This window comes from Cryptomeria japonica, chromosome 9 (assembly GCF_030272615.1).
Source record: "Cryptomeria japonica chromosome 9, Sugi_1.0, whole genome shotgun sequence".
Classification (NCBI taxonomy): Eukaryota; Viridiplantae; Streptophyta; class Pinopsida; order Cupressales; family Cupressaceae; genus Cryptomeria; species Cryptomeria japonica.
This window is the reverse complement of record NC_081413.1, coordinates 537,087,810-537,376,167: the sequence shown is the minus strand read 5'-3', so window position 1 is coordinate 537,376,167 and position 288,358 is coordinate 537,087,810. Positions and strand designations below refer to the sequence as shown.

Below are 288,358 nucleotides of genomic sequence, written 5' to 3'. Positions count from 1 at the left end.
TTGCTTTGAAATAGTTTAATTTGACTTATATAATGATTTAAAACACTTCTTTAGTTGAAACAAATGTTTTCATTGATTAAACAATTATATTTGAACAAAATTTGAAAACCTTGTTGCAAGAAATGTTATGTTGCCCAATTTTTGAATGAATGGCTTAAATGAGAAATTGATTGTGGAAATTTGTTGTTGGTTGCATGGGATCCAAAAGGGTACTCTTGGATTTCTTTTTCACTTGCATTTTTGGGTGTTCTTGAAGGTCCATTCATGGTGGAATGCCTTTATCCCTGATTTTTGGATTTTTTTATGATATGATTCAAAAGTGAAATTTTATGTGTTTGATGTGATATTATGATAAGGAATAATGGAAAATATGTATGATATTTCATTCTTGGATTGAATTGGATCCGTCTTCATATGGATATGGTTAATTGAGCATTTATTCATAAAATATGAAAAGTAGCATTATGTGGTATTGCATTGAGTTTCAATTTGATTCCCTGTTTGTGTAGAATGAGATGAGTCATAGGATTATGTACTAGAATGGGTCTAGGGAGTGGATCCCAATCATGTGCCTGGGATATAAGTGGCATGCTAGCAATTGTGATTTGGGGAGTCTCATAATCAAGTGATAGCTTAATAAAATTTGGGGCAAAACATTAATAAGATAATTGGTGTCTCAAGCATGCCTTGAGCGCTCGTATAGGCCAAGGATGTCGTCGGAAGGAATTACTACTCATGGAGTATTGGGAACTGCATAACCATACATTCTCGTCCATATGAGAGGATGCCCAATTCTGTGTGATATCATCCCTTCGAGCACACATGATGACACTCCCTTTAATTTGCACTCTAGAATCTAAGTCTTACTATAGACATGATTAGATCCCCGATATGGATGTATGGAAATTACACTCTCTCTATTGTTGGTGTTACTTGTATGATATTGTATGTCATGTATGCTTAGTGTATAGAGTTTGTGTGTAACCCTACCTATTCCCATGTGTATTCGTGTATGAGTATTTGGACCTTGTGACTATTTCCATGAGTATAGTGGGCTACAACTAAGGGTTCCACATGGTTGAGTTGCGTTGCAAACCCTATTGGGTATTAGTGGATTTGGCTTCAAGGATCAACATCAAAGGTGCACTATTTCTCTCTCTCATGCTTTCATATTCTTCAAATCAAGCAAATGTAAAGTATGCATATTGATTCAAGTTGATGCAATAATGGTGTAATCTTATATTGGACACTCCTTATGGATATTGATGTAATAGAATAATATTGGAAATAAGATATATTACATTTGCATGTGTTGATGTTGGTATCAGACATGATTCGATATGCTTTCCTTCTCTTTGTCTAATATTATAATGTGGCAATATGTTAGGAATACTTCACTTGGCGCTTAAAATGAACTTAGATGTGTCTTGTGGACTCTTGGAGGGTGTTTATCCCCATCTCATTGTTTTCATATGATCTCGTAAGAATCCAAGTAGTTTTGAGTGGAATTGAGTTGACCTAGGTCTGTTGGGGTACTTCAAAAGCATCTAGTAAGGTGTTGTTAAGTGTCTAAGTGTTATTATTCACATCCTTTATTGTTGTTTTTACTTGAGTTAGGGTTTAAGGGTGTTTTAGAGTTGACTGTCTCCCTTCCCATCCTCTCCTTACGCGCATCCTAAGTGCCTAGTTTCCAAGGGACTAATTTTTTTACTGTCCCTAAATATTTCTTGGTGTTTTTTTACATTCCTTGGGTTTCATAGAGATGTTTAATAATATCTAACATGTTTGTGATGTCCAAGTCATCATACCCTACCTGGGGTTTTCTCACTAGTCAGGACATATGCACGTTCAGAGGACAATAGCATAACAGACTGGCAAATAGGGACACTAGCGCCCAGAATGGACACTAGCATTCCCAAAGGACACTAGCATTCCCAAAGGACACTAGCATGACCATGGGACTAAGGTTTAGCATGCTAGTTTCCTTCTATCATGAGATTGTATTTACATGATATTGTAGTCCCTTGTGGGTGCCCCTATCTAGTGAAGTTGTCTAGAAGGGTTTTTGGGGTCCCAGAGGGTTAGTTTGACCTCACCAAAGATGCATATTAGGGCTTGGATTGTATAGGGAGCCTTTTAGGTGTTCTATTTGTGTTTCAAGTGAGTTTTATTATTTTTCAATGACATTGTTTTGCGAGTCGATAATTGTTGGAGGCCATCTGTGACACCTAGGGCCTAGGAGAAGGCCTAGTTTACTAAGCAGAATCTTGTAAACTCTTGGAGGATCTTGTATGTGTCAAATAAATTTGTACACCTTGAATTGTGTGGAATATTACCTTTCCCTATGATAATTAGACGTTTCATGGTTTAAGTATTCTACTTGTGTGTAGTTGCATATCAACAAGTTTTCATAAGTTTGATGTTTGGGCTATTGTTCTTCTATTTGTTTCATATGTTAAACTTAAATGTTTCAAAAAATATATTCCTATTATTCTTATGTATTTTAGCCCATATCCTCATGGGTTCCTTAGCAGGGCATTACAAGGACAGAGTTAGTCTTAATTTCATGTGTTAGTAGCCAAAGTGGTATAGAAAGATATTATTTCAAATGTTGGTGTAGATAGAAAAATGTGATTTTCAATATCTTGTATCATATGAAGAAAAAAAATGCATCATTAAAAAAAATAGTGATGACACTTGTACCAATTAGGTTTTGTATAGTATCTTTCAATGCTTGACATTGATTGGTGGAATGTTCTAACATTCTATGCTATGCAAAAGAAATAAGTGTTTATTTATTTTGTTTAGGACATTTATTGTGCATAGGAAAAGGAAGAGTAAACAATTGAGATTATAGGAGCAAGAGTAGAATATGTTTATGATCTATCTTTTTGTTCTGATATGATGAAAGCTAATTAAATATTTTAAAATGGTTTGAAACAAATAGATATATTAGGAAGTAGCTCATTTTGTTAAGGATGAAGAGCTAATTCATGAAAAGAACTCATGGAGACATCATACAATGAAGAATGAGAAAATTTATGAAGGTGAGGAGGTTGGTAACCTAAACTTGATTTAGAAAGGCATGGTGTAGGTTCTACATAGATCTTAACTCCTTATCTCACAAGCCCAAGACTATTTCCATTGTATCCATGTCTTCTAAAGTATTTTGAACATTGACCTATATGATTCTCCAATTTAGAAAATGACAACCCACATCACTAGCCTTGTCACAATGAGTCATATATTCACATATGTGAGAAGTGGAATAATTGAGAAAAGATGGTGGAATATTTCTACCATAAGAATGCAGGTCCATAAACTATTTAGGGATGTCAAAATCAGTGAGGTCAACATTATATTTACTAATGTAAGGTGTGAAACCTCAAGATTCCCTATCATCATGAGAAATCAATTAAAATAATGATGATCATGTCAATAGATACAAATTTGGTAGTAAGAGGTATAGACTATATCATGTTGTAGTGAAGATGCCATTGTACAAGGGATGAAATAAATTTTGGGCGGTAACAATTTAATCGTAGTGAATGGGATCACTATCTATTTTAATCATGAAAGCCTTTCCTTCACAAAGGAATTTTATAGATTGATGTAGTGTAGGTGGAACAACCCTCATCACATGAATTCTTTATCTACCAAGTATAATATTATAAAATAGGTGTCTTGGCATGATGTGAACTATGATGGCTAGAATGATTGGGCCTAATGAAATAGATAATGTAATAGTACCTAGAGGTTCTTGATTGATGTTATTAAATGCTTTGATGGATACTTCAAAAAGAGTTAAAAGCACTAACACAAATGTGCTTGAAAAATTCAATGCTACAAATTTTAAAGTTAAAAAATATTATTGATAAATATTCAAAATGCACATATAGTTAATACCAACCATAATGAATAGAGGGAGATTTTAATATTGAATCTCCTAAAAAGGGATCCCATAAGGGGGAAAGTGATGTATATAGTATCAATGTAGACGCATTCAACTAAAGAGGCTATTTTAAAAGTGTTTGTAGAAGGAACAAGGATCTTCTAGTAAGCTTTACGAAACAACTCACAATAAGAAAACAAATTTTGAATAATACTGCAAACAGAAACTTTAGCTTGTGCAGCCTAAATTTGTTCAATAAAATCACATTCATTAGTATTTTTAAGGGGGATATAAGGAGTTGACAAAAGATCAATATTAGGAGAAATAGAAACAAGAATGGAATTAGTTTGCTTGCTTCACTAAGTATTATATGTATGAACTACTACATGAAAGTCAATTAGATAAGGATCCTTAGGTATAGACTATGAGTGAAAGAATTGATGAAGAAAGGCAAGTTAAGGCAAGAGATTTCCTAGGCACATTAAGCAAACCCCAAACAATGATAACTGGGTGAATAGATAGGAATAGATCCCAACCCTACATATAATTTTTTTAGGAATGACAAGAGAAGCTACATCTTGGTGATTACTATTGATGGATTTATGATTAGATTTAACCACAATGGATGCAATAAATCTACTCATCCAAGAGAATTTCTAAATTAGGAACAAAAAGTATATAAGGAGCTAAAAGAGTATGTTCTAAATTTCTTAACACATATTTTGATGTGGAACTGTAGTCAATATCTATCAATACATCCTCGAATAAAGGGTTCAAAAAATTTTAAAAATGATTAATTATGAAAATGTCGTTTAATCATTCCTCAGAAAGGAAAAAATCCTCTTATGAATAGACTGGACAAATATAACAAGGAAACATCACGAGATGAGGAAGAAAAGAGATGGGGATCATAATCAATAAAAGTTGATTCAAAAGAAAAGTTTTTAATGGAAACAATAGAGGTATAAAGAAAATTTGGATGGAAAGAAGCAATAGGGGTTACCATAGAGAGACCAAAATAATAGAGGAACATAGGAAGATCTCAAGTATTATCACATACCTAGAAGAAATTATCATTGAGGAAAGCTAGAAAGTGATGTAAGAAAGGAAGAAAACATGTCCATAGTGAAAGATAAAAGGAGAATACAAATAAATAAAGGTGTAGACAAGCCAATAGAAGGGCAATATTTTTCTACCTTATTGATTATGTTTAGGGAAACACCTCTCAAAAATATTTTTTTATATTTTATTTTAAGAAGAAAATGGAACACAAAAGAAAAGGTTTTTGTGTTGAAGTGAGATGTTCACCTAAATGTAATACGTAATTAAACTTCTTGAATTGTGATTGCAACTAAATATACACTATCTTAATTTTCTAATTAGACTAACAATTTGGTGTAATTAAAACAAATTGAGTTGAGAACGTTGTTTTTTTAAGAAAAAATATGTTAACTAAGGAAAATAGGAACTATTAAGATGTAAAAAATAAATCTAAAAAATAATCACAAAAATAAAAATCTAGAGTAAGATAGAATTTGGGAAGCAGTTGTAACATAGACACCAATACAACTCACAAATAATAATGCAATTATGCTAGCATCCAAATACATTGTCATCCTTCATTCATACAGACATATTCTTTATAGTAGAGGAAGACCTTACAAAATAAAATTAAAATACACAAATATTTATAAAGGATAGTAAAAAAAAAATTAAAAATACCTTAAGACAACTGAGTTATATAAAATTTAGATTAATCTAAAATAGATAACAAAAATGTAACAAAGGATGAATTCTCAAGTAATATTAAGTGCATCTAGAATTATGAATAGTAAACTAAATGATAAGGAACAATAATAACATTATCTACTATTATCCCCATGCGTCCTAGATAGAGTACACAATATTAAAGAAAAGGAGAAAGCATAGAAAACCATCCAAGAGGAGTGGAGTATAAGGGCATGTAAATAGTGTCATCATAATAATACAAATTATCCAAAAAAATTAAAGAGTTGTGGTAGAGCATTGGAATATTGTTGGTATTTTTAAGAAAAGATTTGAGTTTATAGGATTTAACTAGCTAAAAAATCATTACCCAAAGTATGGGAGTGAAGAAGGAATTCAAATTTAAAATATCCAAGAGGTATTTTTTAGCATAGAAGTTAGGGAAAAGATAATTAAAAAGTCAATATGTTATGCAAATGATAAAAAAAAAAAAAAAAAAATTGAAAGATTTTTTTGCTAGGATCAAATCCCATACTATCTTAGAAATTTAGTTTATTAGTGTTCTTGAATATACATCTACATGCTTGCACTAACATCTACGAAAAAAAGAATGGAAACATATTACAAAATTGATATATTAGACGTTAAAACATTATATATACACTACAAAAAGCATGTGCACAAAAATTTACAAAAACATGTATTGGGGAAGAAGTTAGTAAAGAGAGATAAATTGGTCCCTAAAATATAATAAAATTATAAATGCTAAAATGAGGATAATTTGTAATGTCAAAATTGTAGGGTATACAATTCTTGACCTCACAACTTACCAAAACTCATCATGACTATTTGTATTATTATTCACTTTTATTTTTAGTTAAGAAGCCTCAACTTATCTATCCATGATAATTCTCTATTTCTAGAGTTAATCTTTAGGAAACATTATCTCACTAGCTATTAAACATAAAATTTGATTTCTCCCTATACATGAAGTCCTTTAAATATAAATTTATTTGCTAAGATTACTCTCTAATGGTCACAAAACACTCATTACAAGAGAAGGAGAATTTTCTTGTGCTTGGATACCACATCTAATATTAGAGCCGAGGAGTTGGAGTAAGTTCAATCACACTTTTGATAGTGTCATTAGAACGCAACTCAATTACAAAATCAAAATCTAGATATTCCTATATAATGTTTCACCTTTCAATCTATTGACATAAAAATACATAATTTCTAACTAGTAGCCCTTCAAGATGCTAGTTATTTTTAGGAAATTAATTTATTCTCAATTTTTTATTTTTTAGTTATAATAATTTCATACACAAAAATAGTCATGAAATTTTAGCTCGAGAATACTAAAATTCTCTCTATATGAGTTGCTAAAACCATCAAAATTGAATCCCTCAATTTTCACACTAATAAAATTCATCTTCACAAGAAATTAAATTAGGGGCTCTCCTATCGTAGTCACAAAGATAATATGAGAAGACTTGTTGAAGTGCACACTACTATAATAAACCTTAATTAAGTTATATAATCAGATATATGGTCTTAAATATGTATTTAAGTCTATATGGGTGGCATATAAGACATAAATATGATATGCATAGGAGCTAGTGGTTAGTTCATGATCATCATATTATGAATTATGTTGTTATTGAAGACTTTTGGAAGCTTTCCCACTCGAAGTAGCTTATTTTTTCTCAAGTATCATCAATTAAATTTGCAACATGTTTCCTATTATATCTTCTCTTGTTCAAGTTATTTCATAACAAGTAGCATCAAAGCATGAACTTGGCATTCAAAAGGTAAGAAATAAGGAAAATTTTTAATTCAAGAGGCTAAGTTGTAAAGAACATTCCTCTTAATTTGAATTTTTGTAGATAAATGATTGATCAAGAACATATTGAAATTATACAATCTATATTTGAGGTTATTCATAGTATATTTGAAGGAGTTATGGTGAAATTAGGTTTTCACCAAATTTATTTCCAACAGTGTAGAAAAATAATGAAATGAGTTCTAGAGGGTTCAGCAAGAAAATATTGAAGATGATGTAGGCTAAATTTGAGGTCATTTTGAATAGAATTGGAGTTATTGTGAAATTAGGTTTTTCACTCAAATCACTACCAAGATTGCAAATCGATGAATTATTGGAAAATTTTATGCAGAAGAGAGGAATTAATGATTTCTTAGATATTTTTATATTACATCTCACTTAGAAACATCTAATGCATTATCATTAATTGGAGAAATTTGAAAGGGTCTACTACCCAAGAGAGACCAAGATCAAACGATTATATAATGGAAATAATATAATGTGACAGATTTGTAGACACCTAAAATTAATTAAATTGACATTTAATTAATTTAAGCCTTTCTACATAATTAATTTATGTAATTATGTTTATCCTTATTCTTCTTAAAATTAATTAAATCAAATTTAATTAATTTTATCACTATAGTCCAATAGTTAATTTACCCATTCTAGCTAAAGTCATCTCGATCATTATTTCTTCTAAATCACCTCTTAGTTAATTAATGATAATTAATTAACCTAGTCATGTGATTCCTACAAATCACTCTCTCATGTTCATTAATTCTTCCTTAATCATACTTATCATTATTCTCTAATTTTATGTTCCTCCACTCATTATCTCTCCTCATACCACATCCTCCCAACTTTCCCACTTGCACTCTAATCCCTCATTAAGCCACCTAATCAATCTCCTTAATCATTTGCACATCCCTAATCACCTTGATCATTTCAAAGAAATTCAAATTCTTTGAATCTCCCCATGCATCCTCTTCCCAAGGAATTTTTAATTCCTTTTCTCATTTAGTCTTCCCACGCATCCTATTATTTGGGAATTTTTAATTCCTTATCCCTTCCCCCAAGGAATTTTATATTCTTTTTCTCTTCCCAATGTACTTGGGAGCTCTTCCCCATGTACCTTGAGAGGTGTGGAGACAATAAATGCCTTTATGGCATATCTCTTGAATCGCATTTTGGCATCCTCCAATCTATAAATTGGAGTCTCGTCCCCTTCATTTTCATCCACTTTTCATCCAATCTTATGTTGTCCATTTGAGATCCAAAATCATCCATCATTTTATCATAATGCCAAAATCTTGCCTCATAATCCAATCCATCACACCCATGCTCATCATTTGAATCCAATCTCACCTTCTTGTGTAGTAGAGATAAATCCACAATCCACTATCAAAGGAGCAAATAAAGTAGAGCAACAAGGGCGCCTCTACTTCATCAAGCTCAATCGGAGGACAAGAGAGCTTCACATGAAGGTATAATGGTTTCTATTGCATTTGATTATATGTTTTATGCTTATTTTGATTGAATATAACCATTGGCATGCCCGGTGGATTTTCCCTTGGTTCATTTTGGCACGCCCAGTGGATTTTCCCTTGGTTCATATTGGGAATAAGGCTAATTTTCCCTTGGTTCATATTGGATCACCTTATCTACCATGCCCATCAAGTCTCCCACACCAACCCACTCATCAAGTCAGTCCCAATTCATCTCACATCTCTTATTCTTCCCCTACCTTTGACAAGGGAAATCCATCTTATTCCCCATCCATGTCTTTATATTATCTCTCATCCACATACCCCTCTGATCCAATATGTATACCTCCATATCCCTCCCCATCCACATCCCAATCCTCATCTTTTTACAACACCTCCACTCCCCATCCAAGTCACTTACACCATTATCATCTAAGCCTTAATCCCAATCCACCAATCCATAATCCCAATCCTTGATCTAATACCAAACCTCCACATAATCCTCATCCTCCAAAATCCACATCATCCCCATCCTCCTAGTCCTTTCTCCATAATTTTATCCAAGAAATACTAGCAAAGGAGACAAAATCCCCACCTCAAAACAAAGTTTCCCAATCTCCCCAAGTCCTCCATCCACCTCTATCCTCTCCAAATCAAGATACTCTCATCCTCCCATCTATCCAAGTCAAATAATCCACCTCCTCCTCCATCACAACATCCCCCCAACCCCCAACATGTCATGAGCTTGTTCCAAAGCATGCTAGCATAGATTCCTCTCCAATTCAAGATAAAAGAAACCCTTCATCTCATGATATCTCTCCATCTCAAAATTTAATCACTCCATCTCATAATCTCATTACATTTCAAGAGGAAACTACCCCCTCCACCCTATTGCATGATACCCTTCCATATCAAGATCCAATCATACCTTCCACTCCACCACATGATCCCATCCCAAGTCAAGATAAAAGTATTCCTTCCTCTCCATATCATGATCCCAATCTATCTCAAGATCCAAATATTCCTCCTAATCCCCCACATGATCCCAATCCTACACAAGCTACCATCATCCCTATCCAAGATACCCATGAATCCCATACCTATCAACTTGGCTCTTCCACCTTCATCTACTACGGTTTCCTCCAAGAGCTTACAATCCATTCCACATCCCATCCCCCTCAAAATGGGCTCACATCTTGTTTCTAAAATAATAAGTATCCTATTGGAAAAAGAATTTGTGAAAAAATGAATTATCAAGGCAAAGGGTTAGGCCTCCATGAACAAGGCATATCGGAACCTCTTCAAGTCAAAGAAAATACAAGTTCATATGGCCTTGGATACAAAGATCATGCTCAAGATGTTGATTTATCTTCCATCCCTTCCAAATCCAAAATCCCTTCATATAAATTAAAATGACACCATCCCCCATCTTCCACACCTATTTTGGATCCTTATGTTCCAAAATCATATCCTTCATCCCTTCCATCCATATTGGGTCCTTACTGTTACTACTTATCAAATTGCCATTAGTTTTATATACAAAGTCATTCTATATTCTAGTCGGTTAGTATTACAGAATCATGTAGTCGATACACACAGAGAAGTCGGTATGAACAGTCTAGTTGGTTACAGAAAGAAAACAGTCACAAAGCCCAGTATACATCGAGCTGTCTACCGAGTGTTATTTCATGTCTACCGAGCAGTAAAGATAATACACCGAGTTGATATACACTGAGTGAAACGTGTTACCAGATTCATTGAACCTGGACACACATATGAAAATGTGTTACAAGATAGAGGCACACAGAACTGTTATCACATTGGAAATTGCACATACAAATTTTGTATAATTTTGAGGTCATCTAACCAATGAAATATTTTGGATGGTTATTTATTCGAGAAATCATGTTTGTAAGATCGAAGCAATGAATCGGATCACCGACATAAGAAGTCTATTTATACAACATGAATTTAGGGTTAAAAAAAAGATGTGAATGTGAGAAATGTGTGTACATGTGTGTATGAAGCAAGACTTATGTGATACATGAGAAATCACAGAGTATTATGACTATTACAGAGACACAGAGGTCACCGAGAAGGTTATCAGAGAACAGTCGAGGAACAGAGTAAACAGAAGGGTTTACCGAGTTACTTTATGAGTTACCAAGGTATGCTATAGGCAAGGTAATCTTATTTTGAGCACATAGAATCTGCTATAGCATTTCAGATGTAAAGTTGCAGATATTTGTAATGATTCTATTATAATATTTTGAAGTTGTAAGAGAAACCTTTAACAAGGTAAAAGACTCTAACCAAGTCTATAAATTGTAAATCCATTAACCAAGTGCTACACTTATATAGTGTTGTAAAATCCTTTAGCAAGGTAGATCTAACTGATCTTAATACTCCTAATAGTGTAAGCTATCAGAAGTAGCTAAATGTAGCTCTAACCGAGCATTCTTTATTATTGTAGTGGTGAAGTTGTGGGTGCCATCCCCACCGCAGTTTTTCTCTCTAACCAAGAGTTTTTGCGTGACCAAAATATATGTGTTATGGAGTGAATCATGTATGAATGTTATCTGTTGATTATAGTTTTGTTATATGTTACTGCACTATCCTGTTTATGTATAACAGTAAGGTTATTACAAAAGAAATGTTTTGGAGTACTGTTTCACCCCTCCCCTCTCAGTACATTAGCTTTCCATATTGGGCCTAACACTTACATCCCTCCATCCACCACTCCATCACTTCAAATGATCCCTAAGAAAGATCAACAAAGTGACACATCCTTGAAATCCTTCCAACAATCTCCCTCCATCCTCCCATCCATAAAACCTCCAAGTCATCCATCCTCATGCACCTGTACTATTTCTATTAGAAGCAATTTGGATGCCAAATCTAAAAAGCATAAAGCCAGAAATCCACAAAAATCCAAGGATCAACATGTCCCCTCAAAAAGACAAGCTCAAGAAAAGGAAAATGTGATGGACAAAAGAAAGAAAAATCTAAAAGGCCACAAAGGCCCAAAAATTAAAAATAAAAAACTATGTGGATTCCCAAGCAACTCATAGAAGAAATGCATCTCAAAGTAAAATCCAAATTGGCATCCAAACTTGTTAATACAAAATATCCCTCCACTCATAAGTACTCCAATCCTCCATCTAACAATCCTCCATCTTCAAAATCCATTTTAGACCCTTACGTCTCAAAATCTACTATCTTAAGTCCATCAACCCATTCATCTATTTTGGGTCCTCATGTCCCAAAGTCAACATTTATTCATCCATCTCATTCAAAATCCCCTCCCCCACCACTCCACCACCCTTCAAGGTGTGTGCCAATGTTGATTTTTTCAACATCCCCATCTATTTATCCACAAGTCTTCCAACACTCCATCCATTATCCACCATTCCTTTTCCATAGCCCCCTTCCTTTAGTCCAAAATTTTGCATAAATAATTATCCACTTCATCTTCCATCCATTCCATCTCCTCATCTATTCTTACCAACATCTATGAGCATACCTCTAGTTATCTTGGCTCAATGAGGCACATTTTTGAGGAATAATATCCATGGAACTAGATGCTTGAGTCCTCCCTCCATCTCCTTTTCATGCATGTACTTATATGCATCCACTTACTTCCATCCATATCCATCCAAAACTATTCCAAAATTATTATGTTTAAAAGTAAAGAGAAAAAAATCCATCCAATAATGAAAACCACATCTTGTGGCGCCTTGGGTAAGTACCATGATGAAACCTTGGAAAACAAGTGTCATGTGTAATCCCATCATCCTCTTTGTTAATGTAATAGCTACAGTTAGATCCTTCAGGCCGACGTAGCACATGAAAATGTGTGAATGGCCTATCAGCCTTACACATTTTATATGGTCAATATAATAACCATTAAGCAATTAATTTAGGATGTGCAATATAATGATTGTTATGAACCAAACCGATTAGTGTCTTACCCATCACCCTTGAAGAAAGTCATACCGGTTGATGTAGATTCGACTCTTGACAAGGAGACATGTTGTTTGGTGTGGACATGTTGTTTGAAGACACCCGCGCATGGGTATATATGGATTGGTTATCCCTTTCCTCCATGCATTGATTAATATACAACAGATCGTGCTCTCCCCATAAATATTTTGCATTGTTATCATATGCAGATCAAACTATCAACATATAGGATTATCATCTAACCAATTCATGAATAATTTTGTGCAAATAAATTGATCTCATCTTCAAGCACACATTCTCATTCTGTGATCGGTATCTTCAGTCAGGCACATACAAATAGAAGATCAACCTTCATATATATTGCAGATCAAATTTAATCATCTTCAGTGAAATCATTACTTTGGAGAGTGAATACACTACTTGGCTGATCAAACACATTCTTCATAGGTTGAAGACATTAATGTCGTACGGATTGCATATGCAATTGTACATTGTAAATTGATCTGAGCATATAACTTCAAGGAGTGAAGCGATTCACATTGGCCTTTGTACTTGATCATTGTAAAAGCATCTTGTTGTTTGTATTTAAAATATATATATTAGAAACATAATTTCGTGCTTGGGGGAGACGATAGCAGTATATCATCTATGGTAGGGAGGGCAATAATGATATGAATCATTGTCAATGGTTAAATAAGCACACCCTATGATTACTATGCATGGTCATCTTCTTGTGATCCTAGTATTTTAAGAAAATCAACATGGTATCAGAGCAGATTCTTGAAGAGCCATTGCTATAAATAGCGCGTACACGCTAAGTTTGTTTAAGTTTGTTTAAATTATGTTTATCTTGTATGCTCTCCTAAGAAAATTGACTGATGGATTTGTGTGTATTGAATAGGAGGAAGAAGGGTCTAAAATTGAACCACAGGTGGATTACCGTGACAAAAAAGGAAACCTGCAGCAATATTCTTCTCGAATGTGTTTTTAATGAGCAAAGCAGATGTGGAAAATAGTGTCAACAAAGAAAAATGATGAGTCAAAGTACCTACAATATGTTTTTCAGAAGGAAATAGCCGGTAGGAAGAGAAAGAGGGAGAGTAACACAGATGATGTCCTGGAGAATGATAGTGGTGGGTATGCGAGAGTTCCCATGTTGTTACACAATGTCTGTCACCTAAAGAAATTAAAGTTTGTTGTAAGCATGGTAGTGGTAGTATATGATGATCATCACTTGTCAAAAGGCTTGGAAGGGTACATACCCATGAAATAAATCAAGTGTGTAATTCCTATAGTCACAATCAAGATCAGTCCTATTACCTTGCAAATTTAATAGCACCATATGTTTTAGAACTTAGGCAGTACTCTTAGGGTTAGGTCAAGCTCTTACACTTAATTTTTAGAGAAGCCTTGTTGTTTGTTCGCTCGGAGTCTCTCTTATGCTAGCAATGGTCTAACTTAGCTATATAAAAACTAAACTATTGATGTTCTATTGTATGATGTTATATTCATAACTTTAAATAATATATCATTTTATTAGCCCACCATATGACTCATTAGGTGTCATTAGAGATCATATTGTTTTCTAAGAGGTCATATGGTGTCATGTGACCCCTTAGGACACCAGAGGACCCCATAAGACACCAAATGACACCGTATGGTGTCGTTATGTGTCTTATGGTGTTTTATGACCCTTAGGACACCTTATGACCCCTTAGGACACCATATGGTATTGTTAGGGGTCATATGGTCTCCAACAACCCCTTAGAACTTCATATGGTGTCGTTATGGTCTCTCTCTCTTCCTCTCCATCCCCCCCCCTCTCTCTCTCTCTCTCTCTCTCTCTCTCTCAATTTTCATTCACTTTTTTTTACTACAAATAGCGCGTACAGGGTACTGAACCTATTACTTCACTGCCCTGCCATAACTTTTTTAAGGCATAGGAGCGCGTACGCGGTACTTATTACTTGTAAGCGTGTACGGGGTACTGAGCCCATTGTTCGCTACCCTGCCATAACATTTTTTAGGCTTAGGAGTGCGTACACGCTACTTATTAGTACAGAATGGGAAAAAAAATCATCGTTGGGCTTGCCAACATTTTATGGACTAACAACACGCACACGGTTATTAATGTAGTGCGTACGCAATACGTAGACATAGTTTTAGTTGCCCAAGAACCTCAACGGCCTCAAAAGAAGTTTTTGAGGTCGTTGAAGGCCCCACTGGAACTGTGTCTGCACTTCTATCACTGTTTTATACATAGAAGTAAGTGATTTTTTTGTTTTTGCATGATTTCAAATGATTGAATTGTTGATCTTATTAGTTTTGTTAATACTATTGTGATTGTTTAATAGTTTGATTCCAAAAAATAGTGATAAGATTTATATTTAAGGTTATTTGTTTGTTTATGAACTTTAGTTTACATATATATGTAATATGATTCTATTTAGGACAATCGATATCAACCATGGGAAAGAACGAGAGGCTGGAAAGGAAAGACAAAGGTAGCGTATGAAGAAATTACGTGACATAAGAACAATGGGAGAAGAAGGTATGTCATCCTCATCACCTCAATTCGATTTACCAAACGAAAATAATGCACCTAATGCAATTGAAGAAGAGACATTTGATTTACCGTATGAACCTAATGCAATTGAAGAAGATACCACATTGAATAATCAATTAAATGATGAACATACACCTTCTCTATTTGATGAATTGAATGTACATAATGCACCGATGTTAACACCTCCTAGAATCATTCATAGGAAACCAAAGTATCTAATTGACATTGATGAGAATATATTGAAGTCAATGCCTAATAAAATGAATGAATGAACTTGTAGGATAATGGTTAAAAGAATATGGCAAAATTATTTTGAAAACTTAAATCAAACCGCAAGATGTCAATTAATTATTCAAATGATTAAAAATTTGAATTTTAGAGAGAATGAAAATTCTAGGCCTAAGATCATCTGAAAGTAACAGTGAAAGAAATATTGTGAGAAATCTATTTGATGCATATCAAGCTATTAGTTCAAAATCCGGTACTAAATATTCTAATGCTACTCGACGTGTCATTACATCAACCATAATGAGCAAGAAAATAAAAAAAGATCGTTTGATAAGCAAAACAAGTAAGTCATTAAACGTTAGTAGAACAACATTAAGTAAAGCATTAAAGAGGCGGGAAAAAATAGAGGAACCTAATAATAATTCTCTTTGGGCATTCTCGAGTAGACTAGCACGCAAAGACAAGGTTGTTGTTGATGCACTAAGAACATTAATTGGAAAATTTTGGCATGACAACACAAGAGTTTCGCCCAACCAAAGAGATGTTGTTAGAAGGCAAATTGGGTCTACAAATCGTGAGCCACATGAAAAACACTATTTGGATATGACTCAAACTAAATTTTATGAAAGATTCCTTCAAAAGTTTCCTCAAATAAAAATTTCTCAAAGATTTTTTGAAATGGCAAAACCTTTTTATATTAAGATTAATCATGTATGCACCACGTGTTGTTGTAGGATGCATATTGAATTTTCCATGCACTATGATATTTTTCATCATATTTGTTCTACTTTGCACACTAATGATGTTTTGCATGAATGCAATATACAAGCACCTCCTAAGTCAGTAAGAGAATTTATTTCAACTGTGCTATGTAATAGACATGATGGTTGCATTTATTATAAGATGCCTTGTTTGGAAGGTTCTTGTGCTATATGTGGTGGTTTGCAACGTTTGCCAAGATGCGTACATTTGGAGAGCACACATGAAATTGGTACTAAACTAGTTTCTTTCAGAAAATACAAGACAGTCACATATGGAGTTAAAGATGGAAAAGATTTGAAGAGATGTGAGCTAGTGAAAAATGATATATGTGTAGCTGAATTTATGAAAATGTTTCAAGAGAAACTAGTTTATGAGTACATAATGCATACACATAGAGCTTGATGGTTAGATGAGAAATTCAAGTTATGTAAGGACACATTTACTCTTGGCACCATTGTCTCTATCATTGATTTCGCTGAAAATTATACACTACAACCTCAAAATGAAGTGCAATCTATGTATTTTCACTCTACACAAGTTTCTATTTTTGTACACATAGCATTCATGCATGCAGATGATAGTACAAAGGAGGATAGAAAGGTTGTAAGAGAGTATCACTTATACATAAGTGATGATTGTACTCATTCATCGGAGTTTGTACAAGGATTCTTTAAAGTTTTCTATGATAGTTTAAAGGAAAGGAACTTACGATACAACCGACACTTAATATGGTCGGATAATTGCACCTCACAATTCAAGAATGCAAGGATGTTTTATTGGTTGACAAGGATGCATATGACAAGCGGTGTACAACATTTTTGGAATTTCACTAAGGCTGGACATGGTAAGGGAGAGCACGATGGTGCAGAAGCATGTGTAAAAAGAGCCCTAGCTAGAGAAGAATTGAAGTACAAAGGTGGTGCTGAGTTGATAGATGCAGAAACAATTGTGCAATGGTGTAAGTCTACGATGGGTCTAGGTAATCTAGGTACGTCAATGGTTCGTAGATATTTTTGGTTGATCACTGAATTTAACATTGAAATTTTTCTAGATTGTTGTACAGTTGCAGGATCGAGTGACATGCACTCATTTATGAGTTCAAATTCAAGTTCATTGGTAATTTATACGAGACGGATGGTATGTTTTTTCTCTTCATGCATGTATTGTTTGTGGGAAGAATGTGAATCACAAGACTGGGTTGACAAACGGTCTTGTAGACCGTTGGTTCCCATTGATACATATCAAATTCATAGAGAACTACAATTGAGCCAGATGGAGACATCAATGGATTTTGACCATGTATCCGACCTAGTGGATTCAAGTGACTTTTTGAGTTAATTTTTTTGCAAGTATTATTTTTGGTTCATTTTGTTGTACATCATACTTTATTTTTGGTATTAATTAACACTTTATAAAATGCAGGCCATGTGTATGCAGTTGTTGCAGAAGAGAACAATGAAGAAGGAACGGGTTACTATTTGTGTCATTTTGTTGAGCCAAAAAGAAAATTGACAACCACAATCATTGATGGAAAGGGTATTGAGTACCCAATAGGGTCTGTTGTCGTGATAGGAACATGGCTTCAGAGATACCCTATCAAGAATTCTGATGTTTGGTTGTTTGAGGACTTTGAAACACACAAACATATTCTTCATTTCTTTAACCTTGTTGTTGCAACAAATATTCATTTGATGAAGTATCATGGTAGACCTCATAACAAGATTTTATGGAAAGTTCGTGAATCTCACCACGAGGCACTACTTGACACAATACGAGTTAGAGCCGATCCTAAAGGCTCACTTGATTGATTCTACGGATCAGAGTAGAATGATTTTGAGAATTTTATATATATCATTGACGAATTGTTCTATATTCATTTTTTGTATATATAAATGCCCATGAGCTGATTTTTACATGTTTAGAGGCATAATTTTGTATATTTAAATGGCAATGAGCTGATTTGTACATATGTACATGCCAAATTTTGTATATTAAAATGGCGATGAGCTGAATCGCACATATTGTAATACAAAATTTTATATAAAATCCCATGAGATGATTTGTAAGACATTTTTTTGTATAATCAAATAGCCAAGAGCTGATTTGACCATATTTAGAGGCAAATTTTTGAATAATATGTGACAATGTTTTGTGACTATTTTTTGTGTCAATGTTTTGTGACTATGTTTTGAGTATATGTGATGTGATAAGGTCAATCATGAGCATTCTTGATTCTTGTATAATCATGGAGAATTATTTGAGTCATTATCGGGTCATAGGGGTCATAGATTGAGACTAGATACAATTTGAGCAAAAATTGTCATTATTGTCAAAAAAATTGTCAAAAACGTTGTCAAGCAGCTTGTACATTGCGTCGGTAGGGTATGACTCTCAACGTTCCAGCACTTTGGGATGCATGATAGGGGCATGCCTAGCATAAACCTGCCCACCCGAATGTGCTCGTGGCATCGATTTATGCACACGACGAACCGAATCAATTCTAGCCAATCCTACAACTTTGCATTGCATGCAACTAACAGTTTTTGCAGCACGCAAAAAAATTCTACCAATTGAAAATGGCTCTGAGACATCAAAAAATGAGATAGGCCATTGTAGAGGAGCCTCATGCGACCCTACAAGTTCAAACAGATCGATCATATGTGTCACGGATTGGAAGAAACAGTCTGTCAAATTTTGACAATTTTTTGGACTCAGGGCACTTGTGAGATTGCCCCGGTAGGGTATGACTCTCGATGTTCTGACACTTTGGGATGCATGATAGGGGAATGCCTACCGTAAACCTGTTCACTCAGACACACTCGTGACGTCAGTTTGTGCACACGGCGAACCGAATCAATTCTAGCCAATCCTACAACTTTGCATTGCATGCAACTAACGGTTTTTGTAGCAGGCAAAAAAATGTTACTAATTGAAAATAGTTCTGAGTCGTCAAAAACCGAGATAGGCCATTATAGAGAAGCCTCACATGACCCCACAAGTTTAAACAAATTGATCATATGTGTCCTGGATTGGAAGAAATAGTCTGTCAAATTTTGTCAATTTTTTGGACTCGGGGCACTTGAGAGATCGTGTCGGTAGGGTATGACTCTCGACGTTCAGACGCTTTGGGATGCACGACAAGGGCATACCTAGCGTAAACGTGCCCACCCGGATGCGCTTGTGATGTCATTTTTTGCACACGACAACCAAAATTTGACCATTGCGAGCATGAGGGTGCTCTCGCACCAAACACATATTGTTGTTTTTATTCATATTGTCGATTTTTGTTGTTTATATTAATATTGTTGATTACATATGCAAATATTCATTTAAATTTATAAAAGGGAAGCCACCAAATACAGCGAATACACAATAATGAACTGAATACAATGAGTTTTGTAGGGTTAATTCAATATTTTAGAAATTTTATCAAATCATATTCCACGATTGCAATGTTTTATATCATATATTTTTGTTGTTTATATTCATATTGTTGATTACATAGGCAATTGATAAATTAAATTTATAATAGGACAACCACAAAATACAACGAATACAAAATAATGAACTTAGTACACATTTATTGGATCGAATATCAATATTTATATATATATCAAAAAAAGGCATGTCTACCAAGTCAATACAAGTATTACAAAATTGTGGCATATGCCATGTCCAAATCGATATACAATAAAAATGTAGAATATATCTATATGTATTGGCCATTGTATGACCAAAAATAACACTATATGATCCTAAACTTGTGGTGGATCATCAAAATCAAGCCTCTTCGATGCAGTACGCAGCTCTATAGATGGCTACAAAACCACCATTCAAAAGCCAAGATAGAATTCTTTTGTAGAAAATAGTTCGCAATTAACAACATAACTATGCATTTAACTATAATTCCTTTGCAATTGAAATGTAGATTACCTCATCGGCTGATCTAGGAGCTAATGTCTTTGCTCTCCTCTCCTTGTCACTCTTAGGAGTTTTCTTGAAGACACACTGACAAGGATCCATGTTATAGCCATACCGCGAAGGGGTCTATTGTAGATTAAATGTACAATTAATACAATGTACTAACATAAATATATCAAAAGCACTTTAAAACTATAATATAGAGAACAATGACGTACCCGTGCTTGAGATGCTTCTCCAATGGACTGAGGATGGCTCACCATCGATAGAGAAACTGTCGCTATTACCTATACAAAAAATGATCAAAAATTAAATACAATTAATATAATGATAAGTATTGTAAATTAAAAACAATTAATGTAATATATCAAACAAAAGTGTACCAGATCCTGAGATGCTTCTCTAGTGCACGGAGGAGGGTTCGCCATTGATGAAACAGCTATCGATATTTCCTATATGAAAAAATTATAAGATTATAATATATTACAAGTTCACATGTATGTGTGCATATAATCTTGAAATCAAGAAAATAAAGTAGAGATACATACCTCCGCCCTCTCTTGATCCACGAGCGAATCAGGTGCATTCAACAAATCCACATAGCTCAATGGTCGTTGTACATGTAAAATAGACAAAAAAACACTAATCAATCTACAAACCCCAACTAATACTTGATTTCAACATTTTCAAACAATTGTACAACTAAAAATGTGTTCAATTACCTTCTTCCCACGTTTTGGAGTCTTCGAGGAATTCTTTTTCTTAGGACGAGCCCTAGACGCGGAGGGGGTACCCTAAAAAAATAAAATTAACATGAGATATTAGTATAGATAATATATTAAACATAATTTTAAAAATATAAAATGAAATAACTTTCATATTCCATCAAAACAATACATAAAAAGGGTTGTACAAAATGTTATACTGTATAGCCTTGTAGGCCAAAATCGGTCGTTGAGAGCGTGATGTCATCAATCTGGGACATTTGGTCCCCTGTCAACACCTACAAACCAAAAAATTGGACCAAGCATTAAAGATAGTTAGTATATCTTGTGTATTTTTTGAATTCAAAGTGTACTATTCTATTTTAACATGTTACAAAATTTATACCTCAGGCATCGAAGTTGCAGTTGTAGTAACAGAGTATGGGATACCGCTGCTGCATCCTGAAATGCATATTATTTGTCTCAATTTAAATCAATGTATAAATGAAAATTTATTTATGTAATTACAAATTTAAAATGGCTGATAAATAAAATTTTATGAATTCAAATCAACACACCTGTGTCTGTTGTTGATGGGCAAACACCATGTCCATCAACTCATCTGTTAGCGTGAAATCCTCAGTTGTGCGGGCCTAACCTCTACTCCCACAAATTGTGCACGGATGAGATGTGGATCCATCTGCACCAGTCATATCATCTATCCCCGAGCAACTAACACACATATGCTGGATGGGCTCTTTGTCGCCACCTGTCGCAACTAATGGCTCATCATCCAGTACAATAGGGTGTGCTAACGACATCCCATGCTGGATGATGGCACCAGTCAATGTTGTGGTCACCTGAATAGTCTGTAGCTCCATCAACTCTTTCAGCTCTACTAGGACAATCTGATGCACCTTGGGTTTGGGTGCTAGGGGGTGGCGAATCTCCATGGGTAATCGCCTACAGGCTCCAGGTCTATCTTGGGCAGAGCCGCCACCTCTACCATGGAACTCTCTCATGTCAATATAGTTTGGCTGCACATTGAGCACAAATTCACAATATACTTTTCTCAAAAAATACAATGGCGCCTCATAATTATTACAAGGTGGATCATCAAAGACTATCCACCACCTCTGCCAAAAAAGATTCTTCATCTGCACATTGGTACACCAATGTATGCGAGACCTCTTTGCATTAAGAGGTAATGACTGACCAGTTTTGGGATCAATGAAAAGGGCACATATTTCTTGTTTACTAATATTTTTGTTTTTGACTCCCTCGTATGATAGCCCATCGGCATAGAATTGACGACACCTATCCCTAAAGTTTCCCCATTTGGTAATTTGTGTGGAAACAGCTATGACACAACTAGTTAATGTTTCTAGGCTAGTGGCGAGGGATTGATGATGCTCAAGTTCGGATGTTTTCAATTTATCAATCAGTCTATTGATTTTAGATGTATTTTGTCATAACTGATTAATTAATTGCTCCTATGTTTCAGGTGTGCGATCAAAAGGAGGAATTGGGGGTGTATCTTGTGGGTTTTCAGGAGGTACATTTGGTTGTTCTTGTTGTGGATTAGAAGAATCTGGTTTTTGAAACAAAAAATGAAAAAACCTAATCAAAATTAATAAAATTAAATTCAAAATATAAAACAAATTGAACAAACGGGAAAGAAAGACAAAAATTAACAAAAACTAACCTTGATCCATAGTGTCTAGAGGAGAAATCTAGCACCCCGTTCGCGGTTTAGGAAAGAAAATGAAGAAAAAATAAAATAAAAACGTGCCTTTCACGGGAAAATAAGACCCAGTTTTTTTTAAAAAAACTTTTTTTGACAGGTACTGCGCACGCAGTTCTTTAGGGATTATTAGCGCGTACGTGCTCATTTTCCTATAAGTAGTGTGTATATGCTCATTTTCCTAGAGGTAGTGCATACGCGCTACTTTTCCTAAAAGCAGTGCATACGCGCTACCTTCTCTAGACTCGGGAACAACAAACCTAAGCGCGTACCCAGTCATTTCAAATTTTACAACCGCGTACGCGCTGCTTGTTTTTCCCTGTTTTTTTTGGGTGGTGTCCACTTTTCTTACCACCATCTTTGTGCACATACCCGGGTATGCTTCTGTGACAAAGGGAGCAGCTAGAGGATCTACTTCAATTGACTTCTAAGGATCTTGGTCATATTTGTTCAAAGGGAGTGGACCATGTCGAGATGGTTTCTCTAGCAGTCAGCAGTCAGAGGATTCTATGATTCATGGATGGAGTCCCATGTGTGTAGGCTGGAACATTTTATGTTGTCACCTAGGACGTGATATTCCTAGATAGATGAATGCTTGGTGATTTTGGGATTCACCAAGAGTGATGTAGACTCCAACCTTTACACAAAGGTTGTTGATAGTGAGGCATTGATTTTGGTCCTTTATGTTGATGACTTATTTCTCACTGGGGCAAAGAAGCTCATCATTCATTGTCAGAGGGAGTTATGCACTACTTCCTGAGATTGGAAGTTTGGCAAAGACCGCATGAGATATTCTTGAGTCAGGGGTGGTACACTATAGACATCCTGAAGAGATTTGGCATGATGGACTATAAGTCCATGTCTACAATGTTGGATATAATTCTGGAGAAGTTGAGTGAGTCAGCTTCCAATTTAGATTTGGTAGATCCCTCTATGTATTATCACTTGATTAGATCATTGATGTATTTAGTCAACACTAGACCACATATCTACTTTATAGTGAGTACTCTCATTCAGTTCATGTGTGAACCAAGATAGATTCATTGGGTTACAACATGTGCAGCAGCTCATCAAGCAATGTGGCTTCAGAAGCTCCTTGCAAGATTGTTTGTAAAATCATTTGGGCCTGCAGTTATTCATTGTGATAACCAAAGTTGTGTGAAGATTTATGTCAATCTTGTATTTCATGAAAAAAAGAAGCATGTGGAAATCAAGTATCACTATTTTTAGAGACATGGTGGAGAGGAATGATATTCAGTTAAGATACATTAGTATTGATGAGCAAATGGCAAACATTCTCTCCAAACCTCTCTCCAAAATAAAGTTTGTGTACTTTCGAGGTAAGCTTGGTATGGTGGAGAATGAAGCCCTAGATGAGATTGAGTCTTTGCTTCATTTATTTGTTTATATATATACTAATGTATTCTTATTTTCAAAAGATGTTTAAAGTGTAAACTCTTGATTAATGCATTTATCTTTGAGAGAGACTTTAGGTGTAAGCCCTTTTCTCCACCCTCTGATATGGTTCGTGGTAGATGTCATGTGTTTTACTCCATGACAACATCATGTGAGAGAGTCTGTGATGATTTTATTGTACTTGTGTGTTCACCCTTTGGATGAGCCATAGTGAATACCATTATGAGGTGATGATCTCATAATGATGAACACTTGTACATCTCACCAGTATTGTAAGGTGATGATCTCACAATAATGGTTGCATATATCATTATGGCAGATACCATGTGACGTGATATCTATGGATATACCATAATGATTGATATCTCTTGAGGTGATGTCTATGGATATGCCACAATGGTGGATATCATGTGAAGTGATATCTATGGATAAGCCATAATGGTGGATATTACTTGAGGAGATCTCTATGGTAGATATCATATGAGGTGATATCTATGGATAAGCCATAATGGTGGATAGCACATGAGGTGATATCCATGGATAAGCCATGATGGTTGATATCATGGTGAGGTGATATCTATTCTTTCTTCATCCATGGTTGTAGACATGATGGATCCACCCTCTAGAAGTAGCCATAGTGGATGTCACTTTGTGACTTAGATATCAAGAAGGATTCCTCCCTAGCTAAGAGGGAGTGTTAATGTAATAGCTACGGTCGGATCCTTCAAGCTAACGTAGCACATGAAAATGTGTGAATGGCCTATCGACCTTACACATTTTATAAGGTCAATATAATAACCACTAAGATATTAATTAGGATGTGCAATATAATGATTGTTATGAACCAAACCGATTAGTGTCTTACCCGTCACCCTTGAAGAAAGTCATATCGGTTGATGTAGAACCAACTCTTGACAAGGAGACATGTTGTTTAGTGTGGACATTTTGTTTGAAGATGCCCACACATGGGTATATATGGATTGGTTATCCCTTTCCTCCATGCATCGATTAATATACAACAGATTGTTCTCTCCCCATAAAGATCAGACATTGTTATCATATGCAGATCAAACTATCAACTAATAGGATTATCATCTAATTGGTTCATGAAAAATTCTGTGCAAATAAATTGATCTCATCTTCAGGCACACATTCTCATTCTATGATCGGTATCTTCAGTCAAGCACATACAGATAGAAGATCAACCTTCATATATATTGCAGATCAAATTCAATCATCTTCAACGAAATCATTCCTTTGGAGAGCGAATACACTACTTAGCTAATCAAACACATTCTTCATAGGTAGAAGATATTAATGCAGTACAGATTGCATATACAGTTGTACATTATAAATTGATATGAGCATATAACTTCAAGGAGTGAAGCGATTCACATTGGCCTTTGTACTTTATCATTGTAAAAGCATCTTGTTGTTCGTATTTGAAATATATATATTAGAGACATAATTTTGTGCTTGGGGGAGACGATAGCAGTATATCGTCTATGTTAGGGAGGGAAACAATGATCAGAATCATTGTTCATGGTTAAACGAGCACACCCTATGATTATTGTGCATGGTCATCTTCTTGTGATCCTAGTATTGTAAGAAAATCAACACTCTTGTGCTCTACACTTGGGGGCAAGCTTCATCTAGGCCATCCTACTATTCACATCATCTGTATCCCTTACCCTCTATCCACATCCTATCTAAGTCCATCCTCCATCCTCCTTCCCTATCCTTGATCTTGAATATCCTATCCATATCCTCCATCTCGTCCTATCCAAATCCATCCTGCAATTCATACCTTTGATCTTGATAAAGATAGAGGCAAAATAATATCCATGCATGCTTTAGAAAATGCAACCGTTAATTCCTCCTCCATCCATATCCCTTGCACAATATCCTTCCATCTCATACATCTTTATCCACCATCCTTCCATTCTTAATTGCACTACCTTTAGTGGGGCATTTTCCTTCTTTGCAACATAGTTCTTTGATCCCCATTCCACCTATCTTTCATCCTTTGCTCCTCGATATTCTATCACCATCCATCTACTTAATCCATCCATCCCTTATTCGATCAATCTATTCCTCCATTCCATCCTTTTACCAAGCCTTGGTTCTCCCTTATCATTGGCTCCAGTCCATTTATCCTATATCCACAATCCAATCCTATTGTATCCAATCATATCCCTCATGTCATCCAATCCTATTCAATCATTAATCTCCCTCCCATATTATCCAATTAATTTATGATCCCCATCACACTAAGCTTTATCCAATCAAACTGAGCTTTTCCCATCTATCTGAGCTTATATTGACTGCGTAATCCAAACACCCATACATACTATGCTAACCAAATCCAAGTTGCAATCCTCTCATCTGCAGACCCTGCACAACCAGCTTATTTGTTGCCTCCCATCAATCTATCCACACCCTTCCCATCAGAATGCATCCTTCACATGTCTGGCAGTTTATCCAAATCCATCACATGCCCATCAGGATGTATCCTTCCCATGTCCAACAGTCTATGCAAATGCATGTCCTACTCTTGGAAAGAGATATCAGTTGACCATGTGCATTTTGTTTGCATGATTCAACTTTTCGCTTTGATTTTTATCTTGTGTCCTAGGACTATACCTGTTCAAGACTGGCTTGATCATTCTATATCTTGGTATGTCTTAGGTTGGTGTATACTGGGACATTTTTTTGTTGGTATGGCGTGTTTGAGGGTGTCCCTTACATATTCTGACAGTCCTGTATTTACATCATTATGATGTTTGCAAGGCTATGTGCAGGAGATACCTATTGTCTGAGAGTCTAGTCCACGCATCAGATATTCACAACATCCTGAATTATATAGTTAGTGGTGTAGATAGTCCGTTGCAAAATCAAAACTAGGTTTGCTCTCCACATCTACACAACAAGAAATCCCACCCACTTACTTCATTTCATTCATTCATCTCATTTCATCCATTTATCTTGGAGACTCCAATTCAATCATTCCCCCTTCAACATCCTTATCCTTTTTACATGCTTTCATCCTCAATCCTCTAGTCCTCTAATCCATTTCAAGAGCTCACCCATGTTCTTAGAACTCGCATGTCCTCTTGAGGGGGCATACCATTACCTCCTCGACATCCTTCCTCATTTCACCTATGACTGGGGCATCATCCTACCAGTCCTTATCCTTTCTATCCAATATGTTTTATTCCTCGTTGATATAACATCACTTCATGACGCTATATCAAATAGGGACAAAATGTAGACACCTAAAATTATTTAAATTGATATTTAATTATTTTAAGCCTTTCTACATAATTAATTTATGTAATTATGTTTATCCATATTCCTCTTAAAATTAATTAAATCAAATTTAATTAATTTTATCACTATAGTCCAATAGTTAATTTACCCATTCTGCTAAAGTCATCTCAATCATTATTTCTTCTAAATCCCCTCTTAGTTAATTAATGGCAATTAATTAACCTAGTCATGTGATTTCTACAAATCACTTTCTCTAATTTTCTTTAATTCTTCCTTAGTCATACTTATCATTATTATCTAATTTTATATTCCTCCACTAATTATCTCTCCTCATTTCACATCCTCCTAACTTTCCCACTTGCACTATAATCCCTCATTAAGCCACCTAATCAATCTCCTTAATCATTTTCACATCCCTAATCACCTTGATCCTTTCAAATAAATTCAAATTCTTTGAATCTCCCCATGCATCCTCTTCCCAAGGAATTTTTAATTCCTTTTCTCATTTAGTCTTCCCACACATCCTATTATTTTGGAATTTTTAATTCCCTCTCCCTTCCCCCAAGGAATTTTATTTTATTTTTCTCTTCCCAATGTACTTGGGAGCTCTTCCCCATGTACCTTGAGAGGTGTAGAGACAAGAAATGTCTTTATGGCATATCTCTTGAATCCCACACCTTGTCCTCTCAATCCATGTGCTCCCTCTCCTTCAATCTCAACCTATCATTTTGAAATCAATCTTGGCCCTCCATTTTGGCCTTCTCCAATCTATAAATTGGAGTCTCCTCCCCTTTAGTTTCATCCACTTTTCATCCAATCTTATGTTGTCCATTTGAGATCCAAAATCATCCATCATGTCATCATAGTGCCAAAATATTGCCTCGTAATCCAATCCATTACACCCATGCTCATCATTTGAATCCGCTCCCACCTTGTTGTGTAGTGGAGAGAAATCCACAATCCACCATCAAAGGAAAAAATCAAGTAGAGCAACAAGGGCGCCTCTACTTCATCAAGCTCAATCAGAGAACAAGAGAGCTTTGCATGAAGGTATAATGGTTTCTATTGTATTTGATTATATGCTTTATGCTTATTTTGATTTAATATAACCATTAACCCTCTTGTGGATTTTCCCTTGGTTCAAGATTATCATTAATTGGACAAATTCGAAAGAGTATACTACCCAAGAGAAACCAAGACCAAACCATTTAACTAGTATTCAAAAACCATCCACTGCCTATTTTTTGAAAGTAAACCAAAAGGTTAGAGTAATGTAAGAGCACATAAAACACTAGAATGGAGTACTCTCTAATATAAAGGATAAAAGGGTAAAGACAAAGAATAGAAGGATTCAACATGCTAATCAACATAAAAATTTGTTAGAAAATTTTGGACATAGAATTGTGGCCTAAACTAAGTTTTCAAATCTTGATGAGAAGAGATAAATTGTTGGAAGTATGTGTTTATGTGGTTGTCATTGATATGAAACTTGTTGTTCCAGATAGTTGTTGATATGGAATGCAGTGGAGATGTAGATGGAGCTGAAGAAAACTTTGTGAGAAGATTGCAGTGAGGTACTGGAAAGCACAAAGGTAAGTTACCTCTGAAATATTTTTCTTGTGGTAGAATTGGACATTATGCTTCTAATTGCACTTACAGAAAAATACTATAAGAGACCGGATGATGAAGAGATAAAAATAAATTTAGAAGATGCAACTTTAATAGAAGAGAGAAGAATGGCTTATGTTCTATTGAGGAACATACATCTGAAGATAAAGTTGATGATTACTCAAATGAAGAATCCTTGTTTCTGGAAATTGAAGAAAAGGAGAATGTCTTGGAGAAATCAGAACCAGAGAGAACAGCTAAGAATCCATTACATGCTAAAATAGAACCGAGTACATGGATTATAGACTCTGGATGTTCAAACTATATGATTGGTGATAAAAACAGGTTTATTAATCTCAAGAAATATGATGAAGGTTAAGTGAAATTTGTCAGAGAAGATGGAGCAACTATTAGAGGTATTGGTTGTGTTTCTATTGATGGTAAGCATAAAACTAATCATGTTTATTATGTTGAAGGATTGAGACATAGTTTGTTAAGAGTTAGTTAGATGTATAGAAAAGGTTATAATGTTTGTTCAATAGCACTAGATGTGTGACCAGAAAAGAAAAGACCGGTAAAAGGGTTGTTGAAGGAGTTAAAATAGGTGGAAATATGTATTACATCTGGGATAAAAAGGAGAGTAAATGTTTGCTAGCACTTGAGACTGTTCTAGCAATTACAAAGAAGACAAGTGATCTGGAAGAAAACAAAGAGAAGGAAAAAAATGATGATGATGATGATGATGATGATGATGACTCAACAAAAGTTCCTACTAAGTATGTTTAGAAGCATCATTCAGAAAATCGGATAATTGGAGACAAGATAAAAGGTGTTCAAACATGAAGGAAGGTTGTAGAAGCTCAAGAACAAGCCAATTATTATTTTCTATCAATGACTAAAATGAAGAGTTATGAGGAAGAAAGTAAAAATGAACGTTGGGTAAAAGCAATGAAAGAAGAACTAAATCAAATCTAGAAGAACAAGACATCAGATCTAGTACCCAGATCGGTGGACAAAAGTGTGATAGGAACTAAATGGGTATTCGGGAATAAGTTGAATGAGCAAGGAAAAGTTACAGGTTGCAGGTTGAATTTAGTGTTATCAAGTGTTGTCATCAATGACAAAGGGGGAGATTATTCGAATTATGTGTTGTGTCATTGATGCCAAACTTGTTGTTTCAGATAGTTGTTGGTATAAAAAGTTTGTGGTGCAAAGATATATAGTTGTGATGATGTTGTAGTTGTTCTGTTGGTTGTTTCAGAAGTTTTTGGGTCTAGAAAATGTTGTTGATGTTATTTATTATTGTTATCTTATTTGGATATAGTTTTGGTATCACAGTTATGATAGTTTTGTGGTCCAAAAATCTTGTTGTGTTCTCCAGATGTTGTGGTATTGTTCATAGTTGGTTGTGAAACTCTATGCTAGACCTATCTTTGGGTCTAGATATGATTTGTGAAAATTAATTTGATGTGTTATTGGTCTCATCGTAACGTGTGGAGATCCAAATTTGAGTTATTTGCATTGGAGGATATGTTTTGATCACTAATTGTTTATATGGATGTGTAGCATGTTGGTGTGTTGTTAGTTATGTTTCGATGATTTCAGATCGATGATTTGATCTTTGGAAGATGTATTTTGGTCCCCTCTTTCTCCTTGAGTGGATCGACGTGTGTGTTTTTGGTCCAAAAGGTATATTTTGTTTTAGGTTGATTTGATTCAAGCTTTGATGGTCTATCTTGTATATAAGGAATATGTGCATGATTGAGTTGTGTGGAAAGTGAGTAGAACCATGAGAGTGGGAAGAGCAGTGTAGAGAATGTGAAAGGAAGTGTGTGAAATTCAATAAAGATCAAGGAAGAAGAGTTATGTTCGAATGATATGTAAGTTGTGTCGATACTGTGACAGAGATATGAGACAGAGTGTTGACAGTTGAGGTCTGAGTTGTATGTGTTGATGTTGGTCGCTTGATGCATAGTTCAAAGACAACTTCATGATCAGAAGATCCTTCTTTTTAGATCATTTTTGTATCTTGCCCTATTGAAGTTAGCTTAAGGTTTTGCAATTCTATTTTTATATCTTGCCCCAAGAGTAGTTAGCCTTGGTTTGCAAGTCCGAAGCAGTGAGCTCTTTTTATTGTAATCTGATATACATAGTGGATATATTTTTGTGGGCAAGTGCTCACCATGGTTTTTCCCTGTTTGGGTTTTCCACGTAGAAAATTTTGGCGTTCATTTGTTAGATTTGTTGTTAATTACTTGTTTATGTGATACATTAAATCCTATTTGAATTAATTCATCCCCCCTATGAGTCCTTCTTGGGTTCAACACAAATAATTTAATAATTGGAGGGAATACTCAAAACTCTCATTAAGAGCTTGTGGAGAAGGATAATCACAAAATATTTGATTAAAGGAAATAATTTTCAAATTACGAATTCTACATCGTAAAATGAAGATTTTGTAGAAAATCATCAATAATTGACCATTGTTGAGGATAATGCTTCTCTAAAGAGGAGGGGATGCTACACCCTTAACCTATTGATTATGTTGAGATATGTGTAGGTAAATTGTAATGAACCACTTAACCCAAAAAAATCCATTAATTTTTTATTTTATTTTTTATTTTCTATTTTTTTACTTATCTTTGGTTCAATCACATACGCAGGTACTTCTATCCAAATGAGGTAGGCATCCATCCATCTGGTATAGGCATCTAACCATACAGGTTAGGTATCTATCCATATGAGAGAAGAGTATCATCTATCCAATTCGAGATAGGCATCTACCCAAATGGGGTAGGCATTTGTTCCTAAAGAATAGAAATGCTTTGGCCAAAGACTTAGACTCATTGGGACCATCTGGGTCCTAAGTCACTCGCTAAAGACTACAGTCCCTTCACTGAGGTCATCATCCTTAGGATTATATGAAAATTATTATATAAATAAGCTTGAGTTCCACCTCAGAATTCGGCCTAAAGCCTTAGGAAGTCAAGAAAATCCATATGAGATTCCTTGCAAGTATACATTGAATTCATTTAATCTTTCAATTGATATTATCTAGACCTTTTTGTCAAAGGGATATGGAGCTTCAAAATCTAATAACTCATCCTTAACCAAATCCTAATTCCCATCCCTGATCACCTGAGTACTAGGGACAACTCCATCCCTAGACTACCTACATACCCGTTTCGGCATGGGATCAAGGTGTAAAATATCTATTTATGGTTTCTATCTATGTTTAATTTAAACTATTTGGTGGTTACACAATCCTTTCTAGGGTCAATTTCTCAAACAATCTCTGTGGTTGCTACCCACGATGGTAATTCTTATAGAAAAAAAGGCTCAAGGTGACCTTCTCCTTATGGCCTGAAACAACTAAGTCCTATTTCCTACGATTTACGTCACCTTTGACCCATTATCATCTATGGAATTTTTATCAAAATAAATAATTTCCAAATTCATCACACACAACCAAACCCTAATGGAGTTTCCTAAAATTTATTTGTTCATTATGAATTTATCTTTTTAGGCTATCAATCCAAGGGGGATTACTCACCCCTTGGGTTTTAACTTCCATACGACCCTTATTTCTCCCTGATGATTTATGGTGACAATGCCACAAATATCGTTGTTATAAATATTTTGGGCGTTAAGTGTAGTGGTTCAACACAATGGTTTTACCCACAAGTGTGACACAGAGGCACTATAGATACCGAACACTTGCTAAGTTTTTTTTATTTCATCTCCTCTTATTTATTTATCTAACTAATAATTCAACTATAAATTCATGAAAGCTTAAGCAAATAGTTATACTAAAACAACTACTCAAAGATAATAATATAATTTTCTTAAGAAGTGAAACTATCATAATAAATCAAATTACTTGAAACATAATATTTGTTTGAAAGAAAATCAATTTAATACTTGTAAACTTAAAGATTTAAATTAAATAAAAGGTTACTAATTTATTTGAGGACAAGAATTATGAAACTTTAGAAATGAATCTTATAAAAATGATTCTAATTGCTCGTAGAGTACTTCTTAGAAGAAAAATAATGTAATAATGAAACTAATTACTATCAAAATCCTAATTGCTTGCTACAAATCCAATGAAATTATGGTATTAATTGCTTTAAAATGAATTATCTACTTATAAGATTTATTTTTATTTTTTTAAAAGGTGGCGGTGCCACTTAATGTATTTTATTTATATATTTCTTTACAAAAGTTGATTCAAAGAGCTCCCAGAGAAAAGAACCAGTAAGAAAAACTCAGATCCTTGCTCAATAATACATAGAAAGGTTGTGAAACTTAAATCCCTAGTATGCCAAAAAGTACAATATATCTTATAATGTCCAAAATACCGAGTGCCACAAATCATCCCAAAGTATCGAATGCTTTCTAGAATATGTTGAACAAGTTGAAGTCTGAACCAAAACATCATGAGAGTTGTACACATTTACATAGCAGTCCACATTCTGCCTCACTTATGCATTTATTCAACTTGAAATCCAACACACTTCATAGATGCTCAAATTGACACACATTCACATCATTCAACTACAACAGAACCATAGAACCCTATAATTATAATACCTCACATACCAATTTTTATCATTATGAAAAAGACCACTTCATAGCCATGTGTAGTATTATCCTGTACCCATGTCCTCCAAAAAAATTTCCTTAAGAATTGGAAAAGAATTGAGATCACAATTTGGACCCATCATATTAAGTTCCACCTTGGAACTTCCCATATTTGCCAAATGATCTGCAACTCGATTCCCTTCTCTATACACATGTGAAATAGTAAAGTTTACAAATGTATCAATAAGTGTCCATGCTTGTTCAAGTAAATATCTTATCTACCAATTGTCAATATTCCTCTTTATGCAAGCATTGATAATAATAGTTGAATCGCCTTCGATGTGAATATAAGAAATGTTCAATGTTTTTACTAGTAGAATGCCTTCAAGCAAAGCATATGCCTCTACAAAGTTGTTAGTACCCGGTGGAATAGAAGCAGATTTCAAAGCAAAAACACACCCTGTGTGGTCCCTTATGCATACTCCTATTTCTACATCACTCGGGTTCCCTTTAGAGGAGCCATCAAAATTCAATTTCAAATGCGTTGAATCCGGAGGACACCATTTCACTTTATTTCTATCAATTTTACTAGTTCTCACTCTCGGAAAGCAAGGTGATACAGGAATAGAAATGCCTTTCCAACAATTAATAACTTGACCATCCCAAGAAGTAAATTCCCTATTTGGATTGAACTAATTTGAAACATGAGCATTAACCAATTCTGATACTGATTTTTCAATATAATTGAAAACATCAGAAAGATGAGATGTTTGCTTTCTAAAAATGCGCTTATTTCTTTCCCACCAAAGTGACCATACTACTATGGATGGGATCAATTTCCAAATGCATGCAAAAAGAGAGGATGAGTATAAGACTGGCCATGACTGGAACAAATCTCATACATTATTTGGAAGAGGGGTGCTAAAGGAAAGCTTATCAAGCACAAACATCCAACAATAATGAGCAAAATCACATTGGAGGAGGAGATGATCTAATGTTTCACTATGCTCACCACAAAGTACACAAGCAAATGGATGTGGAATAGTCAATTTATCAAGTCTCTCACTGGTATAATAAAGTTTGAAAATGAAACTAATTACTTATAGAGTACTATTTCTTGAATAGGAAACTCTTAAATGATAAGCTAAATACTTGAAAGGTACATTTTTTGAGAAGAAATCTATTGCATGGAAAAAAATCTAATCACTTTTGTATCTAAACTAATATTAAGAACCTTATCTTTTGAAAGACAAACTTTATAAATTATATTTCTTCAAATACATCTAATTACTTTAGAAATAAAAATTGTTTATATATGTACACACTAAACATTTGTAAATAGTAAGGGCTAATGACTGGCAAATAAAATTCATCTAGATTTCTTTCCTTAAAATTAATTTCTAATTATGTTTATCCTTGAAACTAATTACTAGATATTTTTATAAAACCAAGTAATCTAACTTTATAGCCCATAAAAGATAGGAAATGAATTAATGATTTGCTCCTAAAATTTAGAAAGAGATTTGAATAAAACTTCTTCATGGAAATTATTTATTTTCCTAATTAAGGAATAATGGATAGGTTTCGTGTAAGGCTATTTTTGATTGATAATCTCTTACAATAAAGAAGGCTAGGAAAATTCTTTAAGTTTACTCATCTATTACTAATAGACTTTATTGTCTATCTCTTTTGTTTTGAGTTTTCTTATATTGTCAATTTAGTTAATATCATTAAATTATCAAAATAATCATCTAAACTTGGAGTACTCATTAAGAGAATGAATAACTCCATTAAGGATCAAATTACTTATTGTAATTTCCAAAACATTAATCAAATAAATTATTTTATACAAGGTTTCAAACCATTATTTGGATATTTTATTATTTAACACTACACCATAGGAAGCTTATATTTTCTTTGATTATCTAATTTTATTTTAGTTATATTAAATATAGAGTAAACTTACAAAAAGTATTTTTTCGGCAGTAACGTGAGGTCATGCCTCAAAACCAACAATCCTGGCCAAAATAGATCCGATCAACGACTACTAACAATTATGCATGCACATTATAAACAACATAATCATAGCCTACTCTATGATGTGTCCAAGAAAAAAGAGTACACATAGATAATGTTCATGTTCGAACAAAAAGAACTAAACAACATCTCAACACTCATGAAGATGATCCTAACAGGGCTCCATCCAAGATGTCCACCCCAAATGGCCTTCCTTCCCTCCTATAGTCGAGTCAACATCTGGATCTGTTCCATTGGTGGGTTTCTCTCTTTCTTATTCTCAGCACCAAGATTCTCCATTGCAGTGGCAAAAGAGGTGTGGTCTCCTGCAACCCGCTTCCATTCTAATCCATTCTCCATCTCATATATGAACATAGTAGCAAAAAATTATTCTTATCTATCCTCATAGTTATAGAGACCTACAAAATAATGTAATGAAGAGTGAGTCCACAAAATGACTTTGTAAAGGCCCTAGTTTTACATTAGAATTTATCTTCATTTCTAATTTTCCAAATGTACCATAAGATATTAGTAGAAAGAATATGCCAAAATAGATTAGTATCTTTTTTCAAACCATGGATGCGGCCAGTAAGAACTTCCATGATATTAACCTGGTTAGGAATATAAATACCAAACATCAACCATATTTCTTTAGCAATAATGCACTCAAAGAAGATGTGTCTAACAGATTCAGGCACTCTACATATATTGCACATATCAATATTGGATTGATCTTTCCTAAAAGGAAGCTTGTTAATTAACATCAACCATTTAAAACATTTTTTCTTAGGAACAATAGGACTGTTCCATAATCCTGTGAATACTTTATGCCACTGCTTTAAAGATAAATCTGCATACCACAAAGTATTAGCATGATTGATAATAGACTCATCATAAGAGAGAGTATTATAAACAATGATAGACTTAACATTAGAAATAAGGATATAATTATTCCATTTATAAGCAATAAATCTGTTATTATCCACATTACAATTTTTAGGCAACTGAAGAACAACACAAGCATTTTTAACCATATTGTAAGTTCTTTTTTGGGAAGCCTGAAGATCATACTTAGCACTAAGTGCTTCCCAACTCATAAGCATATCACTATCAATAATGTCTTTAAAGCAACAAATACCTTTGTTAGCCCATGCTCTGGCAGAAGAACCTTGTGTAAGCGCAAGAGGTCTGGAGGAGTGGAAAAGGTTCCACTAGATAGATCTATCTCCATGAATGTGATCATTGTTGTTGGCCCTACTATTGGTGATGAATGGTCTAACTATTTCCCAAGCCCTCCAGATAGATATAAAGACACACGAAACATGTATTGAGACTGGGAAATCTCCAGCCACCAAGTCACAAAAGGGTAAAGACTTACAAGATTTAGCCCCCTTGGGTACAACCCTCATAATGTTGCTTCTGACCAAGACTTTCCATGGTTCACTGCCTTCAAACACCTGAAATATCCATTTTGCAGCAAGTGCAATCCCTTGGAGTCTTAGATCCTTTAGTCCGAGCCCTCCCAATCTCTTCTCAATATGACACCAACCCCATTTAACTGAATGTATCTTATTGTTTCCTTTCTCATCAAACCATAAGAACTTCCTTATAACTTTTTGGATTTCAAGGATCTGATAGGTACAAACATCCAAACAGATGAATAATAAATATTGTCTGAAGATAGAATCTTTTGACAAACTTGCACTCTTCCACCAAGCGATAGATATCTATTATTCCACTTATTTAATTTATTTTCTATTTTACCTCTAACCCATATCCATATTTCCTTTAGAGAAGGGGAGATACAGAAGGGTATCCCCAGGTAACTGACAATCTTGTTGGGACCCCCTCACTGAAACCCCAATTGTTGTAACCAATATGGAGGGTCCTCTCTCCACCCAAGCAAGGTGGATTTAGTTTGAGAGATTTTGGCCCCTGAGATCTCACCAAGGAAATTGATTTTGCTTTCAAGGGCTTCCATGTTCTACTTGGTGAGTTCTAAAAATAATGCAATATCATCAACAAAGTAGATATTAACCAAATCTGACCCATCAGGAAGCACACCTCTGATTTTAGGGGAAATGGTGTAGTCTCTCAATATGTAGTACAATGCATCAAAGGCAATGACAAACAGGGTCGGGGCAAGGGGGCATCCCTGCCTAATGGACCTTCTAATTTTAATGACCTGAGTGAGTGATCCATTAACCTCAACCTATGTGGAAGCATCTTTGAGAAGAACCTTCACAAATTGACAGAATTCTATAGGGAATCTGAAGGCTTCTAACATCATCAATATAAAATCCCATTCAACCCTATCATAAGCTTTCTCGAAATCTAAGAGGAACATGGAAACATTTTGCCTAGAAGTATTAGCCTAGTACATCACTTCCCAACTGGTTATTAGGTTTTCCAGAATTAATCTTCCTTAATGAAACCTATTTGAGTAGGACAAATAAACTTGGACAACACATTTTCTTGTCTGAGAGCAAGAACTTTGGCCAAGATCTTATATGACACATTGAGAAACGTAATAGGTCTCCATTTTTTTATAAGTGTCTTATCCCCCTCTTTGGGTAACAACTTGATAATCCCTTTGTTGATGATGTCTCCTAGGGATCATTTCTCAAGAGCCTCAACATACAGCTCATGGAGATCTTGGCTAATCCATTCCTCACTAGCTTTATAAAACTCATTAGGCAATCCATCTGGGCCCGATGCTTTGTCATTATTAAGGGCTCTAATGGCATTTTCACTTCCTCCACAAATATAGCTTGTTTCAAGTCCATCAATTGGTATCAGAGCCAAACTTCTTTGAAGCCTAACCGCTTAGAAGGGAGCCTTGAAACCACCATGGGGGATAGGAGCTACTTTGAGATGGCTAGAGAGCTAGAAGTTAGCAGAAATGAGCTTGAAAACCTAAGGGTCAAACTGAAAGCTTCTCAAGTCAAAAGGAGAGAGATAACTGAACAACTATTAGAGATATCTGATAATAGTTCTTCAGATGAAGCCAATATTGATGCTTTAGTAGAGGAAGTTGAAATGTTAAATGGTGAGAAACTGAATTTGAGGAGAGAGCTAGAAGGTCTCACTATCTGCATGAGTCAGGAACTGGAAGCCAGAAGAGCTGTTGAAGATCTTATCAGGGAAAAAGATCAAACGGGAAAAAGCAAATATGCATGAGAATTTGATTGTTGAAAGAGAAGAAAAGGAGAACCTACAGCTGGATCTTGAGCTTGCATCATCTCTAAAAGAGAACCTGTCTAAACATAATGAAGATCTCATCAAATAGCTTACTGAAGCCAATGAGAAGTTGGAGAAGTTTGTCAAAAGTTCTACCATGCTGGAAGAACAAATTCAATCACAAAGAATGAAGGGTGATATCTCTAGACTTGGTTTTCACACAACTAAAAAAGGTGAATCCTCTAGTACAAAGAGCAACAATCCTAAGAACAAATCTGCTCCTAAGATCAATAAGCCTACCGGTAAGAAGGTCTTTAAACCTATCTACTTCATTTTCCATAAACCAACTCACACTGCAAATGTTTGTAGGGACAAACCTAACAGAAATGCAAACTATAATACTAGGTATGTGTTCAATAAATTTGAAGGTCATTGCTTCACATGTGGAATTTATGGACATAGATCTGTTGAGTGCAGATATGGAGCAAACAATCCCATGCCACACATGCATACAAGACCAAATGGTAACCGGATAAGGAACTTTGATAACCGGGTAAACTTGAACTGACAAAGATCCTACGACAATCGGTTTAGTCCATTCGAGATAGAAAAGGTAACAAATATTATTTGCACCTTCTGTAATAACTTTGGTCATGTGGCGATGAACTGTAGAAGAAGAATAGGAAGAGGAAATGCAGGACCTTGGAGATCATCTGATATGGCCTGTTATCACTGTAATAAACCGGGGCACTTAGCAAAATTTTGTAAATCCAGAAACAACAAACTAGTCAACAATTCTAAGGATTAGAAAGGAAAGCATAAAATTAATATTGAAGAAACCAGAGAGGAAATGAATCAAACTTGGAAGAAGAAAAATAATGATTCACCTGAAGAAGAAATTGTTCCTTCACCTAGTGAAGAGAACCCTGCACCGGTAACTTAAGCCTTTTTAATATGGCTAAGGGGAGCTTAACGGTAAAACATCTCTAAACCCCTTGTGAAAAATGAGCGGGAAAAAATTTTGAATCATGAAATTTCGGTAACTTTTTGTCAGATTGTTATCAACCGGTTTTCCACTTGAGTGGTGAAATTAGGGTTTGTAACCCTAATAGGTGAGCATTTATTGCAATAGGTAAAAAGGATAAAAGCGAGTTTTACTTTTTTTTACCCTAACTCATTTGAGAAAGAAATTAAAAGCGATTACAGAGCTAAGTAAGATTGTCTTGTTGTTAATTGTCGAATTGTTTCATGATTTGAGAAATTGAGTTGAATTGAAGGTTACAGAAAGTTGAACTAGTGTGCACTTGGGTGTTTCAATCGGTAAACAGGGCAACATGCGCGAAACAAGGTATTTATTTGAACATACTACCTTGAATCTTGTTTATCTAGAATGGCATCTACTTCAAAGTCTTTAGAGAGGTTGATGATCACTTCTGAGCCTATGGAAGATGCAAAGGCAAAACAAATTATGTCATATAATGCATTGTCGCAAGTTCCAAGCAGAGTTTCGGTCAAAGGTGATTTGTTTGGTTATATAGACTGCAAGTTAGAAGACTTAGGGTCTCTATACATCTACACACAATTGAAATCACTTTGAGATGAGGACGGTAAAATTAAGACACAATATGCTAGGGTTTTTGAAAAGGGTTCTCATAATGCCTCTTATTTTCTTGAAGATTTCGAAGAAGCACATATCAGAATAATTTTGAGTAGAGTTCATGGAGAAAACATGTACTTATAAAGGACTCATACAATTATAAAGGAAGTGATTCAGGTTGTGACTGGCTATTTCTCAACTGGTGAAGTACCTGAGCTAAGGAAAAATTTAAAGGATACTGTCTTCAAATTAACCAGTTTTACATCTGATGGGCGTGATTTTTCCATCAATAATATTAAGGAACCTGCAGTTAAACTAGCAGCAATGGTGATAGGCTACCAATTATTTTACTCCAGTAGACTTAACAGTATTCCATCTGCAGCAGTTCACACAGCTCACAGAATGATTGTTGATAATGTAGACTATGATCTCTGTGAAGCTATCAGAAGACAACTATTTTTGAATTTGATAGTAGTCTAAAATTCAAGTATGGTCAACTATTAGTCGGTCTATTCTTTTACTTTCAGAACTTTCTACCAGGAATTGGAGACATTGAGTGGTCAAACGACTCACCGATCTCTGCACAAATTAAGAACAACATCAAGGCTGTAAAGAATACTTTCCATGCTGCCCTAAATAGGTATTTCAATGAGTTCCAAAAGAAGATGAGTATGAGAATGAGGCTACCAGAAGATGTGGTAAAACACTTTAAGAAGGACATAATCTTCACCGTTACCACTAACTTTTGCTTAGTGCAAGCAATTGAGCCAAGAGAAGAAGAAATGGAAGACATGAGTTATGAAGTCAACCATGACTTACTTGTTGGTTATGCTAATACCCTATTAGCATCACCTATAGACAAGAAGTAGGCAAAATTGGACATTATGATAGTCCAACAGGCACCTGAACAAACCAGAACTGCACCTGCTAAAAGTACAAAAGGAAAGAATAAAAAGTTTGATGAAGCACCTCTAGCAAAAAAGAGTACTAGGGTTACCAGGAGTGTCCTAACCAAAAAGGAACCGAAACCCAAAGTATCTTAAGAAAGAGACAAAGAAGAGAGGCAGGAAATTGATTTTGCAACCAGAGTCTGAGGGATCAGATTCTGATGAAGAACCAAAGAAGGAAAAAGCAACCGACAAAACATCCAAGAAGGTAAAGGTAGTGCTAAAGGAAACTACACCTATTGATATAGCATCCTTCAAACCTGAAACCCATTTTGAAAGGACAATGAAGACACTAAGGAGGAATAGGTTTGACAATGTAAAGGAGCATTTTGATTCATTCATTGAAGATGAGAAAGAGCAAGTGATTCAATAGGTAATCACTCATCTGTGTCATTACAGTAGATATCCACAAGAATTAGAAAAGGATATCTCAGATTCTTTGAATACTATTCTTTTGAATAAATGGGAGGAAGATATTAAATTAAAATAAAAAAAGAAATCATTGATAAGGTGTTTGAACAATATTTTCCTGAGGATGATATTAGTGCTTTAGTTGCTCGATAGAAATCTCAGTTTACATTTAAATCAAACAGACTGAATTTACTCAGTGGAAAGAGAACAATCATTGAGACTGAGACTCATCATATAGCCTGTGATATCAAACGGATGGAAGAGCTCATCCAATCCTCTATGAATGAGGATAATGCTACTAATAATGCTACTCTACCGAAAATAGATGAAGAGGAAATTATTCAACTTGATGAGGTCTATCCACTCAAGAAGAAGGATCATTCCATTATTCTTGTTGATGATGATGTTTGAAACATAGTGGACTTATCTGGAGACAACACTGCACCAGATATGGAGCCCCCAGCTATCACAAATGTACAGGTTACACTAGTTGAGAAACCGGCTACTCAACTAAAAGTGGTCAATCCACCGGCAACAGAACAACTAGAGAAACCCCAATCTCCACCTATCATTCAAGAAATTCAGAAGGAGACTACTGAAAGTGCTGCCACACAGTCACTTGAAACAACAACAGAGCAGAATACAGAGAAAGATATCATTAAGGTTGTATCCCCTGAACTGGCAAAAAAGAAACAACTTGAAGATGATGATGATGATTCTTTAAGTATTTCAAGACCTATTGATATGAACACTTTGAGCGCGTCAGAAATGATGAAGATTGCTAATGTTATGAAATCTAGAGCGCATAAGAAGAGGCTAAAAGAGAAAAAGGTTGAGGTAGAAACAATTAAGACTGCAGTAGAAATTTTGTCTGGTTTACTATCAGAAACAACTATAGCACATCTTTCTACACCCATTAGCAAACTTTGTCAGTTAGTTGTAGATGCATCTAATCACATCAAGTCACTAGAAGATGCTGCTCAACTGTATGTTGAAAAGAATCACAAGAAGAAGTATGGAGACAAACTAGCAAACGATATTGATAGTGGGAAAATGGCTCTGTCGCACAATAAGGATCTGTTGAGAAATGCTATTGAAATAGGAGGAAAGTATCTTGATTCCACCTCTAATGTTTCTTTCTTTTATTCTAACATTTTGAAAAGATAAACAGAAACAGAGCAAGAGCTAGAAAGGATATGCAAGGCATATGTCCCACTCAAGGACTGTATACTTACATTTAACAAATTTGTAGATGATTTGCATCACAAACTGCATATATATGATAATGAGAAAGCTAAGAGACTCTGGTCTCTAAAGGAACTCAAGAGTCTTCTCACATCATAAGTAGACATATTACAAAGAGCCTACTCCTATGCAGAAGCTATTTTAGCAACCCCTGAAACCTACACCCTAGACTCAATGGAAGAATTCCATTCACAGCTGTTGTCAACATTCGAGTATACTGAGAATGTGTTGGAGTTGTGGACAAATACTTTGTCACAATTGAAGACAAGCTACAATATTATTTTCATGAGAATTTCTTATGCTTGAACTTTGATACAGTTTTTTTTTGTTACTGCTATATATGCTAAACACCGTGTTACAAAATTTTCTATATATATATATATATTTTTCTTTTTCAATTTGGCATTGTTGTCAAAGGGGGAAATTGTTGGCTTGATGATGATTGTTATGTATTCATCACTTGTTGTCATTGATGAAATACTCTCTCACACACACACACATATTATTATATTGACTACCGGTGTAACTTCAATTGTTTACACTGTTAACCGGTATGTTAGAAGTTTATCTCTAACTAGTACTTTGTGTCAACCGGTATGTGCATAAGAGATAACCTATGATTTTACTAAGTCGACATCAAAATGAAGATCAAGATGGAGATCAAGTAGAGACTCAAGGACAATGGTTTATATGTTTTATTCAAACCGGTATCGATTATTCCAACTGGTATTCGGTGATTTTTGTGATGAGTTACCTGCACCAACTACTTGGCGGTGATTTTTGTGATGAGTTGCCAGCACCAACTATTTGGCAGTAATTTTTGTGATGAGTTATGGTCACTTGTCCAGATACATTGCACCTAGGAAATTGTGTTATGATTTCCTAAGCCGACATGAAATCTGAATGTCTATATATATCAACATCTCTGTAAAACTTCAACGACTGATGGTATACGTGAAGAGTGAAATATTTTTTAAGAGATATAGGTGTTAAGATAAAGAGTATTTTGAAGAGCAATATTGAATGTACTTAGAAGGATCTGACCAAGCAAGTATTGTGATACTCAGAACAGATCAAATCATTCTTATTGTTTTCTAACCATTACATTAGATTCAAATCCCCTAATTGGGTAAGCTCTAACAAGCTGCAATGTATAAATCCTCTAACAGGGTGATCCATTAGTTTGGATTCTTAAATCCTTCAACAAGGTTACTCCCAACAAGGCACTACTCTTAACAGGGTATAAGCTTCTAATCAAGCTTTGGGATCTCTAACAAGATTTTCTCCTAGCAGAGCACTTTGTAGACCTTAACCGGTCAGTTATCTATTACTACAGATAGTTAACTTGTGAGTATCATCTCACCGTGGTTTTTACCTATTTGGGTTTTCCACGTATAAACACTTGTGTTATGGTGGATGCTTTACTTTTTATGGATGATGTTATATCTTTATGAATTGCATGCATTGTGTTTAAAAGATTTGTTAAGTTCATCTACTGGTTAGTGTTTGAAGTAGTATTTTATTGGGTGTCAATGATTCACCCCCCCCCCCCCCCGCTCTCAGTGTTTTTCAAGTCCATCACATCTGGTATAAAGGATAAATGATCTCTATCTACATAAAATATATCCAACCTACAATATATTCTATGTTTTACTTTCAGTTAATTGCACCAAGTGTACTATATCCCTCTCGTAGATTGCTTATTACCAAGTAAAGGGTCAAAGAGCTTCTTACAATTCTTCATTCTTCATCCAATGCAGTTTCTCAACCCCTTTCCACTCCATAAAAACACCTTCGAACTTATCCTCATGGTTTTCAATCATGTTGAAGTCTCCCCCAATAATCCAAGGAATGTCAGGAAGAGAGGCAATCCAGTCCCATAGTTAAGTCCTCTCCCTATAATCATTGGCTGCATAAATTGAGCAAACACCTATGATAGAGTTATTCAAGCTGAATGAAGCCCAAACTGCTCTATTACATGGAGAATGTCCCTGACTAATATTGTGATCTTTCCACTTAGGGTTGATGAGTAGCCCAACTCCCCCTCTCCATTTATCATGATCCAAGCCGATCTTAATAGAGTCTCAAATCAAGATTGACCTCCAAAGTAAATTTAGTTGCCTTAAATTCTTGTAGCATCACAAAATCTGAATCTTTATGTTGGTTAAGAAACCTTCTAACAATCTGCTTCCTATCTGGCGACTCCAGACCTCTAATGTTCCATGAAATGCACTTCATCATATCTAGGAGATTTGTTGTAACTCTTTGGCAGTCTTAAAATTGCTAAAGCATTTGGGGAGATCTCTTTTCTCTTCTGCCTTCCTTCTATTGAAGGATCCTTTAGTTTTGGACCCTAATGGTCTACCCCTCCTTCTTCTGGGTTAATGATTAGTGTTCTCACTATCAACCATCTCATCACCTTCTTCGACAGAGTCTTCATCGTATTGGGAGTCATCCCCACAGTCTGAATCCTTGTTGGGATCAGGTTGACTAGGGGCCACCTCATCTCTAGTACAAGGTTCGTATGTGTTTAAACTATCACTATTGCCTATGGAATCAAAACCATTTGTTGATGGTTCACTAGGGTTGGGTTCACCTCTATTAGGGTCAGCAACAATGACCTCTATAATGCAGTTATCTGCAATCTCAACAAATTTCTTAGGGGGAACGTCTATAGACGACTCAGTATTGAATTTTGTAAGAGGGGGGGCTCCCTCAACCAATCTAGGGTCACTAGATGGAGAGATCTCATAGGATACATCCATATCTACAGAGTCCTTATGAGCAGCAGGCTTGATGAGCACCCCACTAGAGCTCCCTCCCTTACCTGGTTCACTATTGTTTCTGTCTCTCCCTTCAAAATTCTTAACCAAATATTTTGCATTCATACTTGAGAATCTCCTCTCAGGGGACATCTCCTTCACATCATCTTCCATAGGAGAAGCATAATTGTTTGCCCCAACATTTTTATCTTTATTATGCTCACTGCTATTGGGGTTTGCCACTCTAATTTCTTTGAGCGCCAACTGCTGGGCATTTTTCCTCCTCCTCTTTCTAGGGTTTTTGCCAACCATTTGAAAACCCTCTTGTTGATCTTTATCCATCTGTTCTAGGGCTTCTACAATTACAGAGTGGGGCAAGGGAGCTTCATTGAATTTCCCAAACTCTACATTTTTTATCAAACTTGGGAAGTGTTTTATTAGCTCCACTCATAGCATTTTTAATATTTTTACTTAAGGAGTCAAGTTTATCCATGACAGGCACAGAGGCCGATAAGGGCAAATGATTCTTGGAGGCAGATAAGGAGTCATAAGCATCCTTTTGAGGTTTCTCCGCACCTATTTTTTGATTGATAATGGGACAATTCTTCTGAATGTGCCCCTCTTTTCTATAGAGGAAGCAAGCATTGACTCCTAGAATTTTGATAGGGCAAGATACAATATCATCCCCTAATTTGACATTGAGAAATTTAGGAACATCTAAACCAAGGTTAATCGAAACAAGAACCCTAGCATCCAAATGTGGTATAAGGGAGGTCGAATTATCCATATGAATGGTTTTGCCAATTGGCTCAATCAGTTGGGGTATGAATCTCCACAACAGCGGAGGGACATTTTTAACCAGAAGCCACCTAGGGCATGACAGTGCCAAGATTTCTTCATTAATGGCTTCAAGAGACCATCCTAGGGCACGAAATGTGCATCTACCAACAATCCAATATTGCCTATTAATAACTTCAGATTGGGCCTTATGATCTTTGAAAAAAATAACAAATAATCCTTTTTGAATTAATCTATAGAAGGAAACATGAAAACCCTAGTTTAATATTCCACACATTTCTAAACAATTCATCAAGGAATTTTCGGACTGGACATTTATCAACATCAACAGCAGCGAAAAAAATAGCAACATCTTTTAATCTACTCTTTTCAAGAGCAATCTCATTACACATTGAGTCATTAGGAATGACAGAAAGGGAGCCCAAGGAAAAGCTAGGGTCCTTACCTTTCCCACTGGGGTTGCCATTTCACCTATTGCCAAGGGTTCAACAGAGACAAACCTAGCACCTTCTGCAATAGTGGAAAGTGGTTGAGCAATGACCTCCTTGAAGGATTTCTTCATGCCTTTGGTTTTCACATTATCCACCGCCTCCGTTTTGTCAAGAGATGATGGTTCTCTTCCAGAATTGTTCTCCATGAAATCGCATTAATCTTCGCACACGCCCCTCGGTCGATTCTTCAACCCAACAGACACATAGGGCATTGAGTGTGTGTGGAGACGCACATAGAAGAATGATGTGGTTGTGAACCCAAATGAAGGTTCGCGGGCCTTCAAGCTTTTTTCCTTCCAATCAAAAATAGTCAACCTTGAAGGAAAGAAGACGATCGAGTGCAGGTTGCAGAACTGTGTCTGCTTTTCCTTCGTATAATCAATCCAAAACCCTCGGACCACCCAATAAGAAAAATTATCAAACCTATGCGCACACACAATCAAAACAGAGCTTATGTTTTTATTTAAACATCATCCTCTATTCTCTTAAACCCTCAAACTACTGTGCATTCTCTGAGAAACCCTAATTCGAGGATTCTGTTTACAATCTACCATTCGCTACTATTTCAGACGGATTAAAAAAACCCACATAAACTGAATTCCCAACATACAATGTTGAAAGATCGCCTCAGACGCACAAATCCAGTCAAACACCAGACTTCTTGAGTGTCAAAGTTGATCCATTATCTAATTTCTTCAATAAAAGTTTGTCATTTATTTCAGGATTGGAAAGAGTTCATTAAATTCTTTAAAGAACAATACTTAATCCAAATAACAATATTTAATTATTAACTACTCATTTAATTGATCAATTTTTATCAAGATGAATGAATAAGGACATAATAGATACTCCTTAAATTAAAACATATGACTAGATTAGTCATCTAGTTAGAAAGTTTCCAAATAAATATTCCAATGAAAAACTCTCAAATTTCTTAGTCCTTTTAAGGGCTTACTATTTGACTTATAACCCTTTTTGTTTTTTTTAATTAATTTAATAAATTATTATAATTTAAAAAATTTATTAACATTTGTTTCAATGTAATAATAATTTAATTTATAAATCCATTGCTGAATATATTTAATAATCATTACCTAATATATTTATTGAATATAAGTTGTAAATTAAAAAATTTCTAATATCTATTATACGTTAGGGGGACCCGTCCTTATTAAGATACTCATAGCCTACATGTGCATGTCATGGATAAATAGGGAGGTTGAATAGATAGGGGTCACAATAAGTAGGAATTTGTAGATAATAGGGGTCAAATAGATTAAATAGTTTTTCTTGTTTCATCTAAAGTTATGATATACATCAAATTATTTTAATTTATTGTCATATGTTTAAATTATAATAATTTATAATTAATTAATTATTTTCACAATAATTAAATATCAATTTCAGTTGTATTTATACATATGATTATAATCTATTATTATATATAAAATTTAAATTATATTTCATATTACATATTAGTTATAAACTTAATATATTTATGATTGGCATAGGTCACACTTATTAATAGCCTTAAATGTAGGCCTACCCTTATTAATAGTTTTAAATATAGCTTTTAACAATTGAATCTTCACCTTTCTTGACCTTTTAAAGAAAACAATAAATGTTTTAACATATGTTATTAATATAACATGACTATTATATATTTTAAAGATTATTTTAGGATATTTTTAAGATATTCTTGTAGATGTGATTTTTTACTTACTAATAAAATTATTAACAGAAATAATTCTTTAATTAAATTTTTGACTTTTAAAATTTAAAAATTTATTTTAAGCATATAACCTATTAATGGCTACTCCATGCAACTGCAACACCCGAGTCAAAAAACACTTCTATATGGGGTAAAATTATTAAATGTTAACATTAAATTTTCTTTGATAATAATGAATGATTTTTCTTTCTATTTGGCTACAAACTATAATATAAATATTAATGATATATATAAAAACTTTTCTTTTAATGTTATATGTCAAAAATAATATTGTAACTCCATTTTATTAAATATTGTCATAGCATTTTCCAAACTTGGTTGTATTTCCTCCCAAATTAGTTTTGTAACTCCCATGTCATAAATAAATACCATGAATAGATCTATAGTCTTGTTATAAAATAAAGTTATAACTTCCATGTCATAAAATTTGCTAAACTTGTCTTTATTCCTCTTTTCTAAAAAATAATATTGGTAACTCTCAAAAATTAATCTCAAAATGAATGGGGTTATCCACCTTCATAAATGGGTAAAAATGACCCTCTTAAAATCAAAATAATGACTCATTTTGTCTAAAAAAAGTCATTCACTTCCTGCCTAATTTTTTTTTAAGGGACAATTCCCTTTCTCCTAAAGTTAAAGGGGTAAGACTGCCCAATGAGGATGAAATCCTTAATATATAGTTTGTTGATGATATTGCGATATTGATGGGTTTGGAGGAAGATAACGTGGAGGTACTAATGACTAAGCTTGACATATTCTGCAGAGCCTCTGGAAGCAAGCTCTCACTCCCTAAGTCCATAATGTTAGGTTGTGCTTAGCACCCGCCTGTATGGTTTTCCAAATTCCCAATTTTGTGGAGGGTCCTGAGCATCAAGTCAGATATCTAGGTATTCCATTTGTAATTAATCCAAATTTGAATGAGATGCGAGAGTGGGTCAAACTCAAAATTGATAAGAAATTGATGAAGTGGAATAAGCAGTATTTAACCATGGCTAGGAGGTTTCAAGTTTGCCAGAAGATACTTTCCTCCTTTAACATTTACTACTCTTTAGCTTGGTTGTCTAAAATTTATCGATTCTCCTTTATTCAGAAGCTCATTACATAATTTTTATGGTCAAATGGAAAGGGGGGTAAAAAGAGACAACTAGTGAAGTAGAGATGGTGTACAATGAGTAAGCATAAAAGTAGGGCTTGGCTTAAAAGATTTGAGGTTATAGGTGCTTTAGCAACTAAGTGGATCTTTAAAGCGTTGCAAGGAGATGAACCATGGAAGATTTTAGTAAGGAATAATATAGCCTATTATGTTCCAAAGCAAGCCTCTAGTTGGAAAGGGCTACCTTTCAGTGACCTAGTTGGAGGACATTTTCCCATTACCCCAACAGGTTCAGTTGTTTTTAAGGCTTTGTGGAGAGCCTAGGAGTGGGTGAGCCATCTCTTTGGCAATGGGTTGATCAATGATAAACAGAGGTTCTGGGGTCAGAGATCCATCTAGTGGAACTTATCTCATAAGGATAAACCTTTGGCTCTCTTGCAAGGTTGCTAAACTAAATCATGGGCAAAGAAAGGTATCAAAATCTTTAGTGACATCTTTGATTAGGGGAAAATTCTTTCCTGATAGGAAATCCTTCTCAAATATGACATCTCGCCCTCCCAGTTTAGAACCAAAAGAATATGATCCAAGTAGGATGCATTGCCACAGTCAACCAAAAACCTGACCAATTGACAACTTGGAACTCAAAACATCACAACTCCTCTAGAAATCAAATTATCATTTGAAAATTTAACTAGAACACTACACAAACCATAAAAACATGTCATCTAAACAGTAACACATAAATTCACATATCAAAAATCCACCAAGCAATCTTTGGACCTATTATGGTAGACACACTTACTATCAGAAACAACAACAACCACTTCTACCATATTAGCAATTGAGGACCTACAAATCTGATTGTGCAATATACACAAAATATAAACATTATCTAGAGCCACAACACATGATCTTCACATTATAGAGGAATACAAAGCATTCTTCCATTGGTACATCAAATAATCTTTCCTGCATATTGAAACCTCCAGTATACCATCCTCATAGAAACACTTCAACATCTCCACCATACCACTCAACAATACTAGAGCATATTAAAACTTCCACTATACCATCCTTCTAGAGCCACCTCAACATTTTCACTAGAAAAATCAACAATACCAAAATACTCACTTCCTGACCATCTATAACACATAGTGACATCAATGACAACACAAGATAAGTTGACATCAATGGCATCATAGCACAACAACTCAAGTTTCCAACATCCTCTCCCTTTATCATTGATGGCAACACTTGTGTACCACCAATAGCAAATACAACTGAACTCAACATGTATATCTCTCTTCCTTTGACATCAAAGATAAAGGACACTATATTGAACTCTCCCCCACCCCTTGACATTAAGGATAATGAATGCAAATTTGAATAACTCTTCCTTTCATTAAAACTCCCTCTCCTAATGAGTACACAACTGCATATTGTAGCCTTACTCGGATTTTCTCTTATCCTTTCATAAATATCACAAATGACTACAATACTCCCCCCGACAAGCATATCATTCTTTTGTAACTATTTTCAAAAATCATCATCCTTATTTGCTCCCCTGCAATCAACAACAACATCAATTGAGGAAGAGAAATAGAGCCCAAAAAGCTCCCCCTAGATAGATGCACCACTACTTATACTTTTGTTGTCATCTTCTTGAATCTTCAAGAGTCATTTCTATAACATTATCTTTAGTAACTTCTTCCTTTGTCATATATGCATTACTGGTATTCACTTTCGGACCTAGTCCAACACAACAACTTCCAGGAGCCCCAATATATAGACCATTTCTTCTACAATTTCAACAACTTCTCCATCTACTTGCATGATCAAACCTTTGTAGACTTTTGGATCCTCACTGATGATGAGGTAGACTCTAGAATCTGTATTGAAAGCATAAACAATCTCTACTCTTTTTTAACAATATACATCTTTTACCAACAACTCAAGCTTTAAGCCAAAATTGCTACACTACATTGTCAAACTAAACAAAAATGTTCATTAATGAAACCATCTGAAAACCTTCGCCATGCTAAAAATAGCTCAAGATCCAAACCTCAAGGGGGGGTCATAAGATATTCATTCACTCTCCCCCTTTGAAAGTGCATATTGTCTAGTTACTGGAAGAAGAATCAACACCACCAAAGGGTGTGTACCCATCCTTGCGCTTTTCTTTCACCTTTTCTTTTGATTTCTTCAAACATGTCATATTCATCTTCTCCTTTACTTTGTCACAGTAATTCTCTTTACCGGACCATTAGATATCTCATTCCTTCTTCTACAAAATCTAACAATGTGTCCAATTTTATTGTAGTTGTAACAAGTCAAACCTTGCTCTAGCCCATTTTCGTTCCTTCTAACGTTTATGTGGCTTTTGATACTTCCACTCCTTTTGATAACACTTTTGTACTCATCAGCCTTCTGATCAAACTTGTCGCGAGCATAACAATATCCATTGAAAGTGTAAACATTTCTACCATTTAAATTCCACATCATCCTACTTTAGTACTCATTAGTCATATGACTAACCTTGTTGCAGACATAACATTGCCCTCTAAATGAGTGAGATCTCATATTACTTTTACATTCACTTTCTCTATGTCCAACGTTGTTGTGTGAAAAGCAATTACCATTGAGTAATGAAAAATACCTAATTTGGGTAGGAGGAGCAGAAGACCTTCTAAAAACCTTCATGTTTCAGACCTGTTGGTGCCCAAAACCACAGATTGGAAAACTTAAGGGTTTGCCAAATCCTCAACTAATCCAACTAGCCCTGGCCAACGAATAGGGATGGTCAAAGACCAAATCCCTCTACACTTAAGGCTCCACTTAACCTAGGTGGGTATACCTCTTCCTCTCAAGCACAAAAGAGATTATTTAAAGTGGATTTAAGCCTTTTAGCAAATTACAAAAACTGGCAAGTTGTTGTTCTGCAATTATGCTTTGTTATGTGCTTTAAGTGAATGCCTTTGAAAAGAAATGAAAATGATTATGATAGTATAATGAGAGTAAGGGTGCTTTCAGGACTTAAAAGAAATATGTAAAGATCAGTTCATATAGAATTTAGGAAGAATGTTTCTCTATCAAGGACCTTGAATGCATGACCAACCAAAACCTTAAAAAATAAATAGCAGACCAGTGCCTCTATCCAAGGGTATTTATGACACTTTGTCGATAGAAAATCCTATCAACTCCTGAGACAATATTAATCATCAACTATGAAAGATTCAGTATGTGCTACACAATAATGAAGAACCCAATTTCACATTTAATGTAACAGCATGTGATGGCACATCATAGCAAATCATATGATAGATTTATCAAGAGGACAGAATAACTCATCAACACAGAAGTATGCACAATACTTAGAAAAAGAAACAATGAACCTTCATATATTAGTCCTTAAGAGATGATTGCATACATAAGTTGCACTTGAAAATACTCCATTACAGTCTATTTGCATAAAAAGATACTTCTTCATTCTATAGACTTCCCTAATACATATAACTTGCAATCCTACTAGGCAGTATGTTTTTTTTCTGAATACCAGATACCTTTGCATACAAAATGACTCATTATAAATACATGTGCTAAGAGATATGAATGGAAGGACACACCCTTCCATTATCCTAACAACTAACTGAACAACAACTAAACAACCTGACTAAAACATCAATTACATTACAAAAACTAAAACAATGAACTTAAGACTTTCGATCCAACCGCTATCCACACTTCTGAATATGTCGCAAATAGCCCGCATCCTTGTAGGTTGTAGCATTGAATATCACATCCCTGGCTGCGTTCTCGATCATGTAAAAGTTCTCGAATTGGTCGGTCATGTCATTCATATCAAGAATATCTATTTTGGCGATGGCTTGGGCTGCACTAAGTAAATACTTACACTCAGAAAGCCATACGGTCTTATCTTTAATTACTCTTGCATCATCTACTAAACGGGGAACCCCACACTGAACAATTTGCTGGCACTCATCGAATTCAGATTTCAATTCCTTTGTGAATTCATCATGTGTGGCAAGTAAACCCTGAACCTTCTTCTTTACTTTTTCCCTAGTCGATGCATCTTGTAGCAACAGGTTAAGTCTATCTCCAATTCTGGTGTTTGAAACCATATTGTCCATGTTCCTTTGATAAACTTCCCAAAATTCGTCCAACGCCTTCTCCATATTGTCATATCTTTTACTCAACAAAACACAAGCAGTATCAACCCTGATGCTTTTCATCTCCCTCTTCAACTTAGTATGCTCATAAGCTAATTTTTCAAATTTCTTCTTCCAGTGGCCTCCTGAATCAGTAATTTGAGGGATCGGGTGCCCACTTCTTTTAAGAGTTTCCTCATATAAGGCCTTCTATTTATTCTTCTCTACTATATCATGCTTCATTTGAGCCTTATTGAATTTTGAGATATTAATATCTATGTCAACAGTGACCATAGGATCTACCTCTCCTACTTTCAAGCTCATCATGTGACCAAAAGCTTTGTCCACATCTATGATTTTTGGCCTTTTATTTGGGGGGTACAATGCCCATAACAACATTGCTTGTTCATCAGGATCATACCTCGATCCAATGAATATAGCATTAACCCCTTGGACATTCAACTTGAAGTCCTTATTGTCTGCATGTAATAAGCTGTCAAAAATGAATGATGCACTCAAATCCCATCCTGGGAAAAGAATAATACTTGCTTCCACTAGCAAATGCCTTCCTCTCTGAGGAGTCATTGTCTCTATCTTTGCATCAATATCAGCTTTAAGCTTCTATAACATTTCCTCCTCATTCTCTGGTGTAATATTTGGCATTGCTTCCCTCAGCTTCTTCCCCTTGAAATGGTACAAGAAGGATTTAAATTCTTTAGATGTGATGAATTGGTCATCTGAAACAAATGAAGTGTGCTTTGTCATCCTCTCATATGTTTCTGAATTTAACACAATGAGGAGCTTATCATGTGCTTCTGGTTCCTTCTCCTTCTCAGGTGCACGAAGTTTGCAAACTACCTCGTTCTCCCCTGAATCACTTTGAGTTGGGTCTCCCTCCATGTTTTCCAGCCTCTGTCTCTTCTCCTCCAACTTCTTCTCCAAGATCTCCATAACCTCTTCAAGCTCCTCTACTTCCTTATTTTTGCACATGTCTTCAAACTCATCCTCTTGATGAAATTAGTCTCCCAACTCTTGTCTCTTCCTGCTTGCATGGATGTAACCCTCAGGATCATAATGCGTTCTAGATGTGTGCTGGAACAAGTTGTACTCATCCACCAGCTTCCTGTCAATAACCTCATATGCTTTGGTAGATACAATTTTAAAATCCTGGAAATGAAGTGTACCAGGGAGGAAGGCTTGCTTGTGCACACCTCCAAAATGCTTTAGAGACACTTAATTGCCTTACAATTTCCAAAAAAGCAATCCTATCTGGTGCAGGTTTTGGCAGTACATAGGGATAACCTTCGAATCCATAGCATCGAACAAAAGTGAAGTTTTGGCATGAGTACCAATCACCCCAATTGTGATTAACCTTTGGATTTTTGTGCTCATGAGGCCTAAGAAACTTCTTGACATCCTCGGAGGATGATCCCTGCAGAGGCTCACCAAAGAGAAAGAAAATTGTCTTAACAAAGAATTCCTCAAATTTGAGGTAATGAGAATTCACATATCTGTAATCCCAGAGAAAAACCCACAATTGCACTGGTTGATCCTGTCCATTCTTCCCTACCATATTTACATTCAAACTTTCTGACTATAATCCCCTGAATCTCCCATAAAATAAAATAATATGCATTAACAACGAATAATGCTTGAAATGCTTGTCCGGATTATCTTTCAAGTTCATGAAGCCTTCATGCAATTTGTCCACCAGGTATGAAGCAAAATCAAAAGCTCTAGGCTTATGTCTTTGTATATCTACTGCTAAAACCAGTGGTCCTATGTTTGCCACTGTATATGGTGAAAATGGATAGCAATAAACAACAATATTGAAAGACTAAAATGGATTCAACCACCAAACCCTAGCCTAACAATGAACAAAGATCCACCATAACATATGAAGATAACCTAAGACAATGCAAATAACTCAAAATCACAAAGATTATACCATCACATGTCCACTAGGGTTTTGATCTCCATTCTTCCTATCTCCATTGATCTTGTTTGATATGCTTGCTCTCAGATTTTTATGTGCACAAGAGCTCAACAAAGAACGGAATGTGGTTGCAAGTAGAATTGTAGTGTAGCCAAGTCCTCCAAAATCAGTCATTAGTCATTAGGATATGTCATTAGGGTTTGACAATGAAGAAAGCATCTCCTTAAATAGAAAACACAATAAGAAATGGAGGGTTAAGATTGAGAGGTGTAAAAAGAGAGGTCGGCTAGGATTAGAGGGTAGGTATAAGAAATACCAAAATAATGAAAGAGGTAGGTAGTGTAGGAAATAAGAGATGAATGACATGTGTCATGTGTAGAAAAAGATAATGAATTAATTAAATAAATAAAGATTTATTTAATTAATAGAAGAAGTAGGATAATTAAATAAATAAAATATTTATTTAATTTAGGAAAGGGATAATTTAAATAAATAAATGTATTTATTTAAATGAGAAATAAGGCTAGAAGAGGATAAATGAATTAATTAAATAAATAAAAATTTATTTAATTAATAGAAGAATTAGGCTTAGATAATTAAATAAATAAAATATTTATTTAATTGGACATGACAATTTTGGGTGTCTACATTTTGCCCCTCTTTGAGACAATGCGGCTTGTCACGTTGTTTCAAAGAAGATAAGATGAACTGATACAGAGTTGCCCCAGAATAAGGAAGTATATGCCCCCTCGAGAGATTGGATGAAAAAGTCTGGAAAGAGTGCAGACAATCTCTCGATAAGAAAGACAGGATAGAATGGACTGATCAGATAAAGTGACAAAGTCACGGGATAAGGAAGACTGACTCGGGAAAGGAAGACGAGGGCTAGGCTAGGCTATAAGATAGACCACGGGCAAAAGACATCCTCATTGTCATCCACACCCATAGAAGATCACAGTGCAGAGCGAGAAAAGAGCAGCAGCAGTCAGCAGCGATGGCATTCGTTCATAGATTCGACCGTGTCCGTCGATTCCAGCGACCAGCCGATGCAGGAGAGCCGGTAAGTACCCGAAAACCTCCTCGTACTTTCACACATTTCGAGTTTTGTCATAAATGCATGTTTAGGAGCAATAAATGCGCTAGGAATAGGATAGCTTAAAAGTGCAAAAACGCGCAACCGCGTCTGTGTCAGCGCCAGGCGCGTCTGTGGTCAACAGGCGCGTCTGTGTCGGGTCCAGGCGCGTCTGTGCCTGGAACCACGTTTGTGTTGATTGCGGACGCGTTTGTGAAATTCAGCAGCGTCTGTGATTTTTAATAGCGTTTATGTCATGTGGGGACGTCTGTGTTCCCTGGTCGCGTTTGTGTCTGGCATAGGCACGTTTGTGTTCAGAAAGCACGTCTGTGTTGCAGAGGCGCGTGTATGCAGTCTATAAGCGCGTTTATGAGTTAAAAGCGCGTGTGTGTTGAAACAGTGCGTTTGTGTGTTTAAATGCATGGTTTTAGTCCTGTAGGTCAAATCGGCAGTTCTGTGATGAACATACGCTGTCGATTGGATAAGCTGCTGAGAGGATACACTCAAGCAGGTCCTCTAGGAAGATTAGGATAGATCAAGGCACTTTGTGATGAACAGGGAGCACCAAGATAGACAGCACTTTGTGATGAACAGGGAGTGCGAATGTGAGTGACACTTTGTGATGAACAGGGAATGTCACACACGTAGTACTTTGTGATGAACAGGGAGCACTACTAGGATAAATAGCAACACTTTGTGATGAACAGTGAGTGTCACTAGGGTAGATAGCCATATGCATTTAGGTAGCGAGTAGCATTTTGTGATAAACAGTGAATGCCACGATAACTGACATGATTGAGTTGCTTGACTGCAGGAGTATTTGCCGATGTTGGAGTCACGGGAGAGATTCCCGTCGACTCAGAGACTGCGACCAGAGTTGTCTATCCAGGACATGATTTCCATTGAGGAGATGGGTCTCACACATATGCTCTATGTGCCCGAGTTTCGGGCCAACATGGGGTTGCTGACTGCGCTGGCCGAGAGATGGCACTCGGAGACGTGCACGTTTCACCTGCCGATGGGTGAGATGACAGTGACCTTAGAGGATGTATATAGGATTCTGCATGTTCCTATTGATGGAGAGTTGATCCCCTACGACCGTGACGGTGACAGGGAGGCCTTGAGACGGGTTTTTCAGGATCCTGAGTTGGAGATGCGAGCAGGTCATGTAGCCTGGGACACCATGACTGCCACAGGATTAGCATTGTCGGCAGTTGTTGGGGGAGTCATCAGTGGATACTTGTGTCCAGACAGGGCCACACGAGGATTGGCGGTGGGTTAGGGAGGGGCCTTGGAGACGCTGATGGCAGAGCACACTAGGTATGCATGGGGGCCATGTGTCCTAGCACATTTGTATTATGAGCTGCATCAGTTTGTATACCATGGATCAGTGGGGTTGGGCTGCGGTGTGACTCTCTTGCAGGTGTGGGCCTATGAGCACCTTCCCATCACCCGACCGATTCACTTCAGAGGCAGAGGACAGGGACAGAGTTTTGTGCACCTATATGCCATGATTACATCCCAGCCTCGGATTGGGAGATTGGAGCACTGGAGGAGAGTCATTGATGACATTGACATGGTGATCTGGAGGCCGTACCTGGGGTGCGAGGAGTGGGAGGACGATGCATTGGAGCTGCCCTACACCTTCCGGAGCAGGTACCTGATTGGGCGGACGCCCTATATATTAGAGAGACAGCTGGTGGACAGGGTATGCAGGCAGTATGGCAGGATTCAGAGGATGCCCCGAGGCTCGGGCATGTATGCCCGTACGGTCAGAGATCAGGTGCAGTTTGGCCCACTGCTATCATATGATCAGGCAGTGATGCAGCTAGCGGAGATGACGCCGATGCCATGGGACATGTGGCCAGAGGTAGATGATGCAGGGATGGACGCAGAGTACTCTGCGTACTGGGCAGAGCATCCATTTCCTAGATTGACAGATCCAGCAGAGCCAGTGGATGGAGAGGGTGGAGGAGAGGATGATGATGGAGGAGGGGATGGAGGTAGGGGCCGGCGGAGGCGGAGGGGAGTGGTGGGAGAGAGACGGGTAGCACCTTGGCGGGAGGGGGGACAGGAGAGAGCAGCTCCAGTGGTGAGAGGACGGGGTGGACTGTCCCTACAGGTGCCAGCAGCACAGGGTCCCAGAGAGGGACAGAGACAGGTGCAGCCAGAGGGACAGAGACAGGCACAGCCACAGGTACCTATACAGGCACAGGGACAGGTGCAGGCAGAGGCACAGGGACAGGCACCTGTAGAGGAGGAGCCACAGGCAGGGACGGAGAGCGGAGACTCTGAGGAGGATGAGGTGCTTAGGCTGCGGGAGATCTGCCAGGGCCAGGCAGATGAGATTGAGGATTTGGTTCGAGAGAGGAACCACCTCAGGATCAGGGTTCGAGATACAGAGCGGGAGAGGGATCAGGCCATCCAGAGATACACCGAGGCCGAGACAGCTCTGAGGGCAGGTAGGCGGGCAGCAGAGGATGCAGGGGCAGGCTACGCATATGTTTTGCGAGCCGGAGAGGAGATCGCCTACTGGAGGGATCTATACTATGCAGCTGTGCCAGCAGATCAGCGGGCTAGGAGCTTTCATAGATCGTCGCGCACAGCGACGGCTACGGGGGGGAGCCGTAGGAGACAAGCATCCAGCGGTGGGGTTATGGGGCCTCCACCACCACCAAAGAGACAGGGGGATCCAGGGGCGGGTCCCTCTACAGCTCAGACTCCGTCGAGGCGAGGTGGCTCCGAGGGAGGGAGTTCCTCATAGCTATAGTGGGCTCCCATTGTATCAGTATATGTACCATTATTGTATTGTAGACACCTGCGGGTGATTCTTTTGTAGCCATATGATTCTTTTGACATCATTGTATTATGACACATTTGATTATATATGAGATGATTCATTTTTGCGGCAGCGATATGCATGTGTACCTTATGTGATGAGATGTTCTTATAATGTATGTTTTATGATATGGATGCTTATGATGCAATGCAATATATTTTTGTTCTTTTATGTTGTATATGTGATGCATGATGCAAATGTGAATGTATGTAATGCAGATGAATATGATAATGCAAATGTAAATTGTGCTAACAGGTGTTGTGTGCAGGATGTGATGCAGTTGTAATATCTATATGTATGTATGAAATGCTTATATGTGGTGATGCAGGTGCAATTATATGAAATGCAAATGTTTTTGGTGTGTCATTATACTCAGTCATGTGATAGCGGGCTACGCGGACTCGAGAAGGACAATGGAGGTCAATCAAGAAAGGGGGATGGAAGACAGAAGATATGAACGTGAAAGAGCTTCTTGTGCGTTATCATCATTTTGAGCTTTATTATGGCAGAATAGGTTATGACAATCGAGGCATATGTTCGGCCCAGAAAGTCATTGTACCTGTTTGCATGGAGATAAGACAGTCACAAACAAGGAATGCCCCAGTTCATACTAGACTCACAGTGTCCTCATATCCTTGGACAAGTCATAGCATTACTAAAAGACAATCCACAGACAGCAAATGCAAATAGGTGACGATACCCCATCCTCGCCTTTCTAGTCCAAGACATCCTGGAGATAGAATCTCTAGTCAAAGACATCCTGGAAAAGCTAAAAGACATGTCACCATAAAGATAAAATCAAAAGAAAACCAAGACTCGACACCAACATCCACTGTAGTCCTCAAGTTTAGTGTCTCTTGTCACTTGTTTAAGTCTTATTCGATTGTGGTCACGATGTTCACTTTCACAAAAAGGATAGATAGCACTGAACCATATGTTGTCCGAGTCTGTTGAAAGATTTGATTTTGTTGAAGCTCATTGTTGCTGCTGTGTCTCATTTGAAACTGACTGAATCCATGAAACTGATACTTTATTGTGGAGAAGATGGAACTTTATTGCGGATCTGGCGATGTAGATGTTGCTTTATTGCGGATTGTGCGCGGATAGACTGAAGAAAGCTGAAAGAAACTGTACTCCTCGAAACATGTGATGTTCTCAGTTCCACCCCCATTACTAGACGTAGGAATTGGCCGTAGTCACAGATAGGATCTGATTTATTATGGATGGAAAGGGAGTGAAAAGGGAGGGTTATGAATGGCTAACCAATCTTTAGGTAGATCAATAACAAGCCATGATGGGAATGGGTAAGTTTATTATGGATGAATTGGTCGTGAGTGTGTGCAAAGTGAAAGGATGAAAGTGAATCCTGAAGGAGGGAGGAGCAAAATCCCTACGCATGGCGCTGGTGACCCAGTTTTCACCATGGTACTTGCCCAGGGCGCCACCGAAGTGGTTTTCACCATTGGACGAAATTATTTCTCTTTTCTTTTCTCGATTTTTCAATTTTTTTGTTGTCACAAGGCGCCTGTTTGCCAGGTTTTCACCAAGTAACGATTTTTTTGTTTTTATAAATTTTTTTTTGTATTTTTAAATTTTTTGATTTTTTTTGTATTTTTGCATTAGGATATTCCGAAGAGCTTATGTGTAGAACCTGCGAAGGTGCATGCTGTTGATAGGATCCTCCAAGGGTTCACCTTCTGTAGTTAAGAGCTGATATGCCCCAGATCCATATATTGTTGTGATGATGTAAGGACCCAGCCAGTTGGGTTCAAATTTGCCCTTCTTTTCTCTATCTTGCTGATTCTTGGGGTTCTCTCTGAGGACTAAGTCACCTACCTCAAATGTGCGAGGCTTGACCTTGTGATTGTAACTGCGACTCATTCGTTGTTGGTAAGCTTTGAGATGATTAAAAGCAGTGTGTCGTCGTTCCTCCAGCAGTTCTAGTTCTTGTAAGCGAGAGACCCTGTAGTCTTCATCGTTGATTATGTTTCTCAAGGAGACCCGTAAAGAAGGTAACTCGACCTCAATAGGCAAGATGGCTTCAGCACCGTAGACAAGTGAGTAAGGTGTAGCTCCTGTAGGTGTGCGGACACTGGTACGATAGGCCCAAAGTGCGGGATTGAGTTGGACATGCCAGTTACGGCCAGCGTCGTCGACTGTCTTTTTAAGGATTTTGAGAATTGTTTTATTAGACGCCTCAGCTTGGCCATTACCTTGGGGGTAATATGGTGTGGAGAAACGATGAGAGATATGGAAGCGCTCACAGAGTTCACGAACATCCTGATTCTTGAAAGGACGCCCGTTGTTAGTGATAATGGAAGTAGGAATCCCGTATCGGCAAATGATGTAGTTCAGGATGAAAGTAGCGATTTGTTTCCCAGTAACTTGTGTGAGAAGCACGGCTTCAATCCACTTTGTGAAATACTCTGTGGCTGTGATAATGAATTTATGTCCGTTGGAAGAAGGAGGGTGAATCTTGCCTATGAGATCGAGTCCCCACTGACAAAAGGGCCAAGGAGATGCAAGTGGTTGTAGTTCCTGCGCTGGTGCATGTATGAGGTCTCCATGAATTTGACACTGCTTACACTTCTTGACAAACTGATATGCATCTTTTTCCATAGTAGGCCAGTAGTATCCAGTCCTGATGAGTTTCTTGGCCAAGGTAGGACCACTAGTATGCGGATCACATATCCCTTCGTGCACTTCTTGTAACGCAATCTGAGCTTCGTCACTCTCTAAACATCTAAGGAGGGTGCCATCTAGACCTCGTCGGTATAGGATATCAGCTAGGATAACGTATCGGGAGGATTGGCGGATGAAAGTGCGGCGTTGGTTGTTCGATAAATCGGGAGGTAAGATGTTGTCGCGAAGGTATGTGAATATGGAACCATATAACTGGGATTCAGGACCAACAACACATATCATTTCCGTAGGAGTGATCTCATATGACGGAATCAGCAGGTTGTCCACCAGGAACTCACAGCAGGTCTCATTTTGCGGTAGGTCAATGAGCGAAGCAATTGTAGCCATGGCATCAGCAGCACGATTCTGTTCTCTTGGTATCTGCTCAAACTCTATCTTTGCAAAGTGCTGTTTCAGATCATCTACCAGTTGTTTGTAAGGCATTAGCTTTTCATCTTTTGTTTGATAATCATCAGTTGCTTGACGGATGACAAGTTGAGAATCCCCAAAAACACGAAGTTCTTGGATCTTCCACTGAACTACAATTCTTAACCCAGTTGTTAATGCCTCGTATTCCGCTATATTGTTGGTACAAGGAAATGATAAGCGGTATGACTTTGGTATAGAATCGCCTTGGGGAGTTATAAAGAGTATACCCGCTCCTGCCCCATGCTGTGTGTATGAGCCATCAAAGTATAGTTGCCATGGCTTTGCAGGTGATATTGTTAGAATGGACTCATCTGGAAATTCTGACTGTAGAGGAACATCATCTATCATGGGAGCATCTGCCAGTTGATCTGCGATGGCTTGTCCTTTTATGGCTTTTCTGTCCACGTATTCAATGTCGAATTCACTCAAAATCATTATCCACTTGGCCAGTCGCCCAGTAAGTGTAGCTTTGTTGAGAAGATATTTTAGTGGATCAATTCTGGCAATCAACTTAGTCTTGTGAGTGAGCATATAATGTCGTAATTTTTGTGAAGCGAAGACCACAGCGAGACATGCACGCTCAATTGGTGTGTAGTTCAGCTCATATCCCACCAATGTGCTACTGATATAGTAGACTGCTTTTTCCTTGCCGTCAGGTATTTGCTGTGCTAGGAGTGCCCTCAGCGCTGTTGGAGTAGCTGATATGTAAAGTAGCAATGGTTGATCTTGAATTGGTGGCATCAAAACTGGCGGGTTCAAAAGATAGTCTTTGAGTGCCTGAAAAGCCTGTTGACAGTTCTCATCCCATTTGAACTTAATGTTTTTGTGTAGCAGGTGCTGGAAAGGATTACACTTATCTGCAAGTTGTGCTATGAATCTTCGTATGGACTGGAGTCTCCCTTGTAAAGACCGAAGTTGACTGATATTCTTGGGTGGCGGCATGTCCAAGATAGCCTTGACTTTTGCTGGATCCGCTTCTATTCCTCTTTTAGACACAATGAATCCTAGGAGCTTCCCGGAGGTTACTCCAAAGACACATTTCTTTGGATTTAATCTTACCTTGTATTTTTCCAGCCTATCAAAAGTAACTGAAAGTATATCCAAGTGTGTATTTCTATCTATTGATTTAACCAAAAGGTCGTCGACATAATCTTCCACCGTTACATGCATGAGATCATGGAAGATAGTAGTCATGGCTCGTTGATACGTGGCACCTGCATTTTTCAGCCCAAAGGGCATGACATTCCAGCAGAAGGTTCCCCATGGACAAGTGAATGATGTTTTATGTTGATCTTCAGGTGCAATCCTGATCTGATTATATCCAGAGAATCCGTCCATTAAAGATAACATCTCGTGGCCTGCTGTGAGATCAACAATTAAATCAATGTTTGGTAATGGGAAATCGTCCTTCGGACAAGCCTTGTTGATATCCCTGAAGTCTGTACATATTCGGATGCTGCGATCTGGTTTGCTGACAGGTACTAAATTGGAAATCCATTCAGGATAATCAATTGGGCGTATGAATCCGACATCTAGTAATTTCTCCAGCTCTGCCTTGACTAATAATGCCACTTGTGGATGCATTTTCCTCAATTTCTGTTTTACTGGTTTTGCCCCCGGTTTGACTGTTAAATGATGCATTACTAAATCGGGGTCTAGTCCAGGCATATCAGCATAAGACCATGCGAAGTTGACTTGTCGTTCCTTAAAGAAGCTTATGAACCTTGCTTTCTCGGCCTCTGTCAATGATTGAGCCAAAAATATGTTGTGTGGAACCTCTGCTGTACCAATGTTTGTCTTTATAGTCTCTTCTACCAACATGGATGATTTTTCCTCGTATGATGCTGGGAGAATGTCAAGCCTTCCATCTTCGGGCGCCTCAGAGAGGTTTTCACCCTCAGATACGTCCTTTCTTTTTACTTTTTTAGAGTCAGATAGCGCCACAGTGTGGTTTTCGCCATAAGACCCTTGTTTTGTTTTTATTTTCACATTTTTGCGACTAGAAGGCCCGACACCCTCACCAAAGTATGCCATGTTATTTAGCTCTATGGCGTATCCTGCTTTATGGTCTCCAAGAGGAAGATCATCGCGAATGCCCAGATAATCAACAATAGCTTCGTCATTTTGAAATGTATCAAACTGTGGTGGTCCATCCTGATCCCAGTCAATGAGTTGGGGGTGAACGAGGGGAAGGTCTTTAGTGTTTTTAGAGTCCGCAAGACTAATAGTGAAGATGTGGTTATATTCAGGTATGTCAAGGTAGTCATCGAGGTCGTCAATGGCACTCTCCTCATCAGTGTCGATCGTGAGTGAGTCCAAATTATCATTACTAGTAGCACCCTCAGGGACAGGTGTCCTCATCCTATGTGATCCTGACCTAGGGCCTTGAAACGAAGCTTGTGCGGGATCCTTATGGGTCGGTTCTTGACCAACTCTGAATTTCTTGTAAAACTCCTCCTCCTCTGTAGGTTCATCTGGCTCTCTAAATGTCTCATTGAGTTCATAGTCGCTGGAGGATTTGTCTGAACTCCATTCCCACTCATTGGAGTCTGTGGAATAATTATCCTCTTGTTGAACTTCAGCCACTTTGACTCGCCATATCTGTTTTGTTCTCTTATTTTGAATCTTGGGATTTAGAAAACCAAGCCCCTTGGAGCGTTCCCTTCTTGTAGTTAGCTCAGGTTGTAGAGGCTCCATGACACCTTCTTTGCGTAGTCCAAGAGGGCTTTTTCCATCATACCCAAATCTTTGTAGAATTTTGAAACCTTTGCCATAGTTCTCACAGGGTATTATAATTTGATCATGTGTATCATCTTCAGCGTCCTTATATAGCATTTTATATAAATTTTCTTCCTCTAGTTCGCCCCATTTTTGAAAGACGGTAGGATCCCATTTGAGTAGCATGATGGAGATTTGCTTATTAGGATGTGGCCTCCCATATTCCTTGGGGGAGTTCATGACTTGTCGTAAGAACATTGTTTGATTCAGAGTGTATTCTCCCATGCCTTTGTCTTGAAACTTGGCTCTAAGTTCACCTTGTTTAGATGTCGAGGGCTTTAATGACTCAGGATCAATATATGCTGAAGAAGGAGTAGCCTCACGATTGCTGGGAATGATAATCTCAGTACGTGATCTCAAGTTATTGCAATATATGAATGGATTTGGATCACCATTGACCGTTACCTCGACTCCATTATGAGGAAATTTTATGCACTGATGGTACGTTGATGGGACTGCCCTCATTTCATGAATCCATGGACGTCCTAGCAATATGTTATATGTGAGGTCTAGATCCAGGACTTGACAAATCACGTCCTTTGTGACTGGCCCTATTCTGAGTGGTAAGATGACCATGCCCTTGGACGAACGCTCTTCATCATCATAAGCCTTAATAGTGATTTGGTTTGTAGCATTCACAGCTTTGTCAGAATATCCCAATTGTCTGATGGTGCTCAATGTACAAATATTAAGACCTGCTCCTCCATCTATCAGGACTCGTTTTATTCGGTGTTTATGTATGAAGGCTTCAATATGTAGAGGTGCATTATGAGGCTGACTTATGGAGGCGTCATCGGCTTCTGTGAATGTGAGGGAGTGTGGAACAGATAGGTATCCCACCATGGCTTGAAATTGGTCCACGTTCAGATCAGTAGGGACAGCAGTATCTCTCAAGGTTTTGTCAAGGACAGCTTTATGTGCAGGAGATATACGTAAGAGCTCAAGAATAGAGATGAGTGCGGGTGTTTTCCCTAATTGCTCTACAAGATCGTACTCAGGCTTAGTTGACGGAAGATTGGTATTCTTAGTAGAGGTACCTGGCAATGTGATCTTACCTCGACGGGTTGTAACATGACATTCGGAGGTAGATGTGGATGAAGATCCCACACCTTTTAGGACAATTTTGGGTCGCTGAGGAGGATTCTCAAGATTTTTATTTTTGATAGTAATGGTAGAAATATGATCGTCCATTGAGATGTGATTAATAGTGGAATCATAATTGTAAGATGTTCTGGTGTAATTGGCTTGATCATCTGCAACTTTACCTTTTCCCTTGTCATGTTTTGGGAATGGTTCCTTAAACACCTCATGCTCTTGGTTAGATGAATGTCCCTCAATCTCAATATCTCCTCTGTCAATGAGATCTTGTACAATGTTTTTCAATCGATGGCAATTACTTGTCTTGTGACCCTTGCTCTTATGAAATTCGCAATATTCATCATCATTCCACCAATTCGGTTTTACCTTCGGTTCATATGGAGGAAAGTCTGGGATCGTGATCACCTTGTTTGCTACAAGATTTTTGAATACTGATTCAAGTGGTTCTCCCAATGGAGTGTACTTCCTTCGTGGTTTAGCAGCCGTTTGATTGTTCACTTGATTGTTGGTAGAACTTGATCCAGAAAAGACGAACTTTGGTCTCACTGTGTTGGCATCAACAACGCCATCATTAACTGTATTCTTGTTCTTGTTCCAAAACTTTGGTTTGTCCTTTCCCTTAAAGTCCTCTTTGTTTTCTTTGAATAGTTTGATAACTCCTTGTTCAATCAAGACCTTTTCTGTTGCTCGGCCCTTTTCAATGACATCCTTAAATGTAGACAAACAAGCTTTTTTGAGATCATAGCCAATAGCCTTATTAACATTTTGTGTGAACATCTCCACCATTTGTTTTTGCGGGATTTCACAAGAGCATCTGCTAGCTAAGTTTCTCCATCTTTGTAAAAATGACGCAAAAGATTCTCCTTCTTTTTCTTTCATATTGCACAAGGTAGTAACTGAGACATCTGTTTCAATGTTGTAAGAGAAATGTTGGATGAATGCTTCTGCTAAGTCGCCCCATGACTTAATACCAGGAGGTAATTGAGAAAACCATTCCATCGCTTGATCTCCTAAGCTCTGTGGGAACAACCTCATTAAGTATGTTTCTTCTGCCGCTACCTCAATGCAGGCTGTGAAGAATTGTCTTATGTGTGCCTTGGGGTCTCCTCTCCCTCTATATTTGTCGAATTTTGGTGTTGCAAAGTGCGGAGGAAACAGAGGCATTGGAATGCTCTTATCAAATGGATAAGGGCATATATCTCTCATAGTATATGTGGGTTTTGATGTGCCCATGTCTTCCACTTTCTTTTGTAGATCTCTAATTTGTTGCTCCAAATTATTTTTGGGAGGAGATGGATTTCTTGTAGCATATCCCATGTTTGAAACACCCATTTGAGGAGGAGCTTGTTGCATGTATGGATGATACTGATCGTAGACATGTCCATATGGAGGTCTATATTGTTGCGACATGTATGGAGCACTTGGCATAATTTCTTGTTGAGGGACCCCATATCTGTTTTGTGTATATAAACCATATTCAATGGGCCTTTCATTTTCCATTGTGTTGCCCCCAATTTTGGCATGAGGTCTCCTTGTGTCAAAATTTTGAGGAAGTCCTTGAGTATCCATTTGTCTTGGTTGACCCATATCTTGAGCATGTATTTGAACATAAGGCCGCCATGATGGTCTTTGAGTGTAAGTATCATGCATTTGAGCTTGTGTATGTGGGATTGCTGGTTTCTGAAGCAAAACTGATGGTGACTCCGGCATCATATTATTTGGTCCTCCACTATTAGGTTGAGTTTGTTGTGAAGGTCTACTTTCCATAAGTTGAGATAAGTCAAAATCATGTGGTATTTTAGCTCCACTTTGTGCCATCATGTTTAAGAAATATTGACGATCTCTCCTCATTATCTCTTCAACCAATCTATTGAATTGAGGATCCATTATAGATTCTTGTATGTCTGCTGATAGTATTGAAGAATTGTCAACATTGTCATTGTGTGTAGCGTTGTGTATAGAGTTTGCGCTTTCCATATTTGGATTGTGTCTATAAACATTCATGTCTGGTAATGTAGTGTGCTCAGGATTGTAGAAGACATCATTGTCATACTCATAAGAACTCATGTTTACGGACCCTTGAGCTTCTTTAGCTTTTCTCCTAGATTTTTGAAGACGGGTTTCAACCATGAACTAGGTGTTTAGCAATATGTGAGAGACTAGACGAAAATGACAAGAGTATGTAAGACCAAGAGTTGTATGGAATGTAAATGAATCTGAAGTTTACTTGCAATGTCCAAAGTGTAAGACCAAGTATGTATGTAGTAGAGTAGGTCTGACTTCCAAAGAGATGATAGTTTCTCTTGATGAGGTAAGCTGACCTTGACTCTAAGTAAGACCAAATGAGACCCAAAGGTAAGAAACCTTGATGAGGGACCACTTAGCAAAGTGTAGTTGTATGTTGACAAAGTATGATGAGGACAAGCAAGTGACCTTTTGACTCAAGTTTAGACTAGTATGAATGTAAAATGAGATATGAAGCAATGATGGACTGCGTAAGACCTTAGAACAGGCTGAATGCTAGATGAAACCTGAAGAGACAACCTAGGAAGCTCAAGTATGTTGAAACTGATTTCTTTGTTTGCTTGACTGTTAAACTTTTCAAATCCTGACACAGACGCCTCTGTATACTTCACAGACGCGGTTTTAAGACGCAGACGCTATTCTGTTTGACGCAGACGTGATTCTGAGATTTTCCTGTTGATGTGTGCTGGGACTGTAACAGTTTTTGCAATTGTGGACACAGACGCGCCTGTATACTTCACAGACGCGATTTCCAGACACAGACGTGTCTCTGTTTGACACAGACGCTGATAAAAACACAGACGCTATTCTGTACTTCACAGACGCGTTTATCAGACACAGACGCGATTTTAACCGACACAGACGCGTTTCTGCAACCTTAGTGCAATCTTTCCTATCTGTGAATTTGTTTTACTGTGACCAAATCTGATTTTTCGACTGTTTTTTCGTGACAAGAGGACACAGTGTTGATGACCCAATGTTTGCAGACTGTTTAGACTCCAAAAAGTGTGTTGTTTGATGTAAAAAGTTTTTGCATACACTTGAAGACACAAAAGACACAATGTTTTGCTGTTTTGTCTTGATTGTTTGAATGTTTATCATAAGTCAAGCACAATTCTTATGGCTGGCCAGGACAATAATTGTTGATCCCACATGGGGTTTTACCCCCAAGGCTACGCTATTCAGAGCGGATACTTAGATGCTTGACCTCACTGGCTCCACCCTCGGCACTCACTTCTCGGGTCAGCCAAGCATCAGTCCCCATGAAAACTCCCCATGGCGAACTTTGTATCTCTACTAAGAACCGTATGTGTGTGGGCCGCTACCAGAGGTCCGACCTCCTGCCTCAACAACTAGAAGGATTTGGGCATCTAAAACAAAATGGTGCTAGTAAGGGCATCCGCTCGTGTGGCCATACATGCGGCACTTTCAGCTCTGTAAATACAGAAGGCTCCCAGCCGGTAGGGGTTACGCCCTACAAATGATCAAATAAATTTGATCAAACGGGTTTATGGGGAGACATAGTGTCGGTATGAACTAATCAGCACACGTTATTCATAGTTTTCACCATGAATACATTTGATTATAGTGGCTTGGAAGAAGATGGCTTTTCTTTTGCTACCACTTGGGTCGTTCTCTTCTCACTAGTAGTCCTAATGACCACACGGGAAGACAGGCCCTCTAAAGAGTAAACAAAAAGAGCCTATTGCTCAAGACACAAAAGACAATGGTTCAATTTTAGTGCACCAATTGAAGTGTTTGCTAAGCTATGAAACAAGGCACACAATAAAAATTACAAAACCCTAGCTAAGGCCCTGCAACAAAATTGTTAGTAGTTTGGGTTGTTTCAAATGATAACCCCTTCCTGCAAGCACACAAGTTAGGTAAATTTTAAGAAAACCCAAAAAGACTTTGTGAAAAAGGGGCCTTCAACAAAAACGTATTTGTCTCCAAAGCAAGCTGCACAAACCAGGTTAGCTAGATCTGCAAAGGTTAGCCAAAAATAAACCAGATCTGAAACCCTAAGTACAAAAATCCGAAAACCCGAATTGAAAAACTTGAAAATTTTGCAAAACAGAATGCACAGACGTTGTTATACCAGACACAGACGCGTCTGTCTGACACAGACACAGTTCTGTTATTCACAGACGCGGTCTCAGAACACAGACGCCTCTTTATTCTGCAGACGCGATCAGATGGTTCACAGACGCGATTCGGGATCACAGACGCGACTTTCGGAAACCTGCAAAAAAAATAGAAATGACAGAAACACAGACGCGATCAAAGATATCACAGACGCCTCTGAAATACAAAAACGCGATCCGAACACTCGCAGACGCGGAAAAAAAACCTAAAATGTCATCGAAATCGTCCGATCTGCAACTTCAAAAATGCAAAATCTGCAACAAAATGTTAAATGCAAAGGGACAAGAGTCCCACCGGGCGTGCCAAAATGTATATGGTGAAAATGGATAGCAATAAACAACAATATTGAAAGACTAAAATGGATTCAACCACCAAACCCTAGCCTAACAATGAACAAAGATCCACCATAACATATGAAGATAACCTAAGACAATGCAAATAACTCAAAATCACAAAGATTATACCATCACATGTCCACTAGGGTTTTGATCTCCATTCTTCCTATCTCCATTGATCTTGTTTGATATGCTTGCTCTCAGATTTTTATGTGCACAAGAGCTCAACAAAGAACGGAATGTGGTTGCAAGTAGAATTGTAGTGTAGCCAAGTCCTCCAAAATCAGTCATTAGTCATTAGGATATGTCATTAGGGTTTGACAATGAAGAAAACATCTCCTTAAATAGAAGACACAATAAGAAATGGAGGGTTAAGATTGAGAGGTGTAAAAAGAGAGGTCGGCTAGGATTAGAGGGTAGGTATAAGAAATACCAAAATAATGAAAGAGGTAGGTAGTGTAGGAAATAAGAGATGAATGACATGTGTCATGTGTAGAAAAAGATAATGAATTAATTAAATAAATAAAGATTTATTTAATTAATAGAAGAAGTAGGATAATTAAATAAATAAAATATTTATTTAATTTAGGAAAGGGATAATTTAAATAAATAAATGTATTTATTTAAATGAGAAATAAGGCTAGAAGAGGATAAATGAATTAATTAAATAAATAAAAATTTATTTAATTAATAGAAGAATTAGGCTTAGATAATTAAATAAATAAAATATTTATTTAATTGGACATGACAATTTTGGGTGTCTACAGCCACATCAAGAGCTTCAAGTCCTCCAACTTGGCCACAAGCCATATATGTATACTGTAGATACTTCTTGAAAATAGTCATATCATAAGGAGGAGTATCTTCCTCTGTTAGCCTCCCCTTCTCTGCTTTGTGGATAGCGAGGTTCCAACCCTGATATGTAGTATCCATTTTTCTATATTCCTCTTCCAAATCCACAAATGATAAAGGCACATTTGCCTCCAGATCCACTGCAAAAACTTCCTGGATTGTGGCTACTGCAAAGTGAACAAAAGCAGTCTCGTCGGGCAACAAAATGCATCATTTGTTTGCATCATAATGTCTTACTAGGAGCTTCAATAAGTCAATATTTACAAAGACATTAGGTACCATGAGTTTACCTAAATTGGTACCCCATGGGTTTGAAATTGGCATAGGCTCATCCCTGCGGAGGTAATGAAAAAGAAACAACTTGTGCCCACGCACTGTTGTGAGTACATCTCCAATCTCTCTATATCTGTCCTCTAGCTGGTTGTGAGTAGGAAAATTTACCTTAGCTCTGCGTGACCTAGCTCCTGGAGAGCCCATCTGATCTATCATATCTTGATTTAATTTTCTTCGGGCCTCACTGACTTCACCCTTGAATTTTTTTGTCGTGGTACTGGATACTTCAACAACCTTTCGCTTCCCTTTTGAGCTTGACCCTTCCATCGTTGCAAATTTCTTTACTCTATGCTCAGCAGCTCGGAATATTTCTTAATAAACACCTGATATCTTTTTGCAATAACTTTGTGCGAAATGTTGTTATGCAACACTGGCCATATATCCCAAGGAGTCCAATCTTGTACTTAATTACCGCAATCTTGATGGATCTGCTTCATGCGGCAACAGACCTACTCCATGGATGAATTTAATGGAAGCCATTATGTTAGTTTTTCACATCAGGACCTCCAACGGCTAATCGGTGAAACTTTTCTCGATGATTCAATTGTTTGGCACCGTCTGTTATGATTTTACCGCTTTTCACCTTCTGATCGGCACAAGTTACTCTGACCGACTCATCGGGTCTCGAGATAGGAATTTTTATCCTATCCCGATGGTTCACTTTATTCTGATGGGCAATCCTTCAGTCTCGGCTTTGCTTTTTGTTTTAATGCTCCATCAGCATAACTCTCCCCAATGCCTTCGCCTTTGGTTTTCTTTTTACTTAACCCATCGGGTATCGGCATATTTTATTTTATGTCCCTCTGATGCCCCGATGATCTCAATATACCAATCCACATTTTGACTAAGACCACCGTATTATCAGCATAACTCACCCCGAAGAACCTCTTGCAACTCACCATTCACCTTAACAGTCTTATCGGGTTTCGACATAGCATAAAAGTTGTTCTTCCGATGTCCCAATGAGTCCTCACTACATGCTTCCTTTATCGGTATAATTTACACTGATATCCCCGCAAGCGCTTCTATCTTCATCGGGGGTCGGAATAGCCTTTTTCTATTCCTCCCGAAGTCCCGATGAGTCTTTGATTCACCTTTATGATTTATACCTTTGAGTCTTGTTTTATCGGTATAGGTAATACCGATAGTTCCACCCTCCGACTCTCCAATTCATTGGGGATCAGCCTAACTATTTTTGCACTACTCCGATATGGTCTTTTTCTCCGATGGGCCCGCCTTCAAATCCCTTCAGTCATCAGGTATCAGGATAGAGTTTTATGGCTATTTCCGATCTCCCGAAGCTATAAGTCCATGATTTTCTTTGCCTTATCATTACAAGTTACACGGATAGCCTCGTAGGTTATCGGTGTAGCAATTTTTACACTTCTTCGATAAGCCGATACATGCCGATAACAAACACCCTCCTTCTGCCTCATCGGAACAAGCTATCCCGATGGTGTGACTTTTCCAAGAGCGCGCACCATGCTGAAAATTACTTAAGTGACTCCATGAATCCGCTCTCTGATTTATCGGTATATGTTATGCTGATAGTCTTTCTTTTTGATTGCTAATGTTGTTTCATCGAAACTGCTTATGCCGATAATTGAAATTTTACAATTTTGAACAAATGAGCCATCCATCTTGAAGATTAGTGATCCCAATTATCCCATGAGGTCTGATAAATACTAGAAAACAAACTTAGATTATACCATAATGACTCCCCTGTTGATTAAATGCTTCCATATTGGGTTCCTTGTGCAGTCTATACTTAGTGCGTGCCCTTAGTGTGCCCAAGTGATACCTTGACATTCCTGACACAACTGATCCTTAGAGAGCTTTACTCGTGCTAATAAGATTCATGCACATACAAACCAGCAATAAATGCTCATATGATAAGAAAAAAGGGCCTCGATATAGCACAACATGTTTTATTAAAAATGTGTGCTAAGTTCCAAGTTCACACTTGAAAGCAATTTTCTCCATTGGAGTGTGTGTATTACCTATGATCAACTCTCAAGAACCTATGATGCAAGGTATGTATGTGCCTCATAAATTCGGATCTCTCCAGGTGCGCCCTCTCAAACCCTAATTCTTTCGTTCGAAAGTAAGATGCCTTTGCATTTCTGTTTACATGCAAGTATTATTATGTCAAATTTTAGTATTATGTTATTATTTTATATATTTTGTAAAATAAATCCAAATGCAATTTACTATGTGCAATGTTAATTTTTTCTCAAAATCATGTTATCTAGACATTGAGCGGTTTTCTCCTACATGGACATTACACTGATTGAATTCCATCACAGTATTTTTATTTTTTTACAATAAGTCTTAATTATATTAATTGGAGAGTGTTTAAGTTTAAAAATATTATTTTTTATCCTCCAATTAATATTACAACATTTAAATTATTTGTGTTATGAAACTATATGATGTTTTAAAAACTAACACAAACTTTGAGCTCATGTAATGTGCAAGAAATAAAAGATTTTGTGTTTGATCAAATGATCAAACACTATGTAGTCGGTTGAAGGAAATAAAGAGTTTATTTTCAAAAGCAATATATAAATACTCTAATTTCCATATATATTTATGATGAATACTAAGAGGGGGGGGTGAATTAGTATGCCAAAAATCTTTGCACTTAAACACTTTGCAAGTCTAACAGTAAACCGGTAAAACAATTTAGCAGACAAACCGGTTAACAAACATGCAAACCAAATAGCTAATAATGCATTCACCCACAAAAGCACAAACACCATAACACAAGAGATTTTGATGTGGAAACCCAAATGGAAAAAACCACGGTGAGATGGAACTCACAAGCAACTATCTGCAGAATAGAAACCAGACCGGTTAAGGTCAGACCGATTAAGGTCTTACAATGTTCTTTACCAGAACAGATCCTATTAGGAATCTCAATCTCTGTTAGGAGATAAGTCCGATTAAAGACTACCTTGCTAGAGGATTTAGATCCACATATGTGAACCACCTTGTTAGAGGATTTACAAGAGGCTTTTGGGCCTACCCGGTTAAGGGCTACAGACTTGTCAAAGATGTGAGTAATCAACAAGTGAGTGATCTAGCAAATAGCACAGATTGCTTGGTTAGATCCTTGATAGCTCGATCTTAATGCATTACAACATTACTTCAATCTTCTACACATTCATACTCTCTCTAACTCTTCAGCTACCTTCAACCCTAGTAACAACATCAACCTCAACAACAACAACAACCATCTTAGAACCCTAGACATGATGTCCTTATAAAGGAATCTGATTTTATGTCGGTCCAATAGGATTACAATACAATTTCCTAGGTTCAATGCATTTGGACATATCTGGTAACATGACACAAAAAGCACCGCTAGAGATTCGGCACTATCAAACGATCGGTGGATGGTAACTCATCACAAAATGCTTGTTGGTAACTCATCACAGAGTATTACCGATTCATACAAAATATCGGTTGTCGGTTTGTCAAAAATGAAGACTGGTAACAATGTGTTATGCCGCTTTAATCCCTCGTACCGCTTGGGGTCAACATGCCACTTCAGACTGGTAAACACATTCTGCAAAACATCAATAGTCTAAAGACTATAATACAACATACCGGTTGGAACAAATACCAGTTGTGCTCTAACTCACACATATAAAGAGGATCTTAATGCAAGTGTGTGTCCATCAATGACAATCACAATATGAACATCAAAAAAATGCCAACAATCTCCCCCTTTGGCATTGATGGCAACACTTAGGAAAATAAAATTTTGACATCTAAGTGTTTTACAACAAAAACATGCCATTAGCAAAATTGCTCCCCCTAAGCATATACACTATCCCTTTAACAATACGATGTATAACAATTTTGCATATAGAGCATAAACATTGAGATATCAAAGCATATATCAAAGCATATAGCAAAATTTAAATCCAGATACTTCTCCCCTATATTTCTCCAAAATAGATAGAGTACTTCTCCCCCTTTGCCAACAATGACAAAGTACCGCTGAACAACCTTGTTTCCATTTGATATTAAAATAATAAAAGTTTATGACAACAAGGAATAATACTTGTCAAAAACATATTTATAGTCCTGCAAGAATTGTTTCATCGATAGAGACCAGGACTCAAGTAGGGAGGTGGCTACTTCTTTCTTTGTTTGCATGAGAGAGACCTGTTCTTCCATGGCATCAACTGTGCTCATCTCATGTGTAACTGTCAAGGCATCCAGGTTTAGATAACACTTCTGAAGAATTTGCAAGCGTGGGAGTAGAACCAATTGTACCTCCTACAAATCTCTAGACTGAGTGTTGATCTCTTGCTCCATTTTCGCTGACTGGATGTGAAACCGGTGAATGGTTTGCCCATAAGTTGTGAAGGAATCATAAGGCGGCTTGAATGTGCTCAAGTAGGACTGCAAGTCCTGTTCAAGTTTTTGCTTCTAAGCTAGCACATCATCATAGAACAGATGGGGTTGACAGATTTTGCTGAGTAGCAAATTCCCCTCATCTAGAGTGTCCCTTATATCCTTTTGTTCTTTCTTCAGTTCAGTCCGGAGCTCATTCAACTTCTTCACCAGAGCTATATTAAGAGATTTTTGATGCTCCTTCTTGACATTAGCCTCTACTACCTCTTCAAGGCTCTGCACCTGATCATCTACTATTGTGCATAGGAGCTTAAGTCTAGCTAGTGATGAATCGATGTTTGGAAGATTTGTACCGAGTATCAAACCAGTAAGCGTATCCACAGCTGCTTGAATTACATCCTGCTCCTTCTTCCGTCAAATGATTTCAAGGTTCTCTTGAGCTACTTTGATGCTCTGCATTAGCTCCATTTCACTTGCAGACTGGAGATCTATAGGACTGGTGAGATCAACTGGTTTAGCTTGACTCTCGGTTGCCTTCGGAGTCTCCATCTCGGTGCTCTTCGCCGCTTCTCCTGCCTTGTCCTCTTTTGCTTTCTTCTTCTCCGCTTCTCTCCTCTTCTCGGTTTCCTTGTCCTCCTCAGTCTTTTTCTTTTCTGCTTCCTTTTTCTTCTCCTGTTCCTTATCTTCTTCTTCCTTCTTTTTCCTCTTTGCTTCCTTCTTATTCTTCTTCTTCTCCTCTTCATCTTTCTTCTTTTTCTCCTCTTCATCCTTTTTCTTCTTTTCTTCTTCTTCCTTCGTCTTCTTCTCCTCTTCATCTTTCTTTTTCCGCTTCTCTTCTTCGTCCTTCTTCCTCTGCTCAACCTCTTCCTTTGTCGCTTCCTATCTGTCCTCGGCTTTCTTCTCTTGTTCAACCTGATGCTCCTGTCCTATTGCCTCAGATGGTATCTCCTGGGTAACATCCTCAGCATCCAAAGCATCAACATCAATGGTGTCGATTGGTTCAACAACCGGATTTCCTTCATCATCAAATACTTCATCCGGTTTGGATATAACTAGTTCTTCTTCAAATTGTTGGTTGGCTATACGCGCTTTGTGAGACTGGATAGCATGAGCCATATACTGATGAGTGTCTTTTTCGACAACATCAACTTTACCTTCTAACACCTAGAGTCTTCTTCTTCTTGTGAAGAAGAGACCTTTATTTTGGTCCAAAACATCAAATAGTTCTGAGTTAGACAGGTTGGGAAAGTATTGTGCAAAGACTTTCTCTCTAATCTCTTGTTCCTTTTCTATGGCAATGCGCCATTTATTATCTAATGCCTTATACAAAGAATCCGATGTTTGAGATTTAATCTCTGATGGCGACCGGTCATTTGTGCACAAATAATTAATAATCTCTTGTAGTACTTCTTCTTTCTCCTCATCACTAAAATCATCATAGAAGTCTACTAAATCATGTAATAATTTTCTCCTAATATTCTTTATTGTTCTTTGATAATGTGTCAAAGGTTTATATGAGGAGATATCAATATTTACCGGTGTAGATGATGTCGGTTCATTCTTTGTTTTCTTTCTTGTCTGTCTCGCCTTCTTTGGCTACTCCTTAGACACTGTCTCTTCAGAGTCCAGTGTATTTCTCTTTGTCTTCCTTTTCCTCTCGAAGACTTTAGCCGGTGCTGCTTCCGGTTTCTTTTTGGCTGGTGACCGCTTGGTCAATTTTGGAGTTGCAGTAGTAACTGGTGCTGATGTTGCAGGCACTGCCTTTGCCTTCTTTACTGCAGGTTCTTTTCCTTTCTTTGCAAAGGGTTCCTTGACCGGTGTAACCCTTTCCAGATAGGTTCCGGTCCTCTTTGCCTTAGGATCAAGAGGTGAGGCAATAAGGGTAGAGGCATACCCTTCCAGCATATCGTACATCACCTCATAGCCCATTGGCTCCACTTCTTCCATTATAGGCTCAACAGCCTCCATTATGCATTTGTCCACTTGGATGGTGAAACAGATGTCATCTTCATATTTCTTGACGATATCACCTGAGATCCTCATCCTTTGGCTCATTTTTCATCTGAACTCATCAAAATACTTGTTCAGAACATCAAGGTAACCGGTTCCAATTGCTTGAATGCTCTCCTTGATTTTCTTGGTTACCGGTTGGTCAGGAGACCACTAGACATCTCCTACTCCTAGAAAGTACCCTTGAAAGTAAAAGAACAACCCGACCAGTAGTTGTCTGAACTTAAACCTTTGTGCATTATCCTGTTTGATCAACTTCAGATTTGACAGGAGTTGCCTCTGCATACCGGTGCATAGGTCGAATGATGCATCCTCCTTAATCATCCGGTAAGTGGCATTTACCGCTGCAGTAGATACAGAGTTAATTCTGATGGTAGATAATGTCTGGTAGCCTATCACCATGCAGGCATACTTAGCCAGATCATCCTTGATGGAGTTGACTGTCATGCCTCATGAGTTGCTCACTGAACCGGTGAGCCTTGTCATTTCAGTTTTGCTTATTGTCCTTAGGGCTGGCACTTCCCCTGTGTTGCAAAAACTGGTGACTGCATGAATTGCCTACGACGTGATATCATGCGTCCTCTCCAGGTACATCTTGTCACCATGGACTTTGCTCAAAATGATCCTTATGTGATCTTCTATAAAATCTTCCAGGAAGTAGACAACATTGTGGAGTTTCTTCTTCTCCAAGATATTATACTACGGTTTGATTTTCTTATCCTTGCCACAAAACAAACCTAACTGGGAGTGGATAGCTAGAGACCCTAGGTCTTCAATCTTGTAGTCTATTTAGTCAGAAATTCCCTCTTCTACTATCACACCAGCTGGAACTTGTGATAAAGCATTATACTTGGACTTTCATTGAATAAAACTTTCAGACTCAATGGATGCACTAGAACTAGTATGAGATGCGGAAGCCATGATAGAAACTTTAAGAACTTTAAGAAATACCTTTTTAAAACACGTGAATTTAGGGCTTTCCGATTCTCCTTCACTCCACACTTCGTCGGTTGCTGAATCACCGCTTTGTGTTCTCCACTTGACCGTTTGCAGTTTGAATTTGAATCTCCTTCACGGTTTGTCAATTTCTCAAGATCTCAGCTCAAATCGCCTTTTCGTCGCTCTGCTCTTGGAAAAACTTTTCTTCACTCGAAAACAGATAGTGAGAAATGATTTTAAAAATGCCTTTAAACATATCTATCACCTACCACCATTAATGCTCCTCTATTAGGGCGTAAACCCTAATTTGCCTTTTTTACCATTTCCAGTCTTCTACCAAGCGACAGGTATCACATACCGGTTAAGGTCTTTTACCGATGTAAACCGGGGGTTCGAAACATTTTGTTGTTTGCTCCCCCTAAGCTTTTCTGAAGCTTAGTTTGTCAGTTCCATGATTTCCACACTAGGTGCAAAAACTGGTTCCTCTTGTAACACCACTGGTTTCTTCTTCCAGGTTTTGTTCATATCCACTTGAACAGTGTTAACATCAATGTCTCCTTCCGGAGTGACTGGTATATCATCAGATATGTCCTTTCTTGATCTACAGAATCTAGCAATGTGACCCGGTTTGTTGCAGTGATAGCAGACCAATCTAGTTGCTCTCCAAGGCCCATTGTTCATGGTTCCATTCTTCCTTCTGCATGTTGCAACAGTGTGACCATGACCATGATAGATCATACAATTTGCTCTCCATCCGGTTGCCGCTTGATAACCACCACTTCTTGGCTGATGATTGAAGACATTAAACCAGTTGTGATTCCAATTCACAAAAGGTTCAGGACCAGCTCCTTGGGTCCTCTGAGGATATCTTTCAGTGTCATTCATGATAGACCTGCATTCAAATGCTCTATGCCCATGCTTGTTGCATGCCTAATAGTTACCATTGAATCTATAGGATCTAGGCTTATCATTTAGGAAATAAGGAAAATTGTTGTAAGCCTTACTCCTACACACATTTGCAGTATGTCCTTCTTTAAGACAGTTAAAGCAAACAGGTTTAAACTTTTGCTTACCTTTATCCTTTGATGTCAGGTGTTTCTTTGATGCTCCGGCATTAGTACCAAAGGTCTCACCTTCCTCGTGACTGGAATAACCAAGTCCATTTTTATTCTTGACCGGTTTGGCAGATTCAAGCTTTTGCTCAAGCTTGACAGTACTCTTGTTGAACTTAGCAAGTATTCCCTTTGACTCAGAGAGTTCTTTGGAAATAGCAGCATTTGCTTCCATCAGGTTTTCATTCTCAGAGATGGCACTGTTCAGTTCACCTTGCATGTCGTCCTTTTCCACTTTGCTAGCATGGAGTTGAGCAGTTAGGGCACTGATCTCTTGTTTCAGCTTGGAGATCTCATGATCTCTTTCTTTCACCAGATCTTCAGCTTTCCTCTGGTTCTTAAGCTCTTGACACATCCAGATGGTTAGTCCTTCCAACTCCTTTCTCAGGTTTGAGTTTGATTCATTCAACTTATTTACTTCTGCAATTAGGGCTTCCATGTCTGCTTCATCTGCAGAACTATTTTTCAAATAGCTCCATCAGCTTTTCTACATGTTCTCTCCTTTTTGCTTGAGATGCCTTGTATTTGACCATAAGATCATCATAGGCTTGCTCAGACTGAGTGAGTCGTTGAGTAAGTTCCCTCAAGGTGTATTCCCCCATATCTCTTTCCAAGTGGTTAAACTTATAGAAAGGTAGGCTCTAATACCAATTGATGAATACTAAGAGGGGGGGTGAATTAGTATGCCAAAAATCTTTGCACTTAAACACTTTGCAAGTCTAACAGTAAACTGGTAAAACAATTTAGTAGACAAACCGGTTAACAAACATGCAAACCAAATAGCTAATAATGCATTCACCAACAGAAGCACAAACACCATAACACAAGAGATTTTGAAGTGGAAACCCAAATGGGATAAACCACGGTGAGATGGAACTCACAAGTAACTATCTGCAGAACAGAAACCAGACTGGTTAAGGTCTTACAAGGTTATTTACCAGAACAGATCCTGTTAGGAATCTCAATCTCTATTAGGAGATAAGTCCGATTAAAGACTACCTTGCTAGAGGATTTTAGATCCACAGATGTGAACCACCTTGTTAGAGGATTTACAAGAGGCTTTTGGGCCTACTCGGTTAAGGGCTACAGACTTGTCGAAGATGTGAGTAATCAAAAAGTGAGTGATCTAGCAAATAGCACAGATTGCTTGGTTAGATCCTTGATAGCTCGATCTTAATGCATTACAACATTACTTCAATCTTCTACACATTCATACTCTCTCTAACTCTTCAGCTACCTTCAACCCTAGTAACAACATCAACCTCAACAACAACAACAACCACCTTAGAACCCTAGACATGATGTCCTTATAAAGGAATCTGATTTCATGTCGGTCCAATAGGATTACAATACAATTTCCTAGGTTCAATGCATCTGGGCATATATGGTAACATGACACAAAAAGCACAGGAAGAGTCGGCACCGTCAAACGATCGGTGGATGGTAACTCATCACAAAATGTCGGTTGGTAATTCATCACAGAGTATTACCGGTTCATACAAAATACCGGTTGTCGGTTTGTCAAAAATGAAGACTGGTAACAATGTGTTATGCCGCTTTAATCCCTCGTACCGCTTGGTATCCACAAACCGCTTGGGGTCGACATGTCACTTCAGACCGGTAAACACATTCTGCAAAACATCAATAGTCTAAAGACTATAATACAACATATCGATTGGAACAAATACCGGTTGTGCTCTAACTCACACATATAAAGAGGATCTTAATGCAAGTGTGTGTCCATCAATGACAATCACAACATGAACATAAAAAAAATACCAACAATTTAAATCATTTAAATAAATGATTTAAGGGCACATTATGAAGAGCATACTTTGAATCTTTTAAATAAAAGATTTAAAGTATTTTAAGTGAGGTAAAAGGTTTTTATCTCATAAGAAAAATAAGTAAGTCATTGGGGATTGGCATAACATAAATTGCACTCACCCGATAGAGTAAGCTACCTCGATGAAAGATTTGGAGGTAATTTTATTATTTTCATTTTGCCATGAGGTGAGTGTATTTTAAATAGTTTATTTATTAAGGGTGAAAATGATTTTGTTTTTACAAATGCATTATTAAATATCATTTTTTACTCTTGAAAATTTTAAAAGTAAATATTCTTAAATGTTATTTACTAAATTTTGAGAAGGATTTCTTAAAGTGATTTTTATTATTAAAGTTTATTTAAAGAAGAAAAATCACTTCATTATTAAAATAAAATGTTTGGGAACATTTCACATTATATTTTTGCCCTAAATTTAAAAGTGTTATATTATAAAGAAATGATACATATATCTCTTTTAAGGCATATTTATTGTTTTTAAATATTTGCCTTAGGGATTACATTATTAAAAGATTCTATTTTTAATATATTCCTAATGTAAATATTTTTATTTTTATCAATAAACTAACTTTGTCATTTTTTTGTGCAGGATGTTACACATGGGAAAAATTCAATTTCTAGGCACATTAAGGAGCAGGGAGTATTCCTTATCCAAGAATAATATTTTAATATTATATTTTGAGATGTAATGTTCTTTATTATTTGAGGCGTTTTGAAAGTAAATTTATTATATTTCGATGAATAGTATTCTTTACTTTGCCTTTTGAGAAATTTTAAATAAATATATTTTGTCAAAAGAGAGAAATACATTATATTTGCAAATGTTTTAAATGCATATTGAAAATCATTGAAAGCATTTTATTACCAAAGTGGGTATTATATTGTATTCTTATAAATATTTTTACCCCTAAAAACACTTAATTGAATACATGTTAGGGTAAATGTTTATAATGTATGTGAGGAATCAAAGTGTGATTATTATTTTGTTAAAAGAGAAAATGTATTTTATTTTCTTTTTACCCAAGGTAAAATGACGAGTAGCATTTATTAAAATGGATTTTAGTGTTATGAGGAAATCTATTCATATGCTATTTACCCTAAGTCAATATATTTAAAATGTTCTTTAGGGTAAATTATTTATATCCTATGAATAAGACTTTGGTTGATTTTGCAAACAATATTTTCTAACCTAATTGAAGGTGAGATATATTTAATGTTCAAACCAAGGGATTTGATTGGTTTATCTTATGTGCATGAGATTTTGGGAAGATAGTGAATATTTAAAGATTTATGGAGGAACTTCATCAAGGAAGAAAATAAAAGAACATTATTAAAGCATTTATTTAGTTTGATTTTAGGGTTATTACTTGTAATTATTTTTCAAACCAAAGGGTGTGTCCTTTGGGAATGCAATTGTATGTAACTCCCTCTTGTGTATGAAAGGGTGTGTCCTTTCATATATGCCTTTTCATGGACATACTTATAGGGAGTAATTTTGTTTGGGATAGGAGAGATTTTGATAGAATATCATGTTGCTGTAAGGACTGAAAGTCATTTGTATTAGGGAAGTCTATAGGAAGAAGAAGTATCATTTTGTGCAAGCAAATTGTAATGAAGTATCCCCAAGTGTAGCTTTTGTGTGTTGTCATTTCTTAGAGATTAATATAAAAGGTTTGTTGTTTCTACTTCAAATATAGTGTATACTTCTGTGTTGATGAAATATTCTTTGTCCTCTTGATAAATCTGTTTAAGGATTTGCTATAATGTGAATCACATGTTGTTACATTAAATGTGAGATCGGGTTCTTATTGTTTATGTGACGCATACTAAACCTTTATAGTGATGATTAACATTGTCTCCTGAGTTGATAAAGTTATTTGTCCACAAAGTATCATATATATTCTTGGATAGAGGCACTGGTCTGTTATTCATTCTCTGAGATTCTGATTTGATACGCATAAGGTCCTTGAGAGAGAAACATTTTTCTAAAGCCTTTTGAACTAATCTATTGCATATTTCCTATATGCCCTGAAAGCATTTTATTTCCAAAATACAACAATCTTTACACACAATTATCTTTACATTCAGTTTTCAATTTCAAAAGCATTCAAATAAAAGCACTCAATAGTAGCAGGAAATTATTGCCATTCTTGCAAAGAGCTGTCTTAGCATAGTTTAAATCCACTTTAAATAACTCTTGTTGTGCTTGAGAGGGGGAGGTATACCCACCTAGGTTCATTGGAGCCTAAAGTGCAGAGGGATTTGGTCTTTGACTATCCCTGTTCGTTGGCCAAGGCTGATTGGATTGCTTGAGGATTTGGCAAATCTTTAGGTTTTCCAATCTGTGGTTTTGGGCACCAACAAGACCTGAGGGAAACCACTTTGATTAGATTTATTTAATTAATCCTTTAACTTTTCTCTACCATCCTTATCCATCTTGTTCATTGATGCCCATTTGTCTTCTACCACATTCTTGTCTATTGAGCTAGGTACTAGTTCTAGTATCTAACTTTACTTTGTTAGATTCAACTCTTCTTTTACTATCTTTGCCCAAATTTTATCTTTTGGAGCATCCATCTATTTTACAGTAGCAGGGATAGCCTCATGATGACCCAAGCTCGGAGAAGGGATAGGAGACAGAGGTCAAAAAGTGAGGCAATCATGGGACCCTTAAGGGTGGGGACAACTACAAAATCGAGATGGGTTGGACCATTTAACGCTTAGAGACCACATAGACCATCAAGTTTTGTGGGTGGGCTCATCCTAGCTCAGTCCATATGTTTATCAACATGCATATTTTGTATGGTGATGTAGACACCTGCAAGAGATTTTGTAGTCATTATGATATTTGGATATTATTGTATCATGACAGTTTATGTTTTGGATATATGGGATGAGACATATTCCTTGTGGCGGTTATATGCATGTTTCTATGTGATGCTCTATGATGATTATATGTGGTGTACTATATGTGATGTGATGATTATGTTATGATGCATGTTATTTTATGATTCTTATGATATATATGTGTTATGATGAAATATGATGAATAATGTATGACTTATGATGATTCTATGTGATGTATGATTTACTTTTATGTGTATGATGCATATCCTATGTTATGATGAAATTATGATGTTATGTGATGGATGGATGCACATATTATGACTATAATTATGTGCTAACCTATGTGGATGCAGGATCTATGCCTATGTGATGTATTCATGAGAGGATTTATAATATGCATGACTAACATGTGATGATGCAAGATTGGCACTAAATGAAATGCATGAGTCTATTGTTTTTGGTGTGTCATTATACTCAGTTAGATTATGTTTGAGTACATGGGATCAAGTACACGAAAGAATCGAGTGGTGAAAGGGAGAAGATATGAGAGTGAATGAGCTTCTTGTGCATTATCATCATCGAGATTATTATAGCAAATGTTTGTGACTATCCAGATATAGCTTAGACCTAGATAGTCTATGTATCTTTTGCATGGAGATTGGATAGTTGTAAACAAGGAATGCCCGTGTTCACATTATACCCATAATGTCCTTGTATTCTTGGATAAGCCATAGTGTTACTAAGAAACAATCCACAAGCAACAATCGGGTGACCATGCCCCATCTCAACCACTCTAGTTTGTAGACATCCTTGAGAAGCATGAGAAACATGACACCACAAAATATAAAATCAAAGAAAACTACAGACCTAACACTAAGAGACATTGAAATCCTCAAGTCATAAATGTTTCTTGGCACATATGTTAAAGTGTTTGATCTAGTCACAATGTCGTATCCTGATAAAGGACATAGTTTGAAGATCTCAAAATCCTATTAGAGCCATAGTCTGCTAAAAGATTAATTTGTTGAAAGGGCAGTATTATTTGTGTCTCATCTAAAATTGATTCACCTACCATGAAGTGGAAACTTCATTACAGAGAAGAACAAAACTTTTATTGCAGCTTGGTGATACAAATGATCTTTTGTTGTGGATGGTGCATGAAAAGAAGGAAGGTGTGAAAAAGTGATGCTCCTCACAATATGTGATGCCAATGATCCACTTCCATTACTAGGTCAAGGATGTGCTCCCAGTTACAGATAGGACCTGATTATTATGTGTAAGGTGACAAAGGTTTATTATGTATGGTAAAATGACCCAAGGTAGATTAATAACAAGCCATGATGGGGATTGACAAATTAATTACAGAGTGGTAGGATGTGAGTGTGTGCAAATTGAAAGGGTGATGCTGAGTGCGGAAGGAGGGACGAGCAAAAGTCTCTACAAATGGCGTTGATAACCCGGTTTTCACTATGGTACTTGCCCAAGGTGAGGCCAAAGTGGTTTTCATCATCTGACGTATTTATTTATCTTTAATTTTTCTAATTTTTCATTTTTTTGTGTCACACAAGACACCTGTTTGCCAGGTTTTCATCAAGGTGATGATTTTTTATTTTATGATTTTTTTTGTATTTTTCATATTTTTCAATTTTTTGTATTTTTTATGGTATTCTCTAAAAATTTGTGTAGAATATATGAAGGTGCATGTTGTTGATAGGATCATCCAATGTTTCACCTTTAGGGGTAGATATTTGATATGTGCCTGAGCCATAAATTGTTGTAACAATGTAGGGGCCTAGCTAATTTGGCTCAAACTTACCCTTTTTTTTTATCCTACTAATTTTTAATGTTTTCTTTGAGGACCAAGTCACCTACCTCAATTGTGCAAGGCTTCACCTTATGATTATAACCAAGCTCGTGCATTTTTTATATGCCTTGAGGTGATTGAATGCATTTTGTCTTTGCTAATCTAGCAATTCCAAATCCTATAATGGGAGACTTTGTAGTCCTCATTAGTGATAAGATCGCATAAGGAGACCTATAAATATGGTAACACAACCTCAATGGGACAGATGGCCTCAAGTCCATAGATAGGTGAATAATGTGTGGCTCCAATGGGTGTAAAAACACATATGATAGGCCCATAATGCGATATTGAGCTGGATGTGCCAATCATGACCAACATCATTGATTGTCTTTTTAAGGATTTTAAGAATAGTTTTATTAGATGTATTACATTGACCATTAGCTTGGGGGTAGTATGGAGTGGAAAAGTGATGTTTGAGATGAAAATTATCACAAATTTCATGAACATCTTGATTCTTGAAAGGATGCCCTTTATATGTGACAATGAAAAGGGGAACATTGTATCAACAGATGATGTAATTGAGGATGAATGTTGCGATCTACTTACCAGTAATTTGAGTGAAGTAAATGACTTCAATCAACTTTGTGAAATAATTAGTGGTTGTGATGATGCGCTTGTGGTTGTTGGATGATGGAGGGTGAATCTTTCCCATGAGATCGAGTCCCCATTGACAAAAGGGTCTGGCATAGTAATTGGTTGAAGTTCCTATGTTGGTGCATGTATCAGATCTCCATGAATTTGACATTGCTTGCATTTCCTAGCGAACAATTATGCATTTTATTCCATTGTAGGCCTGTAGTAACTAGTCCTCATAAGTTTCTTGGTGAAGGTTGGACCATTAGAATGAGCCCACATATACCTTCATGAACCTCTCGCAATATGATTTGAACTTTCTCACTTTCTAGACATCTAAGGAGAGTACCATCAAGACCTCAGGGGTAAAGTATGTCGACATTGATGACATATTAGGAGGTTTGTCAAATGAAGGTACAATATTGGTTGTTAGAAAGGTTGGGTGGAAGAGTGTTGTCATGGAGGTAGGAGAATATATCATCGTACCAAGGGGAATCGGGACCAATAACGCATATAAGTTCAGATGGAGGAATCTCATAGGTGGAGACCAAAAGATCATCCACCAAGAACTTACAACATGTCATATTTTGTGGCATGTCAATCAAGGAGGCTATTGTAGACATGACATTTGCAGCTCGATTATTCTATCTAGGTATTTGCTCAAAGATTATCTCTGCAAAGTACTTCTTTAAATCATCCACCATCTTCTTAAAAGGCATTTATTTATCATCTTTAGTCTGATAGTCATGATTTATTTGTGGTATTACTAGTTGGGAGTCACCAAAAACATGAAGCTCTTGGATCTTCCATTGTACTGCAACCCACCGACTTGTAGTGAGTGCCTCATATTCTAAAATAATTATTGGTACAAGGAAAAGACAACCGATATGATTTTGCGATACAATCTCCTTGATGAGTGACAAAAAGTATTCTTGTGCCTACTCCATGTTGTGTGAATGATCCATCAAAACAAAGTTGTCATAGTTTTTTATTGTGTCACTATTAAGATAGATTCATCCAGGAATTTTGAAATGAGAAGATACTCATTAATCTTCGGTGCATCTACAATCTAGTTTGTAATGACTTGTCCCTTTATGGATTTTTTATCAACATACTCAATGTAAAATTCACTTAATATCATTACCCATTTAGCCAATATGCCTATTAGAGTTGCTTTGTTGAGTAGGTATTTGAGTGGATGTATTTGTGCTACAAGCTTGGTCTTATGAGAGAATATAATTTCACAATTTTTGTGAAGCAAAAACCATGACAAGACATGCACGCTCAATAGGAGTGTAGTTAAGTTCATAACCTACGAAGGTGTGACTAATGTAATAGGTAGCTCATTCTTTCTCATCATTATCATGTTGTGCCAAAAGTGTCCCCACTGTCATTGTTGTCATTGATATATAGAGCAATAAGGGATCTCCTTGTATTAGTGGCATAATCACTAGTGGATTCATGTGATAGTCTTTGAGTAGCTGAAATGCTTGTTGACACTTGTCATCCCATATATAATTGAATTTCTTATGAATTAAATGTATGAACGAATGACACTTATCTGTAAGTTGAACAATGAACTTGCGAATTGACTAGAGCTTTCCTTGCAATGACCCTAGTTGACTGATGTTCTTTGGAGGAGGCATTTCTAAAATTGCTTTGACTTTAGTTGGATCCACTTCAATGCCTCATTGTGACACTGTATCCTAAGAGTTTCATAGAGGTGACCCCAAAGACACATTTCTTGGGGTTTAATATGACTTTGTATGTCTCTAATCGATCAAAGATTTTAGCTAGGACATTCAAATGGTCTTCTCTAGTGATTGATTTTCCCAAGAGGTCATCCACATAGTCTTCCATCAAAACATGCATGATATCATGAAAAATTATTGTCATATCTCTCTGATATGTAACACTTTTGTTATTTAATCCAAAGGGCATGAAATTCCAACAAAAGGTTCCCCAAGGATATGTGAAATAAGCCTTGTGTTGACCCTTAGGTGTGACTTTAATTTAATTGTATATGGATAATCCATCCATTAATAACAGCATTACATGTCTAGCGATGAGATCGACAATCGAATTAATGTTTGGCAAGGGAAATTATCTTTGGGACAAGCCTTGTTTATGTCCCTGAAATTCATACATATTCTAATGCTACCATCTAGTTTGTCAATGGGTACAAGATTCGATATCCATTCAGGATAATTGGTAGGTCTGATGAAACCAACAACCAATAACTTATCAAGTTCAACTTTGACCAATTTTGCACTTGGTGTTACTTTCAAATGATGCATGACAAGGTTGGGATCTAAACCAGGCATATCTACATAAGACCATGCAAAACTAATTTGATGCTCCTTGAAGAACTTCATTAAATTAGGTCGCTCTTGTTTAGTCAATAATTTTGCAAGATAGATGTTATGTTGTTCTTCATTAGTACCAATATTTGTCTTTATTATTTCTTCAATCAAAATGTATGATTTCTCTTGATATTATGTTATGGGGAGAGTTTCAAACCTTCCATCATTCAGTGCTTCATGGAGGTTTTCACCATTAGATGCATCCTTTCTTTTTATTTTTTTGTGGTCTAAAAGCATCACAAGGCAATTTTCACTAGAAGACCCTTCATTTGTTTTTATTTTTATATTTTTACGACTAGAAGGTTTGACACTCTCTCCAAGGTATGTCATGCTATTAAGTTTAATGGTGAATCCTTCTTTATGGTCCTCGAGAGGAAAATCATATCTTGTGCCAAGATAGTCTATGAAGGCATCATCATTTTGGAAGGTGTCAAATTATGGATACCCTTGTTCTTCCCAATCTATGAGTTGAGGGTTGACGAGTGAAAGGCCATTAGAATGATTGAATTCAAAAGGTGTAAGGATAAAGACACAAGAGTCTTCACATATGTCAATGAATTCATCGAGATCATCGTTGGTACTCTCCCCATCAGTTTCAATTGTAAGGTTACTTAAATTGACGTCACTATAAGGACACTCAACAATGGGGGTTCTCACCTTTCACTATTTTGACCTAAAGCCTCAAGATGTAGAGGGTTTAGGATACCAAAAGGTATCGATCCATTCTTCACCATTAACTTTCTTATCTTGGGGTGTTGGGTTTGATGATGTTTCATCGGGTCTGAATATTTTTCTGAACTTTTCCTCTGTTGTAGGTTCACCTAGTTCTCTGAAAGTCTCTTCAAGATCATAATCATTAAATGCTTTGCCAGAGCCCCATTTTCATTCATTTGAATCTATAGATAGACAACGTTCCTCGGGTTTATCATTAATGGGATAGACAAACCAATCTTTAGTGTTGCTTGAGACTAAAGACCACGCAATCGCAAGGGTGCAAAACCAAGTCCTTTTGTTCTTCAATGCTTCTTTGATACTAATTCAGAATGTAAAGGTTCTACAATACCTTGTTTTGTAATCCAAGGGGACCTTTACCATCATATCCCATCTTTTGTAAGAATTTGAAGCCTTTTCCATAATTCTCAACTTATATTTTGATGTGGTCTTGATTTGATTGTTCTTCAAGATCTTTGTATAACATTTTGTAAAGGTCTTCTTCTTCCATTTCACCCCAATTTGTAAAAGTAGTAGGTGGTTACTTTTGATATTTACTATGAGGGTTGTTGTCTACCTTAAACTTAGGAGAGTCCATTAATTGTCAAAGATACATGGTTTGATTCCAGCTATACTCTCCCTTTCCTTTGTCTTTGATCTTACCCTTGATCTCATCTTGCTTTGAAGTGGAAGCCTTCAATAATTCAAGATCAGTATATGATGAAGAGAATTAGCTTCCCAATTAATATGTATTGTCACTCCAATTCTAGGATGAATGTTATTTCAATATAGGAAGGGTTTGGATCACCCTGAATTGTGAACTTTGTTCCATTGTGTGGGAATATAATACATGTATGATAGGTAGAGGGAACTGCTCTCATAGCGTGTATCTATGGTCGACTCCAAAGTATGCAGAACTTGGAAAACCACATTTCTCACTATTGGCCCCACTCTAAGTGGTAAGGTGATTGTTCCCTTAGAAGAGAACTCTTCATCATAATATGCTTTTATGGTTATATTATTTCTATAATCCACAACCATTTCAAAGAATCCCAATGCTAAGACTAGTTTTAATATACAAATGTTAATACCTACTCCTCCATCTATCAAGACTCATTTTATTTGGTGTTTATGGATAAAAGCCTCAATATGGAGTGGTGCATTGTATGGTTGTTGTGGGGATGAATAATCCCCTTCCGTGAATATAAGACTATGAGGTGTGGAAAGGTATCCCACCATGGCTTGAAACTAGTTCATGTTTAGATCAATAGGCACAGAGGTCTCTTGCAAGATCTTGTCTAGAACTGCTTTAAGTGAAGGTGATATGTGCAAGAGTTCATGGATAGATATGAGGGATGGTGTCTTACCCAATTGATCTACAAGTTCATATTGATTATTTGAAGAGGTTTTTTTGGATGTAGCACCTTGTAGGGTGACTTTACCACAACCAATAGTAACATTGCATTAAGGGGTTTTACCCTTTATGGGAATGGTAAACACATGAGGGTCCACTTCAGAATGTGATCAGTGTATTCATAAGTTGTGTTGGTGTTGTTGGCATTATTATTTGTTTTATGGGATTTTCCCTTATCATGTTTTGTAAACAGATCCTTATGCATCGCATGTTCTTCATTGGAAGTGATCTTAGACTTTGATCGTTCCATTATCAATAAGATATTTAATGTTGTTTTTCCTTCCACCATGATGGTTTTACCCTTGGTTCAAAAGGTCTATTATCAGGTAATGTAATAAGCTTAATAGAAATGAGTTTCTTTAATGCATATTCAATTGGTTCTCCCAAGGATGTATATTTCCTTGGTGACCTTGGTGCTTTTTTTGTATTCACTTTATTGTTAGATGAACTAGCCTCAGTAAAACTCATCATAGGCTTACCAATATTTTCATCCACAACCCCATCATTCACTATGTTCTTATTCTTGTTCCAAAATTGGGGTTTTTCTTTTCTACTAGCCTCGTCTTTGTTTTCTTAAAAAATCTTAATAGTGCCTTGCTCAATGAGGACCTTTTCAATAGATAGCCCCTTTTCAATGACTTCTTGAGATGTATATGAACATGCCTTACAAAGGTCATATCTAATCTCGTGTTACATTTTGTGTAAACATTTCGACCATTTGTTTTTGTAGAATGTGATAAGGGCATCGACTATCTAGAAACTTCTCCATCGTTATAAAAATTATGCAAAGGATTCCCCGTTTCCCTATTTGGTATTACACAAAGTTTTAACAAAAACCTCACATTCACTGTTATAGGAAAAGTGTTGAATAAATTATTTTACCAAATCACCTCATGACTTAATCCAAGGCAGTAATTATTAAAACCATTACATGGCTTGTCCACCTAAACTTTGTGGAAATAGACGCATTAAGTAAAAGTCTTCTTGATCCAACTCTATACAAGCCATGGATATTTCTCGAATGTGTACCTTAGGATATCCTTTTCCTTTATTATTAGAATTGAGGATCTTAGGATACTAATCATGATAAAAAAGATAAAATAAAAGAAATGAGAATCATAAATGTACACATTACAAGGGTGAAAACCCCCCATAAAGAATCAATTTATTAAAACACTTACAAATGTAGTCCATCATAAAATAGACTAGAACCTGGGGACACTCCAATACTTCCACATGGCCAATAATACCTCTCGTGCATAGTTATGCAACTCACCACAAAGCCTCAAATTCACACACCTCTCAAATGAGAGAGAACCTCCTTAAATATAGGAGGAGGGTGACTTCACTAGTCACACCTTTTCAGTAACCCCCACTCATAAATAATTAATAATCTAATAGTTATTAGATTATAATTATTTCAAATGGGATATGCTTATAAATCATATAATATATAAGGTTTTGTAATCTTGTATTAGAAAATTATATATAAATGTTATAAGGATGTGAGCCCTAAAAACATTGTTTTCTAACATTTATATTTGTCAAATTACTTGGTACCACAAAATGTGGAGGAAAAGATGGCATAGGTATGCTCCTATCAAAAGGATAAGGATAAATGTCCTAAATCATGTAATTATTAGCAGGAGTTTGCATACTAGCCATTTGTTGTTGCAATTCTTTGATCTTCTATTGCAAATTATTACTAGGTGGTACTCTATTCCTTTGAGTTATCCATATTCTTGAGCCACCATGAGGAGGAGAAACATAATGCATGTAAGTGTGACATTGATCATGTGTATCTTTAGGTGGTGGGGGAGGGGATATGTAATTGTTATATGAATCACCTATTATGCAATTTTGATGTGGTGCACTATGTCTTGGATGAATGTAAGCATCATGGCCATGATAATAGTTGGTATTGTAGGTGTGTTCTTGAGTATGTTCATAAAATCTAACATGATGTCATCTAGCATATACATTGTCATGATTATAACCTTGGGTGAAATCTTGTTGTTGAGTATATACATTGGTGTTGCTTTGACAATTAAGAGTATTAGTACGAGGTTGTTCATGATTTTGTCAAGTATAGGTCGAATGAGTACGTGTCTTGGGCATATCTAGTTTTTTGTAAAAGGGAAGAAGGTGACTCAGGCATGAGGATACACTCATGTCCATGTCCACTATTGTTACCATTAAGGCGATTTGGGTCTTCTTCCATAATTTGTGAAACATCAAAATCATGAGGTAGTCTTGCACCATATTCAAGTAACATATATAAATATCATTGGGGATGCATTTTCATAACTGCATCAAGCAATCTATTGAATCTAGTGTCAGACATGTGATCTTGATTCTTTGCAGTTGTTAAGGACTCATTATCAAATTCTTGTGTATTGTTGTGATTCTCAAAAGATGGCGTGCTGTAAAATTCTTCGTTATCATACTCATATGGGTCCATGTTTAGAGATATTGGAGCTTCTTCGACTTATTTTCTAGATCTTTGGATTCAGGTTTCAACCATGAAAATGAAAGGATTTGACTAGGCTGAAATGAAAGGAAATGACTAGGTTTAATAATTTGTTGTCCTTGTTTTCATTTCAAGTGAAAACAAGATAACCCCCTATGAATTTTTATTAAAATTCATTCTCATATCTCTAAGAGTTAGTTTTTCGAGGCATTTTGGTTCCCTCGTTGGTCTTTGAATACTTTGTATTCATTCTCAAAATCTTGTTTTGATATTTAAAATTTAAAATTTTAACTTAGAATAAGTTTTTGATGTTTAGGTGTAAAATCAGTTTCTAAGTCCGATTTTAGACCATCCTTGGCTTATTAAGTGTAAAGTCGAACTTACAAGTTCAACTTACACCTCTTTTGGTCTTATGGTGCAAATTGGACTTGTACTTGTCCAAAATACACCATAATTATGCAGGTATTTGCATTTATTTCTTTCAAGTGTTTGATTTGTTTTGGGTTTCTTTTCCCCTTTATTTTCAATTTTAGTCATTCTTTCTTCTCATTTTTTGTTGGAGTGATTCGACAAATCCGGAGATTCTTGTTCAAGGCCGAGTTTGTCTTTCCCACGGCATGAATTTTTTCTATGTCTTTCATTTGTGCTTTCTAAATTTTCATTATTCTTCGGCCTTAGGTTTTATTGGACTATGTAAGTCAGGTTAATGGTTCCGATATACACTAAAGTCTTAACTTACATCTATATCAAAATTATTCCCTACTTTGTGTAGACACCTAAAATTGTCCTAGCTTAATTAAATAAATATTTTATTTATTTAATTATTTTATCCTAAGTCTTCTATTAAATAAATAAATTCTTATTTATTTAATTAATTCACTTATCCTCTTCTTGCCCTTTCCCAATTTAAATAAAGATTTTTATTTATTTAAATTATCTTTTTCCTAAATTAAATAAATATTTTAATTATTTAATTGGTCCCACTTCTTCTATTAATTAAATAAATCTTTATTTATTTAATTAATTCATTAGCCTTTTCTCTTCATGACACATGTCATTTATCTTTTAATTTTCCTCTACCTACCCCCTTTATTATGTTATTATTTCTTCTACCTACTCTTTAATCCTAGCTAACCATTTATTTCTTTCACCTCTTAATCCTATCCCTCCATTTTCTAAAGTGTCTTCTATATAAGAGGATATTCTCCTTCTTTCACGACCCTAGCTAACACTCTTATGCAATCAGGATTTCTTGCAATCAAGCGACTTCGCAACCACTATCTGTTCTTTATTGAGTTGTTGTGCATAATACAAAATATGAGAGAAAATATTGTTATCCAGTTTAGGTCTTACACCTAAATTACGCAAATAGAGTTGGCACCAATTAGTTTGAATTTATTTTGGTTTTGTATTTAAAATGCTTTGTGAGTTAAGTTGAGGATGATAGTAAAAAATTTCATTTGTATAAGTTTGTTGTAAAGGTGTCAAAAGTGGGTATTATCTCCATAGTCATTTTGTTTTGGTCCTTGGTAATGTTCTTCAAAAAAATTATTAATTAATAGAGAATATGTAAAGAGGTATTAATAGTTTCAAAAAATTGAAACTCACTTTTTGAGGGAGATCTAGTTGAATATTTGTCCTACACATTTTGACGAAGGCTTGACTAAGGCTGTAAACTCAAGTTAAACTCAAAAGAATAGAAGTAGATATCGGGCTTGGTGAAAGAAGAGTTTCCTTTGTAATTAAAGAAGCCCTAGTTTTAAGCTTCATTCATGTCTGCTAAATGCATATAGCAGCGGATAACAACAGTTGGTTGCAAGATGAGGAGCAGTTCAGAAAGAAAGTAGCCATATTTTCCATTTTGGGGGGCAGGTATCAAAAGCCAGAGACTAAAGGTTTGAGTAGTATGGAGGTAGGTTATTTGTGTGTCCTAGTGTATTGATGCATTCTTCAACTACAATTCTTCTTTCATAAGCTTTGCATGCCTTTTTAGAACCTTATGCATCAATTGTTTTGGGAGAACACATGGAATAGCATTTCTAAAAAGTCCTTGTGCTACTTCTAGTAATGGTTTTCCCTTGTTCTTAAGTCTTTTATGTCTACTTCATAACATTCATCTATTATTCAAAAGGGCTTTTCTTTTGTTTCTATAAATATGGGTAGTGCCCTTGCTAGAATTTATTGCAGCTTCAAAGAACAAAGTCGTCATAGTGATACATGTTAAGGGAATAGTATTAGGTTATCCCTGTTGCACAAGGTAAAGAAGCACTGTAGTGCTTTCCAAATGATGACAAAGCAACCCCTTTGCCATGACTATTACAAAGTCTTAAATGAGAATATCTAGCAAAGGAAGGATCTTAAAGCCATCACATGATCACTGCTGGAATATAGTCATGGGTTGATTTGTAAGAATACTCAAAGGCCAAAGAGATAACAGGATAAGAAGATCACTGAGCATACAAAGGATAGAGATAAACCACTGCTAGGACTGGCCATAACAGTTATATGTATTGTTTTGACAATAAAAAAGAATGAAGAAGAACTGTTAAAGTCATCCTCCATGTCAAAAGGACACCATAATCTCAACCATACACAGTCAAGACATAGAGCAGGTCCAAAGAAGCAGTAAGCTTTGCATAGAAGCCATTAGAAACCCTCACATGAAACAATGTTGTGACAATAAATGGAAGTGAATAATTAACACTTTATAGCTCTCATATCACAATGAATACATGGTCTCCAAAAGGGTCTCAAGCAGTCCAAAGAAGGGGTATTGTCGAAACTATAAGGATGATTGTGTATATAATCACACAAAGAACAATGAATAAGTTCGATGCTTATAGTCAACAATCTATGTAGAAAGGGTTATGAAAGTCCTAAGAGTCACTATGAACTTACCAGAAGAACAATGATAGAGTGTAGCTGTGACAAAGGGACTCAAAAGTATAGTCCAAATCATTGTGACTATTCTTTTGCAGTCATGGAGTAATAATAAAAGCTTGTGTATGTCTCATAAGCTAAAATACTGAGTTGTCAAATTAGTATCAGTCAATATTTCCTTATGGGGTTTTGTAGAAGACAATATACAAAGTACGGTTATACATGGGCCTTGTGGCATTTGAGATCATGCGTTATTTGTTAAGGGCAATCATAGAGGTCTATCAAAGCAAATGACAGTCCATTTAAGTAGCACCAAAAGTTTGAAGCAAGGATCAAATTCTGATAATAGTGCAAGGTCATGGACAATGAACAACAAACTTTAAGGACAGTCCATGGCACAATGTTCTCCATAAGCCTTGAAGTTCACAAAGACAGGCCATTGTCTAAAACAGAGCCATCAAGACAAAATGTTGTAGATATAGTTAAGAGCCTTGATAGTGATATATGGAGCTCAGTCACATGTGTAGAGCAACGTTTGACAGTGACAAAGGTTTTGCATTCATTTTAGTGAGAAATATTTCATTCAATTCATAAGAAGATAGAGGAAATTCAAACATTCATTTGATATTGGCAATGTCTTGTGACCATTAGGCCAATATATCTCAGAGAATCCTTTATTTGTAGTATAGGAGGATAGTTGTTGGCATTGTGTTGTCATTGATGTCAACCGGTAATGGTGTCATTGATGTCAACTAGTATAGAAGGTTACCGATATAGCTTGTCATCGGTAAGAAGAGAATGTCAACCAACATTGTGGTCATTGGAGTCACCGGTACACAAGTCAGTATTGACTTGTGTTGAAGACATAAGTATTGGAGACCGGTATGGTATGCCGACCGGTGAGTGATGTGTTGGCAGTACATGGTTGCCAACCAGTAAGCATGTGACCGGTAACAAAGCAAGGAGGATCCATAAAGAATGTGCAGACCATCAGTATGCAGTTGGATGTTTGGATGTGAAACAACGAGACTCCCACCGGATGAAGATGATATCACAGGTTGAAGATATGACTAACAGTGAGTGTGCTCAATTGAATAATATGTCAGCTAAGGCATATCTGTGCAATGTCAAAAGCAGAATAAGTGATGAGGATCTACTCCCACCGGTAAGTGATAGTGCTCTGGGATAAGACAGAAAAGCTGAAGGCACGCACCAGATGAACAAAGTAAAACCAAAGATGCCTCAGGTGCATGAAACCAGAGATGTGCACCGGTTCAACATGTGAAGGCATGATGTGCCACTGGAAAAAATTGTGAAGAGTAAGTGGTGATGAGCTAATCACTTTGGCAAACTGGTTAAGAGGAGAACCAGTCAAATGAAGATTGATGGCATGGTATCATCAAGGTGGTTACCTATAAGTGTTTCAATCAGAAAAAGAGAAAAGAGGGATGTGCTCCTATCAGATGGACATGTGTCTGAGTTTGGTGACCGGGAAAATGTGTTCCACTAGCAGAACATGAGATTGCATGGTTCATAGGTTGACTAGTTAATGTATAACTGGCAGGGTTAGAGAACTGATAGGTATGAACTGATAGTATAGTATGTGGTCATTGACAGGATATAAACTGACATAGGTAATTGGGCTAAGCTAGATAGCAATTGAGATTCCACATGGTCTCCAAGTGGCGAATGAATAGTGCATCATAGAAGTTGTCAGTGAGGTTGTTGGTGATTGGTCGACATTAATGTCGATGGCGTAAATCACGGATCGAGAGCAGAAGTTTGCGGCTCAAGGCAGGACTAACAGTGATGATCCATGGCATGCTCTGATCAATGTTGGATGTCCTGGTGTAGATCAAATTTGGTGTGGCAACCAAGAGATCATTAAATCTGTCTGACAGATGCAAGTCGATGATTAGTTTGTCGTGTTTGCTAAATATAGAAAACATGTTTTGGAAGTAGTGAGATTGGCGGTGATGGGTGATCGGTTGTAGGTTGACTATCTTAGAGAAGAGATCCGATATAATTTGATATGCCCCATGGTTGATGAAGGAACCCTAGCGCGCCAAGGTTTGAATGTCCATTTTGGCGGGATTGCTCACGTATAAATATGCAAGCTTAAGATCTAAGTGGTTGCTGCTGTGAAGACCGGCGAAGGAGGTCGGATGCTAGATGCAAGTGAAGAGTGCAGATAAAATATTTTGAATGTTTAAGTGTTAAACCTTGAAGTGACTGAATGGGTTAAAGGGAGAAACTGATAAGAGGGTGTAACATATGGTTAAATCGGTGTGGACGAAGTGACCGATAAGTTGCAAAGAGTGTTGCAATCAAGTGAACCAGTAGTGTTCAAACCAATAAGAAGGAAACAAAAAGGGAAGCAGTGCAGTGTGAGTGGTTGAGGAGATCTGGCAAGCCAGAGAATAGTGCAAGGTTAAACTGGCAAGTGGAGTAATTGGTAGCAATTGTATGGTCCGACAGTTGATCCAACCAATAGAGCGAAGAGTATCGGTGGTGGCAAGCAATAGTGCATCTGAGTGAGCAGTGAACCGACAAAGAAGAGGCAGAGTGACAGAAAGAGAACTCAACCGATAAGTTTGCAGCAGAGAGTGAAGGAGAGGAGGATCTAAGTGAGCTGGGAACTGACAAAGAATAGTGCAGAGGAAGACTGGTTGAGAAGAGTAGAACCGACAAAGTAAGTTGATTGTGAGAGGTTACAAAATTCATTTGTGACGGGGTATTAACTATTGTATTGTTTATAATCATTGTGATAACTGAGTTGGAGCTCGGTGCAGGGGTTGGTGCCCTAAAATCAGGGGTTGGTGCTCCTTGGGTTAGTGCCCTAAAGTTTGTAACAATGTTTCTCGTGAGGCTGGATTGGAGCAGTAGACTCTAGCAGCATTTCTCACTAAGGTTTTTCCCATGTTGGGTTTTCCTCGTATATCTGGTGTTATGTGATAAGTATTTGTGTGTGCTTGCATCTTGATGTCCTCCCCTATTTCAACAGTTTTCTTACTTTATGTTAGGTATGTTAACCGGTACACACACTTAGGATTAAAAGGTTAAAGTTTGGAAACCATTGATTCACCTCCCCTCTCCGTGGCATCTTGTGTTCTACAAGTTTCAGATTGAAGGAAGTCTTCTAGTTACAAAATTGCAGTCATTATTATGACACTACATGCCATTGAATAGTAGCAGGTCTAAATAGTCTTAGCTCCGTATACTTTAAGAAAACTCGTATACAAGGTCTAGAACTTATTCTTAGTTTATCCAAATTAGTTACAACCACCAGGCCTCAAAGATCGTTGTTAAGTTGAAAACACAAAAGGGTTAAGAGCGGGCTTTACTAGACCTTCTTAATGAAGACCTAGAAGTAACACAGATCAATTGAAAGAAAGACAATTTGCAACCTTCAAAAAGAGATGTGAAAGGCCCTTAAGATAGTATGAAGAATGATATAAAGGTTTGTTACAAACTCAAAAGACAGTTCTAGGATTCAAAATCAGAGATGACAAGCACACTTTGGAGATTTTGGGTATCAATGTAGCACCAAACCTTTATACACATCCATGAGTACCAGAGGATAATAGCCAAGGTTTGTAACAGTGCCAATGAAGAGTGAAGCCAAATATATTATAGAAACTTTCAAGACACATATTGAAAACAAAATACAGTCTAAAGACTTAATATCAATCATTGTTAAGCAATGAGCAGGTCTGTCTAGACAACGAATAGCATTTGATGATTGCAATAAGGGCATCGAATTATAAATAGAGGAGTTAGAATACAATTCAAAAGGTAGTTACAATGTCTTCACAGTAAGATCAAGCCACAATCATAAAGAAAAATTTCTTCAAGTTAACAGTTACAGTGACAAATACCACCTAAAGACAGTGCACACAGTAACAACAATACATATGAAAGACCCAGGCTTAAAAGGTGAACTTGCAATTAATTTTTCAGTTAGTTCTTTCATTTCTTTGTGTACTTAGTAGTAAATTGAGTGTTCTAACTCATATTTTTCTAAAAATCCTCTTAGTTATTCTCTAGTTTTAAAATGAAATCAACTGTGTTACAACTTGTAACCTGCTTTTGAATGGAAATTAGAGTTGTAAATACACTTTGTATGAGCTTTTGTTCTAGAAATCAATAAAGATTCTTGTTGCTCCTGCTCATTTATTTGTCTTTTCATGATGTTCATATTGTCATTCTAGAAATTCATTGTGATTTACTTTAATCCTTTGATTTCTTGCAGATGTATGTAATGATAGACAAATATCCTTTGATTAGACCAGGGCATATGTTGTGTTAAATTTATATTTTTCAATTAAGTGTCATTGTATAGTCATTTCCATCTTTCATGAAAATTGAAAAATAAAAACCTTCATATGTATTATTTTTTATCATCGTGGGAGGTGATGAGTTGTGAATACAATTAATTAGTGGAGTCTTTTATGATCAGTCATTTCAAAATCAGAAAATAAAACATTTTGGTGCATCACCTCAAGTAGCAATAGGTTTTCATTTCCAAAGCATTTCTTCTACCCTTTTCTTTGTCAAGAATTAGTGGTTTTGGGAGATTTTAAAGGGAACAAGCCCTCTCTGGAGGTCTACTTCTATTATAGGGTACCCACAACCTAGATGTAGTCCCATGTGTCGCAGGTTAGCTGAGTCTCGTCTTAGATAGGGTGCAAACCTTAGTGATAACAAATATATCAAGAAAAATTAATGGAGATAGGAGACAATGGAGATCGAACCTTACTTGGCAAATGAATGGTATTATTGTTCAAGATGTTGATTTGCATGTTCTTAGGTATATTCATTGGTGTATGGTGAATATTTTATTGTAGGACTAGGATTGTTTGTGGTTGGATCTTTGTGGTTCTGCAATAGTTTGTCATCGTCATTTTTTACCTCACACACTTTGCACTATCATTTTTCTTCCTTTAGATTCCCTTTTGAAATGAGGAGATGTGTGGCGAGATCTAAAGCCCAACATACATCTCATATTTCTTACCAAACCCAAGCAAACAGTGCAAGTTAGGATTATGATCCTGACAAATACTGAAACCCTTGTTATTGATGTGTGTTAGGATCATCATCCTGACTCACATCATTTTCCTTTGTATATCCCTAGTGGTGGATGGTGGATTCATGACCCCGCCATGCACCAGAGCCTTACCCAACAGTGCATGACGGGACCCTGGCTCCGCCATAAACCATTCTTTGCGCCTTTTCTTTTCACTGCATTTTGGTGTAAGTGTTTTAGTAGGTGGAAATTGGGGTCGTAACCTCGACTTGCACCATGGTGCTTTCTTAGGTGTAAGTTTGGGTTACAACCTCGATTAACACCTAAGACAATTTTTCTTTCCTTTGTGCTTTTAACATAGGTGCATATTGGGCTTGTAAGTCTGACATGTACAAGTTCATATCGGACTTACGAGCCTGATATGCACCTTTTGATATTTTTTTATCTTCTCAAGTGTAAATCAAACTTATAAGTCCGAAATGCACTTTCTTTGAGTTTTTCACTAGTTTTTTTGTGCAAGCCGAACTTATAAGTCCGATTTACACTAAATGCACACACTTGAAAATTGAAAATATAAATTCAATTTACACTTAATCAAAGACTTTTGTTCTATCAGTTGGGATTTTTCAATCCTTGTAAGGAGGCTAATTGGCTTAAATCTGGTGATGACCTTTTTAAATATTATTGTAATAGGGAATTTGAGCATAAGATTCATAACCTATATTAGCTAACCACAAAAAACTAACAAGCTATGAAAGAAATCCCAATACATTCAATAGAGCTATGAAGACAAAGCACTTAAAATAAATATGCAAACCATAATGAAGTACTTCCTCCATGATTCTCCATTGTTTCTCTTTTTCCTCCAAATATGTGGGCTTCACCTACAAAATGCAAGTGTGAGAAAGAGAGCAAGATTGCAAATGAGTTTGACAACGTGAGGATATTCGAAAAGTGGTTTAAAATGATGAATAAAAGAGTCCAATTTATAGAAAAATTGGGGATTGACTGTATGGACAAGATTAATTCAAGACTGAAAATAATCAACAGACAAGATTGAGTGCACAACAGCGCTGCCATTCAGGATAGGACGAAAATAGAAGAAAGCAAATTGGAAGATATTATGAGAATAAATAATAAAATCTTTAATTATCTTCTCATAAATACCAAATTAGCAAGTTGAAAATATCAAGAAGGTTTTAATAATTAAAAATTATTAAATATCTTGATTCGAAAAGATAAATAGAAGAATTAAAAATAAATAAAATATCCTATCACAAAAAGTAGATTTTTGAAGATGCATACCTCATTTTTTAATTTAAAAATTAAGATTAATGAGATATTGCCAAAAAGATTGATTTTTGAAAATCAAGGAAAGATATTAGTTTCCAAATTTGAAAATTAGGAGGATATATGAGGAGATTTAATAATTAAAAATTATTAAATATCTCCACGTAAGAGGATAAAATGGAAGAATAAAAAATTAAGAAAAGCAGGAAATAAAGATGAATTAATAAATGAAATTTATTAATTATCTTTATTTTGGAGGAAGATAAATATTATAAATTAATAAAATGATTTATTAATTTATTGCTCATATTTATGAATTAGTTAATTAAATAAAATGAATTTATTTAATTAATGGACAAAAGGGATAAATTTATTTATTTAGGACTTAGAAGAATTGTTAGTAAAAAGGGGTTTAATTAATTAATTAGACCTAAGAGGCACTATGCGCATGATATGTTAAAAATAGGAGACACATGTGTTGACCATTTTTTAGTGTCTACATTTTGCCCCTCTTTGAGACAATGCGATTTTGAGCATTGTTTCAAAGAAAATTGATAAAATGATCGTGCCCCAACAAACTAAGGAATGGAGGTAGGATACCCCCTCAAGAGATTGTTGATGGATGAAAGAAATGAATGATCTCTCGAAAGAAGAGAAAAAATGTTAGAAAGAGAAAATATGATGAAGGAGAAAAATGTTAATAAGAAGGGAAGAGTTGTTAAGGGATTGTAGAAAAATACGATGATTGATACCAAATGAAGAAATTCTTGATTGATCAAAGAGAATAAATAGCATGATAATGATCGACTTGATGAAAAGATAGAAGGATTCATGGGATAGAGGAAATGTTAGCCAGAAGAAATGCAAGCGAGAAGTGAAGAATGATTAATGTGATGAAATCCTGCTTTCACAAATTCAACTAGTAGGTGAGATCCTTTATTTGATATGGCAAAACAGATGTGGTGCACCATGGTAATGAAGGCCAGGACGATAATGCAATCCCTTTGCGTAAGACATACATGTTCACAGACAAGGAATGGTTCAAAAATCCTAAGACAAACTTGCCCCAAAATGTTATGAAACACTCCACAAATAGAAGACAAAAATAATAAAGGACCATGAGCCATCCTGACCACTCTAAATCACTTAGTGACATCATCGAGCAACATAGGAACATGGTCGAAGCCAAAAATAAATCAATAAAAAGATAAGACTCGCAAATTCAAACAAGTCAAACAAACATTCTAATCTTCGTTGTCAAAGTGACAGTGTCGTGATAAAAGGAGGATCATGTTGTCTAGTTTCAGGGAATGCAGTACCCCGTCTAAGACAAGACACAGTCTGGTTTCGAGTATACCACACCCTACATAAGACCCATGATAATAGTGACAAGGACAAATGATATTGATGTTGATTGATTGACATGACAATTTTGATCAGTTTGAATGCCTAGTTTGATTGAAAAGTTCATCTATTAATGCATGATTTGTTAAGCACAGTGTTGTAACATGTTATCTGTTTGTTGTCTACACAAATGTTTGTCTATGTACAAAAGGGACAGTTTATTGGTGAAATGAAACAAAAGCAACTGTTTTTTAATTTTTAATGTTTTGAAATTTTTAGGGTTTTTTGAACATTTTGATTTTTAGGGCTTTTTTTTTCAGGACATTTTATGAATGTTTTTGAATTATTTCGAGACATTTTTTGAATGTTTTTGGATTATTTTAGGACATTTTTCAAATTTTTTTAGGACTTTTTTTTTTTAGGACTTTATTTGTTTTTTTTGGATTTTTTATGATTTTGCCCCCAGTGTCTAGCAAGGCAAGGAATATGACAAGTGAATAAATAGGCTTGTTGAAATGATGGTGGATAGAGGGAAGACAAAGGCCTTTTATTATGGAGACAATGGGACAAGAGATTGGATATGGCAATGTAAAGTAGTGACATGGCATGAGGGACATGTCAAGAGGTTTTTGAATCCATGTTTAAATTTTGGGTCCTTATGTCAGATCAAGCTCAAGGATCGAAAAAAAGAGTGTATGTATAGTGATTTGATATGGATAGGATAAGCAAGACCAAGAATGGATAAGGGACATGGACTGAAGGTTGGGGTAGGCTAAGGGATAGTGGCAGAAAGTTGCAATAAGCCAGGGAATATGGATGAAAGGTTGTAATAAGAAAATAGATAAAGACCAAAAGCTATGATAAACTAAATGTTGCAAACAAGATACATGATGCTCATGAATATCCTCAGCCTTGTCAAGATCAAATGTGGAAAAGGGGATATGTGCATGAGGGACAATATGATATGAAGGGTAATAGGACATGATAGGATAATGAAGTGTAATAGGATATGACAAGATAATGAAGGGTAATAGGATATGACAGGGTAAAACCTACCCCCAAATATGACATGCAAGAAGCTCATGGATTACACATGACACCTGTTTGCCAGGTTTTCATCATGGTACTTGCCCAAGGCATCTGTTTTCCAGGTTTTCACCAATGGATGAATTATTTTTGCTTTACTTTTTTTCTTTTTCCTTTTTTCTCACTCTTTTTTTTGTATTTTGACTTTTTCAATAGAAGTTGGACACATGATAGGGGATGGAAGAAGGACTTTTTCAATAGAAGTTGGACACATGATAGGGGATGGAAGAAGAACTCAAGCATATTATTGTTTGGATAGTAACCTTGAAATAAATGGACCATGACCTTTAAAAGCATGTTCAAAGACGTTGGTAGGATAAGGATATGGAAAATGAGATGGAACTAAGGAAAGGATTTATGCAAAGGATTGGACCAAAGGGATCGAAGGATGGAAAATATGCATTGGATAATGGATAGGGTATTGGAAGAATTGGGCTTGAGCGGATGGAAATGAAGGCAAGATCAACATTGGCACACACCTTGGGGGATGATGGACTGAGTGGGTTTTGGATATGGAGATTTTGATGAAGGAATAGCTAGGGATTTGCGGACATAAGGGCCCAAAACGGATGAAGAAGGTGATGTAGGAATAGACTTGGAAAGTTTAGATGGAGGAATAGCAATTTCAAATATCAATCTGGGTTTTTCTTTTTGTGCTTCAAGGAGCCTCTTGGGAATCCACATGGTTTTTGATGTTTCATTTTTTTGTAGTTCCTTGGAGTGCATTGCTTGCATAAAGGATTTAGGAACCCATATAGATTTTGACTTTCCTTTATTTTTCTCAATGGGCCTTTGTGGCCTTTTGGATATATTTTTTTCTTTATAGATCATGTTGTTTTTTGTTTTGACATGTCGATTATATTGGACATGTTGATCCTTGAATACATGTGGATTGCTAGACTTATGACTTTTATACTTGGCATTCAAATTGCTTTGAGGGGGAAAGGAATGCATGGATGGATATGAATGAAATGGAGTTCTTTTGGATTGATGAAATTTACTCAATGATGTGTGCATTTGCTGACCTTGCATAGAGGATGAAGGGATATAAGGACCTAAGATGGATGGAAAGTATGATGGGGAAGGTGTATGTTTTGATTTTGATGGAGGGATACCAACGTCTTGAGAGTGAGTTGTGCAGACATGACCCTTAAGATCTTCTTTGATATGGAGGGGTTCTTTCTCATGAAGGTCTACCCCTTTTCCTTTATGAATATTTTGACATGTAGGATACTTTGTGCTTTAAGAGGAAGATGAAAGTCCATTATTAGGTGGACATGACATGAGAGAAATAATGAGATCATAAAGTGGACCAGAATGGACCAAAGTGGAAGAACCCATTGTGCATATAGGGGGTTCATGAACATATTGCACCAACAAATTAGAATCATGAGGGGGATCAGGATCACTAGGGGGATGACGATCATGAGGGGAGCTAGGATTGTGTGGTGGACATGGATCAATGATAGGCTCTTCAAGAGATGGAATGGGATAAATAATGGGATCATCAAAAGAAATGAGATCTTGGAGTGTATATGGAGGATTAAGACAAGGAGATGGAGGAACAAAAGGATCTTGTGGAGGATTTAAAGGAATAATTTGACCTTGACATGGAGGAATGTCAATGGGATTTGAAAGGAAGTTTTTTTCATAAAATGGAAGGGGATCGTTTGGGATTGGATGGACTGGGATATCTTGATCTTCCTCAAGGAATGGAGTGTCAATAGGACTTTGGATAGGATGGACAAGAATAGGGGAATCATCATGAGTTTCTGGGAAGATGAGATCCTGGTCAACAATTGGATGGGATGATAAGGTTTCAAGATCTTGATCTTCATCTATTTCAAGACACATTCCTTCATGCTCTAAATTATCCTCTTGACATGGGGTTGGACTTTGGATATGCATGGGGGATTTTGGCAAGGCATCAATGCTTTGGCACGAAGGGGATGGAATTTGAATGGGACTCTCTAAAAGAGAAGCATTTGATGGCATTAAATCTTGCATTTCTAGATAGTACAAGGGATTTGTATAAATGAATTGATTAGCATATATTTTTGTGGCAAACAATCCTTGGGAGGATGCATTATTTGATGCATCATTTGGAGGCGATGGTGTAAATTTCTCTTGTGAAACTTCAAAATATGATGGAATGGGAGGGGAAGTGGAGGCAAATTGAGGGTCAAATTCTTGATGGATGGATGAGCCATTGCTAGACATTGTTGTATGATTTTGATCATCCTCAGGAAAATTACTTAGGACTCTCTTTAAGATTTGTCTAATAAGGCCACCTTTCTTTGGAGATGCATTTGAATCCTTGTGAGGTTTTGACATGATTGGATTTATATTTTTAACTTTCTTGGCAAGAATTTGGTCTTGGTTTGATGTCATGTTTTGATATTGGACTTGGTTCAATTGTTCTGACATGTTTGAAACTTGGGTTGGTGTGTGTTGCAACCTTTGTTTTTGAATGTTTGGTTGTAGTTGTTGACATTGACATTCCACCATTGGTTGAACCATTTGTTGACATTGTATAGTTGGTTGGACATATTGTTGAAATTGGACCATTGGTTGTATATGTTGGACCATTGGTTGTGTTTGTTGGAAATGTTCGAACGGTTGAACAATTGGTTGTGATGGTTGAAAATGTGATTGATAGTAAACACCTTCTTGTTCTTGTTGTGGAGGCACATAATGTTGTTGTCTCTTTTCTTGAAATTGTTTCATCGTCTCTATTTGTGAGAGGAGAGATGGTATGTTTGATTGTTCGATAAGAGATCTTACATCAATTGGCTCAAAGTTTGGGTTTGGAACTTGAAATTTTTGAAATGTTTTGGACATTTGGGATCTAATCTTCTCACTGTTTTTCACTTTTCATTCCAATATCTCCTTTTCTTGAGCTAGTTTCTCCTCTAGTTTTTGTATTTGGACATTTAAATCATCATGATAAGTTTGATCCAAGTTATGAGACATGTAGAGATTGGATTGACATGATTGATTTCTCAATTGTGATGACATGGCTTTGTAAGAAGGTTGAGACCTCATTTCAACAAACATGTCACTATGCAATGCAACTAATAGGATTGACAAATGCAACCTAAAAGGATGACAATGCAACTAAATGTTTTTGGACTTTTTGAATTTTTGGAATGACAACTAGATGCAACTAAATGCAATGAAAATGTGACCTTGCTTTGGACCTTTGAGTTTCTATGGTTTGATAATGTTATGCAACTAAGTGCAACCTATTTTTTTGTTATTATTTCAAGAATTTTTGGAAATGATATGCAATCTTAAGCAATGGTAATGCAACCTATTTCTTTGTTTTTTTTTTTTTTTAGGTTTGGACAAACCTTTGAAATGCAACCCTAAAGACATGACCCTTGGGATATTGAAATGAAGTCTGGACCTTAAAAGGACAAAGGACAAAATGACAATAGGACAAATGACAATGTCTCACCTATATGCTTGGATACTAAGCTAGGTTTGACAATATCATGTTGACAGAATAAAAACGTTGGACGAGCTCAAGACTTCCTAACAACAACTTAGGGTTTAATCTAAAAAATTGAATCCTCAAGTATGACAAAAACCTAATTTTGACACTATATGAAAAAGGACAATGATCTAAGGTGCAAGCCTACAATATTGTATGATAATGACATAAGTTTTGAAGAGAGACCTAGGGTATGCAAATGTGACCTTATATGATGATATGGACAAAAGTTGATTATGACACAATGATATGACACTAAAGATGTAGGTGAAAATGTATGATAATGTTAACCTAAGACCAAACTTAGGGTTAGACTATGAAATGATATTACCCTACGTGCAAAAGGACATATACAAAGGAATGACTTTTTGATATGCAAAGAATATGACCTAGGTGAAACCTAACTTTGGTATTTGACAATGATTATGAAAAATGCAAACCTAGAAAGGACCTAATGTTGGTATGAAAAATGACACCTAAGAGAGGACCTAATTTTGGTATGTAGAATGACACCTAGGAGAAGATATAATAATGATATGCAAAAGGACACCTAAGATAGGACCTAATAATGGCATGCAAAAGGGCACCTAGGATAAAACCTAATAATGACATGAAAAAGGACACCTAAGAGAGGACCTAATAATGACATGCAAAACTTAGGAAAATGGTGTTGAACCTACATTCAAAATGAGGACACCTAACAATGAAATGGACTGAATGGAGTGCAATGACTATGTCCTAAAACCTAAGTATGTACTATGAAGGACCTAAATCTAAGTGACATGAATGTTGAGACAAAGTTTTTCAATGTGTTTGAAAGCCATGTTTTGAAAATGTTTTGAACTTTGTTGGATGAATGCTCTTTTTTTTAAAACCTTGTTTGGACAATGTTTGGACTTGTTTGACAAATGATGTTTTGTGACAATTGTATAATTCAACTTTTGACAATCACAAAAGACAAGATGTTTGGACTTAGACCCAAGACAATCATGCTCATTCACAACATATCCTATGGCTGGCCAGGGCAATATCTGTCGAATCCTCTAACCATAAAATACAACACTCAGCCGGATAGCTAGACGCTTGGTAGCACTGGCTCCCCCTTACAGTGCACTCACTTCTCGGGCATACCAAGCTTCGAGTTCAAGGGGCATCACTTCCCAAGAACTTGCTATCTCTAACTGAGGAGTACATGAGAGGTACCTTCGGCATGCGTGTATCACAACGCCTAAGCCAACAGATAGAAGGTTTTTGGTCTCTACAAACAAAGGGTTCTAGTTAAGGCATCTGTTTGGGTGGGTATTGATCCGACGAATATATCATCGCAATACCATTCCAGCACCCGTTGTCTATAACTTTCGTTGCATCCACAATTATTTAGAGTGGTTTGGAAGGGGTTTGTCTTCAATCTTGTCACCACTTAGGGTCATTCCCTCTCACAAATTGGGAGACAGGCCCACTATCTAAAGGCTAAAAACACACAAAAAAAATTAAAAAAAGACATGATAAGCATTGATTTTTTTGACCTTTAGAAAATCAAATGAGTTTATTGATTCATTTGCATCCTAATTAAGACTAGATGAGATTAATTCCACATTAATTTGAAAAAGATTTGATCAATTTAAGCCATGATTAAATGCAATTTGTTGTTTATTTTAAACCCTTTGCATGCATGAAATATGGAATTTGTTGTTGTTCTTTGATCCAAATCTTAATTAAAACTATGTGAGAATTGTAGGATTCATTCAAACCTCCTAATCAGGCTATGTGAAGAGTTGTTGTTCATTAAAACCTCCTAATTAGGCTATGTGAAGATTTGTTGTTCATTAAATCCCTCTAATTAAACTATGTGAAGATTTGTTGTTCATTGCATGTTAAGAAATCCTGCATAAATCATTGTTTAGACTCCATAAAACCCACATGCAATAATAGATCCTGTCATAAAACCTGCATGCAACAACATATTAGTGCAAAAAACCTACATGCAACAATGGATTAGTCCAAAAAATACACATGCAACAATAGATGCTCACATAAAACCTGCATGCAACAACATATTAGTGCAAAAAACTTGCATGCAACAATGGATTAGTCCAAAAAATACACATGCAACAACAGATCATCACATAAAACCTGCATGCAACAACAAATTAGTTTAAAAAACCTACATGCAACAATGTATTAGGACAAAAAACCTACATGCAACAATGGATTAGTCCAAAAAGCCTCATGCAACAATGGATTAACACCAAAAACCTGCATGCAAAAAACAAATCCACACATAAAACCTGCATGCAAATATCAGACTCACAAAATTGTCAGATTTACGTGTTCACATCGGGTTCACCAAAAAAATGTAACTAGGAATTTGAGCATAAGATTCATAACCTATTTTAGCTAACCACAAAAACTAGCAAGCTATGAAAGAAATCCCAATACATGCAATAGAAGAAGGAAAAGCAAGATTTCAACATAAACATGCAAACCGTATGAAGAAAACTCCTTCCTTGACCTCCATTGTTCTCCTTTCTCCTCCAAATAGCGGATTTGTGTGGATCTCACCTACAAGTGCAAAAGCATGAAGCAAGATTGATTTTGATAGCGCGAGGATACTAGAAGCGTGGTTGAAAATGATGAATAAAAGAGTCCAGTTTATAGAAAAATTGGGGATTGACTGTATGGACAAGATTAATTCGAGACTGAAAATAATCAATAGACAAGATTGAGTGCACAACAGAGCTGCCATTCAGGAAAGGACGAAAATAGAAGAAAGCAAATTGGAAGATATTATGAGAATAAATAATAAAATCTTTAATTATCTTCTCATAAATACCAAATTAGCAAGTTGAAAATATCAAGAAGGTTTTAATAATTAAAAATTATTAAATATCTTGATTCGAAAAGATAAATAGAAGAATTATAAATAAATAAAATATCCTATCACAAAAAGTAGATTTTTGAAGATGCATACCTCATTTTTTAATTTAAAGATTAAGATTAATGAGATATTGCCAAAAAGATTGATTTTTGAAAATCAAGGAAAGATATTAGTTTCCAAATTTGAAAATTAGGAGGATATATGAGAAGATTTAAATTAAAAATTATTAAATATCTCCACATAAGAGGATAAAATGGAAGAATAAAAAATTAAGAAAAGCAGGAAATAAAGATGAATTAATAAATGAAATTTATTAATTATCTTTATTTTGGAGGAAGATAAATATGATAAATTAATAAAATGATTTATTAATTTATTGCTCATATTTATGAATTAGTTAATTAAATAAAATGAATTTATTTAATTAATGGACAAAAGGGATAAATTTATTTATTTAGGACTTAGAAGAATCGTTAGTAAAAGGGGGTTTAATTAATTAATTAAACCTAAGAGGCACTATGCGCATGATATGTTAAAAATAAGAGACACATGTGTTGACCATTTTTTAGTGTCTACAATTACAATGCAATCATATTCAAATGATGGAGCCATTATCGAGCAAAAGAGAAATGAAGTTAAAAAGGAAAGATCCACATCTGTTATTTCCTCCTTCATCTATGTCGTCAAACATTGACAACATTAAGGACATATAGGTAGGGCATGTTGATCTAGAATAATTCTTGAAAAGGGTTAAAGAGCCTCCAATGTCCTACAAAATGAAGGCAACCATCAACAGTGGCATTCATTTGGCTGCGGCCTTTCCTATGTTGGCACAAACCCTGAATTTTTGTTAGCCTTAGTTAATCGGCATGATCCAGTGAGCATATCAGTAAAGGATGCAAAGGGAAAGAAGACTCTCATCAAGTTAGATGATGATATCTTTAACACTTTTTCAAGTGTCCACATATAGATAAATATGCTAATATTGATATGCAGTCAACAATAACTTACCATGACAATAATTCAGACAAATGCAAGAGAAACATCAATGAGAACTGGTTGAAGACTCCAAGGCCCACGATTGCAAGGTGGCCTGCGACTATTCACCAAAGTGATTCTATTGCGGAGGTAAATGATTTGATTACTCTTCTTAGTAGAGTAAAAGGACTTCTAGTTTAAAACACTTATCATAAGTGGTTGTATCAGTACAAACATATAATCCGACAAAATAAGAAGAAAATAAATACCGGGGTAAACATATTGTTGATGCATTATGTGAACAATTGACCAAAGTTCCAACCACTTTGAGGTTCCACATGACTTCATATCTTGTATATGCAACTGCCTCAATGAGGCATTTTCCAGGATTATCTACTACAAGAGACAGGAGTCAAGTTCCTATTTATCAATATTTCACATAGTTGGCACTCAAGGAGAGTTTGCATAATCTCAGGAGGGTCATTGATGCTTTATTCACTTAGTACATGTGTATGTTTGACAAAGATCTTCAAAAGAAGAGTAACATATGAAGTCTGGAATGTAGTTTATCAGTATGGATGTATATTCTTACAATTCCCCACATTCACATATCTCAGAGCCTTTCATGCTTCCTAGGTACCCATTAGACAAAATTTTACCCATGGAGTTAGCTCGTCAAATGGTGGTTGTGCATGAATGCCAATATGGTTCTCACAAGGCTGGTCTCAAGTTCTTCATTACCATTGAGAGATATTCAATCAATTCTATCTACAAGGCCCAAGCCATGGAAGAAGAAATGGGGAGAGTGACAATGAAGTTCCTTAAGGCTAGGGAATACTTTGATTACAAAGGCACGGATAACCAAAATCAAGAAAATATATGTTCATTGGGTAGAAGATGTGTGGATTTATTGCAGGAAAAAAAGGATATTAGGAGGCTTGACTACTGTTGTTTGACAGTAGAACAAATTGAGAACCTAAATCTTGGCGATATCATTGAATATTTTGAGGATGATAGTGACATCTTAGATCCTATGTATGAGAAGAACAAAGTTGTTGATTCACCTTTGCCTCTGATTCAATGGTCCCAAAAAGAAAACACTTCCATAAGGACTAGGTTGCAAAATATTCTTGCCAAAACCAATGTTTGGCTAACTCAGCAAGGTATTCAAGTGAAACTTTTCTATACTAGATTTGAAGATGATATTGCAGAGCCTATGGGAAAGACTTCTGAATTGAGAACAAAGAATAGATAGGACATCGAAGCTCCGAAGGTTCCCAAATTCAAGTCCACAGTTGAGAAAAGTAAGAGTCAAGGGGAATCATTAGCCCAAGAAACTCAAGCTCATGATGGAGCCGATGAAGAGTTGCTTGATGAAGAAAGTAAGCAAGTGGAAGAAGAAGAGATAGAAAAGGAACAAGAAGAAATATTTGATGAGGAGGGATTACCAAAAATTCCAAGTACTTCCCAATCTCAAGAGACACAAGAGGGTGTTCCTCCTACGTCATATGATGCTACAAGTATTATTTCAATTTCAATTTCTGATACTGTTCCTTTTGGTTCCACTATCTCATATCCATCCCAGGCTAGTGTGATTCATACCATCCCTTCCACAACTACTAGTGAGTCCGGCCTTGACACACCTCATGATAACATTGAAAGTGTATTTCTACCTAATCTATCTGAGATAACTTCTTCCATGTTGGAAGATTTTGATAAGTTTATATGAAAAACTCAACTTCCTCCAAAAGTTTCTCTTGCTCAAAATCCACCTTTCATTGTTAGATCCACTCCACCTATAGTTACCACAAGCATTCAGTCCCAGGAACTGGCATCCCAAGTATTGGCCACTCAAGTAGAAGGTGATACACCTTTACTGCCTTGGCTAGTATCTAACACTTCCAAGAGGAAAAAGCAAGCCATCTCCCCTAATGACTTCAACTTTAGTCAGTTGATTCCTATCAAAACCTAAGGGTACCTTATCTAGGGTAAAGGTGGATAGATCAAAGAATAAATATGTTGAGATGGAAATTCCTCCTCCAGATATACATTTAGATAAAGTGTAGCCCACAGACTAGATGTTATCAATAAAATTGACCTAGGCAAGCAGACACGTGGGGAACAATGGAAGATGCTCAAGCTACTTTTGATAACCCTATGAGAAGTTGTAATGAAGAAAAGATCAAGAAGGATAAGTTGAGGAAACAGGTGGATCAACTCACCAATGTCTTAATCAAAATAGCAAAGTCATCAGAGGTAATTGAACTAGTCACCTCATTAGTGGATGAACAAACCATCAAGCAAGCTAAACAAATTAATTCACAGGGAGATTATTCAGTGAGTGGATGGATAGGTTGTTGAGTCAAGGTACTCATCTTATAAGTTGTATAGTTGTTTTGATAAATAATCTGGAAGGATTCAAGTCTAAAATTGACAAAACATTAGATCTTTTCTCACAAGAATTGGAAACACAAGAGAAGAACTTTGACTCATGGTTGAAGTTAGAATATTTCCAATTAGATGTTTTAGTTGATAATGGAGTATTGGCCTCAAGGGAGATGTATATTGAATAGAGAGAGGCACTGAAACATCAAATGAACACCCTGGAAATACTTATCTAAGATATGAGAAAAGCCCAAAACGAATGTAATGATAAGGGAAAGGACATCATTGATAAGATATCAACACTTCATTGTACATTCCTTGATGAAAACCAAAAGCCTCTTCATGAAGATGCCATTTTCAAAGAATTCAGCTTGCTTGTTGGTGAAGAGTTGATAAATAGGTGTTCTCATTATGTTCTTTTGACAAGTTAATAGACATCCAAGTTAATTTGGATGATTTAGCCTCTCTTTCGAAAAAGCATGAGAAATGTTACATGAGCCTCAAAGATTCTCTCACTAGGGGTCAAAGTCATTACAATCCATACCACGAGACCTGATGAACAACAGATGAAGGTAGCTCTATAGAAATTCGAGGAGTTCATGAAACAAGACAAAAAAGGAGTGTTTGGCAACACTTAGTGTATCCGGGAAAAGCGGGCCGATAGAACTCAATATGTGAAAAACGGAGCCTAAGGAGCATTGCTCACACACCCACAGGACTTTGTTGGTGCAAGCTATGGAGTCATGAAGTATGACTCAGCTTCCCAAGGATGGTTCCATGGTTCTCTATCTTGCATGGTCCCTCAAACCAATGTTTTTGCTCTCAGATCACTAAGCAAAATGGTTTAGGGATGGCAAATGCAAGAACGAGGGATGCTTTTGTTGATTTTAAGATGAGATGCATCCTAAGCTATGCATGATGATACAAATGCAATAAACTAGCTATAAGATGACAAGGTTAGTAAACAAGACTATCCTAGCATACTATATTAGTCTATGATTAAGCTAAATGATAAGGAACATACTCTAAATTATCACATTTAGATTAATTCTTGTTTAAAAGAGAAGCTAAATGATGAGCATAAAATGAGATATGAAAGCTTGGATGGATTTAAGTATAAGTGTGATGCTAAAGACTTGGATCATGAAAATGGAGGAATGAGAGCTCTATTTATAGCAAAAACAGGGCAATGGATGGTCAGGATTGAAAGAAGCAATCAAGGGCCAAGTTTGAAAGTTGGGAATCCATGTTTGCAATTGGCACCAATGAAATGGTGACAATTGTCAACATAAGGTTGGTTGAGAGGAGATGTAAGAAGCATTAAATGCTTGAGAAGACCTCATGGTTACCCTAGGGGTTAAGGGTTAAGGTTAAGTTAGGGTTATCCATTGGATAAAGCTTTTACCCAAAGGATAAATTCTTGTGCAAAGGTTTAAGGATAGCCATAGTCAAAGCAATAAATGCTTGATGAGACCCTTGGGTTAGATGGAGGTTGAGTTTGAGGAAATTCTTTAACCATGTAAGAGGGTTGAGTTAACCATTAATGGTTATGAAGACTTTGGGGATAATTTTGTAAGAGTCCTTCCAAATTTGGGGGCATTCAACAAGTTAGATTGTTGAATGGATAAAGGCTTTAATGCAGTTTGAAGACTTTACTCCAATTTTGAGAAGTGACCTCAAATTTAGGGAAAAGGGATAATGGATGGGTTTGGGTTAATTAATTAGGTTTAGAAGAATCTAGAAGAGGTTAGAAAGAGGGTTAGGATGCAAGTGGGAGGTGTAGGATTTTGCAAGTGGGTGAGGGAAAATAGGTTTTAGTTGAATTTAATTCAATTTGGTTGTAATTAAATAAATTAGATTTATTTAATTTAGGATAACTATTTTAATTAAATTTGAATTTAATTAAAAAGTGGACAGGGGCTTTAATTGAATAAAATGAATTTATCCTATTAAATGGTATAGTGAATTTAATTGAGTAATTTACTTAATTAAATAGAGGAATACGGGCGATTTAATTAATTTGGATTTAATTAAATATAGAAATGAACATAAAATATTCATTTAGGAATATGGTCATTTTTATACGTCTACATTTTGCCCCTCTTTGAAGTGACATGTGTGCACATGTTATTTCAAAGAAAATGATGTGTCGTTGCGATTTTATGATCAATGTCATTTTTTTTATGATTTTTATGTTGTGCCCCAGATTTGATGTGTGATGCCCCAGATTTGATAAACGATGGTAATAATGCCCCCTTGGGAGATGAATCAATATTTTGAAAAATTTGATTTGATTTGATAATTTGTGTTTGGTGTGTAAGATTTTGGCTAGGTGAAATGTTTAAATTGATTCATCTCCCGATAATTGACATGTTTTAGGGTATGAGGGAGACCGCGAGCAAATTACATGCTCATTGCCCCAACCCTAATTTCATTTTACCCTATAAAAGGGGAAAAGTGCTTTGTTTTGTCTCATTTGTGCTTGTTGACTTTGAAGAAAGAGACTTTTGGAGAGATGACAAAATGCCTATTCCCTATTCTACACATCGATTCGACCGCGTTCAGAGGCATCGGAGACCTTCCGCGTATGGACCACCGGTAAGTCAACCCTTTTGACCCCTTTTTGATTTTTCATTTCATCATTTTTGGTTGGTTTTTCATTTTTGAAATTCGGTTTTAACGGTTTAGCACATAGGGGTCTTAATTTAGCGCATACGATAAATTAAGTAGCGCATAGGGTAGGATTTTAGGGTAGCGTCTGAAAATGAATAGGGTAGCGCATGAAAGTTTTAGGTTAGCGTATGGCGTCAGGTTAGCACATGATGAACATAGGGTAGTGCATCAGATTAAAAGGGTAGCGCATAGGTCAAACCTAGCGCATAGGGTCCACAGGGGGTCGCATGGGTAGGGGGATTTAGCGCGTAGGTTAGACCTAGCACATAGGGTTAAATAGGTAGCGCAAGCATGGGATAGGTTAGCGCATAGGTCAGTTTTAGCACTTAGGGTAGGTTGGGTGGCGCATGGAGAAAAAAGGATAGCGTGTAGAGTTAGTCTAGTGCATAGGGTAGACATAATAGCGCGTGGAGAAAACAGGGTAGCGCATGGATATATTTTAGCGCATAGCCAAGTTTAATTAGTGCATGGATCGGGTTTCGCAAGATTGGATGATTGTTGAATGAAGAAAATGATATAAGAAAAGGTCAGTTTTGCCAAGAGAGATGGATTTTTGCTATTTGTTGTGTCTTTGGTCATGTTTTTGATAATTTGTCCAATATGAGTATTGATATAACTTGATTTATTTTGCGATTATTTCAAGTTATTGATGTAGATATGAATGTGTTGTTTTGATCAAACCATGATTTGTTTTGCACTATTTCAAGTCCAAATGTGTGGAGCCTGATTTGTGTTACAAGTTGATATGGGTTGGAAACTTGAGTTGTTTTACAAGCTGATATGGATTGGAAACTTGAGTTGTTTTACAAGCTGATATGGGTGGGAAACTTGATTTGTTTTACAAGTTTATGTGATGTGGAGACTTGAGTTGTTTTACAAGTTTTGATATGGTTTTTGAAAACTTGAGTTGTGTTACAAGTTGATATGGAATGATATGATGTGGAACTTGATTAGTTTGAGCAAATTGTTTCATGCTTTTGATGTGATTTTGATTTTGATATCTTTGTTTTGATGTGGACACTGATATGGAACTTGTTTTGCGTTTTGACAGGAGCGATTGGGAGTGGTGCAGTCGCGGGAGCGGTTCCCTAGACCTTGGGCATTGATACCACGATTAGCACAGGCTGATCTAGATGTGATAGAGAGATGTGGCCTATCATCTTTGTTGGACATGCCTCGGTTCACTGTGAACCAGGGTTTACTTATAGCGCTCGCTGAGAGGTGGCACGGTGATACGAACACCTTTCACTTTGCTACCGGTGAGATGACAGTCACTCCAGAGGACTGTTATAGGATCTTACGGATTCCCGTAGTAGGTTCTTTATTGTCGTATGAGCAGATGGAGGAGGGTGGTACTAAGGCGTTGCGGCGCATTTTCCATGATGAGACGGTATGTGGATATGAGATCCCATGGTAGGAGTTCTTGGATCTAGACTATGCGCCTCTCCCGACAGTACTAGCAGGGTTCATCGGCGGATTCCTTTGTCCTGATCACAGGTCAAAGGGATTCTCTATGGGTTGGGGATTGGTTCTCGAGGAGATGGTGACCCAGGGCCGCAGGTTTGCTTGGGGATCAGCCATGTTAGCCCACTTGTACAGGGACCTTCATGAGGTTGTGTATCTGGGTTACGACAGTTTGTCAGCTGGCGTGACACTTTTACAGGTATGGTGTTGGGAGCACATTCTAGTAGCGAGACCACTGGTGGATAGAGACGGGCCTGCTGGGCGGGCATATGCTTATGGTTACAGGGGTCTAGTTGTCCAGCGTAAGCTGAGCAAACTGGAGCATTGGAGGAGGGTCCTGGATGCTATAGATACGATTGCCTGGCGACCGTATACAGATTGTGAGGTCTGGGAAGAGGATGGGCTAGAGATGCCTTTTGTGTTTATGAGTCGGTTTGACGCCCTTTGTGATAGAGAGATTTCAGGTGGGCGGGGTTTTGAGGTAGTATGGTCGGCAACAAGGTATACCACAGGGGACCTGCTTGTATGCACGTCGGAGACAGGACGTACCTGATTGGGGTCCTACCATTGATAGCAGAGCAGTTGTAGAGGAGTTCTCTAGCTTAGCGGGTCAAATATGGGACTATGCTCCCGAGATATTAGATGCAGGGATGACCCATGAGTTTGCTAGTTTGTTTGCAGATCGTGCTGTTGCCAGGATATCAGATCCTGAGGAGATGCGGCCGGTCTTCGATGATGATGAGGAGGATGTTGGGGAAGATGGAGATGATGGAGATGATGGAGGTGGAGGCAGATGAGAAGGGAGAGGATATCGAGGGAGGAGAGGAGACAGGGGTAGAGATGGGGGAGGTCGAGTGGAGAGAGCAACTCGATGAGATGTGATGGATAGGGGGAGAGGAGGGCTGGCGATTGGAGCAAGGGAGGAGGGGAGAGTGGGAGAGGTGATGGCAGTGGTGGGAGGGACAGATGAGTGGAGGCGGCCGGCACAGAGGAGGAGGACTGATGAGTTACCTCCACCAGCACCTAGGACAGGCAGAGGGATAGGGGGCACCCCTTCACAGGTGCCCCTACGGGTCCGAGTCCCAACACATGTGGAGGATGCTCAGATCAAGACCCTGCAGTTGATAGTTCAGCAACTGCAGGCACAACTATTGTCGCAGCAGCGTCAGATTACGCAGCTGACTCTAGAGCGAGATACAGAGATACGACGGTGCGGTCGGGCGGAGGAGCTGGTAGCGAGCATTCAGAGAGCGGCAACAGGGGGCCCGATGAGAGATATTATGAGAGAGTTGTCCTCAAGAGTGAGGGAGGCAGAGTATTATAGATGCCATTACGAGGATGTCATGCCTAGGGAGCACAGAGTACAGAGCTTCATGCAGGCGAGATCGAGTTGATCTCGAGAGACTGGGACACAGTCAGAGAGTAGAGGCGTGACAAGGCCCTCGAGATAGGATCCTCCTAGAGATCCAGGAGCTAGGACATCAGCTGTGAGACCATCCCCCTCAGGAGATATTCATACTTGAGAGACGATGTCTCTATTGTATTTTTAGATCATTGTTTTGCTTGTACTGGGTACAGACATGACAAATTTTGTACATTTTGATCATTTTTTATATATATAGATGACATCATTTTCCTTGATCATGTGATGTGTTATATGGATGCACGTTCTACGTGTTCTTTCTTTACTTTATGATGATGTAATGCTTAGATAGATGAGATGATGCATGATGTAAATGTATGATGTATGCTTTGATATGTTGTGAGATGTATCTTGAAAATGAGATGTATGATTTGATAATGATGTGAGATGTATCTTGAAAATGAGATGTATGATAATGATAATGATGTGAGATGTATCTTGAAAATGAGATGTATGATTTGATATGCAAAATGATATGCAACTACTTTTTAAAATGATATGCAACTATTTTAAAATGATATGTAACTATTTAAAATGATATGTAACTAAAAATGATATGCAACTATTTTAAAATGATAAGCAACTATTTTAAAATGATATACAACTATTTGTTTTTTGGAGCATCCTCATTCTGCATTTGTCATCCTGATATAACCATATGTTATTTTGCTTTCGATATAGGTATCATCATTGAGCATTGATTTGTTTGGGATTTGTTGAAAATTTATACAAGCATAATGGTATAATTGAACCATAATGACCTGAGAAAAATTTACATGATGTTTGATTTTGCAAGATAGCACAAGCGTCAAGGTATAATTGAACCAGGATGACCAGAGTGCGGATTGCGTATAAACAGACAAGATTTAAACCATTTGTATGCATAAAGTGGAATCATGTATTCAGTGATATTCGATGTATCACATCTCGAGACAAGTATTTACATAGTACAAGTGATCGCCTCACAGACAGAAGATTAAGAAAATATTGGAGTTTTCCCATGATCTCTAGCTTTGAAGCATTTAGTGAGAAAATGTAGAGAATCCAATAATTTAAAAAGTTCAAATGCAAAAATAGTCAAGACTTTATGCGATAATGCAACATTTAGTACTTCAGAAAATCATCCATCTTTGGTATTTGTGATTCTTGTTTTAGTGATCCAATGTTTTGCTCTGTGATGCCTCGAAGTTTTTGTTTGTTGGATGTGATGTTTCCGAGTTTTGCAAATAGTCTTGATTGTCTTGAATGTGTTGCAAGTTTTGACGATTTATTGCCCCTAGCTGAGTGCACCTCTTGATGTGAACATGTACAGTGATTACCAAGCCATGGCAAAATGTGGTGAGAGGATATATGGATAAACCAGGATAGTGACTACGCTAAGTATGTCCTGACTGGATATTTGCTAAGTGTCGGGCGATGGCCGATAGTGCTTTACTGCGAAGATAAGGATGTGGATATAGATAAAGGAGTTGTCCTTTCACAATAGCGCCTGTTACCAGGTTTTCATTAGTTTCTTTTATTGTACCTTTTTATTTGCTTTTTCCTTTGATTTATTGATTTTTTATTTTTATTTTTTACTTTTTCCGTGCATTAGACTACTCAAGTGTAGTATTTCTTCAGATGAATGTTGTTAGTTGGTTCGTCGAGCACATCTCCTTCTGAAGTTGTAAGTTGATAAGCACCTAATCCATAGACTGATATGATGACATAGGGACCCAACTAGTTAGGTTCAAATTTCCCTTTCTTTTCTCGATCTTTTTGATTTCTTGGATTTTCTTTGAGGACTAGGTCACCAACTTTGAAGTTGCGATGGATGACATTGTGATTGTAGCTTCTGCACATGCGTTGCTGATTTGCTTTGAGATGAGTGTAAGCATGTTGATGTCTTTCATCTAATAGTTCCAGTTCTTGCAATTGGTTGACCCGATACTCTTCATCTGGAATTAAGCCTTTTAGAGATACTCTAAGAGATGGAATTTCTACTTCTAGCGGTAAAATAGCTTCGGATCCATAGACCAGTGAGAAAGGTGTTGCTCCTGTAGGTGTACGGATGCTGGTTCTGTATGCCCAAAGTGCTGGATTGAGTTGTATATGCCAATCTTTGCCTGCATCATTTACTGTTTTCTTGAGAATCTTCGTATTGTTTTGTTGGATGCTTCTGCTTGACCATTCCCCTAGGGGTAGTATGGTGTAGAGAACCGATGTTGTATTTTGAATTTCTCACATGGTTCTCAGACATATTGGTTTTTGAATGGTCGCCCATTATCGGTGATGATGAAACTTGGAATACCATGTCTGCAAATCAGATAGTTCAGGATAAAAGACGCAATTTGCTTTCCAGTTATTGTGGTCATTGGGACTGCTTCTATCCACTTGGTAAAGTATTATGTTGCAGTTATAATGAACTTGTGTCCATTTGAAGATGAAGGATGAATTTTGCCGACCAAGTCTAGTCCCCACTGACAAAAGGGCCAGGATGTTGTAAATGGCTGCAGTTCCTGTGCTGGTGCATGTATCAGATTGCCATGGATCTGGCATTTAGGACACTTCTTGGCGAAGTGGTAAGAATCTTTCTCCATTGTAGGCCAGTAGTATCCCATCCTTAGAAGCTTTTTAGCAAGAGTAGTCCCACTTGAATGTGTTCCACAAATACCTTCGTGAAGCTTATGTAAAGCTGAATCAAAATCATTACGATCAAGGCAACGAAGAAGAGTACCATCTAGACCTCGATGGTATAAAGTATTAGCAGTAAGGGTATAACAGGCAGCTTATCGGATAAAATTACATTTTTGATTATGGGATAAGTCAATGGGTAGGATATTGTTCTTTAGATAATCATATGTCGGTCCATATAAAGGCGAATCCGAACCGGTTAAGGCATAAACAACATGGGATTCAGAGTGGTCATAGGTTGGGGAGAACAGTTGCTCTACCAGGAACTCATAACGACTCTGTTGCTCTGGAATTTGTAGTAATGAAGCGATAGTAGCCATGGCATCGGCTGCTTTGTTGTTCAACCTTGGTATTTGCTCGAAGGTGATGTGTACAAAATACTGTTTGAAGTCATCCACCATTCGCTTGTAGGGGAGTAGCTTGTCATCCTTTGTCTGATAGTCATTATTGATTTGATTGACGACTAGTTATGAATCTCCATAGACCATTAACTCTGTGATTTTCCATTTTACGACCATTTTGATGCCTATAACCAATGCCTCATATTCAACCACATTATTTGTGCATGGGAACATAAGCCAGTCTGATCTTGGTATGATATGCCCTTCAGAAGTGATGAAAAGAATGCCAGCACCTGAACCACGTTGGGTGTAGGATCCATCAAAGTATAGGGTCCATTGTGTGGTAAAAATAGCAAGAACGTCCTTGTCCGGAAATTCAATCTCCATAGTTTGTTTTCCTGGTAGCGGTGCTTTAGCTAGTTGATATGCAATTGCTTGTCCTTTGACGGCTCTTCGTTTAGTGTATTGGATGTCAAATTCACTGAGAATCATGACCCATTTAGCCAATCTGCCAGTAAGAGCTACCTTGCTGAGTAGATATTTGAGAGGATCAATTTTTGCTACTAGCTTAATTGTGTGTGTCAGTATATAATGTTGGAACTTTTGAGATGCAAAGACTACTATTAGACAAGCCTTCTCAATGAATGTATAGTTGAGTTCATAGCCATTCAATGTCCTGCTAATGTAGTAGATGGCTTGTTCCTTTCCTTGTTGATCTTCTTGTGCTAATAGTGCCCCTAGTGATATATATGTTGTTGAAATGTATAGAATAAGGGGTTTTCCTGCGACTGGTGGTACTAGAACTGGTGGGTTCATCAGATACTATTTGATTTGATAAAAAGATTTTGCACACTTGGTCTCCCATTTGAAAGGTACATTCTTATGGAGCAAATGATTGAATGGTAGACTTTTATCAGCTAGTTGAGCGATGAATCGCTTGATTGATTGAAGTCGTCCTTGTAGAGATCTGAGTTGACTGATATTCTTTGGTGGTGGCATTTCCATAATGGCTTGTACCTTTGCTAGATCTACTTCAATACCTTTAGCTGAGACGATGTAGCCTAGTAACTTTCCTGATGTAACCCCGAAGACACACTTCTTAGGGTTGAGTCGAACTTGGAATTTCTCCAATCGATCAAAGATTTTTGTTAGGATGCCGAGATGTTCCGCTCTGGTGAATGATTTAGCTAGCAGATCGTCCACATAGTCTTCCATGAATGTGTGCATCATGTCATGAAAAATTGTTGTCATTGCTCTTTGATAAGTAGCCCCTGCATTCTTTAAGCCAAAAGGCATAACATTCCAACAGTACGTTCCCCAAGGACAGGTGAACGTTGTTTTATCTTGATCTTCTGGGGCTATTTTTATCTGATTATAGCCTGAGAAACCGTCCATTAGTGAGAGAATTGCATGGCCTGCTGTGAGGTCTACAATTATGTCGATACTGGGTAAAGGAAAGTCGTGTTTTGGACAGGCCTTGTTGACATCTCTGAAATTAGTGCAAATTCTGATACTGTCGTCTGGTTTTGATATTGGTGCTATGTTGGAGATCCATTCTGCATAGTCGATGGGTCAGATGAATACGACATCCAATAGTTTCTTTAATTCAACTTTGACCATGAGTGCCACCTATGGATTCATCTTTCATGGTTTTTGCTTGACTGGCTTAACTCCTGGAGAGATGGACAAGTGATGCATGATTAAGTGTGGATCAATTCCAAGCATATCTGTATATGACCAAGCAAAGTTAATTTGCTTTTCTTTAAAACAGATGATAAATGTCGATCTTTCCTCCTCTGTTAGAGATTCTGCTAGGTTTATGTTTTTTACTACCTCTATGGTACCAATGTTGATTGATTGAGTGGGATCAATCAATAGGGGTGATCGCTCATGAAAGTGTTCGGGAAGAGTGTCAAGTCTCCCATCCTTAGGTGGCTTAAAAAGGTTTTCACCCTCAGATGCATCCTTTATTTTTACTTTTTTGTGATCTAGAGCTGCGATTGACTGTTTTTCAGCATCAGATCTTTTATTTGGTTCATTTTTGCGACTGAGAGACTTGGCACTCCCTGGTTTGCAGACATCGTTACTTTGTTCACTAGTAGAGCCTGTTTCCGGGTTAACAGTACATAGGTAGTGGATAATAGATTCATCGTCTGGGAAAATTGGTATATCATGTATTTCGAGTTCGTCCCAGTCAATGAGGTCAGGAAAGACAAGCGGTAAGGAATCATTCGGTGGATCAAGTTCTGCTACTGTAAGTGTCAAGACAGAGGTTTCATCATGATTGGTCTTGGTAAAGGAGTCAAGTATTTCATCGAGGTCTTCGATGGTATCATCGCCCGTGTAGATTTGTTCGTAATGTTTCTATTCGCTTTCCTTGGCGTCATAGATATTTTGCGGTCCAAATTCAAGAGGTCTATCTTCTGCGTTATGTTCTTCCCGAGAAAGGACTATGGTACCAGTATTGTTAGTGATATCTGCAGTAGCATTTGAGCAGCTACCCCATTCATATTCATTGGAATCAGTCTCTGAGGCATCATCCCAGATTCTATCAGTGTTGTAAACAGGTATGTTGTAGGGTGAAAATAGATCTTTGATGATGGATACCAGTTTGATAGTCTTTGCTGATTCGGTGTCGGATCCTGCTTCTACTTTCTATATTTGTTCATAGATTGTGCCTCCTTGGGGAGGAATAATGGTATCAGGAGATGTTTCTATTGGTTTTTGAGATATTGGTGTTTGAATATGAGCTACTGCTGCAGATATGGCCTTCTTGTGACTAATAAGCTTTTCTTGATGTTGCTTCTGTTCTTGACGTTTACGTGCCTTGCGGATTGTTTCTGCTGACTCAAAGAGTGTTTCCTGCTAGGATTCTTCTTTGTACTTCTTCTTTGCTTTCCATTGAGGTTTGGAGTTATGTGTGGTGTCCTTCTTAATAGGAAAGTGAGTTTACAACCCAATCCTGTTTTGTCTCTACTGGGCTGTGAAGGAAGATCTATGGGTTCAGTGACTCCTTCTTTGCGTTTTCCAATAGGTCCTTTACCGTCATATCCCATTTGCTGCATGATTAAGTAGCCCTTTCCATATAGGTGTGTTGGTAGAACTATATCCAAAGCAGCTGCTCTGTTATCTTCTTCCTCATCTTTGTATAACCAACTAAGAATGTCTTTCTCTTATGATTCATGTGCTAGAGTGCCTAGTTGGATGAAGGTACCATCAAATTTGGTGATGGGCTAAGTTACCTGATGTGTTGATGTAGTAGGCAATCCATGAGATCTAGGTGATGTTGGTAATTTGGCCAAACACATGGGTTCCAAAGAGTATTCTCCCATACCTTGTTCTCTAATTCGCATTTTCTGCTTGAAATCTCTAGGTAATGATTCGGGCTTTGCTGTCTGTAGATCTAATGTTGAGGATCTCTATTTTTCCCTATTATGGGGAACCAAACTGTCCTAGGCTGCCCCCATTGCATTACAATGTTGAAATGGATTGTGATCAGCAATTATAGAGACCTCTTATCCGTTATAGGGAAATTTGACACACTAGTGATACGTAGAAGGCACTGCTTGCATTTCATGTATCCAAGGTCGACCTAATAAAATATTGTAGGTGAGGTCTATGTCTAAGACCTAACACATAGTATCCTTTTGCACTGGTCCCACTTGAATGGGTAACATCACGGTTCCTTTAGATGACTGTTCTTCATCATCATATGCCTTTATGGTAATCTTTTTACGTGGATCAATAGACTCCTCTGAGAAGCCTAATGCACGGATAAGTTTTAAGGTACATATATTAAGTCCAGCTCCCCCATCTATCAATACTCTTTTTACTCGGTGTTTATAAATGATGACTTCAATATGGAGAGGAGTGTTATGCGGATGACTCAAGGAAGTATTATCATGCTCTAAAAAGGTGAGATTATGAGGCCTTGTCATATGGGCGACCATGGCTTGAAACATGTCTGCATCCAGATCCTGAGGTACATTGGTTTCTAATAGCGCTTGCTCAAATATGTTTTTGTGTTTTGGTGACAGTTTTAGCAATTCTAGTATAGATATCTGAGCCGAAGTTTTGCGTAGTTGACTGACTAAATCATATTGGATTTTTGGTGTAGTAGTTGTTGGCACGGTATGTCCCTTCAAGACATATTTCTGAGCTCTGGTTGTTACATTGACAGATTCATGATCATGCGGGTCTCGGATTGTGATGACATTCACATGAAAGTCTTTAGCTGATATGTGATTGAAGGTGTTATTGTAGATGTGGTTGATACGAGATCCGCGTGTATCGTTTGAGGTTGAAGCTCCATCTTTGTTGTAGTTTGGAAGAGGATTTTTAAAAGCTCCATGGTCACCATTTGTTTTGAGACCATCTACCGTTAGGTCACCCCGATCAATCATGTCTTGAACAATGTTTTTCAATCTCATGCAATCGTTCGTTCGATGACCTTTGTTACGATGAAAATCACAATAATGTGAGTCATTCCACCAAGGTGGTTTGATTTGGGGTTCATAGTTGCTGATTGGAGGTAAAGAGAGAATCTTGTTTGCCAGGAGCTCTCTAAATGCTGACTCTAGTGATTGTCCCAGTGATGTGAAGACACGTTTTTGGAAATTGTTATTGCTATCGCGTGAATTGTTACTGGGTCCTTGATTCGTGGTTTTATTTTGAGTATCATTGGTGTTGTTCGCGTTGGGTTGACCTTGATTGATATTCGGTGTGTAGGTGTTAGCGTTTGGATTAGCACCTTTAGGATTCTTAGTAGCTTGAGGATTTCTGGATAATGCGAGCATTGCTTGCTTAGATTTTGGATCATGTGATTCATTGTTGCCTTTGTTTTTGTTTCGAGTCCAGAATCGAGACTTGTCTAAGTTGCTATTGTTATTGTAGTTTGATGAATTTGTTCCTTCCTTGAAGAATTTGAGCGTTCCCTTTTTGACACATGCTTCTTCTACTTGAATACTATTTTCAATCAATTTAGCGAAAGACGGTATGCATTGGAGTTTGAGCCTGTAACTCATTTCACCATTCAAGTTGTCGATGAAGATTTCCATTTTCTCCTTTTCAGGAATGTCTCGAGGATATCGTGAAACCATACATCTCCAGCGTTGAAGGAATATCATGAATGTTTCATTGTTTTTCTGTTTGGTGTTGCAGACGTCTAGCATGGTTATAGCATGTTGAATGTTATAGGAATATTGTGTTATGAACTTGTTAACCAATTCATCAAATGATTTGACAGGTTGTGTAATTTTGGATAACCATTCCATTGTTTGTCCTCCCAAGCTTCTTGGGAATAACCTCATCAGATAGGTGTCATCATGAGCAAATTCAAGACTCATGGTACAAAATTCTCTGACATGATCACAGGGATCACTTTTTCCATCGTATTTGTCAAATTTAGGTACGTCTGAGTTTGGAGGAAAAGGGATCATGTGCAATCTTCTGTCAAAAGGACAAGGACACATTTCGTTTAATGAGTACCGCATTGTTGTCCCTTGTTGCATATCTTGCATTTGTCTTTGTAACATTTGCATTTGTTGAGTAAGGGCAACCAAAGGCGCATTGTTTTGCTGAGGGAAAAATTCTTCCCTTGTATTGATCCTGGGTTGAAACGGTGTATGGAATGGTATGTTTTGCTCGGGAATGTATTGTCTTGGTGTATGTTGCTCCGGTATGTTTTGATCTGAGATGTTTTGTCTTGGTGTATGTTGTTCTAGTATGTTTTGATCAAGGATATCTCGTTCAGGGTCGCGTGCTTCCCCTTCCCGTTGTCATTCTTGATATTCGTAATGTTGAGGTTGTGTTCTAAACACATCTGTGTCAAAGTTTTCAGGGAGTTTGACTCCTTTGCTTGTGAGCATGAGCAAGTATTTTTCTTTGCAATTTTCCATGAGCTTTTCTACAAGCTTTTGGAATGAAACAATTTCTTGGCATTCCTGAAGAAGCTCTTCAAAATTTTCAGTATCCTCTAGGTGTGGACCTTCAAAAGGATTTGATAACCTTTGATTCATACTAGATTTTGCTTGTGCCTCGCTTTGTTGGTTTTGTTGAGAGCGAGTAACAGGCATTTTAGTAGAAACTTTCAGTGACAAAGGGGACAAAATCCTCTTCGATATGTTGCTCGGGGGTTGGTGGTTCAGGTCGGGGTGTGTTATAAGTGATACACTCATCGGGCAAGAATGCCGAATTGATCCTTCCTCCACGGTTTATGATTTGATTAAAAGCGGATTTTTGACAATATGCCCTAGTCTTTAAAGGCTCTTTGTCAAATTCGTTAGATTTGTTTTGGATATAACGTTTGACGTGATGAAGGAATACTCGATGAGATTTGAGGAGTTGACGATTGATGTATAAAAACTTGTTTCTCTTGATAAATTTGGAAAAACTTGGTTGTTGTTTCCTTAACGTGGTGTTATGATAAATATTCTTTCTTCTCAGAATATGGGGATTAGTCATGCATAAGTGATCAATGGTTTCCTTTGATTTGTTTTGGATTCAGTTAATCTTGTTTTGAAAATTCAAGTTTTACTCTATCAAAGTGAAGGTTTAGATGCCCCTTCACGACAAAGCGCGTCAAATGATATGGATAAAGTCTCCCGATATGGAAACTTGATTTGACAACCTGAGGTTTTAAACAAGTGTTTTTGAGATGAAATTCGTGAGATGATAAAGGACCCATTTGTTACTTGTGATGTTTCCAGATTTTGATAGGATAGATATGTTTTATCATGCGATTAGTTTTGGATTTTACAACGTTTGTTTGACACAAACTTTGCTCAAGAAATGGTTTTTACAACTTTGTTTTTGCTACTCTGTTTTGATGAAAAATGATGCTGATGAAAAGAGGCTTCCAAAGATGTTTTCTAAATTTTCAAAATTCCTCACTGTTTTGCCCCCTGTTTTTCTGATTTTGGTCACGCGCTAAAACAGAGACACGATGCGCTATCAAATTTACTTCACGCGCTAAATAAAGGACCACACGCGCTAGGCTGCCCCCTGCTACATGCTAAAGTTTTTGACTACTTAAATTTTGTTTTCTACCTGGCTCAAAAAGCTATGCACTAGTATGGGTTAGTGACACGCTAACTGTTAAACCCTATGCGCTAAAATGTGACTCCTATGCGCTAAGTTGATGCTTCAACGCGCTATGCTGTTTTCCAGATGCACTAACTGTTTAACATTGTTTTGAAATTTTGGATAAAAACGCTACTATTTTGACTGGACATGCTAACTTTACATTTTGATGCGCTAACAAATGTACCCTATGCGCTAAGAAGTTGTTCTCACGCGCTAAACTGCCCTAATTTTTCCTTTGGTTGGTTTTTTGCAATTTTTGGATTTGATTGTGAGTTTTTTCAGTCTTGATGGATGATTTTTTGAAGTAGTAAATGCATGCACAGCACAAAAAAGACAACCATTTTGCCTAATCTAACAAAAAGTGTATGTTTTGCAAGGATGTGTTCAAATCCCCAATGTTTTAACAGGTTTGGATATGAATAATACACTTCAAGAAGACTCTTTACTCAAAGGTCATAAATAACATCATAGCCCACTAGTCTCGATACTCCGTCAGCTCAAACAGTCGTGTCACCCCCTAGAGGGCGCCCGTTTTTTGCCTTTTGCTAGAAATTAACTCAAAGTGAATCGCTTCACAATTGAGTAGTTATCTTGGGAGATATATGGTGAGTGATATTGGGGGCGAATTCTTCCCCACCCTTGCACTATGGTGTTATAAATGTTTGGTTACTGACTCGGCTCAAGGTTTCTATTTCTATGGTTCGTAATCAGGCTTCCTGTTCGACTGTCAGTGATAAACTCCCTCAGGAGGCTTCCCAACCTTTAGAACAAAGGCTTTACGTATCTCGAGGATACTGGGGGAAGGCTAATCGCTACACGCAACCGTTGAAAAGGACTTTCGTCACTTTCCACTTTTGATTATAGTGGGTTGGAATACTTGGCGTCAAAGTTATTTCCCACTTAGGTCGTTCCCTTCACACCGGCCATAAATGGCTTTAAGAGTTGATTCCAACTCCTCGGGAAGGCAAACCTGCAAAAGGATTTATTGCTTGAAGTAAAGAAAGCTTTAAGAGTGGTCTGGATTTTTGATCACCCAGTGAAGGGGAGAGCATATTTCTTCCACTTTCGAGACAAGGCAAACCATTTTTTTTTTCTTTTTAGCTTTTAAGACAAATGATTTGCTAACTTCTATTGGGAGATGTTGCTCCAAAAAGCATGGTGTTAATTTTATTTTCTCCAAATCAGTGATTATTTAATCTAGGAAAATAATCGAGTCAACAAAGCAAAAGTTCAATTTTGGATAACAAAAGGAAACCGGTAAAAGGGGAATAACTTCCCTCCTTTGATTGTAACAAAAGCTTTTAAATGTGGTTCTTTCCTTTGCAAATTTTTTGAAATGAATCCTTTTATATACCAAAGGATGATGAGGTTCTTTTTTTAGCTACTTTTGCAAAAAGGAAGGTTTGTATGGTTCTTTTTAAAGCCCAAAATAAATTTTTCTTCTATGAAAGCAAGAATTTTTCTGATTTGTAGTTCTTTTTATAGTCCAAAAAAAGTGAGTTCAATTTTAAGAATGAAAGAAGTTCAAAATTTTGAACTAACTTAACTAAGTGAAAATTCTAACTATCTTAATAATCTTAAAACTAAGCTCCTATCTGCAAAAAATGTTAGAATCCTGCAAAAGAACAAGCCAAAAACGTTAGATGATTGGTGGACTTTAACAAGTCTAATTTTTACCCTCGGTTACAGATTTTAATTTTCTGATTTCTGTTTGTCTATGATGCGCTATAGAACAAATTGTACGTGCTACAAAGTCACAGTGATGCGCTAAAAGAAATCAGTGATGTGCTATGTTGTTTTCGGGATGCGCTACTCTGTGTTCCGGAAGCGCTGCTCTGTTTTTCTCCCGCACCGAGACCTACAGGAAAAGTTTAGTATTGTGATGCGCTAAGAAAAAGACTTCACACGCTATATGATGGGCCCAACGCGCTGAACAGTAAACCAGATGCGCTATGCTGTTGACCGGATGCGCTAGGGAATGCTTCCCACGCACTGATTCTCGTTTCCCGTGGACCTACAAAAGTGGTTAAATTTAAAAACCAATTTGATATATGGGGTAATGCCCCACGGTGGGTGCCAGAAATGTATGTGGGAAAAGCGGGTCGATAGAACTCAATATGTGAAAAACGGAGCCTAAGGAGCCTTGCTCACACACCCACAGGACTTTTTGGTGCAAGCTATGGAGTCATAAAGTATGACTCAACTTCCCAAGGATGGTTCCATGGTTCTCTATCTTGCACGGTCCTTCAAACCAATGTTTTTGCTCTCAGATCACTAAGCAAAATGGTTTAGGGATGGAAAATGCAAGAACGAGGGATGCTTTTGTTTATTTTAAGATGAGATGCATCCTAAGCTATGCATGATGCTACAAATGCAATAAACTAGCTATAAGATGACAAGGTTAGTAAACAAGACTATCCTAGCATACTATATTAGTCTATGATTAAGCTAAATGATAAGGAACATACTCTAAATTATCATATTTAGATTAATTCCCGTTTAAAAGAGAAGCTAAATGATGAACATAAAATGAGATATGAAAGCTTGGATGGATTTAAGTATAAGTGTGATGCTAAAGACTTGGATCATGAAAATGGAGGAATGAGAGCTCTATTTATAGCAAAAATAGGGCAATGGATGGTCAAGATTGAAAGAAGCAATCAAGGGCCAAGTTTGAAAGTTGGGAATCCATGTTTGCAATTGGCACCAATGAAATGGTGACAATTGTCAACATAAGGTTGGTTGAGAGGAGATGTAAGAAGCATTAAATGCTTGAGAAGACCTCATGGTTACCCTAGGGGTTAAGGGTTAAGGTTAAGTTAGGGTTATCCATTGGATAAAGCTTTTACCCAAAGGATAAACTCTTGTGCAAAGGTTTAAGGATAACCATGGTCAAAGCAATAAATGCTTGATGAGACCCTTGGGTTAGATGGAGGTTGAGTTTGTGGAAATTATGTAACCATGTAAGAGGGTTGAGTTAACCATTAATGGTTATGAAGACTTTGGGGATAAATTTGTAAGAGTCCTTCCAAATTTGGGGGCATTCAACAAGTTAGCTTGTTGAATGGATAAAGGCTTTAATGCAGTTGGAAGACTTTACTCCAATTTTGAGAAGTGGCCTCCTCAAATTTAGGGAAAAGGGATAATGGATGGGTTTGGGTTAATTGATTAGGTTTAGAAGAATCTAGAAGAGGTTAGAAAGAGGGTTAGGATGCAAGTGGGAGGTCTAGGATTTTGCAAGTGGGTGAGGGAAAATAGGGTTTAGTTGAATTTAATTCAATTTGGTTGTAATTAAATAAATTAGATTTATTTAATTTAGGATAACTATTTTAATTAAATTTGAATTTAATTAAAAAGTGGACAGGGGCTTTAATTGAATAAAATGAATTTATCCTATTAAATGGTATAGTGAATTTAATTGAGTAATTTACTTAATTAAATAGAGGAATACGGGCGATTTAATTAAATTGGATTTAATTAAATATAGAAATGAACATAAAATATTCATTTAGGAATATGGTCGTTTTTATACGTCTACACTTAGTATTTTCCATATTTTAAAAGTTGTAGGTGTATGTTTTGTATTAATACTTTGACACCTCAAGTGTCATTTTGTATCTATGTTTTTTACATCTAGAGTATGCACGAGTTCTAAGTCAAATAGGACTCTTCTTTGATTTAGTCATCATTTTCCTAAATTATCTCATTGCACCTCACCTATATATCTGAGGTTGATTATTGTAATTTTTATCTTTAATCTTATGCAACAGAACTTTGCCGAAGTGAAGAGCAAAAGTGAAACTTTGTGTTCCTATTGTTATTTTTCAAACTTGACCAAATAAGAAGATACCTTTAGCACTCAAACTTTGTGTTCACTTCATTGTGTTTATGCTAAGAGTGTTCTTACTAAATCTTATTTTGATTAAGTCAAGGTGTTGTGGAAAAATATCATTAAAGAGTAGAGCAATTTTGATCTATGAACTTTGTGTCATATTTCAACACTTTTAAATAGAGTTAGTAGGTTGATACCGAGACAAAGGATTTTTGTTTTGTTTCAGTTATTTTAGTTGAAGAGTTATTGTAAAAGAGGTAGTAATTTGAATACTTTATGCTTAATATTGTTATTTTGAAAAAAAGATTATCAAAAGTTGTAATAAGATATCAAGATAAAGAGTTTGTGCTTTTCTTTGATTATCTTAGTTGACATAGTGGGTTACAAAAGTTATTTGAAGAAAGGTTGATAAGATCATAGTGATTTGTAACACTTTGAGCTTAAGCATTATTTTCTCATCTCAGAGAAGCAACAAAGGACTTTGAGCCTTCATGAAAACTTTGCTTATTTATTTGTATTTTCATTCACATACTCTAAGTTATTTATTTGTAACTTTGAAGTTTTATTAATCATTACTGCTCCACATTGTAGATTCTTTCTTGAAAAAAGAGGAGAGAATAACATATATTCTAAAGAATGTGGAGGACAAAAACTGTATTTTGTGTGATCACTTCTTCAGCTGGGATGATCGTTTTGTGTTAATGGTTAAGCCTTGGCACAAAGATTTCAATCCCTCTTTTGAAACTTTCAACAGGATGCCTATTTGGGTTAGGCTCCCTAACCATCCATTTCATCTTTGGGTGGATTCTCTTCTGGAGGAAGTGGATGGGTATCTTGGGGAATTTTGATGTTCGACGTTGATTCTTTTAATATTCGCCATTCTACCTATGCTTGCATTTTGGTGGACATTGATGTGTCTAAGGGGTTGCCTGCAGAGATCAAGCTTAAGTCTTCTAAGGACCATTGGATTCAGCCTTTGGACTATGAAGGGATTCCCTTTAGGTGTAAAAAGTGCTTTAAAATGTGTCATGTGGCTGCTAAATATGACCTTGGTGTTACAAAGAAACGTTATGTGTCTTGGTGGAATGGTGCTTCAGATCAGCATTATGTTGTTGTGAAGAATTCTTCATAGCGAAGTTTCTCCTAGGTGGTTGCTCAGGCTAGCCTGACTGCTACCGTGGCTCCTCTGGCGGATGGGGTGGCTTCCTTTAGGGAGGGTGGCTCTGATTCTTCATGGTCTATGGTGGCTGCTGAGGCTTGTGGATCACAGGCTGGTGGTTCTTCTGATGAGGTTGTCCTTCCCATTGTTGACAGGGAGGAAGTTGATACTGCTGGCTCTTTAGATGTTGGTCCTTTAGGCTAAGATAACTCTTTCTTGGGTCCTTTGCACCCGACTTCTTGGATGGATTCCGCTGTGAAGGTGGAAGAAGGGTGGATATCGATGAAAAGGAAAAAATCTAAATCTGCGACTGCTTTTGATATGAACCTTCGTTCCCATAAAGGGAAGAAGTAATGTGTTGTTTGTTCTTTTTTGGTTGAGGGAGTCAGCTAAAACCCTCGTTCCCCAGGTTCAGGGTGCCTGTAATGGGGATAGTTTCTTTCTATCCTGTTTCTTATATTGGTCAGGGTTGATGGTGTTTTATGTCTATCTATTTGGCCAGCCTTATCTGTTGGGTTCCAGTTCCTGGTTCTCTTTTGTAAAGGGTTTCGGGTCCCCTCAAAACCTGTTTTTACCTTAATCAAAAACATCTATTCTAAAGAGAGAACAGGATGATGTACTGCCCAAGTTTAGAATAAGATTCATAGTTAAATTTGTATTTCAAATAAAGAGAGTAGTAAGCAAAAGGGGGAGCCTTCCCTTATAAATAGGAGAGATTCAATCTCACACACTATGGCTGAAACCGTGCAATTTTGTGAACTTCCCCAGTTGACAAAATTTTCACCCAACATAATTGAAGCTGAGATAATGATGGTAATGGAGGAGAATCTAGAGTTGTCTTATAATATCCAAAGATGTTGTTCGGAATTATGTGATAACTTAAGCAAGGTATGGCTTCCTAAGAGATGACAAATTCCAATAGGTAAGTTGACACTCTCTCAAGAGATTGAGGCGGCACCCAAGATGATAAATTTGATGTGGGAACCACCTAGTGATGTTTAAGATGTGTCGCATGATACATGAAAAATAATGAAATGACTCTTTGACTCTTTTTGGAAAATGTGTATGATGTGTTATTGGAGGTTTGCAAATGCTCAAAAATGGATGAGAAGCAATGGGAAATTGATGGTTGAATGATAGGAAATCCTAAGGAATCATCTTTAGAAGCTCTTCAAATCTTTGTGACCTCAAACACAATATGAAATCCATAGATGCATTAGAATGTCTCAAATACGCGATAACAAAACCAAAAAATGTGTTTTCATAGTTTTTAGTGTTGCTCAAAACTTGTCCAACTACGCATTAATAATGTTCAGATGTGTGTCAGTATGTCTCAAATATGCAGAAATAAGTCTCAGAAATGCATTTTCACAGTTTCAAATGTTGATCAATTTTTTGTCCAAATACGTGCCAGGAATTTACATAAACGCGATAAGAAATCTCAAATACATGTTATAGAAAGACACAAACATGACCAAAATGCTCATTTATGTGTTGGAAAGTGTCACATATGTGTTTCTAGTGAAGAACAATTTTTGTTTTTCCTCAATCTGTCTAAATTTCTCAATGTTTCAATGTGTGACCAAAATTGAATGTCTGATGTTTCATGGCAAGAAAATACAACACACAAGAAGACACAATTTCTATAGGTGTTTTATCTAAAAAATTGAGCATAATGTGTATGTTCTGAAGGCCAAATTCAACCCAATTTACACAGGTCTAAATACAATCAAAGGCACTTCAAACACTTCTTATCCTTAAAGTCAAGGTCTCATTACAACAACTTCAACCCACAACTTGGAATCCTCGTTGACACAAATATAGGGACACCTAAAATGGGTGTATACACTCTTGTCTTTGCAAGAGAGGATAAGCAGGGGCCTCTAATACTAGAAGTATGATCCAATCAACCTCTCCCTAGAAAGCTATGTGTAGCTTATGCTAAGATGAGGATTTTTGTCTCATCTCAAGGGAGCCATATGGTGAGTATCTTGGGGGAAAAAACAACTATTCCCTTGCACTAAATTACTGCAATGTTTGGTCAAAATAAGGGTAGGCCACTGAGAAGGTTTCTAATCACAATTTGGGGGACTATCACCTTGCGACCGTCCAACAAGTCACTTAAGATTTTAATCTACCCTACTTGGAGTGTAGAATACCTCACATAAATGTGTGGTGCGAGATCTCCTTTTGGATTGACACTGTATGATAAAGGCTACTATCAGTTAGATCTTGACTTTCGTCTTAACCAATTTATATAGCAGCTCGAAGGAAAAATTTGCTTAGGGCGATCGCCTTGTTTCTAAGGTAGGTCCTTCTAAAAAGAAAAATAAGATGTTTAATGATTTCTCTTGCACCCAAGATCCATGAAGATGAGGGGAGAGGATACTTTCATTAACCACCTTAGAGCTCTACAACATATAGTGTGCAAGTGAAACAAACACTTTAAAAAAAAAGTTTATTTTAAGTGCACCAAATTCAAATGTTTTCTAATCTATAAAAGCAAAAGCACACTCCTATGTTACCCCTACAAGCACAAATGGATTAGTAGTCTCAAAATTACCCCAACCTGCAACCACAAGGATTAGAAGAACAAATGATCAAAAGGGGCCTTCTACAAATAGAATAAACAACCTCAAGTGTCGGGTTAACTGCATAAAACACAAACACAACAAATTGGACTAGAAATGCGTCGGGAGTTAGCACAAATATAGTAGGCTAAAAGCCCTATACACAACAAAACTAAGCAAATACATGCCAAAAGCCACAAAAATGTGCTAGAAAGTCAGAATCCAAAAAACCTGAAAACCCTAATGAAACAAAAATGTACCATAATATATGAAATATGCACTGGAAACTAACAAAAATGTGTAAGCACAGATCGTAAATGTGACAAAAATAAAACACTGCCTCAAAGCCAGAAACCCTAGCAAACAAAAAATGCATCAAAATGAGCCATATACATGTCAGTAAATGGAAAAAATGTGCTAGGATAGGCCAACAACGTGTTAAGAACAAGAAACTGCAAATAAGGCATAAAATTGCAAAAACCCTAGACGTGACAAAAACCTGCAAAAACACATTAGAAACTTGCAAAAATATCTTAGAAACAAAAATTGTGAACAAAACAAAAAACACAATGGAAGCTATCATACGGTATCACCCAAAAATCATCACAAAATATGGACCCGGAAGTCTAAAAACACTAAAACAATGATAAAATATCAGAAATGAGGGACAAGTGTCCCACCGGGCATCCGAAACTATTTATGCTGGAATTGAATTGTTATAATATTGTAAAACCTAATAGATTCAACCACTAAACCCTAACCCTACAATGGAATCCAACATAAAACCAATGAAGAACCAAAAATCATGAAAATATCAAATAAAGAACATTATACCATTCACATGTTCCAAGGGCATGTCTTCATTGCCCTCCTATCTCCATTGGTCTTGCTTGATGTAGTTTCTCTCAAATTTTGTATGTGCAAAAGAGCTCAATGGTGAATGGATGGTGGTTGAGTATGCAACTCGAAAGAGTTTAGGTAGATGATCACTTTCTTTATATGGAAATAGAGAGGAAGATGTCTCTTTTATAGAGAGCACCCTAGAAATGGAGGGCTAAGATCAAGAGGTGGAATGATAAATGGTCAACTTAGACCAGAGGGTAGGTATAGGAAGTAGAAAAATAGTAGAGAGGTGGTTAAAGGTGAATTAAGAGATAAATGACACATGTCATGAGAGGGAAAAGCTAATGAATTAATTAAATAAATAAAGATTTATTTAATTAATAGAAGATGTGGGGCCAATTAAATAAAGAAAATTTAATTTAATTTAAGGAAAGGATAATTTAAATAAAATAAAAATAATTATTTAAATGGTAAAAGGCTACAAGAGGATTGGTGAATTAATTAAATAAATAAAAATCTATTTAATTAATAGAAGGTTTAGGATATAATAATTAAATAAATAAAATATTTATTTAATTAAGCTAGGACAATTTTAAGTGTCTACACTGCCAAGAGACTCACTGTCTTCTGATAGAGAAATGAATAACTTAATTGAAATGAACAAAGATCTTGTGATCATGAAATTGGCCTTGAACCATTATGTCAAGGGACCAAGATCATGGAAAACACATCTGACTTCAAATATTATCTCCAAACGTTGTCACACTACAAATATCATCATCAAAGCTCTTCACAACTGACTTTTACACATCTACAACATCAAATCTACTTGCAAATCATTCACATCCATTGTTTGTCAATTCACACACCTCCTATACCTTTACTCACACATCAACACTTCTTTGTATACAAAATTAATCATTAAAACCCTTAACTAGGTCAGTCATAAATAGAATACACATTATTACATAAATTTGGCCACCTGAACCTAAAATATTCATTTCACTTCACTCCAGGAGATAAGAGGACCCAAAAACATCACACCACATCCTTTCTAAATGATTCTAATGAGCCACATATTCTAACACATCCTCCAAGGTCGACATCAAATAAAACATGTAGATAAACATTAAAACACGTTAACCAGTTGGCCCTAAAACATATCTCCACTATAAATTACGTAATGTGAATCTAAACACACCGCGGTGAGACCCAAAGCACTAACCAAACTCATTCTCCAAAGAAAATCTATATGAAAAGAATATGATCTAAGCAAAATACATCACCATAGTCAACCGAAAGCCAAACCAACTGACAACACATAACTCTACACATCATAATTGTACTTGCCAATCAAATCATCACCTGAAAATTGAACTGGAACACTGCACAAACCACATAAACATGTCCTCCAAACCATAACACATAAATTCACATATTTGGAAGCCACCAGGCAATCTTCAGCCCTATTCTGACATAAAACCTTACTGTCAGAAACAACAATCAGTTCTACCATCTAAGGAAGAAAGGACCTGCCAATTCGATAGTGCAGTATACATATAACATAAACATTATATCTAGAGCCACAACACATGATGTTCACATACCAAAGAAATGCAAAGCATTCTTCCATTGGGACATTAAATACTCTTTCTTGCATATTGAAACTTGTAGTATATCATCCTTCTAGAAATACCTTAACATCTCCACCAGACCACTAAAAAAAACCATAACACATTGCAACTTCCACTATACCATCCTTCCAAAGCCACCTCAACATCTTCACCAAACAACTCAACTATACCAGATAACTCACTTCCTAATTATCTGTAACACATAGTGACATCAATGGTCAACAACACAAGATAGGTTGACATCAATGGCAACATAGCACAACAAGTCAAGTTTCCAACAACAATAACAATAGTAAATAAAACATAAAGATAATAAAAAGTGTCTCAATCACTATCTTAATGTGTACAAGAATTTAGGCTCTAGGAAGATGGATCACCAAGCATTGCCAAGGTAAATATATTTGCAAAAACAAATATAAGAGGCCACAATCACAAGAAATCCACAATAAACTAAAAATAAAGCATTATTACCTTAAGAAAATGAGGAAGACACTTGTGGTTGAAGATTCTTCAATGGAGAGGGATGTAGGGAAATAAGGTTTCTTCATAGCCATAAATGGATAAGATATACAAACCAATAGAATACTAAATTACAATATTAAAACATATTAGAAAAATGTCTTACAACACAAATTATCAAATATTTAAAGAATAATGAAAGTAACTAGCTCACAAACTAGCATGTGTAGTGAGTAAAATAGCAATGTTTTGTGTGTGTGTGGTGTGTGTTTTACCTATTCAAAAATGAACTCCAAAGAAGTTAATGAAATAGATAAATGTTTAGGTTTTCAAATATAGAAACATTAGTTGATATAAAAGCATTACAATGACGTTTGATAATTAAAAGGTAGACAAAGACAAAGTTTTAATTTTTGAACAAACAAATGAAATTTATTTGTGCATCCACTTTATCATGTAGTATAAATGTTAAACATAATGTCATAATTACAATGTAAAGAAATTTTTGACATTATATCAAAATATAGTTTTTATACAAAGAACAAACTAAGTACATCAAGGCAAATTGAAAGTGACATTCTAGAAATTGTAAAAATTGTATTTGTAATTCCAAATCAAATTACACTAGCAAAAATGATTTTAAAGACACAAAAATGACATAAAATAAAAGACAAAAACACTAATTTGATTATCACTAATATCCCTATGAAATAAAAAAACATCATATTCTAATAACTATTTCAACTAAATACTATTATTTAGTAATTTAATTTTCCATCCTAAACTCTTTAATTTTTTAAATTTAATTTAAAGTAAATGCTTTAAAAAATATATTATACCTTTTAAACTTCCCAATCATTTGAATCTCCTCGTCTTTGAATTTGAAGTTTTCACCATAAAGTTCGAACGTAAATCTGAGTAACTTTATACATGTAAAGTTTTTGATTGTTTTCTTACAAACGTTTGCTAGATCACACACGGAAAAGGAGTTCAGAGGTTAATCCGAAAAACCTTCTTCCGACCATTTCATGTAGCGGTTTTCTTAGCGGATTTTCTATCGAGCTGCTGTATAACCATCCCCTTTCCCTCTGTGAGCTCCCCTCGAACATAATTGCATATTTTCAGCAGCGGCGAAATCCATTGCGGGCTTGACCTGAAGCCCATGGGAGTATAAAATAAATGGAATGGCAGAGAGGGGTTCTGAGCCCCATATACGGGCGGTAAAGAAATGTTCGGATATGCATCTTAATGTCTCAAATATGAAATAAGTCTTAGAAACACATTTTCATAGTTTCAACTATTGATCAAAATTTTGTCCAAATACATGCCAGGAATTTACACAAACGTAGTAAGAAGTCTCAAATATGTGTTAGAAAAAGACACAGACACGACTAGAATGCTCATATACACATTGGAAAGTGTCACATACGCGTTTTTTTTTTCTCAATCTGTCTAAATTTCTCAATGTCTCAATGTGTGATCAAATTTGAATGTTTGATGTTTCATGGCAAGAAAACACAACAAACAAGAAGACACAATGTCTATAGGTGCTTTGTCTAAAAAATTGAGCATAATGTGTATGTTCCAAAGGCTAAATTCAACCCAATTTCCACAGGTCTAAATATAATCAAAGATACTTCAAACACTTTTATCCCTAAGGCCAAGGTCTCGTGGTACTAACTTCAACCCACAACTTGGAATCTCCGTTGACACAAATATAGGGACACCTAAAATGGGTGTATACACTCTTGTTTTTGCAAGAGAGGACATGTAGGGGCCTCTAGGACTAGACAGATGACCCATTCACCCTCTCCCCAGAAAGATATGTGTAGCTTATGCTAAGATAGGGATTTTTGTCTCATCTGAAGGATGCATGGTGATTATCTTGGTGGCAAAACCAACTATGCCCTTCCACTGAAATTACTGTGATGTTTGGTCAAAATAAGGGTAGGCCACTAAGAAGGTTTCTACTCACAATTCAGGGGACTGACACCTTGCGAGTGTTTAACAAGTCACTTAAGACTTTAATCAACCCTACTTGGAGTGTAGGATACCTCACATAAATGTGTGGTACGAGGTCTCCTTTTGGATTGGCACTGTACGACAAAAGCTAATGTCAGTTAGATCTCGACTTTCATCTTAACCAATTTATATAGCGGCCCGAAGGAAAGATTTGCTTAGGGTCATCCCCTTGTTTCCAAGGTAGGTCCTTCTAAAAAGAAAAATAGGATGTTTAATGGTTTCTCTTACACCCAAGATCCATGAAGGCGAGGATAGAGGATACTTTCATTAACCACCTTAGGGTTTTACAACATATAGTGTGCAAGTGAAACAAACACTTCAAAGAAAAGTTTATTTTAAGTGCACCAGATCCAAATGTTTTTTAATCTATAAAAGCACAAGCACACTCCTATGTTACTTCTGCGAGCACAAATGGATTAGTAGTCTCAAAATTACCCCAACATGCAACCACAAGGATTAGAAGAACAATTTTTGAAAAGGGACCTTCTACAAATGGATTAAACAACCTCAAGCCTTGGGTTAACTGCATAAAAAACAAATGCAACAAAAAAGACCAAAAATGTTTTAAGAGTTAGCACAAATATAGTAAGCTAGAAGACCTATATGCAACAAAACTAAGTAAATACATGCCAAAAACCCACAAAAATGCATTAGAAAGTTGAAATGTAGAAAACTAGAAAATCCTAATGAAATAAAAATGTGCCAGAATACATCAAATACATGTTGGAAACTAACAAAAACATGTAAGCACAAACCATAAACGTGATAGAAATTAAACACTTCCTGAAAACCAGAAACCCTAGCAAACCAAAAACACATCAAAATGAGTCACATACATGTCATAAACTAACAAAAATGCGCTAGGATAGGCCAACAACATGTTAAGAGCCAAAAACTACAAATAAGACATAAAATTGCAAAAACCCTAGACGTGACAAAAACCTGCAAAAACACATCACAAACTTGCAAAAATGTGTCCAAAAAAATAAAACTGCGGACATAATAAAAAACAAAATGGAAGCTGTAAAAAATGTGATATCACCTAAAAATTGTCACAATATACGAACTTGCAAGTTCGAAAACACTAAGACAACAATAAAATATTAGAAATAAGGGACAAGTGTCCCACTAGGCATGCTAAACTATTTATGTTGGAATTGAATTGCTAAAATATTGTAAAACTTAATAGATTCAACCACTCAACCCTAACACTACAATGGAATCCAACATAAAACCAATGAAGAACCAATATCAAATAAAGAACATTATAGTATTCACATGCTCCAATGTAATATCCCTAATTTTTCAGGTTCTCTAGAAAGCTTTAGTAGCTGAGACTCTGGGTTCACGTCATCTTGTTCAGATGAGTAATCTGATATTTCCGGTGAGCTCAGTTGGTTTAGTGGACTTCTATGCCATTTTTCGAAGTGATTTTTGGCCTCTAGATTGGTCTCCAATAATCTTGGAGAAACTGTCTATTTTTAGTAAGTCGCCCGATCAACCTCGTTTGCTATTATCCGTCATCAGGATCACTATAGTGTGATCAAAACTTGATTCCAATGTGTTCTGACAACTTTTCATAAATTTGGTGCATTAATGAGTTATTTTAATTATTTTACTAAGATTGCTTAAATTTAATTAAAATATTTAATTCCAACCTTAGTGTTATAGCTCGTTGGAACCGGGGCGAAATGTTTTAAATCTTGGGCGCACAAAACAATGACCTTAAGTGTCAACATATTATTATATTATTGAAAGGATCATTTTTTAGAGGAAAAAAAGAGTTTAAATTAATAAAGTGACTATTAAATTAAAGTACATTTATTTATAAAGTTACTTTTTTTTAAAAGGTACACTTTATTCACTTAAGTGAGAAGTGATATTTTTAAAAAGGAAATTATTTATCCCACATTCATAGGGCAGTTGAGCAACTTCTAAGATGAGGCTATAAAATGAAGTTGAGAGCTCTCTTACAGGCATGTTTGGTTGAATATGTGTTTGAGGTTTTGAATTGAAGAGATTCTTGTGTATTGCGGGAGTTCTTTCATGGTTTGTGGGGACGTACACCCTCATAAACAACACTCTCCATGCTATTGAAAGACATAATTTGGAGGGTTACTGATGTTTCCATATAGGCAACACAAATTGAGCTTAATTGATATCATAGGTTGATTGGAAGCTGATACGCCAACATTGTTGAGGTTGGGAAAAATTATTTTGGAGGTGTATTTAGAGTTTAGTTGCAGTTCTAATCTTGCTGAGCAATTCTTCCTTCCTTGGTCTATTTTTTTGTTTTGACTGGGCCGTACTTGCTGACATGAGCACATTATATTTGCTGTAAATATCGCTTTGGAATAGATTTCCCTGACTGAACATGTACACATGTAGCTGCCATTGTATTTGAAGTTGAGTGTGGAGGTTATTACCAAGAGTAGGCGTCACACTCAGTTGGTCGTATTATTGTTCCAGACCATCCTTGGCTGCAAATTGGAATATGTGACATTTGGGGGTATGAAGGGTTTGTTTGGACACACTGTCAACATGGATTAACACTTGCAACATTGGGGTTATATTCTTCTAGGTTTGTCATGGAGTTATGCGGGTTCATTATTGTGTTGGGCGTAATACACTCACTAAAGTTTGTACAGTTGGTGGAGATGACTAGACTGAATCTTGGCAAACTGAACTTACCTTGTTATAGCTATTGCCGAGCAAAGATTTAAGACATTATTACTACTGCTGTAGATCGTATTTATGCAACCATTGAAGACAAATATTATCACAAAGGGTACCTTCCAATTTCTAAATATTCTGGGCACTTCACCTATTAATGTTAGGCTTCTAAATCATGTTGTGATTTCCTTAGTTTCTTGAATGAATCAATGTAATGAAACCTGGAAAAAATTCAGTATTAATTGTTCAATGACATTTCCAATTTGGTGCAAATAAGTTACATGTTTGCTTGTGGATTGTTTATGTACGTTGACATTACTTATGAGTTGAGAAGACATTACACACCTAAACACACCAGATATCAACTTAACAACAATCCACTGCTTAAGAAGGAAAAATCAATACACAGAAGGAATGCATGGTAACTGTTTGAAAAAATTCTTCAAGACCGTTTGGGAAGTAATTGTAGCAAATAGGGGTAGCCTATTACATCCAAGGGCTTGTCTTCATTGTCCTCTTATCTCCATTAATCTTGCTTGATGTAGTTGCTCTCATGTTTTGTATGTGCACAAGAGCTCAATGGTGAATGGATTGTAGTTCAGTCATATGCAATTCAATAGAGTTTAGGTACCTGGTCACTTTCTTCATATGGAAATAGAGAGGAAGATGTCTCTTTTGTAGAGAGCACCCTAGAAATGGAGGGCTAGGATTAAGAGGTGGAATGATAAATGATCAACTCAGATTAGATGGTAGGTATAGGAAATAGAAAAATAGTAGAGAGGTCGTTAAAAGTGAATTAAGAGATAAATGACACTTGTCATGAGAGGAAAAAGCTAATGAATTAATTAAATAAATAAAATATTATTTAATTTAGGGAAAGGATAATTTAAATAAAATAAAATATTTATTTATATGGGAAAAAGCTAGAAGAGGATTAGTGAATTAATTAAATAACTAAAAACCTATTTAATTAATAAAAGGCTTAAGATAGAATAATTAAATAAATAAAATATTTATTTAATTAAGCTAGGACAATTTTAGGTGTCTACACGGCCAAGAGACTCATTGTCTTCTGATAGAGAAAGGAATAGTTGAATTGAAATGAACAAGATCTCTTGATCATGAAATTGTCCTTGAACCACTATGTCAAGGGACCAAGATCATGGAAAACATATATGAGCTCAAATATTATCTCAAAACGTTATCACACTGAAAATATCATTATCAAAGCTCTTCACAACTAACTTGCAAATCATGCACATCCATTGCTTGTCAATTCACACACCTCCCATATGTTTACTCACACATCCACACTTATTTATATACAAGATTAATCATTAAAACCCTTAACTAGGTCGACCACAAACAAAATAAACAATATTACATAAATTCAGCGACTTGGACCTAAAATATTCATTTCATTTCACTCCAGGAGATAAAGAGGATCCAAAAACATCACAACACATCCTTTCTAAATGATTCCAATGAACCACACACAGTAACACATCCTCCAAGGTTTACACCAAATGAAACATGTAGATACACATTAAAACATGTTAACTAGTTGGCCCTAAAATATATCTCGAATGCAAATTATGCAATGCGAATCTACACACACATGGTGAGACTCAAAACACTAACCAAACTCATTCTCCAAAGCAAATATATATGAAAAAGAATATGATCTAAGCAAGATACATCACCATAGTCAACTAGAAACTAGACCAATTGACAACACATAACTCAGTAATCATAATTCCACTTTCCAATGAAATCATCACTTGAAAATATAATTGGAATATTGCAAAAACCACATAAACATGTCCTGCAAATCACAACACATAAATTCACATATTTGGAAGTCACCGAGCAATCTTTGACCCTATTTTGACAGACAACCTTACTATCATAAACAATAACCAATTGTATATGTAGCATAGGAAATTAGGAATCATCACAAACAATATAAACATTAATCATTAGCTCAATCACGAAAGCACAATTGCAATGATCTATCCTAAACACATTCAATAGAGACATGAAATAAAAACATTCAAAACTAGAAATTAAGCAAACCAAAGGTATGATTTGAATGCTCCTTCATGCGGCTCCATTGTTCTTCTTTCCTCTTCAAATGGTTTGGTTGTGGATCTCACCTACAAGTGCACACACATAATTGAAAGCAAGTAGACAAGATTATTGATCAAGAGTACTAGAAATGTGATTGACTAGAAATTTGATAGTCTGATTAGGGGTTCAAAAATGCGATCAATTGGGGATTTTGATTGAAGAAACTCATCCAATTTATAGACAAATTGGAGAGATGGATCAAATTAGCATGATTCAATTCAAATGGAAATTGCAAATCAATTATGTCAATTATGACAAATTATGACAAATTATGCACTTTCTATGCAAAATTTGTTGATTGATAATTTATGACAAATTATGACAAACTTCTATGTCAAAAATTAATTGATTGTCAATTATGACAAATTATGACAAATTTCTATGTCATTCCCATGAAATTAGGAGAAAAATAGGAGAGAATTGAAATTAGGAATTTAGAAAATAGAAAATTAGAAAAAGAGGAATTAGGAAATTAAGTGAATTAATTAATAATTTTTCATTTATTAATTAATTCACAAAGAGAGGAATTATTAGCCAATTAAATGAACATTTAATTGTGATGAGAAGACTTAGGATAAATAAATAATTTATTAATCCTAAAGGGAGAAATGACAAACAAGATTAAATGAATTAGAAATGCAAGGATGACAATTAGGTCTTGATGTAAGATTGATTTGATGTCGATTCGATTTGATCATGATTCTGACTTGATAAATGATTTGATTGATAAACATTTGAAATTGGTTGACAAATTGACCAATATTGATAAAGAGACCAAATTGATATGCGCCAATTGACATGATTGAAGAGGACAAGGATCGATGACAAATCGATCGTAAAACGATGAGATTGACAAGTTGATAAGAGATTGACAAGATCGACCAAAATCATGATTAAAGATTGTTATTGACAAGACCAAATTCGAAAGCGAGACAAATGAAGAATGCAGAAGAAAGACTCGATGCTCGCAAATGATAAAAACCAAGTGCGAATCATAGGAGAAATGTTAATGCGACGCAAAAAACTAAAATGAGGCAATGCGCAAATGTTAAAGTATGATTCTGCAAGCGTTGACCATTTTTAGGTGTCTACAGTATCATCTAAGCAAGAAAGGACTTGCAAATCTAATAGTGCTGTATACACAAAACATAAACATTATATCCAAAACCATAACACATGATCTTCACATATCGAAGGAATGAAAAACATTCTTTCATTGGGACATTAAATACGTTTTCCTACATATTGAAACTTCCACTATACCATCCTTCTAGAAACACCTTAACATCTCCACCAGACCACCCAAAAATATTATAGCATGTTGCAACTTCCACTATACCATTCTTCCAAAGCCACCTTGACATCTTCACCAAACAACTCAACAATACCAGATAACTCACTTCCTAATCATTTGTAACACACAATGACATCAATGACAACATAAGATATGTTGACTTGAATGACAACATAGCACAACAACTCAAGTTTCCAACAATAATAATAGTAATAAATAAAACATAAAAATAACAAAAAGTGTCTCAATCACTATCTTAATGCGTACAAGAATTTAGGTTCTAGGAAGGTGGACACCAAGCATAGCCAAGGTAAATAAATTTGCAAAGACAAATATAAGAGGCCACAAGTACAAGAAATCCACAATAAACTAAAAATAGAGCATCATTACCTTAAGAAAATGAGGAAGACACTTGTGGTTGAAGATTCTTCAATGAAGAAGGATATAAGAAAACAAGGTTTCTTCATAGCCATAAATGGATAAAATATACAAACTGATAGAATCTACATTACAATATTAAAACATATTAGAAAAATGTCTTACAACACAAATTATCAAATATTTTAAGAATAATGAAAGTAACAAGCTCACACACAAGAAGAGGAATGAACATACTAGTTAGCATGTGTAGTGAGTAAAATAGCAATGTTGTGTGTTTTACCTATTCAAAAATGAACTCCAAAGAAGTTAATGAAATAGATATATGTTTAGGTTTTCAAATATAGAATCATTAGTTGATACAAAAGCATTACAATGAGGTTTGACAATTAAAAGGTAGACAAAGACATACTTTCAATTTTTGAACAAACAATGCATTTATTTGTGCATCCACTTTATCATGCAGTATATGTCAGACATAATGCGATTATTATAATGAAAAGCAATTTTTGACATTACATAAAAAATACCAAAATATAATTTTTATACCAAAAACAAACTAAATACATCAAGACAAATTGAAAGTGACATTCTAGAAATTTGTAAAAATTATATTTATAATTCTAAATCAAATTACACTAACAAAAATGATTTTAAAGACAAAAATGATTGTCACTAACATCCCTATAAATTGACACATCATATTCTATTATAATATTTTCAACTAAATGCTATTATTCAATTATTTAATTTTCCATCCTAAACTCTTTTAATTTTTTAATTTAATTTAAAGTAGATGCTTTAAAAAATATATTCTACCTTTCAAACTTCCCAGTCATTTGATTCTCCTCGTCTAACGCTTTCTTTGAATTTGATTTTTTCACCGTAAAGTTTGAACGTAAATCTCAGTAACTTTATACATGGAAAGTTCTTGATTGTTTTCTTACAAACGTTTGCCAGATCACATGCAGAAAAGGAGTTCAGAGGTTAATCCGAAAAACCTTCCTCCGACCAATTCATGGACCGGTTTTCTTAGCGGATCTTCTGCCGAGCCACCATATAACTATCCCCTTTCTCTTTGTCAGCTCCCCCCGAACATAACTGCATATTTTCAGCAGCGGCGAAATCTGTTGCGGGCTTGACCAGAAGCCCGTGGGAGTATAAAAGAAATGGATCGGCAGAGAGGGGCGCTGAGCCCCATATACGGGCGGCAAAGGAGCGGAGCGAGCAGCACCAGCACCAATTCTTCCTCTTCTCCTTCCATGTCGCCGGCGCATCCTTCTCACCATTCGCGCTCTGGATCCTCAACGGGAGGCGGCATATCCAACATCAAGCGCTCGCAGAATTATGCCGCCAAGGCCGCCGCTCAGCGCCTTGCTCAGGTTATGGCTTCTTCACAGCCTAATGATGACGACGATGAAGACGATTTGCCCTTCCGTTACAGCTCTACTTATGGCGGCGGCTCCGCCAATACAAATAGTCACACCAACACTTACACGCATAACAGTATTGGTCATACCGGCATCTCTACTGGAAGGAATACTCGATCTCCCTCTCCTGCGGTAAGGTTCAGCTTTCTTGCTTTTTCCTTTAGTCAATTTTATTTGCTTGTTTCCGATCTATTGCCATTCTTAGACCATAGGGTAACATTTCGCATAAGAGATACTTAACACCCGGATGCCTCTAAAGTATGGGGTGCATTTAGTCTACTTTTTCTTAATTTGAACCGGTTCTGTAGACTACATGGCAACATTTTGCATTTGAGGCCCTGTGCATCGGAATGTGCCTAAAGTATAGGGCGGGTGCACATTGCCTAGCTCTCCCCTGATTTGAACCTGTGCCTTTTAGACTACATGGTAATATTTTGCATTTGTGACCCTGTACACGAATTTGCCTGAAGATATGGGGTGCACATATCCCACTTCTCTGTCAATTTGAACCTGTACCTTTTTCGCTAAACTGTAGTGATTTTACTATGAAAACCTCACAATTGAAGAATGTTCCTCGATCATTCCAATGCTAATTACAACTAATTACAATGATGATAACATTAAGATTCAAGGTGTCATGGTGTAATGGTACGTGGTTGAACTTGTAAGGGGAGCGGTAAGGCATGTTGTTTTTATCCATATTGATAGATCTTTAAAATGGGACCCAATCTTACAACACATTCCATTACCTTACATTGCAGAAAATACAACTCATATTTGCACACAATCCTTACTAATAGTTGTTGTTTGTAACTAGGGCTATATATGGGTTCGGATTGCCTTAAGGCAACATCCGAACTCCTTTAGGTCTGGGCCCTATCCTAGGGTAACGTGACCCCAAATCTATGCCCAGCCCAGTCTTCATGCTATCCTAAATACGCACGCCACATAATATATATATTGGCGCCAAAATTTAAAGAAGGCCGACTTGCAATTAAGAGTTAAAGGTGCGTATAAATAGAAGACATTTTGCAAGTCAAACTCACTCATTCATTCTGCAAGAAAAGTGAATTAGCTCTGCTTAATAAGGTGCGAATACACAAGGAGGAAAGCGAAATTATTCAGACTTGTGCGAAATTGTCCAAGAGGACATAGGCTGTTTTGGTACAGACTTGGAGAACTTAGAAGTGCAGATCTGCTATGCAAAAGGATCAGATCTGACAGAGAAGCTAAGTATTGTACTTGTGATTTTAAGAGGAGAATATATAATCTGACCTGTGGGTCTTTAATGCTGGGTTTTTCCTCCTTGGAGGTTTTCCTGGGGTATGTGTGTTTGTCTACTGGTTACTTACTTTATTTTTGATTTTACTGAATGTTAACATATTTTGCCACAAATCTGATTACAATCTAGGGCATAATCAAAGCATATAAATCTGATTAACAAACCTAGGGTATAAAATTACATGGTATCAGAGCCAAGGACAAAGAAGCTAAGTATTGTACTTGTGATTTTAAGAGGAGAATATATAATCTGACCTGTGGGTCTTTAATGCCGGGTTTTTCCTCCTTGGAGGTTTTCCCAGGGTATGTGTGTTTGTCTACTAGTTACTTACTTTATTTCTGATTTTACTGAATGTTAACTTATTTTGCCACAAATCTGATTACAATCTAGGGCATAATCAAAGCATATAAATCTGATTAACAAACCTAGGATATACAATTACATGGTATCAGAGCCAAGGTGTCACTAACTTCTGATTTTAGCAAATCAATTGTTGCATATAGTTGTTGTTTGTTTTCATATTAAAATGTCAGGTTTGAAGGCTGAAGATAGACTTGGGGGAGCCATTGATTTTGCTGCTTGGAAAGTCCGTATTCTACTGATCCTTGAAGAGTATGATCTGCTGAAATTTGTAGAAGAAGAAGTTCTGTCTCCTCCAGAAGATGCTGAAGAGCTGAAACAGTTCAAGAAAGATTCCCTCAAGGCCAGAAGGATCATAATTGAGTTCGTCAAGAATCATCTTGTCACTGTCATATCAAAGTTCGTGTCTGCCAGGGAAATGATCAAACACTTGGAAGGGATGTATGAGGTCAACAACCTCAGCAGGGCCCTTGCTCTAAGACAATAGCTTCTTCACATGAAAATGAAAGAAGAAGACTCAATCATAGCCTACTTCATGAAGATCAATGAACTAAAGGACAAGCTAAGCACTCTTGATTGCCAAATCTCGGATAAAGATCTTGTTATGATTGCATTAAATGGTCTACCTGATGAATGGGAACCATTCATTCGTAGCATTGGTGGAAGAGCCGATCGTCCCAACTTTGAACGTCTTCAATCTGATTGCATCGAAGAGGAATCTCGAATTGAGGTAAGAGGAAAACTCAAGAACTCTCACAAAGATAATCATGTTCTCTTGGCTAAATCTAGGAAAGGTGGACATTGGAAGAAAGAAAAGAGAAGCAGAGATTTTAGATCCTCATCCTATGATCCAAGGAAAAAGTCAAGAGATTCCTCTCACATTCGTTGCTTCAGATGTGATAAGTATGGTCACTATGCCAGAGATTGTCAGGATGACCCAAAGGAAAGGGAAGCCAACTTAAATGAAGTTGCCGAATAAAGTGAAGATTACCTTCTTATCTCTGCTCTATCTAGCAATGTTCCTACGGACAACAATACGTGGATACTTGACAGTGGTGCCTCCAGACACATCTCAGGATTTCGTGAGCATCTCTCAAATCTGATTGAAAAAGACACCAACCTTCATGTAGTAATCAGTGATGATGCTCGATACTCGGTAAAAGGTTCTGGCACCACCTCTTTAAAACTAGATTCTGGTATTTCCTTACAACTCTGTGATATTCTCTTTGTACTTGGTATTTAAAGAAATCTGATTTCCATTTCTGCCTTAGAAGATAAGGGTTTGCAAATAGCATTTTCTGAAGGGAAAGTACTCACTTGGCCTAAGAAATCTAATTTCAAATCTGCTCGTATTATTGGAAATAGATGTGATAGTTTATATAAGCTTGTAGTTAATCCAATTCAAGCTCTCATTCATGAGACCCCTGAATCATGCGAACTATGGCATAGAAGATTGGGTCACTTACACTTCCAAGCTCTTCCCACTCTCGGTAAAATGGTTAAAGGTATGCCTAAACTCAGTTTATCTCATGATGATGCTTGTAAAGGTTGTGCAATGGGTAAGAATGTAAAGAATCCCTTTCATAAAAGCGATAGTAGGGCTAAAGAAAGGTTAGAACTTATTCATTCAGATTTATGTGGTCCTATGTCTATAGCATCTCCTAGCGGTTTCCTATATTATGTTATCTTCATAGATGATTTCTCTAGGAAAACTTGGATCTATTTTCTTAAATCTAAAGAGTCTGAAGAAGTCCTAAACAGATTTAAAGAAATCAAAGCTTTAGTTGAAAATACTACAGGAAATCAAATTAAATGTTTGAGGTCTGACAATGGAGGTGAATACACCTCAGGTAGTTTCTATGACTTTTGTGTTAAAGCAAGAATTAAGAGGGAGTTCTGCGTTCCCTACAATCCTCAGCAAAATGGAGTTGCTGAAAGAAAGAACAGGACCATTGTTGAAGCTGCAAGAGCCATGATCCATGATCAAGACCTGCAACGTTTTCTATGGGCGGAAGCATCCAAAACAACAGTTTACATTCAGAATAGATGTCCTCATCGCACCCTAAAGGATGTGACTCCTGAAGAAGCCTTTACAGGAATCAAACCTGACATCAGTCACTTAAGGATACTCGGGAGCCCTGTGTATGTTCATGTGCCTAAGGAAAAACGAACCAAGTTGGATCCATCTGGAAAGAAAGGCATCTTAGTGGGTTACAGCGAATCTTCCAAAGCCTTCAGGATCTACATTCTAAGTCAAAGGTATGTTGAGGTAAGCAGAGATGTAACTTTTGAAGAAGATATTGCTTTCAAAAGATCTAAAGGTTCATTAACCAACAATAATGATATGATGATTGAAAATCAAGATTCAATAGTTGATGCTAACCCTGAGATACATGAGGAGTCTACTGACCTACCAGATCAGGAAGTTCAGAATGACCCATCAGAACCTATGCACTCTACCGATATACCTCAGGATATTGTGGTCTACAAGAAGAGACCACTTTGGGTTAGAAACACGATTCAAGATGCTGAAGGATTTGCTGCTTCCAGAGGAACCTTTAAAGATAGCAAGAGATTCCAAAATCACGCCAACTACATTTCTATGATGTGCAATATCATTGAGTATGAACCTCACAATGTCGAAGAAGCTATGTCCCATCATGCTTGGAAATTAGCCATGGATGAAGACTAAGTTACCGGTTCGGGTTCGAAGAACCCGGTACACCCGTATGACAAAATTTTGAAAAGGGGTTTGGGTTCGTTAGTACAAAAGCATGTAAATTCTTTATATATATATATTGATATTTGTGAAGCCTATAAGCATGAATTAAAAATTTGCATGTCACATAGCATCATATAAACAACAAAACAAACATCAGTCTTCAACTCCTCTTTGATCTTGGAAGCCAAATTTTGTTCACCCTTTCTTCAACCTGCTCTCATAAAACATATGTTTGCAACACAAATGAGGTGAAATGAGTGAATATAATGTTTTAGAAGTCGCTTTTAGGATATAAGTTTCACTTTTTAGTAGGCGGAATTAAAAAAAAATTAAATTTTGCATATAATTTGCTTTTTTGGGCCGCTCGGCCACTTGGGTTCGACTTGGGTTCGCTTGGGTTCGACCAAGGACGAACCACCTCTGGGTTTTTCGAACCCTAGTCGAACCCAACCCGAACCGGACCCAAACCATGAACCCGTTCGAACCAGGATCAGTACCAGGGGGGTCCAAGGGCGAACCCGGTAACTTAGGATGAAGAGTATGGGTCTATCATCAAGAATGATGTCTGGGACATTGTACCCAGACCAAAAGGTAAGTCTGTAATTTCCTCTAAATGGTTGTTTAAAATTAAACATAACGTTGATGGTGGTATTGAAAAATATAAAGCTAGGTTTGTAGCTCGTGTTTTTTCTCAAAAAGAAGGAATAGATTATGAAGAAACCTTTGCCCCTATTGCAAGATATACTTCTATTAGATCTATAATAGCTATTGTTGCAGCCAAAGGTTGGGAGCTGCACCAAATGGACGTTAAGACAACCTTCCTCAATGGAGTCATTGAAGAGGAAGTCTATATTGAGCAACCAGAAGGTTATGTAATCCATAAAAGAGATTCTCATGTTTGCAGGTTGAAGAAAGCCTTATATGGGCTCAAACAGGCTCCTCGTGCTTGGTATGAAAGAATTGATAAGTACTTACTAAGCTTAGGATTTTGTAAGAATGATGCTGATGCTAATATTTACTTGAAAGTTTATAATGGTGAGATGCTTATTTTAGTTTTGTATGTGGATAATTTATTTCTCACTGGTGAAAGTAAATTAATCATAAGATGTAAGAAGGAATTAGCCTCAGAATTTGAAATGAAGGACTTAGGTTTAATACATTACTTCCTAGGGTTAGAAGTATGGCAAAGATCCAATGAAATTTTTCTAAGTCAAGGAAAATATACTATTGATATTTTGAAAAGATTTAGGATGATAGATTGTAAACCTATGCATACTCCTATGGAATCTAACTTAAAGAAGTTAAGTGTTTCTGCAGCTAACTCTGGTTTTGCAGATCCATCTGAGTACAGGCAGTTGATTGGCTACCTGATGTACCTAGTCAATACTAGGCCAGATATCTGTTATGCTGTGAATGCTCTCAGTCAGTTCATGAGCTTACCTAAACTTGTTCACCTGGTTGCTGCCAAGCACATTCTAAGATATTTGCGTGGCACGATTGGTTATGGGCTGAAGTATTCACTTAATACCTCAATCCTCTTGGAAGGCTACTCAGATTTAGATTGGGCGGGAAGTGTCAAGGACAAGAAAAGTATTTCAGGTATCTGCTTCAACTTGGGCTCTGCAGTGATCTCTTGGGCATGTAGAAAGCAATCTTCGGTAGCATTAAGCACTGCAGAAGCTGAGTACATTGCCGCATCTGTTGCATCCAGAGAAGCAGTGTGGCTTCGTAAGCTCCTTGTTGGACTATTTGGTCAAGCTAGTGGTCCTACCACCATTCATTGTGATAATCAAAGCTGTATAAAGATGTCAGTAAATTCTGTATTCCATGATCGGTCCAAACATGTGGAAACACACTATCATTTCATTTGGGATATGGTGCAAAGAGGCGCCATTCATCTAAAGTACATTAGCATAGATGAACAGATTGTGGACATCCTTACCAAACCTTTATCTAGAGTGAAGTTCAAATACTTCAGAGATAGACTTGGTGTTGTGGAAAACGGAACCCTTATTGAGAGGGAGCTTCAATCTCAGTGACTCTATCTGTAGCACTTTGAATCATTCTGTGCTTGTGTGCAAGAATGAATTATATCCAATCTATGCTTGTGTGCTAGATGGATAATTGTAATGATGTAAAGACCCACTGGTGTATTACACTTTCTATGCTTGTGTGCTAGAACCATCCTATGCTTGTGTGCTAGGTGGAAGATGTAATTCTATGCTTGTGTGCTAGATCCATTCTATGCTTGTGTGCTAGATGGAACTCTAAAGGTTCAGATTATGTATTCTACTCTTCCCTAGTTAAGAGGGAGTGTTGTTTGTAACTAGGGCTATATATGGGTTCGGATTGCCTTATGGGTTCGGATTGCCTTAAGGCAACATCCGAACCCCTTTAGGTCTAGGCCCTATCCTAGGGTAACGTGACCCCAAATCTATGCCCAGCCCAGTCTTCACGCTATCCTAAATACGCATGCCACATAATATATATATTGGCGCCAAAATTTAAAGGAGGCCGACTTGCAATTAAGAGTTAAAGGTGCGTATAAATAGAAGACATTTTGCAAGTCAAACTCACTCATTCATTCTGCAAGAAAAGTGAATTAGCTCTGCTTAATAAGGTGCGAATACACAAGGAGGAAAGCGAAATTATTTAGACTTGTGCGAAATTGTCCAAGAGGACATAGGCTGTTTTGGTACAGACTTGGAGAACTTAGAAGTGCAGATCTGCTATGCAAAAGGATCAGATCTGACAGAGAAGCTAAGTATTGTACTTGTGATTTTAAGAGGAGAATATATAATCTGACCTGTGGGTCTTTAATGCTGGGTTTTTCCTCCTTGGAGGTTTTCCCGGGGTATGTGTGTTTGTCTACTGGTTACTTACTTTATTTCTGATTTTACTGAATGTTAACATATTTTGCCACAAATCTGATTACAATCTAGGGCATAATCAAAGCATATAAATCTGATTAACAAACCTAGGGTATAAAATTACAATAGTCACAATTGGATAGATGCATTATTACAGTAATAACGCTATTGCAAAAACCTTTCAAAATCAGAAATTGTGGAATAAGAATTTATAATTTTATCCTTCCTAAAAATAAAGTTAAATTTTTATCCTTCCCAAAAATGAAGTTATGTTATACTGTAGAAACATCACTTTTTAACAATACTATTAACTATATTTTTTTTAATAAAAAGTTACGTAAAATAACTTTCAAATTATTTCGTAAAATTTTAAAAAATAAAATTAGATAAATAATATAAAAAAATAATTATAATAATTTCGTAAGGTTTGGCACAAATTTGATTTGATAACATGTAAGATCTGCCTAAGCAATCTACCCAAGACCAAAATGCCAAGAACTAGCTCAAATAATTGGCTGCTTAGGACAACAAAGAAATGTGAACAAGCAACTAGATGAAGTGTGCAACAGGTATGAACTATGTTCATAACTTCAAATAGCGTGCATTGTGCAACTGATGTTTTTGTTTGATGTTCAAAGCATAGTTCCAAAACTCGCTGCAAGTTGTGCGAGTTATCTGAGTTGCCGAGCCGACTAGACCTCGCCGAATTTTTATGACTTGGCCCGAGTCATGGAATATGAATATATAATTGTAAAAGTATATAATTTCAAGATTTTGCCGAGTCATTGCTGAGTCGTTGTTGAGTTGTAGCCGAGTCATGAGTCGAGTTGGCCTTGCCAAGTCCGAGCCGAGTCTGAGTTTGGGAACTTTGGTTCAAAGACAAGCAAAAGGGCTGTAGTTATAGGAAATTCAACCAAATAAAGAGAAGGACGAAGGAATTCACTATCCACATAGGGAAGTGTATCATCAACCATCAATAGAAAATGATGCAATCAAGCATTAAATAAAAGCAATGTAAGTAAAAGTTTACCTAAATACAAGAAATACATACACCAAGACCCCCACTGAAGTGCAACTTGGATGGGTACAGATGGATCTTGATGAGAATTGACAATGTTAGGTATCCATGTATAAAATAATCTAGTAATCCCTCCAACGAAATAGAGAGAAATTCCCATAAGAAAGAGAGAAGTGAGAAGGGACTTGGTAGCCCAACCGAGGAATAACCTTATGAACTCCCAACAAAGGTCATAGATGAAAGCTCTCTGAAAAAGAGAGAGAATGTTGAAGCATGTAGTCTCGTAACAATTGTTAAAGTAGGTCCCCATACATTGAGCATTGCATCTCCCTTTTGAAAGAAATAATCCCTATTTAGTATATTTGCTGAGTTCCCACTTTAAAGGTGGAATGAGGGGAGGAAAAATGATAAAGATCTTTCAAAAATGTTCAAATTTCCCCATGCTCATACTAAATTATGACCGTATTTGATTAGTAGTTGGGTACAATTGTAGGATGTATCACCATGAACACATGTAGATGTGGAGACAACATGAGGGTTTTATGTTCTCTCATTAGACCCAAAAAAGGTCATGAAGCTACAAAAAGTTGTTTTCAAAGAGGAGAACAATGTCATCTATAGTGTCATCAAGATTCCAAAAGTGAGATTCTACAAATAGATGTTAAATATTTGGTCCCAATGTGAATCCTGTAAAAATGAATGATTCTGTTGAAGAGATTCTTCAAAAGCATTCAAATAAGTCATGATCTCTGTAGAAACAACAAGTGGAGGAGGATTATTTGTAATTGTCTCATAAACATCCATGGGTGCAAGGCTATCCAAGGAAACATCACAAATGAATGAAGGGTCAAATGGATCTTGAAACAACTACTAGGTGATGTCCAAATGTTTTGGGTGATGTTTATATATGTCCTTGAGAATAGTAAGACCAATTAGTCCATAGATTGCATCGTTCTTGTTAAGCCATGCAATCTTCTACTCATAATCACTTGGCTTAAGAATGAGTCCTAGGAGATAGGGTAGTAGATCCTGTTGTGTGTAGTGATTTTTTTATGTGTTCTCTTCGAAATGTAGAGTTCTAGTGATTTATTTGAATAATAGAAGGGTGGAATTTAACACGGAAACCCATGCTGAATCCCCTTTAAGATTCGGAAAAATCCTGTATTTTAAAAAGACACTACAACAAGACTTTGCATGATTAAGAATGGAACTGTACAAGTTCCCAAAATGAGAACTACTCAACAAAAGTTCGAGAAAATTTCTAACTGTCAAAGATTCAAAACTGAGGGTATCAAAACAAAAAACGAAGATCACCACTGCATTGCTGTTGACTAATTAGTTTGAGAAAAAATGATCCCAATCATAGTCCGAATTGTTGAGACACGGACCAGCTAGGACTCGAACCTAGGACCTTCCATACGTTGCTGGAGTGCTCTACCACTGAGCTACTGGCCCTTCTTGGACCAGTCCATCGTCGGTCCGGGTGTGGCTTATTTCCAACACCAACACCCCCCCTTAAGCCACACCTCTCGTGTGCTTGGGGCTCCTAGCCTGGACCTGGCTCTGATACCATGTTATTTTAAACACTAGGTATGTTAACCAGATTTATCTAATTGATTATGCCCTAGGTTGTATTCAGATTTGCAGTATTTTAGTGAACCAACATAGATTAAATTGTGCTCTAGATTGTAATCAGATTTGTAGTATTTTAGGAAACCAATATAGATTAAATTGTGCCCTAGATTGTAATCAGATTTGCAGTATTTAGTAAGCCAACATAAATCAGAAATAGAGCAGAAGACAAACAAGCATACCCTGGGAAAACCTCCAAGGAGGAAAAACCCAGCATGAAAGACCCATAGGTCAGATTATATATTCTCCTCTAAAATATAAGTACAATGCTTAGCTCGAATCTGATCTTCACATATCAGATCTGTCCTTGTATGCTTCAATGACTTGCATAAAATCTACTAAGTCCCTTTGGACAATTTGGCACCAAGCAGAATAAGTTCGCCCTCTTCCTTAAGTTCGCACAGCAGAGCTAAATCACCTTTTGATATGATTTTCACTTGATTGAAATGACTTACAAATTGTCATTTATTTATATGCATCTTTATTCTTTTGTAGGTCGGCCTCCTTATTAATTTTGGCGCCAATGTTATTTTGGGGTGAATTTAGTGTGGCGTGATGAATAAGGATGGGGTCATGTTATTTAGGGTAGGACCCGGTCCTAAAAGGTGGTTCGGATGTTGCCTTAAGGCAATCCGAACCCCTAGACCCCTAGTTACAAACAACACTCCCTCTTAACTAGGGAGGAGGAGAATACATAATCTGAACCTTTTAAGTTCCATCTAGCACACAAGCATAGAATGGATCTAGCACACAAGCATAGAATTACATCTTCCACCTAACACATTAATCCAACAAGGAGCTTACGAAGCCACACTGCTTCTCTGGATGCAACAAATGCGGCAATGTACTTATCAATTCTTTCATACCAAGCGCGAGGAGCCTGTTTGAGCCCATACTCTTCATCCATGGCTAATTTCCAACACCAACACGAATGAGCATTAACAAGCCTAGTGAAGATTGGATGCCAAATAAAAAACGCAAATCTTGCTTACAAGGATTTTCTAAGTAGTGATTATGTCACCATGCTGATTGGGCATTGATAATATTGCTAACTGGACGTTGACAATACCGATGAGTTCATAATCCATATTATTGACACTAGCAAATTGATTGGATTCGCTGTATAGTTGATGTCATCATCTATATTATCGATGTTAGCAGGCTGGCTGTGTAGGTCGTATTTTCACTATGCAAATTGTTGGTTGATTGTGCTGGCATGTTGTGGTTTCTAATTTGTCTAACACAACCTTGATTGTGTATATATGATGTGATATGTGACAATTGGTGTAGGTTTGGAGGTTGTTGATTAGATTGGGTATGGGGGCTGCTCGTATCGAGTTAGCTGACATGTTTGGCATGATAGGAAACCTGTGGGGATACCATGTGGAGTGTAGCAAGAACCTCTATCATTGTTGCAAGGAATATTCTTTTCGTGCGGTGGTTGGGCCACATGGGTTGCACCTTGGTGGTAGTGGCGGTGTTAGGGCATTGCAAAAAAAATATTCAAATATTCTTTAGACTGTATGACTGTAACCAGGTAAAAAAATTAGGGATTCAAGGCATTTGGACAAATGGAAAGGCAATACTAGAGTTTTTGGTTGCTCCAAATATGATGGTGAGGTCAAATTTAACCCAAATTGCTTCAAAGTTCCTATAAGCTACAAAAAAATACAGACAATTGTTAACTAGAAATTTTTGTTGGTTGGCCTCCCAATGTCCAATTTGGGTGAAATAAAAGGCAAAATCAACTTTCTTTGGTCCTTTGGACACAATGATGAGCTTGGATTCGCTTTCTCATTCCCAAATGACCGCCACAACAATGCTGCTCTTGAAACCTCAAAACCCTCTACAATGGAGTTGAACTATCCTTTGAGCAACAAGGCTTTGATATCATGCAAGATTTGACTCGTATTTTCTTTGATAATGTGTAATACTTGGCATAGGTTTGTGTTGATACCATGTAAGATTTGCCTAAGCAATTCACACAAGACCAAAATGCCTAGAATTAACTCAAGATAACAAAGAAATGTGAGCAAGCAATTCAGTGGCTCTTCTTTTCACCAAGTGTTCATCTAGTGTGTACAAAGTGCGGACTATGCTTATCAAGTACGAACTATGTTCATATAGCATGCAATTGATGTTTGCCTCTGATGTTCAAATACAAGGAAAACGTTTATAGGAAATGCAATTGAGGAGGATGATGAAAAAATCACTCCCCACATAGTGAAGTGTATCATTGACCACCAATGGTAAACGATGTAATAAAATATTAAATAAAAGCAACCTAAGTAAGTTTAACTAATGGTGTAGCAAAAGCATGAGATATTTATAGTACTTGCAATGAGATTTGCCCTATTGTGGTTGTTAAATGGTATTTGGGGGCATATGCAAAAGTGTATCACAGAGCAAATCCCTACGACAATATAGTGGTCCATTATTTTAGTGGTTGTGTGGTGAGGTCATAGTTGAAGAACTTCATAAATCTTAAAAATGTGACCTAGGCTTATCACATGGTAGAATGTGGTTCAAGTTGCATTGCAGTGAAGGCAACTCTTAACCTCAACATAGCTTTTCTAATGAAGAAATGCTCTAATGTGATTATTGTTAGCAATGCTATTGTACACGCCTCCTATAGATGATGAATATGTAAGACAATTCTTTTATGCCACAACTTTGTCATGGTGCTCCTCATGGGTATACGAGAGCCACATGTGGAAGTTAGGTGATTTTAAACTTTACCTTATAGAGATTGTATGGGTCTGTACCTCTTTAGGTTTCAACTATTTGATAGAGCTTGTGTAGAATTAAAACTTGCCAATCTATCCAAGGCTCCAAGCCCAAGGTATCAGCAATAAATTTGTATCAGAGAGTGATGTAAGTTCAAATTGCCCTCACCACAATAAGGTGGCCCATAAATTCAACAATCATACATTAAAGGAAGTCCCTAATATCACTTGAGATCTACTAGGCAAAAAAGAGAAATGAGATTTAAAGAATGTATATTCATCATGTATCGGATTCCTTAACAGTCACCTCAAATGAAGCTTTACCAAACTTGTATCGTCAATATGAAAAAACACCTTGACGAAGGATTATGGCCCCTTTTCAAGAGGAGTTTGATTATTGTAATAATAATAATAAAATGATTCAATTACTGTATCACATATAGAAGTGTTCCTGGAAGAGTCGCAAGTGCTGAACTGCAAAAGAACAGCATTGAGCTTGTGTGGGTATTAGGGCTGCTTTGTAAAATCTGTTTAACAACAAGATTAACTAATAAATCAAAAGAACTAAGAATCAACTAGCTATGTCATTGACATGTTCCTGGAATGTAATCCTAAGGGCTGAACTTGTTAACTCCACCATCTGCAATAAAATTCCTCTTCATTGATGTGATTACCATTGTGAACAGATGCATTATTTTCATTTAAATTTGTAATTTTATTGCAAAAAACTGAAAAATTGGGAATTTCAGATTTTATCAAGAATTTTGCATGGTAATGACACATATTACAGCAATAATCATTTTAATAGCAATGGTACTTGTCCAAGTGTTTCAGTGTAATGTTTATTGGTGGCAATTGTAAGAGGTCAACCCAGGTTCACATTTGAATCATGTAATCACAATAACATGGTCCATAAATGCAGCAGACATGTAGTGAGGTTGTGGTGTATAACTTTATTGGACACCTCAATAAATCTTAAGGATCTTTTGTAGGCCTACCATCCAGTAGAATGCTGTCCAAGCTTAGGGAAAAAAATTCTTGACCTTATTAACAAATGACCAAGCAACAATATCTAAGAATGAATTTTTGCATGATGTATGAGATAAATTTTTGCATGATGTATGAGATCCTTAACAGTTCCCCTTGAATGGAATATATTATATATATGCAATAACAAGATTGACATATTTAAAAAATGAAGGTTGATTTTTAAGTCAAGATGCTAATGTGGCATATTAGGTCCAGTTTGTGGACGCCTGTAATTTCACATATACCCAAGTTATACACTGTTCAAAATTTAGTGCCCCTGGGTTTTAAATTTTCAATGTCATGAGCAATCTCAGGATTAAACTGGAATTAAATAGAAACAAAAACTTCTTACCATAAATATGGTTCACTGGATATGAGACTCTTTTGTGGAAACAAGGGAACTTCATGCTTTACCCTTATCATTTGTACTAACTTTTGGGATGTAGATTTACTTGTAGTTTTGCTTTTTAGTTCATTGAGATCAACCTCAACATTTTGAATCCCTTGATGCTAATGATAATTTTCTTATTGTCTTTACAGTTAGGAAGGAATTTTGCTGAGCAAACTCCAACTATCCGCTCTACATCAGCTGGAAGAACAGTTCGTCCAACACCCTTGGTACCACCAAGTACAACAACAGTAAGACAAAGGCCATCAATACCTCCTGTAGAGCCTGTTGCTGACATACGTAGGGAAAAGAGGTAATCAAAATCTTCAAATTTGAAGTTAAATGATGTCCCATTATTGAATTGATATATGATAAAACTCTAAAAAGAAACAGAATTTTTAATTCAAATATTTTTTTTTATAATTTGAAATGCTTCTTATGCCAAATAGCATAATAGGTTGAATTACATGATGAAAGAAAAGCTACTTTCACATCAAGAAGATACCCATTATCAGGGTTGAAATTTAGAGTTTGGGGTGATATATATGATTCAAACATTCTGGAATTGGTTGAGGACTAAACTTATTTCAATAAGGTAACTGCTGTTTTAAAAATATTTTTAACTTCAGCACATGTAACATTAGTAATAAAACATCGAGATTGTGATCCTTTTCCTTGTATACCAAACTTTGGTCTTTTGTATTGGTTTTATAATCTGCACTTTATGTATATAGTTTGAGAGCACTTTTAGAGGGAAGAAAGGGAAGAGATTATATTGAAGTCCATAGATGAAAAAAACAGATAAATAACAACTAATATTACAGCCTGCAAGAATAGCTTTGATGAAAGCACTGAAAGCGTTTGCTATAGTAGCATAACAATTATGATGTACAAGTATGATGGTCTGTGTTGTATGCCCAGTATGCTGGGATAATAATCTCAGAGAATGTATTCTTTGGTTTGTGGAAACATGGTGGTAATGCCTCCAATTGTAACCATTCAAGCCGGATGCCATGGGATTTTGCTTCATTCTTGTTGCTCTGAGGTGACATCCCAATTGATGGGCCCCCAAATCTCTAAAATGGGAATATTTGAGGTATAATTAGGCACCCCTTGGTGTCCTCAAGAAGCATACAAGGCAATGACAGATATTTTTCCTGTGCCTGTTCAGACCAATCTCAAATATAAAGCTTCTTTCTAAGGCTTTAGAAAGCTTCTCAATGCATGTAGAGTCACACTCATTTTGACTTTGTTTTCTGCACAGTGGCAGATAAGAATTTGTTTTGGTGGCAATTCTTCTATTTGTTATGAAAACACAAAAATGTTCATATAGAGGAGATAATGAAGAAGCAATGATTTGATAGTGAAGAAACATATCTTAAGGCATTGGGAGGATAACAGCAACTTTTTAGAAGCAATGCTTCATATTAGTTTGGTATTCTGTTTTTCTCCTTTGTTGTGTTGCTTATCAGTATTTCATCTTCAGGCCTAGAACTTATATTTTCAAGCTTGTTTTCTGTTTGATAGGGAAAAAACAATGGAAGTGTTTGAACTTAAATTTGTAATGCCATTTATTGCTGGAGTCTCATCCCTTCTTTGTGTCTTAATGCTTTTAACCCACTGTTTTTAACCAATCTGAGATAGGCTTAGTGGGTATTCTATGAGTCAAAAATGCCTAAAGTGTTGCCCTGATTTCCCGTGTGCCAAACAATTTCAAGAAATCCAAAAGTTTCAGTGTTTGGGGTGTTTTCTAGTCATTTTCTGTGTTTTGTTGGGATTTCAGACTTTTGTGGTTGTCCATCCCAGCAACTATAATAGTTTATCAATCTGCCTGCTAGAATAAGGGGGGCAGTCATATGACCCAGCAGACTTTTGATCAAGTGCTGGGGTTATTCTAGCAGGCATACTTATTCCCTCGACCCTGACCTTTGGTCTATTGCCATTAAAATTGATCTAAGCCTCGCAGATTGGAGTTTCAAATTGCCCCTTATTTGGGTACCTCGTATGGACCTCCTTTGATTTTCGACTCCCAATCTAATTTTTCCTTAAGTGCTTTGTCAGAGTTGGATTTGCAGGCTTCCTTCTAACTTAGCAAATTTTCCATGTCATCCCCTATTCTCCATCCTTCGAAAGTTTCCCAAGTATATTTGTTGGTCTTTGGGACTTTCCCTTCCTATTATGCCTTGTCCACTAACTCTGACACCTCAACTCTCAAACCTTTTTACCAAGTACTCCTTCAGATTCAAACTTTCAACCCTCCCTCTCCATGGGTACTTGTCATAAGGTATGTTGGACTATTGATCCTCGATATTCCAAAGCTTATTACCTTATTAGGATTGCTTGTTAAAACTTCCCTATTCCATACCTTATTGATATAAGTTTCTCACCTCCTATACTCGACGCCTTGACCAAAGGCATGAAGTGTGAGTTATCCCTGACCCTCAGAATGATTGTGAATAGGGTATCGTGGGTATCCTCAATTCTTCAATGATTTCACCATCCAGAGGCACCCCGAAGTCACTAGACGCTAAGACATGACAAATTTATTTATACCAATTTGATATTCTTTCAAACAGTTGGCTGTTGAGCCAATGTTTGGTCAACATGTGCCTCAAATGTATTCTAGAGCATCAATAGATATGCGTCTGAGTTGTAAATGAAAGGATTGTATTTTGTATGGCGTAGGAAGGGTTTTATATCACTTATCTTTTGTAATGAATGTCTCCATGGCAGTTTGTAACGATTCATGGGAATGTATAGTCGCACCTTGATATAATCTTTGGTTTCATTAAAATGGAAATTTGGTTCTATTGATGTTGTATCAAATGTTTTCCTTTCCTCTTTGTTGTTCATGACTCTGTTGCCCAATGGAGTAGGCACTGGTCCATAATTGTTCAACATCAAACACTTTATATTTAAACATCTTTACTTGATTGGTTGTAGGAGTAGATTAGTTTTAGTTTATGTATGCTGTTCATGATTTAGGATTGTTAACCAGGGAAATATTCTAAGTTGTCCTAAATGCCAAATATTTAGAGAATAATGTTCAATATATCTGCATCTTGCCATTGTGTATGGAACATTAAAATGAATCATTGCAAGGGATTGTAACACTGCTGTCATCTACATATGCATGTGCAAGGTGTATTATTAGCTATATAGAGGTCTTATGCAACTAGTTGATCTTGATCTATTGACAATTATAGGGGTGTTAAGTGTAATTTTGAGATAGGTGTTGAATTTTACACTCGTGTTAATACTATTTGATTTACAAACCTTGAAGGTAGGAAGAAGTTCTAGGATTGTGGACCTGCAATTTTTGGACCTAATAGAAGTGAAACAATGCAGTATGAAGTAAGCTCAATGAGACCAGTAGGAACTATAACAAAAACTCAAATCCAAAGAACAAGTACATCAAACTGAAAAAGACCATTGGTCCAATATTGCCACGAATTTGTAGTGGGGAATGTGTGTTCTTTGATAGTTTTAGTTTGAATTGTTCAGTTAAGTTCTTTGTCTTATTTGGTTGTTAACTTCAAGAGTTTTCTATCATGTACTCCCCAAGTGACCTTTTATCTTATTTTGTATCACTGTGTTTTAGTGGCCTCTGGGCTTTTTGACTAGTTGATATGCACATTAAACAGATCAAAATTTAAACAAAGAAACTCTTTGCTTTCTTCTGACATCATCCTAAGGATGGGAAACACATGCTGTTCCCAACTTTTATACACTCTGTGCTGAACAACACTTATTGATTTTTTTCTTCTTTTCTATAGTTTTATCCTTACACATTGACTTTGTTCCCAAGTCCCTAAAAACATGTTTCTGCCCAAAACTCTCTATCTCCCTTTTTCCCATTGCTGATACTCAAGGACATCCAGAAAATGTTTACCCACTGCCCCTGTTCAAAATTTTTTAGGGAAAAGTTTCCGCTACAGTGACCAAGCAAGGGGATGTACCTTATGTTTCATGTGAAAATCAAAATCCCCTATCCATTTTTTGCTGTTTTCTGAACTCCCTAGCTGTTTCTTGTAGGGTTCGGAAGCCCATAGCTGTTTTGTGTAGTTTCAGATTTCATTTGAATGTTTAATAATTGTTTCCTTCACATTTCACTTCAAAAGTATCCATCTTCAAGCGTTGAATGTTCATGCTCTCAGGCTGTTAGCTCAATAGAATATAAGTTTTTTGCCTTTTTGGTTATAAAATGTTCATACCTGTAGGTTCTCAGCTCAATAGAATATAAGGTTTTTGCTTATAAAATAGCCATTTAAGTTATTCTTAATCTATCCCTAGCCATTTCCTTAAGTTTCTGATTTCAAATTTCATTTAAATGTTCAGTGTTCATTGTTTCACATTTCACCTCATAAGTTTTGTCTTTTAAATGTTTTAATGTTGAATGCTCATGCTTTTTAGGTTTTGAGCTCACTAGAATAGAAGTTTTTATAATTATTAAATAGCTATATAGGTTTCAGAGTTTTATGTTCAAAATATTTATACATGTAATAAATATGTATAAAATTTAGTGTCCTCTCTAAATCTGGGAATTTTTTTGATGTATTGGGACCCCGTCTCACCATTGTTGTCCCAAAACTTCCATGTAACATAGCTTTATTTGCTTTAGCCTGTGCAGTCTCTGTCGAGCATCTTCTAAATTGATTAGTTTTATATGCCTGCAAAGGTTGTTTCTGATTTGGTCAGAGTTCCGTGACTCGCGGCGAGTAACGTGAGTCAGCGGGCCGGGTGACCCCTGCTGAGTCACGGTGAACGGGTTAGGGGGCGTGACTCGTTGAGTCCGAGGGTCGTGACCCGGCCGGCGTCACTTAAAAAAGTGCAGTAAAAAAAACAAAAAAAACATAACATTTTTTAATGATTTTTTTTGCCATTTCCCTTTCTGGATGTGAGCGCAACTAGAGCATGTTCGAGCACATCCACTCGAAGAGGTGAAATAGATTGTCTGTGGAGAGGTTGAATGATCTAGTCTTTGTTCATTACAACCTCTGTCTCAGGACCAGACAGATTTTGGACGCTGACTCCTCTTCGATCACTCTAGAGGAAGTCGACCTCGAGTCCGATTGGCTCATTGAGTCCACCGATCCAGTCTTCACTGATGAGGACCTTGAGTGGGTTGACCAGGCAGATAGAGAGGCTGAGGCTGTGGCTGTGGCTATGGCAGAGGAGGAGGATAGAGCACGATCAGGCACAACACTTATGGCTACTCAGACTGGCACATCACAGGCAGAGACTATGGCTACTCAGTCATCCAGAACCTACCTTAGACGCCTTTCTAGGAGGCAGATAGACAAGGCTGAGCCAGAGCCTGAGCCATAGACTTGTTTTTGTTTACACTTTACAGTTACATATATGTTTGGGAACATTTGAAGTCATGGATTTTACATACATTGGACAACATTTATAACTCTATATATCTATGTTTTCTAATTCCTTCAGCTACAATTTACTTTTCTACGTATGTGATGGATGTATGTTTATGTATGTGATCAAATTAGCTTCTATTTGATGATGTTATAGCGTCTTTAAGCTTAATTCAATAATGGGTGTATGAAACAAGTTTTAAATTGTTAAAAATCTCTAAATTTCAAGGGTTTTCTTATTTTGCCGAGTCGTTGCCGAGTCAGCCTTGCCGAGTCACGAGCCGAGTCCGAGTCTGGGAACTTTGGATTTGGGTTATCTTCTTTTGATCAAATTTTTTATACCTTGGCCTTATGTGCTTGTTTGATGTATAAAGAGGATATGATCCATCATTAACCGGTTGATTTGGCTTCACTTTGTGGGTCTTCTTTGTTGTCGAACATTATTCTTTGTATTTTATGGTCAAATGTTGATTGTTATAATGCCACCTGCAAGGAGCTTGCCATAGTTCCTTAATTTTAGTATCTTCTTTTATCAAATTTACAGATTTCCAACTGAAATTGGGCGTTTGAATATCCAAGAGAATAGTGGCAATCAACGAGAGGCCTCAGCTCTTCGTGATGAGGTATCTCCATATTTTCTTCCAAAATACTCTCTTTTGTAATTTGTATATCATTTAAGATTAAGATTCTTTATACGATCTGAGAACTGATCAAGTTTTTTCATCTTTCTTTTCCCTTTTTTAGGGGTTGGCATTGACTTATCAACTATATGATATTGAGATATGATCATTCGTTGAAACTGTTTATCTATCTTATGCTCTTTCTTACTAGAATTTGTTATGTTTTCAGGTTGATATGCTGCAGGAGGAGAATGAAAATCTTCTTGATAAGGTGTGCCTTGAACTATTCTATACTGTTATATAATTTGTACAGCTAAAGAGTGATATTTTCCTAGCATGTATTTCATATCTCAATGAATGTATGGGGGAAAACCATTTCATGAAATATAATATTAGATTATATTTTGGCAGTGACGCTTGTTTAAATAAAGTGAGTACCTGAGCTATTTTATGACTAAAATGTGAAATTCAGCTTCGGCTTGCGGAAGAAAAGTGGGAGGAGGCGGAAGCCAGAGCAAGAGAGCTTGAAAAGCAGGTTATTTTTATTCATATATCTCAGATTGCTGGTATTTAATATTTATTGTTGCCTCTAATTGAGGAATACAAATTGTCGTGCCTGCTGGAAACGTGTTAAAAGGAACGAACAGCTGCAATCAAGACACTAATTTTCTATTTATAAAGTGAAAGCATTTCCTGTCAATATCATTTGCTTTGATTGGCTTGGTCTTTTTCCAGAGTTTGTTTGAAAAGGCCTGGCGAAATGTGCTAACATTAATGACTTCTGTACAAGGTAATCATAATATTATCCTGTACTAGTCTTTGCAACTGGCCTATACATACTTTAAGAGCTGAAATGCACATTCTGACTTATACACACAGCCTCAGTAAGTTAATTATAACATGAAACAGCTTTTAGAGGAAAGTCATATCAAAGATTTATTTTATGGTCAGATACACATTACAGGTGGATATAACACATATATCTGGTTATAAAACATAGCATTGAACTTTCACCAGATAAGATACTCAATTCTACCAGAAAAGCAGAAGGAAGAACAAATTTTGTTGAACTTTTTTCCAGATAAGATAACCCAATGCTACCTGAAAAGCAGAAGGAAGCACAACGCCAGTCTATTTCTAAAGGAACCAATGGTGTGGAATATGCTTCTGACAGTAAACTTTGAGGGGAGCTATGTGTAAAAAATATTAATCTCATACCTACAAAAGAATACACAAGAAAATTATAATATTTAACACATGTTTATGTGGGGAAAACCCTCTTGGGAGAAAAACCACACTCCAAATCATGAACCAATTATATTATTAGTAACAAATGTTACAATACAATATCTAAGGACATGCTCTTTTAGGAGTATCATCAACATGTAAAATTGGAGCAATTTTGGGAAAATAACAATACCTGCGAATCAACCATACAAATTCAGTGAAATTCCATCCCCAGGCACCGATAAATAGTCAAATATCACACCACAAATCAAGAGTGGTTTTCCAAAACAATGAGTCAAAACAGTAGCCCAAAAGTTGTGCTGTACTATCCCCAAATAGGGGTAATAGAAAAAACAACAACATCTCCAAAAATAGGGCAAAAGAAATTCTGAAATTTTATTTTTAGATAAGAAATTCCTTGACAAACTCAGATTTATATTCAGTTTATTGACCTGAATTTTCTGCTAATATGAATAAACTTCTGAGTATTTCTGTTTATAGAAAATTTATAGGAAAGCACTTCTGCCCAGAAATTTTAGAAATGGTTTACATTCATTTTCTTAGATGAAGATGATTTGAAGTATGCAGAATTAGACATAAATACCTCAGAAATGTCTTCAAACCTAACCCAGCTTCTGTTTGAGGATGATATCTAGTGCTATGATTGAGTTTTGTTCCAGCCAGCTTCATCAACTCTTGCCAAAAAGTGCTGATGAATATGCGATCTTTATCGCTTACAATTCTCTTTGGCATACCATGAAGTTTGAACACTTGTTAAAAAAACAGACCAGCAACTTGTGGTGCTTTAAACTCGAAAGGCATTGACATAAAATGAGCATATTTAGTGAGTCTATACACCACAACTAAAATACACTATTACATCCCTTACTATCGATCTTGGGCAGCCCAGTAATGAAATCCATTGATATTTGTTCCTGCTTTTGATTGCGAATAGGAAGATGATCTCGGAAAAGAAACTTCAGCTTTGTTCCTTTGGCACTCTATGCATTCCCTCACATGCTTGAGAACATCATCTTTTATACTTTAACATGAAAATCTTTCACGAATGTACTTTTGTGTCTTCAAATAGCCTGGATGACCAATAAGCTGATTGTCATGGATAACAATAATAATCTTATGTTTAAGCTTACGTCCTGGTACAAAATAGATTCTATCCTTATTATAGATGATGTCAATCAACACTTTGTACCTTTCATTTACCATCTAGGATATCACAAGCATGCTGTTTTTTGAACAATCTACTAGTAGGTGATTATTCCAAGAGGCTGAAATTTCTGAAAGTGAGCAAAATGAAGGGTTTCTAGATAGTTCATCAGCAAACATTATTTTTTCCTTTGACAAATTCAATGTCAAAGTCATATCCTTGAAGCTTACTCACCCAACATTTTCTCTCATTTATTCCGTTTTGCTCCATGAAATACTTGTGGCTATTATGATCAATCATCCTTACTGTAAACTTTCTGGCCACAAGATATTGACGAAATTTTTCAAGTGCATGCATGATTGTCCTTGTCATATGTAGAGAACCTCATTTCAACCTCATTCAATTTTTGGCTCTCATAAGCAATTGGATGCTTGGTTTTGCATCAAGACAGGCCCAATACCAATACCAGATGCATCACACTCAAAGCACAAAAGTTTTCGAGAAATCTGGTAAAGCCAAAACATGACAAGTACTCGTTACCTTCTTAAGATTATCTATGGTCTTTTGAGTCTCATCTGTTCAAACAAAGGCATCCTTCTTGGTCAAATCTGTCAAAGGAGTGGTTTATGAAGAAAACCCCTTCACAAACCATCTATAGTATGTGCATAGACCAATGAAGCCCCTCAAATGGGACACGTTCTTTGGTGGTGGTCAATCAAGTATAGCTTCAATCTTTTGCCTATGTGCCTTCACTCCACCTTCCCCAATGACATATCCCAAATACAATAGCTCAGTCATACTGAACTCACACTTTGAGGCTTTCACAAAAAGGGAGTTAGCTGCTAAGATACTTAACACCTCATCAATGTGCAGAATATGCTCCTCCCATGTCCTGCTGCTTACTAAGAGGTCATTAAAGAAAACCAACACATTTTCGCAACTACTTGTTGAATACATGGTTCATGCAAGACTGAAAAGTAGCTGAAGCATTTGATAATCCATAGGGCATTACTCAAAATGTCCATTGTGGTAACTGAAAGCTGTTTTGTGCACATCCTGCTCTTGAACCCAAAGCTAATGATATCCAAAATGAAGATCTATTTTGGAAAAATAGACCGCTCATGTAGCTCATCCATCAACTCATCAATATGCAGATTAAGATACTTGTTCTTAATGGTTTTCTTATTTAGTTCACTGTAATCAATGCACATCCTCATAGTACCATCCTTCACCAAGACAACATAAGAAATGAAGGGACTAGAACTAGGACGTATATGTCTTGCATACAAGAACTCTTGAATAATCTTCTCAATCTCATCTTTGAATCGTCTAGGATGATGGTAGGGATACATAACAACTGGCGTGCTATCCACAAGCTCAATAACATGCTCAATACCATGATTGGGAGGTTAGATCATGCAGTAGATCTAAAAAACACCACTATGATTGTCCAACAAGCCTTGTATGTCAACATGATATGCATGCTGTCTTGTATCAGTAGATTTATCTGAAATGAAACACTGCATTGCCCACCTGACCTTTGAATGCTGAAAAACTCTCTCCATCCTTCTAGCTGAAATAACTCTAGGAGCATTTGACGATAAGCCCTGTAATGCCACCTTCGGACCATCTGCTGTGACTCAACTTCATAGTCTTTATGTCTGTGACATATGGACTAATAAAATGCAACCACCAAACACCCAATCCAACATCGGTCTCATCAATGTTGACCACATAAAAGTTATTAGTAAAGGGTGTAATTACCTAAAGTCGTACTCAATTGTGGAATGCAATTAACACAACGCAACATCGTGCCTCTTGCTGTTTGCACATGGAAACCATCATGCTCCTTGACGAGCTCTTTCTTCTTGATAGAGTCGTGTTGGTGAGACCAGCTTCATCTTTCATCTGGTTGGTCGTGGTTACTGCTTTCCTGGTGAATGGTGTTTTATGGTGGCTTGTATTCTTTGAAGGCCGGTCAAACCTTGCAGACGTGTTTCTTTATCGACATTGCATCTACATTTTCAATGTGAGCACTCGTATAGGCTCATGGTCCTTGGCGGAAGGTTATTATTTTAGCTTGTCGGGGATAACATTTTGTTCTTTCGTGCATGTGGCGGGTTGTGTGCCCATGTTTTCGATTTCATAATTGTTGTATTATGGCAGCTTGTAGCAGGCTTGGACATCTCGATTCCTCTTGATCAACATTTGCTTGGATAGGCTCGAGTTTTTTTTTTTCATGGTTCATGCTTGTGGATTGGCGGTTTGATGTGTCGATGGGGATGGATTTTCATATTGCCCATTGGCTTTGAGATCGAGTTTTGCTATGAATATTCTTGGTGAGTAGTTCAGATTCCTTTCAAAAGGTGTGGCTCTTCGTTGATTCATATCTGCATTAGCCAAGGTTCGTGTTGAGCTCATTCTAGTTTTGATCGGCAGATAGTCCTTGTGATCTGCACTTTCTATATGACCAGTCCATATTCCTTTGGACAACGTCTTTATTAGCCACGAGATTTGCAAGCTCATGTTTGGTTGGAGCTTTAGATCCTGTTAGAGTTATCATGTATTAGCTAATAATTATTTATTTAATTTTTAGTCTATTATACTCTACGCTTAAGCTAAACTTAGGCATTTTATAATATGGTAGGTATTTTATAATTATTCTAATTATTAAATACACATTATCCCTTTAGGGTTGCACACCTTTAGGGTTGCTAATATCCTTTTATAAGGATTGTATTGTATTTTTTATTTTAAATTCCCTCTTTGAATGATAATCTTTTTCTTCAGAGCCATTATTGCTTTTTGCCTCCGTTCTTCTTTTGTGACAGGTATTTTGCTTGCAGGTGTTCTTGGGATCTCTGAAGTTGTATTTCTCAATTTCTTCATGGTATCAGAGCCTACATCTACTGCTACTTGTTCTTGATTTTTCAAAAGATTATTTGGAGGAGGGTTTAAAGCTTTTTCAGAGTTTTTAATTTATTTGGATCTAGGGTGCTTCTTTGTTTCTGGGCATTTTGGGCTCAAATGGACCTCACCATTGAGCTCAAAACACCCAAAAACCCCCATTACTTTGGCCTTGACAATTTTTTTTTTTGATTTTTGCCCTTATTGGGCATGTTTTTCGAGAACAAAAAATTTTTTTTTTGGGCAATTCAATGGCTTGCCCAGGCCAACACAGTCACTGCGATAGCCTTGGAGCCACTAACGGTCTCCAAGACTGCCACGGGAGCCTTGGCGGTTATCGCCGAGGTTTGCAAGCATCCGGTGATCTTTAAACCATCGGCCACCACAGCAGCCCCGCCGCCCAACAGTCGCCTCCCGACCACCGGTGGTACTTCCTCTGCCTCCTGCATGCAGCCCCGCCTCCTTCCCACCACCGCTCGAGCCAACTGCCTTCCTGTTGCCGCTGCCGCACTGCCACCGTCGGCCGTCAACCGCCGTATACTGCTGCTCCGGCTTGCGTGCTGTGGTCCCTGCCCTCCGAACTTGGTCGTGGACCCTGCCCCGTGCCCTGTGCAATCCGCTTGCCGCCGTTGGTCGACCTTTACCCGCCGACCTCCTACCCGCTGGCCACTGCCGCTTCTCGGCCGCCGCCACCCCCGCCACAGATTTGCAGTCGGATTTTTTTTCCGACAAGACATTTTCCGGCAATCGGTAGGTATATTTTTCCGACAACCCACAATTTTTTCAAGCATTTTTTTCCGACAGCCCAAAAATTTATCAGGCGACTTTTTCCGGCAAGGGGGATTTTTTTTCAAGCCCAGGGGAATATTTTGGGAGTATTCTGCTGACATCAGCATGACGTCATGCTGATGTCAGCAGTACGAAAGCTTTTGCATGGCCCCTGAGACCCTCTTTGTGCCCTAAAAGACGGTGTTTTTGTTTTGGCCATATCTTGGGCATACGATATCGTTTTTGGGCAAACGAGATATCGTTGGAAAGCTAGTTTCGTCTACTTTCTAGATTTGTGGGTTTCATCACTTGGTTTTTCTGCTGGTACATTCTGTAGCCATTTGAAGTTAGAGGTGCAATTTTCAGTCCTGAGCTCATAACTTTTCGCCAGTTTCTCCGTTTTTCGCAATTCCAGCGGCGTTGGGATGGTGTTTCAGAGCTCTTCATAGCTATCCATGCACTTTTTCCATATTTTACTCTAGATACATTTTATTCAGTTTTTTGTGTTTTCACACTTTGGTGAATTACTTGGACATTTGAGCCCCTGAAAACTTCTCATTTTGGTGGAATGACTTCTTGTTCGCTGTTCTGCATGTATTTCCAGCCTTTTGTCTTTTTTGAGCATTGTATACATCATTTTGTAAGCATTTTCTTTTTTGCAAATGCACTGAGGTAAAGTGCCACTATGCCTTGCATGCTTGGGATCTTGCACATCTTCTGTCTTATTGTACTCGCACTCCATTATAAAGTGCCATGGGGGGGTTTGATGTTTGCCTTGTTTGCCATCTACCTTTGTCACGTGAGTGTTCCTTCCACGACATTAGCCTCATGATGTGTGTCAAGTGAGTGTTCCTTCCACGACACTTGCCTTTATACGTGTTTGTACTTTCTGCTGCACTTTTGCTGTTCCTGGTTCTTCATCATGCAGTTTTTCTTGGCATTCAGTTTCAGTGTACCTGTCACCTCTCCCTTTTCAGCATTATGGGGGGGTTTCTCCTGTTGGTTGTTGGTTCTAATGCTTCCTTGGTTCGTTGGAGTGAGCTATGTATTCAGTATTTGTTCCTATGTACTAGGCGGATGTAGTGGCTGGTTACCTATGCATTTATGTGAGATGGATCATTTCCCATATGGACACTCTTTCATTCCTATTTTTGGAGGCAACCTTCCATCTTCAATTGATCAACTCTTCAGACTTTGGTGTTTTTTGCCATCTATATCTTCGAGTTCAGTTTTTGCTTTTGTTTGTCATCTGATTCGAGTAGTGTTATTTGAGGGCACTCATGCAGATTACAGTCCTCTCTACCTGATCATCTTCTATTTCAGTGGAGGTTCTTCAGATCGATAGTTATTCTTCAACAGTGTTTGCAAGGTCTTCATGCTTCAGTGATTCTTCTGCTCTTTTTTTGTTCCTATCTTTTGGAACATTCTTGTTTGGAGGCTTCTTCAGTCCTTCACTTGTATTTCATCTCTTTTTGGAGTAGAGTTTTTTCCCACGTGGTTTTATCTATTTCTCCGCTTTACAAAGATCTTTTGTACTTGGGTACCTCATCAAGCTTTGTTGCCCGGACCCAAATTTGCCTTCATCATGTAGTTACATTTTTTGCTTCATGCATTTAGTTTTTTAGCTACTCCTTAAGTTCATCTTAAGGGGGGGTGTTAGAGTTATCATGTATTGCACACCTTTAGGGTTGCTAATATCCTTTTATAAGGATTGTATTGTACTTTTTATTTTAAATTCCCTCTTTGAATGATAATCTTTTTCTTCAGAGCCATTTTTGTTTTTTGCCTCTATTCTTCTCTTGTGATAGGTATTTTGCTTGCAGGTGTTCTTGGGGTCTCTGAAGTTGTATTTCTCAACTTTTTCAGATCCTTTGTTTGGCATCATCTAGCATTGCATTGAGATCTAGATCGCATATTGTTTGCGATCTCATTAGCCCGTATTTGAACATTGGTTAGTGGTCTTTACCACTAGATAGTGCCGCATCTCTAGGGTTGTGGCGATTCATTGGCAGCCAGTTTTCAATTCTTAGATGTCAGACGGTTTTCGGTAACCGCAGGCGAGTGCACCTTCATCGGCTTGTGTTTAGACAAGGGTTTCATTCATTGGATTTGACTTGCATCCTTTCATTGGTACTTTTTGGTGATTTTTTATTTTGAGTTCAGGTTTATTCCCCTGTCACTCTATTACTGTGAACGACCTTTTTTCTATCAAAGATCGGAGTTTATATTTAGAGGCTCGATTCATCCTTTATTGGTGCAATCTACTGGCTTGGGCTTTTGTTAATAGTGCTTGGCTTGTAAATTTCTGGATTCGTGGCTAAGTTTGCGTGATTCCATTGTGGCTTGTTCCTCTCAATTTTCATCTAACCTAAGGATCAATTGGGGTTTATTTTGTTTGGCAGGCAGAGTTTACATCGCTGCTTCATGACACTCTTTTTGTGTTTAGTTGCATGTGCCAATTGGCGCTCTTGCATTCGCTAGACCCATACACAAAATGCTTGCAAACGTCATCCTTCTGGGGACACATGGTACTATTTGATATGTGCAACCAACCACAATCAAGTCCAATCAGCGGTCAAAGCACAACCTTGTCAGCCACTCAGCTTGCCACGCAGGGGGTGTTTTTTTGCTGTGATGGTCGTTTGATCGTCAAATTTAGTCTCACGATTTGCTAATGTCAGCATTGCGTCAACCCCCTCCATTATTTGAGTTTTTAATTTCATAGTTTGACTTTGAAAATTCATAACGTGCTCATTTTGAGGTCTTTTTTCGAGCAATTTTTTTGATTTGGGATAATTTTTCATGCTTCAGTGGTGTGGTCATTTTCTGATTTTGATGCACAAATTTTCCAGATTTTCAGTTTTTCATAACTGTACTTGTCCAATCCTCGTTTTTGCAACTTCGGAGGCTTCGTTTAGGCTCATATGGACTCCTTTTCAGGTTTCGTTTTTTTTGAAAGCGCATGATTTTTTGTCTACTTCACATATATGCTATCAATTTGTAGTGATTGTGAGTAGAAATTATACTTTCAACATATGTTCATTTTTGGCCCATTTTGGTACTTGTAATGCTAGAATCTTCATTTGGTCTTTTGCATTTGTCACTTGAGTTTGCTAGCCTTTTTTGAATCAAAAGTCCACCTTGCCTTGTTTTGTTGGTGGCTGTTGTACACGCACTAAGTATAAAGTGCCAAGTCATCATTTGGGTAGGGGGGGGGGGTGCGTTCTTTGATGGAGTGAATTTGGGGGGCTTTCTTGTGTGATAGTGCCTCTCTTTATCTTGTGCTCTTTCATTTCATTGTTATGGGTTCTCATAAATTTCCACTTTTAGCTCCACTTAACTATGCTTCTTGGAAAATTGATGCTTGGAGTAAGGTAATGGAAAAAGGATTAACTCATTATATTGATGGAATTTGTACAACACCAACTGATCCTAATGCTCAAATGGTATGGCTCACAAAATATTATGGCGCTTGGAACTTTGAGGAAATATGTATCAAAGGATCTCATCTTTTACATTGAAAAGTGTAAAATAGTTAAAGATGCTTGGGATATCTTGGGTAAATTGTATGGCCAAGTTGATGAGATTAGGGGCTATCAGCTTGACAATGATCTGACTATGTTGGATCCCAAGAATTTTGATACAATCCAAGACTATGTCACTAAAGAAAATGAGCTAAGAGCACAACTCGAGGATCGTGACATAGACAAGAAGGATGCACAATTGGTCTACAATTTGTTGGGAAAGCTTCCATTAGAATATGCAACATTTGTTTCTAGCTTCCAAACCCATCGCTTGACAGTTGGTAGTTCTTTCACCACACCATCATTTGATGCATTCACATAAATGTTGATGTTAGAGCAGTCAAAGTTGATGAGCATGGGGATTCTCAAGTCTTCAAAGTCTAAAACTTTGGTGGCTAATCAAGGGAATCAAGGAAAGGATTCCAACAAGAAGCAAAAGCAGTTCAATCCAAAGACACAATAGGATAGAGCACGATCATCCTCTCCACAACAAGGTAATTCTTCACCTTCTTCCATGAAGGAATATTCAACCAAGGAGAAACCACCTTGTTCATATTGCAAGAGAGTTGGTCTTGATGAGCATCGTTGCCACACTAAGCGAATTGATGAGTTGACAAACATCATCAAGAAGAACAACATTGATTTGCCATCCGCTTATAAGAAGAAGGATTCATCTCCTTGCAGTTCCTTGTAGTCAAAAGGAAAGGGACAAGCTCTTTGTGCTACTACAAGTCATGATTTAGGGAGATAGCTTCTAGATTCAAGAGCTTCTCATCATATGGCATCTTCACAGTCTATGTTCTCTTCATTTGAGCCTTGCAACATACCACCACCGATTTTGATGGTCAATCGTACATATATGAATGTGATTGGGAAAGGATCTATTGCTATTGGGGATAACACCTTCAATGCTGTGTTGTGTGTACCTCACTTGACAAACAATCTTCTTTAAATCTATCAAATCACTAATGGGGCAACAAGGAAGACTGTGGAGTTCACACCTGATTTAGTTATCATTAGAGACTTGAAGAGTAGAGCTATCATTGCTATTGGGGTGGTGGATCATGCATCTTGGTTGTACTCCTTTTCAGACTTTGTTCCTATTGATGAGTTTGATTCTTTAGATGATGATCACACTTCTAGTATTGATTCCAATATTGAGGAGAATTTTGTTTACTTGAACTTGGGTGTTCTCACATGTGACCCAGTTCTTGAGCCTTGCATTTCATCTTCTCTCATTGATATCACATCTACTATTGCACCTGATGATGCTTATGTTACTACAATTTTGGCTTCTTGTGATTCAGTTTAGCACGATATACCTTGTCTTCCAGATACAGTTCCTTGGGATGACTACTTGATAGACATTGCAGCTTTGTTTGTGGAATCCTACATTTCAGATTTGGGAGACATCATTGATTATATTCATCTTCTCTTTGATGGAGATGATCCTTCTTCAGTTGTTGCGAGGGAACACTTTGACCCTCTTGTTCATTCTCTACATGATCATTCTTTTGAGGTTGACATGATTGTGGATACGTATGTACAACATTTGGAGGAGGTCTCTTTATCCTAGGAGACACTTGAGTCTTTGGATCATGTACTACATTCATCTTCTCTAGATCTTGGATTTTATTTTAGCAGTGTGGACTAGTACACCTGATTTGTAGTTGGCAACTTTCAATATCGACATGGGGACACTTGAGCAGCTTTTAGAGACTCCATACATCTTGAGGTTTCTTCGTACATCTTCCTTTTAGGATCGGGGAGACTTCATGGATACACCTTTGGTTTTGTTTCTTCCTAAGGGGAGGAACATTGTTCAACCCTCGTGGAGTAGTTTCTTGATTTAGTTTCGAGCTTCTACCATTGGTGCATATTCTACATTGAGGGGGGGCTACTTGGTCTTTCTTCTTCACTTTTATGGGGGGGACTTTTTCACCACATGGGGTTTTGTCCTTTTCATTCTTCTTTGAGAGTTCTTTTGTATTTTCATCTCTCTTTTGGGTGGGAGTTTTTCCCCATTGGGTTTTTCTCTCTTTCTCCTTTTGTGAGAGATTGCATTGCCTTTGTACATGGGTATTTGACATGGCCTAGTAGTTGGGATCCATCTTGCATTGTTATCTTGAGTCTACATTCCCCTAAGTTGCACTTAAGGAGGGGTGTTGGTGTAATTATGTCTCATAATTACATTTTACTTAAGTTGATTTAGGATAATGCATTCATTGTAGTTTGCATATGAGACACGAAAATGCACATCTAGGGAAGATGGTTGTAGGAGAAATTCCACCTTTTGTGGTGTTATCTTGTTATCACATTCCACCTTCGGTGGGTGATCCACCTTTAATGAAATATTTTATTATTTCTCCTACCTACCCCTACCTACCCTTGTATCTCATTGGGCCACATGTCATGATTGTGTGCTCTCATAGCCTTGCCTTTATAAGCTGTCTCATTTACATTTTATGTGATTGAGTTTTGCATCTTGATGAGAATACAGTTTGTTCTTGTCTATCTTTGTCTCTCTTGTGTTTGTGCTATTCGTTTGGTCTCTAGATCTTGGGTTGCTATAGGCAAATTCTTACAAAATGAATAGCTTATAAGACTATAAAAACCTAACACAGTCAAGTAGGTGAATGATTTTGAACAAGCTTGAAAAACTATGAATGTTAGCAGCTTCGATTCACAGTGAAAATGAGCAGCTTGGTTCGCGATTCTATTGGTGCCATTGTGCCCTAGAAATTGTGTCAAATAATGTCCTTTGTCGTGTGTGGAAAACAACTTAAAAAAATTAGGTTTTTGAATTTGTTTTTTGTCTTTTTCTGTGATTTTTTGGCGAGTTTAGGTGGTTTTTTCGTGATTTTTTTTCAAGAAAACAGTGCAAGTTTAAAGAAAAAATCATTTGCGTGTTTTTCTGTGAGTAACTCGCAGTCATGTCTAGTGCGCAAGTACTTGCACGTCCGACAATTTTTTGCTGAGTTTTTCAACATTGGTCTATATAATAGTAGCATACACATGTGGCCAATTGTTTATCTATGTCTAAAGAACTGTTGACAATGGATTATATGAGATGTACTAGGATTTTTTAATTTGGTGTTTATCAAAATGCAAAATATAAAAAAGGGTGCTTTTTTCAATTGTATTATCTTTGGGAAATTCCTGTTGACAGGAAAACTTGGATAACATAACATTCCTCCGGGTAAACCTGTCTTGTTTGTAGTCACCTCTGTTTCTTTTTGGTTTTATAATTTATTCTTGCTTTCTGTTCTTTTGTGTCACAATGATATATTGTTTAATATAACATGCTGTAATTTCAAGATAACCATTAATGTTAATTTAGTTTCTTTTTTCTTTTCTACTATAATAAGGTTTAACATTGTGTATAGTTAATTTGTAATAATTTATACGAAAATTCAAGGATAATATTATCTTGCAATCTGTCTGAACTGGTAAATGTTAAATTTTTCAATGTACTTGATGTTCTTGCTGTGAAAGTGAAATGTTTTTTGCTATAGTGTTTGAACATCTCTATTGGTATCTATGGATAAGTAGATTAGCTTATGCACCATTGGTTAGAATCCAAGAGGCAATAACAAGTGTGTTATTTTTTGGGTTTAAGTTGCTCTTTGTTTGGGTGCCCAGAGCTTGAGTCTGGCCTCATCCATTATGGTGTGGGGTCTCTGCACTAGCAAAGAATTGAACCTTGGTGGGCTTTTTGTAAGCCAAGCATTTTCATCAACAGACCAACAGCCGTTTAGTTGCCCTTTTGAAGATATAGTTACCTTGGTTATACTGTATAAGTTCATTATTCTAAAATAGATATTTTCTTGTTGTCCTTTAATTGAATTTTAGGATTAGTTCATTCTAACCTATAATTTTCTGCATTTTCTGGTCATCATATGTTTAATGCAAAATCATTGGGGTTGAAGTAAAATGCTGTCTTCTAGTTGTTACAGAGAGAATCTTCACACAAATTTTGCAGGCTTATGTAAAATGCACTTTGTTTGTCAGGTTGCTTCCCTTGGAGAAGGCATTTCATTAGAGGCACGATTATTAAGCAGGTTTAGATGCTGACGTTTCATATTATTAGCAGTTGTTCATTTCCTTTTTTGAGACTAGAGTACTGAAAGTGTAGTTTGATTGGGATGTTTTATCTTGCAGAAAAGAAGCAGCATTGCGGCAAAGAGAGGTAATTGCACATTTTCTTTAAAGTTTTCATACAGTATTTCTATTTGGAAAGTCCTAAGTGTTGTTCCATTCGCTTTGTTTCTTAAGGATTGTAATTAATTGTTTCTTAGGGGTAAATTGTAATAAACAGGAACACTTAAAATAGTTTAAAAATAGTTTGAGAGTTGTTTTTGTGCAACCTAACCACAAGAGCCTCACTTACCTTGGGAATTGTTTATATTCTGTGGGTACTTATTTTTTGTTTTAAGATAAAACAAGAATTCCTATACTAACAAGATGTCCCTTTTGAAACTATTCTGAAGGTTTCTTTGAGGAAATTTCAAGAATGGTGAAAATAGCATCTTTTGGGTGGAGTTGTATCTTGAGTGTAACTACATGTTGTGACCTTTTCACACATCGCCCCATTGCTAACGGGGACCCCCTCTTTGCTAGCTTCCTGCGTCGTTAGGTTAGGGTTTTGGCTGCTTAGTGGGCAATTTTGCGTTTTCCGTGCCCGAGTCTTAGAGTTTTGATCATGCCTAGTGCCGTCTAGGGTTTTTGAAGTGTTAGGATCAAGTTGCAAAAGATGATATTTTTTAATGATCCTAAGTTTTGTTAAGTGTTTGAGCATTTGAACGTTAACGTGTTTTTAAACACGCGCATCAATAATTTTAAAGTGCTAAGATATTCACAAACCTTTTGGAGTTGTTTTCTCGCTCCTAAGGTAATATTTAAGTTGGTTTCGCACTTTATTCCAACATTTTCCTGGCGTTTTGCTCATATTTTTGGAAAATTAGTCTAAGTCCAGTTAAATTTAAAGTCGCCGAGTAATTTTAAGTGTTTAAAATGTTAAAATCCTAAGGGAAATCCATATTCCAAGGGTTAAAGGGTCAAAATCCATGCTAGAGGTGATTTTCCCCTCACATTCCAGACTACCCAACCCATTCCCCCACTCAAAATCCATACTACACATGGGTTTCCCCTGGAATCCATACTGGCCACTAATTTCCCCCACTGTTTATCCACACCTGGAGCGATTTTCCCCTGGGAATGCTAAAATTTGGCTAAGTGTCAGGATTTATCCAGACACCCATCGAATTTCCCCTGGGAGTGCGGATTGGGGTGCAAGGATAATTCTATGCCTGGGTTGTTTTTCCACCAGGATTTTTGTGACAACTAAGTTAGGATTTTTGTCCGGATTTTTATCCAGACAGGGATCGATTTTCCACTGGGAACATTATGAAGAGTTTTGAGTTCGGATTTTTGTCCAGACTGAGGTCGGATTTCCACCAGGGAGGTATTTTTTCAAGTTAAGTGATTTTTGAGTGTGGATTTTTGTCCAGACACCCATCGAATTTCCCCTGGGGGGTGATTTTTGCAAATTGAGTGCAATTTTGTCTAGATTTTTGTCCAAACTCCTATCGATTTTCCCCTGGAGGGTGATTTATGTGCATTTTGATGATTTTGAGCATGGATTTTTATCCAAGCATGGGTCGAATTTCCCCTATGGGGCAAATTTTGACACTTAAGTGATTTTTGAAGGGATTTTGTAATCTCAACCTATAGCGATTTTCCCTTGGAGGCTTTATTTTGGATTTAAATTGCAATATTTTAAATAAAAGCCCCATTTTGACTGCTTTTAAATAATTATTAAATGATTATTTAAAATTTAAAAGCAAATTTGATAACTTGCAATAATTATTAAATGTTTGAATCTTCTAGAAGCAAGTTAGGGTTTCACCAAGCAAGTATTTATACAAGTGTTTTTTAATCCCACATTGCTTGTGTGGTGAAAGTTGGAGCTGAAAGCAAGTATATGAGAGGAACTTCAGCATTATTTTATTATTATTTCTGCCAGGTGTCTCCATGAGAGCGATTTTTTTTTTCAAGTTGGGCGAATTTTTTTTACAAGGCATTTTTGTGAAGTGTGGGATTGAGGATTTATTTTCCTCCATTTTTTCCAGCTTGCTGATTTATTCCTCTTGGCTGCCATTAAATACCAGTTTCAGATTTTCGATTTTGCTAAGTTTGGCGATTTTTTCCAAATTTAGCATTTTTTGGTGAAAGTTGGCGAATTTGTGTTTGGACACCTTGGGCGATTTTTCCTCCACCATTGTTGCTTGCTGTTCAGACCTTCATTTCTGCAGATTGCTGCCATTAACAACAATTTTTAGAATTTTGAAAATTTCGATTTTTTGCTAAGGAAGGCAAATTTTTGTGTTTGGGGTTTTCAATCCCAACTTGGGCAATTTTTCCAGATTATTGCCATCCTCCATTATTGCAGATCCGAGCTACCATTGGCATCAATTTTCAGATTTCCATTTTAGCGCTAGACTTGGGAAAATTTCGATTTTGCTTGGAGGCCACATTTTGGTGGATTTTTCATGCATGTTTGTTGGCTGTTATCATTTCCAGCCTGCTGATTCGCTTCAGATCTGAGGTTTGCTTCAGATTTTGACCTCCATTAATGGCTGCCATTAATTTTCAGACTTAAGTTTTTATTGCCTAGCCAATTCTAACTTAAATATTTAGCATTTGGAGACATTTTGTGGAGTTTTCTGTGCACTTTTTAGACCATTTTATCGCTGTTGCAGGTCTGAAACTTCATTGTTAGACGGTTGTCCTCAGAAATTTTTATTTCCAGCCACCTAACCAATTTTGGCGAATTTGCTTGGGGCTGTTTCCTAAGCCATTTTTCATCATTTTCAGGGATTTAAACCACTTTGCAAGGTGCTGGTAAGTCTGAAGTGTTCGATTTTCAGACTTGTCCTCAGAAAACTAATTTTTACCAGCCATACTTACATTCCAGAAAATGATTATTTTCATCAATAAAACTGATTTCTATTGATTTTATGCACATTTTGAAGATAACAACATATTTTGAAAGTCTGAATTTTCAGGTTGTTTTCAGAATTTTGACCTCCATTGTTGACTGTGAAAGGTGTCTTCAGACATTCATTGTGTGAAAACACAACCTTTCACACCTTTCCTAAGTCATCATCAATCCGGTATACTCCTTTGCATTCTTTGCTTGCATATTTTCTAAGCGTAAGGAGGTATAAATGAATTTTTATGGAAGGCTTCCATGCCTTAGTGTTGTCACACATTGAACGTAATTGCTAAAATTTACCAAGTGTATGGATTATTTTCCTGACTTCATGCTCTAAACTAGCTAAATCTCTAGAAAGTCAGGAATTTTATTACAAGTATTTATTTTTATCCTAGGACTAACTTCCAGTTTCGTACAGGTGCGATGTCGAAGTCAGGATACAAGGAAAGGAAAGAGCTGCTGAAGACGTTGGAGATTGGATTTTATCCAGAGTTCAAGATTTCATCCAGATGGAGGGAGATCACTGATACCAACATGCATTTCCTGGACTTCGACCAGATGCAGCGTCGGATGTTCGGATCTAGAGATCAGGGTCCTTCTCCAGCATATGCGAATATTATGAAGAGTGGCATTTTCCATGCCGCTGGGTTTCCACAATCCATACAGTGCAGTGAGTTGATCCTGGAATGTGCACGATGTTACGATCCGCTCACAAGAATGATCAAGAGTCCGAAGGGTGTTGTCATCGCCTACCTTGCTGAGGATGCCATTGCTGAGGTATTCGGAATTCCCTGCAGTACAGACATGAAGGATGTGACCAAGGAAGCTTATGCAGATAGATACACGAAGAAGATGGGTGTATGCAAGAGTTTAATTAATAAAGAATGGATGATTGAACCTAGAAATCATCATTCCAAGGCTCCCAAGACACTTATGTGCGTAGATTTTAAGGAGGAATATAGTGATTTGATATTCCTACTCAACAGAGTGATGGGAATGCCGCAGGGAGCAATATTTCATGGATGGATGTTCTACTTCATCCAGGATTGTCTTAAAGGGACACTAGTGAATTGGTCTAAGATCATAAGCGACAATTTGGATTTTCAGTTGAGGAATGTAGAGAGGTCTAGGTCATTTGCCATGACTTCTTACCTGGTGTACCTGCTTGCACGGTTTGTTTCATATAGAGGATTAATATGCAAAGGTGAAGTCGAGAATGGGCAAGGACAATTTAAGAGTTATGAATGCTACTCCCAATTGAGTATGCACAGAATTGAAGACTATAAAAGAGTGAATGATGCATTCACTATGTACATCACACGGATGCTGCAGGGCGGAATCCACAGAAGATTGTCCAAGGAGGCAATGGAGTTAATAGAGAAATATGGATTGTGGTATATACAGTTTCCCACTTTCACATACCTCAGGATTCATGGGTTTCAATCTAAACCCTACAGGCTTCCTAGGTATCCTACTGACAGAATGATATTGTTGGAAGTGGCAAGACAGCTTCTAGAGTTCAATGTTATCCAGAGAGAGAAGCACAGGACAGGAATGACATTCCCTATGTCAGTTGGGAAGACGTCAGAGGTCTGCCAATCCGTCATAGCTGCCAGCACTGCAGGTGAGGAGATTGCATTCTACAGATTTTCTACCTACAAGAAAAGAGAAAGATTTGATCCAGACAAGAAGGTCGGAAGGATCAGAGGAGAGAAGTTCACTCACAAGGTTGACATAGAGGATTATTGGGCTAACTTAATGGATGAACAAACAGTAAAGAGAAGAATGTGGTCCAGAATGTCAGTGGATTTCATGAGGAAGTGTGGACTTTTCCTCATCCCTGATCAGGTATTAGATGATAAAGATCATACACAGCCACATTATGAGAATGAAATGAAGAAGGCAATCCTATTGCCAAATTGGTCAGAGTCAGAGGAGACTGATCTGAATATATTGATGAGAGAAGTCTTGAATTTCTCCCGCACATGGGTAGATATGCAGATGAACAGATTAGTTGACATGGGTGTTCCCTTCACTTATGAGAAGATGAAGACGGAAGAGTCTACTTCCGAGGATGATCAGAGGATTGTCAGTGATGTCAGGATTCATGTAGACGAAGAGAGTCAAGCTCCCAAAAGAAGGAAGAACATGCATGGAGAAGTCAAGGCTAAAGAGAAGAAGATTGAGGATGTGAAGAAGAAACAAAAGACTATCATTCCTTCACCCCCTCCCAGTGTCTCATCAATCGAAGTGATTGAAGTAGCAGAACAGAATAAGGAGACTCAACAGTGTTCCAACACAGTGATACTACCAGAGAATACTCAGGAATTTCATGCCACAGCAACATTTGCACCTCCTAATGAGAATGATGACCAGCCGGGATCCCCTACTGTCCTTTTGGAAGTTAGTTTGGGAAATGATGTATATGATTGGACCAGGAATAATCCCGATGATAATGATGAAGTTATCTTGGCACTGAAGGACCTTGATCAAGAAATATTTCTTGATGATGGTATGGAGATGACCGCTATTCCTGAATGGTTGAGGAAGAGTATGGAGAAAAGTAAACAAATGATAGAAGTATAGCCTATTGAGGATATTGATGACTACCTAGCTAGGAGTGCTAAGAAGAAAGAGCCCAAGAGAGCGGAGATTTTGTCGTACATAGCTAGAGATGAGACAGGAATGCGGATTGCGCAGATTGCTGTTCCTAGAGCAGGCGTGACAGTGGACACTGCTACTCCCATGGATTTCCAGATCACTTCAGTTGCCCTTGGTCGTCCATCCGCAGGGCAGGAATTTCAGGAGATTGGTGACAACCTCCAAGCAATCAATGCCAAGTTAGACACAGCGATTGCGGAGAATGAAAGGTACAAAGAAGAAAATATTAGACTCAGAGAGTATATTGCAGGGACAAGGCGTGGGGATCCCACCCTTATTTCCCCTATTGCAGTTGACCATGGAATACATTCACACTGCGAGGTAGCGAGAGGTACACACTCAGAGGTGGAAAAGTGGATTGAAAGCACAAGAAGGCAGGCAGATGATTTCCTCACTCAGTTTGTCCAAGCATATGATAAGACAACAACGCTTGTATTCAGGATCCAGTATTTGGAGGGAGTTTGGGAAGAATTCCGGCCTATCCAAGAGAAGACCATTCCACGCCTCCTGGCATTGAAGAAGGTTCCTAATTCCATTTTGGTCAGCGAGAACATTGTGCACAATGGAGACATATATAATTTCCATGGCTGGTATTGTGCACTAGCTTTGAAGAAATCAGCTTATGAGAACGCCCAATCGAGTTGTATGGAGATGGAAGGATTAATTCAGGACATTCAGATGAAAATCCTTGCCTCGATTGAGGAATTATTGGGTGTTGATGTTAGTGATGCTAGTGGTTTACACTTAGCCGAATTAAGAGACAAGATAAAATTTATGTATTTTTGCCAGTTGGACCCTTTGCAGAAGAGTCAGATAGATGACATGGTCTCTTTGTTGATTCATGTTCATAATTCGCAGAAGCTCATACCTGAATGGGAGAACACTTTGAATGCTTGCTCGGATTCATTGGATGTGATTGATTTACAGCAGGATACCTTGCCTAGTGTTTACATGGAGGAGTTAGATTCAGTTTTGGCTAGATTCTTGGAGTATGCTAGGAGAGAGAGAGATGCAGGGAGGAATCTTCTAGAAGATTCTCTATATGATGACTAGGTATCTTTCTATTGGGCCATATGTTGGTGGCACCATTTTTGATGTAACCCTAATTAGGGCAATTCTAGGGTTTTGTTGGCATGATCTCGGCCGTTGATCTTAGATCAATCTGGGCCATCCATTTTGTAAGAGACTCTATATATGCCCCTTTGTCTCTCATTTGTAAGAGAGAGTTTTTGTAGAATTGTTGGTATATGCTACAACTATTTGAATCCTAATCATTGTTCAATTGTTGGTGATTTTGCTCTTCAAGTGTTGTATTTGCATTCATGGTTCTCAATTCCTCCAAGTTAGATTAGAATTTAGATTAGAATTTATTTTCATGTATGTTAGATTGAATGGAAGATTTGTTGAGTATATTTGTGTGGAATCCTTAATCCATACCACTAGCCTCTTTCCGCTGGTAAGTGCGCCTTGTGTGGTCAACTGGAGTTTGAGTAAGCATAACTTCAACTATTATGCGTCCATTGACAAGCATCAACTTGGATGGTGTCTTCGTTTGATGGTAATAGTCTGAAAATCATTAAGTATACTTTAGATGATTGCACTAAGCTTGTGTCAATACCTGATTGTGAGACCTTGCCTGGTTTGATTCCACTAAATCCATTCACCATTTCCTACATTCCTAGGATTAGAATAGATTTCCTGAACCCTATTCTTTTTCCCCCTTTTTTAGTAAGAAGCAAATCCAGAGCCCTATTGATAAATCTTAAGTTGTCAGCACACCTATTCCACATCATTCATGATAATCCAAACATTTGCGTAAGTCCCCAAATTGAAACACAACAATTCACATCAACCACTGAACTTACCCACTCGTCAAGACCTGACATGTAGAAACCTTGGAATCACATTAGTTGATCTCATCCTTAGCATCTGAGGTGATTTTGTTCAAGAGAGGGTAAATTACTTTGGTAATTTATTCTGTATTGTTATGTGCATAAAAAACACATCAACACTACACCTAAAACATTTTCTCCCCTTCATTTGATTCCATGAAATGGGACACATGGTTCTTAGAGAAGAACCCTAATCAGTTAGCTTTCTTAGGGTGCCCCTTGAAGGCTCTATTCAAAAGATATTCTCTTCTTTCTTTGATTGCGAGAAATGGGGAACATTGTTCTTAGAGAAGTAATCTAGTTGGTGCCTCTATTAGGGTGTGCCCCTTGGAGGCAACTCCACTCAATGGAATGGAACACATGGTTCTTAGAGAAGAACCCTAATCAGTTACCTTTCTTAGGGTGCCCCTTGGAGGCTCTATTCAAAAGATATTCTCCTCTTTCTTTGATTGCGAGAAATGAGGAACATTTTTCTTAGAAAAGTAATCTAGGTGGTGCCTCTATTAAGGTGTGCCCCTTGGAGGCAACTCCACTCAAAAGATATTTCTCCTTTCTTTGGTTCCAAGAAACGGGGTACATTGATCTTGAACAAGTATTCTAGTTAGTTACCTTTCTTGGGGTAATGACAGCCCATCCATGAAGGATTTCCAAACATTTAACCGAATCCTCATTATATGTTTCTAGGCTTCTAACTTCACCTAAGTTTCTGTAGGGGGTTGATAACTGGAAGAAGTGAATGAAATCTCTCAAGCTAAAAATCAACAGTGAGAGATGCTACAAGGTTTGTTGTGTTTCTATTCTAATCTTCCTAAGGGATTTATTAAATTCCGTTTAACTAAAATCGATCATGCCCATAACAGTTATTCTAGTCAGATTCTTTATTCAACAAAAAGCTTACATGAAAGTACGAGCCTGAAACATATCTCAATTTCAAGTACAAAAGAATGTTCCTAGGATTCATGTGACTATAGAAAAGTAAATACACTATCTGTAACACAGTCCCAATGCACGTAGCCATCTGTATACAATAAATAAAAAAATGATTAACAAAAGCAAGAAAAGAATCTGCAGGATTGTGAGAAGGAAGATAGAAATAGGAGAAAGAGGCTGAAAAAAATCAGTATGATAAATTTACATTATGATGAAATCACTATGATAAATTTTTATTAGTATGATAAAATTAGATATCAATGATTAAAAAACAGTAAATAAATTTACATTAGGATCCATAATTGAATATTAAGTATCATGATGGTAAGTTTGATACATTGATGGTGAAGATTGGAGATTTTGGTGTTCATTGTGGGCTAAGTTTGATTTCGTAAATATATCTGGTTCAATTCCAAAAAGAGTAATCCCACCCCTTCTAATGATGGCTTACCTATAAGTCTCTTGAGGTGAGAGCCATGCAAGATTGGGTGGATATTTGAAGAGGGGGGCAGTGCTATCTTTTAGGCTACCTTCCCCTATAAGTCTCTTAAGGTGAAAGCCATGTAAGATTGGGTGGATATTGGAAGAGGGGGGCAGTGCTATCTTTTAGGCCACCTTCACTATTTGTTTTACTGCTTGATAGGTGCCATAAAATTTTGGACCAACTTATGATGCACCTTGTCTGTTAATGACGACTATTTTTTAGGGCTGCAGACACAAAACAACAAAATCAGAAATGTCAAAGCACATCTCTGAGCTGTACAGATCCTCCAGCTGATTTATATGGTTCTGCACGTATTTTAATTTTCAAGGATTTTGAGAACCTTCTCACAGATGGACAGAGAGCTTTCAACCACATGTACTTGTGAACTTCTGGGAACATAAGAAGCCAAAGATAGTGGGGGTTGAATGTAAAAGGCCTCATAGGGGTCATCTTGATGCACCTTGATAAGTGGCATTCGTACCAACATTTTGTGAGCGGCAACCATAGAGCCCCAGAAAGTGCATTTACATCACTTGTAAGGAGCCTGCAAATGTAAATGAAAATCCTGCAAATTTATAATGAATAAACTATAATAAAACAAGAGAACACTATAGATGATATGGGCAAGAGAATGTAATTTGTATTAATTTACATGGTACCACTTTGAGGGGGCAATCCTCCAATAGAGCACCAACTCCAAAAACAATATTTTCAAGATGATTCTCTCTTGCCTGAACACCAGAATTTATAGCTCTCAACTAAGTACAATTACTACTTTCCAATGCATGTGAGATTATTACTTTATTCCTATGTTACCCCGAGTTTCTGGGACGGGGACGACAGGATGAGTTTCCAAGACAGCAAATTGTTTTGCCAATTTTCGGGACGGCGGGGGGATGGCAAAGGGGACGGCTATATAAAATATAGGGAAAATTTAAAATATATAGGGAAATTTTAAATGTTCATATGAAAAATAGATAAAGCATGTATATATACATTATATTCATATGAAAACATGGATAAAGCAGGTATATGTACATTATAGAACAACATACCACATTTGTGTTCAAAATTCATTGTCAATACTCAATATGTATTCATAATCCAGGATTCATTGTCAACACTCAATATGCATTCATAATTGAAAATACATTGTCAATATGCCAGCACTTGTTTGCATGTAGTTCATTGTTTCTTTCTGGTTGGTGGATATTTTGATAGTCTTCCATTTCTATTATGACCTACAACCGCTTCTTTATGCACTACAAAGTTTTGGGTGTCTGTGAAATTCTATACCAAGCTCTTATTCATATTTTTGAGTGCTTTTGGCTATGATTCAGACCTGTTTACCTTTCATATTTGTGAAAAGTCCAATATTGGAGATTTGCAACCACTTTTTTATGCACTACTAAGTTCTAAGTGTTTGTGAAATTTATTACCAGGCTGCTGCTCATTATTTCTAAGTGCTTTTGGAAGTGATTCAGACATGTTTACCTGTCATATTAATGAAAATCCAATTTTACAGACCTATAATAAAATTGAAAAATGTTTTTTTTGAGCATTTGAGTCTTTTTTTTAAAAATGTGCTGGGAAAAGGGGGATGGCTGGCCGTCCCCTTAGCCGTCCCCGCGATGGTAAGGGGACGGGGGGATGTCCCCTTTGAGAATCACTGCCGTCCCCAAGTTTCCGGAACTTTTCCCACAAATTTTGCAATTTTGGGGATGGTGGGGGGCCGTCCCCAAGTCCCTGAAACGTCTCCGGCACGGGGATGGAGGATTTTAGCCCGGGGACGCGTCCCCGGGTTATGTAGCTTTATTTTAAATATCTGGTGAAGCAACTTACAAAGCACATGCAGCCAACTCTTTAATTGTTGATTGAAAGGTCTGCTTGAGGGTTGAACGAAAAATATTAATGTCGTTTATGGCAAATTGATCTTGTATTCTCTATGCAATTTACTGGTGTCTAAACTAAATAGAGGCTTGGCAAAACCTATTCCTATTTTATGGAATTTCTTGATAATGTTTATTCCCTTTGATATCTTATTGATAAATTAGTAGTACTGTATTGAGCTTGGACTTAAACTTGGTAGGCAAACACTCAAGAAACCACAAAAATTCAGTAAATCCTTGGACAAAAGCCTTGTAATTGGCAAAAACTAGGGAGTCACACAAGGAGTCACTGCTATAGAATAATTGATAGATCTATGTTGAAGTAATCTGCTGACCTGATATTAGGCTAAGCTTAATTAGGAGTTGATCCATATGATGAAAAAGCAGTATTGATTTATCAACTTTTTGCAGGCTGCTCTGAAAGCTGCAGCACAGACTAAGGATGTTAAAGATGATGAAATAGCAGCTCTCCGGTTGGAAGCAGAGGTCAGCTTGATTTCTTATTTGTTGCTAATATATAGAGCATACGTACATGTTTGAGATAAAGAAGCTCACAGAAATATTATTGTTAAGTTTGTATCACTTAAGTAACTGTCTTGAGTACTGAGTGAGTTTGTTGATAATTTGTGTTATCCAGGCTGCAAGGGATGAGGCAGCATCAGCTGCCGAACAATTTCATGAAGCTGAATCAGAAGCAAAATCATTGCGTTCCATGACACAAAGGATGATTTTAACACAGGAGGAAATGGTTTGCTACTTATGCTTTATTTTGCTGTGATTCAAAAACATATTATATGGGGCATGTAGTATATTTGTCTTGTTTTTGGATCCTTAAAGGTTACCAGACAAATCTAATATACTTAATTGTTTGTATAGGAAGAGGTGGTTCTGAAGAGGTGTTGGCTTGCTCGGTACTGGGGTCTGGCTGTGCGACATGGTGATTTTTTATCCTTTTGTCCGCTTGCACTTGCTGATGGAATTGAGCTTGTTTCAATCTCTATAGATTCAAATGCACTTACCTAGTGTTCATGAATTGAGTGTTTAAAACTTGCCTTAGACTAAAGTTCATTTATTTCCATTTGCCTTGTTTTTCTCTTTGTTCAAGAGGTACACTGACAAGGAATTCGATGTTTGTATTATAGAAAGTGTGTGATGATTCTGGCCATTACTATACTTGAATAGTTGAATTATTGAAAATATCAAATATGATGCACTATGTGGCTGTCTAAAACCTGATTTTTCATGTCATAAACAACTAAACTAGTAAAAGTTGGAATTCCCTATATATTTTGTATATAGTTTTATATTGCTGTCCCCAGAAAATGGATTTCCAGACTGCCACCCCTGAAATTCGTCCTGCTATCCCCAAAAATGGCCTCGTGGACCCCTATCACAGAAACACCATATATTCATGGAACATAGGTTATTTATGTTTGGAACCCCACCCTGTCAGGGTCATGACTCCTAGATTGTTTCTCAAAATTTGAAGTTAGGATATGCATTGAAAAGCTGAGGTCATGAATTAGTTTAGGTGCCTTAAAAGGAATCCTAAAGCAAACCGTGAGAATGTGGAAAGTAACAGAAAAACAGATTATTGACGACATTTAAAATTCCTCTTGAAACTACAACTTGGTGGTCTGAGCTGCTCTCTGAATCATTAAAGTGTCTATCTCTTAGGATAAATGTACAATGTGAAGTTTGTGGATTCATATGACGTCATTGTTATTATGGGCTTGATGCCATCTGAAGTAAAAACCTCAAATCTTTATTGTGGCAATTTACCTAAGTTACCGAATCGGGTACGGATACGGGTACGGGTACGTAGTTTCGGTACGCGGATACGTCAATTTTTTTGGAGGGGGTTGGGTACGTTTTGGGTACGCCTCTTTAATAAACATATGAAATCATAAATATATACATATTTAATACCTAAAACTTTAATGTCATAATAATATAAATCTATATTATATTAAATTTATAAGTTTATGAACTATTATCTTAATACCATATTAATATAAAATTATTTGATATTATTGAGTTTTTAAACATGTTAAATATTAATAATAAATATTAACAAAATAAAAGTAAAACTATATTCCTATCACTATTTTTCAAAACCTGTTAATATAAATACTACTTATTAGATCATTCATAAAATAACACATGTATAATAATAATAAAAATAATTAAATTAACAATAAATATTAAATAATATTTAATTTAATATTAATTAATATAATTTAATATAACTAATTTAAGTTTAAATTTAATAAACAATAGAATTCATTAAAATAATTGTAAGCTTCTTAATGTTAATAATAATAATAAACGATATTAAATTTAATAAAATTTTAGTAAATTAAAAACCTAAAATTAAAGTTAAAACACTTCCGTCGAACACAACTTTGGTTTTATCTCCGTCGGGAAGAAGCTATTCGAATGGATGGAAGAGTGAATCTTCGTTGGGAGGTGGCTACTTTGCCCTCGTCTGCCCTCATTTGACCTCATCGTGCGTCACCTGCCCTCGTCTGCCCTCGTTGTGCGTCGCCTTGCTGCGTCGTCTATGCTTGCATCTGTTCTAAAAAAACCCCTCGAAATACACATTCGACATTGACTCGTCCAAAACGCCACTGAATCGAAAAATAAACGCCACGTCATTCCAAATACGTTGGGATTCATGGTTGAAAACGCGGATACGTTTCAGAGGGCAAATGCACGAACCCTGTTCGATTCCACAGGGATTCCAGTTCGAATCCGAATCTGATTCGAATCGTACCCGAATCCAGGTCAAAACCTAGACGTACCGGTAACTTAGCAATTTACCATATCAACTACTTAATGGCAGGCCCATAAAAATGAATAGATAAGTATGTATAAGGTGTGTGATATCTTTAATTTGAGGGATTTTGGCCTCAAGGGTTTGAAACTGATTTTTTCTTTTTGGTGGCAACACCATATCAACTGTAGTCAGATAAGATGCAAATTGGACAGTTTTAAAGATTCAAACAACATATTGGACAAATTTAAAAGATGAAATAGATGACATTTAACAATTATTTATATCAATTCTGCGTTATGATTTTTCCAAGTTGGTGATAAAAGGTTTCTGTTCAGAACTTAAGAATATAAGGAAAACAAGAGTTTTTAAGAATAAATCAATTTTCATGATTATTTAGATGACAAACATGGTTTTAAAGGTGAATGCATTGTTCTTTTTAACTTCCAACAACATAGAGGATTCTCATGAAAGTTTTGAGAGAAAAAATCTTTTTTTTTTGGTATAGAAGGGAATGCTATGTGCCTTTGAAATAATATAAATAATAAATATATTTATAACTATTAATTATTTTATAGGAACATGATATTTGTCAGAACCCTTTGTATCTCTGGAGATATGCTATGTTACCTGGAGATTTCCGGTACATGGACAGTAGGGAAGGTCTTGCCATCCTTGCACTCTAATTTTTGGGGATGCACAAAAGTAAAAAAAAAACAGCAAAAAGTAAAAAAGTAAAAAGAGGTGTAGGGGTCTGACAAGGCCTCCCATGCACCTTATCAAATCTTTAACTCTCCGTGTAACTAAGACACCCTCTTCTTTGCTACTCAGTCACTGATTTGTGTAGCAAATTCAATTTTCTCTTGTAGCTGTGAAGAGGAAGGAAAGAAAGAAATATCACTTATTGTCAGATTTTGTCATCATAACAAAAATGAAAATGAAGATTGAACATTTATTTTCATTGTATTGCATAATGTGAATGTCTAAACTTGAGTTTTGATGTCATTTACAGCTAAGCATGTAAAAATGCCCCTATATTAATAAATAAATTTATACTGGTTTTCCCAAAAAGCATCTTGCTGTCTCCTGTCGATCCTGATTTAGAAATGCTTTGGCACATAGGAAATATGTCATTGCTGGTGTACTTACCATACTAATATAATATAAATTTATATTATATTGTGAATATCTAATGAAAATTACTGTGTAATTGTGTTCTCCAAGCATTCTGATGATTGTAGACTTTTCTGGGCTGGCTTTCGGTTCTGGTCTGGGTCCAGCCTGGGTTCAGCCTGCATATGTTTGAGATGTAACTGTGCTGAAGTACAGGGCTGGGTGGACCCTAGGTGAATTCACTAGGTTAAAATATAAAGTGCATTTAAAAAAGTGGAAAAAATGAAATAAGAAAAAGAAACTTAATTAATCCATGATTATCGATCTGTATTGATTTTCCATGTGCAGTTGCATCTTATATAACCTCTCTGATTTATCTTTAACATATATGATTTGACAGTTGATATTGAATTATCAACTAACAGTTGTGTTCTCAATTCTGTATCGAATTTTGTATGTTTTGTCCAAATTATGGTTATATATATAATTGATTTTTTGAAAAAGTATAGCTTATAGAAGCAGCAATAGACAAAGAAAAGCAGCAATAAACAAAGCCTACCAAAATCAGCCCCCAATGAGCAAAAATGAATCAATATCAGCTCCAAACAAGCATATTCAAAATATCAATGCTAACCAAAATCAATCTTTTACGGCAGAATAAGAAGCTGCAACATAACAGCTGCTCAGCACACGAGCTGTCCATCAGTTACAAACATATAAGCTGTCCAAATTGTTTTTAGCTCAGCGTGCCAAAACATAACACTTGTCCAAGAGCTAGACAAAACCGGATAAACTCAATTTTATCATCCTTTTTTAATCAAGATCACTAATGAAACTGTTGATGCTCTTCTCCTACAACCAAGAATCTGGATACAAATGAACAGGAACAGCTGGAAATGGAGTGGAAAGCTGATTTTTCATGCTGTCTGAGGAGCTAACACTAGAATCAACACTTTCTTCAAGCACTAGGCCAGCAATAGCAATATTTTCAATCTTATCAGGAGAACCAACTGGAGCAGCAGAGACACTAGGAACAACTTTTTAAACATAAATAGAAACCACAGGCATATCTCTCTGAATATGCCAAACATCTTTATCATATTTAGCATTGCGAGAATTCAGATCCCACTTATAACCATGAGATTCAGGAATTGAAGAATCATCTTGCATAACTGTTTAACATCACTCTCCTTGTTTGTGCACCTGCAACACGACATTAAATGCAATATAAGAAATAGTGACTTCTTGTGAAAAGTCAGTAAACAACCTTTTTTTGTTTTTTATTAAAAATGAAGTTTGTCATATTAGAAGGAAATCAAAGTGTATGTATTTGACTATGCCAGGCCTGAAAGCTACTAGTCCAAGCCTGGGCAATATAGAGAAAATGATACATATTCGAACTCATTAGGATAAATAAGAATCCATAATCTTTCTCAGATCCTCTTGAAGCTTGGTTGACCACCACTGATGGGGCAAACCATAACAAACAAGGCTGTAGTGATCAAGAGCCCAATTGGCTAGCAACATCCAGTACTTTATTGCATTCTCTACGAACATGGCTGAATGGAAATTGTACTGCGAGCTTTGAATCTTTTCCAACTGTAATGTCCCCTTTTGGGAGGACACTAAATCTTGCCGAATATACTTGTAGAATTATTGCAGGTTATGTTTTTTCAGTCTGCTGTGGTAATTTGGACATATTCAATTCAATGTTATTTCCCTCTTCAAATGCACAGGTCTGCTCTTTATATCAATCTGATATGCTGCCTATACTCAGATATATATATGTGTGTGTGTATGAGAATACTTTCTTTTCCATCAGGTCTAATTCTCTAGTTATTGATTTAATGTTTCGTCTTCTTTTCCTTCGATGCCTGCTTTATTAGTGTTTGCAGATTTGTATTTGTGTTCTGATCTCTTTGATAAATGTTCATATCATTCTTCCAGATTTTCTTATAATTCTGATTTAGGTTATCTCCTCAATCTGCTTTTAATGCTTCAGATATTTTGTTCTATTCCATGGATCCTTCCTTCTCAAATGAAAACTTCTCCTCTTTATATCCTCCAATGTGAAGCAGAGTCACACGTCTTCTTAATGGTCACAACCTTTCACAATTACCACTCTTGGAAAGGGTCACAACCTTTCATCATTGCTGCCCCTTTGAAAGAGTCACTTCCTTATCTTCTTCTCATTAATGCTTCCTTAATTACTTTGCTCCCTTCTTTCCTCCTTTTTTCCTCTTTTCCCCAAATGAAGTTCTCTTCCCTCCCTTTTATATCTCAAGTTTGAGGGAGTCACAACTTTTCATTTCATGCCTTTTGACCATTCATTAAACTTAACTAAATTTTAATTATATTAATTATTTTAAGAACTGAATTACAATTGAGGTGAATATTTTTATATTAATTTTTATTTTTATTCTTTTATATTTTAATTTATTATTATTTATTAATAAATCCCATTTCAACTAGTGGACTTTACACCAACTCTCTTCCTATTTGCTATAAAATCCCTTAGGATCAGATAACAAGCTGAAAATTACCTTTGAATCAGATACAGTTTGGAGTTTTTGCCACCCAATTTTTTGTAAGCTCTTGCATCCCTTTATAAGCAGCTTTGATCTCTGCTAATTTACTGGTTATATGTCCCAATTTCTCAGGAAAGAAGAAGGCTGCAGATTTATCTGAATATCAAAAAGAATGTCACTGATAATTTTACCAAAAATAATTTCAAACCATCCAATACAGACTTGCCAGGCCACCCCACATACATAGCAATAAAACAATTCCATACAGCCTTAGCAAGGAGCAGTCAAAAAATAAACGAGAAAAATGACTCAACATTACTGCCAACAAGACAGATTTGTACTTGGACAAAAGAGTTAACGCCTTCAGCTAGTTTTTGGGCTCAACCTGTGTAGGCCAAATTCTTTTTAACCTTATAGACCAAATGTTTTCTGGGCCACCTAGAAGGAACTCAATTAATAATACCATTCCATAGATAAGGACAACGAAGTATAAAAATGTTGAAGAGTACAAATTTTAACAAACCAGTCCCTTCCACTTTATTCTATAAATCATTATGGCGAAGTATTTGCTTGAATCTGCAATTTAAACCTGCTTTTTTGACCATTGTATAAGTTATTTTGTTCTCATTAGCAACCTTAATTTTTTCACAATAAGCTCCCATTCTACCAAACCATTCATGTCAAGAATACTATCCGTAATATTTAAACTAGAATTACTCCAGGCTTTTGATAAGCAACTTAAAGTACAGGCAAAAAGAGAGCTTTATATTTGAAACTCCACCGCAAAGATCTGAAAACTAAAATACTCTCTTTGTTACCTGAAATGACATTATTCCCTTTGGTAAAAGACTTATCAAAAAGTGAATCTTTCCATGTGAAACAAAAAATAGAGGATCCAAGAGAGAGGCTTCACACTAAAATTACCAAAAACATTCCATAAGTGCAATCCTTACAATTAAAACCATAGTTGAACTACTCGCCAAAACCAAAAACTCGCCAAGGCCTGAAAAAAAAACTTGGGAAAAACTCGGCAAAAAACTCGGGAACTTAAAAAATTGCTTAAATTTAATTAGAAATGCATTTATTTTGCAAAATTCAATGAGAAGATGCATCCAATGAATCAATAAATGAGAACACAAAAGAAACAAGCTGAGTCTAGATATATTTAAATGCAAAGTGGGTACAAAATCGCATCCTCATGAGGAATGCTGATGGCTGGAAGCAAAATAGTAACTAGCTTTTGTAAAACTAAAAGTAAATACATCATTACAATTACATCGTCCTCTTCCCAGCTCTATTAAAAACTAGGGGAGAGGTAGAACTAGAGGGTCTAGTCCTAGAAGTTTGATGTGGGCGTGATTGTGCCTCCTCGCTCAGTATGTCTGGCTCAGGCTGTGGCTCGTCCTCCATCCTAGATGAAGCTATGTCTCAAGCTGCTCCTGGCATTGGTAATGACTGCTCATCCTCCTCAATGTCATCCAGTGTGAAACCAAATCCACCCCCCTCCTCCTCCATAGCTTGCCTCTCCAAATCAGTGATGCCATCCTCTGTAAACAATGGAGGTTGCTCCTGTGATGTCCAATCACTGTAAGGATCTATATCATCCAAGTCAATTGGACCAGCTAGTGCTTCCTCTACCTTCCTTATGCGCAACCGAAGATTATATTGCACAAACACAAGGTCATTGAGGCATTTTTGCGCTAACTTGCTCCTCTTCTTTGTGTGGATGGCTTCAAACAAGCTCCAATTGCGCTCACAACTGGATGAACTAAAAGGCTGACATAAGATTCTGAGGGCAATTTTTTTGAGATTTGGGGTATTTCCATCCCAACTTTGCTACCAAGCATCTGCAAATTAAAATTTGAAAAGTTAGAAAGCAAAGAGAAAAGCGAAAACACAATTTATCAATCACTTTAGACCCCAAAATCCAAATGGCAAATATTATACCTGGGGTTTGAGTGCTTCTTCCTCTCCTAGCCAGCTCTGAAGAGAATAGCTTACCCCCTTGCTTCCTCATAATTTTGGGGTTCGGCCACAATGAGGTCTCTCACCCGAACCTCGGGTATCATCCTCTAAATGCATGGAGTGAAGCCTTCCATGACCTCTCCATTAGAATTTGAGTAAGAATCCCAAAACTTAAAACGAGGGTTGAGAAAGTACCCTCCTGCTAAATGGGTTGGTGGAACAAATTGTTCCACCTCTTATCAATAATTTCCCAAATGGGATCAAATTTGAGTCTATCCCCCTTGTAGTAATTTTTGATAGACTCTTTGGCCCTATCCATGGCCTCAAAAATATACCCCATTGGGGTTTGATCCCCATCTACCAAGCGTAGAACTCTAACCAAGGGCTCGAACACCTACAATTTAAAAATACAAATTACAAAAAGATTAATTAATGAAGTTACAAATTAATAATGAGAGACTTGAATCAAGAATAATTAAAAATTCAAGTTTTGAAGTTACCTTCACAATCTCTGCAGCCTTTTGTGCAAAATGGTTTGTCCAAGACTATGCATGCGACACCCTCTCCTTCAGCCTTCTTTGAATAAGGTGAGTCTAGCCATGCTTGACTCACAAACATTTGTTTCAAAGAAGTCAATGCACCAAGAATGCTTTGCAACGTCAAGAAAATCGTTGCAAACCTTGTGACATCGGCTCTCACCAAATCTCTCCCTTGGGTGTTTTCTCTCATCAAATGTAGAACCCAAGGGTGATTGTAAATATATTTCTTGATTCTCCTTGCATCTTCCACAACTGGAGTCACCCAATCAAGTTTTCCTATGTCTTCTAAAAGAAGGTCAAGGACATGTGCTTTACAAGGTGTCCAAAAAAGAGTGGGGTGCCTATCTTGGAGGATTCTCCCTGCTGCCACATATGCTGCTGCATTATCTGTGATTATTTGCACCACATTCTCTACTCCCACCTCCATGACAATGTGGTCCAACATTCTAGCTGATGTTTCTGCATTTTTCACCTTATTGGAGGCATCGACTGATTTCAAGAACACCGCATTGTCCTTGTAAGCAACCAAAAAGTTAATAATGGTGCAGTTTTTGCCATCTGTCCACCCATCGGAAAGAATTCTGCAGCCTTATTTTCTCCATTCTTTTCTTTGGTCCTCCACCACTTCTTTTGCTCTATCAACTGCATTTGTGAGCAACCTACAAGAACAAAGTGAAATTAGGTTTAAGTACACAATTTTGATTTAATAAACAAGAAAAACAACAAAAAATGAAATCAAGTGGACTATTTACTAACCTCCCACCTGAATCCTTTCGAGAAGGGTCCTTGAACCCTTTTCTTGAAACTGTCATTGCGGTAACTAAATTTAGTCAATAAAGATTGTCTGCCACATTTAATGGGATGTTGTTGAAGTACCAAAAATCAGCACATGCAATGTCTGTTTTTTCATGTGCCTCCCTATTCCATCCAGTGGCCTCTAAAGATGGTTGTGCTCCAGGTGTGTTCCTCGGCACAAAATAACTACCTATAGACTGTGTCCTTGATGGTGATGCAACATGTACTCTACTAGAGGAAGCAAAAGTGGTGGCCCAGGTGGTGTTGGGTTTGCGGATACGTGGGTCACGACGATAGCCCACTATGCCTTGAAGTGCTTCTTCTTCTTCTTCAATGTCAATTGAAGCACTTTGAGATTCAACTATGGTTGCTCTCATGGCTAGTTTTGCTCTCTCCCTTTGCAATTTTTTCTCGTCCCCAGCTAAAAGTAAGGCATTAATGTCTCTTTTTATTTCTTCGTTGGCCACAGGACTTACCCTAGCATCATGCTTCTTGATGCCTACAAGGTGGTATTTGAGGCGGTTTATGTCTCCATGAATTACTTTTTCACATTTAATGCAAATCACTGACCCAAGGTCCGGTCCTTCATAGGCATACCTCCAAGCTCAATCTCTAGCACCTTTAGGACGGGTGCCTATATATCCAGATGGGCATGGTTCTAGTGGCCAATCATACCTTGAATTTGCCATATCGAATTAGTGGTTAACTGTTAACCTACACATACAAAGTGAAAAGACAAAGTTAATATTTTATTTTAACAATTTAGCAAACTATTTAAATTAGTTTAAATAATTTTAGCCCTCATTCAAAGTGAAAAAAATAAATAAAACTATTAGGGTTTGATTTTTTTTTGAAAAACTAGAGATTCTTAAAAAAAATAGTGAAAAATTCGATAAAACTTGTCAAATAGTGTCAAAATTTTGTTCCAATGACTCAAAAACATTTTTGACTACTTAGGAACGATTTTCTATTCATCTAGATGCAACAAAAAATAAATAAAATGTTTTAAAAAAACATAGAAAAAAAATCAAAAAACCCTCTTGGGAATCTGATTTTTCTTCGAAAACCATCTCAAATCCGCCTCAAATCCACTTCAAATCGATGGAAATCAGTTTGCAAGTGTTTGGAAGAGATTTTTCCCCCTCAACAAAACAGAAATCAAGAAATGATGAAATAAAACGTTTTTTTTTTGTTTTTTCCTTTTAAACACTAGCGGCCAAGTTATTATTATGGACTCGCCGAGTTTTTGGCAAAAACTCACCGAGTTTTTCGGCGAGTAAAAGTCGCTAAAACTTGCAAACCATAGAACTCGGGAGTTTTTCACTACTCGCGGAGTTTTCGGCGAGTAGTTCATATATGATTATTGAAAACATTTATTTGGAACACTGTTATTTAAATTCTGCCTATGCAATTGCTTCCAAAGCTTATTACTGTGCAGTGCCTTAATAATCCATTTAGCAGCCAAAGAAATACCTGGCTTGGACAGATCTTTTCACCCTATCTCACCAATTTTTCAGGTTTAATACACATATTGTAAGAGAGAGGATGCTCTTTCTTACTGCCTTATTTTGATTAACTTGTTAACTTGTTTACTTAGTTCAAATATGAAGTAGAGACCAGCCAATGTAATGTTCCCTTTCTAAAATAGGATTTAATAATAAATGATAATAAAATTAAAATATAAATAAATATAATATAATTAAAATTTAATTTAGATTAATGAAAGGTCAAGAGGTATGCAATGAAGAGTTACAACTCCCTCAAATATGATATATAAAAGGGAGAGGAGTTCATTTCAAAGAAGATATGGAGGAAGGAAGAAAGAATCGTGGATAGGAATTAAGGAAGGATTAATGGAAGAAGAAAGGAATAGGAAGAGAATAAGGAAGTGACTCCTTCAAAAGGCAAAAATGATGAAAGGTTGTGGCTCTCTCAAAGGGCAGAAATGATAAAGGGTTGTGACTCTTTTGAAGGGTGGTAATTGTGAAAGGTTGTGACTTTCTCAATGGGAAGAAATGATGAAGGGTTGTGACTCTTTCGAAGGGTGTTAATTGTGAAAGGTTATGACCATTGCAAAGGGCAGACATGATGAAGAGGTGCGACTCTCCCTCACATTGGAAGATATAAAGGGGAGAAGGTTTCATTTGAGGAGGAGATGAATTTGGGGAATCATATATTATTCTCAAAGGCAACAATGAAAAGTGGTGACTCAATTCTTATGAAAGATGGTGACCCTTTCACCAATAAAACATAAAGGAGAATTAATTCCAAACATTGAAGGATCGCTTATCAATCATCACTCCTGAATCTATCAAAACAAATCCTTCATTCATCCATCAATCATTGATCCGTCAAGAAATCAAACAAACAATTAATCAGCAAGATTGAGCACACAATCATCAAATCCACATCAATCATCTCTTTATTTTGAGACCAAGAAAACAAACAATTCAGCAATGAAGGATCACTCTATCAAATCAACATTCATTTAATCATCATCCACCAATATATCAAACTAACATTCATTACATCGTCACTCATTAATCAGATCAGAGTTTTGGATATAAATTGCATTTTGAAATAAAACAGCCATTTATATATAGCAGAATAATTGGTGTGCAATATGATTAAGTCTATTATTTAATCTCTTATATGAATCATTGATTTATTTATTTGTTTAACTTGACAATCCACGAGGGAGTTAGAATTAATAATCATTTATCAGATTTAATAGAGCAATCTTATTAGAAACAGGCAAGGAAAGACGAGAGATGCAGGAGTATGGGTCCTATCCATTGAGTGGACACCCTTTGAGTTGGTTGTGGACACCCATTGAGTTGGTTGCTTGTGGGCCAAGGGGTTCAGATTGATTTGGTTGCTTTCCCATCAAATCAATTAGGTCAACATTGCACTTCTATATGTGTGTGCCTTTGATGTATAATCTTCATGCATTACATGTATACGCTTAATGCCTTACATGTATTTATGTGTATGCTTGTGTGCTTCACACCTTATGTGTGCTTCATGCCTTGAAATGTATATATATTTATTGCTTCTTTCCTTGTGTGTATTTATGTGTCTTGCTTCATACCTTACATGTCTTACGTGTATGCTTCATGCCTTACGCGTATTTATGTGCCCTACATGTATACTTCATGCCTTATGTGTATTTATGTCTATGTTTCATTATATTTGTGGACATGGTTTCATATCTTGCGCATATTTGTGCTTGCTTCATGACTGATGTGTTTTCAGCATGTTTACTCCATGAGCACCTTTCTCATGTATGCTTTGTGTCTTGCATGTATGCTTCGTGTATTACGTGTATTTATGTGTTTGCTTCGTGTCAAATATTTTCAGCCTGTTTACTCCATGTTTGTTCTATGATTACTTTGTTTACCCTCTCGGGTGAATACTTAAAGCATAAAGTACGTAATGCAGAATAATGCCATAGATATCAGACAAGTATTAGATATGTTATTCCATTCATAATTCGTGTGTTGCAAGTTACATTTTGAAGTATATAAAGATACCGAGGGGGTGCGAGTGCCAACCATCGCACTGCAACTACCACCCCTCGGCTGCCAACTAACAAACCCAATTACGACTTAATTAACTAGTCTTATTCCCGTATACAATAATGCGGCTAACATCATCCCCCCCCAAAAGAAAAGTCGTCTCCAGGCGACTTACAACAAAATGGAGAATACATGGAGCTTACAAAACCCAGAATAGAAAAAACTAAGGGGGTGTAGAAGGCGTCCCTGATGAAGAAGGCGCCGGTGGTGGTGTAGCGGTGGACGCCAAGCGCCCACGGAGCTCATATACCTGCTCTGTCCTCCTCTTCAGATCCCGTTCCGCGACCAGCTGCCGCCCCATAGCGGTCTTTACCATATAGGCTGCCTCCAGCACCTCCTTATCCTTCTTGTCGACACTCTCCAGGGCACTGACCAATCGAGCCTCCAATAGCTCCCTGGATGCCCTCTCCTCTTCCAACTGTATCAGCAAGGCAGACTTCTCTGCTACTAAAGTGTCCATAGCTGTCTGGGTCTGTGCCATAGTAGCCTCGAGCTCTCGAAACCTGGTAGTCAGCTCCTCCCGAGCGGTTACTGCGGCCACCCGTAAAGCCTCAACTGTGGTTGCCGTCTGTTGTGTCCTCCGAAGCTCCAGATAACCTTCACGGAAGGCCTGCTCTACCTCTCTCACCAACGACTGCATCCGGGTCTGGCCAACCCCCTCAGTGAGGCGCCAAGCCTCCAGCATCGCCAGGCTCTCCGTCTCAGGCCACCCGACACACTCAAAACACCTCTCAAACTCAGCTCGGCATTCGGTGCGGGCAAAGGTCAACAACCCCTCCATCCGCTCAACCATGGTCGCATCGGCTTGGAGTGTGGCAGATGACACAAGCCGCTGTGCTCCCAGAGTCATCTCAGTAATAAACTGCTCCAACTCTGCACCCTGCTGACTTGCCACAGGCACCCCCACAGGCACCCCCACAGGCACCCCCTCTGCTCTGTACTGACTGGTGACTACCACCGTAGGGGGTGAGGTAACCCTCGGAACCGCCTTGCTGCTCGGAGAACTCCCTTCCTCAAGATCAATGACATCCAAGGAATACATGGTCCGCCCTGGGGATAGAGTGGCCTCTCCCGCGGGTGCCACGGGTGCCATTTGGTAACGGCTCAACTAGGCAGCGAGGTCATCATGAAGAGTGCCTGCTTCTGTTATTGCCTCCTGCATATATCCGGGCAACCTTGGCACATCCTGTCCTGTCACATCCGGCACATTGTGCACCATGGAAGCCTTTGCACTTGCCAAGGTCTCCACCCGTGGTGGTGTCATGGCTATCGTCACCTGAGGCTGCCCGAAGCTAGGAACTGGTACCGTGGTGACTACACTCACTGTCCCGAAGGACCGCGGCACCGCCAACTGACAAGTCTCTGGTAAGCGGGTTGGTGTAAAGTGGACTTGCACCTGTGATGCTAAAGGAGACCCTACTGTACCTGCCGACTCCACTACCCCCTCTTCAGGCAATTGGTCGCCTCTTCTCCCTGTCAGTCGGAAGCTCCCTCCTCTTACCTGGGTGGTGTCTGCGAATTCCTCCCTGCCACTTTCTGCATCCTCAGCCTTGGACTCTTCTGTGTCGGACTCCGTATCGGACATGGTGGCCTTCTTTCTTTTTGTGCCCAAACGTGCCTCCGTGCCATGTGCCAAGACGTCCAAGTGTGACCAATAGAATATGGGCGGCTGGTCTGGTGCAACACGCCCCTGTGGCTCCAATGGCATGAGCTCGGGGTGATCTGCGTGCGGACTGCGTCAAGGAATAATCCGATGGCGTGATGCGGCATGTAGAACTTTCTGTATTGCAACGTCATGAACTCGTCCATCCTATTTGCCAATAGTGACGCCCAATTGTATACCACTCCATTGTGCAGCCCGTTCATCAACACTATATGTGCAATGGCTATGTCCGACGCGCGGCTAGCACCTGTGAGGCGACTCTTCACCACTGACAACAGGCATCGCCATACTCCCTTGGCGAAAAATTGTTTCTTCACCCCTCAACTCTTGCTTGCACTCTTGAGGCTATCTTTTTCTCCTTGGGTAAGGTTATCGCGCAACATCAACTGCAGCAGTGGCACAATTTTCTGGGGATATTTTCTGTGAAGTGTCTATTTTTTTCCCTTTCACCCCCGGTATGCCAAATACCCTAGTGAACTCGCCTGCCGTGAATGACACTGTTATCCTCTGGTGTTGATAATCAAATACCGACTGGTGGCGATGTCTGTCATAGTTGCCAATCATGGCACGCAAAACCACCTCAAAGTCCTTTATACAGAAAACTGGCATCTAAACGGCCCAGTGTACCTGTGCCTGGCGAAGGCTCTTCTTTATCAGATCATCGTGAGGTGTCTTCGCCCACCAGTTCCTACAGTCTATTCCATTCAAACCCTCGAACAGAATATTATCTGCTGTTACCTCATCTTTGTCTTTTGTCGCCAAGGGTTTTGGCCGATGTTTCTTATTTTTCTGACCGCTGCTCATGGCGAGGCTACCTGCAATACGCACCCCAGATGGCAACACTCGTTTGCCTGTGTCTGCACTCGTTTCTTTTTGCCCTCCCTTCAACTTGTCTTCTAACGGCTGTAACCGTTTCCGCCAATCTGCCTTGTTCATGTTTATGTCCATTAGTCCAGATTTCTTCTTCAATTCTGCTTTTATAATCTTTTTAGAAAACAAAAACTCGTCTGGATTGCGCGTATGGTGTTACCGTACGGTTCCCTCTTGTGCGGCTACTGCGGACTTGTGCGGCCTTGCGCGGGGTGTGCGTATTTGTGCGGGCTGTGCGTCATGTGCGGCGTTGTGCGGGCTTGTGCGGGTGCAGGTTGCACGGTGTGTGCGGGCTTGTCGTTTTTGTTTTATTTTTCGCTGTGTGGGGTTTTATTTGTGCGGTGTGTGGTGTGTGGTGACCACCGCATGGTGGCATCCACTGTCGTGGCCCCACCGTCGGTGGTCCCACCGTACGGTGGTTCCATCGTACGGTGGCCCCACCCCTCTTTTTTTTTTTTTATAATCCGTACGGTACGGTCAGCATACGGTTTTTTTTTTTTTTTAAATTTTTTTTTTTAATATATATCCGTACGGTAAGGTCATCGTACGACCTTTTTTTTGTTTTTTTGTTTGTAGATTTAGTCTATCAAGCATCCTGACTAGATGGTCCAGGCTCCCTCCATTCGTGGTAAACTTTTAATTTCGACCTGTTGACGGCGTCTGGTATCTCTTCCCCGTCCAGTGTCCACAACTTAATTGCCCCGTTGGTATTGACCTCGCGTACCTTGAAGGGCTCTAGCCAACGCACTTTGAATTTCCCAGGTTTGATTTCGTTCCTTCCGTTGAATTTCAACACCAACTACCCAGGAGTAAACTTCATTCGCTGGAGATGCTTGTCGTGCCAAACCTTCCGTCTTTGCTGGGCTGTCTCTGTCGCCCAGTGAGCCATCATCCTTCGTTCATCCAATTTGTTCAAAGCGTACAGTCTCTCTCTCAGGGTTTCCATGTCGCCAAGTCGATTATCGATGGCGATCCGGAGATTCGGTACCATGAATTCAATTGGCACCATGGCTTCTTGTCCATACATTAGCTGGAAGGGAGTCTGTCCAGAAGTTACCTTGTAAGTTGTTCGGTATGCCCAAAGTACTGACGGTAGGCGCTCCTCCCAGTCATCCTTCTCCACTCCGCAAGACTTATAAATCATCGACATGATTATTTTATTGGTCGCCTCGGCCTGCCCGTTCGCCTGCGGATAGTAGGGGCTTGATAAGGAGTGGAAAATTTTGAACTCCGTTGTTAGCAATCGGATTATGTGATTTACAAAATGTCCTCCTCTGTCACTCGTCAGTTGGATTGGAATCCCATACCGCGTAATGATGTGTTCATATATGAATTTTGCTGTATTGACCGCCGAATTGTCCGGTAAGGCTCGTGCCTCCACCCACTTGGTCAAGTATTCTGTTGCCACTACAATGTATCTGCATTGTCGGGCTCTACTTGGTTTTAATGGTCCGATGAAATCCAATCGCCATCTCTCAAACAGTTCCTGGGCATTCGATGGGTTGAGGGGCATAAAATCCCTCTTTAATGGCCGTCCGGCCCGTTGGCATGTATCACAGCTCGTCACCCACTCTCTGGTGTCATTATGTAGTGTCGGCCACCACAGTCCTGCCAACAGAACTTTCCTCGCCGCGGTGTCGGGCCCCATGTGTCCACCTGCGGGCCCTTCATGTGCTTCCCTTAGGACACCCTGAATTTCCTCTTCTAGGATGCATCGCCGTAGGATCTGGTCGGGTCCCATTTTATACAAGAGGCCATTAATGAGTTGGAATGTCCTGCTCCTCAGTACCAGTTTCCTTCTTTCTCCTGGTGGCATCTCCCTCGGAAACCGTGATGTCGACAAGTATTCTCCCACGCTTGCGTACCAGGCGGGGAGAACCGTGATGCGAAATAAGTGAGCGTCTGGAAAATCTTCATTCACTCCTTCAGCTGGTTCTCTTGACTGGATTCTCGACAGTTGGTCAGCTATCACATGACTCTTCCCAGGTCTTACGATAATGTTAAATGTAAATTCCTGCAGCAATAGTAGCCATCGGCTGATTCGTCCTTGGATAATTGGCTTGTTTACCGGGTACATTAATGCCTGGTGGTCCACATAAAATGTGAACGGGGTGGCCAGCAAGTAATGTTGAAATTTCTGGACTGAGTACACCATCCCGAGGGCACTTCCCTTTCTGTGGTGCTATAATTTTTCTCTGCCTTTGACAGGAGTCTGCTTGCAAAGTAGACCGGGTGATCTAGCCCGTGGTTGCCAACCTGCGCCAGTGTGGCCCCTATGGCAAAATTAGATGCGTCAACGTGTACGTGGAACTCTTTGTCCCAGTCAGGATATGTTAGGATTGGCGCACCCACCAACCGTGACTTTAGTTCTTGGAAGGCCTCTTCCTGAGCCGTTCCCCATGTATATCGTTCACCTTTCCTTGTCAGCTTGTCCAGAGGGCAGGATACTTGAGCAAAATTTTTGATAAATCACCTGTGATACCCTATGTGTCCTAGGAAGGATTTGACTCCCGTGACATCTGTTGGTGCCTCCATTTCCACTATCACCCGAATCTTGTCTGGGTCAGTCTTGAGTCCAGCCTTACACACTATGTGTCCTAACAACTTCCCTTGAGGCACCATGAATCTGCATTTTGTGGGATTGAGTGCTAGGCGGGCTCGCCTGCATCTCTCCATGCATTCGCCAAGTGCAGCCAGATGTGTATCTTGGTTACTGTAGATGGACCAGTCGTCAAGGAACGCCCTGAAGTTCCCTACTGACATCTTTTCAAATATGTGAAGGATTATCCGTTGAAATGTCGCTGGTGCGTTGCATAATCCGAACAACATTCAATTATACGCGTACACGCCATCCTCCACTATGAAGGTGGTTTTTAATTTGTCCTCTTCGGCAATGGATATCTGGTTATACCCAGAAAATCCATCCATAAATGAATAAATTTCATGACCGGCCACTTCTTCCAAGATGCTATCCGTAAATGGTATTGGAAACGGGTCTTTAATGGTGATCACGTTAAGGCATCTGAAATCCACGTAGATTCGGATCTGGTTTGCCTCCTTTTTATGGGATATCACTATGGGCGACACCCACCCGCTGGTCTGCACTTTAAAAATAATCCTGACTTCGAGCATACGTTCAATTTCATCATTCACTCTCGCTGCATAGTTTTTATTCATTTTGTATGGCCTCTTCCGTACAGGTACGGCCCCAGGTACGAGTAAAATTTGGTGTACGCACAGTTCTGGCGGCACCCCTTTGAGGTCCTTATACGTCCAAGCGAATACATCCTTGTATTCCATGAATATTTTAAACGCGGCAGCTTTCAGGACTGGATTCCAATCGTCGCCAACCAGGATGTTCCTTGGCTTTGCTTCCGTGCCGAGGTTTGTAGGTTTTACGGAATCTTTGTACCGGATTGGTTTCGTCATGTCAAACCTGTGCGTTGGTACTTCGTTGACCGGGGCATCCCCTTCGGTGTATTCCCCGTACACTGGCGGAAATTCGTTTTCGTTCGGTTCCTTGTCAACCTGCAACATGTTGCACCCATACAGCAGCTCGTCGTCCTCCATTTGCCAGTGGAAGAGCCCATTAAGGGAATCGGTCTCGTCCTCAGAACATCCTTGGATTCCCAGGATGCCTTCTTCGTTCGGTTCCCTTCCGTACTTTCCTCTGTCAACTCCGCCCTCGCCGTCTGATTCCGATTCTAACGCGAGTTATTCACTCACGAGTTGTGTTTTCAGGTCGATTATAAATTTTCGCCCGGCTTTCTCCATTGACAACGTGTTACGCTTCCAGTTGTGATTCACTTTGGCTGCCACCAACCACCCTCTGCCCAGAATGGCGTCGTATCCTTTCTTGGCGAGCGGAATCACCACGAAGTCGAGGACAAATGGTTGTGTCCCGATGGTCACTTGTTGCGCCATGAGCGTTCCAAGGGGTTGGATACCATGTTGATCCGCTCCCACTAAGTTGAAGGTTGACGGCCATAGTGTCGGCTTGCCAAGCTGCTTCCAGGTTTCTTCCAGAAGCACATTCACTCCCGATCTGTCGTCAACAATAGTGTTAGTCAAAATGGTGCCAAGTATTCCCATTTCTACCACCGTCGGGTGCCGGCCACTGTATAGTGTCAGGACCAATGGGTCTGTAGGTGTTTTGCCGGAAACATCTGTATTCCGGGTCGCCTGACTGTGCGGAGTTACTTGCACCATACGTAGGAGTGCCGTACGTAATTGCGGCATCATTTCCAGGAGGTCCTTCATCTTCACAGGTACTTCAATCTGCAACATTTGCTTCAGGATATTTTCCTCCGCCTTAGAGTAGGAAGTACTTACCACTTCCTGGATGCTCCCTTGTGCCAACATTTCCTTCGCCACTTCAGCCTTGGCCTCCAGCGCCCGCTGCTTCTCCGTGCGAGGGTCCGGGTATGTGGCCTTCTTTGCCTGTGACCATGTGATTGCCAATACCCGTTCCTCCGTCCTGTCAATGTTGAGCAGGTTCACTCCTGACTTTGGGCAAGTTCCATCATCGTGGTCTCCAGGCCCGCACCATTTGCATAGTTTTTGTGGAGTTTCTTCTGAGGTGCATTCCTTGGCAAAGTGGCCCCATTGATTGCAGGCTCGGCACTGGATCATTGGCCGTCCCTTTGCATCATATTGGATCCGGCTCCTATTATTATTATTGGTTTTCCCCCCTCGCCGGTTGTTCCGGTATCCGCCAGATGATGCACTATTGTTGGCGGTTTGCGAAGTTTCGACGACCGGCTGCTCTTGCGTGAAGAGAACTTGTTGGCTCCTGGTTTTCATATTGTAGGGACATTCCTTTGTCAAATGTCCCGCAATCTGACAAATGTCGCAGAAAGCCTTCTTGGGGCAGGACCCCTTGGTGTGTCCGTCACTCCTACAGTCGGTACACCACACGTCGTTTTCTTCAGTCTTACTTGTACTCCCCTTCATGGCTTTGAATTCTTTCAGCATTCGTTCCATGTCCTTTTGGAGAGCATGCACCTTTTTACTCGATTCGCCACTGCTGCTGCTTTCCCCGTCAGAGTCTTCATCATTGTCAGATGAATATTTATTACTTTTCTTCTTCTTTGATGTTTTGTATTCGCTCTCGAGGTCCATCGCCCTATTATAGGCGTTGTCATATGACGTCGGGGGTACAATTTTCATCTTTTTTCGTAGGGAGGATTTCAATCCTTCAACGAACCATCGTTTCTTCAATCCCTCTGCTGGTTGGCTTTCCATTTTACCCAGCAATTCCTTCAGCCTCCTGCTGTATGCCCGTACTGTCTCCTTGGTACCTTGTTTGGTACTGTATATCTCCGTTACAATTTCATTGTCATCACGGAGCAACCGAAACTCCTCCGTGAATTCCTTCTGTAGATTGGCCCACGTGGCCACTTTTTGCTTGTCCACATCGGAGTACCAATCTATGGCAACTCCACGTAACGTGGCTGGGAACTGCTGTACCCAGTCATCTTGGTTTGTCACTCCGTTGGCGGACCAAATGGTTTCACATTTACGGCAGTGCCGTAAGGTGTCTTCCTTGCCGTCCCCTGTGAACTTTGGCAATTTTTGTTTACTCGCCATCCTGGGTCGTCTTCTTGGGGGCGGCTGTGCCTGTGTCTGTGACCCTGCGCTGCTTCCTCTGGTGGTGCCGGTGGTGTGTCCTGCGTGGGCGACTGGAGGTACGGTGTTTTGCTCGTCGTGTGTGGCACCTACACCTGTACGGTTGCCCTCCCCTTCGCTCTCACCCGTGCCCACTCCTGGTTCCCGTTGGTGATCTTCACTCCGTGGTGTAAGGGATAAGTTTCTAAACTGATCCTGAGTCTCTTCGACTAGATTTCGCCGTAACCTTGTTTCTTCCAGAAACTCTTCGTGGCTCCGCATCCTACGATGCTTTGGCGACGCGTAGAAATTTCCATCGGCTTCTGCACCCTCCGTGACACCTCCTTGGTTCCCCTCGGGCCACCCTTCGGCAGGTCATCCTTCGGCAAGTTGCCTCAGCCTCCGTCTACGTTCTACATGTTGCTCCAGAATCAAGGCCCTCTGTGCGGCCTCCCTCTCGTCCATTTCTGCTTTCTTATTTCTATCTTTATTCAAAAGGTTGGGCATTAATTGCCATACATTTCCATACTTCGCAATACATAAACAAAATTACGTCTTTATTAATTCATTTGTCGGATACAATCTTGTGTCGATGACACTTCTATTTAAATATATAAAGTTCAAGTTTCAATTCCCTCCTGGCCTGGCGCCATCCCGTTCCGCTTCCCGTCGGTTGCTGTCTTCGTACTGTTGCAGGATTTGTTGGCGTCGCTCTTCCTGGGCAGTCTCCTCCAGGCGAGCTTGTTGTGCCAGCGATGCTGTGCGTCGTGTGCGCGCTTGTGCGGGTGCGGGTGACCCGGGTTCGGTCCTCGACAACGACGCCAAATGTTTACCCTCTCGGGTGAATACTTAAAGCATAAAGTACGTAATGCAGAATAATGCCATAGATATCAGACAAGTATCAGATATGTTATTCCATTCATAATTCGTGTGTTGCAAGTTACATTCTGAAGTATATAAAGATACCGAGGGGGTGCGAGTGCCAACCATCGCACCGCAACTACCACCCCTCGGCTGCCAACTAACAAACCCAATTACGACTTAATTAACTAGTCTTATTCCCGTATACAATAATGCGGCTAACATACTTTATGCTTAACAATTATGAAAATGCTTAGTTTAGGATCTCTTGATGAGTATAGTAAGTTGCGTACTAATTCTCATTATATTTTGAGTTTTTTCTGCCCTTTGGAATAGTATGGGCTCCAATGGCACATTTAGGTGGATTTGGCCATTCTTGTCTAGTGAAATGCGGTGTTCCATGGGGACTCGTCCCCCCCAAAAAAACCCACGTCCTTGTAGGGAGATGTTTTCAAGACTTGGGGACTTGGGGGAAACATCCCCCCGTAGCACCACCACTTCTGCCACCTATGCCGGGGATGCCAATGGATTGCTTGCTATATGACACATGCCATTACATACTAATTGCAACCTTTAACTTTGTGAAAACTAGTTGGCCTTTCATGGGGCACTCACAAAGATGTTATATTGCAGATTTTGCCTTGAGGATTTCAATGCACCTCTATTTTTATATCAGCACCATCCCCCCACCACCGCTCCGCCGTCCCCTCACCGTTCCCAAAATGAGGCCCTTGGTCCCCCAATCCCTGAAACCCGTTCCCGCATCCCCCCATCCCATCGTTAGGAAACTCTGTGGAACATTGATTATATGTGAAAGGAAATATGTTGAGAATGTTGTCAAACAAAGATAATACTAGCTATTCACAATATATTCATGACAAACAATGGCAAGAGGACAATAGTCATAAAATCATGGAAGGAGCAGTCTATAATGACGGTACAATCCTCTAGGGCACACCCATGACAAGAGGACATAGATCCTTGTACAAACTTGAGGCCCCCCTGCCCAAAAAAATAAATAAAATAAATTTGACAATTACCATAAAGATGCGAACATGCATCATTATTACAAGTACTGATAAATTCCTCCATTTTTGAATCAGAAGCAGAGTTCTAATCATAAGTTCTACCATCAGCATACAACTCAACCTAGGACAGTGCAGACAAATTTGTTCTTGCCCATACAACCTTCCTCACCAAAGTGCATAAGTTTTAAAACCTATACAAACCATGATGCAGATCTTTTGAAATTGCAGAGATTGGAATTTAAATGAGGTCTTAAAAGGTGTCAAAGAATCCTATCCAACGATTATGATACGTTGCTATAGTTGTTGAGAATTTGACTCATTGATGTGCTTGTCCAAAGACTCACCAACCCTAGACTTCGTTATCAAGAAGATACAGTAAGTGGGCAAAGAGGTTAATAAGCAGTCTTAGAAGGTTCTAAACATACCATTTGACAGTCAGTGACAATTAAAAGAGAGGATACAGTCATGTGACTGTTGAAACGGGATATGAAAATTAAAGGTCCCCATGAAGAAGACAAACATAAAAAGAAATGTTAGTTAGAGGACAGTGACAGAACTCCCTGCCATACTCAATTTTGAAGCACGAGTTCATTTTTTTGTGTGACAGTAATGCCAAGGAAAGATAGCTCTTATGAGTATGAAGACAGTCATGTCCTAAATTATGAAAAGTCAAGGCCATATAATGCATGGGATAAACAAGTGATGCGAAAGGAGAAATTGATTTTCAGATTGGTGACATTTTGTTCTTCCTCTCTAAGGATGAGGGAAAACTTATGGACCTTGCCAGTTTCCAACTCTTGGTTTTATTACTAAGAGCTATTGGGAAGTACATGTTCACAAACCCAAAGAATACTAGACAGTAAATTGGACTACCACTTTAGGCGATTATGTCAAACTTATTAAGATTTTATTGACTGTGTGACAAATACTTTAACAACACTTAAAGGAAGTCATGGTAGTATATAATTGATTATAACCAAGATATTAAAAGAAACATCATTAGTGCAGAATCTTCAATTCATAAGTTATATCAGAGTATCCCAGCAGAAGCTAATTACAAGGATGAACTAAGGATTACAAATCTCCAAGGGTTGATTTAAGATCCTTCATATTGGCAACAAATTCAGTTAACAAGATTAAAACTGACATTGCTTGAGCACAAGCAATCTTGGGTGGGGTGGACTACAATGTCCCCTTTCTAAAATAGGATTAAATAATAAATTATAGTAAAATTAAAAAATTTCTATTATTTTTGTCATTCAAATCAGCAATTTGAGAAAGAGGGTTTGATTCATTAATGATTTATCAACATTATATGATTATGGTGCTTAACATTATCAGCCTGAATTGGAATTACTCTTGTTGAGTTTCAACAACATTCTTGGGAGGCAACTTGTCAGATTCCTCAACAATTGTGGAACTACAATCTATATCCATTGTACAATAAGCAAAATTATCAACAATACCAAAACCAGTAAAATTTCCTATTTCTTTTGAGCTTTTATCTAAAAGACTAAATAGGACAATCCATTTTCAGAAGGCCATTATTTTATATAAAACATGCATTAAGCCCTCTCAAATCACTGATTTTACAAGCATAAAGAGAATCATGTAATGGAACCACTATGAAGTTCGACTTATGTTAGCCTTAAAAAATAAAAAACTGTTAATTCATGACATCTTCCCTTTTATTAACTTCTCCTAGAGGCTTAAGAACACGTGGAAGCAAAAACCAGTGGAAAATCACAAATCTCATCTTATCTAGAAGATGATTTTTAAAACAATATCCTTGCGGTTTATAACAAGATCCCAGGCACATGCTATAAAAAATGACTGTTCAACGTGCCCAAATCTTTAAAATTTAATTTCTTCTGCATACTGTTATTCTTGAGAGAAACAAAAAAAGTCCTTTCTGAAGTATAGGGCAAAATGTTATATATAAACCCATATTTTTTCCCCATTTGGAGGCCAACCAACTATCAAAAAAATTCCTTGTAGGCAGAGCTTTGGGGCTAAAACACACAAAGATTCCAAAAGGTTTTAACTTTTTCCTCTTTTTTAAGAAATAAAAGCATCTCATTCAGGAGCCAAGGTAGTCAGAAAGGGTTGCTCGTTCTGGAAGCTATCTTTTTGCATTTGTGTTTGACTGGTTTATCCATTAGTTTGCACACAAATTCAGTTCCTTATGATTGAACCCTTATAGGAGTACACACATTGGGAGTTATGTCCTAGATCAGTTACATGCAACAGGGAGAGAATGTGGGGAAGAGTGAGCATTTTGAACTAACATGAAGTTAACAAACAAAAGACATAGCAAAAATAAAAAACGTACCTCTTTCAATACACAAAAATTAAAACAAAAAGAAAACACAGCCAAACAAAGGGAAAAAAATGGGACAAATCTGAATGAAAAAGCAGAAGGAAGGAAAACAATGGAGGATGACTTATCATGTTATACACCAGAGATCTCCTGACCCCTCCTATAGCTTCTCACAACCAATGTGTGTGTGTATGTGCGCGTGTGCGCATGTGCATGTGTACATATCTAAATATGTGTATATATATACATGTCTCTATATATGTATATATATAGATATCTATATGTGTGTACATGTCTCTATATATGTATATATATAGATATCTATATGTGTGTGTATATCAAAGAAACGGGAATCGCCTAAACTCGGCGAGTCCGAGTCCGAGTCATGCTCGGGGAGTCTCTGGGACTCGGACTCGTCCGAGTCTAGCGAGTTCGGCTCAAACTCGCCAGACTCGGCAAGTCCCGAGCCCCAAACTCGGCTACTGCCTGGGTTAAGTAAAATGACAAAAAAAAAACATTTTAAAAAGTTTTTGTAAAATGAATGGTCTCGTCTTTGTTCACTACAACCTCTGCTTGAGAATGAGAAAAATTAGGGTTACAACATGTCAGCCAATAGAAAAATAACACCTGACCCCGTCCTGTATCGCGATAGGGAGCACACAAGGGGTGCTGCCCCCAAACCCCCGTCGAAAAATATGGGGGGAAACTACATCGATAGAAGTAGGGAAAATTTAATCTTCGAGTCTGACATTGATTGGATCGACCAGGTAGATATAAAGGCTAAGATTGTAGCCATGGCAGAGGAGGAGCAAAGAGCACGAGCATAGACAGGAGATTCAGAGGCAGATAGTGACACGGATGTTCCTAATGTTGGTGAGCATGGCATGGTGTCACAGGGAGCAGCTATGGCTGTCGAATCAATCCGGACCTACCTTAGATGCCTTCGCAGGGGGCCGGGGCCGGAGGGTGCTGCCATGCAGGCTCCTCTGAGCCATAGGCTTGTAGTTGTATTTACCTTTGGTATTTGTATGAAACACTTGATGATGATCATATGATGACATGGATTTTTTATTCCATGAGTTTTGTAATATTGTATACATTTGACAATATTTATATATCTATGTTTGTTATTTCCTTCAGCAACAATTTGCGTTTATGCTTATGTGATTGATGTATACTTGTGTATGTAATCAAATGAGCCGAGTTTGATGATGTTATTGTGTCGTTAAGGTGTATTCAATAAAGGGTGCTTGAAACAAATTTTAAATTTTTAAAAATCTCTAAATTTCTTGAGTTTTTCACTTTCCCGAGTCCAGTCGAGTCTGACTCCGAGTCCCGAGTCCAAGCCGAGTCTGAGTCCCGTTTCTTTGGTGTATATACACACATCTATATATGCATACACATACACATATACATATATACATACATACACACATATACACAGCTTCCTGATTGCCATCCTTTTAGACCTGTGCATGAGAAATGCAGCATCTTACAATCAGATAGAGTTGCTAATATACATTGACCATGTGAATTAGCTCAGCTGACCTCCTTATTGTTAATCTCGATTTGGGTTTTCCACCATGATAAATTGTGTCATGCCCCTCTCAGTATGAATCTGTTCTGTGGTCAGCCTGACTACATAGCTTGACTTGCTCTGGACTCCACTGTAGTATGTGTAAATGTCTTCATTATAGCATTCTGTAGGCATTGTTCAATGGCTCATACACATGATCTTAATGGACTCTTCTAGAAAATAGTAGACACTGTTCAATGGCTCATACACATGATCTTTGCGCACTATATTTTCTCTTTTGTACCTGTCCTTGTTCTTGTTTCATTTAGTCCAGTATGATTTACTGTAGCAGAATCATTTAATTTTCTGGGTATATGAGTACAACAATTGGAGAGTATGTTGATGACAGGATTTATCAAGTAGGTAATATTCTTGTTGATTTTTATTGATGCCTTGATCTATAGTGCAGCATATTACTTTGTTCTAGATCTTGATAAGTTCCTATTTAAATGAGGGACCATTTCAAGGGCTTCAATCTATTGACGAGAAGTCAATGTTCTTGTTTCTCGCGCTTGATTGCTGATTGTCTAATTTGAGGTGAAGACCCACTTCTTTTCAGTGTGATTACTACTCTAGAATGGAAATGGAGATGTTCCTCACCAATTTACAAATAAAGAACACAGACATATTTACCTGTTGATTCACAGGCAGTTTTTATTTCTTCAGATGGATTCTAATTTCTTTTTCCTAGATCTAATCTTTCTTGGCTCATGCTTGGTTATTGAGGGGAAGCTATCAGCTTTCCTGTTATTATTGAATTGTACTATAACAACAGTTTCTAATCTGTCTTTTGAATGGCAGAATGTTGTTGAATTATTTTAGGCATGGCTTAAGCTTTGGACGTATCCTATGTGTGCTATAGTTGACATTATAATACTAGGCATGTAAAGTTTCTGGACTTAGGTTTGATGTAGTCAAATAATTATTCTACTAGCACAAAATAATTTACAGTTTCTGTTTTTTACAGGAATTCATGCAGAGATAGCTGGACCGAAGCATGAACATTGGTCATCTTTAGCTCCTCTTCCACTTGAGGTGGTTATCTCTGCTGGTCAGAAAGCGAAAGATGATCCTCGGAAGCAGAGTCGACAATCAGAAAATGGTAGACATTTAAATCCAGAAAATGGAAGCCTTTCTGAGTTAAGTTATTATTGGGATAGCTGTAATTGAGATCATATTAAAAAGTTCAAATATTTAGCCCCTATCCGCTTGCACAGGAAATGATGAACCTGAGAAGAAGAGTAAAGTTGTACGTGATCTGAATGATTTAACTGGGGAAGGAAATGTTGAGAGCATGCTTGCTGTTGAAAAGGGCTTGTGTGAGCTTGCCTCCTTGAAGGTAAGATTTCAAGAGCAAGGCACTGGCTAGTTTTCTTCCCAAGGTCTTCTCAGTAGACTCTCTTTTGTCAGCCCATGTATAGCGATGAAATATATTTTCAGCGAGTTCTGTATTGTGCTTAAGATTAAGAACATAAAGCTGCATAATCCATGTCATGGGTAGAAAGTTTTTGGAAAAAAAACTGGGTAGAAGATTTTGTATCAATGTTTTGGATGACTCTCCATGATCCATCATCAGGATAACAAAAATGACTTAGGATTATGGATGTTAGCTTCAAACATAATACTCATGATGCTAAAGGAGGGTGCCTAGTCACTAAGTATAAGTCACCATTTAATTACCAAATTTACAGTTTTAATGTTAAGTAAAATAGAATCACCATTGAATTACAATATTAAATGTTGTATTAGTAATAATCTATGTTCCCTAGGGATGTGTTCTTGGGACTTTTTTCGGTGTTCTTGTATTTTGGACATTTTAGGGATGCTTTGGAATTGTCCCTAGACCATCCCCTAATCCCAGCATCCCTTAGAAAATGTTAAGGAAATGGCAGGAAATTGTTAAGATGCCCAGCCACACCTGCCTAGAAAAGCGAAATTTAAAACATAAGAAGCTTGCAGCTCTTTGCCTTTTTTTTTGTGTTTTTTTCCGAAGTTGCTGAATCACCAATTTCCCTGCCAATTTTGGGTATAGTACATCCCAGAATTGGATACTACATAGAATCCCTATGGAATCAAACATAGTTCACCACTTTAGAGGAAAAAACATTTTTGCAACCCACTGGCTGAACTTAAGTGAATCTAATGTTGATGTGTGGCATTTCCAGGCATATTCCAATGTGATTCGGAAGTTGGGCACAATTTTGTGGGCTAATCTTCCCTTTTTTGGATGGATAAAAAGTTAAAACCTAGCTGATTTTGTTTAAAAAAGCATTATGTTTTGATTTCAATGTTTCACTGCTCCTCTACCCTTGATAATAGAATGAAAAGTCAAAACTTAAATGTTAAAACTGAACAATAAAAAATAAATTTTTTGTGTTCCACCAAGTTTCTGGGACTGGGATGGTAGGGAATGGGGTGGCATGTTTTGGGGACAAATAATCTGGAGGCCATTCTAGGGGATGACAAGGGACAGCAAGGGAATGACTACTAAAAGAAGGGAATTTTAGAAATATAGGGAAATTTCAAGTAGTCATATGATAACATTGATAAGGCATTTATTATATACATTATAGATATTTAATACACAACATTTACAACAAAATGCCCAAAGGCTTTAAGTTCCAACTAGAAAATATGCTGCTACCCCCGAGCTTGCAAAGAACTTGTGCAATTAATGAGCCTATTTCCCTTTTCTTAGGATTGTAGCAGTTGGCACAAGCAACATGTTCCTGACTTTGTATTGAGATTGGAAAGTAGGCTACCTCAATGAGACTGAAATTTTTCCCGTTATATGTTGTAAACCTGCAATTCTGTGACTGCGAAAACAACTAAAAACTTTTGGACTGAAACACCACCGTGAGAGGTACAAATGGAGCTTGAAATTTTAGGTATTGTTTTGCTTGATTTTCTTTTGAAACCCTGTTATTTTGCCAACTGCAATGGCTGAAAACTGATTTCAAATCTTAAAAATTTAATCCTAACATGTGACTATCACACACCATAAAGGAGCTTGAAAATCTATTGTTTTGCAGACCAAAATCTCTGATTTAGGGCTGAGAGTGATGTGGGGATCCACAAAAGAACAATAAAATATTTTTTAATTCATTTTGGGCCTTTTTAAAAAAAAATAATGTATTTGCAAGGGGATGGTTGGCTGTTCTTGGGATGGTCAGGGAATGTCATTGATGTCCTCAGTTGTCTTGGGGACAACCAATTGTCCATTCGGGTTTTTTGCCCAAAACAAATTGAGGCGTTCTCGTGTCTTTGGAATGTCCTCAGTATGGGGATGTGTCAAAAAATACTAGGAATGTATCCTCGGGGAACATAGGGAAAACCTTATTTGGATGTTATTCTGAAGCATAACAATATGCGACTGTTGCTCCTTCACTCTCAATCAGTCCAGAATCTTCCACCCCCAACTTGTCACCATGTAAAATCTCTTTTCATTATTTTAATAGATTTATAATTTAATTGTAAGTGTATATTATAAATTTAATAGTTTTGACTTTTAACACTGTATAATACAATAGCAGTATTACAGATTAATTTATATTTATTGATAAATATAAATTTCTAGTAATAAATACATAGTATAATAGTTTAATTTTTTATTTATTATTTAGGGTTTAGTAATTAATTTATAAATATAAACTTTTTTATTTTATTTGTAACAGATGTTTTTGATATAAAATGATAAGAGAAAGTACATCAAAGCATACCCTTGATCCAAGGGGTGTAATAGAAAAAACAACACAAATCTGGGCTGTCCACATATCCTTTTACAATAGTTACAGCAATAATTAAATTGCTATGCTTTCAATTTGCTCCATCTTTGAGAGGCTTCCACCCTCTCTACATGTTCCCCCTTTTGCTGCTGATTTAAGCAGCATCAGGTGGTTACCAGGAGGGGATTTCTTCCTCTTGACTGCTGTCCATCCATTCTCTGTGTGAGAAGAGACCAGCGTATTTTGGTCTACTTTGAATGGGGAATCTTCCCTCCCAATCTGCCAATACTTTGTCCAGCTGGATCATTTCTGATGGCAGCCTTATCTCTTGTACCAACATTTGCTGAAGGGTTCAAGGGACCAGAAGGAATAGAGATGTTGATATCTTGCCTGGAGTGGGTGTCTGTTGGAGGGCACTGCAAAGCTGCCGAAATCTTTGAAGGGGATTGTGAAGCTGCCAAAAGCTTTGAAGAATCAGACGTTGAAAGGCAAAATGCCCCCTCCAACATCACATCTTCCTATATTGACTCCGTCTACTTATCTCGAGGGGAAACCACATTCTTCCCAATGCATTTCGAGAGAACATCCACATTATAATGTTGAGGAAAGGCATTAGTCCACCAAGACTAGTGCTCAAATTTTGTCTTGGGTTTGGTACAATTTCTGGCCATGTGGCCAATTTCAAAGCATATCCTACACCGGAAGGGCAAACCTTCATTATCCAAAGGCTGAGACCAGCAACGATCATCAATCTTGAAAGTGATATTTGCTAGAAGGTCTCTTGAGATATCCATGTCCACAAGGATGTGGGCAAAGGTAGTGTGAATGAAATTAGAGGTGTCTGTGTCAATATCGAGGAAGTTAGCTAGAGAGTCCCCAATAGCTTTGAAGTAATCTTTGAACCAAAACTGAAGTGGGAGGTTCGCGAGACAGACCGAAACAAGTTTCATTGAAAATGATTCCTTAATGGGGTTGAAATTTGGATACCAGGGTTTAAGGAGTAGACTCTACTCCCAGCACAAACGTTCTTGGAAGATGGCATTCCGATCCTATTTGCAATAAAAAAATCATAATAAAAAAACCTTTTGCATAGTGGTAAACTTCCACATTATCTCTTTGCACCCATGATCCATTTGTGCAGATCTGCAAGCTTTGGCCATAAATGATTGAATTGGCCAATTAGGCCATTGGAGATATAGAACTGCTCCCCTTTGAAGATATCCTTTTTTAGATCCTCAGAATAGACTAAAATGGTGATGTAGAGGCTCTCTTGATGGGTCTTTTTGAGCAGATCCGAGAGACTGTCAACAAATTAAAGGTCATCCCACCCTTAGCTGGCTGTGTATCTTAAGCCAAAAATCTAACCTTAGAACTCACAACCCCATGGGCTATGACATCTCTAATTAAAGGTCCTTGTGCAACATTGATTGTCTCCACACCAGAAGCATGAACGACTACAAAAGGGTTGGAGGAAGCACACACATCATTGGATGCAACCTTAGATGAAAAAGATTGGCCACATTCAGGAGAAAAAGAGGGCACACTAGTTGAATTAGGGCACAACCCCAACAAAAGTGTGGATACAGATCCCATACCATTCACACTGGGACCACCACCATTACCTCCAAAACGTTGAGGGCTTGATGGGATAATGAAGCTCTGATTTGCGAGAGAAAGAGGTTGTGAAGTTTGGCATGGAGCACACACAGAAGCTGAATTTTTCGGCATCATGGGAGCTATTTATTTTATAAATATAAACTTTCAATAATAAAGAGTATAATATATGGCAACATATCTTGTCAATTGCTCGGATAAAATGGAAAGCAAAAATGCTAATTGCTAAGATTCGAACCAACTCATGTCAACTTAGATGCGAAACTGGAACATGGATGATACCTAAAGAGGAGTGAGCAGATAGAAGATGTAGATATTGCACTCAAGGAGTGGTGAAGACAGAATGGCATTACATCATGGAGTGTCCAGCTTATAAGGATATTCGGATCAACTATATTGAGATGCTAAATGTAAACAACTTGAGCAATTTGTTTGAAGAGGAAAATATAACAAGAGTTGCAGATTTCTTGATCAAGTTACATAGTAGAAGATCCAAGATGTAGAAGGAAAATGAGGTTTAGCAGGCACAGTGTTTTGGGCTTTGCATGCTTTTCTTTGTTGGCTACGCGTGGGTCCCATAGGCTGTTTGGACTCGTGGACGTTATTAAAAGCATTCTTTTATCCAATGGTTTTAATATTATTATTATATATAGTAGTTTATTAAATTATTTATATTTATTATTTATAATTATAGTATTGATAAGTATATGAATTCAAAATTAGTGTTAAGTTAAGTTAATAAGTAATATTATAAAATAGTGAAATAAAATATTTTTAAAATTTAAATAATTATATTATATATTAATTTGTAGTTTATATTATAACAATAATATAAAACTATAAATTAAAAATTTGTATCTGTTGTACTTATACAACATTTTTAAACCTTATATTTATTTTTTAATTTATAGGCTTCAAACTTAAAATGAAAAGTCTTAAACTAAAATTAAAAATAAATATATTATAATTAAACTAATTTTTAATAAAAAATAATATATATTGGTTTTAAATCTATTAAATAACATATAAATTTTAAAGTTTGACTTTATTGTTCAATAATGCTTTTCGAACTTGTTGTAGAGAGAATAAAGGAAACTGGTACTAGCTCCATTGGTCAACCCACCTTCAAAAACCTACCCAAGTTCACATTTATGGAGGCATGCACAAATGATATAAAACTGGAGGTGGTGGGACATTTGTTTGTATATGTAGTGTCTTCAATCAAAAGAACACTAGCTTGTACAATCAGGTGAAAGCACATTTCTATGCCATTTCCAACATGGGAGTCAAAGGATGAATAGAAAAGAATGGTAAGGGTGTGACGCGCCGTCAAATAGTAAAATATGTTAAAGAGCTAGAGGTAGTAGATGCAAGAGTTGCTTGTACTATAGAGCATCCTTAGAGGAGAGGAAGGGGATCATGGAGGCCTCATCGCTTCTCCATCTCATGGTTTCTTCCTTGATGTTGTAGTAGAGAGCCACCCATTTTTGAGATGGAATAAACAAGAGTCTGCTAATGTGAAGAGAATCAAGGGGCTATTAGAGATTGCATTTCTTAGAGCAAATTGTAGCAAGATGTCTATGCAAATGGTTTGGCATTCAATTTTGTTCAATAATCATGTTGAAAAGATATGTTGAGAAAAGTAAATGAGGCTCCACAATAATACAAAGGGCCGAGTTATCAAAAAGTGTGCAACACCTTACTAGCAAAGGAGGTACACAATATAGACACTTAATTTGCTTCCATTAAGAATCCATGGAAATGAAAATGGGTGTCCATTTTTAGAAATTGATTGTTAATCATTGTGATCATGGTGTCTCCTATAAGGACAATGTTTTTTAAAGTCAAGAATTTTGAGAGGCAAGTGAAGGATGCACAATTTATTGTTGACATCCTTATACAGTGCATTTAGGAAGGGTCCTCAAAATGTTGTCGAAGTTGTAATAGCCAATGCATAGAATTGTAGAGCAATGGGTAGATTGGTTCAGACATGGTTTTCACGTATATTTTGGATACCTTGTGCTGTCCACTTGCTCAACTTCATGCCACAAAAGTTGGGTAGAAAAATAGATTGGATCGAACAAGTCTATTTTGAGGCCAAAGAGATCCAAATGTTCATCATAAATCACCGCATGTCGTAGGCCAATTCTAGATCTTTCTTACAATTGGAATTGCTAATGGTAATTGAAACAGTTAAATTTTTTAAAACTTACTTAATTTTAGGCCACTTTAGTTATTACTAAACTACTTTTTTTCTTTTAAGTATACTTTCTGCTTTGTTTTTAATGTTTGATTTTTGAATAGGTTGTTGAGATTTGATTTGCATCGAACTCAATTGTCTTGAGATGACTTGTGACGGTGCAGGAGCAACATTCTAGCATGATTATTAGCCAAAGTTGGTCATAATAGTGAGAGTGCAACAAATGTAAATCATATAATCCTAGATGATACTTGGTAGGACCGAGTGGAATATCTTCTTAGTTACACCAAGCCCATCATGAGTATGATTTGTTTTATTGACATGGATAAGCGATGTTTTGGAGAGGTGTATGATGGCATCAACTTAATGATTGAGAATATGAAATCAATCGTAAATGAAAAAGAGCATGGTCCTCAAGGTACTTTCTTTTAAAAGGTGCATACAATTTGTGTTGAGCGGCAAAACAAAATGATCACCCCACGACATTTTATTGCATTTGCATTGACTCCCAAATTTTATAGTGATGAGATTCTAGCTATGCTGTCGAGAGTGCCACTATACAAAGGTGGAGACGTTAGTGAAGGGTATAGGAAACCACTTACTAAACTCTTCTTTGGTCTTAAAAGGCAAGATTTAGTTACAATTGAGTTTGTAGCTCCAATGGTCAAATTGATTTTACTCTTCATTACAAGTATAGGAAGGATGCTCACGCTTGGTGGTACCTCAATGGCCATGTTTCACCAACCTCCAAACTCGTGCACTCAATTTTATTGGAAGCTTCTTAATTTTGATTGCACTGTCTAAATTTGAATTGTTTATAATTTTAAAAATAATAAAATTATTACTTTCAAATTTAAATTTTGATATAAAATTTTATTACTGTAACTCTCACTTAGCTTCATAGGTTGCTAGTTCCTTTTCATTTGAGTGGAATTGGAGTAGATACTCCATCCACCCAATGAAATGAAACCGATTGGCAACAAGTAATGCATAAGAGCTAGTTTATGTGCATTTTAACTTGCACCTTTTTACTCACAAACATGATGAGTACGAGGAAGCTAGTCTAAGTGCATTTTAACTTGCACCTTTTTACTCACAAACATGACGAGTACGAGGAAGTGGGCATGGAGTTGTAGGTTGTTGATCTAGAGTGAACTGATTTGGATATTTCAGTTGCCACACACTCTTCACTTTTTGCGGAGTTAGATACCCAACATACTTCTACAGTGAATGAATTGGGTTGTATGTGGTTCTTCTAATCTACTTGCATCATATAATGTCAATGATGATGCTAATGTTAGTCTTCTTGGTGACCCATATGATGCTGATTACTAATTGAATAATTTTAATATTGAACCAATGAACAATGAATTCACAATACCTCATGAATTGATATTGAATTAGTATATTGAATTTCAAATTTGTAATATTTATGGCAGTTTTGTTTAGCATATACATGATATGTAGTATTCTGAATTTGATTCCCATTTTTAGGTTGCAAATATGTATATAATATATATTTATAATTTTTTTTTTTTTTTTTAACAAATGCGTATAGCCCCCCAATTTTTTTCTGCCATACCAGCATACCCTATTGACATACTTGTACCTGATTCTGATTTTGATTCGGATACTTATTTTTTCCCCTTTTCGTGTGTGCAGGTCCTATGCCTTTTCCCCATGGATCCTAAATTTTCACGGATCTTTTTCAAGGCTTCTTCACTCCAATATTCAGATGGGAGGTTATTCAGTCTAATCCAATGAGGGAATCTTTTTGGTTTGTGACTTAATGGATCAAAGTTTGCTTCCCAATCTAATTTATAAAAGCAAAACCCTTTGAAAAACAAAGGGTCTCCATATAATATTTCCTGCTTTAAACTATTATCAATGCATTCCAAAAGGAAGAAATTTCCAGCTATGGGTTTAGCCCTTACCTGTTCGGAAAATTGCAACACTATCCATTCCAAACTCTTTTCTTTCAGGGCCTCCTTGCCTGGCCAATTGATGAACAAACCACGAGCTTTGAGAAGTTCTCTACGTGGATTAAGGATCTTTTCTGGAATAACCATAACTCTTCGTTTATGGTCTGCAGGCTCAAAAGCTTTTCCCTGGGGATCTTTTGGGATTCATCTGAGATTAGCCTTCTTGGGATCATCCCTCTCAAAACGCCCAGATCTTCTCCTTGGATCTTGATTTGAAAAATTCAAATTGCTTTTTTTAGGAATGAGGGCTCTTTTCTTCTAGGGTTCCATTTTTGGGAATTCTTCCCACGACTATGTGAGTCGTCAACTCTCCGCCTATGCCAGCCTTCCTGCCGATTTGGTTTTAGAGATCTCCCCCTAGGTTTGCCAAGAGGAACACAATTTGCTCCAGTGGCGACTGATGGAACAGAGTGAATGTTTCCTGGCAGGGCACAAAACCTACCATTTTGCCATTTTTCACTCTGGAGTCCTGGTTCCATTCGATCATTTGTATCACAAATAGATTTTGACACTCGACATTATTATTTTTTAGCTATAAAGTTTAATATATATCATGACATTTGAGTTTGACTAATATTTGACTATTAATATGGTGGTGTATTTACTATTTTGCTATGTTATTTGACTATTAATATGGTCGTGTATTTTGAACTTAATTACTGCTGCAAATATGTATATATTTCTGATTTTTATTTGTTTTTGTATTGACGAACCCCAAAAAACCCAACCCCCAAAACTTTTTGACCAAACCTATCAGTTGAACCCAAACCCAAACCATTAATTAAGCACAAGATCAATGATACAACAAACAATGCTGGAGTTATTTTGGTCTTGCAAGGTTCCTAGGGGTGTTGTGGAGTCACCAATCGACCCCAACAAATGACCCATATGATATTTTTTGATTAATGATCAACGACGGCTGATAGTTGACACTTGACATTATTTTTTTTTAACTTGAAGTTTAATATATATCATGACATTCGAGTTTGACAAATATTGGACTGTTAATATGGTGGTGTATTTACTATTTTGCTATGTTATTTGACTATCAATATGGTGGTGTATTTTGAACTTAATTACTGCTGCAAATATGTATATATTTTTGTATTGACAAACCCAAAGCAAACCCAACCCCCAAAAACTTTTTGACGAAATCCATGAATCGAACCATTGAACCCAAACCAGTATTTTAGCACAAGATCAATGATACAACAAACAGTTCTGACTTATGTGAGACAAAATTCAATTTCTGCATGCTGCTACAAACAAGTATTATTCTTGTAATCAGCTGAACTATCAGTTGGATTCTCTCTTAAGTGCTTGCGTTGGTAAATTAGTTGCATAGAATCAAAGCAAACATAAAACTAGATAGACACAATGAATTGCCCTCGAGAAACCAATGTGAGAACCTTCCAGAAGAGTGAAGTTAGGCTTCCTCATGTCTAGTTTCATCTTGCAAGTTTTACAAGTTAGTTGCTCAATTTAAGCCTTAAATATATTGGAGCCTTTAGTAGCACCTCTACAATGCTCTGCAAGCTTGCCTTGTAGATTACTTGCTTGTTTAACATTTTTGTCTGCTGCTCTCTGATTTGTAGTCACCTCCTACCTCAAGATTCACTCGGATTGACTCTCAGCATTGCTTGAATATTGTTGAATGCATTTACTTGACCCCCAAGGGGTACATTTATGCTAAAGTATGAGCAATATATTGCATAAAGGATTCTTACCTCCAACACAAATACATGGAAGAAGCATCAATTGAACTTCTTTTTTCGATGCATGGTTCTTCTATTTTATGATGCATCTGACTCCACTTGTTGAGCTTGTCTATTTCTGTCTTTATGAGGTTAAAATCATGCGTTGAACTGTTCATTAGTCTCATGAACTTTGAAGTGTATTCGGTAATATTGGCCAACTAATTCATGATGATTTTCAGGATTCAATTTCGGTTATCAACAGCAACTATTTGATTGGGGCTTTGGGACTTTCAACATTCTGAGAGGAATAACTTATTTAACATTTTTAGGGTTTCTTCCACTCAAACACATTATAACACCAGTGAATTGTAATTGATCAACCATACCAGTTGTTTCATAGGTTCTGCTTTTGCTTTGTATTTTCTTACTTTCATTTGCATTCTACATCTGGAGCTCTCTTTCTTTTTTGGCTTGGTGTATAGTGTTAGGTTCCTCCAAACCTTTACTTAAAACTTGGAAGAATTCATTGCCCCATTCAATTTATGACCCATTGGGAAGATATCCTCTTCTGGTAGGGACCCGTGTTGTCCTTTTCTTTCTCTATCATATGACTAGTGTTTTCTCTTATCTCCATCTGGCTTCAGATTGGCTGTGAATCAGATTGATAATTAAGCTGGTGTTGCCTTGGTGATCTTTGTTAGATCGTACAAACATGTCCATATTGAATAGAAATAAAATTTCCACAAGCAAAGAGAGAACACCAATATGTAGAGGTTTTAAAAGACATCAACTAAAAGTATACAAAATGGAATTAGAATAAATCGGATGAAATGGAGAGAGGTATTGCCTCTGTTTATACATCATTTATGCATTTGGCAAAAGGATAGGCCTACTCAATAATGGCTCTAACCTTATTGTAATAATAAACTGTGCCTTACACTTGTAGGCCACTTAATAATACAAGCAGATTTGCCAACATATGTTGGCTCCACAGACATGATACATGGGATACAGATTAGATGAAAAACTCCCAAAGGTTTACTACAAGAATCAGTAACTTGATTAGACCTGAGAAGATTTGTTTTACATCTTCTAACAATCACATTAGTGATGGGTTTGAGCCTTTGACTATATTATTTTGCATTTGGACAAAATTCATTATCACTTTGAAAGGGTGTTGGCTTATTGATTGGTGTGGCTGGCTGCCCCATAGCTATTTTTTTGCCTTGCGGACTTTAAAAGTTATTCTATTCTATACTATATTACCTTGGTATCAAGTGAAGAATTGATCGTGGTAGAGATATTTGAGCTCTTTTTTTTGTTTATTTTGAAATTATCTTTGGTCTTTGTGCATCTTTTGGGATTTCCTTGAGGGGTTTGGCTTATTCTGCAATCTACTGGTTTTAGTCATTCTATTCTGAGCTGCTATTGTTCAAGATAGGAAAAACATCTGAAGAGAAGAGTCCCAACATCACTTACCTAAAGGCATAAGGAGGTTCTGAGGTTCATAGCTTTAATAGTTGCTTAGGTAGATCCACCTGATGAAGCTGGAGCAAAGTATTGTAACCTAGTTCCACAGTTTTTGCTGCTACTTCCTATGTCATGTGGATTGCTTGTCCCGTTCACAACTTATTTGTGTGTTAATGGTTTTTTCTTTCAATCTCTATGGATCTGTTTTCTCAAAGGTATTCTTTAGGAGTTGATCTTTTATCTTTCAATGGCCTTCCGTCCATTTCCTGGGCTGAAGATCCCAGCGTCTTCTCTTGCTATTCTACATGTTAACTATATACTCGTCTATTTGGTCATTCATTTACTTTGAAGATTTGATAGCTTCCTTTATGCCACCTTCTGCCTCTGCCCCTTCTCCCTCTAGAAACTATGTATAGAAAATTAAAATAGTCGTAGTATGCTCCAAGTGCTAAAAGCAAGAGACTAAACATATCCCAAGGAACATGCTAATTTACATGAGTATGTAAAACCTTCGTTCTCAAGTTGCATAGTCTCTAGAGTGCTATATTGTTTGATGTTTCTAGAATCAACTTCATTTGTAAAATATTGTCCAAATACTTTATAAATGATGTTGAATCCAAAATAATCAAAGACTAAGTTGCTGGTTCAGGTATGGGTGCCAGTACGGGAATCAAAACCTATGATGGTACGACAATATTTTTCCTTGGGTATATATATGTGTGTGTGTAGTTCAAAATTATAAATTTAATTATAAGTAGAACAGTGATACTCATAATCTGACAATTACCAATAGATAATAAATAGAATATTTAAATACCTCATATTCATAATTTGTAAAAAAGAAAATACTCAAGTTTGAAAACGTCATTACACAATGAAAATTCAAATTACAATCAATATCTAATTGTCTTCGTATTCTTCTTCATCAAAAGCATCAAGGTCAACATTTGGTTCAGTTTTGTTTGATCCACAATCAGCTGCATTGCCACTTCCACTAGGTGCATCAAGTGTGGAAGCTGCCTCATCCATAGAGACTTTGGCAAGCTGTTCCATTATAGCATCTAAATAAACACACTCGGGTTAGATCCCAATTCTTTGTCACAACCTCATTGTATTCAGGTCTCTTATGTGACAAGATACCAAATCCTCTACTATTTTAACACCCAAATGATCGTGTTTGACTGAGTGGATGAAGGAGTATGTACTCTAATTCTGCTCAGTTGAAGAAGAATTTGCAACCTGTTAAGTTTGCATTCAAAGTTTAGTATTTAATTTTATAAATTCAAAACTTTCAACATAAATTATAAAATTATAATATTATAAAATATAATATATAGTATATTAGCATTGAATGAAAAACGAGAAAAATAAAAAATTAAAAGATATATACTTTGAAGAGTATTTTAATTCGAAGAGGCTGCAAGTAAATGGAGCCTTATCTTGTAGATACCACCACTCATCAGTACATTTCCTATCTTTGTCTAGAAGAGCAGAAACATAATTATTTTTTGAAGATATGAAGTGGCCAAATTTGCTCAAGACAGTATTTTCGATATCCCTATTTGGAAATATTTTTCTAAATTCATCTTTACAGCCAAAACCAACCTAACCATCCCTATAAGGTGGCACCCTCATTGACAATGAAAGTACCTCTTTGCTATAATACTTTACCTGTTGGGTTATGTTCCTACTGGGTCATGTGCCTTGGCTTTTGTTATTGTTTTTATTTTCTCCACCATGGAGCCCATGGCATCATAAATTTGACCCGAACATGGGCAATTAGTATCAACATACTTAATAATGCTCATGGTGGGGTTTGTGAAATTCAAAACATATAACACACGAACCCACTACACATCATTTAGGATCTATGCTTTTACTTTTTGGGCTCTTTCTGTGCTTGAGTGCATCTCTACACTCCATAGGTTGTTAACTTGTTGATGAGCATAGAACATACGACTTTTTACACTTTCACAAATTTTAGGATGATTGTGTGAGATGCAAATCAAGTTTCAACAACCTAACATGGTATAAAAGAATACATGTCACACATCAACAATAAAAAATTAAAATTAGAAAATAAAATTTAAATGACCTTCAACAACTCCAACTTGGAGAAGTTCCTAAACATGCCTTGTGACATATGATGATTAGTCACAAACCTTTGGATCTCCTCGTCTTCCTTGTAGATTTTCTTGACCCACTTAATTTGTGTGCCAATCTTTTGCAATATCAAATTGTGTGAGTGGATTGCATATGGTGTCCAAAAACTCTGACTATATCTACCGTCCACTATAGACCCAGCTGCCATACAATTCTTAGCATTGTTCATTATGACTTTGTACCATTTTCAGGCCCCACCATTTCAATGGATTTTATGAGGGTATTGGTAATGAAACTTGCATCTCTTACTCACAATCCACTACGTTCAAAAACATCTTCCCTTTAAGGGACAGTGCTACAACATTGATCAATGGTCTATTTTTGCAAACTTTCCATGCATCAAAAATGAGGGACACATCTGTTTTGGGCCATTTATCCTTTTTTGATTATTCTCAATGATGTTTCTACAAAAAGTTTTTGCTTTGCCAATAAGGTGGTTCAACACTTTTTATACCAAGGACTAATATAATCAAGAGTTGTATTGCAAACAGTCTTAAGGATATCTCACCAATAAGGTTATTTAACAATGTTGAAAGGAACCCCATTGCGATAAATGCAACGAGCAATGCTTTGATCTAAACTTCCCTCACTTCATTTTTGAAAGCCTTGTCCAATGGGCCACTTTTTTGTGAAACTGAAACATTCTTTCCTTTAGAAGATGGTGGTATTGGCTCAAAAAGATGTGGAAGAGCCTTTGATCTATTACTTGCCCTATTGGCATCCTCTTGTTCTTTATTATAAGTGAATATTTGTTTTGAGAAGCCTCTAGGAGGTTTTGGCAAGCTTCTCTTGGCAAGAGGATGTGCAAGAAGAGCCTTTGATCTATTACTTGCCCAGATGGCATCCTCTTGTTCTTTGATATATGTCGATATTTATTGCTTTGGCAACCCTTTTTTATTTGGCCTAGGACAAGCTCTTGTTCCTTGTAAAGGAATGGCACAAGGTCATCTTTCACTCGAAAATATGAGCTCTTATACTCCTTTCCACATTGGCTACAATGCCAAAGAAAATCTCCACCACCAGAAAGTTGTTAAATCGTTGTTGTATGTGGCCAAAGAGGTGACGTTGTATCAACATCAAAATAACTCTCTGCATTTTGGGCAACCGGACTAGAACTTCGAGCCACTCTATATGAACTTAAAATTAAAAAAAAAAACATTACAAATTAACAACACTACAATTGAATATATATTTTTTTAAATTGACATTATAACCCCTTATCATGCATGAAAAGTTAAAAATAAATAAATCAAAACTTACTAAAAAAACAAAAAAAAACACTTGAAATATCTTGAAAAAAAATATTGAAAACTCAGAAAAATTGAAAGATTTACTTACCTTTGATGGCTAAACCTTCCTTGCACAGTGTTTCCTATCCTTTTGGTGTAGTTCTTCTTACTCCTTTGTGGCCCCCACCTTCGAAGAAAAATGAAGCAACCTTCAAAACCCAACAATAGAAGCTAGGAGGAAAAAATGCTCTTTTTGGTTTGTCAAATGAGTAGCAAACACCAAATAAAGTTGTTTTAGGGAAATGATGCATTAAGGGGAGTGTAAGAATATAAAATGTTTTCTTTAAGATTCCAAACTGAAATTGTATTCAATTTGCTGATTTTGTTTCCAATTCTGTCTTTGGCCAGCAAAGAGGTTTTGTTTGATTTTTGTTTTCTTTTTTGATGTTTTTCTGATTTTTTTGTGTTTTTGACTTTGAATGAATATTGAATGCAAAAAATGCAAGGAAGCAAATTGACTGAAAAATAATTCCAGAATTCTGTATTTTACAACAGCAAACTATAATTTCAAATAAGAGTGCTTAATTCACCAGGAAGAGACAAATATCATACTAGGAGTCCAACGCCTAGCCTGGAAGTGTACTTTTTGTTGATAGGTCTCACAAAAATGACAATATGGTGACATCCAGGTTGTGACAATACTTCCAATGAGGTTTATTTGCATCCACTAGAATTATCAAAAGCAATTATTGAAGAATTAAGTAAATCTGCTACTAGTTCTACCAGGCTCCCAGGCAAGACCATTGAATTTGCCCTGTAATCCTCAAGGAATTGCTCACACTGCTCATATAAGTCTAAGAAAGTCCGATAAAACAATTTTAATTTGCTGATTGCTAACACTAACAATGGATTTCTTTCAATTTTCAACCCCTTATTGCTGCTAATCTATTTAATCAACACTGCTGATGACATCATGATGGTACGATCAGCAAAGGAGGACCACGTGGGGCTTGAAAATGATATTTGCTGCCCTCAATTACCTCCAATAACTGATCTCCTTGTTGTAGCAGGTCTGTAAATGCTGATAAAGACTGAATTTTAAAGCCCAAATAGGAATTCTGAGTGAATTCCTCTGAAATATGGGCTGGGGTTTCGTCCAAGCTTGCCTGGAATTGAAGAGTTTTTGTTCTCCAACACCTGGATGTTGCTGATCTGATCTCAGAGCTGCAATTTCCCTGAAGAGAGATGAAAAAATGAACAAATGGAATGACAAATGTGTTGATTGTAATTAGGGAATGACGGATTCCAATTGCCTTGGGCAACATTGGAATCCGCCCAAAGGGCTGGCCCCTTTCTTCAACGTGTAGGGCTGGGCCCTAAACCTCACGGCACTATTTAATTCCTCACGCCACACTCAAGGTGCTCCCCAAAATAGGGCCGATCCTATTCCATTAAGGCATCTTGCTAAAAGGAAAAATAATAAATAAAAATAAATTGTAAAGCAAGCCGACATATCTAAAGACCTTGCTCCTCATATAAATAAATGACAACTTCACATTATCATTCACTCACTCAATCATTCCATGCGAATTATACATCGGCCTAAAATGCGAAGTTTGAAGAAGTAATATTGGCGATTTATATGTCATAAAAGGCACTAACACCAAGTGCAAATACCATCATAAGGAGGGTGAATTGTTCTAGATTCAAGGAGCTAAGGTTGTAGTCCAGTCTCAGGTAAAGGTGCAGACTCAAGATACAATAAAGTGCAGACCTAGGGTGTGGACCTGATTGATGCTTGTTGTGTTAAATGGGGCAGGCTTGATGCTTATGAAAGAGCAGACTTGTTGAAGACTTTATCAGCCCTATGTGCAATCATCTTCAAGTACTTGAGATAAGTGTTGTAATCTTCATATGAATATAATCCACAATCAGATCTGAGGATCTTTTCTGGTTGGGTTTTTCCTCCTAGGAGGTTTTCCCAGGGTAACCGTGTCTTGTTCTTATTTTTGTTCATTTCTATGTTACGCCTAAATCTAGAAAACTCTAAATCTTTCATCTAATCAATTTAGTTAGAAACTAAATTCTGGTTTTCTGAGTTTATATTAATCTGAAAGTGTTAAAATTAACAAAATGATTGCCGTACACATTCCTTTATGCTTCTCCAAAACTCAACGCCCAAATTAGGGCTCCAATATGTCAAGATGCCAAACAATATTCTCTCAACTTGGGTGCCTAGCTTGAGGGTTATAATTCATCATTGATGGGGCCACTTTTTAATTAAAGTTCATTCACCTTTTTGCCTAGATAGGTGTGCATAAGGGGTAAACTATATATTTTATCATTGACAACTTAATTAACCCCTTTCATAAAGTTACTTTATAAAATATGTCTAATTTTAGAAAAAGTAACTTTGTAATGAAATATTATAAAGTTTACATAATATTGTAATGAAATAGTATAAATCCCCTTGGTTAGCCAATCATCTCCTAACGTATAAATTTGCTGGAGATGGCTAACAGGCAAATCCATGCTCTTGAGTGGCAACTAGTGGAGAGGGGACATTATTTTTGGCATCCTAAGTTGTGGGTATGCCTAGTGTACTGCTTTGATGCTTGGAGTTTGCTGTCCAGGTGGTACCCTAGGCATACCTAGGAGTAGTCCAGTATCAGACCTGAATCTGTACCATACCAGTATGCATGTGAGGGCCAAGCTAGAGGTATCGGTAACTTAGCCTAAAGACAATGTAAAACCTTGTGTTTTCTCTATTGTGAGTCTTAGCTATCACCATGGTCACTAGCAATTTCTAGTGTAGAGAGGACCCCTTTCCTTTGCCTGCATGATCTTGTGACTATATATATATATATATATATATATATATATATATACAGATGTACTCTCATTCATTTAGTCTTGTAACCTGATTTGAAATGACTTCCCTGTCCTTGTCCCCATTTCCTAATCCCACTTGTTTGGTTGACAATGACTTTCTTTCAGAAATGAATATTTGTGCAGGTCTAGATTAAACAGGAAATCATAAATGACATGGAAAGCCATGGTTAGATCAGTCTTGTCATCAAAATTGGGAAGATAATCGAATAGAAAGTAGGAGAAATAAAAATTGAGGCTTGAAATTGGAAAATTTCAGAATAGCTATAGATTAGATGATTTTAATAGGGTCTTTACATTTATAACTTAATCTGTACTGGAGTGGGAGGGTTGGCAAGGAAAAGGAGCTGTTAGACATAGATTGGGAGAATCTACCACATCTTGTCGGATCAAGCCCGTGGAGCATGAGATTAGAATGATAGCATGTAGACTAGTGATAATATGTATGGTCATGTCCCATCCTTTAGATATAAATATATTGTAAGATGTAATCACCTGAAGACAGTATTACGATAATAGATAGTTTCTACTTCTTGTTAATGGTTATTTATTGTAATCTACTGTAAATACTTAGTTAGCTGTTAGTTTTCTGTTAGCCAGAATAGAATGTTTCTATTCTTCACGATCGTTTCCTAAGGAAACATCGTCTCTCATCTTGTATATAATGATCTCTTGATCTCTGTTAATATTAAGCAAATATTTTACCAATTACTTCGTAATATGGTATCAGAGCACAAAAGATTTTTTTCGGAAATTTTGTAATTTCTTCGAATTAAATCCAATTTATTCCTGTAAGTTTTTTTCAGTTCGTGGGCAAACTTGAGGCTGTTTTCGTGTAGGGCGAATTTTGTGATTTTTTGCAGGCCGTTTTTTTGAAAAATCGCGTGTTTGTGGCTGCGTTTTTCCTCTCTGCAAATTTTAGTTCGTCCTTTCCACACGATTTCTGTTTTTAACCCTTCAGATTTAGCTGAAATTTTTTTCTGCTTGCAGATTTGTGGTGGGTTTTTCGAGAACTCACCTGGGTTGTCGTCTAATTTTTTTGGGTGCCTCGATTTTTCGTGCCTCATTTTTTGAGCCAGCGGATCCAAATTCCGACATCATATTCTTTCTGGGTTTTTCAAGCTCTCTTTTGGGCACCTCTTCACTTTTTTTGGGTCCTTCGACATTTTGCCTCAAAGTACGCGCCTTCTCAGTTTTTCACTGAAATTCGTGCCATGACATCTCTGACGAATATTCTGCTTGAAGGAAATCAGAAGTTCAAAGGTCGGAATTATAGCACGTGGAAGCAGCGGATGCTCACCATCTTCGAATATCGCGACAACGATTAGGTGGTTCTGGGTACTACTTCACATCCGACAACAGCTGGTCCTGATCAGGTTACTTATGACTAGCATAATCGGGAGGCAGTGATGCTTCTCAAATTATCCGTAGCTGATGATTAGCTCCCTTAGATTCCATTCGGCAAAACAGCTGCCAAGATATGGGCGCATCTCAAAACCCTACATGAGACTTCTAATAAAAGCAGGGCCTTCTTTCTCAAGAACACTCTGTTTTCTATTGTCATGGATGAGCGGAAATCGCTCCAGGATCACCTGAATAGGATTCAGGAAATCCGTGATCAGTTGCTTGCCATTGGACGCAAGATGGAGGAAGAGGACATTGTGGTAATCACCCTCAAAAGTTTACCCAAGTCCTACGCACATTTTATCGAAACTCTCAACATCACTTCTACTGGTGTTGATCTGAAGTTCTCAGATCTCTGCACACTTCTACTTCAGCAAGATTGGTGGACACAGCAGTTCGGTAGCAGTTCCAGCTCCACCTCCACCAAACAAGCCTTTGCTGCTAAATCTTTTCACAAGGATAAGGGCAAGTCTCATTCTCAGCAGTCTTCTCAGCAGAAACCCTTTGCTCTTGTCTCAGAAGGCTCCAAGAAAAATAACATTCAATGCAACTACTGCCACAAGTATGGTCACATGAAGGTTGAATGTCGGAAGCGCTTAGCTGCCCAATCTAAGCAATCTAGTTCGTAGCCCAAAGCGAACAGTGCAAAGCACACTAAGCAAACAAAATCTGCCTTTTACGCCTTCATGGCTAAAAGACCCGCAGATCATTTCAAATCGTCTGCCTGGTACATTGATTCAGGTGCCTCTCGTCATTTCACCCACCGTCGAGACTGGTTCACTGACTACCAACCTTATTCAAATTTTGTTATTTTTGGTGGTGGGAAAGAATACACGGTTGTCAGCAAAGGCAACATTCAGATTCAGTCTGTTGGGAGGAATCTCATTTTCCTCGATGTCTTCCACGTTCTAGGGATGGAACTAAATCTACTCTCAGTCAGTCAGATGCCGTGACACTCTCCACGGTTGGATGTCACCTTCAGTTCACATCAGTGCATCATCACTGATAGGGAGACTCAGTTAGTTGTTGCAGTTGGTCTTGAGGATCATGGTGTTTTCAGACTTGCAGATTTTGGTGTTTCTCAGGACCTAGCTATGGCTGCTCAGCAGTCTTCTGTCAGTATTCTTTGGCATCAACGGTATGGGCACTTAAATGTGCATTATCTCTTTAAGCTTGCTCAGGAAGAGTTGCTCAGGAAGAGCTTGTCCTCGGATTGCCAAAGATTCAGACTCAGCAACTTGGAGTTTATGATGCATGCCAGGCTGGGAAGCAACATCGCACACCCTTCAAAAGTGGCGATTCATGGCGGGCTTCTCAAGTGCTTCAGCTTGTTCATGTTGATATCTGCGGCCCTATGGCTACTCCTTCTGTTCTTGGGTCCAGGTATTTTCTGTTGTTTGTTGATGATTTCAGTAGAAAAATGTGGGTCTATTTTCTTGCAAAGAAATCAAAAGCGTTTACTGTATTTCAAAAGTTTAAACCTCTAGTTGAAAAAGAGTCTGGGAAATCTATTATTGCTTTTAGATCAGATAATGGGGGGGGGGAATTTTGTTCTAATGAATTCTTTAGCTTCTGTGATATTCATGGCATCAAGCGCTAGTTAACCACACCCCGCACACCACAACTAAACAGTGTAGTTGAACGTTGGAACAAAACAATCACTGAGATGGCTAGATCCATGCTTGACCACAGACATGTGCCGAAGTAGTTTTGGGCAGAAGCAGTTAACACTGCAGTCTACCTTTTGAACCGGTCACCCACTGTGGCGGTCAAAGGCAAGACTCTGGAAGAGGCCTGGTCAGGTTGCAAGCCCAAAATCAGTCATCTGAAGGTTTCTCTCTTGCTTATGTTTGGATCCCTAATGCTTCACGCACCAAGTTGGATGCCAAGAGCCATAAACTTATGCTTACTGGATATAGTAGTCTTCACAAAGCCTACCGCTTGATTGACATTGAGACATCTCATCTCCTGTATAGTCGTAATGTAGTCTTTGATGAGCAGCGAGGACCATTCATGCCCATTTCTCCTGTGCCTGATTTAGTAGACCAGCCTATGAAGGCTTATGATTTGGGAATTAGACTTCCATTAGGTCCACGTGATGGGAGGGCTCCAGCAGCTCCAGTAGCTCCATAAAATCCTATACAGACACCTCTGGCTTCTCCTATAGGATCATCCAGATTTGCAGATGCTTCACTTGATTTTGATCCGGATTCATTTGATGAGGAACTTGATCATAGAACATCTTTTGATGCTAATGTTGGTCCTTCTCCTCTCTGGCCTAAATGGTGGGCCAAGACACTTGCTAATCTTCGGGATGATGAACTCATCGATGGGAGAACTGCTTGAAAAAAGAGCAAACCTACAGGGACAGTTAATGTTGCTCTCATGGCCAACATTCATAGTGTTTTTGAACCTCAGACATACTCTGAGGCCAAAGGTATTCCAGAGTGAGAACATGCTATGCAATCTGGACACCAGAGTCTGTTGAAGAATCACACCTAGGACCTTTTTGATCTTCCACCAGGGAAGAAACCCATTGGCTGCAAATGGGTCTACAAAATCAAATACAAGTCTGATGGTACTTTGGATAAGTACAAAGCTCGTTTAGTTGCAAAGGGCTTTTCTCAACGTCAGGGCATTGATTATGAGGAGACCTTTGCTCCTACAACAAAGATGAGCATTATCAGATTAGTCCTAGCCATGGCAACACAGTTTGGCTAGAAGGTCCATCAGATGGACGTCAAGAGTGCTTTCCTGAATGGTGACCTACAAGAAGAGGTCTACATGACGCAGCCTCCAGGTTTCAAGGTTGCAGGTAAAGAACACCAGGTTCTCAGATTGGTGAAATCTCTCTATGGTTTGAAGCAGGCCCCTAGGGCATGGTACATGAAAATTGATAAGTACCTCAGTGATCAAGGCTTCAAGAGGAGTTCTTCAGACTCAAACTTGTACATCAAGACTACTGACAGTGATATCATCCTTTTGGTCATTTATGTGGATGATTTGATCATCACCGACAGTTCCCATCTTTGATTCAGGGAATCAAACAGAGGTTATGCCAGTCTTTTGACATGACTGACCTTGGGCTCATGCATTATTGCCTCGGTGTTGAGGTTTGGCAGCAGCCATCTGGTATATTCATTTCTCAGTCTAAATATGCTAGGGCTCTGTTAGACAAGTTTCGTATGCAGGATTGCAAGACTGCATCTACACCTATGGAGAAAGGTTTGAAGTTATCAGCCAAGTGTGATTTTCCTCCCGTTGATGATACTACATACCGGCAACTAGTAGGCAGTCTCATCTACCTCTCTGCTACTAGACCTGATATCAACTTCGCAGTCAGCTACATTTCACGCTTTATGATAGCTCCCAAGGCTAATCATTGGATGGCCGCAAAGCGTGTGCTTCATTATGTGAAGGGCACTACTGATTATGGAATTCTTTACTCTTGGGGTTCTAATCCTAGACTCAGTGGATTCACAGATTAAGATTGGGCAGGCTCTGTTGACGATAAAAAGTCAACTTCTAGATATGTGTTTAGTTTGAGATCTAGTGCCGTCACATGGACCAGTAAGAAGCAGCAGGCTGTTTCTCTCTCCTCTATAGAGGCCGAATACAGAGGGGCAGTTAAGGCAAGTTGTGAAGCTGTCTGGCTTCATCAGATGCTTGGGGATATGCAGATGTCACCAGCAGGCCCAACCACTTTCTTTGTTGATAACGATGGCGTTATCAAGTTAGCCCGGAATCCAGTCTTCCATGAACGAACCAAGCATGTAGATGTTCATTGTCATTACATGCGACAGTTCGTTGAAGACAGGATCAGAGACTTGCAGTATGTTCATGCAACGGATCAGACTGCAGACATTCTTACCAAGCCACTTGGTCCAGATAAGTTTGTCAAATTTAGAGGACAGCTTGGTGTAGTGGATAGGTTAACCATTAAGGGAGGGTATTACGATAATAGATAGTTTCTATTTCCTGTTAATGGTTATCTATTGTAATCTACTGTAAATATTTAGTTAGCTGTTAGTTTTCTGTTAGCCGGAATAGAATGTTTCTATTCTTCACGATCGTTTCCTAAGGAAACATCGTCTCTCATCTTGTATATAATGATCTCTTGATCTCTGTTAATATTAAGCAAATATTTTACCAATTACTTCGTAATAGACAGAGTGATATATAAGGATAAATAGAATAGAATAGAAGATAGAGATGAATGTATATGATATGATTGTATAGAAGGATACAAGGAGATATAAGGATGTATATGATGCACTAAATTCATATAAATAGTACAAATGCTTTTGTGTTCCATATATGATGTGTTCTTTGTAATTTGTTGAGTAGTTAGTCTCCTATCCGGATCTAATTCCCTATTCCTTTAATAGGATTGAGCTCGGGGTATAAGCTACAACACTAAGAAAGTTGTTGTGGCTTAGAACTCCGGTCCGTGCCTCCTAGATTTCTTGGTAACATTGGTTCTGTTGTCGAGATTGTGGTTAGGTCTTACTAAGTCTAGTAGGGGAACTTTCAAAATTCAAAACTATTTATTGGATAAAGGAGAAAAGAAGGAGATGACATTAAAATCTGCAAGACTGTCCTCTTGATATTCACTTTGTGAGAGGGGGGGTAGGCACCAAGTGGATGAGGAATTGAAAGGGGGAGGAATTCCGAAAGGGATCCGTGAAGAGATGTGACCAATAGAAGAGCTGTTGGATAACTACCACGAGAAAGAACAAAGGATTAATGTAATCCCAAACCAAAAGCACCCATGGACAAATGAGACAAAAGGAATACAAGAGAAATTAAGGAGCAAATTGCATTAGCTAGACAAGTGACTATGGCCAACCAAAACAGTGAAGAAAGAAGCCAAAGACATTTTGTTGAAAGAGAAAAGAGAGACCACAAAAGGATGGAAATGCAGAGAAGAGGAAAGTTGAGCATGCCAATGAGGGTGCTGTTGAGTGTGTTAGGTTGGGTGCTCTCGATGACAAAGAAGAAAAGAATCTAGAAATTGGGTGGAAGATAGCTGAGAAAGCAAATTCATGTTTGGAGAAAGTAGGTATTGATGATTGTGGAAATTCAAGAGGGTTGTTGTTAGGAGAATGTGGTAGCAAGGAGGCTCCAACCCAACAGCAACGTTCCAAAAACCCTAAAAGTAAACTAGTTTTGTTAAACATGACGATCAAATTAGATGACAGATTTTTGGAATTCCTAAAAACTGTGGAGAAGATCTTACCCATACAAGAGGAATATTTAGAAGAATTAGTTAATAGGAGTATAAGAAAATTGAGATATGAAATAGAAAGAGAAAAGAAGGTTAAGATGAATTTGGGTGAAGAATTAAGGACATTAACTAATGAAATGTCACTTGCAAACAAAAAGATGAAACAATGTTTCAAAGAGTCACAACCCCCTAGCCAAGATCCATCCCCTCAGCCATATAAGAGTAGAAGAATTTCGATAGAGGTGATGCTGCAGAAAAGACAAGAAAGGAGAAAGAACAAAGAAAAGTCTCTCCTCAAACAATTGAAACTAAGGAAGAAGAATAAGGACTAGAGGACTCTTCCCTCCCGTAACAGACAAAAGCCCTGAGAGTTCTCCAATTGATTGATGAGGATAAATTATGTAGTGGACTATTCTGACTGGATGTCCTGGAGTAAACAACACGAGTATACCCAAAGATGACAATGGACAATAAGTTTCTTGCAGAGAAAGCACTGATCAGATACATGGTGGCGTCAAACAAAACATTGAAAGATTTAGTGGATAGATTTCTAGACTCCTTGACCACCACACTCAAGGTGCAGAGGGAGAAAGCAGCAAAAGAGGAGTTTAACTTAAAATAGTTAGTAATTGGAGAAGTGGCCCCTGACATCACACCACCACAAAAGAAAAGAGTAATGGAAATTCAAACAAAGGAGCTCCGGTCTAGGCAAAGTTTGGACAAACTAATGCTAGAGATGCTGGAGGTTACACAAGCAATTAAGGAAGAAATAAGGGAAGCTCTAAAAAGCAAGAATGGATGAGGAGAGGAGTAAATGTGTTGCCGCACACTTGGCCTTGGAAAATCAGATTAGTATGATGAAAAATACAGAGGGTGACCTGAATAGTCTATATAAGTTTTTCTTAGAATGGCCAAATGTGTTAGCAGTTAGCACCAATCAAAGCCCAAATAGATCAATTCGAGCTTCAAATAGTTTAGAGATCAACTGACTATGATGCCTTAAAATATTTAGATGGCCTAGTTGGGGCAGACTTAGAGGCATCGCATGGACAAAGATCAAAGGGACAAGACTTGACACCCGTTTTATCAGTTTAGAGAGATGGTAAATCTAAGGTTAGCTCATATTAGTGGTATTCTTTAAGAGGCACAACACTTGGCCCAAAAAATCCAATTACCTACAATGGTCTCGGAAGTAGAAAAGCTACTGCTACAAATCCAAGTACGCATTCAACTACTTAGTTGGCAAAAACCTAGTGGGACAACAATTTTGAAAACCTCAAGGAGATATATAAGGATATTCTTTCGACACTGCAGGGTTGACTTGAAGATAAGTCAAGGTTTTGAAAGGGGGGATGATGTTGGAAGGGAAAAGGAGTAGTTAGACACAGTTTGAGAGAATATACTGTATCTTGCCGCATCAAGCCTGTGGAGCATGAGATTAGAAAGATAGCATGTAGACTAGGGATACCATGTGGAGTCACGCCCCATCCCTTAGATATAAATATTTGTAAGTTGTAATCACCAGAAGATAGAGTGATAGATAAGGATAGAGTGGTAGATAAGGATAGAAAAGCATAGATAGAATAGAATAGAAGATAGAGATGAATGCATATGATATTAATGTATAGAAGGATATAAGGAGATATAAGGATGTATATGATGTATTGAATTCATATAAATGATACAAATAATTTTGGGTTCCATATATGATGTGTTCTTTATAATCTGTTGAGTAGTTAGTCTCCTATCCGGATCTAATTCCTTATTCCCTTAATAGGACTGTATCCAGGTTATAAATTACAACACTAAGAAAGTCATTGGTGCTCAGAACTCCAGTCGGTGTCCCCAGATTTCCTGCTAACAGGGAGCAAGTGCAATGGCCACAAAATTGTTTCGATCTTCTTTGCTATTTCTCCTAAAAATGTAATCGGTAAAATCAGAAATCCTGGAGTGCAGATTTGGAATTTATCTTTATAAAATCTCTGCAAACAATTGCCAGAAAATGAACAGATTGTGCTCAATAACATCTCAGATCTGATAATGAACACTACCAATAAAGGAGAATTTTTTTCAAGATTGGACTCTTTATGATATGAACTAAAATACAGCACTTGTAGTGTAGAATAGAAAGTATTAAAAAACAGATGCAAACAATAATGAGAAACAAAGGTGATACAACACCACAAATAATGTGGGTGTGCACCAGCTGGATAAGGCCAAGCATATGCAAAAAGCAAAATGCACAGTTTTTGTTTTATCTTACTTTCATTCAGAAAAAGCCCCTGTGAATTGTACCATGTGGAAGGGAAAGTTAATTACAAATGTAAAAGCAGTGTTCCATGGGGACGCGTCCCCCCCCTTTTTGGCTGCGTCTTGGAGACGGGGGGACGGGGACGCGACGTCCCCCGCCGTCCCGCCACTGCCACCCAAGCGCTGCCGGAGAAGTCTCCCACGGAGACGGGGAGACGCCTCCACGTCTCCTTGGGAGACGCCCAAACGTCTCCTGTCGCCCCCACATATATGCAATGTTTAAAATTAAAATATAAAAAAAGTGACTTTTTTGGGGGTTAAGGGGTAACCCTTATTGGACGTGGGCCAATAGAAAAATAACACTTGACGCCTTTAGAAAATAATAAAAGTATTTTTGGCCTTGCGGGGCGCTGCCCCTTGATCCCGCACGGGGTGATGCTCCTTGACCCCAACTTGGGGGCGCTGCCCCCAAACCCCCGTTGAAAAATACAGGGGGAAACCGCACCGATAGAAGTAGGGAAAATTTAACCTCTGAGTCTGATTAGGCTCCATATAACAACACAATTAGCATTGAAGAAATCTTGGTATTTAGATTTAGTATTTCAAATTTCCTATAGTCTCATTTGAAATGTAATTATTATACTGTAATACTGTCATACATCTTTTCAAAACTAGTTTTTCAAGTACTATATGTATGTGTATAACTATATCAGCACCACCACCCCACCACCCCCCCGCCGCCGTCCCCAAACTTAGGCCCTTGGTCCCCCTGTCCCGGAAACGCGTCCCCGCGTCCCCCCGTCCCCAACTCCCGTGGAACACTGTGTAAAAGCATTTACAAGTGCAAATCACATCATTTCCTACAAGTTAGAACTTGATAGATCTTGGCGCTTGCTAGAGAACTTGGATTCAACTAGGACAATGAGACTTTTTAAGTGGGAGGTGTTTTTACAACTTAGAGCATGCATGCACTTCACCAATGAGTCCTCTGTTATATTTTTTTAGTGATGGAATATAGCCTAACTTAGAAACCAGGGAGCACATACAACTCAACAGACAGAAGATCAGGAGCTCACTATGATAGCATTCAAAGTAGAATCAAACTTCAATAAGATAAGAATTAATTATTAAATGACAATAACAGTTGTTAAACTATCTAACCAACTAAGATGAATTATTGTCAATTCAAGTCAAAATTTCAAAATTCTCTGCTACCTTCTTAATTTATATTGTTTGACCTGCAAGGAATTACCCATGGTTCAAATATTTCAACAAATAATAACCGAAGTTTCAACAAGTTTATTTAAATTCCATGTTTCCAACAATAAATGAGGGGGAGAAGGGTTGGACATAATTGAGAGTGAGTGGGATTTGTTACATTGTTGACCATAATTGACAAGTCAATTTGAATTTCAGACAGTGGCATTCCTTACAGTATTAGACTCTGGATGCCATATTTTACCAGTTTGACCGAAAAAAGAATTTAAATGCCCGAAATTAACTTCTGTAGTCTGTTTGCTCATGAAATGTGCTAGATTGACCTATATAGTTATGCTTGATTGGGATTTTAAAGGTTTGACTAGGCATTGATCTGCTGTAGCTAGAGTTCTACAGAATTATAAATTTTAGAAATTCCTATTTGGCCAAGGCAAATTGACTACCAGTGAACTCTGTTCAGAGGCATGATTAGTCAATTCACTTAATTGCCATCATATTTCCTCGCCCAGCAATTTTTTTATTTTTATTTGAATTGTCTTCCTAGTTGGTTCCCCTTAATAATCCTATGTTTGTTAAAGTTTAAACATTATCTAGTACACCTAACTTCTGCAGACTTCAGCATGATTAGGCCTTTTTTCTTTCCTATGCAAACTTTTATCTATGACTCACCACATGCCAGGTTATATAATGGTCAGACGGAGTTCCTTTAACTTGTTAATGCTACAAACTAAGGATGTAACAAGTAGTTATATTTAGCCGAAAATTGACATAAATTTTCTATAATAGCCTATGACATTCTAGGATGAAAGGCAAGGGAAGCTTGAAAAGTCTGCACACTAGGTTGTGTGTGCTCTGTAGTCCATCCACTTGTTAGGATACTTGGTTGTATAGTTATTGAGAATAGATGCCTGGGATAATAAATCTATGCAGGGTAATTTTGACCATTCTAATAGTAGAGCTTATTGACATTTGATGATGCTGTATATATGCCTCTAACATGTATGAGATTGTTATGTTTAATTGTGTTTTCGACATGCTTAGCTTCTTTGTCATTCTTAAAGTTACAGAAGATAAAGTGTGTACCCATGTACCATCTTGCAGGTTGATGATGCTGTTGTACTTGCTATGGCCCTGCATCGACAGCCAAACCTTGCTCGAGTGGGTCAGGCATTCCCAGGTATATTCCTAAGGAGTTGCTGGTTGTTTTCTTTTAGTTTTAAGTTGTTTTTGATTATTTACAGCACTTGAATGCATATTGGCTATAAATCTAATTACCAATTCTTCAAATATTCAAAGAACATTGTAGATGAAGGTCCCTGAGTAAAAGATGTTAGGCAAACTAGCGAACAAACCACAGTAACTTTCCTAAGTTTCCTTCTTTATGTTGAAGTATCTCTGACAAAATAGCTTGGATATTATGGAGAAAAGTCATTAACATACAATTTGGACCTGTCAGTACCCTCAGAAACAAATCTAGGAACTCCAAAGACCCCCTTAGTCAAAATATATGAGAAGGCATTTTCTTAACCCCCTGCCTCTGTGGTGATTTCTACATTAGTGAAACTTAGATATTCTCTTTAGATTAGAATTGAAGAATATTGTGCAGATTTAGAATGTGGAGTGGCCAATTGTCACGTCCCCACCATGTCAGCAGGAATCACAGCATTATTAATCATGGTCACAGCCCTTAAAAAAAGTATTACTTAGGCTAATTAAAATAAATAGAAGATGCTAGCGATCCATAGAGGAAGCAAGTTATAAATTAAAGAACTTATCAACGATTTCCTGCAATGAAAGATATTTAATTAAAATATAATCAAGTTTCAAGCTAGCGGTTAAGAGGAAGAGTTGTGACTCTTTAAAAGGGCAGCAATTGCAAATTGCCAAATAGGTGTATCCTTTCAAGACAAAAAAGGGATGACCCTTTCTATTATGGAGGGTATAAAAGGAAGGAAGCCTCATTTGTAGAAGGCATCCATGGAGGATCAAGATGGAATGATCAAGAAAATAAGGAAGAAAAGAATAAGGATCAGAATTGAGTAATACCTATGTTCCACTGAGTTTTAGGGACTGGGATGACAAGGGATGGCTGGACGTGTTTCCGGTATGGAGGTACTTTTGGGCCAATTTTTAGGGGACGGCAGGGGACAGTTGTTAAAAAAATAGGGGAATTTTTAAAAATTTAGAGAAATTTCAAATATGCATATATAACATTGATAAAGCATTCACCATGGACATTGTAGAAGCTTAATACATTTAGAAGGATTTGGAAAAGTGATTCATTATTGTAGAAAATTTCATTGTCAATGTGCTCAAAGCTCCAAGTATCAACTATGAAATGACTTAACTGTAAACAATAAACATAGAACTAAGAAAATATAAGATTATATCACTGTCCGTACTCAGCAAATGGTACGTCTAAGAGTCAAAATAGTTAGCTTGGAGAGTTATTTTGACTTCATTTGTGATCATACAGTTTTCAAAAGTTCTGTGTGCATTTCTCTCTTGGCATAATATGAAGTGAAAACAATCATTTTATTAGTTACTCAATTTCTGACTTAGTTGTCATAGAAGCACAAACTTTTGCATATCTCCACATGAATTGTTATTTGGATTGGTTTAATAGCACGTTAAATCTTTTCTTATATTTTTACTAATGGTTGATCATAAATATTATTTTCCTTATGTTGAATTTGCAGACTTGAAAAACCCAGTTGATAGTCCAAAGCTTGTGGAGGCATTTGGTAAAATAGTCATAGAAATTTGATCATAATGGCTACATGCAATTTATCTTGAGATAGATATGTAGTTGTTACTCCTTTTTTATATAATGCGATTTTTTGAAGCTAAGAACATTTTATAAATCTTTTGTTTCTCTAGGCTAACTAATAAACATTATTAATGTCGATATATGCAGAGTTGAGCCAAGAAGAGGTTGAAGATGTGCAGTTCAAGCAGGTTTTCATTCATAATCCTCAAAACGTTTCTTTAATGCATTTTATTCTAATTGTTTATACATTTGCCTTGGCAGCCTTTTTGTACATTCCATAGAAATGTTCTCATTTTATTTACAAAAACTGTTGGTCTCTTTTGTGAGAAGCAAATAGCAGCATCGATTATATATGCTTTAGAAATGTAGTATAGCCATCCTCTATGCAATTCAATCCCCAAAAATAGGCTTTATCAGAGCACTTTGGAGCAATTCAAATTATTCGCTTTTGGTTGTTTTCGAAGTTGCTGATTCAGTGTTCGTTTGGTGGTTTGCTCTTTTCTTAACCTAGGTTCAGTAAGGCTGTACAATATCTATCTATCTATCTATATAATTTGCAGAAAATGTACAAAATTAAACACATAGTACAGCTGATAATTGGTAATTCAATATATTCAAATATAATTCAAAATGGTTTACTTAAGGTTGCACTGAGACTCCAGAGATTGGTGCCGGTACACCTATTTTTCAAAATAGGAGGCAGGGGTACTTGGAGACAGCAATTTTTTTTAATATGATTTAATAATTTATAGAAAATCTGAAAATATAATGACATTGAACTTTCAAAACAATATTGTTTAACATTAACTTTGAAGTTTAATTGCACATATGTCAAATGACAAATGATATACAATCATTGTGTCAAAGTTTCAAACTGATTGAAAATAGCTTGATAAGCAGCAAGCTGATATGCAAACAAAAAACAAAAATCAGAAATCTTAAATCTATCATCTACTTTTCTATGCCATGATCATCCATGTTAAGGTCCTCAGCTATGATGCTCCCCAAATAGTCATCACTCTTAAATTCAGGTTCCTCTGTTGGTAGAATAATAGGGGGTAAATCAGTAAGGCCATCTGCTTCAACCACTTCATCCACAATGGCTGCAACTCCTCCATCAGGCAAAGTTGCACGGACATGGGTATGGATACAAATATGGATATGGTATCGGATACAGACACGGCCATTTTTCAAGACCTCCAATATGGATATGGCTGGATACATCATTCATAAAAAACACATACACATATATTTAACACAATTTTCTAAGTTATTCCAGGAGATTTTTATTACTTCAAAAGCAATATAGACACATAATTGCTGCATAAATAATGATAAGTTGATTTAGCATTTTACAATATGCAAAAATAGTAGAGTTGTACTGGAAGATACCCAAAAAATGGGTCACTGAAATAGAAAAACATTTCATTTGTCTTTCTCATTGGTGTAGGTTTTGTTTATGCCAATTTTTTTTTTTTTTTTTTAAATGCATGAATGAAGTTTTTTAAAATTAGATTTAGGAAGATTTACATAAAATTTGGAAAAAAAATCAAATCACATAGTATCTAGCATGGTTGGAAATCAAGGTTTTTTGGGCACGTGTGGGTGTAGTATTCAATGTGTATCCAAGCTGTATACGTATCCATTTTGGATACAGGAACGGATACAGGGATACACGTGTTGAGGGAGGGACAAAAGAGTTTCCGGCTACTCTGCCATCGGTTGAAATTTGATCCCATTTTGCTGAAGGACTCTCATTATATCCAAGATCTACATGTGAGAGAAGAAGTGAGCTATGAATGTACACTAGGTTCTCTGTTCTTTGATCCTAATCCCATCCTCTTTAGAAACCATAAGTACTCTAATTTCTCTCAGAAGATGAAGAGCTGGCTACTTGTGAGATCAATCTTATTGCAAATGATTGCAATTCAGAGGTTTCACCTCTGTGGTTCCACCAACATTCTATAGGGTCTTTCTTTACTTTCATATCATATAAAGCTTCCACGGAAGCAAATCACCTTGCCCACGTGTAAACCTATTTCATTGGCTCCTCAAAATTGAAGCATCCTTACCTCGGCCATAAATCTTTCTTATTGTAACCCAAAATCCCTTCATTACCTCTCTATCCTGATGTGGAGCCCTCTTATTCATCACCTCTATATCAAACCATTTAGGATTAAGGGCATAGGCAACACAATGAAGTGCTGTGTTAAGTTTGTTCCATCTCTCATGTAACTTTTCCTCTATCGATGGATATAGAGAAGTATCTTTTGCATCTGTTATCTTCTTGATTCATTCACATGGAATCTATTCTTCATAAACCTCTCCAAACATGCCTTGGTTGAATCTGCAAATCTGATCACCTCACATATGGGCTCAATGAAATCTACAACAAACTTAATATCAAATGTGGAATTCTAAGTTGTGACTGTTGGTCGTCTAGTGTTAATCTTTCAGTTCTATCTAATGTAAGGAGGTAATGTATTGGTCTCATTTGGACTCAGCTGCTCATTTGAGACATATTTATAAACCATCTTCAAATATAAAAAGACGAATGTATACACAATGACAACAAAAGCATTAACTTATAAATGCAACAATAACAATAGTAAACTAAAAACAATATCAAAGATATGTGATTGAATTGGAAAATTGCAATATTGGATAGCTCTAAACAAAAGTCTGTTGATTAATCATGGGAATCGGGGATGAATATATATTCCAAGTCCTGAGACTTAGGGCTGAAGCCCTTTAGAATTCTATGTTACACAAACTACAATTCCTTGTGGGGAAAGAGGTGGACAGACAGCTTGGAAGGTGTAATGGTTCATTTTCCATTAGTACAAATTCTTTGTGCCATCCTAAATTATTTTTGGGTATTTGGCATTGGTGCTAGGATGTTTGGTCTTGTCTTGATTTTTGGTTGTGGCTATAGGTAGGGTTTGTGCTTGTGATGGCTTGAAGTAAATAATGGGACGTCTGGGATCTAAGATGCAGCTTAGATCATTGTGGATGGCTACTTAATTACCTTTTTTTTTAAGAGGGGTAAACGTTTTTGACTCAGAGCTATGAACCAGTGAGGTCACAAATGGGGGACCTCATCCCCAATATAACCATTTAACAATTACACCCCAATGGGTTTTGAACCTTTGATGGCAAGAACAACAACACTTCAAGTTAACCATCACACCATGCCAACATCGGCTACTTAATTACATTTTTTTTTGTCTATTTAAGTTCGCAATTTCTTTGTGCCATCCTAAAGAATTTTTGTGTATTTAGTGTTGGTGCTAGGATGCTTTCTTGAGTGTTGGTACTGGCTATAAGTAGTGTTTTAGCTTGTGCTGACTGAAGATTAATGTTGGGACCCTGTGATCTGAGTTTCTGCTCAAATCATCATGTATTGCTACTTCATTACATTTTTTGTTGTCTATTTAGTTCTGTTTTAAATTTTAGGGAGGATTTATTTCTACCACTTGTAATTCTGCTGTGACTTGTTTATACATTCTAGTCCCATCTATTTGTATAGGTCATTTTTAAAATATTGACATGATCTTCATCTTTCTCATAAAACTCTAATGACACCAAATTTATAATATTCAATATGGTTTCTTTGGTCAATGCTATTTCATTTTTTTGAGGAGACCTTCCCTTCTATTTATTGCAGTTAGAAGTTGTTTTTATCAGCGCTTCTTATGTTCCACATTTTATTTTGTTTTTACTAATCATGTAACCTTGGATGCAAGATTTTTTTTGAATTTCATTACATACTTGTCCTCAATCTTGTTTAACATGATTCTGACTTAATATTTTCTTGCTTCTTTAAAAATAATAATTTAATTTGATGCCTAATGCTAGATATGCAATAATCAAGTTGCTAGTCATTTTCTTATACAGCTTAGTAATTTTACTAGAAAATGAAAACTATAATCATGTTATTTTGCTGTTGTTGCTAGAAGACTCATACCTTAACCCTTTGCACTCCTCTACCTATTGAAAACACGTTCCCATCTTTAGAGACCCATTTGGTAAGTCTTTATACATATGAAGTTTTTGTGTGTCTCTATATATCTGCTAAAAGCATCACTTAGATTCAGAAATATCCCATAGACTATTCTCAAATATATCACATAAAATACACTAGGTTTTTGGAAAGCATAGTTACTAGACTCTGGTTCACCTCAAACTCGACATGGTGATTTTTGAGTCAGACTTGGACTCGACTTCCATACTGGACAAATTGAGAAAACCATGAAATTTAGAGATTTTTAAATATTGAAAACTTGTTTCATGCACCCTTTAATACATAAAATTTAAAGACACAATAAATTAATCAAATATAAGCTACTTTGACCATCCATTTAAACAAGTATACATCAATCACAAGTATAAAACAAATTTTAATTTTAGTTGTAGCAAACAACATTGTTAGTAAATTTAAAATTATAAATAACATCAAATGTATGCAAATCTCATGGATTATGAAATCAATGGCGTTGAATCAAATTTGAAAACTAAATATATAAGTATATGGCTTAGAGGAGCCTACATCACAGCAAGTCTTGTGCTGGTGTCTAAGATAGGCCTTGGATAATGATGCAGCCAAGATATTATGCCTGTGTCTCAATGACACCAATATCCAAGGGGTCTCCTTGTGTTCTATCTTCTCAATGACACCAATATCCAAGGGGTCTCCTTGTGTTCTATCTGCTTGTTCTTTATCCTCCTTTGTCATGGCTATTGCCTCTGCCTCTCGATCCACCTGATCAAGCCATGCAAGGTCCTCATTGCTGAAGACAAGATCGTCAACTTCGGTGATCCAATCTAATTGTGGATCAACCTCCCCTAGACTGATAGTAGATAAGTCGATACCCAAGATTTGTTTTTAACGAAGGTGAAGGTTGTAATGAGCATATGCAAGATCATTCAACGTAAACTATTGCACTTCTTTGAGTGTATGTGTTCAAATATACTCCAATTGAAGCACTCCATGGTTGGCTCAAGACACAAACTGCAATCCTTTGAAGATTTTGCTCTTTAGTACCAAACTTTTCCCACCATGCATCTGAAATTAGAAGAAATAAAATCAATCTCATTGTCTAACTTTGAGTTTCACTTTCAATATTAACATAAGAGATCTAAAAGTTTTAATTTTTAAATGTAAATTATGCCTTTAATAGAATTTTACTTGATTGCAATGCCATCAGAGTTGCTTTGAATACGTTTTGTAAAGAGGTCCAAGGCTGAAGATCTCCATCTTAGTGATTTATCTTTGCTCCAACCAAAGGATAAGTGCCATTTCACTCCTTGTGTTTGAAAAAAAATGAATTTAGTTTTAGGGTGTAACAGATGATTTTTAAGTGTTTTTGTTTTAACACCTTATGTTTTTTTTGTAATTATCTTTTTGTAACTTTTTCTTTCCCTAGCTGCAGTTGAGTCCATCCTACAGAACTTGTTGGGTCCAGCAAGTTTGGTGGACTTGGTGAGTCTCCTAGGTTCACTGAGTACTTGAGTCTCGAGTCCCCAAGACTTGGTCAGGGTTGCTCACATTGGCACTCATTGAGTCGTGGCAAGTCTTGTAACATTGTTCGAAAGTGTTGATATGTGGTTGACAAAAGTGAAATGAACGAAACAAAATTCACTAATAGACTAATATAATTAATGTTCACTTGCATTCACATCTATTTCAATAATTTAAACTGAGAATTTTATATTTTTAAGCAATTTAGTATTTTACATTCTTTAAAATTGCATATCCATTATATGATTTTTTTGTTTGTTCTAAATTCAAGTTATATATATAAATATGTTTATATTTTTAAAATCTCCTAGCATCCATCTCCCTTTATTTGAAGGTGGCATACTCCTACAAAGTCCCTGCCTCCCAAGCCAGTACCAGTCCCCATCTCTCGGCAGCTATGTATAATTTTGCTCATGGCTTATGTTTTCTTAGATATTTAATTTTTGTGGTATTTGACCCTTGTGTTCTTTGTCATCTCAACATGCCTTTCATGAGTAATCATACAATACTACATTTTTTTCTCATTTACATTGATAATAATTATGATGGCAGGAGACCCACCTAAGACACGAACATCTTTAAGTATTTGTTTGTAGGAGGACTAATGATGAATGCGAGGCACCACTTTGGGCTTTTTCCCCATTGGCAAAGTTTAAGCATTTAATGCTTTATAAGTTTTCTCGTGTCACAAATCTTACCTTTGTGGATTTAATTGGATTACAGCCCGATCATCATGTAATGCCTATGCATTTTTTTCAGCCACATTTAAGTTTCCTGAGAATTGATTTCTGCTTTATGCTTCTTTTTTATTCAAAAATGGTGACTGCAAATACACTTAAAAGGGAAATAAACAAGCAGTTCTATGACTGAAAAGATGTAGATTCCTATAAAAGATGTTTTACTTACTGTATGAGTTGCTCTTTTCCTTTTTCCAGACGGGGTCAAAACCTGAATATTTTGGCATACCAAATTTGATGATTTACTGTCAATTTATATGCATGCTCCATCTATATTATCTTGGTGCATATTATTGGAATCTCATACTTGTTGCCAGTTGAGAAATGCACACTTTGATAGCTGTAATCTGTGATGGCAGGCCTGGTTAATATATTTTTGGCGAAGAGCAAAAACCCATGGAGTGGAAGAGGATGTTGCTGAAGAAAGGCTTCAATATTGGATTGGCCGGAGTAATCAATCTCCTACATCTCATGATGCTGTTGATGGTAATCGTCAGTTTGGTTGTTCTTGTGAAAGGATATATATTTGATATTCATATGCTAAGTGGACTTGGTTGCTTGTTTTGACATATATGCTAAGATATAAAATTAGGAGAGAACTTTTTTTTTTATAATCATGAACTTGCTTCCTATTAGTGATTTTCTGTTTTTTTTTCGCTTTCTTATATTAAGAGGTAGAGCACAGGCTTCTTTATTTGCATCATAAATTTGAAATGAAGTTAGAAAAACTATTTTCTATTTCTTGAAATGCTTTTATTGATTATAAATTATAATACATGTTTTTAGAGAGTGAAATATTATTAGTTTATTTATTTAACAGAAACCGACTTAAAAGATATTAGATTATCTTTTCCTACTTTTAAAAGCAGTACGTAGGAACAATGGGTAGTCTATCATTTAGTTATCATGCATATATGCATATGCATGTTGTTTAACTCTAAGCTGTTTTCTTTTGAATGTGTTCAGTTATTTTTGTATTTGTTGATTTGGAAGTGTGTTCCCTCCAGCAGACATCATTTAATCTTTGTAAGACATGCATTAAAGCAAGATGCTGTATCTATCCTGTTCAAATTGCACTCACACATGGAAGGTGCAGCCAAATGGATGATATTGGTTCAGAAGAGTTAATAAGATTGGATATGGGTGGTAAAAGAGAAACAATTGTATAGTTTCTATCATACTTGGCAGAGTAGCATTCCAGTTACAATTCTGTTGTCTGCTAGTGGCTGTTGTTGATGTGTAGTGTTCATAATGTTTCATCACTGTGTCACAATGGGCCTAATATGCTCCTCATAAAATTCCAAAATAGGATTCTTGCTACTAAATTATTAACGGCTTGCTTCATTTGCCCAAGCATGTTGTTGAATGTCTCATAAATCTCTCCAAGGCTAGGAGAGTCTGTATCCACATATTTTATGACCACACAATAGGTTAGATAAAGGGGCAAACATCTTTGCAAACATGTTACAGAAAAAAAGAAAAGAAAGAAAGACTTAAGACTCAAATGACAAGGACTCAATGCTATTACAAAGAATGAAAATAATTTGCAAGTTAGAAACATTAAAATAATTACCAATTTCATAATAAAATCAGCAATTTCTTACCTCGTTGTGGATCACCATTGCAAAGGATTCTTTGTTTTACACTTTCTGTAAGTCGTGCTTACCTTTAGCCATCTACTTTGCTCTAGATTAACCATCATTAACTGTAGAGGTGCTTGTACCTCAAATATCCACTGACAAAATAAAGTAGTTGGCATATGTAGTATCCATAAGCTTGAGGAATGCCTTCCTTGAAATAGTTCTAAATAAATCGAGTGAGATATGATGGTTGCAAATGGATACTCGCATGTCTCTAGCTTCTTTTATCATTATTTTCATCCAATCTATTTTCCCAGTGTCTTCCAATATGTTCAATACATAAACATATGGGGTCCAAAAAATGTGCTCATAAGCACCCTCAACCATCAAGGTAACTAAATTGGGCTCAGGTTGTCTTTCTATTATTTCTTATCTTTCACTTCATATACATCCTGAGCTAGGGCGAGTTGTAGATGTGAATCAAGGATTTGGGCTGATACAGACTTCTTCATCCCCTTGTAAATTGAAACATCATCACTATGTGCCATGAGTGGGCCACCTACCAATGAAGTTATCTAAGCAGAATAGGCTTACGTGAAGGCAACAAAACAGTAAACAAGAGCAAGCATGGGATGAAAATGAAGTATAATGCAAAAATTGACCCAGAGGAACTCAAAGTGGTTGAAATCATTTAGACACCTTACAATGTTTATTGAGTATCCGAACACCTAAAATAGCAAAAATAAACTACTTTAAAACATCCCAACTGCACCAAAACACATATAAAGCTCGTAGATTTCCTTAAATAGCACAATTACATTCCAATCACATGAAAGGAACTCCTTCCATGATATAGGAGCATGCAGGTCCACAAGTGATCCTGCATAACCCAAAACATGGAAGTTTGATTTTGGTTTAGTAAAGAATTTGATGTTGGTTTCGTGTTGGGTTCTTCTATAAAAAACACATAAAAAATTCATAAATATATATAGTTGTAATCTAAAAACAAGAATATTAGAGCCAATATACACATTTCCCAATATTTTTAATATAAAAAATATTTATAAGCATTATACAATATTAATAAACTTAATATATTATATAGTAAGAAAATTTTAAACAAAATTAATATTAATAAATATTAATATATTAATTTAAAAAATTATTTAACATTATTTTTTAATAAAAACTCTTTATTATATTAGATTCCAATTGATCTTCAATTTACAGGTTGAGATTGAACCTTGAATAAGTCGAGTATTAAAAGCTCACATTTTCTGTGTTCTTGTTCTTTCCTATGCATGTGGTAACGAGTTTAATATACTATATTCTGAAATTTATTTAGCATAAATGTGTGCTAGGTTAGTAAGGAATTTCTATCGAGTTTTAATTGAGTTCCAATATCAGTTGAGATCGAACATTTTTTATTTTTGCGTTTCTTGTTCTTTTCTGTGCACGTGGTAATGAATTTAATATACCATATTCTGGAATTTGTGATTCATAAATGTATGCAAGGTTAGTAAGGAATTTATATTGAGTTATCTTTGTTTGTGACATGCTTGTTGGGTCTAACACTTTGGGTTTATAACCAGTTGTACGTGGTCTACTAGAATTACGGAAACTGGGGATAGAAGATCAATTGTGGGAAGCATCTCGCAAGGAAATTGAAATGGAAGTCAACAATCAGAAGAGCAATACAGACATGGAAGCAGCTGCCACATGACTCAGTAGGTTTTTGGTTGCCATCACTCAAAAAACTTAATTTTCAGAATTCTTTACCATATTATGTTGATACTTTATAAACATGGACTTCTGGGTTTGATTTTGCAGATAGCTAGAAAAACCATTGGAGGTTTGAAGATTAGAACCATTGTTGAATTAGTTTATAAGGTGTATGCAAATATGTGCATCTTTAATGTAAAATATCAAATTTTATAATGGCGGTCTGTTCGAGCAGTGCAGATAACCACTGTTTGGTTTGCGATTCCAAAAATTCAAAGAACTCTCAATGTAATGTGTTTGTAAATTTGTCATTCATAGACAATTCTGAGTTTTGTTGACATAAAGCCTTGAGCATATGAGAAAATTCTTCTGCGATGAAATCCGGCTTTAATTGTGAATGACTAATTTCTCACAGATGGTAGTTTGTATGGGAACGTGACTTCTAAACTCTCCATTCTTGAGGGATCCGTTCAACATTCATTATTTGTAGAGATAGTCATGAGAGTCCTGACCGAATGTTTGGCATATGTTATTGTGGAAGTTCATTTTCGTTCACTTTACTGATTCATTTTATCCACTAAATAAACTGCATGTGGCCTATGTAGTTTCAAAATTGCTTTGAATGAAGGGTAGATGAGTTGCGGCTTCTTATTTGTTGTCTCTTATTATGTTCTAAATGGATTAGGTATGGAGAAAATTTTCAGGGAAACTGTTTGAAGGATGTATTTTCTTTGTTTCATACATACATATTTCTACTGCATCAGAATAAGGATCTATTTTAAAGAATAAGGAAGCCTTCTTTTTCAGATTTATAGACAAGTAGAAAATAAATACAATTTTGACAAGAAATGTTCCTTGAATTAATTAAGTTGTATGTGGTGGCATGATGGGAGCAATTGCGCAAAAGACTGGAGTTTAAGTTTGGGTGTGCTTGTTAGCCTTTATTCAGAGCAGGAAGAAACTTGATGAGCCTGTGATTAGAAGATGATTTTCTACATTTTTTGGATATAATGGTATTATGCATTTTATTTTACCATAGGATTTCCCCGTCTTGAAATTAGAGAATCCTTTTGAAGCTGGTATACAAACAATTAAGTGGTATGTTTAATCTACACTATTGTATAGTCTTGAATCAGATGTAGAAAATAAAAGAAGTGCTAAGCAGCTACTTAGAGTTATATTTATCACTTCGACCCTCTCTCTTCATGCATTTGGCCATAGAATAGAAGAATTACTAGTTATCAGGACAATAAAAAAAGAAGAATTAGTGGTAATCAACTAGAAAAGGTTTCAATGTGGCATCCCCTTGAACTTCCAATGAGCAGCATTACTTTAAATATAGAAACAAGGTTTTACTCTAGTTTATTAGGATTGAACAAGACATTAAAAAAGAAGAATTATAAGTAATAATTATCAATCTACACGATCTATCAACTCCTTGTCCTGACCCAGTATGTCACTAACTTGATCGATTAACCTTTCTGACCATGCTGAATTGAATCTTCCATGATCTGTTGTAGGAAGAGGGTAATCTGCAAGAGAGTCCAATTCCACTTTGTATGCCAGTAAAAATTAATGAGAATTGATTAAGTGTTTCTTGTGCTTCTTATTTTCTTGCCACTTCACTAGCAACACTCTATGATGCATCGAGACCTTTGTGGATGTGCTAATATTCTGTAAAACCGATCAACATGTTTAGTACAATTGATATGTACGAACAAACATTATATTCTATAAATAACATTTTGTTAATGTATTTAATCTATTTATCAGAGATTTTTACTTGAGCAGCTTTAATAAAAAGACACTAAACAAATTCACGAATAATAAATTCAACATAACTTCAAACACGAGAGGCCAATATCTTCTAAAGCTAGCAAGAGTGGTGTCCATAATAAGTTTTTTTAGGAAGAAACAAATATTTAAGACAAGATTTGACTTCAATACATGACCTTAACACAACAAATCACTAGTGTCATCTTTTGCAAGTATCAACAAAAGATCATTTTGAAAAGGATTTAAAGGAAGTGAGATTCATGAAAGGAGGACATTTGAACCATTTTAGATTGGAACATATTCTAATGTCAATACCAAATCTAATACAATGTTGGAAGGAAGTTGTTTAAACGTTTAAATGATTGTGGTAAGGTCACAACTTGTGTGGCATGTTTTGTTATCATCAAGAAATAAATTAAATGCTTGACAATGTTTGCCGAAGAGAAAATATATTGTTTTAAGCACATTGTCAACTTTACAATGTAATGTCCCCTTCCTAAACATTGACAGCTTGGTGATTATTTGCCTACTCAACAAGTTTTTGTAGGCTGATGAGTTTTGGTAAGTGAACTTTGAGATCATTTACTTCAGCTAATCGGACATTAACAAGTGTTGCTTTGAGCTCGGTTTGGTGAGATTCACATTTTGACACTTTCTAGAGAGGTTTTAGACAGTTTGTCCATTTTTATTACTTTTCATAAGTGATAGTTTGGGCATTGACTTGGTCAGTTTGCAGTGGTTCCATTTTGGGTTAGTTGGTGATTGTATTTAATGATGATATTTTGGTCTAATTTGGTGACTGATAGATATATTTTAAATAATGTTAATGTATTGAGTTAAATTAAATATTTAACATTATTTAATTTTGTAAAGTGTCCTTATTTCATGGCATCTAAGGGACATCAATTAATATTTCAAAAAATGATCTTTAATTGCGTTATGAGGGGGACGCCTACATGGGAGACATAAGGGGGACTTAAAATCAAATTAAATAAAATACTTTCCAAGTCGAGTATGGGATTTGGAGGAGGATAGATAGACCTTAGGAGTTCATTCTTCATTCATGATTCTCTTAAGGTAAAATCTCTTGAAGACTCATTGTTTCCTTGGGAAGAAAAACGAATCATGAAATGCATACAAACTTAGGTACCCCTATGTTGTTGGTTTAAGCATTTTTATTTTAAGTGCATGGAGGATCATTATTTCTAGGATCAATATTTTTTATTGAGTTACATAGTAATATATACTAAAATAAATAACACATAGAAATGATAAAAGGAATGATCTCAACAATTGAACATGTTTAATCATCCCTCTTCGAATTTTAATGTAATATTAGAAATATTATTAGAACTTGAACGATTTTGAATGTTAGAGACATTCATCCAATCTCTATTATATTTGTACCAACAAATGCAATAAGAGAAAACCCTAAGCTAAGAACAACCTAAGAAAATTCATTACATATATCAAAATTCATTACTTAGAAGATTCTTTTGGGATCTATAAATGGTCAAGGAGACACTAAGTTACAAAAAAATATACTACAAATAGGGTGCCTCTTCATGATTTATAAAATGACCTACTCAATACGAAACTAGATGCATAAGATTTGGAACCTTAGAAGCTCTGCAACAATTATGAGAAAATGAGAAATCACTAGACCTTGTTCTCTCAAATGAATTTATATACATTTAGTTTTATCATTAAATCTTTGTAGGAATAATTTGATTTTATCATTGAATTCTTGTAAGAATTTGAGTAAGAACTAGATCTATAAATGTTGTATGTGGAACAAGAAGAAATCTACATATAATACACTAAAATGGTAACCTATAATTGGTGCAGGATTACCTACATCTAAAATTTAAACCACCCCATTCATGGTCATCCACCATTGATTTCAAACTTGGATTCATTTCCTTAAATAAATATTTTTTCTTTTGGTAGGGAAGACCAATCTATTATTATTGGATTTAAATCAAACATTAATGAAACTTTTAGTTGAATTTATTGAAAACATCAAGAAATCTAGCAAAATACATCAAGAAATCTAGAAGAAGTGTAGAAGTTTGACAAGGAACTAGATGGTAGAAAATAAAATACATGATTTTAAATCAATATTAGAGGATTAGAACTAGATGATGGGAGTGAAGTCCTCAAGTTTAATGAAACTCTAACAAATGGGTTAAATAAATGAAGGAAGCATCAGGGAGAAATATGGGAAGAAATGTGACACTAGACATTAGACAAGTTAGAAAATAGCATGTTCAAAAATTAGTTGAAACTTAATATAGTAAGAAACGAGAGGAAAACCAAATTTGGTAACCATGTAAGATTTTAATATTGAAGTGGTTATAGTAACTAGAAATTTGGAAGTTTTTGGACGTCCACCTAAAGTCCACATGAAAAGGATAGAATTTTATACAAGAAAAATGTGTGGGAACTAATGAAGTGGAGGTAAGATCAAAAGAAGTCCAGATGTGCAAAGGAATCCTACAAAAGAGAATTAGAATATAATGAACAAACATTTATCCTTTTAGTATTTATGAAATGCCTACTTTGTTCTTTCCCACAATCAAAGAAGATGCTGAAGGTAGCTGCATATATTTCTTGTTGAAAAACTCCTGGTTTTATGAACTACCATCCATATATATATATATATATATATATATATATATATATCTCAACATTTTTTATTGCAGGGATGGAAATACGACGCCCTCTACTGATGAACGGGATGCCTGTGGCTGTATGCAAACCTTTGGTTTTCAAGGTGTCTAATGATACTGATATGGAGATCATCCACACTTCCTCGGTGTTTGAAGCGCATGGTCTGATTTGCAGGTTTCAGAGTTTCTGGCCAAGTCTTCCTCAGTTGCACACTTGGATTTCTCAAAACTGGGAACCGATCATAAAAGGTTCAATTAATATCTTTCCTTCTGCCAAGGGTTTTTTCATTGCCAAATTTGAATATGAAGAGGATAGATCGAAAATATTAGGTATTAATCCTTTCAGCTGGGAAGACAAATTTATTTTGATGGTTAAACCCTGGTTCCCGGGCTTTAATCCATCCACAGATTCATTTAATGAGATTCCTATTTGGGTTAGGCTCCCTAACCTTCCCCTTCATCTATGGACGGACTCTCTGCTAGAGGAAGTGGGGAATGCTTTAGGTGAATTCTTAACGATTGATAAGGAATCTTTCTAGATTTATCACTCTACTTATGCTCAGATTTTGGTTAACATTGATGTCTCTAAAGGGCTTCCAGCTGAGTTAGAGATTGAATCCTCTTTGGGATCTTGGGTCCAATCGCTCGACTTTGAAGGTATCCCCTTTAGATGTCGAAAGTGCTTCCAGACCGGACATGTTACTGCACGGTGTGAAACAGATAAAAAGAAAAAAAGATCTGCTACTTGGTGGAAGGGGGCATCCTCTGAACACTATTTTGTTAAAAAGAAAAGCTTCTCCCAGGTGGTGGCACAGGTTCCTCAGGCTGATGAGCCTCTGGTTGCTGCCTCTGCTCCTCAGGAATGTGTGGATGCTTCAGACCCTCCCGCGTCCCAGATTGCTGCTGGATCTTCTGCTGTCCTTGCCTCTGCTGTTCCTGTATCTCGGGCAGCTGGATCTTCTGCTGTCCCTGCCTCTGCTGTTCCTGCATCTCAGGTTGCTGGATCTTTTGTTGTCCCTGCCTCTGTTGTTCCTGCCTCTCTAGATGTTGGCTCTGTTCCTCCTGATTATGGGAGATCCTCTCTTTTGGATCCATCCTCTTGGCAAAAGGTTGCTGCTAGGGTTGAGGAGGGATGGATTACTGTTAAAAGTAAAAAATCTAAATTGTCCCAGTCCTCTTTTGATATGACCCTTAGATCCCATAAGGGTAGGACAAATTCTTGATCCTTCCTGGTTGGGTCAGGGTTGCTGGTTTTTTGCAGCCTGTTGGGTCTTGGTGGGGGTATTGTTGTTCCCCTTCTTTTGTTTGGTTATGCCGGGTCTTTATTGTGTACATTTTCTTTGAGAGAACTTTCAAGTTTATCTTCCGGTTCGGGTTATAGGTCCTTCTAAAACCTGTCTTGTAAAGGGTTTTTGGTCCCTTAAAAACTTGATTTTCCTTAATCAAAAACATTTTTTATTGCAGTGAAACTTATCAATCATCATGACGAATGCAGATGCGGGTTTGGCTGGTGATGAGCTGGCTAATTTCACTGACAAATAGTTCATGAAAATTTTATATTTCAAATAAATTTGAACAACTTATGAAGAAAAACGCGCGTGAGATAAGGTATGGAGATATTTAGATAATGATTTCTTCATATGTTTGCAAAATCATGTTTTTTATTTTTTCATCATAGTTAATCATATTGATGTTTTATGATTGATTTTATAAATCATATTTAATTTTTGTATTAATATAAATTTATAAGCTCAACAATGTAATAGAAGTACAAAGTTCATGAGCACACTAGTCTAACGAGGATTTGGAACATGAAGTCACTAAAATGATTAATCCAAACTTCAATCTCAACAAACACCTAATTTAATGGAAAAGTTCATGTTGTAAGCAATAAAAAAAATTATAGTTGAAGCACAAAGTTCATGAGAACATTGGCCCAACAAGAGTTTAGAACATGAAGTCACTAGCATGAACACCAAGAGCTTCAATTTGAAGGTTCAAACCTAATGAGAATATAATACCCACAACCACAATGATCTAATTACTGATTAATTAATCCCTACTATTCGACCACCCACCCTAGGGCACTACCATAGAATTGTAGGCCCCCCCCCCCACCCGGATATAGTTCCACTACCTTAGAAAAGTAGGGGACCTCCCATCAACGACTTAGAATAGTAGGGTCCATAGAATTGTAGGGGCCCTCCCTCCCAACTATCTCCTCCCAGAACTATAGTTTCTCCCACCCCTTCTACAATTCTATGGTCCGTGCTATTCTAAAGGGGAGTGCATGGGGGAAGATAGAATGGGCTTCCCTATTAATCAGCCTGCTAGCCCTACTAGTCTAAGGGAGTGGAAGGGATTATAGTTGTTCAATTCCCACCCAACCCCCTTAAAATAGTAGGGCTAATCTACCTCCACCCCATTAGAATAGTAGGGCTTTCAGAACCCGACCCTTAGAATAGTAGGGGCCCACTCACCCGAATATAGTTGGTGGGAGGGATAGTTAGGGGGTTAAAATTCCCGTAGATCATATTCTCTAGCCGATAGATCTGGACGATCACCTTCTTCGGATAGATCTGGACGAGTTTTAAGACCTCAACGATAACGCCCCCCTTCCTTCTTTCAGTCGTTGGACCGAGGAGAGAGATTCCGTCAGACCAAGGAGAGGGATTCCTTTTCATCGAGACCAATATGACACAACCCCCCTCCCCCCGGGTTCTGTTTCTGGCCATTATAAGGATTGCGAACTCCCGAGCTTTGATCCAACCTCCTACCTATAGCTCGAACGACGAATGCCGACATCATCCGACAGAAGGGATCCTCTCCGGGTAAGGGGGAGGGCCCCTTACCTTATTATAACTTTCCCCCTTCATTGAATGGAAGGGTGAATCGAGTCTATGGGCCCCTACCTATATAAATCTGAAGCAAAAGTTGCAGTCGAACGTAAGCTATTTGACTCAACCATTTCTCCTCCAGTAAAGCCCTACTATCTATAGGGCACCCTATAGGGTGGGGGAGCCTATAGATAGTAGGGAACTCGCTCTGCTACCTACGCCTCCCTTCGCTACAGAGCTCGGGAGACCTAGAGTAGGTGTGTACAATCCTTGCTCGACACAATGAGGTTCAGCTCCCCCGGATCCCAACTAGAATATCCCCTTGACAAACTATTATAGTAGTAGGGGTGCCCTCCCCCTCTGACCGATAAGAGAGGGGAGAAGGGAGAGTGAAGAGGAGAAGGCCTAGGTTCCCCCAAATTATATAGGTAGGGGCCTCGCTACACTCGAGGGAAGGAATTGGATTCAATCTGGGAAGGCAGGGGAGTGGGAAGAGAGGGGCTTGATGAGGCGATTCCTCAGGGAGTCTAGTTCCTCAACCATCAAAGGTAACTGATAACTCGCTCCGATATGCAATCCCCGACTCCCTGAGGTTCCCTCGCTCCTAAGTCAAACTATTGGAATCATCTCTTCTCCTTCCTAGTCCAAGCAGCGGACAAGATGACCTCTTGTCTTAGGAGGGAAGGTAGATAATGAATTGGTGAACGAATTCTCCCTCCCCAACACCCTTTATATAGTATGGGACCTCGACACTAACAACATATTCTTTTTGATTGGAAGGACAACCCCTACCCGTACTATTGACTAACAATACCATGATTTAACCATTGCACTATACCATGAACCACAAAATATGTTTAGTATATTAGGAAATATATAAAAAATATTTGATAATTTACTAATATATAAAGATCGAATAAATAAAAAAATATTTAAATTATGCTTAAAAAAATGACTTATATTTAGTTGGCAAACAATATCATTAAATAGACTCAGCTAATGGCTCTCTACCTGTTCTTTTTTGAATGCTGGCTCTCCTGCTTGTGCGTCTCTGAATGCCAAATCCTATATGCCTGCCTCCACTGTTCGTCCTCATGCCTTACGCTTTGCGCTAGGTGATCTCCCTTCGCCTTGTGTGGGTGCTTCCGTTGGCACCGTTGCTTTTGCTGCGGCCAAGTTGTGTTTGTCCCCCGTGGATGCCCTCAGAGCTGCGAATGCTACCGCTGCTGCTGTGGTTGGGTCATGCCTCCCACTCACTCCCTGCGGGTGCCCTTCCTGTGGGTGTTGGTGCTTTGGATGCTTAGTCTAGTGATGTCTCTGCTACCGCTGATGGTGACCTTGTGGTGGGTGCCAAGGTTCCACCAAGATATTCTTCTTTTCTTGGTAAACGTAGCTTTTCTCATGTGGCTAGATCTACTGCTCTTCCCCCCAAGGGGACTCGTCCTTTTTCCTACGCCAAGTCCTTTCCTGCGTGATTTGTGGTTTGGATGTTGTGGATAGTATTGGTTTCTATCAACATTGTGCTTTGGTGTGCAGATTTGTTGGGTTTTGGCCTTCGCTCCAAGACCTCCATCGGTGGGTGAGTGATTCCTGGAAGCCTTTGGTTGCACATCACATTGAGATTTTCCCTTGTGCTAAAGGTTTTTTTGTTGCTTCCTTTGCTTCTTCTTCTGACTATGATTTGATTTTGAGAAAGTTGTGGGCCTAGGCTGATCACTCTCTCTATTAAGGCATGTACACGTTCTTTTAACCCCCTTACTGAACCTCTCAATGTGCATCCAATTTTGGTTCACCTTTCTAATCCCCCCCTTCATTTTTGGAAGCTTTCTTTCTATGAGACCATTGGTAACTCTATTGGTCACTTCTTGAAGGTTGATGATGCCACATCTTCCATGGATCATTCTACCTTTTCCCGTGTTTTAATCGATATTGACATCTCTTCGCCTCTCCTTGGTTCTTATAGTAGGGCATAGGCCTTGATCTTAGCCATTGGATTACGCGGGCCTCCCCTTTCACTGTTGGATATGCTTCTTAATGGGTCATCTTGGTTCAGATTGCTCTCTTCCACGTCACAAGGGTGTTGCAACTTGGTGGAAGGATCCTATTTTGGATTACCTGACTGTCAATGCCTTTGACTCGGATTCTGTTGGTTCCACTTGTGAGGATGATGTCATCTCCTAGGTTGATGTTGTGCCTTTCATTGCTGTTGTCGATCCTCCTACTGCCACTATTGTGGCCTCTTCCATCCCTGAGGAACCCTCTACTGCTCCTATTGACTGTACTTTGTAATTCTATTATGCTCCTAATGCTGTTTAGTTGTTGTTTTGCAACAACAGTTTGTTGCCATTGCAGTTGGAGTCCCTGTGGGGTCCTCCCCGCTTGATCCTTTTTTTGATGGTGCTAATGACAATATTGCTTGGATTGTGATTTGTCGTAGGAGGAAGGGGAAGTCTTCCCCCCTCCCCCAAACTCCTCTTTGTGAAGGCTTGGGTGTTTCTACCCCTTCTTGATTTGGGTTTGGCTTGTAGCTGACTTGATAGGTTTTCTCTGCGCTTGTCCAACCTAATTTTGTTTGGGGCTCTCATCCCTGTTTTGTGTTCTCTTTTGCCACCTAAGGGCTGTTGTATTAAGGGTTAGCACCCTTGTTCTTGCTGCTTTCTTAATAAAAATACATAGTTATATAATAATATAAATAAATTATATATGATAATATGCAAATAAAGACATGGTTTCCTCAGAAGGGATTCAGATTTCGTCTTTGCCGACTATGTCTCATGAGGCTCGTCACTTCTACTCTAATCTTTTTGCGGAAGATTCCCCCCTACCGTGGATGAGGAGAATTTGATTCTTTCTTGTATTCCCTCTCTGGTGATCAATGCTATGAATGCTTCTCTGACTCATCCGATTTCAATGCTTGAGTTAGAGAATGTTGTGTATGGTATGAATAAAGGTAATGCTCCAGGCCCAGATGGGTTTCCTGTTGAATTTTTTCAAGAGTTTTGAGATATTATTAATTTAGAATTTTTGGAGGTTATTCAGGAATATATTCATCATAAGTAGATGCTCCATGGTCTCAATTCTACTTTCTTGATTCTTATTCCCAAAAAGGAAGGTACTGATAAGCTTGAATTTTATCACCCTATTGCTCTCTGTAATGTGGTCTATAAGATTATTACTAGTTTGATTGCAGAGAGGCTCAAAACTTGTCTTCCTCTTTTGATTTTTGAGGAACAAGGGGGTTTTGTGGCTGACAAATAGATCCTGGATGGGGTGGTGGTGGCTTTTGAGGTTATTCACTCTATGGCGAATTCAAAGGAGCGCGCTATGTTTATCAAATTGGATATGGCCAAGGCTTATGACAGAGTTAAATGGAGTTTTCTTCAGAACATTCTTTTAGCCTTTGGTTTTAGTAAAGAGTGGGTGAGTTGGACTATGAGTTGTGTTACCTCTTCGTCTTTTTCGGTGATTGTGAATGGTGAACCTTCAGTGCCTTTTAGTGCTTCCCATGGCCTTCGCCAAGGGGATCCTCTTTCACCTTACCTGTTATTATTATGGATGAAGGTCTAGATCGTCTTCTTAAGTTTTGTGCTTCTTAGGGCCCGATTCATGGTTGGCAATGGGGTGCTTCAGATTTCACATCTTCAGTTTGTAGATGATACTACTCTTATGGGTTTGGCTTGTATTAGGGAAGCTTAATCTTTTCATCATGTGTTGGATATTTGCCTTCCTGCTTCTGGTCAGAAAGTTAATGAGCATAAATCTTCCATTTTCTTCTTTAATACTCCTCAGGCCGTTCAGAGGCGGATTGCTACTATTCTTTGGTTTTAGGTTGGGTCTCTTCCCTTTGTTTATTTGGGTATTCCTCTTACTGCTGGTCGTCAGCCCAAATCTTCTTGGAAACTTCTTGTTGATAATTTATGCCAAAAGGTTAATCATTGGACTCACCGCTGGTTATCTACTGCTGCTAGATCGACTCTTTTAAAATATGTTATTCAAGCTTTGCCTATCTATAGATGTTTTGTTCAAGCCGCTCCTATGTATTTTCTTAGGGAATTTGATGCCCTCTCTCGACAATTTCTTTGGAGTGGTTCTTTGTCGACTACTAAATGGAGCCTTGTTAAGTGGGAAATTGTGTGCAAACCTAAGAATGAGGGTGTACCTGGTTTATGGTTTGCTATTTTGAATGGGCAAGTTCTTGCTGCTAAGTTGTATTGGTGTTGGTGCACTTGTCGGAATCAACTTTGGTCTTGTATTCTCACCCATAAGTATCTTCCAGAGGTTATTGAGTTTGATGTTCCTCACTTTCCTGTGGAGGGACAGGGTTCTATGATTTGGAATACTTTGAAACTGGGGGCTCAGTTAGTTAAGAATGGGCTCTTATGGATATGTCATTCTAGTTCTCAAGCTCTTTTTTGGCACGATTCTTGGGATGCTCATCCTCCCATTCTTTCTTCTCATCCTCACCTTCAGTCCCTTTCTGATATTTTTACTACTGCTGGTTGGGATTCGGTTGACCATTATAAGACTGCTCATAATGGTGGGTTGGTAGCTCGTTTTCGTTGGAATTTTTTTTCTTCTGAATGACCACTTGGAGGTTCTATGGAAGATAGAAAAGAGCTAGCTCAAATTCTTGAGTCTTGTGAGTGCACTACCTTGCATGAGAATGATGTTTTGGCTTGGGCTAGTTGTGATTTATCTGGAATTTTTTTTGTTTCTACTAGCTATGCTGAGCTGTTGCGACAAAATTTTAGGGACATTCAAGTCCCTTGGTGGAAGCAAGTTTGGTATAAGTTCTCTTGGCCAAAGTGCAACTTTTTTATGTGGTTGGTGGTCCATAATCGGTGTCTTACAGGGGATAATTTATGTAAGCATGGTTTTCAGGGCGCCTTTATGTGTGTGTTGTGTTGTAATAGTGAAGAGAGTGTGTCTCATCTCTTTTTTCAATGTTCCTTCACTAAGCATATTTAGCATTTATGGTGGGAACTATGTAACCAATCTTGTTGGCATGTCTCTTCTTTGGCTGAGTTTTTTGTTAGATGGAGCAAGGCCCCTGCCAGAACCTCTTTTCTTCAAGTTGCTTGGAATCTTGGCCCTTCTTTTATTCTTTGGCATATATGGTTGGAAAGGAACTGTCGGATTTTTCAAGATGTGGTGCTGGGAAGCCACCCCTTGTGGTGGAAAATTCTCCACTCCTTGGGAGAAACTATTTCAGCAAAATGTGACTTGTTTGAGGCTGTGAATTCGGGTGATGTTATGTTCTACAATCGGCTCCATCTTCCTCCTCCACAATGCCAACTCATGAGAAATAGATGTAGACACCCTTTTCGGAAGATAGATCGGGTGAGGAGGTGGTGTCCTCCACAAGGTATTTTGAAAATCAACACAGGCGGGTCTTCCCGGGGTAACCCTGGTCCTGCTGGCATTGGTGGCATTGGTAGAGATAGCTTGGGGATTGTTCTGTTTCTCTTTTCTATTTATAAAGGTGGTTATACTAACAATTTGATGGAGGCTCTTGCCATTTTATTTGTTTTGGAGCGTGCTTGTGCTCTTGGATGGAGTAGGCTCATTTGTGAATCAAATTCTCAGGTGGTGGTGGTGAATTTGTTGAGTCGGCAACAATATGCAGATGGTAGTTGGCAGTTGAGTTCAATTGTTAACCAAATTCTTCATTTGAGTGATTTTTTGATTTCTGTTTCTTTCAAGCATATCCCTAGGGAGTGGAATGGTGTTGCCGATTACTTGGCCAAATGGGCCTCTGAGCACATGCATAATTGATATATCATGGATAAGGCTCAATTACTCTTGGATTTGTCTCATCAGTTGGATCACTTAGTGGATCTTGGCAGGGTTGTTCGATGCCCTTGCTTTGTTATTCTTCCGCTTTGGATAAATTTTAACCCCTCCTTTATTTCAATATGTAAATAAAGACATATGTTCACATAGGATATGTATAAGATATAAAGGAAATAAATAAAATTTTAGGAAAAGTAAACCCACACTCTTTGGTAATTGTTTCAAGCATAATGAAGAGTTCTCTCACAAACCTTCAAAATCCACAATTTATAATCAAGAGGCTAGGAAAATTGTAAGTGAAAAGAACTTTTAAACATGTCAAAGAGAACCACATATTTGTAGGCCCCAGAATACTTGTTGATGTTGAAGATTGAATCTAAATACACATAAATTCCTAGCTTGTTAGCCAATAATTTAGCCATTTTTCTTGAATATCATGCAAGAGCAAGGCATATAAATTAACATGGATATCTTAAAAACATCTGTCAAAATATATTAAGAGATCTTAATCTTAAGATACTTATCCAACTTAGGGCATAAATTCAATATACGCACCTTGAGATTCATATCGCTCAACATCTTTAGATAGATGTATTTAAGATATCTATGAAAAAACATATTATAGCATTGATTGTTTATTGTTTTGCTAAAAAATGATACATGCCAATGAGCGACTACATCAAGTAATGTGCTTGGAGTGTGCTTTGGACATAAATGTCATATATAGATTGTTGTTGATGTTAATACATGAGGATTGATGACTGGTTACTAGCAATAGGATAAATACTTTTGATGCTTTTCTTCAAAATACATTTTTTTTGTGAGGTGGAAGTGTCATAGGATTATGTGTTTACTTACACAAACCTAGGTGCATATTTCTAAATTTTGTTGCCCATCTCAATGCATAAATAGTTAGGCCTTGTGATAATCAACCTTGAAATTATGGGGTTCAAATTATGAAAGTTGGAAATCAAATCATTGCGACTTAATTTTAGAGGTACAATTACAATTGTAATAAATCATGACAGTGATCTTATTTTAGGGGCATACATGTAGTTGTAATCTTTTATATAGAACAAAATCTCAATTACCTTCCTAATAAAAACCATGATCTCATTTTGGGGGCATACATTTAGTTGTAATCTTTTATATAGAACAAAGTCACAATTACCTTCCTAATAAAAAACATGATCTTATTTTAGGGGCATACATGTAGTTGTAATCTTTTATATAGAACAAAATCATAATTACCTTCCTAATAAAAAACAAGATCTTATTTTAGGGGCATACATTTAGTTGTAATCTTTTATATAGAACAAAGTCACAATTACCTTACGAATAAAAAACATGATCTTATTTTAGGGGCATACATGCAGTTGTAATCTTTTATATAGAACAAAATCACAAATACCTTCCTAATAAAAAACATGGTTATTTATAATCTTATCCAAGATAAATATGTTAAGAAAATCTAAATCTTTAAATTAATGAAAGTGAAAAAATAATAATTATATACTAGAATCATACAACAAAAACATAAACATAAAATAATTCAAAACAAAAAAATCAAATTATATACTGTAGTCTTTAACTGGTTGAGAATGATTTAATTGTAATGTTGTTGTTTTTATCACTAAGATTCAAACTCCATTCAAATGCTATTGTTGAATGTTTATATTAGAAATCTACAAAATAACTTCTACCATTATGAGTTACAGTTACTGAAAAATAGAGGAGGAGCCGCCATGAGAGGTTAAAGCAATGCCACTTAGTACTTACTTTGAATCTACCATATTCAAGTTTAATCAACGTCGTTTTCAGAAATTGACTGCCACTCCACCCATTGCACCTGGACACGCATCATGTAGACGAAATCAAACAGCCCCAAAAAATCTGCATTATCAACATGACGTAAATAAGCACATGGGCAATGACGTCTCTCAGCCACCGCCATAGTTGCATGTTGCCACTTGAACATTGAAAGATACCATTTTTTACTCATGGGCTGCCTTATAAATCTCTGAATCCCACATAATGTGCTCAACTGACCACCATTTGGAAAGGAGTTCTAGTAATGGAGGATTTCTAACTATCTGTTCACACATGATTGCAATCTTGAGTCCTCTTTTGGAATTTCTTGCACAGAAATGGGCTTTCTGTGTTGTTGTGGGGATGAGAATGAACAGCAGTACATTCTTTTTACTGAATCATTCTTCCTCCTGTTAAAATTTTCCATGATTCTGAATTGGGTTTATTGCAGAAATGGGATGCGTAGGAAAGACTATACCCCTGTTTTGATGTAGTAATTATGTAGTTGAGCTTTTGCAATCCTTGTGTGGATTGAAGCTCCCCTGGCTTGATGGGGAGAAAAAATATTAATTTTTGAATGTTTGCATCAAGGGGAACCAAATCAGTGGAGGCAACTCCAAGTGCTGCAACACGCTTGGAGAGGTTGATATTTATATGAAATGGGCAATGGCATAAGTTCGCATTCAGAACTACTATATAAGTGATTTAGCAGGAATTTTTTTTTTTTTTTCGGTTCATTGAAAGAGAAGAATGTGAGTGAATGACAGAGTTCATTATATAAGATTCATATCTTTAAGTCTGTTGTCACATAAACTTCTTTGATCTTGTGAATGTTAGAAGTTTTCTAGTCTATTCTATTTTATTAAAAGTCTAATTAAATACCGTAAATCAAATTTAAGTTGCTTTCATTTATTTTTCTGGGATTTATGTAATATCATTGTCAAATAAAACAATTTATATGTCAATGGACCCTTGGTTTGTTGGTGAAGTTGAATGGTTCTTAATTTCTCACTAGAGATTAAATCTTGCTGAGTGCAAGGTTTTAACACTATAAGGGATGAGGCATCAAGCCTGTACAAACATATAAAAAAAAAGATATAATGAAACATGCAATCAATAATATAACTTTTGTTTGACATTATAGATTGAATGCTTATACAAAAAAACTCATATAAACATAGAGGTATATATACGTATAATTATTTGTTAGTACTCAATAAATAATGATTACTTTGTAAGGAGACATTTGCACATAACATAATTTCTTGGTCAATACATAAGAATATCTTAGATTCAAGTTGTTCTTTTTGTGGATTTGAGCATGTTAACCGCGTAAGTTGCTCTATATTGGACAACATAGGTGACATTGCTAAAGATAACATATGTTTATTGTGTATTGACACCATTTTATTTGTTGCAAACAAATGTATGGAGGATAAGAAGAAAGATTTCTTTGTAAAGGTGAGTGAATAAATTGATTGGGACAATCAAACTTGCATAATATGTAATTATAGGTTTTTATTCTGTAAATTTGAGTGAAGTGGAAAAAACTAAATTTAGACAAGCTCCTCACCGATTTGATGAGATTTTTTATTCAACATAATAATTGCTGTGAATTTGTACCACTGTATTCCCCCATATAAATTCAAAGCATACATAGGGATGTTCTTGAGTGGTAGCGATTGACCTAAGTCATTGAAGAGCATAATTGAACAACCTCCAAATGCGATATGGCTATGGCCAAGGAATGCTTCATTGAATCTTATGTCAATTCATTGTAGCAACTTTGGATTGATGAAGCCCATATTGTCTATCATAATGTATTTATAAAATACATGCTTTCTTGGAATGTCAAAAGTGTTTCCCTATAGGTAGTCCATTTCTTTGATTGGTATTCAAAGGGCGAAATGAATTGTAGATTCTTCTATGTTGAAACCTATAACACCTATTGTTGTAAGAAGTAGAAATGGTGATTGGCCAAGGAGGTTTCCCTCATGAAAACATAATTGATTCTTGTTATCAAGTTCGACTTTCTAATTTATGTAGCTCCTTGAATAATTATTTTCAGTGGTGGTTGCAAACTAGTGGCAGCTATATGCAACATAGCTATATCATATGCTTTTTGTTGCTGAATAGATAGGTTGTTTTGGGTGTGTTGATTGAAAATATCATGGACCTAAAATGTTGGGTGATTGAAGTCAAGGAAACTAGCAATTATAATCTGTAGAAGTGGATTGAAGTGGGGATCTCTCTAGTCATGGTTTAGGTCAATGTCACATTGACCATGCATTTCACGTTCATCTAAGTGAATATATAAGAATGATATGGACCTAACAATAGCTATCATTCATTAGGGTTATTTTCTTGTATCCCATCTCCCACTTTGGAAGAAGTATCGACATCAATTTTTGGGATTTGTTTTGATGGTGTGCATCAAACATTTCATGGATGGAAGTTGTATGGAACCTCCCATTGTGTTGTAATTTGATGGTATAGTGAATCAAAAGAATTATAGATCTTACAAAATTGATGGTATAGTGGTAGTAGTTCATTCTAGTAGGATGCTTGAATTATTTTTCTTGGGGAGAATCAAACAACAACTAGTATGTTTGAGTCACTTCAATTAGTGAATTTTTTCTAGAGGTATTAGTCATGCCATGCAAGTGTCAATGTAGATTAGCGATGTGGTCTTAGATGCGTGTGAGATTGAAACATGTTGAAAGTTTTTATTTGAAATTTTAAAATATTTTTTTTTGTTGCTATAGAGGGAGAGTGGTAGTTTTAGTAAAAGGTGGCAACTCTCTTGAAAATTTTTGGTCTATGCTTTGCATACATTGGTATGATACATGAGGTTAATTGTTATGCCATTAAGAAAATGATGTTTATGCAACAATGATCTTAAGGGAGAATTGACATCTTCAAATCAACTATGCATCCACTTATAGGGATCCAAACATGAATAAAAAACCTTTGAATAAGGAAGATAATTAAGTGAGAGAGAGGGGGTAAGGAAACAAATATAACTTAGTGAAAGATAGAGATGGACATGGAGAGGAGTGGAAAAGATAAAGAGAGAGAGGATATATATATATATATATATATATATATATATATATATATATATATATATATATATATATATATATATATATATATATATATATATATATATATATATCAGAGAGAGAGAGAGAGAGAGAGAGAGAGAGAGAGAGAGAGAGAGAGAGAGGCATGTTGTCCTCATTTTTGGATTTTAAAAATGTGACAACCCCTACAAATTTTTGCTCAAAATGCGTCATTATTATCTCCAAGGCACATTTTGCGAGGTGCAAAACTCACATTTGTTAGTGTCAAATCATTGGGGGGTGTTTTTTCCATCATACAAGTCCAAGTTTTGGTGATTTTTGGTCTTCTTTTTCCTAGCTTTTTGTGCAATTTTGGGTTTTAGAGCAGTCACTGCATGTTGGAGGTTTTACACTTAAGGCATGCTTCTCGAGATAAAAATTTTGCTTCCTATTGAACTAGACTGATCTTTGGTTCATCCTTAATCCGCGTTTCAAATTTCATCGCGTCTTTTGCAAAATTTTCTTTCCTTTGCAAGTTTAGAGTTTCTTTTATGTTTCAGTGTTGTAGGTTTTTTTTTCTAGCTATTACAAGTGAACTTTTTAAAAGACTTGTAACTTGTAACATGTTTTTTCTTCCCCCCTTCCCCTTTTTGTCTTTTAAGTTGTTTGTAGGAACGTTTTAGATCACAAATTACAATTTAAATTAAAAATACAAGTTTAATGAGAACTTGTAAGTTCTCATAAAAGTTCCTACTTTGTGTTTTTAGTTGTAATAGGGATTTTATTTCCCTATTACAAGTCTTTTTAAGTTTTTAAAGTCTTTTTATGTCTTATGTCTTTAGTTGTAATGGGGATTTTATTCCCCTATTACAAGTTTTTATATTTTATTGTTTTGTTGTAATGGGGGTTTTATTTTCCCATTACAAGTTGTTTTGCTTTTTATTTTTGTGCTTTTGTTCCCTAGAAACTCGAAATTGCTCAAGTAAAGGAAAATTAATGCAATTTAAAACTTATAAAGTGGTTTTAGAAACCCAATTGGAGGGCACGTTTTACTTGAAGTTGGAGAGAAAGAACCCGATATGTATTCTTGCTCTCACAAATCCGATTTTTGTGGCATTCTTCCCTTGAATCCATCCCACATTCTTGCTATGCTACTGGAAATCATTGATAGTTGCCACATTTTTTGAGAAAATTATTTTGGCAAACACGTCTTGTGTTCATGGAGACATTTTTGAATCCGTTTTTGCTAGAGTTTTTGCCACATTTTGGGGCTTTAAGTTCGCTTTTTTTGCCACATTTGCAACACGTTTTACATCTTGCATTCAAAGAAAAGTGTTTGGCATCAAACACGAGTCTTCTTTCCAAGCCATTTTTTGTGGAATAAGTTAAATGCAAAATCGATTTGTTTGTTGCATGGGTTACCAACGTGGTGGCTTCTTCATCTATTTATAGAGCATTTCGGTTCTTCCCAAGCTCATTTATTTTGGTCTAGGGAATTCTTCAAGCAAGGTTTATTGAATGCAAGTTGTAAATGTGCATATTTTCCCCCTCTTTCATTTTTCCCATTTACTTGTATATGGGTTTTCAAAAACCGATTACAAGTAACTGTGGTAATGTTGACCCCCCCCACTTTGGTAACAAGAGTTAATCTTCTTTTTACAAAATTTAGAAATGTTGAAGAATTGCCATGAGACTCATTCATTTGATTTTGGGTTTTACAAATTTGATTACAGGTTGAAGATTTTTCCTTTTTCCACGTTGGCAAGCTGAAAATATTCCTTCCCATAAATGTACATGGTCATCCAAATTTTCCATCTTCTCCTTCATATCAAAATCCCTATTCCCACCATTTCATCCATTCATTTCACACCTTCATTTATCTTTCCCATTTAAAGTCTACTTGTAGTCGGAATTTTAAAACCCAATTGCAGTTGTGTCTTCACTTGCAATCAAACTTCCAGAACCCGAAATTAGTCCAAAATCCACTAAAAAACACTTGAAAATGAGTCTTAAAGGTCCAATTACAAGTGCAAACTTGTAGTTACCCATTACACATATGAAGTTGCATGTTTGTTCTCCACATTTGCAAGTCAATGCTTTTGTTTTCCCACACATGTAATGTAGTCTCCAAAACTTGAAATTGAGTTTTGGCCCTACTTTTGCAGTCCGTTTGTCTCACCCATGTAAGTCATGTTTGCACACACGACCTACCAAATCAGAAAATTAAGGCATGGGCCTTATTCTGCAAAGTAGATTCCAAGATTGGAGGATGATACAAAGAAAGAACAATAACATGATGGAGCCACGCAAAGAGATAAATAAGTGATGTGAATAGTTGAGATCATAGAATGCTTTCAAGACAGAGATAGGCTTCTCACTTCAGCCTTGCAAAGAACCTCTCTCCTGAAAAGCAAGTACTACCCTAAGCAAGAAGATAAGATTGAAGTTCATTGGCAAAAGACACAAAGATCATTAAGGATGCAAATTCCCGTTCGGGTTCAAAATGTCTTCACCAATCCATAATACTTCAAGTTCTAGCATCCTGAAGTGGCATGACGATCATCACAGACAAAGGATGATGCAGTTGGAGTTGTGTCTTTGGACACTTAGATTAATTATGCATTTGTGTTTTGACAAATTTACTTGTAATTTTGAATAACTCTTAGCTAGTAGTTGAAATAAGTCATGGTGGTCGAGAGAATTTCTCAAGTTAGTGAGGACCCTCCCACCTTTTTCTCAAGGCTCCTCTTCTATAAATACTTGAGGGGGTCTATTGTAATTGATATCTTTTGGCAATGCGACAAAACTCTGCCAGTTTGTATGTACACTCTAAGACTTTAAGCTTAGTTGTAAATCATATTACAGTCAATTAAAAGAGGCAAATTTATTTCAAACTTTGTGTTGATTCAAGGTGTTATGTGACGATATTTTCTAGAGATCGATTGTGAGTTTTGAGGTTTTATACACGAGGGATTCAAGCTCAATCTTGTAGACTTCGAGCTTCTTATTGTGTTTGGAGTTTTAGATTGGTTTTAAGATCTGATACTGGTGTTTGCCCTCTCGGGTGAATAACTTAAGACAAAGGACATAACGCAGAATAATGGTGTAAATATCAGACAAGTGTAACAGATGTTCTATTCATAATAAGTGTGTTTTACAAGTTACATTCCGGAGTATAAAAGGGTACCGAGGGGGTGCGAGCGCCAACCGTCGCACCGCAACTTCCACCCCTCGGTTGCCAACTAACCAAAACAATTACACATAATTAACTAATGTTATTCCCGTGTACAATAATGCCGCCAACATCATCCCCCCCAAAAAGAAAAGTCATCTCCAGGCAACTTACAAAAATGGAGATAATGCAACCTATACAAGATATCGGAAAGACTAGGGAGGGGGCTAAGAAAGCGTCCCTGAAGTAGAAGTGTGAGATGGCGGTGTCTGGGCTGCCAAGTAGGAACGAAGCTCGTACACCTGCTGAGTGCGTGCAGCCACATCCCGTTCCGCCACGAGGACCTTCTCTAGAGCTGTCTTCACCATGTGTGCTGCCTCCAGTAACTCCTTCTCCTTGGTATCCACTGCCTCCGTCGCGCAGACCAACCGTGTCTGCTCGGCTGCTAGGCGGCCCTCTACCTCGGCCTTCGCTGTCCGGATCTCAGCCGTCTCTGTGCGGGCCACCTCTAACTGTGCCAACAACTGCGCCCATGAGGCCTGCTGACTGGCCACCTCGCTCTCCAACGCTACTCGGGAAGCCTCCCTGACTTCAGACTCCTGCTGTGTGCGCCTCAATGTATAATAGGCATCCCGATAGACCTGCTCGATCTCGCGAACAACTGCTGTCACCCGACTCTCCACAACGGGCTGACGTAGCCTCCAGGCCTGGAGCATCTCCGTTGTCTCCGTAGTCGGCCACCCCTGAGACTCAAAGCAGGTAGCAAAGGCTATCGGGCAGTCCACCCGCATAAACTGTAGGACCTGCTCGAGCTCCACCACCACCTGCTACAATGCTTGCGTCTGGGCGGCGGCCACTACCCGCCTACCCCTCGTTACCATATCGGCCATGTCCGCGAGATAAGTCTCAACATCCTCTCCCACCCGTGCCGAAGACTGGGAAATCCCTGGTGGAGCGGTCACTACTGTATCCTGCTACGAAGGTACCGCCTCTGCCATCGAAGGTGCACCATCTCCTGGTGCCTGCCCAGAGGTGACCTCCCCTGCCTCGTGCCCAACTGTGAGTCCATGTGCCTCCCCTGACGAGTCATCCAAGTGGACTACCTCCGCTCCCATCTCTCGACGCGGTGAAAATACAATAGCTCCCTCCGGCTGTGCCAGTGTCATCTGAAACCGGTGTGTGAGCCAGCTCTGCATAGCCTCGAGGTCAGCACGCATCTCTGTGACTGGAGGAGGGGTCGCTGTGGTCGGCTCCTCCAACAACGAAGCAGAAACAGTCACCACGACGTCACCACCCACGACCTCCAACCGCACGTGAGGCTCGGTAGCCTCCACATCCGTCGGCCCCTGCTCGACCACTACTCAGTGCGGTGACTCCTCCGTCCCTGACTCTGCCATGTCCTCGGTAAGTGTCACTGTGGCTGGGCTCGACGGTGCTCCCTGTTGCTCGTGCTGGAGGGGACCCAATGTAACAGGCGTATGGCTCTGCCCGAAGGCCGGAATACAAGTGCCGCCTACTCCAGATGCTGGCACAGTCGTG

At 37.2% G+C, this 288,358-nt stretch overlaps 1 protein-coding gene across 2 annotated transcripts; it reads left to right on the top strand.

Moving 5' to 3' along the window:
- Positions 1-152,018: 152,018 nt before the first annotated feature.
- Positions 152,019-266,346, top strand: LOC131077102 (coiled-coil domain-containing protein SCD2). Of its 2 annotated transcripts, XM_058014532.2 has the most exons (18): positions 152,019-152,747; positions 166,795-166,955; positions 172,559-172,637; positions 172,864-172,905; positions 173,107-173,169; positions 186,237-186,286; positions 186,387-186,414; positions 197,490-197,564; positions 197,716-197,826; positions 197,955-198,015; positions 225,265-225,399; positions 225,515-225,636; positions 254,467-254,542; positions 256,065-256,109; positions 256,283-256,323; positions 262,753-262,879; positions 265,566-265,700; positions 265,804-266,346. In XM_058014532.2, the coding sequence occupies exons 1-17, from the start codon at positions 152,355-152,357 to the stop codon at positions 265,694-265,696; spliced, it is 1,740 nt and encodes a 579-aa protein (XP_057870515.2). In that variant the 5' UTR covers positions 152,019-152,354; the 3' UTR covers positions 265,697-265,700; positions 265,804-266,346. The 2 variants fall into 2 exon arrangements, 1 of the variants encoding a protein (XP_057870515.2); XR_009113544.2 differs by lacking the exons at positions 256,283-256,323; positions 262,753-262,879; positions 265,566-265,700; positions 265,804-266,346 and adding an exon at positions 233,499-233,613.
- Positions 266,347-288,358: the final 22,012 nt, after the last annotated feature.

Coding starts and splice junctions, on each gene's coding strand:
- LOC131077102 (XM_058014532.2), top strand. CDS start 152,355: ATGGATCGGCAGAGAGGGGCGCTGAGCCCCATATACGGGCGGCAAAGG. Junction 172,906..173,106: donor ATGAAAATCTTCTTGATAAG/GTGTGCCTTGAA, acceptor TGTGAAATTCAG/CTTCGGCTTGCGGAAGAAAA. Junction 225,400..225,514: donor GAGTCGACAATCAGAAAATG/GTAGACATTTAA, acceptor CCGCTTGCACAG/GAAATGATGAACCTGAGAAG.